Source organism: Dryobates pubescens, chromosome Z (genome assembly GCF_014839835.1).
Source record: "Dryobates pubescens isolate bDryPub1 chromosome Z, bDryPub1.pri, whole genome shotgun sequence".
NCBI lineage: Eukaryota > Metazoa > Chordata > Aves > Piciformes > Picidae > Dryobates > Dryobates pubescens.
Genome location: NC_071657.1, coordinates 69,424,993 through 69,713,350, shown reverse-complemented (window position 1 = coordinate 69,713,350; position 288,358 = coordinate 69,424,993). Strand labels below are relative to the sequence as shown.

Below are 288,358 nucleotides of genomic sequence, written 5' to 3'. Positions count from 1 at the left end.
TTCCCCAATGCACTGACCCAGCTGACCAAGTGTACCCTGGCTGTGGAGGCTGTAACTCCACTCTGTTCACTGAAGTTATATTTACCTGTAACACAGTTACACTGCGCTGGAATACTTGATGCAGGGAAGGTATAGAGGTTGCCCAAACCACTTCAAGTTCTAAGCTGAAGCCATTGTACTCCAGCCACGTGCTGAGTTTCCACAAGGTAAATAATACAGTAAGAGTCAAAGAAAGTCAGGAAGGCAAGAGGATGAAGGGCAGACTGACACTGAAATGGGAATGGTTTATTTAATAACACTGTGAAATAGCACACTTTAGCTTCACCAGCTTATCAGAATCAGCACTGACAGTTTCTGAACATAATGATGAAATTACAGGATCATAGAATGGTCTGGGTTGGAACGGACCTCCAAAGGTCATCTAGTCCAAGCCCCTCTGCAGTAAGAAGGGGCATCCTCAATTAGATCAGGTTGCCCAGAGCCCTGTCAAGCCTCACTCTGAATGTCCCCTGGCATGGGGCCCCAACCACTTTCCCAGTGCAACCTGCTCCACTACCCTCATGGTAAAGAACTTCCTAACATCCAACCGAAATCTGCTCTTCTAGTTTGAAGCTGTTTGAAGCAGTTCCCCCTTGTCCTATCACTACAGGCCTTTGTAAACAGTCTCTATCCATCCTTCTTGTAGGCCCCCTTCAGGTACTGGAAGGCTGCTATTAGGTTTCTCCCAAGCTGCCTGTTTTTCCAGGCTGAAAAACCTCAGCTTCCTCAGCCTGTCTTTGTAGCAGAAGTGTTGCAACCCCCGATCATTTTAATGGCCCTCCTCTGAATCTGCTCCATCAGCTCCATGTCCTTCCTATATTGAGGGCTCCAGACCTGGATGTAGTACTCCAGGTGAGGTCTTACCAGAGCAGAATAAAGTGGCAGAATCACCTCCCTTGATCCACCTCACTCACTCTACCAGCCAAATTCATCTCCAGCATAACTCTGCTTATGTCAACGTAGGTATGTCAGGATAGGCTTATGACAGAAATTAATCCTCATTATATGGCGTAATGGTGGGGCTGCAACACCTAATGAATGACATAACTGGGTACTACAGGTACCATGGTGCAAGACTGAGATCATCAGCATTACTGGGAGTAGCTGAGATCCAACACAGCTAGCAAGGCCCAGAACTTCTGCTGACCTTCTCAAGTGTCTTCACAGAGTGCTACAGAATGCTATATGCTGGGTACATGTTGCAGAGCCCGCACATTCTCTCCAGCACAGCAAAGCATCATGCAAAGTTCTAGCAAATGGATTCCCTCCAACCACATTTACTATTTCAGCATCATCCAGATGGGTCCATACAGAATCAGCACCCCATGCTACTCATATCTGGAGGACAATGCTGAGACACTGTGGCTGGATAAGCACAGAGCTGACATGAATTTATAGAGGGGTTTAGCTGATATATAGCTAAAATATAGCTTAAAAGCGTTTAGCTTACATATAGCTCCACAGCAAAATGGGCCACATCTGGCACATATTGTCCGCAGATAATTGAGAGTTGGCTGGATATGATTCAAGCTAAATCATGTTTAAGAGACAGATTTCTTTTCCTATGAATTTTCACAAAACAGCCAAATTCAAGAAGCAAAGCCAAAATAAGATGTAAATTTAAATTGTGGATCCCTAATGTACAATGTATGCATATTGTATGTGATTTGTAATTTAGAGGCCAGAGAGGTAGTAATTCTGTATGTAACAACAGCAGAATGTACCCCAAAGCACCAATTCAAATGAGACCCACCCAGCAGAAGTGAACACTGTGTTTTCCCAGCCCTGGTTCTTTTGCCTGCCATCCAGAAAGCTTAGGCACATCCCCAATGCTTTCTGTCTAATCCCTTTCATCCCAACATGTCTTAACTTTTCCTGTCCTTTCACCTGATCATGGTCAAACACTGTGGCTTTATGGATGGATGTATTTTGTTCAGGTATAAATTTTCATGCCTGTTTTCAACAGCACTTACAGTATTGCCTGTCTAATGACTGTCTTGCCTTTTTTTAGGAAGAGGCTAACACTGGTGGTTAGTACCCTTGGAGACAGCTGCTGCACCCAGATTTATCAGCTGGAGGGTTTCTGGGGCCTAGTCATGAGGGTGGTATCATCCACTTCCAGTTCTCTTCTGCTGGTAAGGGCCTTCCACCTGAGGCATGCTAGGGACATTGCAGCACAGTCAAAATCCTGCACAGATGAGGCAGAGATGTTTCCCTAAGGTGACATGGCCAACTGCCCAGCTGAAGTGGCTCTACAGGAATGTACACAGCATGGGCAAAAAAGAGGAGTTGGAAGCTACTGTCCTGCTGGAAAATTACAATATAGTGACCATCACGGAAACTTGGTAAGATGAATCTTTTGACTGGAGTGTAGTTATCAATGGCTACAAGCTTTCCAGAAGGGACAGGACAGGAGGGGAGAAGGTCTTGTCCTCTAAGCTAAGAAATGGTTGGGGTGTGAAGAAATGTCCCTAAAGAATAACCAGGGGCAAGTTAAAAGCTTTCAAGTAGGAATTAGAGACCAAGGCAAGAAGGAGAACCTTGTAGTTGATGTCTACTATAGGCCACCTGATCAAGAGGACCATACTGAGTTAAGTCTTCTTACTTCAGCTACAGGAGGCATCATGCTCACAGGCTCTCATCCTTGCTGGGGGATTTCAACCACCCCCACATCCACTAGAAAAGGCACACAGCAAGCTGTAGGCAATCCAGGAGGCTGCTGCAGTGCCTCAATGATAACTTCTAAAGACAGGAAATAGACAGCCCTCCCCAAGGGGACCTGGTGGTCACCAGTGCAGGGCAGCTCATCAGGGATGTCAAGACTGGAGGCAACCTGGGCTACAACAACCATGCACTGGTGGAGTTCCCAGTCCTAAAGCACAGGAATCAGACAAAGCATAGTCAGGACCCTGAATTTTAGGAAAACACACTTCCAGCTCGTCAAGGATCAAGTCAGTAGGGACCCCCTGGGAAAGGACCCTCTGAGACAAGGGATCAGAACAGGTATGGCAAATCTTCCCATGGAGCACAAGAGCTCTCAATCCTCAGGTGTAAGAAAAGGCAAGGAAGGGAAGAGACCAGCAAAGGGTTGAAAAGACAACCCCAGGAACTACAAACCTGCCAGTCTCACCTCTGTGCCCAAGAAGATCATGGATCAGATCATCCTAGAAGCTCTGATGAGGCACACGGAGGACAGGGAGGGGATTCAAGACAGCCAGCATGGCTTTACCAAGGGCAAGTCCTTGCCTGACCAGCCTAGTGGCTTTCTACAATGGAATGACAACAGCAGTGGACAGGGCAAGGTAATGGATGTCATCGCTCTGGACTTCTGCAAGGCCTTTGACACAGCCTCCCACAACATCCTTCTAAGTTGGAGAGAGATGGATTCGATGGGTGAACTGTTCAGTGGGTAAGGAACTGGCTGGATAGTCACATCCAGAGGGTGGTGCTAAATGGCTCAATGTCTACATGGAGAGCAGTGACAAGTGGTATCCCTTAGGGGTCCATACTGGGATCTGTGGTGCTTAATATCTTCATCAATGATATAGATATCAAGATTGAGTGCACCCTCAGGAGGTTTGCAGATGGTGCAGTTGATAGGCCAGAGAGACAGGTGGTTACCAGAGGGACCTGGACAAGCTGGAGAAGTGGGCCCAGGTAAATCTCATGAGGTTCAACAAGCCAAGTGCAAGGTTCTGCACCTGGGTTGGGGCAATCACCCCCAGCTGGGTAACAAGGTGACAGCAGCCCTGTGGAAAAGGACTTAGGGGTACTAGTGGATGAAAAGCTGAACACAAGCCAGCGCCAGGGGAAGTTCAGGCTCGAGGTGAGGAGAAAGTTCTTCACGGAGAGAGTTGTTAGCCATTGGAATGTACTGCCCAAGGAGGTGGTGGAGTCACCATTATTGGAGGTGTTCAAGAGGTGATTGTATGTGGCAGTTGGTGCTATGGTTTAGTAGTCATGAGGTGTAGGGTGACAGGTTGGACTTGATGATTTTTGAGGTCTTTTCCAACCTTTTTGATTCTATGATTCTATGAATGTGCACTTGCAGCCCAGAAGGAAAATCACATCCTGGGTGGTATCAAAAGATGCCTGATCAAGATCAAGAGAGGAGATTCTGCCACTCCACTCTGCTCTGTTGAAACCTCACCTGGAGTACTGTGTTGAGCTCTGGGGTCTGCAAGACAAGACGGGCATGGACCTGATGGAGCAGGTCCAGAGCGAGGCCTCAAAAATTTTTAGAGGGCTGAAGCACCTCTCCTACAAAGATAGGCTGAAAGACTTGTTCAGCATGGAGAAGAGAAGACTCTGAAGAGACCTTATAGCTGCCTTCCAGAAGGGCTTGCAGTGATAGGACAAGGGGCAATAGTTTTAAACTAGACCGTGGCAGGTTTAGATTGGACTTTAGGAAGAAATTCTTCACTATGATGGGGGTGGAACACTGGAACAGGTTGCTGACGGAAATGGTGGAGGTCCCATCTGTGGAGACATTCAAAGTCTGGCTTGATGGGTCTCTGAGCAACCTGATCTAGCTGGGGATGGCCTTATTTACTACAGCAGGGTTGGACTAGATGACCTCGAGAGGTCCCTTCCAACCAGTGCATTCTATGATTCTATGATAAGGTAGAAAAGAAAATTCACACTGTTCCACCTCTGCCACAACCTCTCTCGTGTACCTTAGGCAAGTTTCTTGATTCTTGCTGTTATTTTCATTTAACTGCAGAATGAGGATGAGGAGGAAAATGTAATAGGTGTTTTGAAGATTACCTCAATAGTACTTAAGGCCCTTTCAGACACTCAAGTGAAAACATGGGTGTATAGAAAATCAAAGTATAATTATTATGAAAATGTACATTATTGTTTGGAGTAAATGGGAATTAAAGGCAGGATGATGAGATAATCAGACCACTGGAACTGAAGGATTTTGAGACATGATATTAAATAAGTGAAAAGCAGAACACTTAATTGAGCTTAGGGAGGGTTTTCCTAGCAAGAAATGTTCATTTCCTTCATTATTTTTGTTTTTCATATTGGCATCTGAAACAAGATGTAAGATGTTTCAGTATGATTAGAAATAGGAAGTTGTAAAATAGTGTCTTAAGGGCCCAATCTTGTAACCATATTCACAGACCCAGTGATACATTAACAAACCTAAGTCCTGATGCAGGTCCCTACTGGTATCACCCTGTTGGTGATTACCAACAGCTGAAGATCTAGTGGAGACAGTATCAGTTTATTATAATTGTGAGCCTTTTAAAGAATTATGTATTCATGAAGTACCTGAAGATTTACTGTATTTTGGTTTAGTAAAGATGAAAGATCCAAACAAACCTACAATGCCCTTAAGTGTCCTGGCTGATCTGAGAAGCCCATGTTGCTTCTGTAACTAATGTTCTTTTTCAGAAAACATTTAGTCTGTCTTGAAATGGAGTAGCTACAACTCGATCCAGAAAAGGCTAAAGGAATGACATTTATAAAGCTCAGGTTGCCACAAATCAGATTTAACTATAACTGTACTGCACATGATGTAAAGTCAGACATAAATGAGATATAACACTAAGAGAGTAGAAGTTGTATTACCCTGCATTTCATTTATTGAACTTCCTTTATCTGTTTGTTTGGATTACAGAGTGTGGTAGTGAGCACTCCAGTAGCAACCCTCTAGTTGGGATTTCTATTTATAGCATGCTCTCTCTTCATTGGATGCCCCTCCACATTAGTTTCAATGAGGCAGCAATTAGGCCCTTAAAGCAGAATTAAGGTATCTTTAATAACTGAATTTAGATACAAAATTCACTTAGCATTCTTTCAAAAGACAATCAGTTTTTATCATTCTTTGGGACTGTGAAGGACACATTTCTAAATGTTCCTCACTTACATTTTCTCATTTTTCTTTTATGTATTTTGGGGCTCAACAGCCACCATCTCCAGAAATTTCAGGTTTCACATGTGCACACATTTAGCCACAAGGCAATTCTGAACTTTCAGAATTAAGCACACAACTCTTCCCTGTAGAACAGAAGACAAGGGCAATGGATACAAACTGGAACACAGGAGGTTCAGCCTCAACGGGAGGAAGAGCTGAGAGAGCTGGCAGATGAGCTGGCCAAGCTGCTCTCCATCATTTTCCTCCAGTCCTGGCTCACTGCAGAGGTCCCAGATGACTGGAAACTGGCCAGTGTGGTCCCCATCCACAAGAAGGGTTGGATGGAGGAACCTGGAAACTCCAGGCCAGTCAGCCTGACCTCAGTGCCAGGGAAAGTGATGGAACAGATTATCCTGGCAGCAATAACTGCGCACCTGAAGGATGGCCAAGGGCTCAGGTCCAGCCAGCATGGATTTAGGAAGGGCAGGTCCTGCCTCTCCAACCTGATCTCCTTCTATGATCAGGTGACCCGTCTGGTGGACACGGGGATGCCTGTGGATGTGGTCTACCTGGACTTCAGCAAGGCCTTTGACACCGTCCCCCACAGTAAACTGCTGGCTAAGCTGTCAGCTCGTGGCTTGGACAGCAACACTCTGTGCTGGGTTAGGAACTGGCTGGAGGGCCGAGCCCAGAGAGTGGTGGTGAATGGTGCCACATCCAGCTGGCAGCCAGTCACCAGTGGCGTCCCCCAGGGATCGGTGCTGGGCCCCATCCTCTTTAACATCTTCATTGATGATCTGGATGAGGGGATTGAGTCAGTCATCAGCAAGTTTGCAGATGACACCAAGTTGGGAACAGATGTTAGTCAGTTAGAGGGTAGAAAGGCTCTGCAGAGGGACCTTGACCGACTGGACAGATGGGCAGAGGCCAATGGGATGGCATTTAATAAGTCCAAGTGCCAGGTGCTGCACTTTGGCCACGGCAGCCCCATGCAGAGCTACAGGCTGGGGTCAGAGTGGCTGGAGAGCTGCCAAACAGAGAGGGACCTGGGGGTGCTGATTGACAGCTGCCTAAACATGAGCCAGCAGTGTGCCCAGGTGGCCAAGAAGGCCAATGACATCCTGGCCTGTATTAGGAATAGTGTGGCCAGCAGGAGCAGGGAGGTCATTGTGCCCCTCTACTCTGCATTGGTTAGGCCACACCTTGAGTACTGTGTCCAGTTCTGGGCCCCTCAGTTTAAGAAGGACATCGAGACACTTGAACATGTCCAGAGAAGGGCAACAAGGCTGGGGAGAGGCCTTGAGCACAGCCCTATGAGGAGAGGCTGAGGGAACTGGGATTGTTTAGCCTGGAGAAGAGAAGGCTCAGGGGTGGCCTCATTGCCCTCTACAACTACCTGAAAGGTGGTTGTAGACAGGAGGGGGTTGGTCTCTTCTCCCAGGCAACCAGCACCAGAACAAGGGGACACAGTCTCAAGCTGCACCAGGGGAGGTTTAGACTCGAAGTGAGGAGGAAGTTCTTCACTGAGCGAGTCGTTCGCCATTGGAATGTGCCGCCCAGGGAGGTGGTGGAGTCACCGTCCCTGGAGGTGTTCAAGGGGAGATTGGACGTGGCACTTGGTGCCATGGTCTATTCATGAGGTCTGTGGAGACAGGTTGGACTTGATGATCCTTGGGGTCTCTCCCAACCTTAGTTATACTGTGATACTGTGATATATGGTGAGGGTGATGGAGCACTGAACAGGCTGGCCAGAGAGGTGATGTCTCTTTATATGGAGACTTTCAAAACCTGCTTTGATGTGTTCCTGTGCAACCTGACCTAGGTGAACCTGATTTGGCAGGGAGGTTGGACTTGAGTCTCCAGAGGTCCCTTTTTATGCCTACCGTTCTGTAATTCTGTGATTTCTTTTGCTAAGTAATTTCTGTCTTATGTATAACATCTTTCTATTCAGCTCTGTGTCATGCTTAACTGAACTCAGCCTTTGTCACTAGACTGGAGATAGATGGGTTTGGTTTGGTGGGTGGACAGTTAGATGGATAAGGAACTGGCTGGATAGCTGTGTCCAAATAGTTCAGCAATGGCTCAGCATCCAAGTGGAAACTAATAATGAGAGATGTCCCTCAGGGGTCCGTGCTGGGACCAATATCATTGACTGTCTTCATCAATGGCATAGTGGGATCAAGTGCACCCCCAGCAGCTTTGCAAGTGCATGGTGCAGTTGTCACACCTGAGGGAAGAGGTGCCATCCAGAGGGACCTGGCCAAGCCGGAGAATTAGGCCCAAGTGAACTTCACAACGTACACCAAGGCCAAGTGCAAAGCTGGGGTAATCCTCAGCATCAATACAGGCCCAGGGAGGACAGGATGGAGAGCAGCTCTGCAGAGAAGAACTTGAGGGTACAGGTGGATGAAAAGCTGAACATGAGCCAGTAATGTCCACTGACAGCACAGAAAGCCAACTGTATCCTGGGCTGCATCAAAAGAATGGTGGCCAGCGGAGGCGATTATGCTCCTATGCTCTGGTGAGACCCCACCTAGATTACTGTGTCCACCTTTGAAGTGCAGCCTGTTGGGAGCCAGTCCAGAGAAGGCCACAAAAATGACCATTCCTGTGAGGACAGGCTGTGAGAGTTGGCATTGTTCAGCACTGCGAAGAGAGGGCTCTGTGAAGACCTTATAATGGCCTTTCAGTACTTAAAGGGACTTGGAAGAAAAGTGGGGACAGACTCTTTTTCCTGTTGCAACAGGACAAAGGGTAATGGTTTGAAACTAAAAGAGAGATTTAGATTGGACACGAGAAAGACATTTTTTGCAATGAAGGTTTTGAAGCACTGAAACAGGCTGCCCAGAGAAATCATGGATGTCCCTACCCTGGAAATGTTCAAGATCAGCTCAGACAGGGCCCCGAGCAATCTGACCTAGGGAAAGATGTGTCTGCCCATAGCAGGAGGTTTGGCTTAGATGATGGTTGAAGATCTGTTCCAACTCAAACCACTTTATGATTCTACTGTTCTATAATTGTAAAGGAACAAACCCAAGAAATACTCAAGAACCTTCGCTCCTGAGTACATTGCCAGTGCAGCTGTCAGTATTGCAGCCATCCAGACTGACACTACAGATAAATATTTATCACCATCTCTTATCTGACATATACACCAGTTAAGAAAACCATGCACATTAGTTTTCACTGTTTAATGTGTACAATCCACACTGACTGTGCCTATCATGAAAACCTATGAGCTATGGTGTGGCTGCTCAGGGTAGTAGGTTGGGTACATCAGCTTTGGATGGTGGAGTCAACATGGCAGAGGCTTAGAAAGGAAATCAATGAGTGTTTAGGGGTTTGAATGATATGGCTCTTATTTCTTTCCTCTGACTTTTTGGGTTGTGTTTTTCAGTGTTGAAACTTTACTCCAGAATTACCTTTTTAGTGTGTGGGAATCAGACAGGTAGCAATTTTGAGAATGTCTGGAGGGAGGCAAGGTGATTTGAGTGATGAGACTCATAACCCTTGTAATTACAGTAATTATGAGACCATACCTCTACAGGTAAGAACTCATAAGTAAAGACATTAGCATGGCCATTTAAGAAGCTTGGTAATTAATTCCAAGGCATGTGGTTACAGTGCAAAGCTTATCATAAACTTCATGATTCTGTTGGCACTTGGTCTTACCTCTGAAGCAAGTATCTGTCCTGTAAGTATTGTACATTTGTCCTATACTCTTTGGGTATAGTCTTTTTTAAGACAAGTCTATAGCATTTCTACCAGCTGGTTATAGGTGGTTAAATCTTATTAGGTGTTTCATATATCATTTGTCCTGCAGCTCTATAAAGAAATAGCCAGAAACACTGGAGTGTTCTGACTTAGGCAGGTTCTACTCAGAGAACTAAATGTTGGGAACACTTCTGTGGACTTCCCACAAAGGAAAGTTTTCCGTCCCACGTATCCAGCACAGGCTTTACTGTAGCCCAGACCTGCTGTCTAATGGGATGGATGAAAAAGAAAAGTTTGTTAGTGCCTCCTTCCTAGTCATTCTGTGTCTTTTTTTTTTCTTCTTATTTACTCGGCACTTCAGTTCCAGGTGTGTCTTCTGTCACTGTGAACTAGTAACATCACAAGCCTTTTGAATGGTACTGAGAGAAGCCTGTCAAAAAGAAGAAAGCTTCTCCTTGAGTAGACATGCCGAGACAGAGAACATAAAAAACACAGAGTCATTAGATGGGATATTGTTAATATTCTTCAAAGTTTGTGTCCATGAGCTATAACACTATAGCTATAGTGTTATAACCCACCACACACTAAATGCCAGTCCTGAAATGATGGTATCATATGGAAACTGCAGATGATCCCTTTTGATCACAGCTGCATATAATATTTCTTGAAGGTGTGTGCAGGACAAGTTCATACATATCTGAGCATGTCTGGTTTTTTATTTAGACTCACTTCACTGTATTTTGCTCTCATTGGGAGATACCTGCATTGTTTATCATTGACATTTATGGTGATAACAGACATATTTTATCAGACTGTGATTATTCTACTGCAGTGTTACAATTTTGTTTGGAATTTGGAACATTCTGATCATATAAAGTTACTACTCCATAAGAAAATCACTTTTAATACCAATCAGTTTCAGATACAGGTGAAAAAATATATATATTTAAAATGTTATCAATGAGGAGTGAGGTATAAACCATTAACAATGCAATCAAAACATGCCTTTTTAAAATGCACAAGCAAAGTTCTGGCATAGATACTAGGAAAGAACTTTGCATCATGAGGACAGTCAAGGTTGTCTGGAGAGATTTTCCAGTCTCTTGTCTACAACACTGGAGGTTTTCAAGACCCTGCTGAGAAAAGCCCTCAGCAACCTGGTCCAGTTTCATAACTCACTCTGCTTTGGGCAAAAGGGAGGAATAGAGGCCTCCTAAGATCCCTTCCAGCATGGATTATCCTACAAACCTATGAGTTACTTCAGTTATCTGCAATGGTTGCTGACAGTGTGTATGTCAGCACTCAGCGCCGTAAGTGTGTATTTCACTCCTGAACACCTACCAGCGTATTCGGACATCTTCAGACTTTTGTCACAAAGCTCAGCTTTTATGTGCAGTTGGTTATTATGAATTCCTCCTAAAACCTGGAGTTTCCAATAAAATATGAAATCACTGCATCTGTCTTTCCAAAACCTGCCATATGAAGCAAAACCAGCCTCATAACCTTTGCATTATCTCTGTCTTCCTATTTGTGCTAATCTTGCATTAAAAGGTTGCAATAGCTACTTTCCAGATAAGGGAAGAATTTGCTTTTTGATCTAAACATGTTTTTAAGCATTTTTTTCTCCCGTGGCCTTTTTGGTTTCTGTGTAATAAAAATGACTCCCCCTAGAATATTGCATGCTTTCTCACCTCCAGATATGTTTTAAAAGGAGATTTTGGTGAAAGATGTAAAATTTATAAGATCCTGAATTGCACTGTTTTGAAAACAAGCTGAACATTCTTTCTGGTTTTATTTTGGCTTAACTTTTCTCTGGAATCTTTCCTTCAGTATTTTTTCAGTTGTGCTGACCTCGTTAAGGAGAAGTGCCCTTTAGTATTTTAGGAAGACTGCTGAGGGATTAAGATGCATATACAGGCTTATTTCTTTGGGTACTTCTGTGTTTATTATTTCTTTGGTTTTATGAAACAGGGATTTATCCAGGACTTTAAGTGACCCTCCCACTAGTAAAGTGGCCCTCTGAAGAGCAACATTAGCAAAATTATCAGCATTTATACATACATTATAGAAAAGAGTATGTTAAAAGAATATTACTGTATTTGCCAAGGCAAGTACTGAGAAGTCACAAATAAAGAATCAAGCTTTAATTTGCCCACCTTACCCATCAGCATCCTGGTATAGTAATTAGTGACTGAATTGTATAGTACATGCCCACCTTTAGCAGGCACAGGATAGATGATATTCCTTTAATGAGCAGCTATACATTTTTTATGCTTTCCCCTGTTCTCTAGTATGTTGTTGCAGGTCACATTTACTGTACTAAATTTAAACCCTGTTTGAAAGACTGAATAATTGCTTTTTTGGGGTGTTTATCATACAGAAAGCATTCCACTTCATCAGAGGAACCTTCACTGTTCCTGTGTGGGGTGGGGCAGTACTCCTTACAACTGACACTGTTTTATAGGAGGGAACTGAAGAAAACCAGAGATATCTGTAAATTTGGTAGTCCTAGGAGTTTTGGTTTTCTTTTTCCAGAGAACTTAACATATGCCAAGGACAGTCCTCTCTGGTTTTGTTTGCCACCATGAGGACTCACAACTTCCACAAATTAAGTCACACAATCTCCAGTAAGCAAGCTAGAAAAAGAGGAGAGCATAGACCATGACCAGCTGTGATAAATTTGGTTAAATTAATTGCTTCATGTCACATATGAATCCCATGACAGGGACAGAGTCCTGTCATGAGACTTACCAGAGTAGAATTCAGTGGTTCTAATCATTAAAATACTGTTTTTGTGTTAGCAGTATCCTGATTCAACAACCAAATAGCTTCTGCCTTCTGAAATGAGTTCGAGGTCCCTTCTTATGGGCCATAGTTCATCTGGAAGCAGGTCCCATCTGGGCACTCACCAAGGCTGGAAAAGACCTTCAAGATCAAGGATTCCAACCATAACACAACTACCATGACCACTAAACCATATCCTGCAGCAACACATCTACACACTTCTTGAATACCTCCAGGGATAGTAACTCTAGCACCTCCTTGTTCCAACACCTCACTACTCTCTCAGCAAATAAGCTTTTCCTAGTGTCCTACCTAAACCTCTGCTGGCACCACTAAATCCCATCTCCTCTCATCCTATTGCTAGTTACTTGGGAGAAGAGACCAACATCAGCCTCACTATGAGCTCCTTTCAGGTAGTTGTGGAGAGCACTAAGATGTCTCTTCTCTTCTCCAGCCTAAGCAACCTGAGCTCCCTCGTATGACATGCTCTCCAAGCCCCTCACCAGCCTCACTGCTCTTCTGTGGACACACTCCAGAACCTCTATGTCTTTCCTACACTGCGGGAAACCAGAACTGAACACAGTAGTCAAGCTGCAGCCTCATCAAGGCTGAGTACAGGGGCACCATCACTTTCCTATGCCTGTGAGGAACACTACAACTACCTGTAGACAGGTGGGGGTTGGTCTTTTCTCCCAGGCAACCAGCACCAGGACAAAAGGACACAGTCTCAAGCTGCACAGAGAGAAGTTCAGGCTTGAGCTTACAAAGAAGTTCTTCACAGAAAGAGTAATTGCCCATTGGAATGGTCTGCCCAGGGAGGTGGTGGTGTCAGTGTTCCTGGAGGTGTTTAAGACAAGACTGGATGAGGCACCCAGTGCCAATGTCTAGTTGATTAGTTAGGGTTGGGTGATTGGTTGGACTTGATGATCTTGGAGGTCTCTTTCAACCTGGCTGATTCTGTGATACACTATCACCTAACTCAAATACACAAGCATGTTTACGTGCCTAAGTTGGATGTGGACAACTGGCATGGCAAGAAGCCTGGCAAGATACTGCTCACTGAACATTCCCACGTTAGCAGGAAATGTGAGTCGCAGTCATGTGAAGCAACTATTGATACCATATCACTTGCCATAAACTTGTAGTAACATAATTACTGATTTAAAAGGTGGTCTAATACTCAGGATTATGAGAACAGGTAAACTGTGTGTTAGGTCCAAATTAGGGAGAAATGCAGAAGAGACAGAATACATCAGAACATCAAGCTCAGAGAGCAGCATCTTGAGGAGATGTCTCCAGGCAAAGACTAGGGATGAGTCCAGAGGCAGTTCTCACAGCTGGAGGGGTTTGTAGGCACAGGAAGGGGCTGGCTTGAAACCAAATTGCAGTAGCTTCTTTGCAGTTCAAGCACCAGAGCTTTGCAATGAGACCAGTCAGTACTGTGACCTGAGCTGGTAAGTAATCTTGAGCTCCAGAGATGGAGAGAGCAGTCCTGTTGTCACTCTGCAAGTTGTTTTGTCAACTTCAACTCTCTGAATCACTCATTAAGTATCTCCTCCTGACTCCTATACCCCACAAACACAGGAAGATTTTAGTAGCAGGATCTAAAATCAGGAACTGCTTTTCTGGTACTGTCATCATTCTTGCACAAACCCACATGAAATGTCTGGGCTAGTTGGGGGGCTGGGGCGGGGAGGGGGTGGGTTGTGAATCATGGGTCCCTCAGGAATGTCTCTCTTATTGCTGTCCTCCTCTATGTGCAAGAAGACTTCCTTGCATATCAATAGGACTTCCCCTTCTGGGAGAAGAAGCAGAAGTTCTAACTACTCCCTTTTAAAAAAAAAATCTTAAAGGAACTGATTTACTCTTTTTTTTCTCTTCTTTCTTCAGGGGGAAAAAAACCATTCCCTCTCTCCAAATTCCTCACACACCCTGTTTTAAAAAACAGAGCACTGGAGCTCTGCTTTGTTTTCACGTCTTCTTGCTCAGCTCCCAGAAACAAGTCTATGATTATTATACCCTGCTCAGCCAATCTTTGTAGAGGGAATACAACTTAGTCTGTAGAGCTGAGTAATCTACCTCTTTAACACTGGCTACAGTCTTCCATGCTTATGTTATTCCTTCCCAGTTTACAACATGTACATTTTTAGGGCACTAGCATAGATGTGTGCAAGGCTGAAGACATTACAGACATTAATTCTTCCCAGTCAAAAATATTTGTATCTAGACTTAACAGCTAAGTGTAACCACCCCACCCCCCAAAAGTGAAAACCTTAAGGACACACAGAAGACACAAATTACAACAGTAACACAGAAATTATCAATACAAGCTCACTAGTCTGAATAGCTACATAATCATATAATCAACATATTTCCTAGTACCAGTCAGATGAATCAATTTAATTCTGTTCATTAAAAAATTCCTTTACTACCCTAGCTAATCCCAGCAGGAGAGCACCTACCAAGCTGCTATGTGTCAATACTGGAGAGATACTTCTTCTTACATCTTTACTACATCTAACTTCTGGCATACAAAACAGACCAAATACTTCCCTTTACTACCACAGAGCACTAAATTAAAGGTAAGTGTGAGCAGGGTGGCAGGCAATGATGAACATTTGCAAGGCTATGGGGAATAGGTCAGCTCTTGTGGGACTTTTGTAAGCAGTATCTGGACATTGTAGACTGTTGGTACATTTTTGTAGTAAAAAAAAAACTTGTTATATGAGCTCTCCATCCTTGTGTTATCAAACACAGCTCTTGGATGGCAGAGAAAATCTTTCTCGTCTGTCAAAATGCTTTTAATTTTGGGACATGCTTGATACGCATTCTGAGAGAATCACAGCACTTCTTCAAACAATGTACAGGCAAAAGACTAGGAGTCCTTTTCAAGAACCATTTCTGTCTGGTGTACTACAGTATAACTCCAGCTGAACCTTGAGAGCTGCATTAGCACACAGGGGTATATGAAAGAATACACATTGTGCACTAGTCTAAAACAACCTTTTCCAGACTGCTCCAGGAGAAAGACACATTCACTCCTCCTTAACTGAGGAATGCTTCCTGCTGTGGTACCTCACTGTTGATCAGTATGGGCTGGCAGGAGACTCTGGCTCTTGGCAATACAGTCCTTGTTCATATTGCATCATGCCAAGCCCTTCCTCTGGCAAAGACCAATTCTGCACTCCCTGAAGTCACTGCAGAGGTCATCCACATCAGACTTTCACCCGACATGTTCTTCTTCTCCCAACCAACTATGTGTAGACTAATTTTTTCAGCAAGGAAGAAACTCTCTCAAAACCAGTATGACAGTTCTCAGTCATACCATATATATATCCAAACACATGAAGGCTCTGAAATCACTCAACACTTGGGATCAAAGTTTGGTCCCTAATGATGGATCAAAGGAACCAAGGGGTATTTTGGGGAGTACCCAAAGTCTCACCCTAACTCACTAGAACTCAGAATAAAATTTTCTGGCATACATTACATGTGAAATGTTTTAAATAGACAGAAAGCTTACTTCACAGGAGATGCATCTCGATAGTTCCAGTATTTACCTCCTGGTTTTTCTTAGATTTACTACAAACAGAAATCAATACAACTGTTAACTTGTGGAGCTAAAAGAAATACAAGCAGATAGAGTGTGTAAAGAAGGTGCAGGAAAAGGTGAATGTTAGTTTCATGCATCATCGTGAATATAGGAGTAAGCCTCTGCCCAGGCAATAATAAAATAAGCAAAACAGTTTACCTTACAGACTGTCAGATACAGGACTGTGCAGTCACTACAGCTGTCCTTTACTCTGTAGTTCAGACTTGTATCATTAGTGGGACACAAGCACAGATTTCAGCTTTATATTGAGTTCATTTGCTGACCATATTCACATTTTAGAGGGCCACTGAAATGTTAAATCCATCCTTCAGATGCTTATGCTTTCTCATTTTATATGTTAATGAATCAAGCCACATGCTAAATGGGCATTTGGTACATTATTTAATTTCCCAATACAAAGTAAGAAAAAATGTTTTGTAAGTTCTGCCATAAGAAGGATAGCTTTAGGATTTGTCCACAGGGGTTACTTAAATACTCTGCCATGATTCATGACTAGAAGATTGGTAGCCACTGTATTAATAAATAAACTGCTGCCCAAATCTAAAACAATTCAGGAAAACTTAATTATAAATTACCAGGCCTTCTTTTCCAGCATTTCTAGGCTCAGAAATTTCTCTAGCAGTTAGACAACACTATGTAATTCTTTTTCAGAATAAAAATATATATTATTTATTATAACTTAATCTCTTAGCAACTGTTTATTCAGATCTCATTTATCTACTTTTTACCACCTTAACTTTCAAACCTAAGCATTACACATGTTTTTTAGCTAAACATAAATCAGCACACCCTCTACATATCGTACCTTCGTTAGCACTGCTGCTCAACATGTAAAAACATGACAGACATTATGAAACACTCAGAGATTCCAACTTCAGGCAAGGTATTCTTGGGTTAAAACTGGCATCAACACTAACATAAAATTATTCTCACAGAAATTGATAGAGATGGTTATCAACTGCAGTGAAGAAGAACAAGAAGTTAGCTTGAAAAGTTGAGAACAAGCTTAATTTTGTCCGCATGGGCCATGGAACAGTTTGATTTTCCAACGGTTTGTGCCTTTTTTCCTTAATTATTTCTGTTATTTGTATGCCATGTTTTTAGGAAACTCATCCTGTACCCAAGACACCTCTGGAGTTTTGTCACCAACTTCAGTGAAAGCAGTTACAGCATTTTACAAAGATGCCTTTTGTTTATGGACGTTGATTATTCTGCCCAGAGACTGTACTGCCCCCTTCATGAATGGGGAACACTGCATTTGGATTGAAAATGTGCACAAGATGCACTTACAGGGCTGATAAAACACATTTTTGTGCAAAATATGGAACAGATAATAGCTCATATTCGGGAAATAAACCCCAAACCAAACACCATCTTTTGCTAATTTCAGGAGGTTTTGACACCACCTAGTTACAACCAGGTAACGTAAAAAAAGTTGGATCTACTGTTTTGAGAACAGTTTTTAAACATGATTTGATTTTTTTTTTTACAATGCAGTCACTTCTGATGCTTTTCCTCAAGTGTAACTGAGTTAGGATTTAGCCTTCCCTGAATATACAGAGGTTGAACTCTAAAGAGATTAAACCTTTTCTTCCAGTTGCTTTCATTTCATCTGTGTATTAAATCATTACACCAGCTCAATGTGGAGTGTGACCATAGTGCACAAACTCTTTCTTTTTATCACAGCTGTAACTACTAGCCCACCATATTTTTATTTCTTTTGTGCAGAACAATGCTCCACCAAATTTATCTCTACATTCATGCAACACATTCTCCCACCTTATTATTAAATATGCATAAAACAAAGCCAGCAGGACTGGGTCTTTGGTTTAAGAAGAGTTTAAAAGTTACTGCATGAGAATACTAAACACAGACTGGAAAATCATAATGTTCCAATCATTCCAGACAATACTTCAATGTTTAAGTACAGTTTTTAACATAAATACTACTTAAATTAAAAATAAAAATAAAAATAAATAAAGGTGTGCACTTCAATGACACCTATTGACAAGAACAAGAATCTCATGATTACTGTGTTCTGGTCAACCCTGTGCGAATTCTTTCGCAACTGGAGCTGATGACCACCTTCAGTTAACGCTGTTATAAACAGAGACATTTTATAAACATAGCTAGAGTGACCTCAGGCTGCTATGGCAGTATACAAACTAAGAGTACAGAAGACACACTTTTATTCCACTCACTTTTATTTTTCCTGTTTACCCCAAGCTGGACTAAATTTACCAAAATCTGTCATGGGGTCTGTGTGACTAATGACAAGAAAATTTGACTGTTGGCTAGTTCACTGTCTTCAGTGCAGGCACAAGTTCTGCCACCCTGTGTGTATGCAGAACAAATCTTGCTCTTCTGTTTATGTGACCTGCAAAGAAAATGGTGGCGAGTGGGTAGAATTAGAGTGCAGGCATTCATTTGCCATTTTCAGAAGAAATTTGCGTAGGCAGTCTCTAATATGCCTCATCAAATTTAGATGGATGAATGGGTCATCTTGGCAATCACTGACATTATGTACTATATAATCATGCATGAAACAATGAAGTTGTTTAGTCATTCTTTTTCAGGTACCAAAATGTTTCTATAGGTACAGATTAGAGAAGGAAGCCCTTAAAAGTCTCACAAGGGAATTTCTCATGATGACAAATGTGCATCTTGAGACCTCACTCAGAGACAGCTTTGATAAACAGCTGGATCGAATAATTTGTGTCTCTCCAAGAAGATTTAAGAAGTCAAACGCACAAAAGTCACTATTTATCTGCAATGATAAAACATTATATTATCCACAGATCTCTTAATGGCAGACTCGCTGCAGTCAGCTGAGGCAACAGACTTAGGAGAGCCCAGGGCCCAATCCATCAAGGTGCCAACCACTTCATGCACAAAGAGCACCACTGGTTCTGGCAGACATCGAAAGGACTGAAAATACCATCTTTGCCAGAGGCTTGAATAGCTTAGAGTAAGGTACTTAAACAGACCAGTAGACCCATAAAAGTAACAGAAAACAAACTGCATCTGAAGGATCATAGGAAATCACAGAATCACAGAATGTAAGGGGTTGGGAGGAACCTCAAAAGATTATCTAGTCCAACACCCCTGCCAGAGCAGGATCACCTATACCAGATCACACAGGAATGCATCCAGGTGGGTTTTGAGTATCTCCAAAGAAGACTCCACAACTCCCCCTAGGGAGCTTGTTCCAGTGTTTCCCCACCTTCACGGTGAAAATTCTTACCTCGTGTTTGCACGGAACTTCCTATTCCTCAACTTCCACCCATTGCTCCTAGTCCTGTCTTTGGACATCACCAAGGAGAGCCTGGCTCCATCCTCCTGGCACTCATCCTTTACATTCATGGGGCCACCCCTTAGTCTCCTCTTGTCCAAGCTATAGAGACCCAGCTCCCTCAGTCTCTCCTCATAAGGGAGATGTTCCACTCCCTCGATCATCAGCTGCAGTCCATGTCGGTATGCAGTTCCAATGGGAAGACATATTAAGATCCCAAAGCCAAATGAACTCTTTAACAGTTCTGTGACTCAAGCTGTTATCCACATGAAGTTATTTTAAAACAGTCTTTAAAATGAAGCCACTTTAAAATAAAACTTTTGGAATAAAAATCACAGAATTGCAAACTGTAATTAACACATTAAAATGTGGCATGAAGTTCCTAGAAAATATTCAATTAACAATATGTCTTCAATATCCCAAGCACCCTGCCCCACATACCTTTGGTACTTAGATGTCCCACTTTGGCCCTAGACTAAGGCATCTGATACCAACATTTGCAAATTAATGTATTATTTAACAGACGAGTAATTGAATTCAAATGAGTACAGTGCCCAGAGTTTTCACACAGGCTAATACCTTTCACTTACAGACTGGGCAATTAGTGTTGAAGAAAAATGCAATTAAAGAGGTAAAAGGATCACAAAAATATGAAACTGTGCATATTTCAAATGTGTACAGCCATATTCATTGTTTTCCTGAATCAAGCAGCAATTTTTGAAAGTTTCAAAAACTATGCAGAGTTTTCATTGCTGATGTAGTTTATTTTGGTTACAAATAAGGACTGGTGAAAACTGCTTGGCTGTGTATCTGAAAACTTGTCCTGAAACATGTCTTACCTGTGTCTCACAGCTGGCAAAGCCAGAGTCATATAGTGGACAAATTATTACAGGATCTCTGACTCCTTTTTCTCAGAAACACAACTGTGCTAACTAGAAAGATATAGAAAGAAGTAAATCAGGTCAGCATGATCATCTTAGGCACTAACATAGTACTTTCTAGAAACTTTACAAGATGGTACAGTTTTCCTTAAAGAGCAGTGAGAGCATCTCTGCTTTTTGTTCAGGCAGCTTGAGACATTCCAAAATAAATCAGCAAGCTGCCATTGGTACAACCGTAATTTTTGTTTGAGAAACCCAAAGACAGCTATTCACCAGTTCTAATCAAATAAATTTTAGAGGAATTTAAAATGTATCTCTTTGATCACCCCAAAATAAGGAGGTTTTCTATAGCTCTGAGGAGTCAGAGACAAGCATTCCTTCTCTTCCTAATGGTAAAAATATTCTTTGATAGTTTTAAGATAAATATCTCTCAATCAATCCATACAATGTGTTCAGGATTTTTTTTTTACAGTTACTACAGAACATAAAATTACTACTTCATTTAAAAAGTTGATCAGGATGAATTGCCTGTTGTCCATAGCACAATGAAGATGATCATCTTGCTCTGTCCTTTATGAATTTGTTTGCCCTCGGCTAGCCCTGAAAGTACTCCACCTCACACCTTCTTCCTCATAGCACAAACATCCACAGACACATTCATTTCAATAAGCATCTTCTCCTCCTAGTTCCTTTTCCCATATCAGGGTTGCTGGGGAGGACTGAAACAATGCTGCATCCTTATTACATAGCACAAGATCACTGTGGACAGATGCTCAGTTTAGGCTGAAAATAAACAGCATATTTGAAGCACTGCAAGCAAGAGCAGTACTGAGATTCCTCCTTTTCAGGACCATATCCTTCCAAAGCAAGTGGGACTGCTCACTTGGTGAAAGATAAACCTGTGCTCTGAGCACTTCCTTAGCATTAGCTAATGGTCGTCACTTGGCAAGCCAAAGCTTTTCAGCTTTTAGGCTTTCTCCATACAGATGAGGGCACTGATGCAGGTATGCTTGCATGCTTTCTGCTCAGTGTGCTGTAAAACATAAACTAAATGAGAGGCAAGGGAAAAGAGCCACCACCGCCAGTAAATTCAAGTGTTACCACTTTGCTCACTCTCCTTCCCTTCAGTCATGACCCTTAGGTATGCCAAGTTATGGCTTTGCTAAAGAGGCCCCTTATTTTCAAAGAAGTCAGCCCTGAAAAGGGCTGTGCACATGGAACATGCATTTCGAGCCCTGCAAAGAGTTAATCCTTCTTTCGGGAAGCTTTCAGAGGACTCGGAGGGCACAAAGCCAATAGCAAACCACCCCCCCTGAAACCTCCAAACCCTTAAGATTATGTCGAAGCAACTTCAAGCAACCTTGGTCCAATGTCAGCAGAAGGCATCAACTGCAGTCGTTGGCCTTCCTGACAATGGAAGTGTGGGCATACCTGCTTCTGCACCACGTGTGTACGTGCGCGTGTTCCTACAGCCGGCATGCCTCAGCTGTGCTCAGCTTCCACAGGCAAGGACATTTTGGGCACCTCTCTTGGTTTTTAAGGATGGCCACCACAGGGGCAGATACCATCGCGTGAATCCCAACTCTGACTTTGCTGGGCTGCCCTCTCCAAGGCACACCATGGTAAGCCCAAGGTGCATTGTCACTTTCCCCACACACTAAAGAAAGGAAAAAAGAAAAAAAACCCAAAGCCAACCGAAAAATACTCGTGGGCAACACTGAACTTCCTGCCCACCTCTCTGCCAGGCAAGCGCACGCCTGCCCTCAGAGGACACTGCAGCCCATTCCACCACCCCACAGCCCAGCGCTTAGCACAGGACTCCCCACGCCACAGGCCACCCCGCGCACACACACTGCCGGGCTGCGGGGTGCCAGGGAGGGTCACCCCCAGCTGAGGGGCGTCGCGTCGCCCCCCCGTTGTCCCCCAAAGTGAGATGGCGGCCGCCCCGCTCACGCCGGCGGGCGGAGCGCGCGGCTGTGGACAAACTTGGTGCAGCAGCCAGCCTGTGTCAGCACAACTTCGGCAGCGGCAGCAGCAGGAGGAGGAGGAGAGGCAGCGGGGCCGGCGGGAGGCGGCCGCGGGGACGGAACAGCAAATGCTATTCAGCCCGAGCAGTTTCAAGCCGCCCATGCTGGGGAATTACTGTAGTCTAGCTACGGCTCTTAGCGCTGGCTGTGTGTATGTGTGTGTGTGCGTGTGTGTGTGTGCGTGAGTGTGTGCGTGCGCCGGGCGGGCGGGGGAACCGGGCGGCAGCGCGGAGTTGCTGCGCCGCAGCCCCGCGCCCGCCTGAGGAGAGGGGTGGCGGGGAACGGGGCGGGGGGGGGGGGGCAGGGGGCACCCAACTTTCCTCCGAAAACTCCTTCCTTGTGCCCCCTCGGTAGAACTCGTCCAATTTAAAATCATAATCATAATAAATATATATATATATGTTATTTTTTTTTTAAAGAGCCAAGCGTGTTTTCGGGCAGACTGACAGCCGGGGTCAAGAAACAGCTGCTGGAGTTAATGTTTCTTCCTCCCACTCCGTCTGATGGCGGTGCCCTGCCAAGACGAAGTGGGAGCGGGAGCGCGGCTCCTGCCTACCCGGGTTTGGGGGGGCAGGCGGTGGCGGTGGCAGACTGGCACATGCCGGCCGGGCCGCGGTCAGGGTCGTACCGGGGGAGGCAGAAGGTGTCAAGGAGCAGCGATAGGTGGGGGGCGGTCTCCTTTCTCTGTTTTGGGGGTTGGGGTTTTTTTTAATTGTTATTATTATTTCCCCCCTCTTCTCTCTCCTCCAGGAACCTAGCAGGCGCAGGGAAGGCACTGCGTCTGCTGGCAAGGGCTGATTCACGCTGCAGATCGCTGCCCAGAGAGGGCCGCTGGGCACCCAGCCCTCCCTCCGGCGCCGGGCCCCAGCCGCCGAGTTGCGGCCGGACCCCAGGTCTGCCCCGCTGCCGAGTACGGGACTGACACCCTGCCCCGGGCTGACCCCCGCTGTCCACCGGCCCTCGGCGGGGCAGGTGTCGGCAGAACTCCTTCCCTGCCGGGCAGTGAGTTCTCCTTGGGGTCTGTCCTTACCCGCAGGCCTGCCCAGGGTGTGGGGCCCGGCGGCGCTTCAACGACCTAGATGCTTTATCTCCAGCATCACCTGGCGTGAGCGCTGCCTGCACGGTGCCCCGGGACACAAAAACAGCCACCGGGGGCTCCTGCACTAGGCAGTGGGTGAAGTCGGCCCGATCCTGGTGGACCTGGAGGTGTTTGGCAGCAGATGGGCCACTGTGCTGGCCCTCCTTGAAAACGCAGCATTTTGGGTTCCAAAAGTAATTTTCTGGACCCATAGTAAGAGGCCCATTTTGAATTTAAAAGTCCAGTATCCAGCAATTCCCACTGACCCAGCTGCTCAACATCTTCCGAAGACCAGACGCCTAGGGAGGGAGGGATGGATGGACCTACCTTTGCGCACCCCTTTTTAAGGAAGTTGGGCAGTACTTCATGTTGGGGAGCAGTAGCATCACGTTGCTCTTGTTTTTGCCACGAAAGACGAAGCTGCCCCTGTGCTCTCATCTTATGCATGTCAGATCAACCCCGCTATCAGCAGTGTTACAGCTGCCGTTAACTGCAGTATCTTGATACTTCATCACCACATCAGCCGCCACTTAATGTCATGACACATTTTACTGTGTTGTGACACGGCTTCATCATGTGAAGATGTGGTGTCGACTGTTAACAGTTTTGTATCTTTGGAATATTTATGCATTCATCATTGCCACAGAGATGTCTTTTCATAAATAAAATAAATGCAGCATGAGTACTATTGACATCCTGCAAACGTGGCTTGCAAGAGACTCATTAAAACCAGAGCTGTCCAGTAAGCCCTGCTGCCTCCTGGCAAGCTGGCCTATTTCATTTCTTCTTTAATTCCCTGTCCAGGATGGTTCACTATTCCAGCCTATCGCTTTATATCATTCTATGAACTCCACTCCGTCTGCTGCTTTTTCCAGACTGGTCCACTTTGCTCTTTCAGCTGCATTCTCCACACAGCTCACTGCCCAACTCCGCTACTTGCTACTAATTAATGTCTGATTTTTTCACTACCTAAAAAAGATAGCACTTTGATTAGACACACACACATACACCAACATTAACTCTTCTTTTTCTGAAGAATAAATGACATGAAATCCAGAGGCTGAAGTATGGGTTCCGAATTCCCACTGAGTTCAGGGTTTCACATATGGTACCCAGAGCTATGTACCTTTAACACTCGCTCATCAAACAGATGGGCACCCATTACCCTAATTTGGCTTTTCTGTATCAGATTCAGACTCACCCATTGCCCTAGTTCAGATTCACCCATTACCATAATTCAGCTTTTCTGTTCAGTTCTGTAATTCAGATGGAACATCTATACATATTTTGTTTGTATTAAACAAGGGCTTCTCTGAGCCAAATCCTTCTATGCTACCTATGCAAAACTGAATTTTCTTTCTTCCTTTTTTAAAAACATTTTCTACAATCTCCAAAGAGTTGACATTCTTGCTTTTTTGGAGACTTCTTTCAAGAACTGAAGATGCAGTTCCTAGCTTTTTCAGCCATCTTTTTTCATGCAAGTAGCTTCTAAGTATTAGATGCTCTGTGTCCAGATTTTTCTTGTGCACAAACAGCATGTGAATTGGAACAACACCTGGATTAAGGCAAGAAAGAGTCTGGTCCAGAAGCTCCAAGAAGATCTCCAAGAAGATCTCCAGAGATCCTGAAGATCATGAAGAGAAACCATCCACTTCTAAGCCTTAGTGCCATAGCAGGGTGATCTAGCACATAAAACAAAAACAAAAACAAACAAACAAAACACCTGAGTTTGGGAATTGGGAGTTGGGAACTGAGAGTGTTTTCAGTCTCAGGCAGAGGAGTCAGAAGCTTCGTCATGTGCTGTTTCAGTTGTACATTTAGAGGAGTTCTTTGCAAGGGCTTTTTGACAAATCTGGAAGAAGTCAGGTGTCCTATAGCATTGTGCAGGAATCCCCATTTGCAGAGTAAGAAGGATATATATATATATATATATTATATATATATATATATATATATGATATATATATGTATCTCCTATATATATATATAGGAGATATATATATATATCTCTCCTATATATATATATGATATATATATGAGATATATATATATATATATATATATATATCTCATATATATATATATAAATAAAAGAAAAACTAGTACCTGAAGCCAAAGAATTTCTCATACTACATCTTTGGAAACTAGCTCAGCACAACAGAAAAGTTACGAGGGAGCACAGGACCCTTTTCAAGCCTTTGCTTTAGAGGTGTTTGGACCTCATAACTGAAAATCAGTCACTGTAAGATACTGTTTACAAAAGATACATGATCTTGTCGATGCAGCAGCAAGGGCCAGGCAGCATTTTGGACAGTTGGGTCTCCATAAGGATCACTCTGTCCTTATTTGCTACACCAATGCTGATTTCATGGTTTGTGGCAGAAAAAAAAAAAAATTAAGAGCTTCTGTTCCCACTGTTTGATACACAAGGACAGTGGAACAGTCACTGAAAATCAAAGTTTACAAATTCACTAGCAGTGAAAGAAAATATTTTATCAAACCACATGATACTAGATGAGGGAACACATTGCCACAATAGATAATTGGAGTCAAGTAGCTCCCAAGCTACAACAGAAAGCAATGTTTTGGTACGAGCGCATTCAAAACCATAATAGCTAAACTGAAACAAACATATACAGAGGGAGATACATAACCTCAAATTCCAGATCATCACTCAATCTGAGAATAAACAAGTGAGATATGAGGCAGATTACCACACATCTTTACTGACAGCTCCTTGAACTTTTATTTGAAACATCTGATTCTAGCAAGTACTGAAACAGATTAAAGAACCACTGAGAATAAGATATCTAATCCCTAAATGATACACCTATGTTTGTTTTGAACTAAGAAGAAATTGCAAATTAATGAGTTGTTTCAAACTGTGTGGTCACTTTCATCTGCTGGAAAATACCTACTGTGGAGACATGCTCTTTCAATTATATTTGTTGGTGCACGTGACTTGGGTTTCTCAAGCTGAGAGACTAGTATTAACCCACTTCACATCCACCAAAACACTTATTCATATAGCAGATTCTTGGTTTACAAACTTGGCTCTTACTTTGATGGGTAGGAAGTCATTCATCTCTGTGTCAGGACAGTAATAACATCCTCACTTCCACTGTGACACCATGTTAGACCAGATGGCCTTCGGATATGAATACATGGACAAGTCACTTCAGGGGTGAGTAAGGGCAGGAATTTGCAACAGTCAGCTCCTATGGTGGAGCATGGACTGCATACATGCCTAAAATGAGAGTTAAGAGTACCTTGAATTACCTCACTTTTGTCTCTGAGTAGGAATGTGCACACAAGCTGTTACCATGGAGAGGGCAGCACACTTTAAATTCAGTGTTTCACTTTAGCCTGTGATCAGGGCCAGGATGAGGTTTTTCCACCCCACTGAAATGTCTGCCTATCACACCTTACTTCAGGCTGCTGGCAGAGGCTACGAGAAACCTGCTTTCATTCCTTCTGCTGCAGGACAGAGCAAATAGCCACAGGGACATCAACCCATTGAACTGGGCAAGCAAAGTCATGGTAGCCAAGTGCCCGCCTGCTGCTGAGTATGGTTGAACAACACATCAGCTGTAGTATCATAGTATCAGGCAGGGTTGGAAGGGACCACAAGGATCTTCTAGTTCCAACTCCCCTGCCATGGGCAGGGACACCCCACGCTAGATCAGGCTGGCCAGAGCCTCATCCAGCCTGGGCTTAAACACCTCCAGGGACGGGGCCTCAACCACCTCTCTGGACAACCCATTCCAGGGTTTCACCACTCTCATAGTGAAGAACTTCCTTCTCACGTCCAGCCTGAATCTCCCCACCTCCAGCTTCATTCCATTCCCCCTAGTCCTATCACCACCTGCTATCCTGAGAAGTCCCTCCCCAACCTTCTTGTAGGCCCCCTTCAGCTATTGTGGTCTGCAGCCTGCATCTTGCAGGCCTTGTTGGTGCAATCATCCAATCATCAACATTGTTTGTTAAAGGCCTCTGTACAACTTGTTGCCTCTCCCATCCTGTGCTTGGCCATCCATCAGTGTAGCTGATCTTGCCCAACACAGCTCGTCTTGCTTCTTCACTCTTATGTCTACAGCATTACAAGGGAGCAGCCAAGAGTATCTTTCTAATTTCTATTCATCTTTACATCATATGAAAAACAACAATAGAGGAGTGAAAGCAACTAATCCTAACAGGATGTTTTACAGTGTATCTGACTGTGCTGCTGGTATTTACCCCGATGCAGACAAGAGAAAAGTGCTTTTAGCACTCTTAAATATGCAGCCTGTGAAGATCACTGTTGCAGGGCACAAAGTTACTGCCTATCAAATCCAGTTAGTCATTGCTGGGATTTTGCTTTGATTATGAAGGATGACAGGGCTAGTCACCTTTTGTCATTCCACTAAACCAATGCTGTGTGCTCCATGCTCTGGTAGATTTCCAGCAACTCAGAGATTGCTCTAAAGCCTGTAGGAGGCTTGTCTCCTACTGGGCTTGGATCTGTATTTTCATCCAGAAGTTGAAGTTTCTTCAGTGGACTTGGACAGTAATTATTCCTCAATGTGGACTGATACAGCCAAGAAGTCACAGCTGGCTGTAATGTGTTATATCTTTCTGTTTTCCTGAGGCTGGCTCCAAGAAGAGAGGGGCAAAAGTGGCAGAGTAATTGTGCTGAGTGAATGAACAGAGACGGTTTTAAAACCACCTAAGGAACTTAGGCACTGTACACCACCACCACATGTATTTCTCCAGCGTTTCAAGCAGCCCTCCTCATTGCCAGCCCTTGTTCCCGTACCGCCCGCTGCATTGTGCGGGCACAGCTGTTTCTTTGGCTGTGGGCGGCCCAGAGGTGGGAAGAAGCAGCTGGAGGGGTGGGAGAGCTGCTTACGCTGGCTTCAGCAGCTCTGTCACTGAAGATCCGCCGAAGGTGCTCAGGAGGCAAGACCCTCTGGTTTTCAGGTCACATCCAAGTCACCCAAGTATTTTCTTCTGAGCTTTCAGTAAGCTATAGCTGTAGCACTCCAGATACCATTGTATGGTCATTGCTGGTAAATGTTGGCTTATTCATGGTGACTGCAATGTATTAGTTTTCATTAGAAACATCACATAAACTGGAAGCACTGAAAAACAGCAACAGCAGCAATTATGCATGTGATCATCACAGAGAGTTTGAAAATCATGCTTCAATAAAGCCTGAGTAGAGAGAAAGCAAATTCTTCCACATGAATATGATTTGCTTTTGCATTTACCAAGTGATGGCAATTATCAGTGGCATTAAAATATATCATGTTGATATTTTTCACATAATTTTATGACAGAGAGGGTTCTGCATTACAAACAACATCTTCTGCTAATCTGAAAAACATCATCATACTCTAGATGACAGTGTTCTGGAAAAATCCTAGAAAATAGGAACCTGTCCCTCAAATTGTTACAAAATTTTCTGAGAAGCTTCCAATCCCAGTCTCAGCCATCTACAGAAAAAAAAGGAAAAATATATATCTATAGATATTAACTAATAAGAGTTCCTTTTAGTATTCGATCTAGAGAAAGTGCTTAAGGGACTTTCAGAAGACAAAGATTCTCGTGCAGCTGATGATTCAATGGAATCAAAATATGCCTTTTTTTTTTTTCTTTACAAACATCTGGTAGAAAATGTGCTTTCACAAAATGCTGAAAAGCCCTCCTGAATCCCCCCCAAATTTTTCCTAACAGCTTCTCTAAATATCCGTGGAGCTCCAGTAATCCAGGGAATTTTAATGTTATTTAATAGCAGAAGCGCTCAACATTTTCATTATTTCCACAAAACTGGGCCTTATTTTAACAAGCATTTCAGAAACCACTTTTCAGTTGGGTCCCTTGCTCAGCCTACTGTTTTGTATATTTTTCAGCAGGGTCCTTGATGACTTCTGGTAACGTCACATTATTTTAAAGGAGTCTTTGTGATGATCTGCCTTTTGCAAATATCAGAAAAATGAAAAGGGGGCAAGGGTGGGGCTGGGAAGCTCCATCCTTCTTCAAAAAAGTAGAGAAAAGGCAATGTCAGAATTCATGATTTTTCAAATGCCTGACAACAGTTGTGGCCACATCAGAATACTGCCACTGATGTGCAGGTTTGAGCTGATTATGTGGGCTGCTTTCAGAGGTCAAAATGAGCTATTTGGGGCCTCCCCAGGTTTCAGCTGCACTGTGCATTTCAGCAGTTCAGTGCATTTCTACCTTTTACTGTATTATTTTCCAGATTTGGTTTAGGTCTATATTAGTCTAGGGCTTAAGCAGACACTTAAGTCCCAATCCTTTATAAAGCCCATACATCAGCTCACTGCTATGCTGCTAGTCTTGAAAAAGCCAGATGGCTTCTGTGTGCAAAGGAGCTCAAGTGTAGGTGTAAAATGTCTCACACTTGAAACCTCTACTTGAAACTCTACAGTGAGCACTGATGCATGGCAGGAACTGCATGACTGTGAGACTCATACCCAAAGCCAGGTTTGACTATGGAGTGCAGGACAGTAACCAGTCAATGGAACCCCAAATGTCAGGATGAATGCTTCAGCCCATCATGGGGGGAATATCTCATTACTCCTTTTGTTTGTGGCCGATGTGTTTGTGCTTCAATGAAATGTGTGCTCAACATTCTCCACTTTGCCACAGTAATCTGCAGAAAATGGGCAAGAGCTGGTTATTTAACAGTGAAATAAAGTATTTGTGGAAGAAAGGCTTCCAAGAAGGAGTTTACACACCTATTTATCTTATCTCGACCTCTCTCCTTCCTGATTGCATCCCAGACAGTCTTCCATGTCTCAGTCTGGTTCCCCTGAACAAGTAATTTCTTTTAAGCTTGCCAAGTTTACTTGATCTCCACTTTTAGCCAGCCCTTTCTTTTCCTGCTTTCAGACACCTTGCAAGTTAGCTGGAGAGGAGGAAGCATGTTTAAAATGAATTTTTCCAATTTGTCTTTTTCAGTTGGGTTGGCATAGGTTTGCAACCCTTCTTTTGAGGTCATTAAATTAGAGATAATGTGAATTTGCTACAAGAATCCATGTGTTTGGTACAACAGAAGTTCAGCTCAAAGTCCCACAAGTAGAACAGTTGGGGATATTCATAGGAGCATTACAGCAGGGACAAGGAGGTAGGTGAAGCCATCTACTCAATATCTTACAATTCTGTACAGAAAAAAGTAGAGGGGTTAACAGGAAGAGCTGAAAGTCGCAGTGCGTGATCAAAACTGCAAGTTAATTGGCATAGCAGGCACTTGCTCAAGTAATTTACATGACTGGAATATTAATATGAAAGGGTATAACTTGCTCTGACAGGGTGGGGAGGGCAAAAGAGAGGTAATGTTTCTTTCATACCAAGATTATGCAAGAATTGTTCCAAGGTCTCCAGGGTGGGAAAGAAGATCGATGGGTTCTAAGTTTGTGGGTGAAAGTAACAGGGGAAAAAAAATGAGGGCACTGTGACAGCATAGGCTTTTGTATGCCACTGAAGCGGGAAGATTAAGTGAATGATGCTTTTGTAAACTGACAGAATTGTGTGAAAGCACTGGACTTGGTGAAATGCAGAAATTTAATGGCTCTGGACATCTGGTAGGAAACCAGAAAAATAGGATACGAACCAGCACGTTCTAGCAAAAACCAGCTTTAATCAATTGTGAAAAAGAAAACCACCCCGCATGCTCTTCTAGATTTTATTCAAGCCAGCCATTGGGACTGTTTGAGAATGTGAGGGTGTAAAGCAACTTGGTTGAGACTGACCATGAAATACCTGAGTCCCTAGTCCTCAGTTTGGGAAGGCAAGACAAAACCAATAGACATCCATAAGTTGTTACTCAATAAATACACACAATTGGAAAGATTTTCTGGGAAATGAGATGGAGATATCCAACAGATTTGACAGTTCCTTTAAAACCTTATATTAAAGGCAGAAGTGTAAACTCATCCAATGCAGAAGGACACTAAGACATGAATGTAGCTAAACCAGGAGTGTTTCAATGACTTAAAACACAAGAATACAGTATAGGAGGTTGGAAACAAATTACAAAGGGTATAAAACCAGGAGGATAAATTAAAAGGGCCATGACAAAAAATGAAATACAACTAATAAGAAAGATAAATCAGAGGAGGAGGGTATTCTAAAGGTGTTGTAGTAGTAAGAAGAAAATCAAAGGAGAAAGTTGGTTTACTTCTCAAAAGGAAGAAAAAGATACTGATACTAAAAGAGCTCTCAAAAAAAAAGATCTATCAACAGCAACAAAACCCATGATCAGAAAACAGAAGTATTTAACACCAAAGATAAAGGCATAAGAACTGAAACTACAACTTGGAGGGGAAAAAAAAAAAACAACAACTTGGATACCTGAGCAACATCAGGTATATTTAAATGGGTTGAATCTGGTGAAATCCAGCCTGGATAATACTTAGAGATCTAGCCAGGGCAGTTGCAGCATTACCACTAGTTATTTCTGAAAGTGCATGAAGGGTGGTTGAGGTCCCAGACTGCTGAAAAGGGGCAAAAAGGTGAGAGAGGACAAACTCATAAAAGATCAGTCTTCTTAACTTCAGTTGTGGACCAATTAATTAAACTATTTGTGGGGTTCTGAAAGAAAAAGAAAAAAAGGAAAAAAGAGATAAGTAGCAACCAAGATAAATTTGTCAAGAGCAAATAATGTCAAACCAGTGTAGTTTTTTTTTTCCTGTGATAGAGTAACAGGCATCAAGAATAATAATAAGAGATTCATTATGAAAGTGGAAACACATATCAAATGGAGTTCCACATTGGGAATCTTTTCTGCTTCAATACCATTTAGTAGTGTTAGTAATGACTTAGACAATAGACTAGGAAAGGTATCTGTCATCCGAAGATAACAGTAAGTGGAAGGCAGCCACAGTCATGCTCAGGTACAGGACAATAATTCAAAATTTTCTTGAAAAATCTGAAAAATGCTGAAAAACAGATTGAAATTCAGTGTGGATAGTTGCAAAATTTCACTCTAAGGAAGTAGTGATCAGCTGCAAAGGTTAAGGACAGACTTTGTGCTGCAGAGACAAAAGACTAGAGTCATAGTATACCAAAGTTTAACAAGACTCAAAACCTGGTAGCAGGCTGTTGCAAAAAGAGGTTGATGTTATTCAGGGATAGTTGTGAGTGCCATCAGCAAAACTTGTAAAGTAATCCCTCTGATTTACCTGTTGCTGAAAGGTCTCTTCTGATACACCCCTACATAAGATCCACAATTTGACAACAGTCTAGAGAGAGACAAGAGATGAGCTGGAGAATCAGGGCCAGAAAACTTCACCTGTGAGGGAAGAGTGAATGAAATGGGGTTGGGTAGTCTACACAGAGGAAGAGAGAGAGAGAAGCATGGTACAAGACTTCAAATACCAAAAAAAACAGCTGCGAAAGAGACAATACATTTTTGTCTATGTTTGCTGGTGGATTAAATTGCAGTTAGGAAGATAGAGGTTAGGAATTAAGAATTTTTTTTCTAATAGGAAGGCTAGAGAAACACTGAAATAGACAGCCTAGGGTGAAATCTTCATCACAGGGTTTTTCTAGGATGAATTAGACAGACCACATATGCAGAATTGTGTGTCTGGAACTGAATCTTCACTGAGGCAGTGGCATTGACTAGAAGATATTCTAAATACTTCCTATGACTTGTCTGATTCAACACCTTTAAATTATTGTGGGAGAGGTGTGGTTTCAATTTGTCATATTACTTTGAGTTTAATATAACTGTAAAATACTATAGTAACTGGAGCTACTGCAAACCCTCTGCAAGAGTGCTGCAAGTTAAAATTTTGCAAGTTGCATACTCATTTCCCCATCCCCTACACAGAGGTTTTAATAAATTTACCTGGACAAATGCAGCAATTTTATTCAGTCTGGTTATATTAGTCTCATGTGAGTGCCACAGATCTCTACATCTCCTTCTCATTGGCTGTGGTACATATATTAATGAATAAAAAATTGATGAGCTTTAGGCCTTCCTCTTTCCCTCCCTTCCCCCTCTCCCATCAACAACCCAAGTGATGAGCTAATAGAAACTTTACCGAGAAGGAGAAACCTTCGTGTAAGTAACTGCCAGTCTGTTGCTGAGGATAGAAACATATGCATAGGCTGGAGAGCTGCCTGCAGTGCTGAAAAAAAAACAACCAGGTGCAGGGAAATCACTAAAGGACAAAAGCATGTTTGCTGCTAAGAAATTTAATTTTTAATGTTTGGTATTTGTGACACTTCACCGAGGTTCAATGGTTGCCAGTATTACAATGCATTTAATCACTGGTGTCTACAAAACAACATATGACTTAAGTTATATGTGCAAAGGCGTAAGCCACAAATATTTAGTCTGTTGCCTTTCTTGAATCAGGTAGCAGCTAAAGTTTATAATTCTGCAAGATTTGTCTGTGAGGAGAGAAACAGATGCAGGAGCTGGCAGCTCCAACATGATCCAGTTTATTTACCAGAAGTGTACACAAGATGAATGAGAAAAAGGGATTGTTTCTTCACTTTTCCTTCACAGTGCTCCGTAAGTATCTGATACTGTGCCTGGTGCATCCTTGCTTGTAGCTTCCCTGCTTTTTGCCCACAGCATTCAGAGGCATGAAAACAAAAATCAGAGATTTCTAATTCAGATAATACCCAGCCACCATCCATACCCCACTGTGTTGTAAGTACACAGTATAGCCTGATGACATACCTGTGTTCTTCATAGTGGCCTCTATTGTTTAAATTACTTGATTGCACAACAGCAGCCAGGCAATTTTAACAGCTTCTTCACATTTGCACTATGTGGAAGATACCTCTTAAACTGATCGGTTTTAGCTATGCTTAAATGAACTGGTAGCACCATGTGTTGCTGGTACTTAGATGCATCTAAGAATTATTCACAACAACCATGAAAAAAGTGTTGGGAATTGTGGGGGTTCAGGCAAATATACCTGCACTGTTCACCCTGGGCCTGATCCAAATCTCATGGAAGCCTGTGAAAGGATCCCCACTGATGTCAGTGGGCTTTGGATCAGGACCAAGGCTACTCCAGCCTTTACTCAGATCTTACTCTGGCAGTTCTCCCATTGAAGTCAATGAGATTATTCCCTGGTATAATAGAGCTCACTGTCAGGAAGATTTTAATGATATTCAACCTACATTTTCCATGTCTTCACATCACCCCATTATTCCTAGTTATGTCTCATTATCTTCTTTTTTTCAAGGACCCAATCCTAACCTTCTTACTCAGGAAAAACTCCCACTGACTACGATTAAGGAAGCAGGATCTCACTGTTATCTTTACTGTTCTGAGGTTGCTCTAATGCCCCCCCATGATGTCATCATATAGGCAAACCATGCATGGTATTTTTGCTTGTAAAGACCACAGTGTTGAGCTGATGGCAGTACTGAAGAGGAGAGAAAAGTGAAAGGATTTGCCAGTACCATTTCAAGAAATAGAGCAATATGAATTTTTAAATAACATTTGATCTTATAAAAAAAAAAAAGTATCATCTTTCCCTCAGACATACAACCTCACAGCTATATAAAAATCCATAGTAAAATGATTGTAAGCAGTTTCTTTGATTAAGAACTCAACATTTGTGGTTTAAAATAGTTTCATAATTTGCCATGGACAAGACAGATAATGTGGTACCTATTTCTCAACAATAATTTATTATGTACAATTTGGCCTTTCTGGAGAGTTGGATTGGAACGTGTTCAAATTACCAGAACTTAAGTACTTCTTTCACATACCCAAAATGGTATTTTCAAATAAAATTTTGTTAGAAGCTTGAATTTTATTTAGAATTAAGACACCATATATCTCTCATGGCCTTCATGCTAATAGTTTTCTTCACACTTACAATTCTGTTAGCTTAAAAGGTTAACCTCTGATAGTGGAATCTCATTATTTTCTCCTATTGGTCCATGGCATGCCAGGCAAGAGTCTACAGAGTGCTTTTCTTTTTTGTCAAAAGAGTACCAAGACAGGGGACACCACCAAGGCAACCTGGTTAAGATGGTACCTGTGGCTGTTGGGCTAAGATGCTGTATTACATCATCACAGAACAATGCTGAGCCCAAAATCTCCGGGTCAGATGCCATGGGTAACTGTACCTGTGCTTGTTTTTGAAGTTCTTTCATCAAGAGCCTTCTTTTTGTCTGTGATGGCACAGCAATGGCCACTGAATAATGGGGATTTTATGGTAGTACAGTGACACTAAGGATAGTATTTACAGGTAAATAAAATAATACCAACTAAAAATACTCAAAAATGTTATCCCATACTTGTTAGTCTGTCCTGAAGAAACAGTATGAATTCCTTCATCAGATACATGGGACTCCCTAGTGAGGACATGATTTTTCCAGTGAGGGATAACAGCTATGGTAAACCACTTTTTGTCTACATGCCAGATTTTCTGTCTTTGTGTGGGGGGGTTTGGTTGGTTGGTTTGGGGTCTTTTTTGTTTCTTTGTTGTTTTTTTTTAAATCATATCCTAGTAATTAATCATTTTATATTTACGTGTGTAATCCCTTTGCTATTAGTTATATTCATTTTTCAGTAACTGTCTAGACAACATATACATTAAGATTAAAAATGTAAAACACTATTGCATGTTCTGTGTTCATCACCATTGTCTGTATTTGCCCTACCACTCTAATGCTCTGCTGGTTTACAGCAAATGGAAGTCCAGCTCTCAGGTGACTGGCAGACCTCTGTCTTCAATAAGAGAAATCAAAACACTCTAATGTTTGTGCAGTTATGGAATTGTTCAGGAATGCTGCTCTGAAATTCGGAATATTCAAAAGGTCTTTACTCACTGACTGAAGAAGTTTGCTTCTCTGTTCCAGTCCATCTCTCCTTTTCAGACATGAGGAAGCACAGACAAGGAAGATGCAGAAATGTATGCTAAAGAGTGACCTAATGAGCCCATCTGCATTATCACTTTTAGTTCAGACCAGTTTGCTTTTTAAGTGGATCTCCCAATTATCCTATCTTAACATGCTTTTGTTTGCATCATGAAGCGTGCAAATTAGTTTTCTTTCAGACAATGCTGCATCAAAATATTCACCCTAAAAGCCCAGACAATTTGTTCCAAGATATCTTTCTGTTCATTGGACCAGACTTGAGTTAGTCTTAAGTGAAACACACACACACACACACACCCCAAAATAGTGTGAACATCAGGACATAGAATTATAGAATCATAAAGTCACAAAATTGTTTTGGTTGGAAAATACCTCTGAGCACAACCATTCCCTAATTCTACCAAGCCCGCTGCTAAATGATGTCCCTCAGCACCACATCTCTTCCTCTTTTAAACACCTCCATGGATGGGGATTCAACTACCTCCCTAGGGAGCCAGTTCCAGTCTTTGATAACCCTTACAGTGAAAAAGTTTCTTCTAACATCCAATCTAAACCTCTCTGGGTGCAACTGCAGGGTATTTTCTCTTGTCCTGTCACTTGTTACTAGGGAAACAAGACTAACACCCATGACCAAGACCAACTCCACAGATCTTCATTGCACTGCAGTTACAGGGACTCTTCCACTATGTCTTTTCCACTCCATCTTCCAGTATTTAATTTGATCCTTTGACTCACGGTGTAGTTTTCTCAATAAAACAAATCGGACAGATCAGGAGGAATGCTTTCCACCAGAGCCCAGGCCCTGTCTTACCTTGTTTACAGGACAACCAGGAAAAATTCACCCCTCCAGCCTGGATATCCTGTATGAGAAGAGCAGTAGCACCCTGTTCAGAAGCAGCATCAGCTTGAGTCTTGAATCATCCCTAAGGTTTAATTATAACTAGTGAAATTACCCAGTCACATTAATGCATTGTGTGTATATCTATTTTTTATTGTAGCTACTTTCTTTTGTGTTCTATATCAAAAAAGTGTCCAGTTAAACATGTTTGAAAAGCATCTGATTTTGTAATTGGCATGACATGAGTACTATTTTTGTCCAATATTACATGTGTTTCACAGAAAGATAAATGTTGGGCTGTCTGCATCTCCTGTTTCCATTAACCTTCTTTTCCTCATTAATAACTGACCTAGAGCAGTAAGAGCCACCCATGAATTCAAGCAAATCAAACAATCTACTTCTTTAGGCCCAGTGCTTTCTGCTGCATTGAGCCTTAGCAGAATAAACAGCAACATGCCTGCTGGAAACTATTTACAGCTCCACAGACAACAGCTTTTTACTGCATTTCTTTGGTTTCACCCATTTCACCATCCTGTCCCTAATATAATAATCTAATCTGTGCATGCTCAAACCCCCGTTAATATTCTGGATGTGGACAATCAACACCACCACCAAAAATTCCATGGAAGATAAAATAAAACACAGATGATTAACACATGTATTCAGCATAACAGATCCCTCATTCAGTATCTTCTCTGTATTCTTTCTTTCCAATTCAGACCAGCTTTGTAAATCTCAACCAGGAGATTGTATCTGATGGAACAGTAAAGGACAGTGAAGAAACAATGGACAAATAAATAAATAAATAATGTTTGTAATATGAAAATGGTGTTTGAGATTTTAATACACTCTAATTGACCACAGAGCTTCTTTTCTGTGAAAAGATAATTTGGTATTAAAATTGTGCAGTGCTTAATGTCATTTCGATAATGACAGTAAAATACAATTTCTGTAGCGCAAGTGAATCACAAACTTTTTCTCATTCAAATTGGGTGTGTGATATGTCTGAATGCTGTCACTTTTCCACATTTTTAAAAGAACTCTGCCATGAACTGTTATTGAATACTATTATATTTCAAATGCATAACAAAACCCTGGTGAAGTCACAATATAAACATGTTGAAATGCCATGTTGCATTTATTTGGGAAATGATGAATCCTGCAGGGGCGAGTCAAACTTTGTGTTCTAGGCAGATTTATTACAGGGTTTTTTTTTTAAAGAGCTGAACCTTTAAGGAACTCTTTCCCCATATTAAGTTGAAAACTGAAACTGTGAGAGGTTTTGACCTTCCAAAGATAAACATTAATTCTCATGGATACTCAGGGTTCCCATTGTTTCTTGCATTGTATTAGGCTTCTGAGATGAAGGGGTTTTTTCTATCAAGGATCTAACCAGAATGAAATTTCACTAATGATGAAAGTGCTGCTTTACTCGTGCCATTGATCCTAAGACTTTCCACTGCTGTTTTTCCAAGAGCTAGCATTGCACCACTTCTAGGAGACCTTGAAAGAATTTTGATACGCAGAGCAGTTAGAATGAAAGAAGCTATCTAAGTAATTTTTGCAAGTTAGTTCAGTTATTTTTTCAATATATAACATTCCTGCTTTTTCTTTTCCTGGGGGCTCCTTCCTTCTCTCCTGCACAGAGAGATGTATGCTACTTCTCCATGAGCAGCACAGGTTTCATTATGAGACTTGTGCAGTTCCCACAGTAGGCTGTGTAATCTGGGGCACCACAAAAGTCTACTTTGATGTTTTTAACTTATGGTGTTTTTCTCTTTACAGCTGGCAAGTGGAGTGGTGCAGATAAGTCTGCACCACATCATGGGGATCTTTGTATAAACGGAGGTGAGTGTTGGATAGATTATGACTTGCACTGTTGCCCTCTTTGATCTGTGCATATATTCACATCTGATCCCTGCATAACATACTCAGCCATGCACAAAGCAATCGTGTCTCCTTTGTCTAAGGCTGCTAGATATGATGCTGGGCATTCTTTTCTGTTTTCTCAACTATATGTTTAAAGTGGAATCTATCTATCTATCTATGTATTACATATATACACATATAGATATGTGTGTGTGTGTGTATATAAAATGTTCCCTTATGCTGCTACATTTCATTTGCAAAGATGTGTTTTATATACTGTAAATTTTACTTCTTACCAAAAATACATTACCCTGGAAGCAAACTGAGTCAAGTGTTCTCAATGTGCCTGTAATTCCTTTGCAATTGTGTGAGGTGTGAAATTCACTTGACTGTTCTTACTGAAAGAGCTGAAGGGTAGAAGATAAAAAATTGTTTTACTTCTGCCAAGCAAACACAGAGAAGTATAGATTATGCGCATCATTTCTGGAAAGAAGATGGAGGAATTGTACTTCCAAAAGACATCCTCGAAAGAAAAAGACCTTGGACAAATATTTTCTGGGGTTTTCCTCACGTATATGATACATGTAAAGAAACTGTAATGGTTTGTTGCACCAAGACATAAAATAAATGGTTATTTGAGTGAAATTCAAGTTCCAAGTAGGAAAATAAAAGACAGAAATGCAGAACATCCCTGGCACAAAATTCTTAAGACAAGGTGTTTCTCTAACTCATGACAGAATCCAGAAACCACCAGTTTTGGGGGGTGGACAAAATTGTCTTTTCTTTTTTGGTTCTTCTTAAAGTGGATTTAAGATAATTTTTACTCTTTATTTGAAAATTGTGATTTACTCATAAAAGCAGGCATTAAATTTCATAACAAGGAATTTACTCATTAATTAAATGCAGGACTCACAAGAAAGTACATGTGTTGGTGCTGGTGATTTGGAATTTTGCCTTCTCGGTCATTACCTTAGCGTGGCACTAGGAGGCAATCTGCTATTAGAGGTGTCATCCCTCAGGCATCAAAGTCTTCGAATAGTTATCTTTCAGCATCGAATGGGACTGTTCATGAGAAATTTCTTGTGTGTCTAACCCCAGCCTGCACTACTACAGTGTCCTTAGCATCTTCCTCATACTGGTAGAAAATGGCAGACTGGTGATTAAGAATACCTTCCTGGGACTCTGACCATAGGTTTAGCCAGCCACTCCAATTTCTAGTACACCAAATACATAAGGAAGGTTAAGAGAAGAGATATTTAGACTTCAGGTCTTGGCAGGACTGTGAGAGACACACTGCCTGCGTCCACAGAATGTATGAGCTTCCAGGCATGCCCAGAAGCCAACCAACTTAGATAACCTTAACAGGAAAAACTCAGGCATCCCTCTCTGCTATGGACATCTCTAGAACAGAAAGCACTCAAAAAGGGGTTGGGGTTGAAAATGTACAGTGTGGATTCAGGTACCAATAGGGCAGCTAGAAAGAGTTTATGCTTTTAATGGAAATGAACACACAGACTAATCAAAATGGTAACTGGTCAGAGCACCAAAATGTGGTAATTTTTAATTTTTCTTTGCCTCAGTTTTCATCCTTATTGTTTTCATAGTTGTTCTGAAACTAAATTGATTAATACTTTTGTGCCTCCAGAGGTTATAAACATATGAGAACCACAGGCAAATCCAGGGGAAAGTTAATGGTGCTGTTTTCACAACAGGGTCAGGAAAGTGTACTGTATTATACATAAGGCTGTGGCCATAGAGTGAAAAATGAGGTTGAATAAATATTCATTAGCTTGTAAATCTATTCTGTGTGCTAAATTAGCAGGTGATCTTTAAATAAGAAGAAAAAAAAATTAGCCTCAGTACATGTCCTGCAAGATTGCATCAGCATGCATATGGGCAGTAACTAAGGTTTCATGGGCAACAGTCATGCCAGCTCTTCCTGTCTGCTGAGTGCTTGATTTCACCACCTTACATTGCCTTATTTTCCTAAGAGTTCCTTTCTTGTTTTTTGGAAGCAAATATCTATTTATGTGTTTTGTAATTCTGTAAAGAACAGCATTTAGAAGTTTTGAAAGATTCTATGCCAATCACAGAGGGACCCTGCAATAAATAAGAGCTGGAAACATGCTTTTAAAAATGCTCTCACAGGTTTCTACCAAGGCAGAAAGTTGAATTTGATTTGGCTCTGTTTGTGCTCTTTTTGTTTACTTTCTGTGAATATTTTAGCTAATAGGGTTCACTGTTGGTAGAAACAATGTATTTTAAGCAAACATTGTAAAGGTTTCATGGATAATAAATTTTTGGCTGACAAATGTAAATGTTTTCACTAGGCATCTCATCATTACTGGTTTTAATGTATGTTGTACTATGTAATCATTAGGTTGGGAAGTACGTCCATGCACACATGGTTTTACATTCAGTTAGGAACTACTAACTCCTGGGTTAAACAGCAACTACAAAGAGGCCACTGCAGCTCACCTACTTGACTCTCAAGTATTCTCGATATTAAGCACTTTCAACAATGTAGTAAAAATCCTGGGGCCTTTTCATTCCCTTAGATGCTGCCCTTTACATAAGCCAGTCTTAAAGTCTGTATTTCCAGTGCTGGGATGTGTTGCAGTATTGTTAGGTCTGTCAGAGGAATGCAACAAAACAGATAACTGCATAGCTTTCAAAGAAAACAGAATTCTGAACTGAGATCATGTAGAGGAAAATCTTTCCAATCATTTCAGCTCTCATGTCTGTTTAAATGTAATTTTTTATGTCCAAAGTCTCTGGCAGATTTGAACCCTCATACAGAATTTTGCCTGGGTTTTTAAAAAGCTCTCCCTTCACATTTTAGCAAAACCATGTTTGTGTCCCTCTAATATGAACACAATTAGCATCAAGTGATCTATGGAATTAATGCTGCTTGTAAGGAAAGAGCTTCACAATTAAATCATAGCTTTGCTGCTGTGCAGTTTGAAGACGTGAGCCTCACTCACAAGACAATGGGTTCATATGCCATATTCCATAGATTATCATTACGTCTTGTGTCAGCAAAATTATATTAGGCATCTCACCACTTGCATCAGCTCATATTAATATTGTTTGTAAGGCAAAATGGTCCTTGATATTATGCTTCTAGTCATTATAAGAAATCACTCCGCTCTAGAACATTAATATTAAGGTTCATATGTGATAATGTTATTATTTGTTTTAATAATTTCCAATAAAAACAACTACTGTTTTAGTGACTCATTTTATTTTCTTATATTCTCTGGCAAGTACTGCATGTCTTTTCAAGGAATACAAAACCAACTTGGCTAGAGCTTTAGCTGAGGGGCTGCCTCCATGGGCTGTGCTTGCTGGAGGCTTCCATTTAAACCAGCGGCCTGGACAGGAGATACAGGATGGGCTACCTTTTTCCAGCTTCTGCATTATGCTCTTTAGTACCGAAACACTACAAAACAACATTAATTAAGACTTTAAATGTAATGGAAAACTGCTAATCATGAAATAAAAGCCAGGCAGGAACAGAGAGAGAGAGAGACTGAGGTGGGGGGAGGGAAGAGGTGGCGTGCCATCAACTCTGTTGTCTGGGACATGTCATGTCAACATCAGCTCATGAAACGGCAGCTGCTTGGGCACACACACCATCCCAGACATGCATTACTTACTAAACTATTAATCTATGAGTACATATGTAGAATATGCTACCAAATTCAGGGGTTTGTTTGTTTATTTTCTTTACGGAATAATTCAGGATAAAAAAAGCCAGTTCAGATAGCATTTTGGCATAATTAAATATACTTCAGTTTCAAACTCAAGAACAAATTCACTGTCCGTGCATAACCAAGGCCCTCAGTGCATATAATGCATATGCATTGCCAGATCATTCCACATTATGTAATGCTTGAAATACCAAAGCCTACCTATCAGAAGATAGCATGGAAAACGTAATTTTGTTGGTATATTTTAGGGAAACACATTAAGCTTTGTTCGTAGTTTAAAGAAAATTGTATGCAAATGCATTTCTCATAACTACCCTATCTGAGCTATTTCAGGGGGAAAAAAGAAAATTCAAATCTTTATGGTTTGAATTATGGTTTGGCCAGTTCAACATGTATGTTATTGGTCATTGTGATTTAGGACAGCAAACATTCTTGCTCTTATCTCTTTTCAGGAAGAAGGAAACCATTCAGACCTAAAACTCAAGGCTGTTCTTACTCTCTTCAGATCTTCTTTTCGTACAGCATTTATATTTGTTCTGGTGCTCTACTTTGGCTAGTCTGGTTTTATTTCCAAACAAAATGGACAAATCCTACAGTCATTTAGATCTACACAACCCCTATCAACTTCGACCATATTCTTATCCTGATTTACAGCCTCAGTAGGACTTTAATGATGCAAATGAAAGTAGAATCTGCTCCTAAATGTTCACTCTGCAGAGTGTATTCACCTCTCAGTGCAGGATGTGGGGGTATGTGCCTCAAACAGGGAACACACACTAAAACTTGGCAGGCAGGGTCTCGGCTAGAGGGTGGATTTTTTGTTGTTTTTTTTCAATGTTGAGCTCACTTCTTTCCTTAGATAAGCAGGCACACATTCCCATGTATCTCGTAAAATCTTTAACAGTTCTACACATGCATGTACAAGTGTAGCGCTGTTTTTACAAGATAGACAACAATTCTTACTCACATATCTTTCTGATGAGAGAATCAAGTCATCAGTCTAAATATATTTAGTTTTACTGAAGTCTCAAGACTATGGAAAGAACAGACTCTTGCCAGCCCTTGGTACTTTCCTGGAGTACCTGTAGTACAAAAACAAGTCCTCCTGCACCAGGGTCCAGTCCTAAACATCTTTAATTGGGTGGTGAATGAGAAAGTGTGTGAGTATTTTTTGTTATTACTATTTAATGTAATTTAAGTTGATTTTATTTCATTTTATTTTAGTTCATTTTGTTTAATTCCATTTAATTTCATGTTATTTCACATGTAGAAGTCTTAGCCTTAAAGCCTGATCTAAAGCTCACAGACAAAAAAAATCCTCATTAATTTACAGAGGCTTGAATCAGTTACTGAAAGAGAAAATACCATGTATCTCTTACAGTATCCTCCATAAATTTAAGCCAGAAAAGCTTCACCACACTGTGGATTAAATGGTGGCTACAAAGGAGTTAGTATTTATATTGCACAAATTTAGTATTTATATTAAACACAACAGTGTTTAAATGCATTTTATAGCACTGACTGGGAATGGCCATAAGCAGCACAATCACTCTGCCCTTACACTCTTTGTAGCTCAGATGTACATGTAACTCCTAGTATAGACTCACGTTACCAAAACTCATTCCCTACTCACCCTCTGAACTGCGTCTATTACCAAAGAAGACATTTGCCAGGACTTGCTCCAGAGGAGTAATTTCCATACAGTCTTCTCTTTAAAAAAGTTAGAGAAGCAGACTGGTGAGAGATCAGAATGAGCCAGGGCAGCTGATTCTATATGCTGAGCCTGGAGTTCGTTCAGTCATTGCCACACAAATGCCAATAAATTGTAAATGGTGTCATTTATATTATATACCATTAATGAAGAGTGATGGTGTGGCTGGTAACACCAGTACCATGGTTAGGGGGTGCTTGACCTGGGACACAGATTCACAAGTGCAGCAAGATCTTCAGTGCAAGATTGGGCTGCATGTCATATGGCCAGCTTTGAAAAATTATGCATGAGAGGAAGAAGAATTTCTTGCTTGTATTAAATTAGGGCTGTTTGGCTTCAAGTTTATTTTAAAGCATACTGAAGCTTGATTACTTTTAGTAATAGGTGAAGTACTGCAGAGTCAAGAAGCAGAATGATTTTTAAAGATCTTATGTAACTCTAGTGATATTTTAAGCATATTAATTGGCAGGTGCTTCTCACAAATAAGGAGGTGACTTTCTGAAAATATATCTGCCCCTTGAGTATAGCATGGCTTATTTTGTAGCTTTTATCAACAACAGAATAATTTGTCACCTGGAAAAATGAGGAAGGTGGCACTCATTTGCAGAAAGAAGTAATCGGAGGAAGCTTTCCTCCCCAAAACCAAATGAAACCCCGAAAAGACCCGATCAGGAAGGGAACACGGTCAGAACCAGGCACTTTTCACATTCCGCACAAGTGTTCAGGCTCCCCATACCCGCCCCCGCCCCCTGCCCTCCCCGCAACCCATCCTGATTGCAAGTGCATAGGACCCCATTATACAACATTATCTCTTCGAAGTGATGGCTGCATCAGTAGAAATTCCTCACACAATCAAAGTTCGCAGGATCTGGTCAGCATATATACAGCGTGAATGCTGCCCCAGCAAGCCGATGGGTGGGCAGCCCCAAGCATCACTCAACTGCCTGTGGCCCTCACCGCCTAAAAAGGCAGTTCGTGGAAAAATTTGGGGGGGGGGGGATTAAATGTTTAACAACAGTGCTGTCAGTAACTGGTTTATATTCATTTTCTCCCTTTTGCTTGATACAGCTACCCTCAACACCCAGCAGAGAGAAACACTTGGATCATGCTGCATACACGCGGCTGAGCAGGAGGAAGAATCAGATGCTGCATACCTCACCTTGAGGGTGACAGACAGGGCATTTTACTATAAATGTTTATGCATTAATACGCAGAAACCTGTCTTAGTAGGGTTTTTCTGGATATCTTAATTCTGCTGATGCAAAGTGAGAGTGAAATTACAGGTGCCAGTTCGCAATGTAGAATGCTGATAAACAACTTGCCATTTTGCAGTGGCTGGTCACATCTGGAGCCTTTTGGGATGCAAAAGTACTGGAGGATTATTGCAAAACTTAGAGACACTTATGTTACCATAACTTTTGTTTTTAACCTAAATTTGTAGATTTTTGTTTTATTTTGGAGGATTTTAGGGGCTGTATTATACTTATTCAGCTAACCAGCCAAGTCAGCAGCAAAGCAAAAGGCCAGTCGGACCTATAGCTTTTGTCAGAAAACTTTTCTTGTTTGACCTTAGACGGAGACAGGTTGCTATAAAACCATGGATCACTGGATTCTGCCTCACAAATTTCGGCATATTTTAAAACTCCATCATCTACAGCCCCCAACTCTGACCTAGCACTCTGTTTAGTGCACAGCATTCAACATGATTGTACCATATTAAAAAGCAAAGCAAAACAAAACAAAACAAAAACCCCCAAACACCCTCTGTGATAAATTTGAATCTTTCTTTTTTTCCACCTTTAGGGTTTTCATAATACTTCCATGACACAGAAAATGAACAGACACACATAGAGACAGATGGATCCACAACACAGACTGCGAAGGCTAGGGCAGTAAGAGTCCCTCGCTCTTGCTGTATTTTTTAAATGTCTTTCTTTTTTCTCCTTTTTTTTTGGTAGTTATTCCTGTATGGACTACATGCATGTAATATCCAATTTGATTTTATGTGTCACTGCAGCCTTCTACCATTTTCAAAGCACTCAGTTCCTCTCTTTTGAAAATCCCTGCTGAAATCTGAGAGGGCGTAAGGAATTAATATCTGTTTGTAATATTATTTGCCATCTTTATCTGTTAGCCTGTGTACAGAAGCACAAAAGGGCTTGGGAAAGGTTTCACTCTTCATGTTTGTAGCACACAGTAGTATTTTGAAATCCTTGCAGAATTTCCATCAGGTCACTGTAGTAATAATTATGCATGTATGCAGTTAATGTTCCCTGACTGCTTCTGATCCGCTATGTCTGTTCCCTTTCTGTGCTCTCCTGTTGAGATCATACAGCCTGAATATAACGCACAGCAGACTGGTCAGAACTCCACGCCCCAGCAAATTTATAAACCCTGCTCATGGAAGGAACATTCCTACCCATGCAAAACAAAAAAAAACAAATGCCAACATGCACATTTACACACACATACCCCCCCAAAAAAAATAAGAAAACCAACAATACCAACCCCCCTAACATTTAGTATACACTTGTTGTGTTAGAAATATCTGAAATGGCTTTGATGTATTTTTCTGTGATTATCCACAATTTCCTGTTATGTAAGGTATCTCTCAGGAGACTTTATACTCATGAATAGGTTGCATTGGGAATTATAACTAAGATCTGGCCCAGTCTGTTTTTTTAGCTCACTGAGCTTTACTGTTGTGGAGAGCACTGTATTTTTCCTATACTGTTTAGTGTGTTTATATAAAATATTCACTCTGAAACTGAGAATGCTCCAAATTTATCCTCTTGTGGCACACGTGATCTTTCATGAGAATCCAGTTAAATATAGTTTTTGTGCTTCAGAGAAGACATTGTCAAGTTGGGTCTGGCTTTCTTCCCCCTTCTGTTTGAAGGTCAGTGATCATTTAGGACAGTTTTCTATCATGCATTTCAAATGCTAAGGTGGTGTTTGTAGCAGAATATGGGCCATAATTTATCAGTGAATCTCAATGTATTCTTCAACCTCTTTCTGGTAATGTGATGCAGAGAAGCATGGTTTCATTGAAGTTTCCGCTTGATGAAGGTAAACATCTGTAACAGTGTGACTTCAGTCTTTAGTCCTGTGACAATGCCACACATGCTAGTTCCATCCCATTGAGAAGTATTTGGTTGCACATTAGTAGCAAAATCACATAGTTCTTCCCCTTGACCATATGTGCTGGCTTCTGGTGTCACCTTTGGTAGCTTTCTTGGGAAGAGTAGTGCAGAGAACGTAATGTTACAGTTGGATGTGAACCTTAGTGCTCAGCAGCATTGCCACCTCCCCCATCCAAGCATATGATCATCCTTCCTCCACTTCTGTGCATTTAATTGTAGCATCTCCTATCTCAGCTTCATACCTGACAGTGTCCTTGACTTTCAATGTTGTCCTCTTATAGCTGCTTCATTCAAAGTCTGTTCTGCAACTAGTTCCATCTTATTCTACTTCTCCAGCACAAAACAGCTCCACACAAAGACAATAGATGTGTGTTTGCAAATGTAAGCGCATGGATAAAGAACTCTCAGCATGTGCAGGATTTTTTCCATTGTTTCCTGTAGCTAAAGCTGCCCTTCTTGCCTTTCTTGATGTTGTCTGTGTGCAGAACATGAGAAAACTCCCTCACAGTTCCATGGCTCAGTGCAGAAATATCTATAGCTTTAAAATTTTGCCAATAAAATATTTTAAGAGATATTTAAACTGTTAAATGTGTCAAATATATTCAGCTTTTATTAACTGAGCCAGCTAATAACATACAGATTTTCTTAGTGATTTTTGCCCTACCTATCTGCAGGCAACAGGGCCCCAGCTACCCCCCCCCCCCCCCCCCCCCCCGCTTTTAGTTCTTGCCTTGTTTCCATCCCTGCATTCCAGCACCCAAAAGGCAACAGAGAAACTTTCCCATTCAGCTGAAACACACTAAACGGCTTGTACTTTTGACTGGGCCATGCATGCTGTCTTCATGCAAACAAAACAAAAATAAGAAGTGGCTGCTTTGCTGTACCTTCAGGGGAGCTGGGCATTCGTTTTGTTATGCTGTTATCTAGTGTGGCACACCTACACACACCATGAAGGGTCCTTAACTGAGCCACATAACCTTAGCGTTTGATTTTACTTCACCGAGGGAGATTTCTTGACCCTGATTTCAATGGCAGCCATCCAGAGGTCTTTCAACAAAGCACTGGCTCAACAGTGTCCACAGAACCACCCCTTTCAGAGCACGGCACGGATGCTCAGCACACCATCCTGCACTGTCAGCAGGCAGAGAGCAAGTATTACAAGGATTTACAGCTCTCTGAATACTGCTGATTCATTGACAAAACCAGAATTAAACTGTATGATATTAGTACTATTCATAGCCCCTTCCACCTCTGTTGCAGGCTGTAATATTTCTGAAGACATTGGTGGCAGAAAGTGAAGATCACCTGCAGAACTCTCTGATCAGCACTGGATCAGAAATCACCAGTGTTTTCTTACCCACAACTCTACTCTTGTTTGTAGGTTAGGATTTTGTACACTACCTAGAAATATAGCACCTGAGTAACTTGATAAAGATTAGTGATGCATTTAAGGAAAACAAAATTAAAAACTAAAGATTTCTGTTCAGCTGGGTAGCATTATGGATCAGTCTGGTGCAGCAAAAACTGCATCCCACTAGATGATTTCACATGAGGAGTTTCAGGGCTGGATGTCTGAATGCTATACTTGACCCTCAAGGCTTTCTTGACAGTTGGCTGAAGTATGTCTGCCACACTGGTAAATGATATAATGAATATGGTTAAAAGGAGAAAGATACAAGGGTTAATGAGCTGTTGGCATTTCTCCTTTGCTTTGTGGTCTGATAAGTGCACAAAATAACTTCATGCCAAATTCAGCACATTTGGGAGTCCTTATTAGAAAGAATCTAAACTTGGGCACAGAAGATTTATGGTGAAATGGGGGATCCCTCTAAAAAGATGTGGTTGCTGTGAATGCACTGTGCTAGGGGAACGGAAGGGAAGGAGGGGGAAAAAAGGGGACAAAAAAAAATGCTATGTGGCTTCTAAGCTCCATCCCTCAGGGAGGAGCCCAGGTCTGCTTGTAAACCCAGGGGCTGTTGAGCAAAGCATGGAGCCCCAGACGGCAACCAAGTTGCTCACTGGGCAGATTCCTCGAGATTGCAGTCTATGAATCTGGGGATATCCTGTGTTCTGAGCTGCGCTCACAGAACTGTTCTTACTTCTTGACTGATGGCCTAAGATTGCAAGCTGCAGATAATGTTGTGGAAGTGAGGCAAATGCCCTGCAGGGTCACAGTCACCTTTGGTACACAATCCTCCTGAAATCTGGCATGTATTTCCAGGGAGGTGGGTCTGTCTTCCAGCTAGCCAGGTCTCTCTCTCTGCAGTATGTTGAAAAATGGTGGCCAGAACTGTGTTATTGGAAGGGTCTAATACTATGTCATATATCCTAGGAATTTTTACCAGGGACAGTGGAGGGAACCTGGATGGAAAGACTTCTTGTTTCCATAGTGCAGTGGAAGTTAAGGCAGCAGATGTCAAACTAAGCTGGTGGTGCCTGACAAAAAAGGATCAAGCCTATGATCCTACAGCTGTCAGCAGCTGGAAGGGGATATTTTAGATCACAGCATTCTGCTTAGTGCTTCAGTAACAGCCAAGCCATTTTTCAGGTACCTGCATACATCCTTTGCTGAATCTGGCCCATCTAGTTTACATAACATTTTGAAGAATTAAAATGCTGTGCAATTAGTATTGAGATTGTGATAGCTCAGGCAGGATCAGGGCTGTACTGTGCTAAGCTCTTCCAGACGGCTAGATAAAAGTCTCTGATCCATAAAGTAGACAAGGCATTAGTAGAAATACAACAGATAAAGCTGAGAAAACAAAGAAAGCTGCAACAGCAGCTCACACATTTGTCCATGCTGAAGGGCTGACAGTCAATCTCATGCAGTGTGGAGAAGGGGACAAGGAGAGGTGGCTCTGCTTGGCCTCACAGAGCACTAACTGTTATTGCAATCACTATCAAAGTTAGAGGAACTTGCTTCCATTTTACTGTTGAAATGTACAAAATGTACAAAGCTTTCCTAGCATCCATAAACAGTGAAGTATATTAGAAAACAGAGAACATGAGCTTGTTGCTGTTCTCCAGTCTCAACTTGCATTGCTTTCACTGGCCATTCAACCTTGATAAAGGCAGAAGGATCCAGGCACAATGTTTTTAATTACAAGTGGCATTTCTAAGCCTTCTGTGGTCAGCACCTAATCCAAGAAAGTGACTTCATCTTGGACTCTGGCAATATGGATGCTCTGTGTGAAAGGCAGACTGCAAACTAGTTTCCATCCTGCTTTAATAATAGGTTCACAATCCAAAAAGGATCTTTAAACACTTTACTTTAATATTCAGACTTAAAGCTGTAAATTCTGTAAAGGGGTTTATAACCCAGCAATAAAAGACTGCCTTTGAAAGTTGACTTAAAAGGTCTTAAGAAAGCAGTACAGTTTTTAAATCTAAGCTTCCAGTATTTAAAAAAAGATTAGCCATCGAACAGAGATAAACAAATTGGTGGCTTGCATGATCACATCTGCCCTGACGAGGTGATGGAGTCAACCACCTTGGCACAGGCAAAATGTGCAGGATACTCCAATGCAGAAATACTTTCAGTAGTGCTTCCTGAAAAGCGAAACTGATGGGGATTGATGCTACTGAGGAGATGTTCTGTGGACCATGGCATGAACCACACTCCTCTGGACCTGCAGACCTGGCCTTTACCAAGAGGCCAAAAGCATGCAGAATGAGTGTGGAAGGAGAGATGGCATGCGAGAAACTTAGAGAAAGAACTGAAATGAACACTAAGATCTGGTTTCCACATGGCAGCTAGCCAGAAGAAATATTTTTCTACTGGGTGGATAAGGGCTTGTCTTCTGCTGAGGTGTAACCAAACCCTACTGAGAATCCTGGGAGCTTTCACAGAATTGGCAGGGGCCAGGGGAATCTGTGTGGAAAAAAAAGAGGTTTTACCCAAATTAGATGTAAATTTTGTGATGGATGATGCCTACTTACCGTTTCCTTTGAGAATGTTGTAAGATTTTCAGTTAGGAGTTTTCCCTTTATTTCAACTATTTACTTCTTTATTGATTTCGGCCCAGTTTGCCTAGCTATACCACGTTCTCCACAGTCAGCTACTCTGATAAACCCCAAGGATCCACCTTTCCCTCAGGAAGCTCCAGCTGGAGTCAGCTGCAGTGTCTCTGAATTGACTGGTAAGGTCTATTTGTATTCTTATGGCCATCTGAATGCTGGTACCTTGCCAAACCCCAATGGCTGCCTTTTAGCCAAGCTATTTATACCATATATATATATACGTGTATGAAAACACAAATTCTATCACATCAGCATCTGGACATTTTGCTTTGTTCCTTCTCTAAAATTATCTCTGTTTGTCAATACTTTTTTTTCTTAAGATGATGCCCTCAGAACACAATGTGAAATCACAGCAAACTATTTTACATAACAGTGTAGAGTCTCTTTTCCTTGACAAAGAGGAACAAATCTGTCCTGAGATAGTTTGTATTCTTTAGAGAACTCTGTCTCCATTACTTTACCTGGTAGATCATCATCCTTTTAGGGGCTCTCACTCTTTTCTCAACAAGGCAGGTGGGTTTTGCCTTTGTTATCCCATGTGCCCTGCATTCATTGATCAGGAGAACCACAATCTCCTCTCTCAGATGTCAGCACCACTGACTTCCAGGAAAGCAGCATGTGACTCCCACCATGACACAAAGCCCCCATCCCACACAGCATTTTCCCTGGTCACATCAGCAGGCTAAGTTCCAGTCCTCCACCCTAATCAAATATGACTAAGGCAGCAGAGGCAGACCCAGCAGGAGCCCAAGGAGAGTCTTATGGCTATATCTCCTTGTGGAGGACCAAAGGTGATGTCCTCAGAGCGCTAAGGTCAGGAGCACAAGCAGACCTCTGCTGCCGTTTGTCATTGTCCTTTTTCAGGAGATTTGAGCTCCTTGTCCCATGTGACAAGACAATGTTATACTTGCAGACGATCTGAATTAATTTTTCAAGTAAGATTTCATGAGGCAGTATCAAATGCTTTCCTGAAATCCAAATATATTACATCTACTGCTTTCCCATCATCTGCTAATTTTGTAATTCCATCAAAAATGCAATCAAGTTTGTCTGGCGAGGTTTAGTCTTTATAAATCTCATGATTCAATTTACCTGCCAGTGGAGGATGAAGGACTGAGTCAACCTTTGCAAGCTTAATCAAACTCATCCAAACCTCTGGAAGTTCTGCAAGAAGAGGCTTGCTCTCAGCATTTGCCTCACTTTGTGGTTTCTAATGGGATGGAAATACTGGAAGAAAAGGCTTTGGCACTGCATTTCAGTACTTCTCCACTGTTTAGAAAGAGGGAGAAGCATTAAAAAAAAAGCAGTGTTCCTTTTCATGTAGACTGTTTAAGACTGTAAAGAAGGGTTCTGGAAAGAGAAAACCAAATCATTAGGTAACAAAGCTCAGGCCCAACTCTACCCTTAGCTATTTGTTTCCATTACCCTTGCTGAGCTTGCAGGGAAAAAAAAATAAATCAAGACAAATAAAAATCCCAGAGAGTTTAGGAAGGTTTTTGGTTCCTGAGATGGCCCCAGCACATCTGGATCCTCCAGAGCCCAAATCTAAGAGACAGTTGACAGACATACAACTGCATGACAGACAGAAAATGTATGCTATTTAAGACTCTCAAATTAGCACAGCATCTGATGGACTTTGAGATCTTCCTCAGTATACTGGTCCTCGTTTCAGAAAAAAAACACCCCACATCTCCCTTTGTAAAGATTTATCATTTAAATTTTCCTAGACAATTACTTTCCCCTGTTAAACAGTTTATCCTTTCATTTTCTTTCCACTGGGTAGTGAAAACCATTCTTGTTTGCATTTTTGTGTTTGCATTTTGTGGTTTTTACATTCCCACTTGCTTTTATGTATTTGAATTTGAGGGGCTCTCTTTGTGTCTCTAGTGCATGTACTGCTCAGAAATGGGAATTCTTAGGGCTTGTAGGGAATTTGGGCACTGAATCTATGATCCATAGAAGATTATTTCTCCAAACTAAACACAGAGAAATATAGTAGTGGACACAAATAATAATTGGACTGGAAAGAGATTTAGAGAGAGTGAATGCATTGTATACTGTTGAGTGAAATAGGAGTTACCTTAAAGATAAGTCCAGTGTGTTGGTGCACACAGTTCAATCAAGTGGTCAAAAAACCAAACAATCAACAAACACACACATAAAAAAAGGAGAAAACAGAAAACTAGCCTGACTGATTAAAGGGTAAAATATCTGTCCTTTGAGTATTGGCTGGCTAAACTGTGCACAAGTGGTTAGCACTGCAGTTTAACACTGAAGATGCCAAAAGGGGTGAAGTTCACATGAGTGTGAGGCATCCACATAGCCTCCCTGTACTGGGTAAGTGGGCATTGCCAAAGCAAGTGCGGTGAGAACATCTGCCCACAGGTCCTCTGCTGCAGCTGAAAAAGCATCAGCACTTTGTGTTATGTAGCTTCTATGTGACTTGTGCTATAATGGGGGGATAGTTTACTTTGACTAACATGCTGAAGCAGCTTGCCTGGCAGATCTGGAAACACAGCCCTCAGAGGGCTAACAGCAACAGGGCACCATGCTGCACTGATAGTTTCTCCAGCTGGTAAAGCTGCAGCTGGAAGAGGACATGCCCACAGCCTGCCTTGCTTGCCCCTTTCAAAATGTGTTTGGTCAGTCTGGCTGGCAGCTGTTCCTTTACTGCTCGGTCCTGGGTAGTGAAGAGATTGTCTCTTATTTGCAGTCAAGTAATTCTTCAATGCCTTGGAGAGCCATTGTATCCATATCCAGATACACAGGCAGTCCTTCTTTGGAAAAACTGGTAAGTAATTGTATAATCATTTCTATGGTGACAAAGAATGAGAGCATAACTTCAAGATGTTTAGAATAATAATGTGCCTAAGCAAGTGCATATTTTAAAATGCGTTGCTTGTGCATGAAAAGGTCCTAGGCAGCTTCTGGCAGTCAGGAGAGAGTCTGCCATAAACCTTCTCACAGCAGGCAGCTACCCAGTCTGAAAATTAATTTCAAGAAACACAACTGACCACTGAGCAGTTTTAGAAGTAGTTTTTGCTGAACCTTTTGTGGTAAACAATGTTGTTAGCTGAGCACAGAGTGACTGGACTTTAAAATGAAGAGGCAGGCCTACAGGCAAGTAGAGAAATGCTGTGCTGCCTGTGGTAAGCTTGAGCATCCTTTGTTATGAGGCACACTCACTCCTGAATTCTTACAAGTGCAGCACCTGGAAAAGCAAACCAGACAACTTGCTTATGTGATACCCAACTACATTAATCTACATACCATTTTTCAGAATGGTTTCAGAAAAAAACAACTACCCTGCTAAAATACTTCCAGTAAGTCCATTTAAAAATGGGCTCAAAGACCTCTGTTGAAAGATATTAATAGATTTTAAGCAGTAAATAAATGCTTTTGCTAACACAGGTTGGAATGAATGACTTCCTCAGGAAATGCAGTTGACTGAATTCAAATTCAAATTGCAAGACAAGAGCAAGTATATACATACATATATATATATATATAAGTATATATGTGTGTGTGTGTATATATATATACACACACATACATATATAAAATATACACACACACACATTATATATATATATATATATATATATATAAAGATGCATCAGGTTGCTCTTAAAAGAATAGACAAGAATAGAGCGACTCTTGCCTTCTCTGAGTACTTATTGTACATGATCCTATATGAACTGATTTTTCTCCCAAATCTTGAGAGAAAAGATTCATAGAGTACCAGGTTGGAAAGGACCTCAAAGATCATCTAGTCCAACCTTTTAGGGTAAGAATATGGCTTAAATGAGATGGCCCAGCACCCTGTCAAGCTGGGCCTTTAGGGTGGATGTTAGGAACAAGTTCTTTGTAGAAAGAGTTATTGGCCATTAGAATAGGCTGCCCAGGTAGGTGGTGGAGTCACCATCACCTGAGGTGTTCAGGAAGAGACTGGATGGTGCCATGGTTTAGTTGATTAGATGGTGTTGGATGATAGGTTGGACTTGATGCATTGTAAAGGTCTCTTCCAATCTGGTTAATTCATTCTATTCTATTCTATTCTATTCTATTCTATTCTATTCTATTCTATTCTATTCTATTCTATTCTATTCTATTCTATTCTATTCTATTCTATTCTATTCCATTCCATTCCATTCCATTCCATTCCATTCCATTCCATTCCATTCCATTCCATTCCATTCCATTCCATCTACTGCAGGGGAATCCACCACCTCACTGGTGAGTTTATTCCCATGCCTAATAGTTTGAATGGTGACAAAATGCTTCTGGCATCCAGTCTGAATCTCCCCAGTAGCCGCTTGTACCCATTACCCTTTGCCTTTACTGCGAGACATTTTGTAAAAAGGGAGTCTCCCTTCTCATGATAGATGCCCTTTATCTACTTGTACATGGTTATGAGATCTCCCCTAGGCCTGCCCTTCTCAAGGCTGAACAAATCCTGTTCTCTCAGCCTTCCTTCATATGACAGGCCTCCCAGTCCTCTGATCATTCCTGTGGCCCTTCTCTGGACCCTTTCCAGCCTGTCCACATCCTTCTTGTATAGCAGGGACCTGAGCTGCACACAGTACTCAAGTATAAAACTGTACACTGCACACAAGTACATCAAGGAACATTTTAATAGCTTCAGAAGTATTATATAGTGAGTTGTGTGAAACATGTTGATTACTCTTAAGCCTTTTGCTTTGACTTGGTCACTTTTAGCTTGAATCTTGACATGGTTGTCTTTTGCTGTACACTTAAACAATAAATATATAATGTATTTCAAATGCTGATGTGCTTTTCCTTTTGCAAGACACTTGCTGTGTTTCAGATAGCCTGGACAATGTCACTAAATTTGTCAGATTCCCCTTCTGCTTCTCATAAACTAACACAATACTGTAGAGTTAGGCTTCACATTCATGCAGAGAAAGATCCAAATCCATCCAAAAGATTGTTTACATTCACATCAGAGGGGATGGAAAAGAAATTACGACATTTGTATTTATGTTGGGAGCCAGAAGCAGCCAGAACCATGGAAATCAGTGCAACACTCTGATTGGATGCTAGCATTTACAGATCCATTTTTTTTATTATTTTTAAGCAGACCTAATTTGGGAACCTTGAAACAGTTTATTAGACTCCTACTGTTTTGACTTCCATCTGTCCAAGTACTTCTTGAATGAGAAAGAAGATTGTTGGGTAATAGCTGTTCAAGATTATTTGCCTACCTACCTACCTACCTACCTACCTACCTACCTACCTACGTACCTACCTCTCTCTCTCTCTCTTTTTCTCCATCTATCTATGGTAGATTCACTGGAAGGAGTTAAGAGAAATATTTTCTTCGCAGTTTCCCTCATGTCCTTCCAAACATTTGAAGTCTGTTTTTTCCTTACTCCTTAGCAGTAAGACTTTGTCCTACACCGCTATCCACCCTGGTTTCAGTGGGAAACTTGCTCATGAATAGACAACACAAGCAGAACTGGTGCATCCAAATTTACAGAGTTAACCAGCTTGGAAAAGACCTCAGAAATCACCAAGTCCAACCTATTACCTAATACCTAACACCTAAACCTAACAACTAATACCTAACAACTAAACCATGGCTCCAAGTGCCACATCCAATCCCCTCTTGACCGACTCCAGGGATGGTGACTCCACCACCTCCCTGGGCAGCACATTCCAATGGCCAATATCTCTTTCTGGAAAGAACTTTATCCTAACCTCCAGCCTAAACGTCCCTTGGCACAGCTTGAGACTGTGTCCTCTTGTTCAAATTTAGAATTTGTTTCCTTAGAAGCACCTATGGAAGTGAAAAGGGAAAGAGAAATACAAACTGAAATTGACTCTCTTTATTTTCGTGTATTTCTTTGCTGGATTAATTTGTCATTTCCATTAACATTAAACTTACCTTTAATACTGACAGCTTTACCAAAACCAAACCAAACCAAACAAACCACCAAACAAACCATCATGTTTGTCAGGATTGAATACACTCAAACAGCAGTATCAAATCCAGAACAATTCTCCTGAGCAGCCACTGACTGATGATGGAAAGTGGAGTATTTGGGAAGTCACATCAAGTGCCTGCTCCTGCTTCCACTTAAGGCAAGAAGAATCAACACCACAATCTTTGAAGTATGGTAGTCTTACAGAAGAAAGACCAAGGAGAAAACTCACGTATGGAAGTGAAATGGCGCCCTGATTCCATAGGGTTCTGGGCAACGCAGTAACCTTTTCTAGTGAAACATTTTTATCCCCATATTCATATATGACTCTATTTTTCCATTTTAAGGTGGGACAGTTCAGGCTTACATGACATTTCAAAACAGTGAACAGAGAATCTTGTCAAGGACAGAGAAAATAACACAGCTTTATTAATAGCATTAATAAACCGTTAATAGATGCCTGGCTAGTCTAGCATGGGCTTGTTGAATTCAACATGTTGGAAATTACTCAGTGTTTGGGCTAACTAAAAATGGCATTAGAAGGACCAGCTATGCAGGGAAATTAAAATTATCTCTTTCAGAAAAGGTTCATGATAGGACAGACATGCCAGTCTCAGGATTGCTGCAAGGGTTTTGTACTGGGCAAAGAGAGTAATAAGAAACTAAAAAACTTCTGGCATTTCAACTTTATTGAAAAGGGTACAAAGGAACCACCTCTGGATATTGTAAAACTCACAAATAAATTCTTTACAGCTGCACAAGGAAAGATAACAATGAGAGCCTGATATTTCATTCCTAGCACAGTAAAAAATCCTATTATAGCCAATGCAGTTATGGGTGCACCAGCTGTATTCTGGGAATTCTATATAACTCCTCTCTGTTTCTGAACCAAAACCCCTGAGGCCAGCTTGCGAGATTAAAAAGTTCTCCTCTTTCATATACATGCCCTTCCACATCCTTGTTCATTTACCAAGGTCTGGAATTAAGTAAGTTGTCATAATCAGACATGGTGTCCTTCCAGGCTGGGGTGGAGCTTCTCAAGGGCTGACTTCCTACCCTGCACTCTTGTATATTAGCAACAGTCATATTAAAAAAAAAAAATGCACCTCTTCCTTCCTTACTAGAGTATCTACCTTGGGATGCACTTGTCAGACATCTAGTGATGCTGGAAGAATGTTTTGGGTGTTTTTTTTAAGTGCACAAGAGACTTAAGAAATAAAAAATAAAACAAAAGGAAGTGGAAGAAATCAAAGCTTCTCTGTCTCTCAAATTTACTTGTAAATCACCAGGGGGAAAAGCCTACCACAGGTCAGATAAGCATCATGAAGCTGGGCTATAAATGTTGACCTTGGGTATGAAGAACAATAGAAGAAAGGTATTTAAAATAACACAACTCACCTATATTTCAGGTTTCTTTGCTCAGCTATCCTAGGAAACTACAATGCCAACAGTAAGTATGTGGAGAAATCAACAGGAGAGAACAGATGGGAGAAGCCACTGTTTCTAATACAGCCCTAAGGCATCTCCGTTCTCTTGTTCGAGACTTCATTTTGTAACCTTCCCTGTTCCAGCTGCTCAGATCCGGACTTGACTCTCCCCAGAGACCCACAGTACCACCCTTCTTTGGACAGAGAGACCACCTGAGGAGAAAGCAAGGGGCTTCAACCATGAGAACCACTCTGCCTGCATAAACAAACCTTTCACAGGCCAAAAGAAGAGGTCAGAGGAGCTCATTCAGGTCAGCTCCCAAAATAGTACCACCAGACTTAAATATGGGAAGTGTAACTCAAGAAACCAGCAGACAAGTCATCAGCAAAGGTTTTTTATTCAAATATACTCTTTATATCCAGAAATGGAGAAGCAGGAAACCTTTTGGAGCTCTCACTTCATTCCAGTCCCATGACTTTTGTAGGCCTTCACGTCCCTTTGTGTGCAAAGAGTTCCTTGTGCTAGAAAGCCCAAAGAGGATTAACTTTATGTTTGCATTAGATGCAGTAGTCCCTGGAGACCCTACATTTGGGTTGTCTTTTCTAATTAATCACAATGGATTTCCAGCAGTTGGCTTAAATGAGTGTCCTTTAACCTAAAAAAATTTGTGATGTGCTAAACTTTGGCAGGTAATTTCAGCATCTTGATCAATTTATTTGAAAGTGAAGCCTGAATGGTTCTAGAAAAGAACAGCAATAGAAAGTGTATCATCTTGCAAGAGTCCAGCACAGACCCACAAAGATGATGAAGGGAGTAGAATATCTCCCTTATGAGGAAAGGCTGAGGGAGCTGGGTCTCTTCAGGATGGAGGAGACTGAAAGGTGATCACACTGATGTTTATAAAGACGTGAAGAGTGAGTGTTGGGAGGACGAAGCCAGGCTCTGCTCAGTGATGTCCAATGATAGGACAAGGGGCAATGGGGGCAAACTGAAGAACAGGAGGTTCAGTGTGAACTGAAGGAAAAACCTTTTCACTGTGAGAGTGACAGCACTAGCACAGGCTGCCCAAAGAGGTTGTGGAGTCTCCTCTGGAGACATTAAAAAACTGCATTGCAGTGCAACCTGGTCTAGGTGATCCTGCTCTGGCAGGGGATTTGGAGTAGGTGTTCTTTCAAGGTCCCTTCCAAGCCCTAACATTCTGTGATACTGTGATCGAGAAACCTTCCTAGATACATCATCAATGATGTGTCTAATGATGGAAGTTAAAGACATTCACGCTGTACAGACAGCACAGGTGTGGATATGTACCAGGTAACACTGTGCTACTGTTTGCTTTGTTGAAGTTCAGTCATTTGTGCCTATTCATTTTCAATAAATGCTTAATATTTTTATTCTTTTGCAAGCCAGAAGTTATTATTTCCACACCTACTCTTGGCACAGTGATGGCAGAAGGAAAGCCTGCAGACTCATGCTATATTAGTTTATTAATTGAATATATAATTGCAGCTACATCAATCAATTGGGATTTTTCTCTCTTGAATATTCATAGGTTAGTCTTATATGACACTCACTGAAGTCAGTACACAGGATTTGGAAAAAGTGGGCTCTACTCTTCCTTTGCAGTTCATCCTGGACTTCCATGGAAGTAACTGCAAGAAAGTACAACGATGAGGCAGAAGTGCAGAGAAGGAAGGGGAGAGAAAGGAGAAGGAGGCTTTGCTATTCCCATTAATATTAAACTGCCCATTTCCCAGCTGCAGGATCATGAAAAGGAGACTTCTTGGTGATTACCTACTAATTCAAACCTTACAAACCCAACTCAGAACACACAAAGACAAGGTAAAAAAAAGGACTTTTTTGGTTTTTCTTTTTAAACTGCAGTTTCATGAAACCTGATCCACAGCAGAGCTTGAAGAACTCACTAAAGCTTTTGAACACATATGCTGCAGACTGGTACCAATTTATTTTTTTATTTCTTCCTTACCAGATGAACACTATACATGAAGAATATCATGGACACACATTTGTGTGTGTGTAAACATGAGTTGCTTTTATAAATGGAAAAGCCAAAGAACACAAGTAATTGTCTGGTTTCTATAAAGGGCTCTGCCTCACAAAGCAATCTGCTGCACAAAACCAAAACAAATCTCTGTAACAATATTCATGTCTTAACATTACAAAGTGTGCTTGCCTTTTACCTGTTTACCTATTCAAAATGGATGCCAAGCAATACTGAATCAAAGATGAACCTTTCAGCAAACTATTTTCACAATGCCCCCAAAACTGTCATCACAGAAGCTGTTTAGAGTCAAAGGGTTCTACCTCCTGAGTTGACACCTCCCACTAGATCAGGTTGCTCAAAGCCTCATACAGCCTGGTCCTAAACACTTCCAGGGATGAGGTGTCTACAATGTCTCTGGGCAACCTCTTCCAGCATCTCACCGCCCTCATAGTAAAGGACTTCTTCCTAATGTCTCATCTAAATCTACCTCTAGCTCCTCATTGCTCCCAGATACCCATAGAAAGCCAAAGATATTGACAAAATAAGTTCTGCAGTGAATACTACCTGAAAAGGGTCAGTGAAAGCCTGTGTGAGAAATCAGCAATGTGATCCTTTTCTCTTTTTTTCTGGGTTCCATACACTATCAATGATCCTTAAAGAGTTTTCCTTGTTCTGTGGATTATATTCCTGTAATGGTTTTAATAATTTATGCATCTGTGAGTTCTTGGAAGTTTAAGAGATAGAAAGCATACAGAAGTACAAATTAATGAATAGTATCACAATATCACAGTATCACCAAGGCTGGAAGAGACCTCAAAGATCATCAAGTCCAACCTGTCACCACAGACCTCATGACTAGACCATGGCACCAAGTGCCACGTCCAAACCCCTCTTGAACCCCTCCAGGGATGGTGACTCCACCACCTCCCTGGGCAGTCCCTTCTACTGTGGTTTTCTTTCCTACTTCTAACACTGCTATTGGCCAGCTGTTAAACAATCAGTTGGATCTGGTAAAACTTTGATCTGATATGTGGTAGTATTTTTAATCATCATCACTGTCTTCTTGGGTCCCAGGGCCTCCCCAAAAGGTTACAATTTTAGCAGGTTTCAGTATATCTGTTCTTAGCTGAATACAAAACCCTCAAATAGTTCATCAAATGCAGGAGATGACCAAGTGTTGGTGTTGAAAGCAAATGAAATAACACTCAGCTACCAGAGTCCAGTAGTACATTTCATACTTGTTGAAAAGAAGAGCAAGTCCCTAGACAATTATTTTATTTTTTACAATTCTTGAGATCCAGAGAAATTAGCTCCTTTGAATACTAAGTCCACACTGCAGGCTGCAATGATCTCCATCTCCCCTTGGTTATACACATCAAATAAGGCAGAAAAGTTCCACAAAACTAACATCCATTTGAATGTGTTGATAGAGCATGGCTGATACAGTACACCACTGGGATGATACTTAATTCATCAGTATGTGCTCAGTAAATATGTGGAGAGGGAGAACCATTTTATTAATCTTTCCTGTTAAGTATGAACTTCTAATGTAAAGACTTACCCAGAGAATAGAACATCACATGTGTTTGTTTTATAAAACTGTGTAAAGGTTTGCCAAAGCTGTCACAGTGTGATAGCTCTGGCCATTTATTTTCCCAGATCACTTCAAGTGCTACTGCTTGCTTGGGATTTTTTTTTTTTTTAATGAAAAAGGATTTAAAAAATGCAAAAATCTGAAGAGGTTACTTGTCCTAATCAGGGCAAATTGCTGGCTGAAGCCAAATTTTTCTGCTTCTACACCTGTGCAACCTGAGGCCTGCAACTCCAAGACTACAGCCCACAACCTCACTGGTATAACTTCACAAAATTGCATTTTGACTAATCCTAAATTCAGGAAAAACAAATGTGTTAAATAAGCCTGTTGAAGTCGACAGCAGTCTGCATATGTCAAACCAACTCAGGAATTATCAGCAGCTCCATACTGGGTTCATCCTTTTTCTGTAACATATTGCTGAGTGTAGTGACCCTGAAAATAAAAGCAATTTTGATTCTGCTAACAGCAGTTTTGATTCTGCTAATGTGATTTCTGGGCTGCTTTTTTTTTAGCTTAACACTAAATGCTAAAAGTGGCAGCAAAGACACCATAGCAGTAAAGTCCTTACCCATAAATCCCTGCACCCACATCATGTAAAGATAGATCTGCCCATGTGGAGCTCTGTGTAGGATCAAGGTCCAATGTAGCCTTATACCCACATATATCCCAAATTTTCAGGCTGTCTTTCTTCCAGTTATTGGCACATACAGCACAAAGAATCACATTTCTGAAGTAACATCACAGAACCAACAATGGTGACTTTCAGCTATCCTTCACATGATTAATAAATCAGGCTACACACTCCTTTTCTTTTTTCATTTTCCTCTTATTTTTTTTTCTTTTATATTTTCCTTTTCTTCTTATTTTTTTTCTTTCTTTTTTTTTTCCCCACAGACTGCATTGTCTCATAACATATAGTTTCAGTCAGCTTAAAACAAATAGCTGTAGTTTTAGCTATACTAACCAAAGAAATGAGGGCAATCCCTTCCTTTATGTTATTGTTATGTCTGTCATAATTTTGAACCCATTACCCAATTGTCAACTAGATTTGATAAAAAAGTATTAATTCAAGTTCTAGAAGTGAAAATACATGGTTGGGAAGAAGAGGGAGACCATGTTGGAACTAGTCTACATGAAAGGCAATATGAGTTCAAGCCCCAGCCGGCACCAGAGAAGACACACACGTGAGTAAGAGCTAGCAGGCAAGATGTTGTCAAAGCCCCTCTGGTGGAAATAGCATCAGGGAGATCAGAAACCACATAAGACACCAGAGAACAAAGTCATAAGAGCTAATACAGAGGAAACCAGTACTTGCAAAGATGTTTTTTTCCATTGTATGAACTCAGTCTGTGTCACTGTGCCCTTTACAGATAATTTCTGATACTCCAAATTGCACATATACACAAACTGCAAGCCAGAGTACTTACATGCACAAGCAACCATATCACTGCCACAGAGACCAATAAAGCAATTAAATTTTTATCCTTACCAAGTTTTATTTATAAGCTAAACATAGTCAGGTTCTCCCTGGCCCCTTCATGGATAATCTTCATAAAAGGAGGCTGCAAAGCATTCTTGCTTCCTCTCGAAAGACAGGAGGAAATTGTGGCTCTCACTGGAAAAAGAAAGTGCAAGCAGGAAGCAAGGCTGTAACTTAGGTTTCATGGGAGAATGAGAGTGAAAAAGCAACAGCAGACTGTGTTACAGAAGTAACTGCAGAAGACTGGTAATTCTTCAGCTGGTTTCTGCATACAGCAGTCCTTCTCCATATCCTGTAGCTCTGTGCTGGAAGATGTCCCTTCAGTGAGCTGCCCTCAGGACTGCTGTCCTTTAGCAGGAAATAATTCAGGCAACCAAATACTGCAGAACAGTGCTGGCTTTCTGTGGTGGTGGAGACTCCTTCCAGAAGAACTGCAGAAAAAGCAGTAAAAAGTATCATGGAGGGAAAGAGAGAGCCCTTGCCAGCAGGAGATCTCAGCAACAAACAGGGTATTAGTAAGACTTTCTCTGAGTCTTAGAATCATAGAACTTATAGGATATCTCAAGTTGGAAGGAACCCATTAAGATCATCCCTCCCTGTCACTGAGCTATAATTACTTTTATTTCCTCCCAACTGGAGAATAAGAACAAATAAAGCTTTTGTTCTGCACTTGTGCCCCATGCATTCCTCCTGTCTTCATTCTTCAAAAATGATTTAGGGCTCATCTCAATCACCTGAGCAATTCTTACTCATCTATATGGCACAGGAATGAAAATCTGCTGAATGAGGTTCACAGTTAGAAACTTCAAAGTTAAACATTCTACAGAAGGAGGAATGATTCTTCAGAAAGCTGCCCTAGCTCTGTACAAGTTGGAAAAGACCAAACAAAAATGTATCTTTCCCATAGCATCTTGTCCAAAAACTCTTTCCAGCCACACAACAATAATTACAACTAAAATAAGGGAGTACCATTTACCGTCTTAATTTCCTGCACAGCCCTGCGTTAAGAGCTGCGTGAAACCTGACAGATTAACTGATGATTTTGAAAATCAACAGAATGTGTAGAACTATACAGTAATTGTATCTATTACTGCAAGTGGATGAGGAAAATCATGATTCTGTAATATAAGTTGTATTGTTCAAGGAGGTCTTACACAGCCACACCGCCAATGTTTCACAGCAGACATTCTTAACGTTAATCCACAACGTAACTAGCAGCAGTAAGAGAGAGGGAAAAAACCCCACCACCCAGTTTGTAGCTATCCTATATCTCAGACAGGGTGATATAACATAACATATGTTTTAAAATGATAAAGACTTCCAAGAATAAGATGCAGTTTCCAGAAAAAATACTCATACACGCCCAAACAAAAGCAAAATCCTGTAATAATTGAATAATTGTAGCTTTCTGGATCCAAGAAGTTTAAAAAAGAGGAAAAAAAATCCAGCCCAAACCAGCCTTTTGCAGTGGCTTAGCTGGTCAACACTCTTATACACAAAGCCCAGTGCTCTTCCCTAAAACCTAAGAATTAATCAGCATTATGTAAGAGATTTTTATAACGCTCTAAAAATACATTGTGAATTCCTTTCCAGTGTCGGACTGAGAAGCTTTAAAGTACTGCCACCCCTCATCCCCTTTTTAAACAAAGACTGGATCTTCATTTCTGATATTAGAAACTTAAATTTGTCTCAGTATTTGTGCCTCAAATCTCATTAATTACAGTATTGGCCTCATGAGATACAACTGCTGCTGCTAAGAGCAGTGTTTGTGCTCAAAATTACTGGAGCAAGGGCACACATACACACATATTATACGTGTATAAACATTTATAAGAGGGAATTAATGACACATAAAACTTCATAAGACTATTTGGATGTTTTCACATTAATTTACCTGCTTACTAAGCAAACGTGGTAACATTTTGTTTGTATGGTGCTGACAGATATTACACCATGATAGCATTTCTGCAAAGGCAGTTGTAACATTACCCTGGCAAACCTACAGCAGAGTCTTACGAGTACCTTATTCCTCTTTGTGCTCTATTTTTCATATGCATAATAAATAAGTGCCAGCACTATTTCTGTATTTTCTACCAAAGGATCTTTAAGCAAAATTACAAAGTCATCACCTGAATGTTAATGGTAGCTTGAAAAATAGACCTGTAAAGAGAAGGAGTTTTAACACTGTTATTTGGAACAGTGCCATCCTGCTCATGTCCAATTGTCCATCCCTGCCCTCCCGAAGTTCCTCTGGACTGCCCCAACTCACAATTTGATCTATGAACACACAAAGCATTTGCAGTCCTTCAGAGCAAAACAAATCACAAGAATGCAAATAAATCACATGAAGAACAGGAACAAAGCATATTCGGCTGTAAAAATCTTGTCATGGAATGCATATCCACAGGATATTACAGCAATCTTATCATCACATTTTTAGGAAACACCTCAACATTGTCCTTTTCAACAAAACTTTTCCCCATACAAGGCTGACACAACACTGACATAGCCATCTTTTAAAAATAACCCCCCCACCCTTCAAACCACAAACAAGTCAATCAAAACTATTGAGGCAAACAAAACAAGAGATTTTGCTGGGGAAAAGTAAAAGATGAAAAGACTACTGCCTTGCCCAAGGATGATTTCACCACTGTTACCAGTTTCATCTGAAAGCCATGCTGATACTATGGCTGATGGGTGACAGCATAAAGCCTTGAACAGGAGGTAGTCAAGGTATCTGATGGGATGATAATGGCTCTTCCACAAGTTCAAGGAAATATTTAGATTAAAATTGTACTCTGGATTATGATGCTTCTGTACCAAATTCAGTGTCAACTATCCTTCCTGTGTTTGCCCAATAATATTAATGTTCAACCTTTTTCTTCCCACAGCAACTCTTAAAAAAAAATATTTTACCCACAACCCAAGTCCTTCTTTGTTATCTGTCCTGATTCTTTCTCTGCCTTTCTTTCTTTGTACCATTTTCTGCTACCCTTACACACACTGAATGCAGTCAGTCACATGGCTAGCCTCCACCTGAATTCCATGGTACAAGGCATGTTAAGCATTATTCTGCAGGAATGAGAGCAAAATATCTCCTTTGGTTCATGCTTCATTAACGTGTTCTTCTCAGACTCCCTCCCCAGTCTTTCCACCCCTTCCATCACCCACATTGACTGTCCAAGTGCCCATTGTTCTTGTACTTAGTTCCTTTTTTTGCTCTCACCCATTCTCATTTTTGCCTCCTTTGTTTCCTCTGTCAGCTTCTCCTATGTTTCCACTAGCTCCTTCCTCGCTTGTTTTCTCCTGCTACTTCCCAATTACTTCTTCTACCACCACAAACCTGTTGCCACCTTGTTCAGCGTTCTTCCTCTGGTTTCACGGGTGTAATTTTGATGTAAGCAGGAGCCTTGGTCCTGCCACCATGTGGAGGCTGGAGCGACCACCATCAGTGGGCTGCATGCAAAGCCTAATGCACTTCTTCACTACACCCACTCCAACCATTCTATTCCATTGACCTGGTAATTAAAAAATAATAATAATTAAAGAAAAGGTCCGAGACAGCCAACTTTGGCACAAAATGGCTTTTGTTGCAGCGTGCTTTAATCTGATGAATTATTGCAGTGAGTTGCAAAAGTGCACATCCCACACAACCCGTGCTGTGACAGGGAAGAGCTGGTGTGCAGCTATAAGCACCTCAGATTCTTCAGCCTCTCACTCCTTCCTCTTGTCTCTGCAACTCCTTTGCTAATTTGTTCCAGTCGCCCATTGATACTCTCTTAATCTCCCCCCAACAATTTCACCATTCTTTTCACTCTACCAGTTCAAAATCCAGAGGATATATATATATATATATATATATATATAATTTTTTTTTTTTTTTACCCCTGCAGCTCCAACAATGATAAACAGATGCTGGTGGTCTATGCCTTGTACAGTTTCCCTCTTTGAATTTTGCGTGTCGCTTATTGTTGGTGACCTTTGCCTGCCAACACAATGGGGAGATGGGTATATTTACAACCTGGCCTGACCAAAGAAGAAAACAAACCACAAACCCACACTCAGAGGGCTTGACATTAAACACGAAAAGCCCCCTCGGGTTACACATGCGAGTAGGTTTACAAGATTAGTCATACGTTTGTAAAGATAAGCAGGTATCTACATCTCCAAAATTTGGGATTATGCTCTAGCAGCATGGGTAACAAAAAAATCCAGACAGCGAGGTACTTAAAAAAAAAAAAGAGGCGAGCAATAAATGGTCCTAGTGGTTGCGCTCTTCCTATCATCTCTCTGGAGCACACAATTATTTGCAATGTACCTTTAAAAAAAAAATCAAAGCATTTCCTTGAATTTTCTTTAGACGACTCTTTAAAAAAAAAAAAAAAAAAAAGGCAGCGCTTTTCTAAGACATTCTGTTTTGGTTCAGGAAATGTTTCCTCCCAACCTCCAATAGCCAAAGGCTGGTCTCGGCTCTAGCCCACGAGGCCCAAGCTACCCTCTGGCTACGGGCGTGCAGACGTGTCTCTGCCGGGAAGCCCCCTCCCCTCGGGGCTCGCCCTCCTGTCGCAGGGAAAGACTCTCGACCCGTCCCGACCCTTCTTAGCTCAGCTGGGAGGGAAAGGGTTTGACCTTCAGCGCTAAGGAAATAGGGGCGCCGGACCGGCCTCTGTGGGAGGTGGCGGGACTCGGGGGTCGCCACCCAGGCGCGTGGTTCTGATGGGCTGGGTCGAGACGACCCCTGTGGCCCTGAGAGTAGGGACAAGGAGCAGTAGGGCGCGGTCCCTGAGGTGACCCGAGGTTGGCAGAAGCTGAGGAGGGGGCTCCAGGAGTGGGGAACACGGCGGGGACTTGATGGGGGATGCCGGGGTTAGGGGAGCGTCCGCCAAACCCGTGCCGCCCGAGCCCCCACTTCGGGGTGTGTACTGCTGGTCGTGGGCGGCTGGAGCCACCGCACACCGGCTGCGACCCCTTCCCGCAGGGGACGGGAGACGGCTGCGCGGCCAGCTGAGGAGAGGGTCGGGGTGGCGGGAAGGGGCCAGTGCCGGAGGGCGGGCGGCGAGGAGGCCGCGAGCTGCCTGGCGTTGCCAGCTGCCGAGCGAGTCCGGTCCGCAGTTTGCCGCTCGCCGCCGCGCTCTCCCTCGCCGGCAGCGGCGGCGGGCGGGTGGCACGCGCTCGGAACAGCCGGTTGTTTAAAATCCTTCTAGAACCGTTTCTAATTCCCCCTTGCGCCGGGGAAGGGAGAGAGAGAGCGGGAGGGGGGGGAGGAGGAGCCGAGGGGGCAGGGGGGGAAGGAGGAGGGAGCAGCCCGTCCGGGTCTCCGCCTGTCGATCACGGCGCGGGGGGCGTGTCCGCCCTGCCGCCGGCCAATGGGGTGTGTGTGTGGCGGCGTCTCCATGGTGACGGGGCTGTTCCCGGGGAGGCTGTGATGGGTTGACAGGTGCGTGACAGTCGGAGCTCTCTGCAGGCATGTACGGCAAAGGCAAGAGCAACAGCAGCGTCCCGTCCGACAGCCAGGCTAGGGAGAAGTGAGTACAGCCCGCCGGGCCGTGCCGGTGGACCGCGCCTTACGCGGGTGCACACCCTGCGCGCAAAGTAACTTTCCTGCCGGCGGGCAGTGCGCTGCGGGCGCGGCGGGAGGACGGAGGAACGGACAGACTAGAGGGGCCCGACGCCGCCCGGACCGGCATGAGAGGGGCAGGCTGCCGCGCTGCTTGGGCGGGAGGAGCCGCGGAGAAGGGGATCCCCGCGGCGGGACAGCGGCTGCTGGGCGAGGGGACAGCGGCGGGCGCCCCCTTCTCCTTGCCGCAGCCGCTCCTCCGCCGGGCAGGCGGGCGGGCAGGCGAGTGGCGCCGGCTTCCCCAGTTCCCCGTCCCCGGGGTCCTCCTCTGGGCTCGACGGCGCAAGGTGCCGGGACAACTTGGGTAACAAAGAGCCCTGGGTCGGGGACGGCGAGGCGGGGGACGAGAGGACGGAGGCGGCAGGGGGTTGTTGGGGAAGCGGGGGCCGCCTCCCGCTGCTTCTCAACTCGCCGCCTCGCAACTTTTCCCCGGGACCGCGCAGTCCGGCGGCCCCGGCCCCGAGGCGCATTGTTCTCCGGGGCGCACGGCGTGGGGGGACAGCCGCGCTCTGGCTCCCGCCCCGCCAAACAAAGGTACTGGCGGGATGAGCACCCCCTCCATTTTTGGGGGGGTTGGTTTGGGGTTTTTTTGGGGGGTGTGCCGGGGCGCGCTGGGACTCCCTCACATAACCCCTGTCCCCAGCCTGAATCGGGCTGGTGCCGAAGGAGCTTGCGAAAAGTACTTTTTAATTTTTATTTTCAAGAAAAAAAAAAGGCGAATAAATATATCAGCTGAATGGCGCGATGGCTCCTTTATTTTCCTCCCTCCTCCCCGTGTAAACATGCGGCTCTTCGGAGCGGGGAGAGCCCGACGGCAACGGCGGGAAGCGGGGGACTTGCTACCCGTGCGGCTGCCCGATGGGATGCGGCCCGGCTGGGCTGGGCAGGGGTGGGGGTGCCTCCCTTCCCCGGCCCTACGGTGCCGTTAGGGCAGGCGGGAAAGACTTGGGGAGGAAAACGAGTTTTTGAAAAGGACGGCGTTTCTTTAAGTTGTCTGTAGTGGCTGCTTCTTGGCGTTCCTGAGGCCGGTTTAGCACGGGGAGGAGGCGGCTGTGGTGAAGGGGAGGAAAAGCCTGTGTGAGGGGGGAGGAGGAAGAGTATCGGAGGTGGCTTCAGACGGGGGAAGGTCAGGATAAGGCTGCTGAGGGGGTCTGGAGATGGAGACCTCCATCCAGGAACCAGGTTTGCAGCAACTCGCAGCAAAAATTGCATTGCTCCAGCGTTGCATTTCACACCAGCCTCAACACTCCGGGCACGGCTGACAACTTTCCCTGTAGGCATTTTGTCCTGAACCTTCACCTAAAAGTTTGGGTTGGTTTCTTTTTTTTTTTTTGTGGTTTGGGGTTTTTTGTTTGTTTGTTTGCTTGCTTGCTTGCTTGGTGCTTTTCTATTTTTATTTTTTTTTTTAATTATTATTTTTTTATTGCTACAGCATTTTAGAGAATTCCTAATTCCAGAGTCTGACATACATACTTCTTGGACTAGCAGCAGGCCAGGCATCCCTGTTGCTACAGGAGAGAGAGATGCTAGGGGAAATTTGAAGTCCTGTTGTGTTCGGGAATTTCAAACCTAACTTTGCAATGGAAAGGTAAAGGACGACAGGCGGTACTGACATGAAATACTAATTGTTGAGATAGAGTGGGAGACACAAGTTGGGTGCTACAACCTAATCAGATAGGGGCACTTCTTACTCCCAGTGTAGGAATGATTTTTAAAATAAGTGACGAGTGGAAGTGTTGTTTGTTTTAGCAAAAATCACAAGATTAAAGCCATTTTCTCATGCTGTATAGTTGCTGATGTTTGTCGGTACACTTGTAAAGTTCCTGAAGGGCACAAGAAGATCGCACTGTTGGGACTAGATAAAACAAATCTAAAGAGCTGCTGTTTGTTGGATCAGTTGAAGATCTTGTTCTTTGGATTCTGCTTGCAGAAACTGCCCAATCATAACCACACATACAACTGTGCTGGTCCTATGGCAGAACATTTAAACTATTTTTTCCTTTCTCCTCTTTAATTGTAGCTGGTTTTTTTTTTTCTTTTGGAGTCTTGCTGCTGCAAAGCACATAGTATTTCATGGGGTATGAAAATGCTTAATAATTTTGAGGGCAAGTCTGCCAAACTGACCTATTGCCAAGTAGCAACTGCCCTCCTAAGTAAAGTTGTGGGGGCCTGCTAGATGGTGCTGTTCGATTTAAATACACTCATTATAACTAACAGCTGGAAATGTGGATTCCTCATGTATAGATGATTTTGTGTAAAACACTGAATTCGTTTGTCTTTAAGTCGTGGACTTGACAGATTGGTAACTTCTTGGTAGCATCTCATCTACTTATGGGTAAACACAACTGGGAATTTAGAGACATTCTTTGTCTCTCATCTCCACTCCCCCCCCCCCCCCCCTTACTTCTAATGATAAAAAAAGAAAAAGACAAAGCCTAAAGACTTGGTTTATGATTTGGAATACCACTATACATAGTCTGCATTCCAGGTATTTTTGGTAGTGCATCTTTTCAAATGTCTTCATAGTAGATGAGGTCAAATCATCACCATTTTCATACACTTTTTTTCCTGTGATCCATAAAGCTGTAATTACTTCCCCCCCGCCTTTCTTTCTTATGACATTAATTTGGAACATGCAATGTTTCTTCCAGGGCAGTGCATGAGCAGAGCAAGAGTTTTGCTCAAAAAAGTTTTCCATCGAATGAATCCTCTACAAAAATACAGCCCCAGCTTCTGCATGAGATTGTGTTAATTTGAAAACCACAGAGAAAATACATGTTTGATACATTAAGTACTTACTTAATCAAGAAGAGCAGGGTTATAATTATGTTTAATTTGAAAGTTTTTAGAACAGAACGTGAAACTTAACTGTGATGTGTCTCCTCATGGTTTTAAGTATCTAAAATTTGTAGGCAGTAACTGATCTCTGAAATACATTTGTAATAATTAAGGAAATAAAAGAAGGAAAAACAAACCTAAACACTACCTAGGGTTTGGACAGCCCAATTATATGGAACATGTTTCCTTCCCTTGAGGATGTGTGCCAGTGACAGGATTAGAGTGTGAAAAGAGTATTTATCAAGTGTGGAAAAGATGTGTGTTGTTGAGATGTTGTTTGCAATCAAGGATGTGAGATATATTTTACAGACTAATCCAGTGCCAAATATGTTTGTAGTGTGGTATCTCACTGTATGCTGCCTTTCATTTTTATGTCCTTTGAGGTTATGTAATTTCTATTAAAATGAACGAGTTTTGCAAGTCATTTGTGGTTCCAAAGATGGCATTCATTTTATGGTCTTTCTCTTTGTCCCTACTGCCTGACCTTTGGGGTAATTTATCAGCGTAGCTTTACAGCACATGTGAAGTATGAATATGTGAATTTGGGTAAAAAACAATACCTGATTCTATGCTGGAGAGGTAAAACACTAAGAATGAAGGCACGCAGTACCTGTGAGGTATGAAGGAGATGGAGAGAGGAAAATTGCAGGTAGGCTTGTGTGCCCATTCCTTCTGCTCTGAAATAGCTGTGGCTTAAAATTTTGGGTTCAAACCACCCTTACTGCATGAAGGATGGGAAAGTTGTATTAAACAGTAGCTCCTCCACCGTTTGTGCTGTGCTGGGGCCAAGTAAAAGGAAAAAGTTTACAATTTTGAATGTATCTTACTGTTTTCTTTTCCTTCCCCCCCCCCCCCCCCCCCCCCCTGTTTTCTTTCCTTCCTCCCCTTTCTTCCTCCCTCCCCCTTTATTCCTTAAAATTGAATTAATTCAGATCAGGTGCTCAGACCTGCTGCTATTTCATTGAATGGTGAAATCTTGTGAACTTTTTTAATCTTGGAGAAAGAAGGACCCAGACTATAAAAGTGTTTTGTAGCTCATCAAACAGGACTTTCGCAGGCATTCGCAAATCAAACTCTCTATCCAGCTATCAATAATGTGTTAAGCTAGAAAATATATGTAGAAGAAGAGTTAAAATACATCATAAGAAATACTAAATTCTGAATGGATTGCATGTTTTGTGTTCAGTCACCTTGATCTCTCAGTGGCCTTCTAAGGTAGTCTTTTTCCCGGGATGCTCATACTTTATTTGGGCGCAGCAGACATGCACTAACTGGGTGATTAGAGGCTGCGATTTACTTTGATGTTAAGGGATGCATGATCAAAACATCAACATCGAAGCAAACATTAACAGTGAGCTATTGATTGATTTTCAGCTCCGGTGTGGGAGGGAGAGGACATAAAGAAAGTGAAAATACTTGATTGCTGCCATCATGGCATTCTTTGCTTCATTTTTTTTTCTTTTTTGCATGACTTGATCTGTGAATGTCTGCTAAATTTGATCTTAGCCAGTTGGTCACATGGAAGGAGATGGACATTTTTCCACTTTGCTGCTGCTTTGGAGAAGAAAGATGTCTCTCCTTTTTTGTTTCTCCTCAAGTCCGTTCTGGGTGGTTGGCTGCTCGAGCAATGTGGGTGCCTGACTTGATAGATCTCTCTTCCCATGCAGGAAAGCAAAGTGGAATTTACACAATTTTGGCATTTTGTTAATACCAGTAGGGTTATCTGTAAATAGAAGAGAACTCAACAACACTTTCCTCACTTGATTCTGCTGCTGTTTAGGGAAACTTGAGATTTCTGAGGGCTTTTGAGGTTTTGTGGATTTCCAGATACAGGAGGTTTGGTTTTTCTTGTTTTGTTTGGTTTGGTTGGTTTGTTTTTAGTTTATAAAGACACCGATGGCATGAATTCACAGTTAGGTTATCTTTTTTCCACTGTAACATTTGCAAGCTACATAAAAATAAGATACAGATTAAAGTTAATTGGCTTCAGTGATAAATTTGTTGCTCATTCTTGGGAAATGGTGAGCTAGCTTTTCAAGCTTCAAGTAGCGAAAGATATATTGATCTGTTCTTTGCTGTTGTTTTGTTTCCTTTTGAAAACAAAACATACTTTAATCTATCCTGTTTTACAAAGTTTAGGTTTGATGTTTGTACACTGATTTAATCCATCAGGCCTAACTTAGCAGAATTTTCAGGTCTATGAGCATAACACTTTTTAGCATTTTAGAAGAATATACTTTTTAACAAGGAAGAGCACAGAAGGGAAGATTCTGGAAGTAGTAATTATTTACCAGTATTTATTGTTGATCACAGTGCATCATGTAGTCTTTTACACTGCACAGGTATCTTGCTTGGACAGCATATAAAGGCATTTCAGATAATGTGTATGCTGCAATTCAGACCACTAAAAATAACTGCTTTGGGGTTGGAGATTTAAATACCAGTGATGATAGTCAGAACATCATGTGTGGTGGACTGTGTAAATCTAACTTCAGCCTAGCAGTGCCTGGAGATAAATATCCACCTTTTAAGTGTGCTGCTTATGGCGGGGATATATGTTGTCTCACAGTTTAAGCACATACAAGTACTTCATTGAACTGGCAAGAACCAAGGCAACAATCATGCTTCCGTTTCTTTGTTCCTTGCTCTACACAACTGGTCTGCTCACAAAAGGCCTGGTTCCTTTTTCCTGTGCTTTTTCTTAATGGTGAACATTGAGGTGTCTTGATTCCAGCTTTTGTGGACTCTCAAGTGCTGAGCAAACTTCTGCTACTGAAGAGCAAAAGGACTTCTGGAGCCCGCTTTGACCCATTGGGTACAGCACTCTTGAGTACAGTGAGCACAATTCAGGCTTGGCTAAGAGATAATTAAATCTTGCTGGAGGAGACAGTAGTTAACAGAAAGTGTTATGTATTCATAATTATTTTTACTTAATTTATAGACATACATGTGATGGTGGTCAACAAGTATTAAAAGTAGCCAGACAAGATTTTCATAACTTTGCTGAACTTTCACTGTTTGGGTGGAAAATTTATAATGGCATATATATATATGCCTGGTGTTTATTGATTTCTTTCTGTTGAGACATCTTGTCTCATTTTGAAAAGTGGGCAAATAAAAAAAAAAAAAGAAAAGAAAAGAAAAAGGGGCATTTTTCTATCTTTAAAAAGTTCTCACAACTTTTTACCGTGGAAGACCAATAGTACTGCTCTCCCTTGAAACATTTGAAATCTAGTTGAAAAAGGATGAGAGATTTTATTCCAGGGGTGTGTAATTTTTTTTTTTCATTTGCATGACAAAGCCTCTGAATTTAGCCAGGATACAAGCCTTTAAAAAAAAAAAAGATCAATTTGCATATGCTTAGGGCTTACTAACTGTAATCGCTGAATATTTCATCTTTGCTGGGAGCGCAGCAGATACTGGAATCAGAGGAGTGGCTTGGGGATAAAAAATGGGACTGGGCTGGGGTGGGGTGGAGGGTGTAAATATGAGCAGTTGAAGCCTGCAGCCATGAGATGCCAGGATGCAGAGATAACAGGGGCTGGCACTTGAAGGAGGATGGAGGAAGCTGGGTGGAAATGGCCAGTCTGGAGAGACAAGACAAAGAATTGCTCCCTAAGGGTACTCGCATTGGAATCAGAGATCTGGGTGGGACCTGGTGCAGCTAGATGAGGAAAATAGACCCAGTGCAAAACAGGGAGTGGAGTGAGGACAGTGATATCTTGTAGGAGACAGGTCAGGAAGTGGAAGGTTAGGGGGAACATGCTGTCATTCCAGAAAACTAGTATTCCTTTGCTGCCAGCAAGTGTGTGTAAAATACCTTATTTTCGAGATAAAGACCTGCAAACACCTATGAAATATTGGCTCCACTGAAATGGTAGAGTTGTGTGGTAGTCCTAAAAACCTGTAGGTCAGATGAGACATCAGAGCGTTGGAATGGAAGGATAGGGCTCACCATTAAAAAGCAGCTGAGTAATGTGTCTGACTGCAATTTCTGAGCCTTGTGCTTGCATTCTCAAAAATGTCCTCTTTACTTGGAAAATACAAAGTGGTGTTCTTATGTTGTCCTCTTGCATGTTCATAGATTCCCTCTCCCCCCAACCCCGGAAAAACTCAGTGTTTTTTATTGTGCAGAATAGAGTATTGTTTTCATAATGAGTAGCTATTTGATAATTTGCTATTTTGCTGTCATGCAGCATGTGCCTTATGGCTGACTTGCTGTTTCATAATACAGCTGTTCCTGGAGGAAGAACATGTTGTGTCTTTGGTGCTCAGCACCATGATGTCCGAGTTTCACAAACCTGTGAAAATATGTGTCAAGCCTGCCTGCCAGTTTTAGAAATGGCAGTAAGGTGCAGAAGGGTGAAAGACAAAAGAATCTGCTCGATTTGAGTGCCAAATCTGAGCTGTGTAGCCCTGAACATGTTTTGGTTTTGTTTTGGGTTTTTTTGAGCATTAAACAAACACTGGTGTATATGTACAACTTTCACCACCTCTTTTGCCAGTGATTCAAAGGACAAGATGCCATTTTATCACATTGGGCATCCAGAAGATGAGGAATGGAAAATGATTCCTTCCCTTTGCAAAATTTGTTTTGGCTGAATGGTTTGGCTGAACAGTATCCTGTGACACACCTAGAGGTGGAGGATCATCTCAGGTGGTCTCAGAAGAACACATTTGCAAAACAGTTCACAGTATCACAGTATCACCAAGGTTGGAAGAGACCTCAAAGATCATCGAGTCCAACCTGTCACCACAGATCTCATGACTAGACCATGGCACCAAGTGCCACATCCAGTCTCCTCTTGAACACCTCCAGGGACGGTGACTCCACCACCTCCCTGGGCAGCCCATTCCAATGACGAACGACTCGCTCGGTGAGGAACTTTCTCCTCACCTCAAGCCTAAACTTCCCCTGGTGCAACTTGAGCCTGTGTCCCCTTGTTCTGGTGCTGGTTCCCTCCACTCTAGACTCTGCCATCTCTCCTGGTACAGTACACAGCTTCTGCCTTGGACAGGCTGTGATTTAGTTCCAGGCAAGATGGAAACAAGCAGTCCCATGAACTACAGAACGTGTGAAGCTGGTTTCCTGGACAGCTGTCTTCTTGAGGTCATGCTGCCCTGCTTCCATGGAGGCAGCTTGTAGAAATGTAATGGCTTTTTGAGACTGCTGTCTTTATTTTGGATATATTTCAAATGGGATAATGAACTAAAGGTTACCCACAGTGGACACTTGCACACTTAAACACATTGTGACCACACAAGCCTGTTTTCCTTAGTGAGGGAGACTTCAAACACATAATGGTGTGATTCAGGGTGGCATTGTGGTTGACTAGAGCCACTTCAAGTTGTCTGCTCCATGAACCCTTGGGGTGCAGAAATGAGCAGGATACCACACAGACCAGCATAGTACTCAGTGTAGGTGCTGAGAGCAACTGGTGAAAAAGGTTGTTTTTAAGAGTTCTCTGCAAAAGATCCTTTGGGCACCAGCAAGAGCACAGCATGTTAATGATTGATCTCCATGAATATGCAGCAGCTAAAACTTCATGGCATCCCAGCAATGTTGGTTTGGATTAAAAATACTTGGTTCCTGCTTTGCTGGTGCATGAACAAGCCAAAAAGCAGTGCTGGTCCAGGTTGTGTTGAAGCTGAAGTTTCTAGTGTATGCTCAGTGGAGCTACAGACCCCCAGGTCCATATTGTTTAGGTAGTGGTCAGGTAATCCATACCTGTTGTTTCCAGTACTATGAGATCCACAGATAGCAACAAATGTATTGATTCAGAAATCTTGATGTCTTCCATGCGTGCTTCTCTAGGCTTTAGGACATTTCTCTGTTCCAGTCTTGGGCAGGTGAAAGGTGAGAATATAAAATGTTCTTTTCTAAGAAACTGAAAGGTGGCTGTACTCAGAACCAGTGTTTCCTATCTTCTTATTTTCTTTTTCAACCCCCCCCCTCCCCCCCCTTTTTTTCCCTTTCCTGCTTCATTAAATATGGACATACAAAAAACTGAAAAGTGTTGTGGTGGATCATTTTTATCTCTTCAAACTTTCTCTGCTTCTTGCCTTTGGACTCTTTTGGTTTTCTACATATTATTAGCAGCATAGCCAGAGCACTGAACTGGGCAGAATGAAGTAATTATCTCTCTTTTGAGATCATATAGACCCATTGCTGCCAATACTCTGTAGAAAACTTGCTGGGTTTTGTCATTGTTCTGTTTTGTTTTGGCTTTGTGTTGGTTTTTTGGTTTGGTTTTTTTTTTTTTTCCCCCTCTGTTTTTCTCTTGGTTTTTTGGTTGGTTTTTTTTTTTTTAATAATCCATTTTGCTGTCTACATGCCCTCTAGGTTCTTTTTACAATACTGCTGCCTAGCCAATTATTCCCCATTTCATATTTGTGTATTCGATTTCTTATTCCTGAGCATGGTACTCTGCATTTGTCTCTATTGAATTTTCTCTTATTAACTTACCTCATTCTGTTCATGTCCCCAAAAGGGCTTATAATCTGTCCCAATTTATCATGTACACTTTTGTATTTCTACATACAGGTCACTAATGAAAGTCTTTTAGTGGAATTGGCTTAGGACAGCAAAGGCTTTCTTGAAGCATCTTCTCATTCATGGAAACATACTGATGACTCTTACATACAATTTTTTTTTTCATGTGACTTTACACCATCTTCATTCCATGAGGACTGTTTGCTTACCTAGATGAGACAGGCCAAGAATCAAAACTCTTCTGTCTTAACTTCTAGGAAGCCATCCATGTGTTCCTCCTTACCCATTGCATAGTCTCCTTTCCAAGTAAACCAAACAGCTGACGGGTTCTTTTTCTTGACATAATGTTGACTCCTTATCTTTGTATTCTGAATGTGTTTATAATTTGTCTCTGGCGTTGTTTTCTGTATATTTTTTGGTAGTTAAGGAGATGTCTGCATGATTACTATTACATTTTAAAGTATTTTACACATGCTGTGGCATGCTAAGATTTTTCAGTTTCTTGGTTTATTTTTTTGTTGTGTTTATTCCACTGCCAAGCTAATGTCATGTGTGTAAACAAGCCAAAATGTTGACTCCTGTGATTGAACAGGAAAGATGGACATTTCTGCTGAGCTGTAAATTACATTCTTTTCTGTGCCCTGGCATACTGTAGTATGAGTTAAAGTTGAACCTGAAATTCAGATTATCTTTCTTTCTTATTTTGTCTTTCCCAAAAAGTCTCTCTTGACACTTGACAAACATCTGTCACACTCTCCTAAGTGCCTTCTTATGACTTAGCCCCCATGAGGCCCTTCTGCTTACTTTGCATCTGCATTCCCTGTGTTATGGGTGACCTGAGCCCCTTGTGTACAAGCCTTTGGCTCCTTCAAACCCCAGTGTGCATGTAGCTTAGACATCCACATCTGTCTGTAGGAAAAACAATGTTATTTGTGATAAAAGAGTCAACATGTAAACATAATTTACGTTGCCCGTGTATTTTCTCTAGGCTTTCCAAAATGGCTTGCAGTCCTTCAGGGAAATGTATTGGAATTTTTGGGGTTTACTTTTAAGCTGGTCCCACCTGTGAAAGAAGAGTAACTGGATGGATTTCCTTCTTCTAAGTGTATTAAAAGCATGTTTCCAACACCCCTTGTTTTCTGTGCAAATACCAATTAGGAAATACCAATTCATAAAACATCTGAATGTCAGAAGTCAGACTTCTCATAGCACATATCAGCTGTGGATGTTGGGCCGTGGTAGTTGTCTAGCTCCTCAGTGCCTTCTAGCATTTCATTCACAGTCTGATTAATCCAGTCACTGTTCAGATTTCCAGCCTGCCTTTGGGCTTGTGTTTCAGTGGGAAGTTCAGTTCTTCAGGAAGAAGCATTTAACTGGGAGCTGACCATGATGTAACCAATACTTTTTGCTAAGTTCTTTTGGTCTAGTTGAAGTAAAACCCTTGATATTAATCCCAAAGTCTTCATGGCATTTGATCAAGCATAAAATTGCCAATGAAAGTGCTGGTTTGCTAGTTAGGCTTGGCTGTGTTGTTTCTTTTTATCTCTCACTCCTAAATAAAAGACTGTCTTTGAAAGAGGGAATTTCAGTGTGCAATGCCTCTTAACTTTTGGGAGAGATTTCACCTCAAAACCAGACCCCTTTAATTTTTCTGGAAAGAAGCCAATGTTCTGTAAATTCAGAAACATGGAGATATCCATAGTAGTAAGTTACCAATACATGTAAATTCCAATGCAAGCATTATGTTTTCCCTATTGATATGGAAAATGTCTTGCTACTAGCAGATGTGTTTTTAAATGAATGAGTTTGGAAACTTAGTAAGACTGTTCTGCAGTTGGGATTAAGTATTTTGGCAGGTATTCAGAGGAAGGTAAAATACTATCTTATGTTTACTGTGGTAATCAACTTAACGCTTATAAAAATGTGTGAGCACTGGTTTTGGAAACTATCTCTAGGTTAAAAAAAGTGATGGCAAAATCAGTGGCAAACTGAAGTAGCCTGTGTTGACACGGCCCTGGGAAGGGCTGTGGCTTCTGGAGAAAACACTGGAGTACAGAAATGGAACTATAATTCCTTAATAAATATGTTGTTCTTGACAGTCTCAAGACAAAATGGATCATGTGGCTGACAGGCAGTATGAGTGTGTCAGAAATATTCTGTGATTTATGAGGCTGGAAGTAAGGATGCCACCCAGTGCTCCTACTACGGAAGCTGTGCTTTATCAGGTCCTTGTAATTGCAACAGCAAGATTTGATAAACCAAAGCCCCTTTGCTTTCTGCATCCTTAATGCTTTCTTAAGTGTTCTTCTTTCCCAACTAATCCTTGAAGAACTTGGACTAGTCTTACGTTGCTCCTGTTTAGATCAACCTTTGAATTGAGGTGGTAGTGGTAAGTTTGTATATGCTATTTGTAGGTTTGGGAGTGTGGATGAGTTAATGAATTTCATCAGGTGTATTGGGAGCAATGAAGCTCCCCTGCTGAAATCTGCAACTGCCCTATGAGTGAAGGTTATGATTTGCATTGTCAGTCTCCTGAACAGTTTGTCCTCTAATTCTTCATTAGGAAACCCCTCCTAAATCAGTGTATATAATCTGCCTTGAAAAGTGAATTGCAAGTCAAAGGCTTTTGAGCAATACAGTGAAAAGTTGTCTGAACTTACTACATTTTCTATAAGTGCTTCCTAAACTTTGATAAACTGCTATTCGGTAGCTTTCTCCAGCCCTCAGTGGTCTTTGGTGAGGCGCAGCAGACCTGCTGGTGCCTCCTCCCACCACTCAGCGCTCCCTTCTGCAAGTCAGAAAGGCTTGTGTGATGATGCCAGTGTTAATCAAATATTTATAGTGTATGATACATGGACAGGCTGTTTTAAAAAACTTAGAGGCATATATATTGGCCTGAGGAGTGAAGTTTGTTTTTTTCTGTGTGTTTATATTCATGTTGTAAAATAATATAAATGAAAGTTGATTTTTTTTGGGTTGGAATAGGAAAAGTATGTGATCAACAAATAAACACCTAGAGCTTGCACACAGGACAGTATGAAAAAAAAAATACAAAGGTAGGAAAGATAAAGGGGAGCTTCAGATCTGAAGATGAAGAGCAGTGTGAGAAATATGGAAATATGCCTCTAGTAATGGTAATGTACTTGACAAGCAGATCTAAAAGGTATGATATGTTGGTGTTTGTGACTTCTGCTACAGCTCCTCAAATTCAGTGTCACTTTTAATTTTGCTATCTGTACATCTAATGATTCTTTATAAAAGAAAGATGTTTACTCTTATGAGACTAATATCTGTAGACATGTGTAACTGCAAAGATAGTTATGCATATTTTAAAATCCTTTTAGAAATAAATGAGAGACTGTAATGCAGCAAAAGAGAGATAAAGCTGTATGTTAAGTTTTGAGGATAATAGTAACTAACTAACTAACTAATCTCTCTGGCTATCGTTGGGGAACCTATAAAGAGTGAATGAAAAAAAAAAGGTATTTTAAATTATTTCACAGGATGTCTTTAATAGATCATTAACACCAAAATCAGACCTTTGGATGCAGGTATATTCATATTAATTCTAGTATTTGGGAAAGTTACTTATAAATCTTTCCCAGTAACCCCCAAACAGCCCTGTAAGTCTGTAGTTAATTATTCAAAATTAGAGGGGAAAAAATGGGTTTGGAGTTGCCTGCTGCTGTCAGTCTCCAGTTCTGTGTGGGATTGCTCATTTGAAAAAAATAAAAGGCATAATAGACAGGAAAAGGTTTTCTTGTCATAAAACCATGACTGTTTTTCTTGTTAAACAATACAACGGAATTAAGCAGTGTTTCATGCATACTGCTGTCTAGCAAAGCTCCTATAAAATACTTCAGAGCGTTGAAAAAAGGCTCTGAGGTTTTAGTATTTAGACTGCAGGCCACACAAATGCATCTGAAAATGTACAGTCATGGTTGTGGCAGACTGTGGGTGTACCTGTCCCATACTCCAGGCTCTAGTGCCAATGCTTTTGACAAAGAACACTGACCAAAAACCTGCTAACTGTAGTGAGCACTACAGGAAGATTCACAGTCATAGATGCATAGTATCATAGTATCAGTCAGGGTTGGAAGGGACCACAAGGATCTTCTAGTTCCAACCCCCCTGCCATGGGCAGGGACACCCCACACTAGATCAGGCTGGCCAGAGCCTCATCCAGCCTGGTCTTAAACAGATTCATAGTCATAGTCTTGTTTCTCCTTCTTTAGTCATCTTGATCATTAATAGCTTGGAATGGTAAAACCACCAAGATGTTAACCAAAGCTAAAAATTGTTGTTTCCTACTTTTTTTTAAGCAGCCAGCTTTGAAGATGTACTGTTGGTTCACAGTTACCCACTATTTAATGGAGCAGTTTCAGTTTCACAGTGCTTGAAAGCACGAAGTACTTGAAATGGTCAAGTCCTGTAGCTGGATGTCTTCTGGCATGGTCACCGGACTGTTTGTTACAAGAGGGTGTGGGTAAACCAGAAGAGAAGGTAGTGCAAAAGCGGTCTGCTGCTAATGCAAGACTAGGGATGTATGAAAGTGTTTAGGTATTAGTTTCTGTTTAATTTCTCTTTGCACAGTGTATGCATTCAATAGGGTAATTAGAGGGGTTCTCTCTTGTATAGTATATTGTTACAGAGAAGAGCTTTGCTTCTACAAAGGATTGTGTGCTTAAGTGAGCACGCTCTTCTGTTCAGCTCAAAGATTGGAAAGTCTCACTAATTCAGGGTACAAGTGAAAAAGCAATTGAGAAAATTAAAGGAAACGTAAACTATGATTGTGTCATATATGCCTCAGGCTTTCTAACACTTTATTTTGAAGCATTCCAAGAGGGCTGTAAAGGGAAACAAGAAACTAGATTAAAGAGGCCAGTGGTGTCATTTGACAAAGTAGTTGCTGCATATTCTGCAGCATCAGAATGAAAATGTTTTCATGTTCTTTTCTCCTTTGTGATTCAGTTACAGCTTTGAGCTGAACTTAAAGCCAGTGACAGTTACTTTTTGGCATGCCTGCAACTTTCTGGGGATTTCTGGTTTTCCAATCCAGTAGGATATCTGAAGAATTAATACAGCTGAAGAAAGATCACAGAGCATTAGGGGTTGGAAGAGATCATCCAGTCCAACCCTCCTGCTAGGGCAGGATCACCTAGAGTTGGTCACACAGGAATATGTCCAGGCGGGTTTTGAACGTTTTCAGAGAAGGAGACTCCACAACCTCCCTGGGCAGCCTGCTCCAGTGCTCTGTCACCCCCACAGTGAAAAAGTTTTTCCTTGCATTCACATGGAACTGTCTGTGCACCGTCTTGCACCCAGTGCCCCTTGTCCTATCATTGGGCATCTCTGAGAAGAGCTTGGCTCTGTCCGCCCCTCACATATTTATAAACATGAATGAGGTCACCTCTCAGTCTCCTCCAGGCTAACAAGCCCCAGCTCCTTCAGCCTTTCCTCATATGGGAGGTGTTCCACTCCATCATCTTTGTGGCTCTGCCCTGGACTCTTTCAAGCAGTTCTCTGTCCTTCTTGAACTAAGGGACCCAGAACTGGACATAATATTCCAGATGAGGCCTCACCAGGGCAGAGTACAGGAGGAAGAGAACTTCTCTCAACCTACTAACAGCTCTTCTAATACCCCCCTGGATACCATTTGCCTTTTTGGCCACTAGGGCTCATTACTGGTCATTGGTGACCACTGGATTCTCCCAATCTGAAATTGAGTGCACTGATTTTCTGTGTTGTGTGTTTATGCACAGGTCTATATAGGAATATCTTTATCTGTAGAGCAGGCAACTGGACCTCACCTGCGTGAATCGCAGAAGCAGGCTGATAAAACAACCAAGACAACAAACTGTTAGATTCAAATATAGAATAAAACTAGAAGAGGCATTTTCAGAGTTAATAGACTAACTGCATTGTTGATCCACTTTGGAGCTTATGCAGTGTCACCCTCATGCTCTTGTCACATCTCTTAATATGGAACCATGAGATTCACTGTCTCCTACCTGTGGCCTGTGTCTGTTGTGTATTAACAGCGCTTACCAAGGCTGTCTTTATATTGTGATTTACTTCTTTTTTGGGAGCAATGGTAGGAATTCTTGCTCCTAAAACATTGCACCCAACAACCAAACTTCCTAAAGCAAAGTGTTTATTTAGAGCAATGTGTAAATGAAAGCACCTGAAAACAAAAACTAAAGAGCTGTCTGTGTATGTTTTTTCTCACATGCCTAGGGATGTACCACTGCCTTAATGGTTATCTGATACAACAAGATTCAGATTCCTCCCCAAAGCTTCCATGGATGTTAAGGACAGCCCCCTGGCAATTGATACAAGTTTATCCAAACCCAGAGTTTTTTCTTGAATTTTGGCAGCCCAGGGGACTTGAAGAATCATTCATACTCCAAAAGTTCAGAGACCCTCACAGTCTCATTCCCTGATTTGAGGAAATTCCAAAAGCAACCTGAAAACCAAGATGAAGTATTGATGCTATTCTGTTTTCTCACCTGGTGGCCTTCTAGCTGATTCCTTGGCTTGTGCTTTGCAAAACTGATGGTTTTGTGTGGTGATAATGAACTTTACTGTGGTTGCTAGTGAAAGTTGTGTGATGTGATGCAGCATACTGAGGTACATCAAATGGGTAGAGACCTTGTGATTTGGGAAAGATGAGATTAATATATTGGATGTGGGGCATGAGGGAATGTGAATGGAACAGGGCCTGTGCTCTTAAGCTAGCAGCAGATATTTTGGCACATTCTGAGATTCTGTAAATGTAAGCATTAGAGGAGGACAGGCCCGTTGGTTTAAGCACAGCAAAGATATAATCTTTGTGGAGAATATACTGTTCCAGATCTTTTTCACTCCATTTGTACATCTCTCTCTTCCCACGTACATCTCTGATAGCGTTGGATATATGCTTGTAAAGTTGCACCTGGTCAAACTCAATGCCATGAATTATGAAGTAGTCAGTGACTGAAGAAAGCAGTGTCATTTCAGAAAGAGAAAAAATGTCCATAAGCTGCTTAAGTGACAGACTCCTGCCATAGAAGTCAGTGGTCTGGTGCAGTGGGATGTGCTGCATACCATCATCAGGCAGTGGTTTGAGCCCTCTGGGTGCTCTCCCCAGCTCGATGTAATGGAAAGCATTGACCTCCGTGAAAAGACTCTTTGGTACTTCATAGTGAAGTCCATGTATGGCAAACCCTGGAATGCAGTCAGACTTTTCAAGCCCCAAGCCCTTCTGGATACTTGAATTATTTGTTCTGTTCAGAATCACAGAATGTTAGGAATTGGAAGGGACCTCCAGAGATCATCAGGTTGAATCGCCGTGCAAAACACAGTCACGCAGGAATGCATCCAGGTGGGTTTTGAAGATCTCTTGAGAAGGAGACTCCACAGCCTCTCTGGGCAGCTGGTTCCAGTGCCCTGTCGCCCCCAGAGCAAAGAATTTTTTTCTCATGATGAGACGGAATTTCCTGTGATTGAGTTAACGTTCATTGCCCCTCATCCTATCACTGGGCATCACTGAAAAGAGACTGGCTTTAGCCTTCTGACAGCCACCTTTCAGATACTTGTAGACATTGATAAGGCTCCCTCTAATCTTTCTGTTCTCCAGATTAAAAAGCCCCAGGTCTCTCAGTCATTCCTCATGAGATGCTCCAGTCCCTTAATCATCCTTGTAGGATGTTCTGGCAGTGTTGAGTAACATAAAAAATTAAGTATTGGGTTTGTGTTTGAACCCTCTTTGCTCCACGGCTTTATGGCTTTGAGGATTGTATGATAAACCCCACCATGTTCTACACTGATGTATGTTGTGTTTCCCTGTTCAGAGGTGCTCCTTGGACTAGGTTTTCCATTTCTACTTCCTTCAAGCCACTGTTTAGCATAGGAAGCTTCTTGGCATCTGTCTGTGTTGTATTGTCCAGCATGTAAAAGTGAGAAATTAGCTCTGTAAATTGGTGGAAAAGATTTCAACACTCAGTGACATGGAACCCATGGTGGCATTCCTTCAGTGAAGATGTTGAGATGTCCTTACATAGTGGTCAAGGTTTTCTGACATTACATAAAAAATTTCACATTCAGTAGACTGTCATTTTCCAGCTAAGGATGCTCTGCCTCTTAATATTCTGTATTTGTAATTTAGAGTCCAGGAATGTCACTGCCTGGAGTGACAGGGATATGAGTGTTTCCTGATGGCAGAATTATCTTTTACTTCTCTTTTAATGTTACACAGTTTGTAAAATTATGTAGATTTCAATGATCTCTTGGGCATTTATTTAAGTTATGTTCATAGAATCATAGAATGGTTTTAGGTGGAAAAGACCTCCAAAATTGAGAAGTCCGACTATTGACCTAGCGCTGCCAAGGCCATTAAACCATGTCCCAAAGTGCCATGTGCTACCACAACGTCTGCTGGAGGTCAGGAAATTTGCCTTGGTATTCTCTTTCTTTACTGAATTTCTGTTTCTCCAGCTAAGTGGAGATGTTGGTGTGCAAAAGCATCTTGCCCTTCTTGTGGATGCTGGGTGGAAGGAATCATAGAATCATAGAATCATTTAGGGTTGGAAGGGACCAAGAGGACATCGAGACACTTGAAGGTGTCCAGAGAAGGGCAACAAAGCTGGGGAGAGGCCTTGAGCATAAGCCCTATGAAGAGAGGCTGGGGGAGCTGGGATTGTTTAGCCTGAAGAAGAGGAGACTCAGGGGTGACCTCATTGCCCTCCACAACTACCTGAAAGGTGGTTGTAGACAGGAAGGTGTTGGTCTCTTCTCCCAGGCAACCAGCACCAGAACAAGAGGAGGCAGTTTCAAGCTGCAGCAGGGGAGGTTTAGACTCGAGGTGAGGAGAAAGTTCTTCACTGAGTGAGTTGTTTGTCATTGGAATGTGCTGCCCAGGGAGGTGGTAGAGTCACCATCCCTGGAGGTGTTCAAGAAGAGATTGGATGTGGCACTTCGTGCCATGGTCTAGTCATGAGGTCTGTGGTTACAGGTCGGACTTGGTGATCCTTGAGGTCTCTTCCAACCTTGGTGATACTGTGATACTGTGATCATCTAGTTCCAACATCCTGCCATGGGCAGGGACACCTCACACTACATCAGGCTGGCCAGAGCCTCATCCAGCCTGGGCTTAAACACCTCCAGGAATGGGGCCTCAACCACCTCCCTGGACAACCCATTCCAGGGCTTCACCACTCTCACGGTGAAGAACTTCCTCCTCACCTCCAGCCTGAATCTCCCCACCTCCAGCTTCATTCCATTCCCCCTAGTCCTATCACTACCTGATAACCTGAGCAGTCCCTCCCCAGCCTTCTTGTAGCCCCCTTCAGATACTGGAAGGCCACAATGAGGTCACCTTGGAGCCTTCTCTTCTCCACACTGAACAGCCCCAACTCTTCCAGTCTGTCCTCATAGGAGAGGTGCTCCAGCCCTCTGATCATCCTTGTGGATGATCAGGAGATACTTGAGATGGTTCTAACATACCCAAACCCTTTTGAGTGTGTCTAGTATGGCCAAACATGATTACAAAATGGTAAGACTGTGTGATATGCTTTAGCACAATCATTTCTCCTTACGCAGTTCCTCCAGCATTTTAAGAATTTTCCTTCCAAAACGAATTAATGTGAAACAGTTGTAGAATATTTGCTGGTTTAATTGGCCCAAACCGTGGTTGCTGTGTTTCTTCTGTACTTGACATGAGCCTTTTGTTTCATCTGTCGTTGACATGAGCCTGTTCTGCTGGCCTTGTTTACTCTTCTGAGTGTGGAAGGCTGTAAATATAGGTGGATTGTGCTTGCTTTTCAGTACTGTGCCTCATCCCAAGAATGGAAAAACGGAATGATGTGCATGTGTCTGCCTGCAAACCAAAACAAAGCATGGTTTGTCTAGTTCTGGGTTTGCTCATGTGACTACCTCAGCTTAAATTTTAAGAATAAATATAAAATGAAGAATACAGATCAGGTCTGGGAACCTTGTTGACTAAAATACCCATGGCTGTTCAGTTCCTGTCATAGATGTTAGCAGCCTTCTAAATGAGTGTCTCCGACTTGAGAGACAGAGTAAACCTCTGCCGGTGGTTCCAGCAGCAGTCATTTACTCAGTTTGGTCATTTACCTTTCTCTGAAGACCTTCAAGTGCTACAGGTCAGCCTTCAGGGCAGGAGTATTGTCTGTATTACAAAACTATTGTGGTAACCCTTTCAGACTGACGCCGGGGGCAGGGACTGTATTTCGGGGGTGCAGGGAGCCAGGAATTTCTGCTGTCTCCTCCCACCCAGCAGGACTTCACGGTTGGGTTTGCATCCCCATTCCCCTCCGCCCCACCTTCCCTTCTAGTGTGTACTGTATGATGATAGGGGTGAGTCACCTCTTTTATTATGTTTTGAATACTTTCCTCCCAAATGTAGTTTATTTTCTGCAGGGAAGGGAAAGAATTTATGCTGTCCTGGTTCCTTATTTTTATCAGAGCTCTGCTAACAACTTCCAGCTGAGGGAGTTCTTGATATTTTTAGCCTGAGATATTTAGCTCTTCTAGCCTCTTTACATATTTCCCCCCCACTGTATATTAACTGGGGAGGGGGAATGGTTCTTGTCAGTTAATATATTCATGAGCATACTTGCCAAATTGCCAACACTTAATCCCAGGAATCTGAACACTTCAGAGTTGGGGAGAAGATTGAGTCCTGGCCTGAAGTGTTTGAATCAGCCTCATTACTCCATTTTCTGACTGATGCTGCTGTAGCTATGTTCTCTCTGAATCTTCCTCTTTATATTAAGAGGTGGTATTTAGTATTTTAAAAAAAAATAAATTATGTAATTGATATTCTGATTTAAAACACTCAGAACAAAATGGGGAGAGCAGAGAATCATGAAATGCACTATGAAATATAAATCCTCTGAAATTCTCTTTGTTTCTGTTTTGTTGTTGTTGGTTTCTTTTGTTTTCCAAGTATCTTTTAAGCAGCAGAATCCTCTGTCTTGTTACTAATGTCACTGTTTTATTGATTGCCTTGTTTAGGGTCTAATGAAGTTCTTTAGTATTCCAAATATTGGACCTGCTGGCACATCTTGTATACACAGCATTTTCAAGTTTCTGAATAGCCCTACCCTTTCATGAAGTTTATATGAATGTTACTTTGAAAGAAAACGTTAAAAATACTTCATATTGATCTTTTGCCTTTAAGAACCTCTTCAACTTGTTTGACCATGATTTTGCATATCCTATTATCATCAGTTCTTTCCCCTTTTCCTAACAAAGTTTCAGACTAAAGGTGAAAAGCTGCCTTGTTGTGCTGGCAAGGCTGTTGCTGTGTATTGAAAACAACAGTCTGCTGAATCATAATTCTCTTTAGGTCACTGGACTAAAACCGTCTTCAGGCAGATGATTCCTCCCTATTTCTTTGCCAGTGCTATTGCTACTGTATACATTGGTTACTTGCTGGTTATACATAGGTTTGCTTCAGTGAAATGTAGTGATTCCACCAAATACTCCAGAGGTTTCTCTGCAGGACTGGGGAGCTAAAGGTGAGAGGGACAGATGGTGGAAATCATGTTCAGTTTACAATGAGGACTAAATGACATTTGCTGGTGGTTATAATCTGTCCATACAATGTTTTTCTCATTATTCCCTCCAATATGTTTCTTTATGTATGGCAATATATTACATTGCTCTAAGCCTGTCCACTTAGCTTCCTGATGCAATTCTCTGTAGTGGGAAGATGACTTTGTGCCATCCATGCAGTCTTTGTCTTGAGTCCTCTGGCTCCCAGTCTGGTCTGTGGCATAAGTTAGAACGCCCGAAGGCTGTCAACAACTACCAGGATATATCCTATTAATTGGGACCAGCTGGATACAAGTATGTATTGGCAAGTCTACAGCAGCTCTATGCAGCCCGTTAGAGCAGCTCTTCGCCACCCAACTATTCCTTTCACAACCTTAAACCTTCCAGTAGTCATTTGCAAAGCTGAAGCCTTAAATCTGGCACCTAAAATAGTAGTGCTTTTTCTTTTTTGGTAGCTATTTGTTCAATCCTAACTCCCCTGCTCCTCCCTGAGATTGGGCAATCACCACTCCCTCATAGACATAAATCTGTGTTTGAGGATCCAGTTCAATACACGTCCACCAATTGTTTTGTTTGTGGTTTTCTTTAAGACAGCTAGAAAAATGTTTGTATCTAATACTTCTTAAAGATGGTGGAGAGATTTTTTTCCTGGTAAGTGTAATGTTTTTGAAAGTTGCAACTCTCAAGCTCTAAATTGTGAGGCCTTTTAAAGACCCCACAAGAGGAGTTCCATGTTGTACCCCTAGATAGGAACAGCTTTTGCTTTCAAAATGTAATTTTAGGTAACCTGCTGTTGTTTTGTCCTGCCAGTCACTGTGCTCCAAGTTGACTGATGCTGCTCAGGTATTGTGGAGCAACACTTAACCATGTCTGGTCTGTGCTGGGGCTTCTCAGTGGGACTGCCAGATTAGCTACATACTAATCTTAAGCTTCTTAACACTTAGAACAGTAAAAATTTCATTACTTTTAATTGTTTTGTAACAGGCTAATATAATTATACTGTTGGCATCATGGCTGGGAGTTTCTTGACTTTTTTTCTTTGCAGATCCAGTCCTAATAAGGATATTTTATTCTGCTGACTGAATTTCCAGTGCAACTTCCTTTAAACTGCCATGTGAGTTGCAGGGACCCTAAATAAACTGAACAGCTGACTCATAATTTTTGCCATTTGTACAACTAGTTTTGACAAATGATCCTTCCTGAACAGGGAAAAACAACACAGGAAAATACTTGGAGGAAAGGAAGATATTACAGAGAACCTTCACCAAGTGACTTCAACTCGGCATACAAAAAGTTTCATAGTCTTCTTTTAAGCTTATATGTGGAATATCCTATTCTAATAATGACCAGAACAGCTCTTGCTTTGCTTATGAGATCTGACAAGATCACCATCCATGTGATTTCATTTGTTGCATTCATGGCAGCCCTGGGGAGTGAAATAACTAGAGCAGGAATGAAGCTGTGCTTTCCTGCACAACACAACAGAGCTCTATAGCAACTTGGCCAGTAGGAAAAACAGCAGGGGTTTAAAATAGATAAATAGATTTAAGTTTTGTCTCTGTGTTTATGTATTTGTATTAAATGCAGAGTCACTTGCAAGCATCAGCTCAGCCCATTAGCAGAATAAATAGGAGATAATCACCTATCTTGGTACTAGGCAGGTCAAGCTGATGTAAGTTTTGGGGTATCAGAGTGCTTTGTAAAACTAGTTACCAAGTGTTCCCTGTTAATCTTCAGCTCCAGTTTACCGGCCTTGAAATCTAGTCCTGATGTTGTAGAGTTTGCATGTACCCATAGAAAAGTTTCCGTGCATTGTTTACCTTGAACGAAGTGTAAAAAGCACCTTAAGGGGCTAATCGTCCTTTTTTATCTGCAAGTATGCGAGAATGCATGTGAAAGAGAAAAGTCACAGTCTAAAGGCTCTGAAAAGTTGTTTCTAGAATTAACACACAAATACCGGGCATAGAAGCATTAGAAGAACCTATTCTCCTAACCTATTGAGGCTGGTGTGCTGAATGCTTTTTTTGAGATTGAAATCACAAACACTGATTTGAGATTTCAGTTACTGGATGGTGAAACCACTTGATGTTTTGTTCAAATCCAGGTAATACAGTCACCTAGGCTTTTGATGGATCGTGTTTTAAACAGTGAAGCTGAACAATGCAGATACTTCACCTTTCTAACAGAGATTAGTAACTTTCTGAAACACACCTTCTCAACTTTTGTTTGGGGGGAAGACTTGACACATCTTGAAATGAGAAGTGGTAATGTACTCTCTCTTCCCTCCCAGCTGTTTGGAAGAAAGTTCTTTTGTTTAAAAAAAAAAACCAAACCAAAACCTTAAAAGGTTTCTTCCAAAAAGCAGGGAGGATCATTCTGGTCTGAGGTGAATGATGGGAAATTTCAGGCTTGTAGATAACATTACTGAAATAATTATAAGGGCATGAAAGAGTACAGGTTGTCTAAGGCTGACTATAAAGAGAAGTTATTGTTGCTCTTTTATTTTGCTTCCAGAAAAAAAATGAAAATAATACTTCAGTCACTGTGGAGATGTGATCAAACTCATAAAAGAGTAGTAAATATTGCCTGCCGTTTGAATCCGATGTGAGATTTTTTCACAAACAAGCAAAAAGGCTTATTTTTCTTGAAGTTAATAGGTAAGATTACTAAAATAGAGAGAGGTAGTGAGAAAAGACTTCTCTCTGTTTTAACAAGTGCTCCTCCCAATGTACTGAAGAGGTGGTGATGATTTTTTTGCATACTTGGATTGTCAAGTGTTGCATTGAAAATTAAACGAAGTATGCGGTTTGGTTTCCTGAGGAATACTTGCAGCTGTTGTGTTGACCAAAACAGTGTTCTCAAACAGTCATAAGAAAACATCCATTTTGTCTAAAAGCAGCGAGGGTGGGGGAAAAAGCAAACACGGGACCAGTCTAAGCTCCAGGGCTGCTGGAGTACAAACACCAAGTCACCTGCAGCAGTGGAGGAGAAGGCTTTATAGGCAGGGCATGAAGACTAGATCTTCTGGCTTTTGCAGCCCTTAGCACAGGAGTGTGTAAATGACTAAAAGGAGAGCAAAAGTATTGTAAGGTCTTGAATGTGCTTTGTGTGAATGCAAACACTGAAAACTCCTGCCTGCAAAAAAAGAGCCCTCGACCCATCACTTGGGAGGCAGCTTGTCCCTGTTATCCCTGGCAGGTCAGGAAAGGAGTTGAAGCAGGGGCGGGCTTCTTAATTCACCTTCTTCTGGGGAAAGGTGGTCTCAATACCTTGAACTTGGGTAGGATGTAAGGATAAATGGAGCATGACTACTTGGAATTGGGGCACAGAATCTGGAAGTGAGCTGGCAAAAAAAAAAAGTGTAGCAAACCCGTCAGTGTGCTATCCTGGGATTGCTCTTTGAGCAATGCTTAGTCTTATCTTTAGGATTTGCTTTCCAAGGAGCTAAAAGTGGTCCCTTATACCTCTGGGTGAGCAGCTGGGCTGTTAGCTAGCATGGGACAAATTGTACCCCTCCTTTAAAAAGACAGCCCAAAAAATGTGTGATCCTGGTGCTAGCAGCCAGGATTATCTCTGTGAGCACCTGCACGATTTTCACTGTGTGCATGGAGGTGGGGGTTGTATGTCATGGGCTTTGTGAGGAAATGAGTTTTTCCTTTGGTTGGCCATAACAGATCTAGCTGGCAAAAAATACTTTTGTGATTGTAAGGAGGTCTTGGTAAAGGGCTAGTAGAAGGTAAATGCTCAGAAGTGAAAGATGCAGTCAGACTTTATGCACCATTAAATCCGTATATTGCCATGGAGCGTAAAACCAGTGTAATGGCTGATGACACAAGTTACTTTGGAAAAACACCCCTTTTATTAAGAATTATCTTTCTGTTCTCTGATTTCTTCAGAAAAAGATAGGGAATTGGTAGGATTCTCATTAAAGACATTTTGTAAAGGTAGGTTCCATGGGGCCACAGGCTTCTTTTACTTTTTTCCTAGTAAGACTGGTTTATCTCCAATTACTCATTTTTTCCTCCATTTCCACATATGTAGGGAGGAGGAGAGACCTCATAGTCTGACAGAAAACACTGTAGAGATTAACATGTTTCTAAGTGCATCTCTCCATCTGTTGCAGTTTCATGATTGATGCAATTACAGGCTTACCTATCTCTTGTTGTCCTCTGTGCTGTTTTCAAGGGCATCTCATGTTAGGCCTTGGGCCTCTGTTGTTTTCTCTGGGGTTCAAGACAGCTAAATCCTTGGGGTTTAGGTTGCAGTCCCTTTACCTTTTACTGTGATTATCACAGCAAGGCTTGAGCTGTCATGGAGAGAGCAAGCAACAAGCATCCATTGAGTAGCCATTTTCTAAAAAGCAAGGACAGTATTTAGGTTAAAAGCACTGTGAAGGAAACATGACAAAATAATGAGCAGCTTTTAATTATGCTGATCTTGCTGAAGTTGTCTGGAATTTCACACTGGACTTGACAGATCTTTATCTCAGGCTTGCTTGTTCAGTTACTATTCTCATACATGCACCTTTTTCACTGCACATGATTGTTGTTTTGTAGTTTAAGGACATCTTCAAAGCTAGTCAGTGGTGTGCACCTCCAGGGACTGAGCATCGAAGGACTGGACAGCTGCATAAAAGAGCGCTGGAAAGTTGTTTTCAACTGAGGGGTGCTAAAGAACTTTCTAGTGACTGCAAATTCCAGATGTAATTGGCTTGTTGACCAAATAATAGAAAGATTACATCACCTGTACAAGTATGATCATCTATGAGTATACCAGTGTGTTCTGCATACCGAAGTCTGCTGTATTGGCATGTAATTTGCCTTTGAGAGAGGAAGACTGGAAGATGTTGGTAGATGTTAATGTTCCTTGCACCCCCTGGTTGTCATGGCAGTATTGCTGTGTTCTTCCCTGCTGTCACCAGCGTATCTCTCCTCCAAACTCCCATCGGGTACCTCCACCCAGCCAGTTTAGGCTGTCTCTGCCCAAGGATCTCAAATGCTGTGTGTAGTGTTACGTGTCCTCCTGTGGTTGCTTCTCAGCCTCTGTACTTTCCTTATGTTTTCTTTTACATGCATGTACATGAGTATTGTCTCATGTACTTGCTCTGATTTCCTTTTTCCTCACATATCTTACAAGGCATTGATTGATCTCTTCATTTATGAACTTTAAACTTCTTTTCTGTTGGAATCAAATTATGCAGTTGTCCTTTGTCAGCTTTCCTGTGAACTTCATATTGGCAGCAACTTTTTCTCTGACTGTGCTTTTGTGTTGAGTGAGATGGCACATAGAAGGCATAATACAGGTTTGAAAGGAATGTTTTATTCTGTAAGACGTTTTTACATATACAAAGAGCAATTGACTTAAAAGAGATGAGTAATTTTGAACTGCATGAATTATTTTTACACTCCAAGCCTTTGTTTTTCTATTTTATTTTTCCCTGGTGCAGTGTGCCTTTTCTGAATGAGTCCCAGACTGCTGGGAGCAAGGAGTTAAGAGGCCATGCTGTGTTCTTCCTGATACCTGGATTGCATATTTGGTTTTTTTTCTTCTTTTGCATGTGGTCTTTCTGGTAGTTGATTGTTGTTCTCTGAGAGAACACACTTTGAAGGATGAGCAACACAAGTGACACATGTAGCACCACCGATACTTAGGTTTTGTGTTCTACCAGTTCATCTAGGTCACAGATTTCTTAGTGTTGCTCAGAAAGGATGTCTTCTGTAAGGAAATCTCTCAGTTTAATGATAATAAAAAAAAAAATAAAAACTCACAAGTTTGAGCACTGGTGCCAAGATGGTTTTGATTACTGTTACTGATTACCGAGTTGGAGAAAAAGCCCAGGGAAGGGAGGTGCAAACAGCAGACTTGAAAACTTGGAAGAATGTTCTTTGTGTCTTGACTTTGATGAACTTCTCTTGCATTTTGCTATGCTGTAAGTATTTGCTTTAAATGTAATGCAATTCTCATGCAAGAAGAGTAGAATTTATAGTAAAAGCAAGTCAGATCTATGTCAGGAGGAGTCACAGAATGCCTTATACATACTAAAACTAATAACTGATTTTAATACTAAAAATATATAGAGTGACAGCTACTCTGGAGATGAAGATTGACAGTTAACATACCGTACTATTTCCAAAGTCTCTGTTTAAAACCTGGAGTGGCAAAATACAGAATTTTCCTAAATTTTTCACTCTTTGTTGAGCAAGCAAGAGATCCTAGGCAGCCTCAGTTGAGATGATCTTGTTAAGAAGTACTTCTAAGACTCTCCAACCTGTGTGTGAGAAGGAGAGTGGTTGTGCAGGCTTTTCAGCATTCAGTGCTACCTTATGTAGCACCCTGGTGCTGAGCTTCTGGCTCTGGAGATTATTTGTGTCAACTGCAAGTTACTCAGAGAAGTAGAAAAGATGTCTGAAACTGTGGAGGAAAACAAAAGCTGGTCATAGTCCAGTGTTGGGGCAATGAAGATGTATGTGAGTTTTATAAATAACATATGGGTACCAACCTGGCATCTTAGCTGCCTACCTGAAATAGCACATGCAGATCACAGAGCTGAGGAGTGGGATTTTCAGAAGAATTTAGCATATGGACAAGCTGCTGCCAGGAATTTGGTATTAAAATTTGCCTTTGGTTCATTGGTGATGGGGTACCAGGCAGCCTGCCTGAATAGCACCTCCTGTGCTCACAAACCGGGTAGTCTAAGGTGAAGACTAAGTTTATACAATAGTTGCATGGCAGAGGTATAAAAAGCTTTTTTGATTCTACTTAAACACTTTAACTTACATTGCCATTGCAACCATTTCACATAAATTTTGGGGAAATGTTGCTGAATCCTGAGATGAATGATAGGCTATGATATTTGGTTGAATTGTGTATCACAAACTGTTTATTATTTCAGTTAAGTTCTTTGTAAGTAGGGTTTACTTCCCAATGCAGTATGCTGTTAAAATACTGCAGACTCTTGTTGTGCAAGTAGAGGCCAGTCCAGTCATGCTTTATAGTAAGGGTACATTTATAAATTGTTTATAGAGGGCTAATACATAATTAATGTCTGTTATTAAATAGGTTACAAGCATGAAGAGTGTGTATTATATATGGCAGTAAGCACACCAGTGGAAGGTGTTAAAGACAATGTTTTGTCTAACTGCTGTGCTAAAATTCATAATGTGACCCTTTGTTAAAATGTATATTAAACATTTAATTTACATAATACATATTTATAAATACTTCATATTTAATACTAAATATAATCCCCGGACTTGATTCCATCCCTCTAGTAAGATCCTGCTGAGGAAGGAATGAAGCATGGTTGGCTTTTTTAGGTGACAGTGAAATCCAGAGCTGTGAATTCCTGGTGCTGTGCTGACAAGCTGTCTTCTTGTAACATACTAATGAAAGGAAATTAAAAAATCCCTAATTAATGTGTTTTCTAAATAGACACAGGCCCAAGCTGAGCGTCAGAAACCAGGAAGGTAAAGTGGGGTGTTATAACTTGAGTACAGGATTTAAAGTCAGACCTCCTTTTGAGTCAGATTGAGACTAGAGAATGGTATTCCTAACAAAAGCAGCATTGTTCTGTTTATTTGTGTTTTTTAATGCAACCAGGTGCTGATGCAAACACAAATCTTGCACGTAATGCAGATTTATGTATATATGTACTATTTATTTTGGCCTGTGTTTCTCAGGTTCTTTCAAGGAGGGAAAGTTTTGCAGCTACATTCCACATCTTTCCAAATGAATATGAGGGAGATATCTTGTGAAGCTTTTTCTTTGGGACTGGGGAGAGGTGGCCCTTTGTGGTGCTTCTTTCCAACCCTTTTTTCTCTAATGGGAACTGGTTGTTTTCATTCCTTTGGGGTGTAGTCTGTCCTTTTCTCTGGTTACTCTGTTTCCACTAAACTAAGAGTCTGAAGGATGTTCAGCTAGTAGACTATTGGGAAACCCTTTTCCAGTGCAGGTTTGGGATGAGGTTTCCAGCAGCTCTTCTGTGGAAGAGAAGATACAAGCCTCTTCATAGTCCCTCTGTTGTCTTCTCTCTTAAATTCTTTTTTTTTTTTTTTTTGGTTGGAATGGCTCTGTAGAGAAATTTCATGTATGGTGGAAGGTAGAACTCAACTTGAAATCATTTCCTTTCATGTGGAGGAGCAGAATACTCTGTGTGATGGGGTAAGGGAAGATGGTGCAAATGCATTTTTGGGAAACATTTTATAGAATCATTGAAATGTTGGATAGATGGGGCCATAGGAGGTCATGCAGTCAGACATTTTCCTTGAGAGTGTGTCCATAATGAACAGCAGATCAGGTCAGCCGTGGATTTATTTAGTCCATCAAGATAACGGCAAAGATGGAGGTTCTCCAGCCTCTACAGGTAAACCTTTTCCAGTGCTTTCACTTTTGCATGAGTGTATGTTATACCACTGCAACCAAACTGAGAGGACATACAGCCCACTCACTTGAGAGACAAACTGGTCAGAGATTTCCAGAGTGAGCATCTTTGTGTGTCATCTGTGGTGTTCAACCTCAAGAATTTGTGCTTTATGCAGGACCCAGGATAACAAACCAAAAATAATGTGGACTACTTTTGTGTGCCAGGTGGAGGGGAGATTGCTTTATGCAGAGGTTGGTTCCTTCCCTGTGTTGCTGAATCTTACTGAAATTTAATACTGGCAAAGAGGTAGTTTTATTGTTAGCCATACTCTGGTGCAACTTGTGCTAATTTCTCATCCAAACAGTAAGGATTTTTACAAACAGCCTGTTTTGCAACCATCATTCAGCTATCATTTAACCACAAAAATGTAGTGATTTGTAAGCCTATTGATTTATACTGTTTTTAGTGAGAAGTGGTATTTTTTTTTAAACTCAGTTTCAGAGGAACAGTTAATACAGAAATGAATCACAAGTGTTACCTTTCTGTTCACATCAATGCTATTCATTGCAAATTTGATACCATTTTCTTCACTCTTAGTTTTCAGTTATTCAGCAACTTGAATTAACATTTATTTAGAAAAATTATACACGTGCCGAAAGATTGTATTTTGGTACATGGTCTTAATTTACCTTCTAAAAGTTTAATGTAACATAAAATCATAGTTTTATGGTTGAAGTGGTTGTGTCTGAAAAATTCTGATGTCTTCAGCCTTTCTTTCCATGTATAAAACATGCAACAGGGAAGCTTTAATTGATTCATTTATGTAAGGTGGCAAAAAGAAATAAATAGTTTGGTAGAAAAAGTAAAACAATCTCGCTATCTTCTTTTCATCAGCTGGTACTTGAAGCAACTTGTACAATATCTTTGGAGCAGTCTTAAAGCTTCACTCCCCTTCACCTTTCCCACACTAACATTAGTAGAGGTAATGCTTGTAGACTGGAGGAGCCATAGTCATTAAAAAAAGTAAGTCTCCTTTTCCTTGCATCTGCAGGTAGAAGTCTTGTTTAGGATAAGATTCAGCAAGGCAAAGCTCTTGTTTCCTGCTATTTCTAACTCTCCTAAGGATAGGATAGGATAGGATAGGATAGGATAGGATAGGATAGGATAGGATAGGATAGACCAGGTTGGAAGAGACCTTCAAGATCATCGTGTCCAACCTATCAACTACTCCAACCCACCTAATCAATGCTGAGCAGACTGCTGCTTCTAACATTGGAATCTGCTCTTAAAGAGTAATTGAAGATTAATTTGTTTTTTCCTGGTAACAGACAAAGAAAATGAAGAAAGGATGAGGAAGGTAATAAATGAAGCATGGAATATCAGCTCTGTGTGTGTGTGTGTGTAGCTTTGTGGCTTGAGATCAGATCTATTCAATACCATATAAATAACTGAAGTCAATTTCAAAGTGTGTGTAAACAGTCTCTTAAATACAAATATTTGCTGAATTTTAGTATTCATATTTAACAGAAAAATGAAAACACATTGAAGTTGTGTAAGTATTTTTAATCAATTTTCTGTGTTCTCAAGCAGTTTGATCAGAATTCTTTAAAATGTCACTGAGTAGAAATATGAAAGTGCTGCTCAGGCAGTAGTTTGGACCTGAGCAATAAACAAAGCAGTATATATGTTCAGCAAAACCCTTTTGAGTGCATTTTGAAAGTTAATTATTCCCTCCCCCCTTTATTATTATGGGAGGTGTTATGATTTATCCCTGATCATATTTTGGAAAAGCTTTCTGAAATCCTCCTTCAGGAAAATTTTACCTCGATGCCTAAACTTATTGCATAAACCTCACCAGTATTTTTAAATTGAGGCCATCAAGACACCTTCACTGTCTTTTTTCCTTTTTGGGCAGAAGCTGCTGATTCTAAGTATTTCTTTGCTGTATGGCACTGATGGTAGTCCCCAAGACCATTGGTGATTACAGTTGTGCAGCCCTGGCTGGGGTTAGGTGTGGACTCATTCAGCTCTATTAATAGGTGTACAGTGTTGAGGGTGCATTAGCTTATTGAATCATAAGCCTTGATGCTAACTTCTGGAAGCTTAAATTGTTTGGCTTCAAAGAACCCATTTGGCTTTGGGTGTTGTGACTTTTCTTTTCTTATTTTTTCTTCCCCCCCACTATTATTTATTTTTTTCCCTTGCAATGCCATCTCCTCCCATCTTATCTGCCCTGTTGAAGTCTCTCGTTTGACACCACTGTGCTACAAGAATTGCAGCTTGGCAATATGACATTGTTATCCCCAAAGCAGGGTCATTCAGCTGGTGTGCAACAGTCGAAATACACACAGAGTGGAGGCACTTTCATTTGTTTGGGGTTTGCACAAAGCCTGGAGCTAGGTGGTATTCCACAAAGCTAGGTCAACCTAATTACAAAGTTCCATACATTTATACAAGCCTGGTTAACATACTCTTCCTATCCATACATACTTCCTGTTATTCTGCTTCTTAATAGGTTTGCAGCCTCTTTGCCTTCAATTAAAACAAAAGTAATATGCTCTAATTAAAAAAATTAATTGTGCATGTTCTGAGAGGGGTAGTCTTGCAGGCAAGGGGCTTTCCAGCTCAAGGGGGTGTGTGTTGTAGTATTATGATGATATGTTAGCAAGTAAAGTTCACTCGCTAGGAACATATGTTGCAACAGTTCTACATCTTCACGGTTTGCTGTTAAAAGTTTCTTTCCTTGACAGCAAGTTCTTGTTTCTTTAGGTCTTGATGTCCTTGGTGTCTTCTTACAGCCTTTTGTTTTACTTTGATGGGAATTTCCAGCACAAGCCAGGCATCATCAATCTTTGGGCTTGTCTTCAAGGATATAGTCCCCAGAGAGGCATGCATTGTTTATTCGAAGTAGCCAGCTTTACACCATAAAGCCCCTGATCAATGGTCCTCCTTGGAAGACCAGTGCAGTATAGTTAACCCTAAGTGAAACAGTGTCACTGGGCATCTATTTGCAGTTTCACTTAGATAACAGTATTTACTTGCAATTTGTATTTCCTGACTTAACTGTCCAGGAAATATCAACGAAGTTAAAACTGGAATCCAGTATAGATTGTATCATTCTTGTAGTATTTGCTTACAAAACTGAGCAAACGGAATTTTCTATTTTCCAGTGTAAGCCAAATGTAAGACAATGCTTTCTGAATTGTATATGTAATTGAGGAAAACCAGCCAGTCTGAACAGTGTTCTGCACAGGGTAGAACTGCAGTCTTTCTGATGCTTATGTCCTTTAAATCCGGATTTAGAAATAACAAGTGCTCAGCCAGAGATTGTAGGAGAGTGGCTTGCTTATTTCCCCTGTTTTAGCTATGAGGAAATACAGTGTATCAATTTGTTCACCAAACATCAGCCATAAGTACGAAATCGAATAATGGTCATCCCTTTTGTCCAGTGTCTGGTTTCTTCCTTTCAAAGACCTGAAAGTAGAAGCAATTTGGATAGTTAGCATGAAGATTTTCTATACTGCTAGTTAAACATTTGCAAGTTTAACTTCACAGCTGGAAGATTTTATTGTTGCTGGGGTGGATGAGTTTTTTTGGTCAGTGACTTTTTTGGGAACCCTTTATTATTTTTTTTTAGCCAGATTTTCATGTATCTTCCTTCTGATGATTAAAATCTTTCTGTTTGGGAACTATTGTCACTACAAAAAAAATTGTGGGAGGATATTTGAAGTAGTATTTTTTCAGTAACTACCATTTCAGAAGAGAAACTTGTTTATTTTTTAAACTTTCAGTTTGAAGTTTAAGCATTATTTGTGGAGTACATTTATTTGGGTAGTAGTCTATCCCCTGGACAGCATGAGGGAGGACTTGAAGCTCAGCAAACTTGTCATGCATGGGTTGTAGCTTGCGCCTGGGTGCTTGAGCTTATCTGGCGTTGTAGCTGAGTGGCAGTGTGGAGTAAGCTGGGGGTCTCGGCTAATCTTTCTTGGCCATGATCCAGTTTGGGGAGCAGCAGGAGGATACCTCCAGCTGTCTGCTCAGTATGTCTCTATCAGCCAAGGGGAAGGGAAATGCTTAAAACCTTCTAGTAGGTTAGCCAGATGTGTGAGAATCAGCAGACAGGTGTAATGGTGCTGGCAGCCATATGGCTGTTGGTAGGTCTGATAATATCAAATTGCATGCAGTTGTCCTGTGGGTGAAAATTGCAGTGATTTGAGGAGGAATACTGTACATGAAGTGTGGCATGATCAATTCATGTCTGCTGAGAACTTCTGTGCGGTACTTAACACCTGCACATATAAGGACTTTTTCGGTTGGCAAAGTTTCTGTTGGTTTGTGCTCACTTTCCAGAGAAATAACCTTGAGTTCTTCCACTTCAGTCTTCTATGCAGAACTTGTCATCCAACATGAGTAGCAGTCTCAAAGACAGTAGTTGATTATTCCCAGGGACCAGAATAGAATATAATAGAATAAACCACGTTGGAAAAGACCTTCGAGATCATCGAGTCCAACCTATCATCCAACACCATCTAATCAACTAAACCATGGCACCAAGTGCCTCATCCAGTCTCCTCTTAAACACCTCCAGTGATGGTGACCCACCACCTCCTCGGGCAGCCCATTTCAATGGTCAGCTCTTTCTGTGAAGAACTTCTTCCTAACATCCAGCCTAAACCTCCCCTGGCACAGCTTGAGACTGTGTCCTCTTGTTCTGGTGCTGGTTGCCTGGGAGAAGAGACCAACCCCCACCTGGCTACAACCTCCCTTCAGGTAGCTGTAGACAGCAATAAGGTCTTCTCTGAGCCTCCTCTTCTCCAGGCTAAGCAACCCCAGCTCCCTCAGCCTCTCCTCATAGGGCTTGTGGTCATCATAGCTGCCTGTTTAGGAAAGGAAGCTTTGGCTTAGGCAGATGTTTAGTTGTCATCAGATGGACCCCAAAGTTTAGAAAGTTGAAACAAGTAGCACACCCTTGAAATCTGCTTTTCCAGGTGGCCTCAGCTGTCTGGTATTGCTTGAGCCTACTCCATTTAGTGCACTGTTAAGCAAGCAAGCAGTATTCCTGACCTCTGCAGAGAAACTGACTCAGAAGGAATGAAGGAACTACATAAAAGTTCATGTCAGAGTTGTTGTTGTGTAATCTGCAGCTCTGGAATTCAAAGGCATTCAAAGGCAATGACCTGGTCCCCAAAATAAATACAGGAAAGCCATTCTAAACTGGGGGAGGAGTGCATGTCTTTAGAGTAAGTTTTCTTTTATTGTTTTTTTGTTCCCTCTCATACCTGAGTCTCTGGCCTTTGCAGAACAGTGGCGTTAGAGAAGTAATAAACATGCTGCTGACTCTTTTCTGACATCTAAATGGAGACCTTCTGCTACCATTGGGTTGGTCGCAACTGTTTTCAGTGCTGCACCAAATGAAACTTAACAGCTGCCATGTGTCGGGCATTGTGACATGCAGCCAGGGCTGCTGCTGGATGCCTTTCTGGACAGAGAGGCCGGGATGATTTATGCTGAAGTCAAGGTCTCCATTTCTAGCAGCACTGGTTCTTCTATCAGAGAAGAATTTTACTGCTGTTGAATTCATGTGATTTATTCTTAAGAAATGGAGCCATGTTACATACACTGAGACTTCAGACTTCCCTGTCTTGTCTTTGGTTTGCACAATTCTTGCATTGAATCTAGGTGTTTCTGCTCTAATGGAGGGCTTTGACTAGATAATCTTCAGAGGTTCCTTCCAGCCCCTGGCATTCTGTGATTCTGTGTGACTCAGTGAGTAGTGGAACTCCAGCTGTGTGGTGATACAGGCATCATTCTTGAGGTCCTTCTTGTCTCATTCCTTAATACTGTTCTGTGCCCTTTCTTCCTTTCTTTTTGTGTGGTGTTTGTTTTGTTTTGTTTGTTTTTGTTGGTTTTGTTTTGTTGTTGCACCTTCTGCTTGGATCACTGAGGAATTTTTGATATAGCCAGAGGAACCTCTTATTATTTTCTGTCTGTCTTCCATTGATATTTCTCAGTGAGGTTTTGTAATATAGACTGAATCACATGATGTTTTTCTTGTATTTTTTTTTCTTCTTCTGAGGTGTTTTTGGTTTTTGAAACTGTTTCCACCAGTTCCCTGAATCTGTTTGACTTCTGAGGTCTGTTGGCCTTACTCAGATGCTTTCAGACAGAGCCTCCTTTCTCCAGAAGCAAATGCTGTCATTTCATAATAATTACTACAAATTACTTTCCACTATCACTTTTTAGATTGATACTCAGGGAAATTCATCCTCAGTTTTCTCATCCCATGTGATTCCTGTAAGATTCTTGAGGTGATGTGTTACTGCTTGTCTCCTTATCCTTGTTTTATCTGCTTCCCTCTTGAGACTAATTCTACATTCCATGATTGATTGTGGCTCCTGGAAGTCTACTGTTTTATTCTTTTGTGATAATGTTGGTTACTTCAGCTTGCCATTGAGATAATCTGTGAGCCAGGAGTGTTAGTAATACTCAGACTTGGACTATGTAGATCCAACAAGAACCTTGCAGTGAAATTCAGAAAACATTTTGCTGTTAAGCCTGAGATGCATTATGTCTAATCCAGCCACTAAACTTGCAGGTCTTCTCTCCAGAACAGTGAGCCTTTTACAGGAGGAGATCTCTATGTACTAGAAACTGCCACAGCTGTATGCTGCTCTCTGAACCCAAATCTTCACCTCTTTCTTACTTGTGGGTTGCCATATGTGTGTGCTGAAAGGCTGGGCAGGATCAGCTTGATGGCATTCTGAGCAGATGACTGAGTTTGTGTCTGTTACCAGTTGGCTGCCCCATCAGCCTGCGGGTGCGCTGACGTCTATGCTGACATATTCCTGTGGCAATTCGCCAGCTTCTGAAACCTGGAAGGGAGCTCTTTAGAGCATCCTATCAACCTTGGAGTACAGAGTTTGTTCATGACAGAGTTTAAAAACAGAACTAGAGCAGGCAGTAAATGGGGAGGAAAGATTGCAATCTTTATTTGACTAAGTGTCAGCAATTATGTTTAGCCATGATATGCTTGTAAAAGAAGAAAAATAAATTGAAAATTGCCCAGTGTTAACCCTGACTCTCATGAAGGCGACCTCCAGCCTGTCTGTGGTACTGGCCAGGGTCCTTCTCTTCCTCTTCAAACTCCTTCTTTGGACAAGTTGCATTCTAATCTGCTGTCTCCCCCTGCAGCTTTGAAGAATAGAATAGAATAGAATAGAATAGAATAGAATAGAATAGAATAGAATAGAATAGACCAGACCAGGTTGGAAGAGACCTTCAAGATCATCATGTCCAACGCATCATCCAACACCACCTAATCAACTAAACCATGCAACCAAGCACCTATCAAGTCTCCTCCTGAACACCTCCAATGATGGTGACTCCACTGCCTCCTTAGGCAGCCCATTCCAATGGGCAATCACTCTCTCTGTGTAGAAGACTTTTTCATTAACAGTGATTCCTGCTCATCTTCAATGTTGTGGACCCACCCATCATTTTTTATAAGATACTAAACCTGTACTTTCTGAGAGGACCTGGGAAAGCTACTAGCTAAAACACAGGCCCTGCTAGGAGCTGGATACTCAGAAATACTGGTTTCTTCATATGAGTGAAATCTGGTAACATGGTTTAGTTGATAAGATGGTGTTGGGTGATAGGTTGGACTTGATGATCTCAAAGGTCTTTTCCAACCTGGTTAATTCAATTCAATTCTATTCTATTCTATTCTACTCTACTCTACTCTACTCTACTCTACTCTATTCAATGAGGATTGATCTGTGGCGTTGATAAGCATATTTCATGTCAGGTCAGTGGTGATCTGAGACGAGTTGAACATCCTTCGGTAGCTGGCTGTGTACATTCATGCTTCGTCCTCCTTACTGATGTTCTGGTGCTGCTGCAGACAGGGTGAAGTTTCTGCTCCAGGGTATGCAGTTGCTTTAGGAACAGCTGTAATATTTTAACATAATACTGCTCCACTGCTTGGAGCTATTACTACAACAGAGCCATGGTAACCTCTTGCTGGCATCTGTGCAGCATAAGTTGTTGTGGCTCCAGTTGCTGCTGAAGCTGATCAAAGGTGACCTGACTGGCTTTGCACAGATGCAGGCTGGGAGCACTCCAGTACTCAGTAGTACATCTCCCTGTGAGGCAAAGGGACTCTTCCATCTAAAAGACCACCATAAAGTCTTGAAGGTGGTAGCCTCTGAAGCCACTGTAGCTTGTGACATCTGCTTGTGCTGCAAGCAAGCAGTGCTGAAGCACTGGCTGTACAGCAGCAATGTTCTCAGCAGCTTGTGTGTTCTACGACAGCATTGGTTAGAAGCCATTTAGTGTTTTTCTGTATGAACACAAGTGTATTATTTTTCTTCTTATGTGATTTAAAAACATTCCACTCACTGGGAAATTCTGCAAATTAACTTTTGGGTACAGTGAGTGGCAGGTGGCAAATGGTGAGTAATAAATGAAACCTGATTTTGTAGTGTCAGCCTTGGTTTCTGCTGATACAGGATTTTAAAGCAACTTTCTGTCATATGTGACAAGTGTCCACAGAAAAAGTCGTATATTAGCTACTCAGCTAGATACCACCTCCTCATAATGCTGTGGCACAAATACAGCTTTAAAGTTTGCTAAGTACTGTGCTTTGCTCTCCACTGTTGACCCTCCTATGATAGCTCCATGCTAGTAAGCTCTGCTTACTGTCAGGGCTGGATGCATTGCATTAAACTCATTATCTGTAGCAAATTATATACCGGGTCAAAAATAGCTTGTAGTAAACTGTTACTATCCCATTGAAAGCAGCAGGAGAGACCGAGGTTAGCACCTTTATTATCAGGAGGAGGTGAGATTTCACATATTGTTACAAAGTACCCATGCAACTAATTTTTTTGCCTGCCATTTAGTATATTTTACAGTTGTGGTAGGTTGAATAGTTTGTAAGGTTCAAGCTCAAGGAACTACTTAGAGATTACCTTAAAAACATATCTATTTTCATAAAATGCCAAGTTTGAGATGCTAGCCAGCAGGAGGAATTGACAGTGCAGGCAGAGCTGTGTTAGCAGTCTGGGACTGCCAAAATGAGCACTCCTGCTTCCTGCTGCTCCTGTGTGCCTGCTCTGGGCATGGCAGGCTGATTGAGCTCATGTATAAAACAGAAAACCGTTGGCTTTTTATTTGTTTGTTTGGGATACTTTTGTAATCCCTAAGATAGGAAGGAGAGGAGAAACGAGAGAGTAAAGAGAATGCTTTTGGTCCTCAGTGTCAGTGGTTGTGTGGATGAACTCTGCTTTGTCTTCTGGGAAGGAATTGGGCTGTTTAATGTAAACGGCTTGCCCTTGATGAGAAGCAGAAAGGGCAAAGGCTTCTTAGATGGGCTTTGTGTTAGACAGCACTGAGAGTTCATGATAAAGGCATTTTACTGCCTGTGGTCTCTGCAAGATACCACAGCACCCAAAGAGCTTGTCTTGCTTCGTTTGCTACAGCAAACTCATCCCTGACAGCCAAAGGTTTTAATCATCATAATTTCGGTTAGTCTGGAGTGAGCCTCTGCTTCTGGATCCCCAGTGCAGGGAAGAAGGGGATGCTGCCTTTCAAACTGGGCAGTGAGCAAAGAGCTGTCTGTAATGTGACTTCAGAAATGATACATCTAAATGGTTTAGCTTTCTAGGCTGATGACATTCGGTTGAGGCAGGCAGGATGGGAGATGAAGCTTTAGGAATACACAGTGTGTTAAGCAGAGGAAAGTGGCACCTGAGCAAACTGGAGGCATTGGGTGCAGGGAAGCTCCATAAACTGAAAATAAAACATGAAATGATTTCATCATATTGCACTCTCATTTGCAAAAGAAGTGATGTTGTCTTATTGTTGAGGATTGCAGTTACGACACACTAGAGATGTTGAGTAACTTTCACATGGGAATATTGTGAGAAAGACACTCTAGCTGTAGTGACCCAGGAGAACTAGGTTTGAAAGAGGGTTTACTACTTTATTGCATGAGCAAACATAGCTGGAAAACTAGAAACAAACTTCCAGGTGCATAACCTTTACTTCTTTCTTAACCATAGGCTAGGAAGGCTGTGAATTTCTACGGGACAACTTTTTGAGGACTATATGTGCAAAACAGAGGTGCAAAAAGGTCAAATAATTTTATCTGAAATTGCCAAAAATATCTAGATTGCGATGAAGTGTTAGGAAATAAATGGAAAATACCTTGTTCAGTATGGAGTCGACAGAAGAGTGTTTTAATTTTGCAGTACTTTGAATCTGTAGTAATTTGCACAAGCTGAGACCCGAGACAAAACTCTGTATGAAATTCAACCAGAGTCAGATGAAAGTAGGTAACGCTGTGCAGTGTAACATCTTAGCACAAACCAAGACATACCTAGCAGATGAGAATACATAAACCCATGCAATTAAGTGCTTGTAGGAGAGAATGCAGACACCACCACAGCATGTATCTCTGATATTTTGTGAAAGATCAGTGGATAGCAGTTATCTATTCATTGTTTAGTTATATACTGGTGCACAAGTGTTGTTGAAAGTAGTTATGCTAATGCTTGAAGGCTGCAGGAGGTTAAAGTAGTAAAAGCATGTGAAAATAGGAGGCAAAAAGGATTTAGGAGTTGTAAGTGTGTAAAAGAGGGAAAAATGCTGCCATTAGTTCTAATATGGTTGGCAAAATAGGACACTTCTAAGGTTACAACTGTTTTTTGACATGTAAAGCAGTACATGTTTAGTCAAGGGGAGAGTGATCAAACTTAATACATGAAGACAGATTTTTCAGGACATCTTACAAACAATCAAGTAGAAGAGAAACTAGAGGTGAGTTTACCTGCCCAAAGTCATGGCAAGGGAAGGCTTCCCCTCCATGTAAAACTGGAATAAAGGAGAAGGATCAGCTCATTGGGAAAGTACCATCAGCTTAATACAAGGCATTGAGGCCACTATTCAGGATAGCCCTTGGTATACACCACACAAGACTTACAAGGAGCATGTTTTCTCCTATGTGCAGAAAGGAAGAAATAAATGGGTATGAATAATGTTGAATGCATACACTTGTATGCTGCCTATGCTTGCCAAGCTGCAGTAGGAGCTCTGAGAAAAGGCAGTGCACATAGCCAAAAACACAGTGAGTATCTCCTTTGGGACATACTGTTTCCTCAAGACCAGTGTTTGGGTTTCATTTAATATCCAGTGTTTCCGTGAAAACTGATCATGTTGATAATATACAGAGCACTAACATTAAGATAGATCATGTTTTGAACTGGGGAAAAAACATCCAGTAGACTGGCATGATTAGAGGCTTTGAAAAGAGCAGTCGCTGGCCTCGAGCTAAACAAACCAAAATGTAAATTATGTATAGCTGAAATAGTGTGCTCAGGAGAGGTGATGTGCTAGGGATATCTGTGCAGGTAAATCACTATAATGTTGAGGCCATTGTTAATGTACCTGCCTAAGCAAATGAAGCACAGAATCACAGAATTAACCAGGAAAAGACCCCAGAGATCATCAAGTCCAACCTATTACTTACACCATCCAATCAACTACACCATGGTGCTAAGTGCCACATCCAGTCTTCTTTTAAACACTTCCAGGGACTGTGACTCCACCACCTCTCTGGGCAGCCCATTCCAATGGTCAGTCACTCTTTCTGTGGAGAATTTTTTCCTGACATGCAGCTTAAACTTCCCCTGGTGCAGCTTGAGACTGTCCTCTTACTCTTTCACTGGTTGTCTGGGAGAAGAGACCAACCCCCACCTGGCTACAGCCACTCTTCAGATAGTTGTACAGAGCAGTAAGGTCTGCCTTGAGCCTTCTCTTCTCCAGGCTAAATAATCCCAGCTCCTTCAGCTTCTCCTCATAGGGTTTGTGCTCCAGTATAAAAAAGTGTCGCTAAATTCTTTGGTATGACTTGGGTTTGATGCTGCATCCCAGCTGACCTTCCTACCAAATGGGAAAGCTGAGCAGACATACACGCTAGTAGTACTGTGTGATTTAGTGTTGTGAAGCAAAGCTCTGTACCCAGCATGGCCTGTGTTGGCCTCTCTTATTGTTGGTAATTGGCATCAGACTAAATCAGCTCAATCTCAGATGAGATGTATGGGAAAGGATTATATGTGTGTATATATATATACACATATGTATATATGAAAAATATATAAGGGATAATTGTGTTAGTTATAAATATGTGGGAAAAGAAAGAGGAAAATGATGGTTTGATCAAATATAGGAGAAAGAGTGATTTGGTATATGTGTCTGTAAAAATATGAAACTTTCAAAAAAAACCACCAAATTGTTTGCTGTTAGTTGAAATGTAATAAAACCAGCTCACCATCAAGCGCTTCAGAGCAGTTATTAAAAGTGCTGGATTGATGAATTCAAGAAAATACCTTAAAGAAACCCCAGATTTGACATGTTTTTAGCTGTTGTATTATATTTAAAATGTGGGTTCAGTGCTACTTGCTCTCATTGGAGAGAATGAGGTTTGTGTTTCAGATGTTAAATGGGTGAGATTCCTAGGAGTCTCTGCATTGGAAATGAAGTGAACATACCTTTTTGGGAACAAATGAAAAAAAGAAAGCAAGCTGCTTCCCTGTGTGAGTCAGAGAAGTGATTTGGAGTACTGCAAGTCTCCTGAAACACAGAGAGGAACATTTTCATTCTTTTCTGTGGAGCTACTTTTAAATGTTGCTCAGTAGCTTCGCTCTTCTTCACACCAACTAAAAATGATCTGTGAGTATTAATTTGCTAGTTTTCATTGTGGTTTTTTTTAATTACTGTTGAAAAAGGAAATGGTGTGTCATGTGCAGAACTTAGCATACATGAATAGTTTAAAAAAAACTTAAGTCTTAACAAACCAAAAATGCTGGATGTATCTTGGTGTTGCTCAGATCTGGAACATTCCCATTATAGACACTTTGGGTTATTTTAACATCCAGCATCAGATGTGAACAGCATAATGTCTGTTGCTGGCAGAGGAGGAGGTAGCATCTAGGGACATTTCTGTGATGTGCAGTCGTTCACCATTGTAGATACCGTAGGGAGGAGGCAGCAGTTGCTTATCACAGTGGTGAGTTGACTGGTGGTGCTGCAGCAGGCAGGTACAGTCCCCAGGCTGTGCTTTGACATGCTGCCAAAGCTGAGAAACTGCAGGCTCTTGCTTTGCCACATTGATTCTTTTAACTTCCTGAATAATGGTTGTACACCACCGTACCCTCATTTAAAATACATATATTTTTAGTTATGACATGTGGTTAATAAAACAATGGAAGCAACTGCTGCACTTTTTCTCAACTGCGTGAAGCTATGTGTAACAGTTGCCTGCTTCTGGCAAGCTTACTGGGCAGCTTTCAGAGGCAAGCAGTATTTAATGTATTGCGATTCCTTACTCGTTGAAGCCCAGCTTTGGAACTTTGTGGGAAAATGTGGCCATTATCATTTTGTTCTTCCTCTCCTTTGAAATAATCATAGAATCAATAAGGTTGGAAAAGACCTCAAAGATCATCAGGTCCAACCTGTCACCCAACACCTCATGACTACTAAACCATGGCACCAAGTGCCACATCCAGTCGCTTTTTGAACACCTCCTGGGGTGGTGACTCCACCACCTCCCTGGGCAGCCCATTCCAATGGCTAACAACTCTCTCTGTGAAGAACTTTCTCCTCACCTCAAGCCTAAACTTCCCCTGGTGCAGTTTGAGATGGTGATAATAATAAATAACAATAAACCAAACTTGGTTCCTGAAGTTCAGTCTAAGGCTAAGAGACAAAAGCCTTCTTGACACACAGCTTCTTATGAAACAAGACAAAGCTACTGCTGTTTTATTTATTTATGGACAAATTATCTCCTGAAAGGCTTTGTGATAATAACTCAAGCCGTGCTTCTGTAAGCATATGTTCGTCTGACCAGCCAGTTGAGTACCTGACATTCAGTTAGTGAAGCCTGCCAGGGTGGTGCAGGGAGTGTGACTCAGAGCAGCAGAGTTACCTACCAAAACCAGATAAGGTGAACATACTCCTGGTGCTTTCAGGTTTTCACGGCCTTTTATGAAGAGTCAGGTCTTACTCTTTCAACTTGGAATTGGAGGAATTTACTGCTTAGTGTTTTCATTAGAGGACATACTGCTTGCAGGGCTTTGGTTGTAAGTTCTTATTAAGCTAATTGCATTTTCCCACCTTAACATTTAAGAAGATCATTTCAACAGCACAGTGGAATGATTGCTGTTTATTTCCTAGTAATACTCTGATAACTAGTGGTTGACTAAAGCCACTTAAATGGTTCTTCTCTTTTGGAGTTCAGTAGGTATCTGGCAGATGTATGACTGCCTTGTCCAATTAAAGCAGAAACTTGAGGCAAAAGATAGTGGCTTAGCAAAATGAGCACTATAGCAGTTAAAGCTAGTCAGTGACTTCTCGCTCATTTATTTTTTTTTAATAGAGGGACTGTATCAACAGGGCGTGGATGAATGTATGATCTAATTGTCTTGATGAGGAGGGGGAACTCTGACCTATGGTATGTCTGTAACAAAAACTACTTCAGCATTGTCATAAATGGATTGGGAGTATTTCTCCTCACATTACTCATGGGATGTCAACAAGTATGCAAATGTGAAAATTTAACATATGTCTCTTTGCTGCTTTTACATGGTTTCTCCCACCAGTTTAATGAGTAAACCCAGCCTTTTAAATGCCACTTCAAAACCAAGTCCTTGAGTGTTAAAGACTACCACACTATTATGTTCTTAGTCTTCTGCTGAGATGCTGAGTAGTTTATTCTTTCATTAATTTCACACACTTGGACTGTAGCCTGATTTTTATGTTGTTGTGGTCTTACACTGTAGTTGAAGTTTGCGTATCTAGTGGTCCTCCTTGCTACACAGTGTCACATATTTTCAGGTTTCTTTGCTTTCTTTCCTCACAGCATCAGTTTCCATTGATCCTTTTGCTGCAGCTAACACAGCAAAGCTTTAGTATCTTTCTTTTGATCTCTGTGGTAAATGCATTTATTTCTGAATGAAGCTCTAATGTTGTTAACTTCTGTAAAGACTTCCTGACAGCATAATAACTAGGGATGGACTGGCGATTTAGATCTAATAAGACCCAATAAGGTATTTTGTGTTGTGCATTCTATCTCACATCTGTTCGTCAGAGGTGGTCCTGGCTTTCCTGTCACAGGAGCCAGGCAGTCCTCTTGCCAGTGTGGTCCTGCTCTTGATCTACCACAGGTGGATCAACTTGGACGCCTAAAATCTGGAATATTTATTCTTTTACTGAAATGGGACACATTTATTCCTCAACATTTAATAAACACAGTTGTTGCATCATTTCATTTCACTGCTAATATGTTTAGACCAAGATGTAATAATGCATGCCAAAGAGATTTAGGTGTTGTTATAGTTTTAATTACGCTTAATTAGCACATTCCGTGTGTTTAAGTCAAAGTCTTAGGGTTGTCTTTTTCACAGTGTTGAAGTATCTTGGATTTTTTAGATCACAGAAGATGTGCACAGGGTAGCAATGTTGACTTATGCTGGAGGGTGGCTGCATGTGCTGTGTTTTACTTGCAGACTCCAGGAGTCCTGAGATGAGACTCAAATCTGTCTTGATATTAAAGTATTGCACTGTCGGGTTTGGGTATCACAGTGCAGTATTTGCTAAAGCTTTCAACAGATGGCAGACTTATGAAGGTGGTGTGCCTACAATAAACTCCTGGGTTTTGTGCTGTCTCACTTTCCTTGGCGAAGTAGAGAGGATATGATCATACAAATCCTTTTATCTGGACTGTAGGCTTCATGTTTTGATAAGAACAAAAAAGGGAATCTCAGAAGACAAATGAGATGCTTTAAAGTGTTACTGGGTATTCAAGTCAATTGGCTGCTGTAGAAAGTGCTTCCTTTCTGCCTTTTACATCTTTCTTAGATCTTAGGTTTTGTCTACAACTGTTTATTGCCTAAAAATTGAATGACAGTTGAACTGAGAAGAATTAAGTCAACAAGATGGGACCTTTTGTTTGTTTGTTTTGTTTTCCCCTGGGGGATGCTGCTGTGCTTTTGGGGTGAAACGCTAGAGAATAAGTGATCCTCTCCACTGTACTTACAGTGGCATAACACAGAGCTGCGTTTCAGATGAGCACTGGGTTGTACTGTGTTCCATCAGAAGAACCAAGTGTTTTCTGCTTGGTACACTGAGCTCTACATTTGTTGGTGTGGCACCATGCAAGCTGATAAAGGACTCTGGTAAAATACTGTGATTAAAAAGTGGACTTGACCCTTCTCGAAGTTTAAACCAAAGCATGTCTGAATATCAGTTTGTTTAAATTAATATTTAATTTGAGGAAGAGTACATTTTTTTTTGCTTTACAAGTTGGAGAGAGAGCAAAGTAGTGTGTGTATGACATATATAAAGTATAAACAACCAGTGAAAACAATTTTAATTAAATGCTTCTCCTAGATTTTAACATTTCACACGTAATAGATTGCTGCAATAATTACTTTACTTGTCAGTGCTATGAAGAGAGTCGCTGCATCTTAATATGGCATAAAGTTTTGAACAGTAATGAGAAAATAGATATTCTCTGTCTCTCCACTTCATGAAGTTAAACTACATATTTTTTTTCATATGAATAGTAAAATGTTTCAAATAAGAATAGCAGTGTGTCACAAAGTGCACACGAATACATTTTACATCTTAAAAACAGTTCAGCTAGCAAATGTAAAAGACACACAGCTTGGCTTTTCTGTTCTTGGGCTGAAATATTTTACAGACACTTTCTAGGTATTATTAAATCATTATTTTAAATGAGATTTCATTGTGAAACACTTGAAATGTGAAGACAAGACGTCAGCCTCTCTGGAGAGTCCGCTGAGGAATACAGAGTGTTACTTCTTCAGTTTTCTAATCCAGATCTAGCTTACATAGTATATACCAACATACATTGGTTTTTGTTGCTGCTTCCTTTTTATTGGGCTGCTGGAGTATAGAAGTGCTTGTTGCCATAGGACAAGTAGCAATGGTTTTAAACTGGAGCAGGGTAGATTTAGATTGGACCATGAGGAGGAAGTTCTTTACTATGAGAGTGGTGAAATACTGGAGCAGGTTGCCCAGTTGGTTGAGGAGACATTCAAAGTCAAGCTTGATGGGGCCCTGAGCAACCTGATCTAGCTGAAGATGTCCCTGCTTATTGCAGGGCTGACCTGCAAAGATGACTTTTGAGGATCCCTTCCAGCCTGACGCATTCCACGATTCTGCACTACTCTGTGACAGGGCTTCGTAGCTCAAGTTGTGGGTGGTCATTGTTCAGGAAATGAGTCCTCTTTCTGCAGTGAGATCCTTATTCCAGTTCTTTGAACATATTTGGAGATGTGTCTGGGAAGCTCTTTTTGGGAAGCTCCTCTGGGAGCCATGACAGTCATTTATACTTCATTTTGTCACTGGAGCTCCTAGATGCAGAAGTCTCAATGAATCTAAAAATCTATTGGCACTTCCCTTGAGAGGTGTGGTGGTACTGCATGCTATGGGGATGGATGCTGGGATTACTTTTCCTGATGCAGACCAAAGTCTGCATGTTCTTCAAATAAATAGGCTAATTGCTTGAGATATATTCCATATGTGAAAAACCTAGATCTGAAAGAAATAATTGGTGTCACTGTCTGAATACATCATATTTACAGTAAGCATGGGATAGAATGGGCAAATACAGAGCAGCAGCAGGTCAGTTGTCAGCTCACTGGGCAGTTGTCCAAAACCACTAAAATATTGACATTAAATAATTTGGGGGCTTAATAGTATGTAATTGACTACTATTTAAACACCTCTGCTCAGATTGACCTACACATCTAGTTCAGAAATTCTGGTGTAGGTAATAGATTGGACATGTTCAGTATATAGTGGTTTGTGAAAGGCAATAGAATGCACATCAAACTTCTGATAATCCTTTGCTTTTTCTAAAGAAAATGAGCATACAAATGCACAATACTTAATACTGTCCTTTTTGTTTATTTTTCAGATTAGCACTGTACGTATATGAATATCTGCTCCATGTAGGAGCACAGAAATCAGCCCAGACGTTTTTATCAGAGGTATGTTTCTCCATCCTTCTTCTCCTTACACAGCTTGCCAGTGTGTACAAGTGAAATCTGGGAAATATGTTGGTCTAGAATAAACAGCAGTGACAACCTTGAATATGTGTTCACACTGATCAGCATAGATTCCTGGTTCTGGGAAGCCAGTTTGCCGTGTGATTTAACATATGCCTTTGGAAAACTACTTTGCTCTGATTTGCTATCACTGCATGGATTTGCCAACACACTGGGGAAAGAGTAATCTATTTTCTGTAATAAATGTGTATGTTAGAAGATGCATCAAGGGTACTTTTTTTGGATGACCCTCTAAGATGCTGTTGATATTTGCAGTTGTGGATGATGTACCATTACAAAATACACAGCAATCCTACTGCCATACACTTGCAGTTCTCATTCTCATAAGCATTGCTGATGACTTTGTGTATTCATACCATGCTTCTGACCACTTTACTTCTTTTCATCTGGTGAATCAATTATGACTGCAACCATTTAGGTCATGTTTCTTAAATACTTTCAACTACTAATGGAACTTTTACCTTTAAACAATAGCTATTATTTTCCATAGTCTTCCATCTTTTTGTATACATCTTTTGAAGACTGAAGTACATCATGTCTCCTTAGCTCTTTACTCTAGGATGCAAAAATGTCTATCATCCAAACAAACTGAGGTCTTTTGGGTTTATTATTGTTTGAAATCTTTCTGTGATGAGAACATTTAAAATAGTAATAATGCTTGAATAGTAAGAAGAAATGAGGACAAAATAGGCAAGGTGTTTTACCAGGAAAATCTGCTGCTTCAGCTGATACTCCTCCAAAAGCTAATAAAATTGCTATGCTGGTGATGATATTTTCGAGGTGAGAGAGGGGGAGATGAGAACCCAGGACATTGTCTGTGGTGTTTATAGAAAATTCGTATAACAGAGATAGGAAAAAAAGGGGTAGAATTATGGTAATATCAGTTTATGTTAATAGTAAAGTATGTTTTTGACAATTGTTTTTCCTCTTTGGTAAAGGAATGGAAAAATAAGAGAGAAAATAATGGAGAATATCATCTTTGCTTTCCCAAAACCAGCTGTCATTTGTAAATAATACACTGCACAAGATTAATTTTGCTCATTTTGTTTTTATGGTATGTTTGCAAAATGAGGAGTTGGCAGAAGTGTGACTAGTATGGCATTTGGATTTCTAGAAAACATTTAATACACTTTCTTGAAACTTAACTTTTAAAACCAGTTGAGGCTATAGAGAAATTCTTGGGTCTGAATGAATATAGTATGGGAATGTATCAACTCTTTCAAGTTAAGACTGATACTAGCTAACAGACAGTAAACATGGGAGTTGGTATGAGGTGTCTGTATGATTTCACACAAAGCTGTGAGTTTATTTACCTCATTCATTAGCAGTGCAGAAGGGTAAATACTGTGCTGACAATACTTGTGAATGGTTGTATGTTAGAGCCAACTAGAGGCAGTTAGCACTGATATGGAGAAACCTGGGAAAAAGATAACATTTTGGAGAAAACTGCACATTAATACAGCTTGGAGAAAATAAACTGAAATGCACAAGTTAAATGGCAAGTGGTAAGAGCAGCAGCAGAAAAAATGGTAGTTGATTGCAGGTGCAATGCCCATTCAAGCCTGGGCTCTAAACCACAAATAGCTCTACCCTGACTCTGTACCCCATGTGAATCAGCTGGTTTTGTTAGAGTATGGGCATACAGGATGAAAATAGGAGCATCAACTGAGAGGAGTGCAAAAAAAGTACTCTAGTGTATTTGCAATCTGATTAAAGTGACAGCTTTCCATGTGTTTCTGTTCTTGTCTGGCTCATAGCTGTTAAGAAGCAACCACCCTGTTGTGTTGCGTAGAAGACACCTGGGTGGCACAGGAGTGGAAGTTCGTATTGGTTTAGTCCCTCCCTAAAAGCATGGCTATTTAGGCTCAATGCTCTCTCTGCTCTGGCAGTCTGTAGCCACCAGAATAGGTTGGGTGGATTTTGTTAAAAATAAAATGGTTCAGAGTCATTGTAAAACTGAAAGCAAGCACACGGGTTGCCTGAGCTATACAGCAGTCAGTGAGTACACATAGCACAGGATGGGGTTTCATCTCGATACAAGAAAGGAATTTTTTGGAGGTAGGTTTTTGTTTATTTTTAATTTTCTCTTTACATTGAGAACCTTTATTCACTGGAACAGTCTCCTCAGGGGCACCGTCACAGAGTGCCCATTACTGCAGGTTATCAAGGTGTAAGTGGACAGGGTACTAGGTAATTTCATCTAGGCTTCCCACAAAAGGCTGTACCGGATGATCTTTTGAGGTCCCTTCCAGTCTGAGCTGTGCTGTAATTTTATGATTCTGTGTGTCAGTACGGTCTAGAAGTCCTCTGCTGATCATTTAGGTGGAAGATAACTGTGTCTTGGGGTACTTGTTGAATACAGCCTTCAAAGCTTCTGTTGCTTTTCTCTCTAAAGCACAGAACCTCGCAATCATCCTAGTGTTTTCCTGGATGTCTTGGTAGCAGAGACCTCTTCAGTGTGTTGGCTGTAACTCTTCTATCTGGGTCTGCAAGTTTGCTTTCTTTCAGGAGATTTGGCATGAAGTACTGGGTTCAAGTAACTGAACTGCTGTTCGTTGCCATTTCATCATACAATTGGCAAAATGGGAAGGGGCTGGCACAACTGGCTTTCATCTAAACCATGTCACTGCTTATAAAGGTTGAACAGAGTTACTCAGGTGGGGTGCACACATTTTTTTGAAACAAAAGAAGCTGCTTTGCTCTAGAAACTTTCTTTTGATGTCAAGCTGCTATGTTTTACTTGAAGAGCTGATATTTTTCCCACATATTTTCTGCCCCTGATGTTAGGTTCTAGACTTGGAAGAATAATTCCAAAATTCCATTAGCCTTGCTGGAACAGGAATTTGGGCATTTCTCATTTAGTCAGTCACTGGCTAGAAGCTTAATTTGTACAATTGACAATGAGAGCATTTTTCTAAAATCAATAATTCTTTATGAATATTTTTAAGTCTCTGGGTTTAGACAGACTGACACCTGCCATCTAAGACAAACAAGCCCCAAACTTTCATATTCCCTTCAGCTCCTTCTGTGAATAAATTCCTCAAGATGAAATCTGTCATGTTAAGACATGTGAATTGGGTAATATCCTCATGAAGCCCTGCTTTGAAGAGCATGAATACTGGGGAGACAAAGTGAGGGCTTCCTATGCAGGTGTAATTTTTACTCTTAACTGAATGATATTTCTACTTCAGGAACTATTTTTCATTTTGGGTGTACGTTGTGTCTCTTCATGGTGTTGAAACTTCTCAGAAGTACTGTGTCTTCCTGGTGATTAATAGAAGTCCTTCCAGGCCGTTTCCATTGTGTGTGAGGAGCAATAGTGCCTCAGAGGAGTTTATTTGAAGAGTGCACAAAACCTTTGCAGTAACTTTGGCTTTTATTTATATTTTTCATTGTCATTAACATTTTTATCTGCCAATACTTAAATGGGAGCTTTTAAATATGCACTTTTTACATACTGTCTACCATTAGGGATGGTGGTGGTGCAGTTTGTTCAATGCAAACATTAATAGCAGAAGCGATAGTGTGTCAAGGTCACCTCTTAAAAATAATTCTTAAATATCAAAATTAATTTTGAATAGCTGTATTCATATACTATATCAAAATCATCCTAAGTTACTTTGTAGGAGTGCAAAGCCATTTTTAGGTGTAAAAATTATATATTCTTCTCCTGCAAGCTATTGACAGAATTCAAACAGATGTTTAAATTTCTTAAGAACTGGATGTGGGATTCATAAGTTGGATTTGAGAAGCAAAGTTTTAGTTTCTGATGGAAAGTGCCAGCTTTGCCAGTGCTTCTGGCAGTGTGAACACTATATCTAGCTCTTGTAGTCAGCTTTTATGTACATATATATATATACATACACACACACATTTCATGTAAAGGCTTTTTAAGCTTTTCATTAAAATAATCCTCTTTTTATCTACCATTACGTCTGCCTCTAGAGCAGAATATGGTTTGTGTTTAAACAACTTTTTTTTTCAACAAAATGGGACAGGAAATAATACTAAGTGTAGTTGTAACTGGAGGAATTTGGAGTGCATGCAACGCCCTAGTTTCCACCCAGTTTTCACATGAGACATTCTTCAGTACAGCGTCACGTAGATTTACACAGGACCTCCAGTTGTTTGCCACAGACCTCCTTAAGCAGTTGCACAGGCTTTATTACAGCCCAAACCATTTAAATTTTGTAGTTAAGTATGAACTAATGAGTATAGCATTAATAAAATGGTTGTGTGATTATAGTTAAGACACAACATTCGGGAAGTATTCCAGAGAGACGCAACACTGTCACCGTAGTTTATGTTGTCTAATGGGTTGGCTGATCAACAGAAAAAGTGTGAAGGGTAAGACTTAACTGAAGTGTGTTTCCCATGAAAACAGTGTTAAACCAGGATTCCTAGGTGGGAAAGAATTTGGAGGCAGTATGGCTGTTCAGGAGATGTTGCCAGCAGAGGCAAAGCAAGTCAAACCAGCTTTGCGTATTCACTGAGTGTTGGGAGAGTGGATTATAACTCTGACACATTACCTCTAGGAGTAGGATTATCAAGCACCTGCAGGCTATCGCTGTGGGGGGAAGACTGCCACCTGCTGAATCAGTGACATGAGTTCTATGTCTCTGTCTAATCCTTAGTGCTAACGGGAAAATCTTTCACGTCATTTTAAGGGTACTTTGTAACCCATTTTTTAATTTTCTTTCTTTTCTTCATCATTCATTTTTGACATTAAATTAATGTTTGCCTGAGTGGTGTAATTAAAAAATTGTATTTAGATTCCACCCCCTCCCCCCCCATTCTAAAACAGAATCATAGTATCATAGTATCAGTCAGGGTTGGAAGGGACCACAAGGATCATCTAGTTCCAACCCCCCTGCCATGGGCAGGGACACCCCACACTAGATCAGGCTGGCCAGAGCCTCATCCAGCCTGGGCTTAAACACCTCCAGGGACGGGGCCTCAACCACCTCCCTGGACAACCCATTCCAGGGCTTCACCACTCTCACGATGAAGAACTTCCTCCTCACGTCCAGCCTGAATCTCCTCACCTCCAGCTTCATTCCATTCCCCCTAGTCCTATCACTACCTGACATCCTGAGAAGTCCCTCCCCAGCCTTCTTGTAGGCCCCCTTCAGATACTGGAAGGCCACAATGAGGTCACCTTGGAGCCTTCTCTTCTCCAGACTGAACAGCTCCAACTCCTTCAGTCTGTCCTCATAGGAAAGGTGCTTCAGCCCTCTATCATCCTTGTGGCCCTTCTCTGGACACCTTCCAGCACCTCCAGATCCCTCTTGTAATAGGGGCTCCACAACTGGATGCTGTACTCCAGGTGGGTCTCACCAGAGCTGAGTAGAGGGGGAGAATCACCTCCCTTGACCTGCTGGTCACACTTCTCTTGATGCAGCCTAGGATCTGATTGGCTTTCCAGGCTGCAAGTGCACACTGAGAGCTCCTGTTGAGCTTCTTGTCTACCAGCACCCCCAAGTCTCTCTCCTCAGGGCTGCTTTCCAGCCTGGATTTGTGCCTGGGATTGACTCGACCCAGATGCAGGACCCTGCCCTTGGTCTTGTTGAACCTCATGAGGTTGGCTTGTGCCCACCTCTCCAGCCTGTCAAGGTCCCTCTGGATGGCATCCCTTCCCTCCAGCGTGTCTGCTGCACCACACAGCTTGGTGTCATCAGCAAACTTGCTGAGGGTGCCAGTCAATGCCACTGTCCATGGCACCCACAAAGATGTTGAACAAGCCTGGTCCCAGGACTGATCCCTGAAGGACTCTGCTTGTCCCTGGCCTCCCCTGGGACATGGACCCATTGACAGCCACTCTTTGGGTGCAGCCATCAAGCCAGTTCTTGATCCGTCTAGTGGTTCACCCATCAAACCCATGTGTCACCAGTTTGGAGACCAGGATGTGGTGCAGGACAGTGTTGAAGGCTTTGCTCAGGTCCAGGTAAACGACATCAGTTGCTCTTCCCTCATCTATTAATGTTGTCACCTGATTTCCTAGAATAAGAAGAGTTTGTTTTAAGTATCAGCAATGTTAATAATTGTTATGAAGTATATCACCATCCAGATCGATGACAATGAAGCCTTTCACAGCTACAGGATTCTTCTTCTTTTTTAGCTATCTACATGAATTGTGTAATACTTTTCAGTCACAATGATCACAAATATACACACCTCTGTTTTTACTGTTTTATTTTAGATAAGATGGGAAAAAAACATCACACTGGGGGAGCCCCCAGGATTCTTACATTCCTGGTGGTGGTAAGTATAGATTTTCTATTCCTCTCATTTTTAGAATGTCAATTGCTAGTTCCAGCACCTGAAGGCAAGCAGTTCAGGTGAATATTGTAAAGGGAAGATGAAGGTGAGGATCAAGAACCATTTTCTTGTTAAGGAATGTAAGAACAGAAAATTAGGCATAGGAAAAAAAAAAGGCAGCTATTAGATACAGGAGAAGAAATACTGTGCAGTGCATTGATAAGAAAGCATCTTTGAAAGGAGGTAGCCTGTATTGCTTTCTTCACTACTCTTCAGTAAATTGTGCATGTAAGAGATGATGCTACATATCCTAAATAATTACATTGTAAAAACCCCAATGTGTACAGAGACTGCATAGAGATGTGAGCTTCCTCAGTCTATAATCCACATTATAGCTGAACCCCAGCCACCTGCCTTTTTTGTGAGGAAGTGTGCATTAGCATGGGTTTGGTGCTGCAGTGTCTGCATCTGCACAGTTTCTCTCAGCTCAGAAGATGGGTAGACATGGGGTTGACTTGTAATTTTTCATGCATGATGCCATTTTCTGAGGTAGAATTCCCAGGGACTAAAGAGTGCTCACAGTCCCTGCTATGTAGCCATGGTATTTATTAGTTGTCAGATGATTTGAATATATCCAACATGCCTGTGTTTGAAAGAATACAGAATTACAGAGAATATGTCCAGCTGTCAGGAGTACAAGAATTTACAAGTTCTAAAGTGATCCTGTTTGAACCCAAGTGATTTATACAGCTGAATGGAAGGTGGCATATTCCTCACTGACCTTTCTTTAATAGCTTATAGCTGTGTGGTAGAAGCCTGGCAAGAAGAACATGTCCCTTGTATCTATGATGTCTGCATTATCTTTAATCATCTGCAGCAGAGTGCTCAAATTTTCCACAGTTACTTATTATGGTGCTGGACTAAGTTACAGAGGACTAAGTCTGAAACAATAAAGAAACACTATGAAATGCTAACAAACTTCATGCTTTTAATTGTTCTGGCATACACATACTGTCATTCCAGAAACTTTATGTTAGAACTGATTCGTGTGTATCTCTATTTGAAGGGGGTTGGGAGTATCAAAAATCCTTTCACTCTTAATAAACCAAGACCATACCCATCTATTTTAGACTCTTGTTCATACACCTGTTTCCTAGGAACTTTTAAAAAGCACAATATTGGACCTTTGAAGAACTTTAGAGTTTTCTCTCCAGTTTCTTCCCTTTTCATGTTATCATGGATCAGTCCCTTCCCATGCTTTGTGGAAGTTAATTGCAGCAGTTGACAGAGGGATGAAGTTAAATGCAGAGCTTCAGTAATATGCTTTATACCTTTAAATCTTGTATATCAGACTAGCTTTTTGGTCTAAACTACAGCAGTATTAAAGGAACACAGCACTGCTTGACTCAGAGAATCAGATAGCAGTCCTTGCTTCCTGAGATGTTTTACAAAGCAAAATTCTTCCATAGAGGAAAGTGTTTTCATCCCTTGGCAGGGGAGTGGTGTGCTTGTTTCTATCTATAATCATGTACGTGTAGTGTGCATATACCATAAACCCCACACAATTACTACAATGATTTTCTCATCGTCTCTCTAACTTCTTAATTTGCAGTGTATTTTGGGATCTTTACTGTGCAGCTCCAGAAAGACGAGAAACATGTGAACATTCAAGTGAAGCAAAAGCCTTTCATGACTATGTAAGTTTTGTGTGTCTTTACCACACTTCCATTAATTGTATGTATAAATGTGATACAGGAGTATCTCTATAATGCAGTGGCTCAAAAATACTGGTGTTGGTCAAACATAAGTAACCCTCAGATGCCTTAGAATTCTTTGATTACCCAGCCCCTATATGGATGCCTCCTGAGAGCCATATCAGAGATCAAAGTACTGTCACATGTTAATGCAGAACAAAAAAGTGTCCCTCTGTACCTCTTGCCATACATGCATCAGACTGGTCACAAGAGCATGGGACAAATGGAAACACAGATATGTCCTCTCCAAATCATCATACTCTGTTAGTGCTAATGGTAAAATTACTCAGTAGTTGGAATTGGTCCCCTGACTTCTGTCAGGACCATGCTAACTTGAAGTGTGATTGACCTTCAGGTAATTTCACATCCTGAAGTAGGTATTTTTTAATCAGCCTAACAAACACTCAGTCATCCTATAATAAGTTAGATGTAAAATCCTATGGTTCAAGAGAATGGGAGGAATAAAGGGTAAAGTTACTATGCCAATTTTGATGCCTTTGGGACTTAGTTCAAAACACAGCAGGGAGTTTGGTTGTGCAAGGGCTACTACTGCTACTACTAAAAGCAATAATAGTAATAATAATAATAGTAATAATAATAATAACAACAACAACAACAGTGATATTGTAGAAACTAGGATTCAAAACAATTGCAATGGTTTTACTCCCATTTTCTCCATTATCAAAGTGAAATGGAGCTCTCTGGAAATGTCGCAGTGCTTTCCAGAGTTAGGATGTGAGCACCTCTCCATCTGGTGGTTTCATTTTTACTGACAAAATCCTTAGGAGGCTGACCATTCTTGAGTTAGTAGCCTTGTGGGATTTTGATGTAGTCTAAAGAGGGAGTATAACTCTTTCATGATACATCCTTGAGAGTTTTCCAGGTCTGTCTTAGAAATACTGTGTAGTTACTGCAGAAAAATACTTCTACAGATAAAATTAAAGTTAGACCTCCCTAGCTGAGTATCTCAGAAACACAAATTTTGAAAAATGGAAATAAATGAGCTAAGTGACCTTTCTGCCTTTTCTGTTGTCATAATCTGATAATGGCTTGGTGTCCTGCAGTACATGAGCGAATGGTGATCTTAACCTTACTTGTAGTTCACAATGACTTACATTGTGAATGCACCATCAACACAGTTAGAAGTGTTCAACGTGTTTTATGTACAGACCAGTGCCACTTTAATGCCCTGTTCTTGGTTAGATAATTGGAGCTAACTGATAAAGGAGCTTGGGCATTTTGCATGGTCAGTTGCTGAATTGTTCACTAGTCATAATTAATGAAAAAAAAATTGTCAGAAAGAGAAATGCAAGTAGAAGAAAGGTTTTCACCCACAGAGATGTTAAGGTCAACCAGCTTGGTAAAGCCTATCCCTCAAATTAAAAATGAAGTAACTCTTGCTAGTACAAAAGCTGCAATCTTTTTTGCTTGTTATTGTTTTAAATATGCAGTGGTTGGGAAAACAATGTATAGCAGTTGTTTCGGATCCTTGTTATTTGGGCAAGGTTTAATTCCCTACTGAAGGAGAAAGAGTTTTACAGGAGTAGTTTATATCTGCAGGGAATGGCATTAGTGGAATTAAATTTGTGGAGATTGGCATCCACAGTGTGACATTTGGCTTCAGTAGGGGACATTGTGCTCTGAAAATACAATGTGTGTAATGGAAGCCAAAAATCTAAAACCTGTAAATGTTGTTGTGAAATAACTTTGAAACAAAATGATCAGTGAGAAGAAATTTTCAATGAAAGAGTATTTTGAACTCTAAAGAGTAGCGGAGTCCACAAATCATGCAGTTTTCATTGATCAGTAAGTTCACTATTTGTCATGGCTTGAGTTTATGGGTGAATTTAAATTTTGAGGTATACTAAGAATTTGAATCAAAAGAATGTTTTAAAAAAAAAAAGGGTCTTAGTTTCTCTCCTCTAGCGTTTCTAACTGCTACAGGTCTTGGGATATTACATTGCCTTATTGCTCTGTTCTGCCTGCCTTATTGTGTATTGTCATAAATAAAAACAAAAGGGAAAGCACTCAAATGAGTTTTGTGCGCAATACAGTTTTGTGATTGAACATCTTAAGTTGCTGTATGAAGTCATGTTTGATGAGGGAACGATGCTCCTGTGTGCACGTCGATCAGTGTTAAGACAGAATGAATCTTTATTTTAGAAATAAACTGGTTTATTTTAGAAATTAGGGCACCAGGTATTTCTAAAACCAGTGCTCTCTTAATCTTTTAAGGGGACAAGAAGTCTAGCTTTTGCATTATTTTTTGTCAGTGTTGAGATAAACTTGTCCAATATCTAGCAAGACTCATGATGTTACTTAGCACTGCGATTTTTTGCCTAGTAAGACAGCCTGCATCATGATAACTGCATACTTTTGAAATCTTGTGTGTATTTAATATTTCATAAGCATAATGTGTGCTCATATTAAAGAGCATGAAAAACCATTATAAAGTACAGCCAGGCATATTTTGTGGCAGAGGAAGGTGAACCTTGTTTAAGTGAAGCCCTGACCCATGAAGGCGTTTTGCCATTGACTCCAGAATGGTCAAAATTCCATTGGTGGGGAAGACCAGAAAACTGTTTTCTGGATTCTGACTTCTCCATGAGACTGAGGGATCTGGTGAATGAAAACACTCTTGTCACATTGTAGGCCAAGTAACAGACCATTTGTAGCTGTGCTGCCATGCCTGGAAACTGTAATTTTGAGTACAAAATACACAGAAGGCCTGTTTATTAATTCATAATAGCAATTCAGTTGGGTTTTTTAAATTATTTATGTGTTCTGTTTGACCTAAGAAAGTTGCAAGTGGTCTGGCTACACCAGATGTGTCATAACACCATGTAGGCTGTACTGGCTGCACCAATGTCTTGTCTTTGCTTTTGTAAAGACAGAAAGGTTTAAGAATGTTTAACAGAGAAGGAAAGCACTTGCAGGTTATTTAATATCTGGTATACGGCTGCCTCAGTCAACAATAACTGTGGGACAGTTTGGAACACACACATGCCAACATGCCAACATGATTCCTCCCCCTCTTTTTGGACAGTGCCTTTTTGAGAGACATTATTTTACTACAAAATTTCAACATGTGCTTTGCATGTTGTTGAATACAGCTCAGATGGATTTTGTACAGCTGGAGTATATTTGGGTAAGGATCCTTCATGGATTCTGTCTATAGTGCTGTCCTAAAAAATTGTCCAAGAAGTTTCCTTTAATATTAAGCAAAGCAAACTGAGTCTTAATCTGGGTGTGCCTATCAGTCTGTTCTAATGAGTTTGTTCTTGACTATTTGAGTAAAACAACAGTAAGCCCAAATCCTTTTTTATTTTTAGGTACTATTACTTAAAATTTCTAATACCTGTGTGTACTGGTTTCTTTATATAGTAGCATCCCTGTTCTGCAGAGAGAGGATTTGGAAGTACTATTTCATAGTGTTCAATTGTACTAATACAACTTCTGATTTTTATCGAGCTAGTGAGAGGAGAAGAATCTTTCATGTCTGACAGCAGGAACATGAAGTGACTCTCAAGGTGGAGGCTGTAACTGCATGTTGCAGTACTACAATGCTAATCTTACTAAAAATCCAATAAATAGCAAAGCAAAGGTCTATTTTAACTTTAGAAAGAAGATTTTCTGTACTCATCCTAACTATATCTGAGTGATATCCTGAAGTATTTGTAGCTCCTCCGTAGTATCTAAAAGGGATTCTATTTTTATTTTCTATTGAGAATATCAATTGGAAATGTTTCCTTCTGAATGAACAGGGTTCTGAATTCATGAGGTACATTTATATAATATATTTTAGACAGATGCATGTCATGAAATTGCATGTGATGAATCAGGGAGATAGGTTCTGGCCTTGAAGTTTTAATGTAGAAGGTTTAGAATTGAAATTTTTTTTACATTTCATGTAACTGTAAAAAAAACTGGTACTGGCTCATGTAGCCTTTTAATATTGCAGGCTTTTCAGTAGGAGTGGCTTATTGAAGCAGAAAAGCCCTCATGTTCCTTTTCCAGATACCTGCTACTTTTCACTTCACTGTGATTTGAAGTTTTGTGAAAAATCATTTACATGGATGGTTTGAGACAAAATTTAGTCTTCACTGTTCTTCTTTCCTCACAGTGTCTTAAAGAGATCTCATTTTGAACTGAGGTGTTCTGTTGAGAAAAGAGGGTTCCAATGTACATCTTGTTCCTGTCTTCTTTCTACTCCTTTCCAAACTGAAAATGTATTGCGTCAAAAGGGGCCATAAACTGTGGGTTTCCTCAGAAAAAGAATGGATTTTTACCAGTACACCTACCAAAAAACTTCTGACTGCCACAAGTGACCATTCTGTTGCTGCTGCATTCCTGACCATTCATTCACATCTCTGGACACTGGGTTTGGAGGGGTGGTATCTGAAAAATCCTTTCGTACAGGATGATTTCAATACGTAAGAAATTGCTATCCTTTCACAGTCCACAAGTTCCTGTGCCTCTATTACTCTCCTAACAATGGAAGTTCTTCCATGTGGTGTTGGTGCAAAGGATTTTCGTTCTTACAAGTAGTTATAGTAAAATTTTGATTATTTTCCAGCTAAGGATTTTTAAGTATCTTCTTCACAGCTCTTTGAAAGATTGCTTTTGGTACAAGTAAAGGTCTCTTGTTTGTTTTTATGGCTCCCAAAAGAAAGCCATGTAATTTACAGGGTAAGAAAAAGGACACATGCATTGACCCTGAGACTATACAGTCTCATAAGCTGGTGTCACATTTCCTCCTGACTTGTTAGCATGTTTTAATAGTGAGCTGTATGACAGGGAGCTTAGCTTCACATGAAGCTTGTAGGGTAAAGAGTGTGCTGTAATCAGCTGTATGGAGATTATTCCTTTTAAAGGTCATAGTGATATATGGTGCCATGGTTTAGTTGATTAGATAGTGTTGCAAGATAGGTTGGAGTTGATGATCTCAAAGGTCTTTTCCAACCTGGTTAATTCTGTTCTGTTCTGTTCTGTTCTGTTCTGTTCTGTTCTATTCTATTCTATTCTATTCTATTCTATTCTATTCTATTCTATTCTATATAGAATTCTAGAATTTACTGGGCACATTTGAGATGGCTGCTCATTCTGATTGGGACATTTTCCTAAGAACAAGTTGGATCTCTACATTTATTGCTCTTTTCGGGGTGGGGGGGGGGGGGGGGGGAAGAGATCGCTTTCTTCTCTGAACCCTTCTTCCTTCAGCAGAACTAAGAGGCACTTGCCTGCTCTAAACCCCAAATGCCCTAAACCCCTAATTTATGATTAGCATTAGATGGGTCTAAAATTATAATTTGAGGCATTATGAATATTTTTTCATCTCTTTTCTGTCCTCAAGGTTATCATGAAAGGCCTGTGAGCAGACATTCTCTGAAGGCATCATTAAATGCTGTTTGAATGTGACCATAAATCTCATGCCTTACATTCCCGTAGCATGGTGAAACTGTATTCTTCAACAAGGACTGCTCTATTCTAGTTTCATTAAGCTACCTTTTTACTTCTAAAACCCCCACAGAACTGCCTCTGAGATGAAGAGTTTTAAAAATCTACATGCATGGCTTACTCTGTTTCAGGTTAATTTTTTTTGAAAATCTGTTTTCATACCGTAGACTAGGTGGTCTGAGTCCATATTTAACAGCAGTCACAATCTTTTCCAGGCAGTCTATCACAGGACCTCCTTCTCTATTCTTTGTGTATTGGGGATGGAAGAACTCAGTTTATCTGTTGAGTTTCTTGCCTTCTGTAGCTCTTGCTACCAGGATCTTCTGCAGGCAACCTAGCTAGGGCAGCGTGTGCTTCTAGGTTCTCTCAGGTTTCTTGCCTAAAACTGAATTCTACATCTGGTTTCCGTTTGTCTGCTTCCATGGAGAATGCATATTAACTCCTTCTGCTTAAAACAGAAATCAAAACATAAGCTCACCATCATCCCCCAGTATGACAGAGCAAGAGAGAAGTAAGTACCAAGGGGGAAGTAGGAAATCAAAGATAATACACAAAATGCTGAGTTTAGTGTCAGTCATGGGGCGAATGCCAAACTATTGCCATGGGATCACGAAATGTATGGATCCATGAATGAGAATAATAAATATCAGATCCCTGAGCAATTGGTAGCTTTCCTGAAAAATAGGCAGAGTTCCTAGGTACAGTTCTGTGGGTAGGTGTGATTTCCTTTGAATGAGGCATGAGTGTGACACTCTGCATAGTTTGTGCTTGGCTTGCTTTGCTCAGTAGTGATCAAGAATGGTTGTATCAAAAGCAGTGCTTCTGGTCTGAGTTACTATTAATTCAGTGTGGCCAGCAGGAGCAGGGAGGTCATTCTGTCCCTGTACTCCGCACTAGTTAGGTCAAACCTTGAGTACTGTGTCCTGTTCTGGGCCCCTCAGTTTAGGAAAGACGTTGACTTGCTGGAACGTGTCGAGGGAAGGGCAACAAAGCTTGGGAGGGGTTTGGAGCACAGCCCTGTGAGGAGAGGCTGAGGGAGCTGGGGTTGTTTAGCCTGGAGAAGAGGAAGCTCAGAGGAGACCTTATTGCTCTCTACAAGGTAGAGGTTGTAGACAGGTGGGGGCTGGTCTCTTCTCCCAGGCAACCAGCACCAGAACAAGAGGACACAGTCTCAAGCTGTACCAGGAGAGGTTTAGGCTGGATGTTAGGAAGAAGTTCCTCATGGAAAGAGTTGTTGGCCATTGGAATGTGCTACCCAGGGAGGTGGTGGAGTCACCATCACTGGAGGTGTTTAGGAAGAGACTGGATGGGGTGCTTGGTGCCATGGTTTAGTTGATTAGATGGTGTTGGGTGATAGATTGGACTCAATGATCTTGAAAGTCTTTTCCAGCCTGGTGAATTTGGTATTCTGTAATTCCTTACATTGTTTCTGCAAACTTGTTTTAAGGCCCTTTTGTGGTATTTACTATATAATCACTATATAATTTGTCTTCAGACATATGATCCTTCCTACTGCATAGACAGTACCTGTGTCCATCTGGAGAGGTTATTTCATAAAGCTAGAAAAAATTACTTGAAATGGCCATAGCAGTCTTGTTATAAGTGATATGGAAATGAAAACTATCTTACTCCATGTGGAAATGGAACCTCCTTCCATACAGTCATTGTTAAAACAATATCCTTTGCTTTTTGTGTAAATAGTGTTCTTTTTTTAAGTATGAATGAAATGCCTTTCTTCACTGCTCTTTTTATTCCTCAGAGATCATGTCTCACTTCCTGGTGTTCAGGTATATGTATAATAAAACAGATTCTTAGGTATGAATGCTAGAAGGAGACTAATGAAGTCTGGCATTTGCTTTGAAATTCTATATGTGAATACACTAACTAAATCCATACAGGTAGAGATAGCTGCAGACTATTAGAAAACTCAGATGAACAACTAATAAACCATATTCAGTGCAGAATACTCCCTTTAATGTGTCTCACAAGGTGCTAAGTCCTTGGTTTTCTCATACGTGCAATGAAAAACCTGGGGGGACCATGTGGCTCACTTGGTAGTACATAAGCCTTTTATTGGAAAGGTAGTGAGTGTTCACACTGGGCGGCAGTGTCCTTCCTTTTTGTGCCAGTGTGCCAGAAGATGAGCTGCTGGGGCAGACATCCAGCCTGGATGGGCAATGAACTTCTAATAGAACTAAGGGGAAAAAAAGAGGGTGTATCATCTTTGGAAGAAAGGGGAGGCAACCCATGGAATATTTAAGGATGTTGGTAGGTCATGTAGGAAAAAAATTAGGGAGGCAAAAGCACATTTAAAGCTTAAACTGGCCTCTGCTGTGAAGGACAAGAAGAAATCGTTCTGTAAATAGCAAGAGGAGGGGCACGGGATGGGGTGGATGGGGTGCTTGGTGCCATGGTTTAGTTGATTAGGTGGGTTGGATTAGTTGATAGGTTGGATGCGATGATCTTGAAGGTCTCTTCCAACATGGTCTACTCTAGTCTAGTCTAAATGCAAAACCCATGATAAACATTTAGAATTCTTACCTGCCTTTAGCCGTCAATTGTGTAGGAACACTTGTAGTATCCAGTGAGGGGAATGTCTTCATGTGAGGACAGCATTTATTGGAAGGTTTGAAGAGCACAGCATGGTTCACAGTCTGAAAGCCTCATACAATGGTATTGCCAGATTTGTACAAAGGCAAGTTTAATGCCTTCAGTCTCTTCAGCTCCTTGATTTTATTGCTTAGTGGACGTTCTTTAATGCAGTTGTGTAAAAAGGATTAGTTAAAAGCAAGCTTCAGCTCCCAAAGTAGTCACCACTTCCTGCAAAACTGTATTGGCTTGTGTCAAGATTTCGTTCATGTATTTGCAGGTTTATCTCAGAATGTTGCACATAATCTCCAGGCCTATGAAACAGGTTGTGTTTGCTCTTCAAATGTTTTCAAAGTTGAGAAATCAGTGTTTTCCTTGGATTGTAGAGACTCCTTTTTGCAGGAAAGAAGTTTTTATTTTCTGTTTCCAGTTAAGAAACCCCAAGGAGAGTTCTCATTCTTGTAACTCCCTGAAGAAGGAATCCGTGTCCATTCTGCTCCTACCATCCTTCCTATACACTGTTGGACTATATAATGATTGGATTTGAACTGCTTTGTGTCACAAATGTTATTGTATGCTCTGATACAGAAATGTGTTGTTTCTTACAGTCCACGCAATTTTTTTGTCTTTCCAGGAGCAATTTATGCTGCCCTCCTCATTTATTGTGAGACTAAGCCATTTGTTTCAGAGAGAAAAAGAAACATACCCTCCCAAGAATTTCAACACTTCTCCTTTGAGTGGAGGTTTAATTTTCTCAGAATGTAGAAGTAAAATGGTTAATTAGTTTGAGTTGAGTAGAAGCCTCTGACAGTACACAGAACCACCGTTTCCCCTGAAGGTAGTTCAGTGCCTCTTTCATGGCTCCCTGAGGGAGTCAATGGACATGTTCAAAGAGTGCCTCTTTTCCAAGGAAAGGAAAAAAAGGCTGCTTTCTGGGAATGTTCTGTGGAAAAAAAATAGTATTGATTAGAATAGATCACTAGAAAGATCTATATACACTATATGTAAAACCGTGCCAAATTTATGAAATGGGACAAAACTTCATTCACTTGATTGAAAGGAGGGGAGAGGATGTGAAGATTCAATGAGTTAAAGGGGAAGTCAGTGATTTAAGAGTTAATGCAGTGTGCACAGCATGAGGTAGAGGTCAACAGACTCAAGAGAAGTGGCTGGAATGCTAGGACTGCTTTGCAGCCTTCCACAGTAGTTTACTATGTCCAGGATGAAGGTAAAATGTGGTTGTAAGTGTATTTTTATTTACTGTTGATCGACACACTGTTAAATTACTAGATGATGTAGTTTGTAACAGATGTCTCCATGGATTCACTTCCCTGTGTTCTGAAGTTTATGTCTTTCTTTATAATAAAAATGAAACTAAGGCACTTCTGTTCTAAAGTTATGACATATGTTACTGCCTGAAAGAAGGCTTCACTGGAAATTTTTGACCAGCTCAATGGAAATCCAAGGATATTGCTTTTTTTTTTGGTCCTGCTTGGTTGCCTTGATGAGCAATTGCTAACTTCAACCATTTATCAAGGTGATGTCGTTTAATGTATCTTAGTGTAAAATTCCATGAAACACTCCTGATGTATTTGGAGTAGAACTCTGCTGATGCACATTTTAATATTTTTTTTTCCATTTGCTGTAATGGATTATTTGTGTTACCACAGCGAAAGTTACATTACAGTTTTAAGTTTTAAACTTGCCCAGTTGGACTGAACTCAAAATCAAGGTTTCCATGGAGAGAGAATATTTTCTTTTCTTTTGCAAATGGAAGCATTTCTTATGCATAAACAGATGTCATGATGTATGTGTTAGTAATTTAATATATAAAAGTGTAAACTATGTAGATTTCAGGTAAAGTTAGAGAAATTGTACTACTTTTTAATGCATTTAGCTTTAAAGAATGAGAAGGTAGATTCTTTGAGTTTAAGTAGCATGCATTGGGAAATGTCCCATTTCTAAATGTTGTTGCTAGTAGTTAAATATAATATCATATTTACCACTGTTGAAATACAACAGATCATTCTCATTCACTGCCTAGTGCACACAGTATGCTTTTACAGCATTCCAGAAAGTTGTTAGAATAGAATAGAATAGAATGGAATTAACCAAGTTGGCAAAGACCTTTGAGATCATCAAGTCCAACCTATCATCCAACACTGTCTAATCACAGTATCACAGTATCACAAAGATTGGAAGAGACCTCAAAGATCATTGAGTCCAACCTGTCACCACAGACCTCATGACTAGACCATGGCACCAAGTGCCATGTCCAATCCCCTATTGAACACCTCCAGGGACGGTGACTCCACCACCTCCCTGGGCAGCACATTCCAATGACGAATGACTTTCTCAGTGAAGAACTTTCTCCTCACCTTGAGCCAAATCAGTCAACTAAATCATGGCACCAGGCACCCCATCCAGTCTCTTCTGAAATGCCTCCAGTGACGGTGACTCCACCACCTCCCTGGGCAGCACATTCCAGTAGCCAATCACTCTTGCTGTGAAGAACTTCTTCCTAATATCCAGCCTAAACCTCCCCTGGCACAGCTTGAGACTGTGTTCTCTTGTTCTGCTGCTGATTGCTTGGGAGAAGAGACCAACCCCCACCTGGCTGCAGCCTCCCTTCAGGCAGTTGCAGAGAGCAATAAGGTCTCCCCTGAGCCTTCTCTTCTCCTGGCTAAGCAACCCCAGCTGCCTCAGCCTCTCTTCATAGGGCTTGTGCTCCAAACCCCTCCCAAGCTTTGTTACCCTTCTCTGGACACCTTCCAGCAACTCAACATCTTTCCTAAATTGACAGGCCCAGAACTGGACACAGGACTCAAGGTGTGGCCTAACCAGTGCAGTGTACAGGAGCAGAATGACCTCCCTGCTCCTGCTGGCCACACAGTTCCTGATCCAGGCCAGGATGCCATTGGCCCTCTTGGCCACCTGGGCACACTGCTAGCTCATGTTCAGCCTGCTATCAACCAGTACCCCCAGGTCCCTTTCTGCCTTGCCACTCTCCAGCCACTCTGACCCCAGCCTGTAACACTGCTTGGGGTTGTTGTGGCCAAAGTGTAGAACCTGGCTTTTGGATGTGTGAAATCTCATGCCCCTGGACTCTGCCCATCTGTCCAGTCTGTCAAGGTCTCTCTGCAGAGCCTCTCTACCCTCTAACAGATCAACTCCTGCCCCAGCTTGGTGTCATCTGCAAATCTACTGATGACGGACTCAATGCCCTCATCCAGATCATCAATAAAGATATTAAAGAGCATGGGGCCCAGCACTGATCCCTGGGGCACACCACTAGTGTCTGGCTGCCAGCTGGATGTGGCACCATTCACCACCACTCTCTGGGCTCGGCCCTCCAGCCAGTTCCTAACCCATCTCAGTGTGCTCCCATCCAAGCCATGGGCTGACAGCTTGGCCAGGAGTTTGCTGTGGGGGATGGTGTCAAAGGCCTTGCTGAAGTCCAGGTAGACTACATCCACAGTCTGCCCTACATCCACCAGGTGGTCACCTGATCATAGAAGGAGATCAGGTTGGTCAGGCAGGACCTGCCCTTCCTAAATCCATGCTGGCTGGGCCTGATCCCTTGGCCATCCTGTAAGTGCTGTGTGACTGCACTCAAGATGACCTGTTCCATAATCTTGCCTGGCACTGAGGTCAGGCTGACAGGCCTGGAATTCCCTGGCTCATTCAACCGGCCCTTCTTGTGGATGGGTACCACACTGGCAGCTTCCAGTCATCTGGGACCTCTCCAGTGAGCCAGGACTGCTGAAAAATGATGGAGAGCAGCTTGGCCAGCTCATCTGCCAGCTCTCTCAGCACCCTAGGATGGATCCCATCTGGCCCCATGGACTAGTGGGGATCCAAGTAGCTAAGGAGATCTGTAACTTCTTCCTCCTGGATCACAGGGGAACTATACTGCTCCCTGGCTTCATCTGCCTGCTCCAGAGGCCAGCTGTCTGGAAGACAACCTATACTGCTATTAAAAATTGAGGCAAAGGAGGTGTTAAGTACTTTTCCTCATCTTTTGTTACTATTTTCCCCTCCATGTCCACTAAGGAGTGAAGGTTGTCCTTGGCCTCCTCTTGCCATTAATATATTTGTAGAAGGCTTTTTTGTTGTCCTTCACAGCAGAGGCCAGTCTAAACTCTAAATGTGCTTTTGCCTCCCTAATTTTCTTCCTACATGACCTAGCAACATCCTTAAACATTCCAGGGGTTACCTCACCTTTCTTCCAAAGATGATACACCTTTTTTTTCCCCCTTAATTTGCCCAGCAGTTCATTGCCCATCCAGGCTGGACATCTGCCCCGGCGGCTCATCTTCCGGCGCATTGGCACAGCCTGTTTCTGTGCCTGCAAGAATTCTTCCTTGAAGTAGGTGCAGCCCTCCTGGACCCCTTTTTAAGGGCTGTTTCCCAAGGAGCCTTCTGAGTTAGTTCCTTGAGTAACCTGAAGCCTGCCCTCTGGAAATCCAGAGTGGAGGTTTTGTTACTGCCCTTCTTAGCTTGACTGCATATTGAAAACTCAATTATTTCATGGTCACTGGACCCCAGACAGTCTCCAGCCACCACATCTCCCACCAGCCCTTCTCTCTTTGTAAAAAGGAGGTCTAGCAAATCCTTACCCCTGGTAGGCTCATGCAGCAACTGGGATAAGAAGCTGTCCTCCATACACAAGGAGATTAAGTTGTAGCTAGTAACATTGGGAATATTAAATTGACTAACAAATGCTCTGAACTTAGAGTTAAAGATGTTCTGGCATTAATATTTAATGCTGATTGTGCGTAATGCTTTACATCAATAATGTACTGAACAAACATTTGATCAATAGAGAACAAATGTTGGATTAAAGCCTTGCAACAACCCACTTCCTCTGCACACTCTTCCTCCCCCTCAGAATTCTTTCTTTTGATGCTTTATTTTCCATACCAGGATTTCATCTGATGTTTATAATGCTAAATGATTTAGGTATCCTTCTATTAAATGCTTACTTTCAGCAGTTCCAATTTAGCTGGTGAGTTCTCTCTGTGAGATAATTACCAGGGGGTGTTTTCCGAGCTCTGCAGAGGTGTGCACTTCCATGTGTAGCGATACATTTGTCTCTACCAGAACGATGTAGTAGAAGCCCAGTACTACACTGTAAAGTGTTTTTCTGATACCAGTATTTGACCAGATTTGAGGCACTTTGCTGAAATATGTTCTTCTTTAGCCTCATAAAAAGTAAAAGTGAAAGTGGGTCTTATTTCTGCACAATATGCCAAACGCAGATTTTGTCGTAAGCTTGACTGCTCTGTTAATACGTCTAAGTGACTCATTTCAGACTTGCTTAACACATGCCTGGAAAAACCAAAGACTTATAACTTCCATCTGCTCCCTAATACGATGAAAGATGAATCCTGAAGATCACAAATTGCAGGAGACATGCGGCTTTTAATAAGAACAGCTGAACAACAAATGCTTTATGAGAGGTGGTGAAAAATGAAGTAATGAGGAGGAAAGGCAGGCAGGCCTCCTGAGGGAACATGGATATCCATGGCTAACTAGAACTGTCACGACCAAAAATTACCCTAAACATGAGATGCACATTATGTAACAGGAGTCACAGGGAGCACATAACAGTCTTTCTGAGTTTTCTACCAAATCTATGGCTTGATATTACAAGCAATTGTTCTAACATGGATTCTTGAACTTGCACAGAATGTTTTACTTGAGAAGAAATGTTGTGCAGATGTCCACGACAGAATATCTGTTTTGCAAATGAGATTTTGAAATCTCTGCACTCTAAATGTGTTAATTTAGCTACCAAATATATACAAACCTTCGAGATATACAAATAGGGAATTTCATTCCTGTGTATAGTGTTGCAGAAAAAACCCCACATCTCTGTGTACCTGGAGACAGCTGGAGACTGTGGCATAATTAAGAATAATCAAAATTAAGTTAGACTTCAGCTGAAAATCAGCTTTGCACTTTCTCATAGTAGGCTGTTTCATTTTGAACTCCTTCTGAAGTGGACATCTCAATAGTGCTGCCACAGTAACATCCACAAACTAGATTTATGCCAGCTAGAAAGGAATACCTATAGGAAAACTCAAACGCAGCAATCTGTACCCCATCAGAGGCTAATTTAGCCTGCCAAGAAAGTAGTACTCTGCATAATTCACACCAGAAGAGGTACATGGCCTGTCTAGTTTATTTTGACTTCAGAAGAGGAAGACAAAGCTCTTTATAAGGTGTATGATAAATATTATGTTCTGAGCCACAGAGACTCTGAGAAACATTTTCCAGTTCTGCTTTCCAGTTCCTGTTAACTGCATTGTAAAACTGAGATTTTTTTGCCTATGAAATGCCCAAATTTCTTAACTATAAAATAGTTAACTGTGTATAATCTGTTAGTTTTAATATCTTTTTGATTTTAAGAGAGAGGCAGAAAAATACACAGATAGTGTGTGTATGTGTGTATGTGTAGTAGAGTATGATATTACACTTCATAAATCAATTTTACATGAGTAGGATTTGCAGTGAGATTTGTAAAGACAGACGCTTGAATCCCTGTGGAGCATGACCTCACTGACTTTATCACAGATCTACACTGATGTTGTGATCTGCCTGTACAGATCTGATGGTGGGATCAGGGTCTTTGGCCCTAGTCTGGCAAACAATTTCATGGTCAAATAGCATCTTGTATGTGAATACTCTGTTAAAACTCATGTATATGTTTGAAGTATCAGGATCACAGGAAACAGTATGAACACAGTGCATCATTCTTGCTTATTGTCCAATTTTTGAATAATTTCTGAATATAAACCCTGGCTATTAGTTTATTTAATCTTTTCTCCAGAATATTTGTGTTGAAAAGGCCTTTTTCTGATTCCCTTCCTTGAGAAGAAAATGTCAAAATCTCTGTTTATAAGGGACAAATCCATTGACGAGGTACTCCCTGGATGACTCTTGCATATCACCACAGGAAGATTTTTCTCCATCATAGCAGTTAATTAATAATATTCTGTTTGTTCACAGGGCTTTATGTTGTTCTGTGTACAGTACCAATGGTGTTTACTGACACCCATTGCCAACTGCTGTGTTTTTCTTGCTTCAGCTGCTTTCTTCCGGTTGTTACACAATAGGCATGTGTTGGATTGGGGATGGATGGATCACAAGAGTATAGCTCCTACCGCTCCTGAGTCACATCCAGCTGCTGCCTTGGCTTTCACTCATTTAAAACAATTTACTTTCTGCTAGTTGGATATAGTTAATTTAGCATTTGCAGTAACTGCCCTCCTCCCTTGAAAGATAAACAAGATTAAAAATGAACAACCTCCTACCAACTGCTCTTTCTCTTGCTGTGTGATGGCCATCCCTAGAGTGTTTGTAGGATCTTTTGTCCTCCTTGATACTGGCGATAAAGAAGGCTTCCTCTCTGTCTGCAGGGATACCTTTTCCTGTGTCATTCAGAGGGAATTTCTGGGTCTGTCAGCATCTCAGGTTTCTGTTTTCCTTTTGTCAGTGGCCTTTCTTGATGCTCAGTGGTGGTGGTCTCTTGGAGCTTAGCTAATTCCAGTAGCTGGCTGAATATGATTCTTGGAGAGTTACTATGGTGCTTTCTCTGTACCCCCATGAATATTAATGTGGGGCTTTGAAACAATGCTTCTTGCTGCTCTGTCAAATTTGAGGTTTAAGCCCATGCCTTTTCTACAGTGAGAAACAGGGAAAATGGTTATTTCCTTTTGCTCTTAACAGAAAATATCCCTGCTGTCTTTCCTGGTAATTTGCAGAATATCTTCTACCTGGAACAAAATTGGTATTGTGGTTTTTTTGGTGCAGCATTACAGTATGTGAAGGGTTTTGTCAAAGCTTCTCTTCCCTAAATCGTGTTTCGTAAGTTGAGTAAGGAACTAAGCCTTCATTATTCTCTAATTTTAAAGTATCCTTGCCAGCCTGCTTGATTACTTAGAAAACATGACCTTAGGAAATGATGGAAAATGATCAGGTACCAAAAACAAAAAAAGAACTGTCCCCAGTAATGTTGAAATTCCTTTTATTCAGTTTCCTGAAATCCAGATTAGCACAAGAAAATGGTATCTCCAAGAGAGAGATTTAAAACCAGGGCTTTAATAGGTTTTTAGTGTTCTACCCTGTTAGTACATGTCATCCCATACTGGTAGTCCTAGGGCCTTTAGAATTAATAAACACACATGTTTTTATTATCACTAAAATACACAAAGAAGTGTAAACTGCAACATGTGTAATAATTTTATAAGTGGAATCTGTATGTTTTAGATGAAAAAAACTCCCGAACCAGTAACTATTTATAGTTACTTGAAATTGTCTTAAATTCAGCAGTTTCATCTGAATTGTCTGTCCAAGGTGTCAGCTACAGACTGAAATCTCTTTTCTCAGTACCTTTCAGCAGAAATGACTCTGAGGGTTTATAGAGAAATCTCTAGGTGAATGGGTGGATAGAAAGTAAGAATGAATGATTGAACAGCATTGTTCCTTTGATTGGAACTGCTGTCTTTTGTTGGGGGAGAAAGAAATGGATGAGGCAGATGAGCTACCATGGGCAAAGTAATCTCTGATATGATGCTGGTGCATACTGGAAGTATTATTAGGGGCTGGCATCATCTGTTTCATAAATGACCTAAATACTTTATTTGTGAAGACTGTCCTTGTAGTCAGTATGCTCATCCCTTACCATCCTCTTGTGCTATGAGAGGCTGGTGCTGTTCTCTTCTCCCTGGTAGTTAGTGATAGAACAAGATGGAATGGCCTCAAGCTGCAACTGGGTAGGTTTAGGCTGGACATTAGGAAATTTTTTTTCACAGAAGGGTGGTCAGACATTGGAATATGCTGCCCAGGGAGGTGGTGGAGTCACCAGTACTCTGCATTGGTTAGGCCGCACCTTAAATACTGTGTCCAGTTCTGGGCCCCTCAGTTTAAGAAGGACATCGAGACACTTGAACATGTCCAGAGAAGGGCAACAAGGCTGGTGAGAGGCCTTGAGCACAGCCCTATGAGGAGAGGCTGAGGGAGCTGGGATTGTTTAGCCTGGAGAAGAGAAGGCTCAGAGGGGACCTCATTGCCCTCTACAACTACCTGAAAGGTTGTTGTAGCCAGGAAGGGGTTGGTCTCTTCTCCCAGGCAACCAGCACCAGAACAAGGGGACACAGTCTCAAGCTGTACCAGGGCGGGTTTAGACTCGAGGTGAGGAGAAAGTTCTTCACTGAGCGAGTCATTCGTCATTGGAATGTGCTGCCCAGGGAGGTGGTGGAGTCACCGTCCCTGGAGGTGTTCAAGAGGACATTGGACGTGGCACTTGGTGCCATGGTCTAGTTATGAGGTCTGTGGAGACAGGTTGGACTCAATGATCCTTGGGGTCTCTTCCAACCTTAGTTATACTGTGATACCAAGCCTGGATGTGTTTAAAGGTCGTTTGGATGTGGTGCTTGGGGATACGGTTTTCGGGTGAACCTTGTACAATGGGGTTATCAGTTGGGCTTGGTGATCCTGAGGGTCTTTTCCAACCTGAATATTTCTGTCATTCTGTGAGATGAAGCTGGAGGAATGTGCAGCCCAGTCTTAGCCGTGGAGCAGCAGTTACACAGGGAAAAAAAAACTATGCATGATGAAATAGTTACCATGTGATTCACCATACTTACAGGCCATTTTCAGAGGAAAAGCAGAGATTTGACACCCCTAGCAGTTGCTTGAGGAAAATGGTGGTTTGCACTCCCCCTCCCTATGAAGCTGCTCAGTACAAGTGTTTTCTATTGGAGTTCTGCTGCAAATGCCTGATATCTGAAGTTGAAATTGCAGTTGAGGCACCAAACTGCAGAAGCACTAACAACTGTTGGGGAGAAAAAGAAAGGTTATTCAACTACAAACTGCTTAGGTTTATGAAAAGAGTTGGACATCCCTCGAGCTACATGGAGGCAGAGCTGGATTTTTCTAGAAGGTGTTTTTTAATTAAATACCTATGTTCAGCTGTGTTGCATTTAAATCCCAGGATAGGCATGCAGTTATCTTCTCTGGAACCCTCATGTCCTTCCAGAATATCCTTTTTAACACTACTGCAGTTTTTGAAGCATCTGTCAGTGACAGTTTGGGTCAATCCTTGTTTCTGTGGATGAGGGAGCCCTAACAAGCAGTGCATTTATTGCTCAGTGACCCATGACTTAAAAATTTCATTACGAATGGAAGAGAAAAAATTACATGCTTGATGTGCTCATTTTATACTTTCTGCTTAATTTTTCAGCCACCTAAAATGCAAAATAAATCAGTAAAGAAAAGGTAGTTGAATGACGGCATGCACATTGTAATGCAATTCAGCTACCCCAGCAATTCTGTTCCTGTGAGCTGCAGGGGACTGATGTTAATGAGGTTCCCATCTCCTGTTCTCGGGGAGTGGGATTTTGTGTAACGCCTGCCCACGCTGGTTCAAAAATGGCACTGGCAGAAAGAGCAGAGGATGATTTGTTGAGAGTGTCAATTGGAAATGGCCCAGTTAACACCATTAACATCGTTACCATTGAGTAAAGGTTTGAATGATGGTTAAAACTTCTTGGTTTTGTTACGTGCCTTAAAAAGCAGGAGCAGGAGATGATGCCTTACAAAGCAGGAGATGAAAGAGCTAGTAGTTTGGACTCTGATTTTGACACTAAGAATTAAATGTCAGCTCTGTGTGCTTTAAGGTAGGCTACAAGTTCTCGTAAATATAGGTAGTCAAGTTTGGGGCATGTGTGTGTCTCTTTTTTCTTTTCTCCCTTCCAAATCTCTGGAGTATGCAGCAGCTTTTATTGAAGTGAGATGAACTCCAGAGGTGCTCCAGCTGTTGTAAATCAGGCTGCCAGTTTAAGCACCTGAGTACATGTATAGGCATTAGGATACTGATCCGTGTAAATCCGGGGTTTATTGTTTCAAGCTATGGTTCAGTTCATACATGTGGCTGTAGTAATATCTTTGTTCTTAACAAATAGTCGTTTTTTTTCAATGCAGGAGATTAACCAAAAGGACTTTGTAAACCAGTCACATAAAAGGATGTAGTCTACCCTGGTTCTGTCAGGGTTTAGGAAAGTCATATTAAACCATACTAATTCAAAAACTTGTTCTCTTATCTTTTTTTATATTGCTCACAGTTTTCAGAATTTCAGGTTGAGATCGAAGGGAATATTTCAAGAAATAGAATGTAATACATTTACAATCTGGATTTCTTATTTATTAGTGACTAGAAGCCGTGTCAGAAAACGTGTTCCAACTTTATTAAATGGGGCCTGGCAAATGCTGCAGTTCTTGAGGTACTGCCTTGATAATAGCAGAAAATGAATTACTGTTTCTGTGTGTGTCGTAAGCAATTGCACACAGCCTTACCTGAACATATGTATTACGGCTTCTGGAAGAAGAATTCTGTCAGTGAAAATTGCTTTTTCTTCAGTAATTTCTGTCTTATGTTTTTGCTGATTCAGCAAAGCATGGAGCTGTTGAAGCAGCAGAACTGAAACACATCCATTTTTGTGTTGCAGATAACGCCTCTTACCCGAACATTTTAGAACATGTGCAGTTTAAATCTTCTAAGTGTTCACAATATTTTAGGGTAGCTTGCCAGAATCTTACTATGAATATCTTCCAAGGGTGTATGTAGAGCTGACCAGCTCTGTGCTCGAAAGAGGCTGTGAGGATCTGATGAGGAACCAGCATTGCTAGCGAGGGAGTCAGCTGATTCAACATCAGGAGATCTAGACAGAAAAGGAGGAGAGGTTGTGGGGGATATTGTCATTATTCATGGTGGATCGATTTTCTCTGTTTCTACATGCAGCATTTTTAAAAGCTTGCAAGATCACTGAGATAAAAAGCTGGAGGAGACAATTTCTGCAGGTCACCATGTAAGCATTTCTGCAACAAAATTGCTTCCTTGTTTATTAGCTATTAATGTAGACTTGGAGGTGTTTCATTATCTAACATTTCCTTTCCTTCTATGACTTAAGGGAGCACATGGCCCAGTTACTTAACCCCAGAACCCCTTCATGCCATGGCAGTTGTTTGGCTGCTAGATTTACATACTTCAGCTCAGTGTTGTTCCTAGTCTGCCCATGACTCCTAGTATCATGTTGATGTCTTGCTTATTTTGGGGAAAGCGGTCAAATGCTGTCTCTAGAGCTGTCATTTTTGTGTTCATTCATGGATCAATCAGCAGGAGGTGATTAAGTTTGTAGAGTACTCAATTTCTGGTAACCTAAGATCTGTCAACTTCTGATTTCTACGTCTGTGATGAAAGAACATGTGTTACTTGGAAGTGCCAGTCCATTAGCAAGGTTTCCACAGATTCCTATCTTCAGCTTGTTTTACCTTTTCGTTTTCACACTTTAGACCAAAAAGACGTACATGGTGAAATACATATGTATAAACATAGAAACTCATTTTCATCTTAAACAAATAATGGAGAATGGCAGTGCACCAAGCAAAAGTGTTCATGTGTGGTAGTTCACAACTAGTTCAAAACTAACTTCCATCAGTTTTGTTTCAGGTCAATTTTACTTTAAAATGAAGTGTTCTTTCAAGTATGAAATAGAGAAATACAAATGAAGGGTCCATAATCATTACTCCCCTTCTTTTATGTCCTTTTATTTTATAAATAAATAGAAAGTGGTAGACTGAAACAAAATTACACTTTCTTAGTGGTGAATGTTACCGATTAACACCAGTGCAATTGTTGCAGCAAGAAGATTGTTCTGTAAAGCCCAGGAGCACAAGTCCTATGAGGAGAGGCTGAGGGAGCTGGGGTTGCTTAGCCTGGAGAAGAGGAGGCTCAGGGCAGACCTGCTGTCTACAGCTACCTGAAGGAAGGTTGTAGCCAGGTGAGGGTTGGCCTCTTCTCCTGGGTGGCCAGCACCAGAACAAGAGGACACAGTCTCAAGCTGCACCAGGGGAGGTTTAGGCTGGATGTTAGGATGAAGTTCTTCACAGAAAGAGTGATTTGCCATGGGAATGTGCTGCCCAGGGAGGTGGTGGAGTCAGCATCACTGGAGGTGTTTAAGAGGAGACTGGATGGGGTGCTTGGTGCCATGGTTTAGTTGATTAGATCATGTTGGATGATAGGTTGGACTTGATGATGTCAAAGGTCTTTTCCAACCTGGTCTGGTCGATTCTATTCTATTCTATTCTATTCTATTCTATTCTATTCTATTCTATTCTATTCTATTCTACTCTACTCTACTCTACTCTACTCTACTCTACTCTACTCTACTCTACTCTGTTCTATTCTCTGAGCACTTTTCTTTGATCTGTTCGTGTAATAAATAAGCCAAGACACAGATTCTTCCTTCACCTGTGCTTTCCTGGCATTTTTAGTAGTGTTGGATCACTGCATTTATTTATCTTGACTTCTTACCTTTTAAGGTTAAGTCAGTTAATACTTTTGTGTCAGCTTAGCTGTGTGCAGACAGATGTCTCATCTTGTTGAGTGACGTAACCAGGGTGGTTGTTTTTTTCATAAGCCATCTAGTATCATCTGTATAGTACCAGCTTGCAGGCACAGCTAACGTTACTCAAATTGAACCTATGCTTTTGGGGTTGTGTGCAACAGAATAAATCCTTTCAGCTTGTTTATTTCTGTACAGGTATTTAGTCATGTTGTAAAAATGGTAAAAACCGGCCTTAAAATATTTCTCCTTCAAGCATTCAGGCTGGATGTGAGGAAGAAGTTCTTCACTGTGGGAGTGGTGAAGCCCTGGAATGGGTTGTCCAGGGAGGTGATTGAGGCCCCATCCCTTGAGGTGTTTAAGACCAGGGTGGATGAGGCTCTGGCCAGCCTGATCTAGTGTGGGGTGTCCCTGCCCATGGCAAGGGGGTTGGAACTAGGATGATCCTTGTGGTCCCTTCCAACCCTGACTGATTCTATGATTCTCGAATTTCTGACTCAAAATTTGCTATCATCCTGGACAAGATATGTAAATTTTCTTGCTTGACTTTTCTCCTCCTTTTCTCAACCCACTGGCACTATTGTTCTGGTAATTCTCCACTGCTAAGTGATTTAGCTTCAAAAACCTTTTTCTTTTTTTTTTTTTTTAAATTGGAACTTCTCACTTCTCTGACATACCTATTTTGGTTCACAACTGCTCTAGGCAAAGATGCAGCCCTGCAAATTTCCTCACAAGAAGCCTCGTGGTGTGTTATACCTTCCCTCCAAACCTGTTCTAGCATTACTGTCTCAGAAAACAACATCAGTTCCTGACATGCCAAGACCTCTGCTTTAATTTTTAATCCTGAACTGACAGGCATTCAGATTCATTGCCTGTAACTGCACTAGAATCAACATATTATTGCGTATGTTTGATGAACCGTAGAATTGGTTCAGGTCTTGTTTCCAGTTACTTGGTTTCTAAATGTACTCTTTTGGGACCTAAACAGTGTTGTCAATATTCTTTGTTCTGGTTGTTCAGCAGTTTGCAGCTTAATATTGTTGAAGTATTGCAGCAGCTGCCACAGTTAAATCTTTCTTAGGGAATGGAAGAAATTCAGGAAGGGGCTCTGTATCCAGTGTCCAACAGTAGAAAATGTTTTTCTTTGCAGTTCTATGCTAGGCTTAGATAAAAGTACAACAATATTCTTCATAACTTGTTTTCAGTCACGGACTTCTTGGTGGCTTTTAAGTTTAAGCAGCAACTCCAAAATTCATCAGTTTACCATTTTATTCAGGAAGTTGTTTTAGTATTTTTCCTTCTGTGTTCGAGTTCTTCCAGTGTTTGTTTCTCCTTTATATATGAAGTTATGTGGTTAGCACACACTGTGTCTTTGCAGTAGATTTTTAATTTTTTTCTTAGAAGAAAATTAAAATGCTTATTTGTATTCAATAGTTTGGCTTTTGCCCTGAGATCTGGAACCATGCTTTTGTCTCCTCTTTTGCATTCAACATTTTTTATCTACTCTTTAGCATTCTACTCTTTGGCATTCCGCAAATCCAAGTGCCGGGTGCTGCACTTTGTCCACAGCAACCCCATGCAGCGTTACAGGCTGGGGTCAGAGTGGCTGGAGAGCTCCCAAACAGAGAGGGACCTGGGGGTGCTGATAGACAGCCACCTAAACATGAGCCAGCAGTGTGCCCAGGTGGCCAAGAGGGCCAATGGCATCCTGGCCTGCATTAGGAATAGTGTGGCCAGCAGGAGCAGGGAGGTCATTGTGCCCCTGTACTCTGCATTGGTTAGGCCACACCTTGAGTCCTGTGTCCACTTCTGGGCCCCTCAGTTTAGGAAGGACATGGAGACAATTGAATGTGTCCCATGAAGGGCAACAAGGCTGGTGAGAGGCCTTCAGTGCAAGCCCTGTGAGGAGAGGCTGAGGGAGCTGGGATTGTTTAGCCTGGAGAAGAAGAGCCTCAGAGGTGCTGCCCAGGGAGGTGGTGGAGTCACCATCCCTGGAGGTGTTCAAGAGGAGATTGGACATGGCACTTGGTGCCATGGTCTAGTCATGAGGTCTGTGGTGACAGGTTGGACTTGATGATCTTTGAGGTCTCTTCCAACCTTGGTGATACTGTGGTAACACCACCCTCCCCACCCCCTTTTTGCTTATTAGGTTGTACAGTATACGTACTTGTTCCTGAAACACTCTTCCTGACCCAAAGTCTAATATGTAAAAAATTCCACTACTCTTCAGCAAAATCCAATTTCCTGTACTCTGGCAAAATTCTTGGGAATTTCAGGAGGATTAGCGAGTAAATAAGGACCAGTGTTGTCAGGATTTGGTTAATTTGCATGCCTGCTAATTTAATATCACTGGAGTGGGGATTTGGAGACTCTGCTGCAAGATTGTTTGAGGATTGGGAGATTTTACGAAAGACTGCAGTTTAGGTTCCCAGAACAATTGATCGAGACCTAAAGTAGTCTTTTCTACAGGATGACTAATGGTATTGTATAGTCTTCTTAAAAGAAAATTGATATTGCTGCACATGAACTTGATTTTTTGAAGGTGATTATAGAAAAAATAATTTTCAGAGCTAGAAATCAGGAACTTCTGAAAATACTCCCCCACTCTCCATACTTCCCAGCCCCCTCCCCCTCCCTCCCCCCCAGTAAAGACTGACTGCTGGGTTGCACTGCAATGCAATTTGAATTAGATCTGCAAGATGTATAAACATATGTATGTAAATATAACTGTTGCATGCAGGCGTTATAATCTGTGTGTCTGAAAATGGAGCTGTCTCCAATTTCAATATTTTATTGGTGTAATGATGTCAAGTGTATATCTTTCAGCAGTACTTACGATGAAAACAATTACTTGTCACAGAATTTGGATTATGTTACTGCTCCTAACTATCGCTGAAGGAGGAGGTGTGTATTTAAGCCTGCGACTGTGTGGTTGATGTGAGCAGGAACTGCTTGAATGTTGACATGCTGCTATGTAGAACTGAAGACTGAAAAATCACTATTCTTGCCGAGGACTTGTAATGAGTACTGGATCAAAACCGCGTCTACATCAAGGGACTGGTATCCTAGGCATGCAAAAATATCTCACAAGCCTCTAGCTCTGCATGCATGTGCTCTATGCCATTGGGAAGCTGGGATTCCCCAAATCAAAGGGGAGATTTCCTGGAGATAATGAATATTTTAAGGTAATTAGCATTTCAGTTTTCTGCATGCTCAGTTGTAATGTCTTTTTTTTTTTTCTTTTCTGTTTTTCCACCCCCCATCTGAGAGTAAGACTCAGCCAGTCAAATCCCCTGCAAATTCTGTTCTGCAGAAGCAAACACTTCAGGTCCTGACCTCTGTTTGCTCTGACTCCTGGGTTTGTCCTTCTCTAACCATGTATTTAAACAGAGCTCTTAGGTAAACTATGCTGTCCTCTCCCCCCCCTCCCCCCCAAATGCAGGCCCTGGCAGTCTCCCAACATCCGCTTCCTCCAGTCCTGCTCTCATGTAGCGCAGTATCTCTAGCGGAAATCCTGTGACCAGCCCGACTTCCTTTTGCTACAGATTTATCTCTCTTTTTTTCCAGCTCTGCCATCTTTGTCCCTGAGCAGCTTTACACTTGGACTTACTCGCCATCTCATCTGACTCTTCTCTGCTGGTTTTTTGGGTTTTTTTTGGTTTGGTTGGTTTTTTGTTTTGTGCTGAAGTCTTAGGCTTCTCCATCCTATCTGTCTCCATGTGTGATCTCACTGACTTCTTAAAAATAACAAAATAATAGCATGATAGCATGTAGTGTGACCTTTCCCCTCTTTTTGGTTTGCCTTTCCTTCTCTCCTTTCCTTTTCAAGTTTTGTTGTCAGTTTCACTGAGGGGTTTTAGCTCTCCTGCTTGTTCCAGTTTTTCAGCTCCCTTCTCTTGCATTGTGTGAATAATTCTTCTTAATCTCCATTCCCACCTGATTGTTAACTAAAGTTTTTTGGTTTCTCTTGTATTCAAGACCACAAACAGCAGCAATAACAAAAAAAAACCAAACAAAAACCCCCAACCCAACCCAACAAAAAACCAAACCACAATGAATTCTCTTTTTCTTGAGACACATTATTACTGTCTGCCACCAGCTTTTCATCTGTTGCTGTGTGCATGTGGGCTACCTCTCCTTTGAAGGCAAGAGACCTGCAATCCAGATTTCACCTGTTATGTTGAAGTCTTGACCCACTCTTGATGCAGTTCAATCTGTCCCACCCTCGGTGTCATTAGTTACTTAACTGTGCACTAAAATTATTCATCTCCTTTCTTCCCAGGTGCTCTTTCAGTGTTTCTTGTGGTAGCTTTTCCTCATCTCTTCACCTCATCACTTCACTTAAGCAATGTCTTGATTACGGAATTTTGTTTTTCACTGGCTTTGAAAAATTTGGGTTTGTTGCACCAGTGTTTATCCAGAATACTTAGGTAAAAATTATTTTCTATCTTCCTGATCTCATTCTTTGTTATATGCTATATGGTCTCGAGTGCAAACCCTATGAGGAGAGGCTGAGGGAGCTGGGGTTGTTTAGCCTGGAGAAGAGGAGGCTGAGGGGAGACCTAATTGCTGTCTGCAACTACCTGAAGGGAGGTTGTAGCCAGGAGGGGGTTGGTCTGTTTTCCCAGGCAACCGGCACCAGAACAAGAGGACACAGTCTCAAGCTGTACCAGAGGAAGTTAGGCTTGAGGTGAGGAGAAAGTTCTTCACAGAAAGAGTAATTGGCCATTGGAATGTGCTGCCCAGGGAGAGGGTGGAGTCACCGTCCCTGGAAGTGTTCCAAAAAAGGATTGGATGTGGCACTTGAATCCATGGTTTAGTTAATCATGAGGTGTTGGGTGATAGGTTGGACTTGATCTCTGAGGTCTTTTCCAACCTTCTTGATTCTATGATTCTGTGATTCTATGATCCTATGATTCTATGCTACTGGTTGCCAATTCTATGTTCCTTTCCATTCCTTTTAGAGAACACACTCTTCTGTTACCACTTACTACAGAAAAGTTAACCACCTGCCATAGTACTGTTTTGTCCTTCCCACACAGATTTTCAAGCAGCCACTTAAGTGCTTTTGCATGGAGAGAAGCTCTATGAATGTTGACAGACTTACCTACTTAATCCCTAAAATCTGTCTCAGTTTTATTTTATTTTATTTTATTTTATTTTGGTTTGGGTTTTATTTTTTTCCACTGGCTTTCTGGTGGGTTTTTGTTTGTTGTTTGTTTGTTTTTCTTATTTATTTGTCAGGGTTTTTTATTACATCTATTTTTTACATTAAAAATCGGGGAAATGATTTGACATGTCTGCTGCCCAGGTGCTGGTCAATATTTTCTCTTGTTTTTTTTCTTCAGTCCTCATGGTTCGCTGTATCTATCTGTTCAGAGTCCTAGGTGTTACAGTAGCTGAGAAAACTAGTATTAATAATATTTACCTGACACTGTAATTAGTTTTACCTTATTTCAGGAAGACTTACTTGGGAGTTCTTCAGAAGGAGTCAGTCAGGCTTTGTGTCATACAGGAAAAATAATTTTTGTCTTAACATGGCATTACAGAGGATGGTGTGATACGCAGTGCTTGAACAAGCTCTTAGAGCTGCTAGTCTTAAGGAAGCTCTGTTCCACATCAGCTTGTGAGCAGCTGCTGCTCTTGTTTCGTGCAGACAGGTCTTACACAGATACCTACCTCAACCTTCTCTACCATCAGACACAATATTTAAGATATTGTGGGGAGGTGCAGCACTTGAAAGAGAACAGAATAGAATAAGAATAGGAATAGGAATAGGAATAGGAATAGGAATAGGAATAGAATAGAATAGAATAGAATAGAATAGAATAGAATAGAATAGAATAGAATAGACCAGACCAGGTTAGACCTTCAAGATCATCACGTCCAACCAATCCAACCCACCTAATCAACTAAACCATGGCACCAAGCACCCCATCAAGTTTCCTCCTGAACACCTCCAATGATGGTGACTCCACCACCTCCCCGGGCAGCCCATTCCAAAGGGCAATCTCTCTGCGTAGAACTTCTTCCTAACATCCAGCCTAAACCTCCCCTGGTGCAGCCTGAGACTGTGTCCTCTTGTTCTGGTGCTGGCCGCCTGTGAGAAGAGCCGAACCTTCGTCTGTCTATAACCTCCCTTCAGGTAGTTGCAGAGAGCAAGAAGGTCTGCCCTGAGCCTCCTCTTCTCCCGGCTAAGCAACCCCAGCTCCCTCAGCCTCTCCTCATAGGGCTTGTGTTCCAAACCCCTCACCAACTTAATTACCTTTCTCTCGACATGTTCCAGCAAGTCAACATCCTTAGGATACATGATGACCCAAAAAGCAGAGTAAATAGCAAAGTGCTCCTCATTTCACTATCTGCAGTGATAGAGTGAGACACAATAGAAAAAACAACCAGTCAAAAAAGTTCCTTTTGTTCTCTTTCCTTTATACATAAAACTTGGCAAAGGTATTTTTTTTAACCCACATGTCTAATTTATTTTATTATGTGTAATTTTCTTTTGCTTCTACTCAAGCTGAATAAAAAGATGGAATTACATTTAAGAAATTTGATACCAGCATCAAGGACAGCATATGTTATTGGATGCAGGATGTTTTGCATACCATTTGCTCTTTAGCCTGGAGAACAGCAGAGTGAGAGGGGACCTTACAAATTCATATGAATATCTGAAGGGTAGAGGTCATGAGGATGGGGCTCTTCACTGGTGCCTAAGACAAGGGGCAATTGGTACAAACAAGGTTTCACTTGAACTCAAAGAGAGAAGTCTCTTATTTTGAGGATCACAGGGCACTTAGATGTGTTCCTTTGCAATGTGTACTAGGTGAAACTGCTTTGGCAGAGGGGTTTGGATTGGGGCATCTCCTTCCACCTGTACCATTCTGTGTTTCTTGGTATCTACCCATTGCAGACCTAATGAGGTCAGATTTGGTTGCCAGAAAGGCATGTAGTGACCTCAGAGCTATTCTGTAGGTTAGAGATATATATCAACAACTGAGAAAGACTGATCAAGCAAACAACAGTGATTGTTTGGGTAGAGTCAGGCAGTACCAGCAAGACCATAACCTTCATGTCTAATTATAGATAACAAAATTGCTGCTAACATTAAACCAGAAGAGTACACACCATTTTCCATTTATGCAGAAAAATAGGTGTTTTTCCAGTTACGTATAGCTCTGCTATTTGCAAATCATAGAATAGAATAGAATAGAATAGAATAGAATAGAATAGAATAGAATAGAATAGAATAGAATAGACTTGACTTGACTTAACTTGACTAGATTGGAAAAGACCTTTGAGATCCTTGAGTCCAGCTTGGTGCCAACTAAACCATGGCACCAAGTGCCCCATCCGGTCTCTTCCTAAACACCTCCAGTGATGGTGACTCCACCACCTCCCTGGGCCACACACTCCAATGGCCAATCACTCTATTCAGATCTTGTGATTGATAATGTCATAGGTAGTAGGTGGTAAAAAAATGACCCACACCAACAAAACCCCAAAACCAACACAAAGGGAAAGTCCTGAGAGGGAGATCATTGGAGTTTGACATTGCAGGTCCTTAGGCTGGAGAAGAATGCAGGCTTATGATCAAAGATGGTATCTGGAAGATGTGTATTCCCAGTAAGTTGTTTTAAAATAAATCAGAGAAGTAAAAGACACATCCCATTTTATTAGCATGTTTTTTGAATAAAATACTGAGTTTCCAATGAGCAAATTTAAGAAGTAGAGCTGTGATCAGTAGTGTCTTTAGCAGTCCAAACAGTAGTTTTGAAAATGAGGTACAAACTCAAGGGAAGTATAAAGTGTAGGGGTGGAATTAGACAGCTATGGAGAAATAGTTGAGAGAATAATGGAAATGCATGTGGAGATGATTTTATGATTATTGTCATACTTATATGGCCTGAGTTTGAAAAATTTTAGCTGTTATTTAGTATGCTGATTGTGTTAAAAACTTGGGTACCAAGTTTTTATACAGTTCACTGCTGTGGCCTGCATGGTTGAAGTATGGTAGAAAAATTGCTCTGGAGTTTTGGGTTAATTTGTGTTTGTGACTTAGCTACTTCACGTTTCCATTCCTAGTGTAGTTAAGATTTGTTTTCAGAATTCCCAGATAAAGTCTCATTATTGTCATTAACACTGTTGCAGGACACAAAGGTTGCTGTTCAGTGGTTTAGGATTTTTTCCTGACTTTTTTTTGCACTTGAATTCAGCGGCCTTCTTTGCAGCTGCAAGTGCCCTGATTTATAAAGCAATTAATTCAGTCTTACTCTAGAGTAACAAACTGCCTTTCTCCACTTACTCTGAATCTTTGCCTGCCACTTTATACCAGTTCTCTGCAGAGGAAGCATGGTGTGATCCCTTGTCTCTCAAGAATGCAAACAGACACCTGGTCAACATCTGTCACCCTTAAAGGGCAGAGTCAGTATGTTTTTGTCATAGTAAGTAAATGTGCCACAAAGTCTTACTGTTAGTTTGATTTCTTTGTATTTTCCAGAAGGGATACTGATAGGAAGACTAATTCCTCTTACTTAGAAAGAGAAGTTTGGAAAGAATATTTAAAGAAACAAAGTATAGTTGAAACTCCTCAATTGAGTATGAAGACCAAAGGAAAAAAAAACCCTAAACATGAAGAAACAAGGGTATGTGCATCTTTTCCTCTCTCATCTGTAGGAGAAAAAGAATTCTCAGAACTGGATCTGGATAGATCTAAGGAAGAAATTCAGGAAGGATTATTCCCCTAGGGTGTACGTGTTTGTTTTCTAAAACAATGATTGAGTTATTTTAATACCCTGGATGTTCATCCTCATGTACAGCACAGGAAAAAAAGAATAAACAAAAGAGAAAATAGTTTCCACTCAGCAGCATTAAAAAAAAATAAAAATAAAGAATTATTCCTCTCTATGGAGATTTGGAAGACTTTCTTTGAGTAATGGGAACACAGTAATAACAGAAAGAGCTTGTAGATTAGAATAATATAAAAATAATATAAATTAATAGAATTATTAATAAACATTATTAGAAAATATTTATATACTATAAAAATTCATTTGGCTGTACCTTTAACACATCTGCAGTTAACCATGATGCAATCTAAGAGTAGATTCTCTCCCAGAGATTCAAGTAGAAGACAGTTGTGCCTGCGAAAATACTACTACATCTAAGTGACAGTGTTCATAACCTCTTTGATGGTAATTTCACATTGAACATAAAGTCTCAAACAAAGCAATTTCCCTTCTTCAGGAAGGGAGATTTGAATGCGTTTTCTCTTTTCTCATTAACTTGTGGCCTTCCAGTATCTTAAGGGGGCCTACAAGAAAGCTGGGGAGGGACTTTTTAGGGTGTCAGGTAATGATAGGACTAGGGGGAATAGAGCAAAAATAGAAATGGGTAGATTCATGTTGGATATTAGGAAGAAGTTCTTCCCCATGAGGGTGGTGAGACAGTGGAACAGGTTGCCCAGTGAGGTGGTAGAAGCCCCATCCCTGGATGTTTTTAAGGCCAGGCTGGATGTTCCTCTAAGCAACCTGATCTAGTGTGAGCTGTCCCTGCCCATGGCAACAGGGTTGGAAGTAGATGATCCTTGAGGTCCCTTTCAACCCTAACAATGCTATGATTCTATGACTCCCCCTGCACAGTTGTACTAGTCAATCTGTTGCAGTCCATTCTGAGTCCGGGAGGTCAAAAGGACCTCAACATTTAGAAGATCTTTATTGTAAGTAGTGGCAAGCCTGACATGTTGAGGCCAGCAAGAGACTGCCAAAGGGAACAGTTGTGTACAGTTTTTAAACACTGGGTTGATGAGCTATGAGCTTTGAGGTCTCTTCCAACCTTGGTGATACTGTGATGAACTGAATGCTGGATGCAGACTGAGCTGTGTATTCCTTTTTCTTGTAAACTCTGAAGGAGTAGGCAAATAAGTTTTGTCTAATAATTAACAGAGAACAAAAAGGCAAAATATTTTCTTCTTTCTATTACTTTTTAGAGGTGAGCACACTGTTAAAAGAATGTACACAACAAGAATGATTCTCTAGCCCCTTAAAAGAGATTCAACATCACAGGTTAAGGCTTGCTATGTCTTAAGAACTAAGTATTCAAAGGAAATTCAGTATTAGCAGTCTAATGCAAGTATGAATAAGTGAAATGATATACCTTGGGTAATCTCATATTAGCAGTGTGTTTCAGATGAGATCTTTTCAGAGTTTCCTGCTCCTGTGGCCATTTCTCAATATCCTTTTCCTTTGCAAAAGCCAAGACCTGAGTAGCAACAATTCTCTGAAGTTTTCCTTTATCTGCGCTGGGGTGGGAAACAAATTTACCCGTTTAATCCTCCAATTACTGTTCTACAACAACAAATCAACTTTTGAGTTATGATGGTGGGACTGAAGTATACTTCTCAGTCATTAAATGAGGCAACAGTTAACTTGACCATAGAGCATAGATTAAAATCTGACATGTGTCATAGGGTCATAGAGTCAATAAGGTTGGAAAAGACCTCAATGATCATTAAGTCCAACCTGTCACCCAAGACGTCATGACCACTAAACCATGGCACCAAGTGCCTTGTCCAGTCCCCTCTTGAACACGTCCAGGGATGTATCTTTGTGTAAAAGCTCATATTTATCAATGTTTTTAGAGCAAAGAGGTTGGGATATCAAATAGAACAGCTTATATAAATATGCACATAAAAACTAAATGCAGTGTGTAGTTTGATAGAGCCAATTTTGACAAAGTGAACTATTCTGCTTCAGAGAAGTCATACTGTTTCTTTGACAATACTTAGGTCATGGGAAGGTACATGTCTGTTGACAAATTGTTGGTTCACATCCCTTCTGGGATACCTGGTTTATACAAAAATATTTAAAGTCTTCTGTGAAGGTTATTCCTGGTGAAAGTTTCCGTAGTTTCCAGTTTCAAAATCAGTGTCTTTGGTGTGTGTGACTAATTTCCTTTGTAATGTATAGACAGGCTTAATTGTCAACATCACTGTATGTCCTTTATGACAGAGACATGTTTGCTAGCATACAGAACAAATAATACAAGTATGGCATTTCTAGTATTTAATCAAAGAATGTTAAAGTAAACTCAGACAGTGAAAGAAACAGTGAAGAAAAGTTGTCACTGGTCTTTCCAATTAGTCTCAAAAGAGTTAATAATTAAGTTATCTGTATGGCAAAACAGTGCAAATGTTAAAAGCCGTTAAGGAGGATACTCAGCTGTTGCTGTGTGTTGTTTAAGTTCTTTTGTATGGTAATGAATTCCTTTTCCACCAATAGACTCTTAATGAGAGACACGTTGATCACTTCCATCAAGGTATCATGCATACCTGTGTTCTGCATCATGATATTTTGTAATGGTTTTGTGGTTTCTGATTTTTCTAATATCCTCTCCACATAAGCAAGATATTGTAGAAATACCACAAACAATACTCTATTAACAGAGACTAACTACTCTAACAGAGGAATTAAACATGGCTAACTTTCTCAATTATAGACAATCTTTTTGACTCTGTCAATGACATTATCATGGTGTGTTGAACCATTCAGTACATGAAAGTCAGAGGTAGAGGGGAGGACATTCAGTTATTTAATTTTATTCAATCTCTTGCAATCCAGAAAGAAAGGATAATGTTTTAGTTAAATTACTAAGTGTAAAGTGGGGAAGGAGAATGCTCAACTTTGTGGGAGAATTCCTCTATGAAGGTGATTTCATTTCTCTATCTCATCAGATTCTCCCTGTAAAGTCGGCATAACAGTCTTTTTCTCAGATCTCTTTTCTCTGTTTAAACTATAAATTTGTGGTAAGAAGTGTCTCTTGCTTTTTGTTTGTATGATATCTCCCACAATCAAATTCTGATTTAGCTGGGCTTTTTTAATAAAGTGCAAACAATAAGTTATAATAGGCATGGAATCTCATGGCAAATTAAAAAGGCCTTAAGGCAGGCTGAAATTTATTAGCCCCTGGAGGCAAAGCTTGCCAGAGTATACAAGGTTTTGGCTGTAGTTCTAGATGAGGTGTGCATTTCTGTGTGGAAGTGCAAAAGTGAGGAATAGCAGTCAGTCATAGCCCTCAAACAATGCTTGTTTTATTCAAATTTTTTCTTCTTTCTTTACATAGGCATTGTTAGCTGGTGGATTTAAAGCCACTAATTTTCAGATTTTCATCCCCAACTGAAAAAATCTGTGTATGCTGCATAATCAATCATACATTTTAAGAAAATGATACTGAAACACCAACATAAAGAGTTGGAGTGTCAGTGTAATCTTGTCTAAATTATTATAATAATGCAGGACTTCAGTTAGCCAGAATTTAAATGGGTGGCTAGCACAAAACTTTCTGCTATTCATATTAAAGGACTTGTTGGTGAGCCAATGTTATTGTCAATGTAATATTAAATAGCAAACAATATGGCAAACTATTAAACAGCAAAAAATAGTTTGAGGTGGAATGGCTGAGCCACCAATTTAATACTAATTGCAGTATAATTAAATGGAACATCCTGGGGGGTGATACAGAACCAGAAGGCAACACAGAATCAACAGCACTAAGGTACAGGAGGAAGTTATTTTAATAAGATTAGATAGTTAGTCAGGCAGACCCTGAAGTTAAAAGTTAAAAAGGAAAACAAAACCAAATCAGAACTAGAGACATGGTCTGGATGTTACTTAAGAGAATTCCAACAGTTTATTTTAAAGTTAATGTGCCATTAAACAGGAAGGAGAGTTAAGATGGGACACTTATCCAGTAAAGTGTAAAGTGCTTTTCAAACAAAAACACATGGCCATTTGAAGAGCTTTTGTGAGGTAAATGTTAAGGAATGTGAATTTCGGCAAGCAGTATTTAAGGGAAAATGAGAAGGATGAGAATGGCATTTCAAGTTAATGTGGGCAAAAATGAAAAACTAAAATAATTCTTAAGGCTTATTAACAGCAGACTTGGGGGGAAAAAAAAAGGTTTAGGAAAGCTGAGAACTATTCACCTGTATAAAAATTTGGACTAATTTGTAAAATACTTTCATGCCATGACAAATGACAGAGTCTGGGCAGAGTCCCAGGGCATGAGATTCGACACATCTAAGTGCCGGGTGCTACACATTGGCTGCAGCAACCCCATGCAGTGCTACAGCCTGGGGTCACAGTAGCTGGAGAGCAGCCAGGCAAAAAGGGACCTGGGGGTACTGGTTGATATTAGGCTGAATATGAGCCAACAGTGTGCCCAGGTGGCCAAGAAGGCCAATGGCATCCTGACCTGTATCAGGAACAGTGTGGCCAGCAGGAGCAGGGAAGTCATTGTGACCCTGTATACCACACTGGTTAGGCCACACCTTGAGTCCTGTATCCAGTTCTGGGCCCCTCAATTTAGGAAAGATGCTGAGTTGCTGGAATGTGTCCAGAGAAGGGCAGCAAAGCTTGGGAGGGGTTTGGAGCACAAGCCCTATGAGGAGAGGCTGAGGGAGCTGGGGTTGCTTAGCCTGGAGAAGAGGAGACTCAGGGGAGACCTTCTTGCTCTCTCCAGCTACCTGAAGGGAGGTTGTAGGCAGGTGAGGGTTATTCTGTTTTCCCAGGCAACCAGCACCAGAACAAGAGGACACAGTCTCAAGTTGCACCAGGGGAGGTTCAGACTGGATGTTAGGAAGAAGTTCTTCACAGAAAGAGAGATTGGCCATTGGAATGTGCTGCCCAGGGAGGTGGTGGAATCACCATCACTGGAAATGTTTAAGAAGAGACTGGATGAGGCGCTTGGTGCCGTGGCTTAGTTGATTAGATGGTGTTTGGTGATAGGTTGGACTCAATGATCTTGAGGGTCTTTTCCAACCTGCTTAACTCTGTATTAACTTTAGTAGTAGAATACAAGCCTGGATCTGTATTCTGCATTAAATTATAACAATGGTGAAGAAGGCATAGATGATTGTGGGTAGTAGGCACATCTGTGCAGTGTGTTTATATGTAGTTCTGATCCAGAACAGTGATTAAGGTCATATTACAAGTAGAAAGGATCAGTCTAACTTCCTGGCTTTCTCAAACCATGAAGTATCATCCATCTCATTGTCAAAAGTTAGCTTCTAAAGTCACTGTTACATCAGAGCAGTGATCATCATTACCTTATCATATCCAGTCTTTCCTTCTTCAGTGAAAAGTGAAGAATCAAAAGCACAAGGTACTGACAGAAGCCATCAAGAATGACGTTTTCTTATGAATGGTGCCATCATGGAGTGTTGTGATGTGCTGCAAACACATTGAGGGCAATGCAAGCAACTCAGTTCTCTCTGGATTGAAAGGAGGAAAGAAGCAGAGAAAATTGAGCTCCAGTGAACACAAACCAATATTTTCTTCTCAAGGTAGATAAGAGCTTAACTTTAAAGAAAGCCATGGTCTCACCTTAATGACTGCCAGCTAGTAGTAAGCCCATGACCTCTCTTAGTGACTGAGTTCAGAGTTTGATAGTCCTGACTTTTAGAAAATAGAATTTAGTGTTGAAAAGGTCTCAGTTTTAGCAATATAATTTAACCTCCAGCTACTGGATCTTGTTATGCTCCAGTAAGACTGCTAAGCCCTTTATGATCAAAGATTTTCATGTATGTGAATGCCTATACCCACAGAGTGAATAATTTTAAACAGTCTCTGTTGTAAGGTGGATGTTTAGTGTCATAAATAGTCAGTTCATAACTTGTGTTGTTCAGAAGCTCAGTCATTTTTTTATATTCATCCTTGGGAAATTCCAGTATTTCCAGATCACAGTGTCGTAGTATCAGTCAGGGTTGGAAAGGGACCATAAGGATCATCTAGTTCGAAGCCCCCAGTCATGGGCAGGGACACCCCACACTAGATCAGGCTGGCCAGAGCCTCATCCAGCCTGGTCTTAAACACCTTCAGGGACAGGGCCTCAACCACCTCCCTGGACAACCCATTCCAGGGCTTCACCACTCTCATGGGGAAGAACTTCCTCCTTACATCCAGCCTGAATCTCCCCACCTCCAGCTTCATTCCATTCCCCCTAGTCCTATCACTACCTGATACCTGAGAAGTCTCTCCCCAGCCTTCTTGTAGCACCCCTTCAGATTAGAGTGCAGTATCTATTTGTGGGAATACTGCTCTTTGGTTTTCACATTTATCACTAAAATTGGTAATCCTTCCTAATACCTAAGCAAATCTAGATTAATATAATTACTACATAATTAATATGTACACAAAATGAAAAAAAGAAGTTTGCCAAAACACACCACCTATGCAAAACACTACGTAGTTGTTCACATCATGTATAAACCCAGGGCTCAAACTAACCCAACTTTTCTGAGACAAGTATTTTATATTTGACCTTCTCACGTTGTTTGATGGCTTATTTTGGTGTCAGCTGTATGTGTGAAACTTAGCTATCAAAAAAAAACAACAACCCAACAAACAAACCCACAAAACAAAAAACAAACCTCCAAAAACCTGAGTTTGAAATTATTTATGATAACACAGGAAAATAAGGTTCTGTAAGACTTGCATAATAAAGAAGAGTGGAAAATAATATGGAAAATTTTATACCCTCATTATGGGTGGGTTTGCCTAATGTATCTTCTGTGTGGAGTAGTGGTCACCTTAGCCACAAAAATGCATACTTCTGCATGAACAGCAAGAAAGTTGTAAGGGGTGGTGAAGGATACAAAAGTTATGTGACATAGAAGAAATTTGGTCTAATTACTCAGGTAGTTTTATCTTCCTTCTCAACTCCTGCTTTGTCCAAAAACTGTACTATTCCTGTGTTGTGGTTTAGAGAAGCAATGCAAATATTATGTCCCATGCAGAAGTAAGAGCTGTATGAAACAATGTTATTTGTGTCATAACTAGATTAAAACTTTTTTTAAACCATGAAATGAAGTGATAAAAAGCAAGATTTATTCTTGGTTATGCAGTAGGTAAGGATACAAAAGAGAATCAGTCCTTTGAGTTAAAGGGATGTAAATTTGTTAACATAGAGATGGGATGAGCATGAAGTTGGTGATGAGTTGTAATCAGTGAGACTTTATAGAGTGGAGCAATGCAAAATCCAATGTTTATTAATTAAGATGGACGACTTCTAAGGCTATTCACAACAAAAGAGGTATGGAATAAAATTTAAATATCATGAAGGCAAATAAAACCAATTCTCAGTATGTATGTTTAGGCTGTAAGGTGGTCTACCATTTAAATCGTACAGTTAGGCTGCAAGATGACAGAAAGGGTTTGATATTTTTGGGAATAATGGCAGCATTAAAATGATTAGTGTGAAAACATCAGGAAGTTGTGTTTAAATCTGTTACATGAAGTAAATACATTACATTAGAAAACCAAGATTAAATACAATGCCACAATCATCTCACCTCACTTCTGCTTTCAGCTTGCATTCAAGTTTTTTTTTAATTCCCTTTAGAGATTGGATAAGGTTCTGGAAGACTCTCATGTCCATTCCCCAGCAGTATTGGTAACTAGCAAAAAGCAAACATAATAATAAAATAATAAAAGCAAAAATAATTTTGGTTTTCATTTTAAAAACAATCGTAGTGTTTTAAGCATTTTTTTCCCCATAGTTGGTGTGTTGAAGGATTCTGCATTTTGGTCCATGTCTTGAAATTACACTGCTCAGTTTTAAGTGATGAAAATGTTGTATAAACCAGATGGGTCTCCTCTCCTTCTCTTTTCTCTCTCTCTCTTTTTTTTTTTTTTTTTTGCAAAGACTTCTTTCTCCTTTTCCTTATTCACTCTTCTTGCTACTTGAACCTGTGCCATGGTTATGCTTTCTGTCATTTCTTTATCTCCAATTAGATGCACCTCTCCTTAGCAATAGTTCTGTTTCCTAGCATTATATTCCCCGGGTGCATATCAGGCATCCAGTACTGACAATATCTTTTTTTGGTTTTGTTTTTTTTTTGGCTAAAATATTTCAACCACACTGTCTAAGAAAATTTGGAAAATAGATTAGTTTTTTCAGAGCCAGTGAGGTGTTGTTTTTTTCAAAAGGTCTTGGAATATGGCACTTGAAAAAAATCAGCAGATGCACTGGAGGGCAGGTTTGGTTTATACTTCTGTTATTAAAATATTCAGAAAAGCTGAGTCTACTCAACAGGCATTTTGTTAATAGCTAAACATGGTTGTACATTATCTTTGTGTACTGTAGAAGCAGGACTTACTTTAAGATGTGGCACAACTCCACTTGTTTCATAACAGTGCTAGGTTATGATCATTGTCATTTATTTGTGTGAAAAAGTACTGTTTTCAGACTCTCATCCCTTTAGGCTTGATTACTAGGATTTTTTTATAGTACACTCAGCTCTCACTCACAAAAACTATTTCATTGAAAAAAGATGTAAAAAACAATTGAATAACTACAAAATCATGTGTGTCATAGTACCACATAATAAATATGGATTTCAACATTGGATTCAAATTATATATTTTATTAGACAGTGTTTCCATTATTGGCATCTTAATTCATAAACATGTGAGGGCTTTCTAGAATAATTAAAATAAAGCTTCTGTTTATGATAACCATCAATACAGTTTTATTGAAGCAATTTTTAAAAGAAAATGTTGTTTACTTACATGCTAGGTTTCCCCATTATTGATGTCCATTTAGGTAACTTCTACTATGTAAGTAGTGTTTAAAAGTGGAGAATTACTTGATTCTGAAAACAGTACTGTGATAGAAGAATATGCCTTTTTAATTTCAAGATACACATTGTAAGTTTTTTTCCCCCTCTACTATTAGATTTTATATCTTTAAACTGTTTGATGATTATGCCAAACCAAATCCTGTCCAGAGGAGGGCCACAAAGCTGATCCCAAGGCCTGAATCACCTCTAGTATGAGGGTAGGCCGAGGGAGCTGGGATTGTTCAGCCTGGAGAAGAGTCTGGGGAGACCTTAGAGCTGCCTTACAATACCTGAAGGGCTCCCAAAGGAAGGGTGGGGAGGGACTTTTCATAAGGGTATCTAGCCACAGGACAAGGGGGAATAGTTTTAAGCTGAGGGAGAATAGATTTAGACTGGATTTCAGAAAGAAGGAGGTTCAGGGAGACCTTATTGCTCTCTACAAGTACTTGAAAAGAGGTTGTAGACAGGTGGGGGTTGGTTGCTTCTTCCAGACAACCAGTGATAGAGCAAGAGTAGACAGTCTCAAGATGTGCCAGGCGATGTTTAGGCTCGAGGTGAGGAGAAAGTTCTTCACAGAAAGAATACCTGGCCATTGGAATGTGCTGTCCAGGGAAGTGGTGGAGTCACCGTCCCTCGAGAGCCCTGGTTTACTTGTTGGGTGGCATCAGGTAATAGGTTGGACTATATCTCTGAGGTCTTTTCCAACCTGGTTGATTCTGTGATTCTGTAATACAAGGGTGACTCTGGAATGGGTTGCCCGGGGATGTTGTGCATGCCTCCTTCTTGGGGATGTTCATGGGCAGACTGGATGAAGATACGAGCAGACAAATCTAGTTGTGAGGCATCCCTGCCCATGACGGGGAGGTTGGAGTAGATGATCTCTAAGGTCTCTTACAACCTGATCCATTCTATTCTTATAATTTAAAAATAATACTTTATCATTTAAAAATAAAAAGCTTAGGTTTGACCTACCTGTTTTCAGACATTTTATAACATACTTAAGTGACTTGTGCCGAGGAATACAGAAATCAAATATGAAGCTTCTACAATGAAGCTGTTGTTAGTTTCTACTTGACGGATTTACACTAGATAAGTAGTATAAATGGTTCTCAATAAACAGTGTAAATGGCTCTATTCACTCTCTCGGTAAGCCTATTCAGAGCATGCTTCTCAAGAATTGTAACTGAGAAAATGCCTTCTCTTGAAAATGCTGAAGAACATTGTGTTCCTGGGCAGGCACATGACATTTACAGTAAGTAATGACAAGGAGTGTGGAGCTAAGGATACTTCTGAACTCTCTGTTGATGGCAGCAAGATGTCTTCGCCTTTCTGCTTCAAGAAAGTACTTAGTAGAGTTTCAGTAGAGTGTGAATGCAAAAGTTAGCTTGACATCTGGCAACTAGTACTGTCCCTAACATGCAGACAGGAAGCACATTTCTCCTCTTTCAAAAACAAGATCCAACTGTTTAAAAATTTTCTTCCTTCCAACTTTCTTGTACATACCCTTGTGATAAAAACAAGTGCTTTTAGGATCATTCCTATTTAATATAAAGCAAGCTTTGGTTGTGGGATTATATTTTCCAGAAAGTATTCAAAGCAGTTATTCCAGGTAGAACATTTGTTATTGCAAATCATTACACAGTGAGCTAGATTTTTACTGTTCAAGGATTTTTTTAAAAAATGAGAGCAGTTTTGATGTTTGTAGGCTGGAGGAGTAATAGACTGGATTTGAATGGTGAATGAGTAGGTTAGTTTTCTAGAAGCTATGCATGCAGTGCCTAATAATGGTGGTGGCTTAACTTACTAAATCATTAGCAGGTCTTGGGTATGCCTAGAGGTCAAGCCTGTCTTTGTGCACACAATGGGATGCTGGTTTGGGGAGAGCCTAAAAGGAAGTGTGGAAGCATCTGATGCCAGAGTATGGGCATCTGATTTTAGCATAAAACTAATTTTTAATGCCCACTGTAGAAAAAAACAGGCTGTAGTTTTACTGTGATCCAATCATTCATTAACCCCTTCACTGATGTGTTGTTGTGACAACAGTTGATGTCTCCTAAAATGTACCTTTAGCAAAGATAACATATGTGATCAAAGTAATTCCTTGACATACCTACCTCTCTGCAGCAGTGCACCAGATTTCTCTCCACTGTACAAAGATGTGTCTGATCATTTCATTTTCTTATGAAGATGTTCATATTTTAACCCATTTTTGCATTTGAAGATAGTCTTAACATTTGACACTTGCAGCTGCTTTGAATGGAAAAGAAATAATGAGATTTGTAGTCAGAGGAATTTCTTGTTTATCTTTAAGGCAGCATTCATGCCGAGACCCTTTGCATAATTACAGTGTAATATTTAAACTAACTGCAGACAGTGTCTTCCAAGAGTAAGTCTCATACCTCATCACCTCATCAGAGGTGAGGGGATGCAGTGGTAGTGAAGGAGAGAAAATGAAACCAAAGTTCTTGATTATCATTGTTAGATTACTGATGGAAAATTTTCCTTTAGTACAAGCTCAGGTACATTAGTTCACCAGGATTTTATGTCAGGGATTTTTGCTGTTGCAAATTACTTACACATATTACAGTAATTTTAGGATTTTTTTTTTCCTTTCTTTAGAAGAAGTAGTGTTTTGTCTCTTATCTTTGAAAAAGAAGTAATAATTTATTTGAGTTTATATTTTCTGTCAGTATGTAAACTACTCATATTTAATGTAGAATCAGTGTGGGACTGGGATTTCCAGCATTAGCTGCAATCTTTTTTTAGAAAACAACATCACAGGTTTAAATTTAAATTCAAGGACATTCTCTGGATTCTGGAACCTCACAGTGACTCCCTTACCTCCAACTGGAATTTTCCACTTCTCTATACACAGTTATTACGTGCCGAGAAAACCTTTTGTTCTAAAATATCTTTCACTGGCCTGCATCACCAGTGATCACCCTAAAATGACCAGCTGCCATCTCTTAGCATCATGGATGAAATATGACGTCAAGATAAATGCTTGTCTATTGTTGAGCATGATTGCCTTTTCCTTTTTTTTGGTTGTTTTTGTTTTTAATCCCAGTTCTGTTCAAGTACAATTTGTTCTCTTGGGTCTTTTCAATGAGGAGAGGTTTTTAATAAGCTCTCCTATCTACAGGTCTGCTGCAGTTAACACTGGGGCATGACAATAAGCAAGTAGTTTCAGGGTAGTTATGTTTCAAGTGTGCTTGATCACTTGGTGCAGTTTGTGTTTTCTTGCATGCTACTTCAGGAGGCATCAGCCAGATTTTGGATATTTGTCCCTAGTGGGCTGCTCGCCAGGGCTGTGGACAGAGCACGTGACCGATGCCTCTCTGCAGTGTCTTAATGCAATTAACATCTTGGGTGCTTTTTCCAACTGAATACTCATGGCTACAGGTCTGAAAAATATCTATGTGACTGTACATGTTTATCAGATCACAAGTGTTTGAAATTAAGTAGGAGAAGATTTATATGTGTTAAGTAAACACAAAGCTGTTACCACACTTACTTAAACAATAAAGCTAGGAGAGTGGCAGTTTCCAGTTCTTAATCTAAAATAACTTGCATTGTGTAATCAGCAGACAGTTTCAGAAAGAGATAATGTGATAAAAAGTTTTCTATGTTGGGCTGGGACTTAAGGGATCCCCTGTCTGCACCTTGTGATGTTGTCATTGTTGCCAAACTTGCTGTATCTTTTCTGTGCTGCTGTAAAAAGAGAGAAGTGAGTGTTACCACCTCTAAAATGCACATGGACTTCTTTACTTCTTTATGAGGCTGGGGAAGGACTTCTCAGGATCTCAGGTAGTGATAGGACTAGGGGGAATGGAATGAAGCTGGAGGTGGGGAGATTCAGGCTGGACGTGAGGAGGAAGTTCTTCACTGTGAGAGTGGTGAAGCCCTGGAATGGGTTGTCCAGGGAGGTGGTTGGGGCACCATCCCTGGAGGTGTTTAAGCCCAGGCTGGATGAGGCTCTGTCCAGCCTGATCTAGCATGGAGTGTCCCTGCCCATGGCAGTGGGGTTGGAACTGGATGATCCTTGTGGTCCCTTCCAACCCTGACTGATACTATGACACTTTAGTATAGAAGACCAGTAAAATAAAACCCAGAACATACACTGTTAGCATTATCTATAAACATTGAGAGGAATAATCTATTTTGAGTATTAACATGCAAGAAAAAATGCTTGGGTGTAATTTTCAGAAACTGCCTTACCTTGGTTGTCTCAGTCTTTTTATTTCTTTTTCCCTGTTCCGTGCTACTGGAAGCAGAATTTTGGCATTTATGTTTAGGGGCAGCTTTTCAGACATGGTAACTCAGTGGAGTTTGATCAAAGTGAAAAACAGTATTTGCAATTCTCTTTGCTAGGAGTTTATTTAGTCATTTTGGTCATAAGAGCCTATGATGATGATTCTGCATAAGGCTGTTACAAAATAATGTACAGACATGGGCACCCTTAACAGTTGTCAAGTGTTTTAGGAAAGGGACAGTTGTGAAGGGAGATTAAATGGCTTATTTTTCACTTTACTGCAAAAATATGGGGTCTGGAACAAACCTTTCTATTAATATAATTTTATTTAGTTTCATTCTGTCTGCTGGCTCTGTAATAGTTTGGGTGAACCTGCTGTTAAACCACCACTACACCTCTTAAATCAGAAAAGAGACTGCATGTGGAACATCATAATGCTTCAAAACTAAAGAGTACACTCCATCTGAAAATGCTGAATCTTAAGTTGGTTCTGCCAGTATTTCTAACGTACATAATGAAAATAGGCATGGTTAATAAATGGCCTAATTAGATCTCCACCAATATTTAATGATCAAATCTTTACTCACTGTTGCAGTTGTCATACTAGCGTTTCTATAATTCTGTCCCAGTTCAGCTTAGTTTTATTTAGACTGAGTGGTACTGAGTGGTTGAAGTAGAATCATAGGATCAATAAGGTTGGAGATCATCAGGTCCAACCCAGCACCCAACACCTCATGACTAACTAAACTATGGCTTCAAGTGCCATGTCCAATCCTTTTTGGAACACCTCCAGGGACGGTGACTCTACCACCTCCCTGGGCAACACATTCCAATGGCCAATTTCTCTTTCTGAAGAACTTTCTCCTCACCTCCAGCCTAAACTTCCCTGGCGCAGCTTGAGACTGTGTCCTCTTGTTCTGGTGCTGGTTGCCTGGGAATAGAAGTATTCACAGTGTACCAGGTGTACATTTGCTTTCATGCTCTCCTAATTGTTCTTTGTTATATGTTGTTACACATTAATAACTGGGTTTTTTTAAAAGAATACATTATATTAATTTGTGAGTGTGCTATTCATCTTCTAGTTTACACTTGTTATATTTAATCCCTTTGAGGGTCATCCTGTCCATCTGTTCCCTCTTCACTACAGAGACTTTTCAGCTTCATGAAATCACGAAATTTTATTGGTACGGTTCTACTACAACATGATGTCCCTAAATGCAGGATGAGTCTGTATATTCACAAAGATAAGCTTCAAACTTTGATTTATGCATATTTGCACTGTAAACCACAATGCAAAAGTGCTTCTGATTTTCTTGTTTATATTTCTTCAGATTCAGACAGTGCTTTTCATAGTGGGTAATAAATATGTCACTTCCCATTGCAGTGCTGTCTCTTCTGACTTTTCAATTTCCGTTTTCAAGTGTTCAATAAAGGGTTTGCACAGGACATCTCCAATCGAGGAAACATGAGCTTGACCTCCTCAGCTCACTAGCAGACTTGAGTAGGAAGAGTTGTAATGATTATTTAACTTTCTCAATTTCTTTAAACTTATTTGCAAAAATACTTTGTGAATTATAACTTAGAATTTATTAAGTAAAGAAAGTATTTTCCCAAGCTGAAAGAAAAGTTCCATTAATTAAAGAGCATATAATTCTGTGCTTAGGTCTCTCCAGGTTCACTGAGTTGGTGCTATTCTTCTGCTCTGAGCAGTTGGGCATCATGTTGCCCTGTGAAACAGAGACAAAAATGCAATGAAAGGTGTCTGATTGCAGTGAATCTCCTGTTAGAATGTACATTTATCTAACTCTAAAGTTCTACTCAATCCTCCTTCTTTAAAAGTTTTAGCCATTACACAGACTGGCTCCTTGCTATCTCAGTAAGTGATAATCTTCAAAGCATGAGTTGTTTATTTTCTTCGTAAAATAATTCATATTATGTACTGGGGGAATCTGAATAGTATGGCATTAATAATCTGCATATTTTGATCCCTTGCCAGAAAAAAAGTTTATTGTTGTTGTGTTTTAATTCAATTTTGTATAGTATTTATATACAAGAAAAAAACAGAGGTGACATATATGATTAATGTATTTCTGAGTCGTACTAAAATGGTAATATTTCCGGGTCTGACATTTGTCCATCTGTCTGCATGTCCCTATTGAACTTAACTCTTAATCTGTTTTATAATTTCCATGTACAAGTTTTTCACTCAAGGTAGATTTTGTCATAAAATCAAGAGGTGGAAGTCTTGGCAAAGCTGACATCAAAGCTTCTACTTTTATCTGCAAGCCCAGAATTTGCAAGTATTTTATGCTGCATTCTTACAGCCCTGTTCTTACGTAATAAAGTCCCTCAATAAATCTAATAAGATAAGGTTTTGAAGCTCTTCCTTTATGATGAATTTTCATGGTGGAGCCATTTAATCAGTTCCTTTCATTTAATGATGTAAAAACTAAAAAACCATAAACGTGCCTTTGAAGATGATAAAAGGAAAATTCCACTTAATGCTTGCAAATTGTGGGAGGAGTAATGGCTAGTGAGATCCCAGTGTCGGATCAGCTGCACTGACAATAGTTGTTGGGGAATGACTGCCAAAATTGACATATGGTACGAGAAGAGGAATCATTACAGAGTATTAAAGCTTCTTGGAAGCATAACCATTGGAGATTTTTGTGTACACTTGGTTCTTCTGGATCGTTTTTGATTTTAACTTAAGCAGCTTCTATATAGTTCAGATCTGGTTTTCCCCCATGTGCAATAACCAGTAATTTTATTTCTTTAGGTTCTGTGAAAGAAAACAAGATAACTTTGCTTCAACAATGTGTTTCATTAAGACAGCACATTTGTTAACTATTTAATTTGGAGCTGTAAATCTTAGCACACATTTTTACCTAACTCTTTTCTTTCTGTGAAATGAGATTTTAAATTCAGCTTACTGTACTTCGGGTGGAATCAGGGCAGTTAGAATCATAGAATCATTGAATTTTTTTGATTGGAAAAGGTCTCTAAAATCATCATCACTGTGTAATGCATGAAGATCCACAACTTGGGTCCTTTGAGGGAGTTTAAAGTGTGAAAAGCCTGAACTCTATCCCCTGAATTAAGGTGTCTAAACTGTACTTCCACTTTGTGCTGAGGACATACACTGTAGGAAAGGGCATATTCCTTCCTCATCCCTGTCCATAAAATTTAATTTCCTTCTGTGCAATGCCTTGAAATGCACTTAGTATACAGTGTTCTCTCCTCTTGTCTCAGGCTGCCTCACAGTGATCAGACTACTGGTTCTGTGATAACCTCCCTGATTTTGAAGGATTTTATTCATGTGATGTGATTGTCAGAAAAACTCTGCCTGGGCAGTAGCAAATTTGAATCAATGGACACAGCCCTGGGATTGTCCCTGGCCTTGGAATTATCTGCACAGAAGAGTGACTCAGCAGCAGGATAAATGGTGTTTGTGTGGAGCATCTTTGTTTTTTTTCAACACAAATTTGTAATTCTTACTGTTTTGGAGAAAACTTAGCAAAGAAGTTTGGGAAATCTCAGGTTGGCTGACTTTTGTTTAGTAGCTTTGAAACACTCTGTAATATTTGACTTTTTTCACAGACTATCTTAGGTATTTAAAACAATTAGGATAGTCAAATTCTACCTCCTAAGACTTTGCAGCCAGTTATTACCAGTTTGCAGTGTAGTGTATGTTACTGAAAGAGATCTATCAAATTGTGTGTCTGGGAATATTCTATACATAAAAATACATACATATATATATAATCTTACATGTAAAATTTAAAACTGATTTTTTTCCTCTCTTTATAATTGTAAAAGTCTGCATCATAAATCAAGACTGGATTAAATGGCAATTTGTATACACAATTCATAAATAATGCTTTATGTCAGAATGACAAATGCTAATTGCAGTTGCTAAAGATATTTACATTAGTACTTCTTGCTGTCCATCTGCTTGTAATCTTCAGCTTTCTAAATGATTACATTTTAGTTGTGATGTTCCTTACATATGTTCTACACAGTTTTGATTCTTAGGTACATCTCTTTTTTTATGGGAAAAGTGTAAAATAATGCTGTTATTAAAAAACCTCAACCATTTCAGCAATTCAAGATAGAATAACAGAGTTGTTTAAGTTGGAAAAGGCCTTTAAGATTATTGAATCCAACCATTAACCCAGCACAGCCAACTCTACCACTAAACCATTTCCTTCAGCACCACTTGTACATGTCTTTCAAATATCTCGAGGGATGGTGGCTGTACCACTTTCCTGGACAGCCTGTTCCAGAGCTTGACAACTCTTCAATGACATTTTTTTTTCATGATGTCCAAACTAAATGTCCCCTGGCACAGCTCAAAGCCATTTCATTTTGTCCTCTCTCTTGTTACTTGGGAGAAGAGATCAACCCCTTCCTGCTTTAATGTAGTTGCAGGGAGTGAAAAGGTCTCCACTGAGCCTTCTTTCCTGTTGGTGGAATAGCACCAGCTGTTTCAGCTGCTGCTCCTGAGACTTGTGTTCTGGACCCTTCACTGCCTGTCTCTGGACCCGCTCCACTATGTAGCACATTTTAGCAAAAATAACAGCTTGTCAGGGATCTATGTGATAATTGCCATGAAACTCTGTCTTGTACTGCTTTAAAAGTGTAGCTATTTTATTGAGTTTGTAGTAGTAGAGTTTTTTTACAGTTCTTGAAGTACATGGGTTGTCAAAATCTTACGTTTAGCTAAAAGCAAAGCTGGGGAATTTTTCCTCCAATTTAAATCCAAGGAAATTTAGAAGAAGCAGAAATGACAGCATCTGCACGCTGTTTGTATGAGCAACAGTCAGATATTTCTGCTTCTGTGCTAAATGTATTAGATCCTGCTTGATTCCCTTGCTTTGCCAGCTAGCTGGTGAAATCAGGCTGACTAGGTTCACTCTGAGGTCACATCTAAAAAATGTATTTTCTGAGTTTGATATGAAATCATCTTGGATATCAGAACATCAAGCCCTGAGTGGTTAAAAGTATCACCAAAGACCTATGTGTTGATGCAATCTTGTAGTCATTCTTGAAGGGAGTGACCTATTCCTACCATATTGGTCTTGAAACAGAATTACTAAGTTTCTAAGTAATCATTTATTATGGAAATTAACCTATTCACTTGAAAATGGTAGTTGTGAAGAGAGTTGTTACAGCATTTTGTGTTGAAAAATATGTCACTTGCTGTTACATAATCTGGTATTTTTGGTCATTCTTCACTCTATTTTCATCATTTTAATCTCTAGACATGCCCTTCACTTAAAATACAGACTTTACAGATGAGATCAACTGAGGATTTTTTAACCTTACCAGAGACTGTAGTTTTGGAATAAATCTGTGCTAGGCAGCACAGGTGTAATTAATTTTAACTCCAGAAGATGCAGTCTCTAAGTACTACTGAAACACATTACACTGCCATTATTATGACAATAATGAGCTTTAATTTATTGTCACGTTAGATTTTGGCCGTATTTTCCAGCAGCACTAAAAGAAATCCTCTTGTGTTTAAAAATACTCAGCAACAGCTGTAGCTCTGCCAGTGTGGAAAAAATGCACAAAGTGCATGACAAGAAGAGGTTTAGATGCAGGATTTTGGTTTTAAACTTGTTCACTTGTTTGTTGGATGACGACATAATAAGGTTTAATTTGTGTGAAATAATGAGATTTTTGACTTGTTGGTATGAGGTACTTTCCGATATTTTTAGCCACTACCACAGGCAAAGAAAAGAAACTGTCAAGGAGTAGCATGAGTGAATTTAACTTAATGTCTTCCCTAGATTTTGCCTACTAGCTCTGATGGGCTAGCTGCTGAATGCCTTCTTCCATGACAGTAATTGAAAAGAAGGTGTTTTGCAGCTGACATTAACAAATGTCTTTGATTTTGATTTCTCAGCTGGTGTTTCCCTTCCATTTTATTGTATGTGTCCTTTTCTGGAGAGTTTCAAAACCTGCCTGTTTGTGTTCCTGTATGTCCTGCCCTAGATGACCCCACTTTGCAGAGGGGCTGGACTTGATGATCTTGGGAGGTCCCTTCCAGCTCCCTTAAAATTCTTTGATTCTGGGATTCTTACCTAGGCTTCCCAAATGTATCCTGTTTTAAACTGCACTCCTGCAGCGCTGTTCTGTACAGCCCTGTTCTCTACTTGTCTCACAGAAATCTTTTATTGCAAACCTAAATAAAGTAGAGATCTACAGCACCTGTTTCAGATTCTTCAAAACAAACCTTTTCTGGGTGTTGGCATTAGCAATATGCCAGCCAGGAAGGTGATTAATATTCTAAGAATTATTTACACCTGGCAATTATCATTAGTCTAGATGTGCCATGCCATATTTTGGTCTCTTCTTGAGTTCACTTGGCTGTTACACATTTTGAAAGTGAGCCACTTTGAACATTTGGACAATATGAATTCTGATTCAAATAGTTAGAGCTTCAAGCCAATAAGTATGTAAGATTGTGTGACTGATAAAAATGCTTCACCTTGGAGTGTAAATAGAGATGAATCCTTAAGGCGCTATACTTCTCATGCTTGGAGGCTTTAGCGTTGAGAAGAGTTGTACAAGGGCAGTAAGAAATACACCTGCCTGACCTCTGGAAACCATAAACCATCAGAAATGTTTAAGATACTACTTGTATAATTTAGGTACGTTGAAGCAGAGGAGAGATAGCCATTGCAGTCTAAATAATTTCAGCTCAAGTTAAAAAAAAAAATGGCCTTCCATTTGTAAGATAGCAGCCAGTGAAAGAGCAGAAAGCCCTTAGTGTGAAACAGAAAACAGGCTGCCATCATTTAAGCTATCTTCATGAATCCCTTGTATTTTCTTCTGCTTATGCTCCCTGCTTTCCCAGACATGGGAAACAGCATTTTAATAACATACTTAGGGGATGTCCAGGTTGTAGGGAGCATCACAGCTCAGTGCAAAAAAATCTAAGTCCTCTCTGAAGTGACTCAGAGTATCTTTTGATGAGGCCCAGTATAGGTACAAGCTATGACCTATTTGTAACAAGATATTAGGGGAAAATCACCTGAGGAGTAGGAATGTTTAAATAGTTTGGAATACTGACTAGAATAATTAACTTTTTGAATTAAAAAAAGCTCAGAGTAGATAGGTATGAGCAGGTATGAAAAGAGAAGTTTAAATCAATCTCATGGCTCTTCTTCTGGCAGACTAACTGCCTGGGGAAAGCCTCCACTGCTGTGTAATTAATGATTAGTTTTCTGATTGCTTTCTCTGTCCTGCTCAGGCACTCTATAGAGTTTCTGAGGTGGTGCAAAAGCTTGGTATATTTGCAGCAGTACTCCTCCGTCAGCTTGTGTCTAAGGAAAAGTACCAATTAGTGTGGTAATTAATTCACCATGAATCCCTACTGTGTGCAGGAGAAAGTAGGAGCTCAATCCTAGTTGCATCCAAACTGTGAAAGCAAATGGATGTGGCTGTTTTCAAATTAAAGACTTCATTTAGAATGGTGATATGAAAACTAGGGAATGAAGAGCCACGGTTAAGACTTCTTAGGTGTATCAACAGCAAGAGGAAGACTGGAAAACATGGATCCACTGCTGAAACAGGCAGGAGCTCTGGTGACAAAAGACATGGAAATGGCCAAGATCCTTTATGCCTTCTTCACCTTGGTCTTCACTAGTGTGACTTGCCTTCAGGTATCTGGAGTTCCTGATACCCATGAGGAGATATAAAGCAGTGAAGACTTACATTACCCTTGTTGGGGAGGATGAGGTTAAGGAAAATTCGATGAAAGAGAGATAAGGAAGTTCTGTGTGTTGTGATGGCATGTACCCACGGATGTAGAATGAGCTGGTCTATCTCTTTGTAAGCCACTGTATCTGTGAAACACTGTGTTGATCAGGGTATGTTCCTGAGGACTAGAAGAAAGAAAATGCCTCCTGTCTTTTAGAACAACAGTGAAGAAGCTAGAGAGAACTACAGGCCAGACAACTTCACCTCCATTTTTCTGAAGCTGGTGAAGTTGTATGTGCATCTTCATAATGACCTGAATGATGGGACAGAGGGAACCCTCAGTGAGATTATACAGAAACAGTAGGAGTGGTTGATACAGCAGAAGGTTGTGTTGCTATTCAGAGGAGGTTTACAAACTTGAGAAATGGAGGAAGAGGAACCAGGTGAACATCAACCAAGAAAAATGCAAAGTCCTCATTACTGAAGAGGGGTAACCGCAGGTACCAGTAAAGGCTGGGGACCATCCAGCTGGGAGGCAGCTTAGCAGAAAGGACCTTGGGTGTTCAGGTGGACACCAAACTCACTGAGGCAGTAGTGTGCTCTGGTAGCTAATGGCAGCCAGGGTTGTGTAGCCAGCATGTTGAGGAAGTTATCCTTTTCTGTTCAGCCCTGGTGAGGCACATCTGGGGTGCTGTGTCCAATTCTGGATTCCTCAGTACATACAAAGAACTTACTGGACTGAGTCCAGCAAAGGGCTGCAAAGATGGTTCAGGGCTTGGAACATCTGTTGCACAAGGAATGGCTCAGAGAAATGGGACTGTTCAGCCTGGAGGGGATTTTATCCATGTGTATAAATAAAACCTGATGAGAGTAAGGAATGCAAATCCACACTTTTCTCAGTGGTGCCCAGTCAAAGGACAAGAGGCAAGCAGCACAAATTTTGAAATACATGAAATTAGTTTTTGACATAAAAAAGGCTTCACCATAAGGGTGGTAAGGTAGAAAAAGTTTTCCAGAGAGGACATAGAGGCCATCCATGGAGATATTCAGAACTCATCTGGGCATGGTCCTGAGCAGTCTGCTCTAGATGACCCTTCTGTGAACCCTACAGTTGGACTTGGCGATCTCCAGATACACCTTCCAACCTCAAGCATTCTGTGAATTTCTGAACAACTGTAATTTTGGCTTAGTTTAGGTAGCACTAAATTGCCCATGTGTTAGTTTGTCTAAATCATACTGCCTATTTTGAAGTTCTGTCAGCAGCTTAAGGAAATATGACTTGGTATTGTATGCAGGCAGGTAATATTTATCAGTGACGCTTGAAAATTTCCTGTTCCACCTCTGCCAAGTGGTGGAAGGACTTTCTGTACTCTTCCAGCTTACTTGGCACAGTGTGGTATGAAAAGCTTGGAACAAAAAAGTGCAGTGCAAACAAGCTAGGACGAAAGTTGAAAATTAGATGGAATCAAATGCAAAAGACAGAACAATAAAAAGGAGATAAGTTTCAACCATTTAAACAAAAGTAAGGTGACCATGATTAGAGGCACCTTCATGTATCTAATGGCCATCAATACGCCTTTTGCTCTGGATAAACTGCTGTTTTTCTCACTCTTAATTCTCTTGCTCACTGCTTTCACTTCATTTATGGGGAAATGACACAATTTTTCTGTCACCACTAGTGCTAACTCTATGCAGGTGTTACTTTGCAACACTTGGTTTAGTGTTGCCAAAGACAAGAGTATTGAATATTGAGAAAAAAATGATGTTGTGTTTGTTTTGCTAATAACACAAAATTGATAGACTCGTGTATTACAGAATCACTGTATGTATTAACAAGAACATACTCTGCCTAGGTCAGTAATGTGCAAGTTTTAGATTCTAATCCACATAGCTGAGTTCTGTGCACTGATTTGTGTTTAGGTCTTGTTACTAATAAAGGAACAGATTTTTCCACACACAATTACTGGTTTTGCATGCCTCAGATTGTGGCTGCCTAAAAAAAAAAAAAATCCAAAACCAAAACAAAACAGAGAAAAGTTATCCATTTCTTTTATAAAAGACTGTAGCACAACCCCTGTGAGGAGAGGCTGAGGGAACTGGGGTTGTTTAGCCTGGAGAAGAGGAGGCTCAGGGGAGACCTTATTGCTCTCTATAACTACCTGAAGGGAGGTTGTAGCCAGGTGAGGCTTGGTCTCTTCTCTCAGGCAACCAGCACCAGAACACAGTCTCAAGCTGCACCAGGGAAAGTTTAGGCTCGAGATGAGGAGAAAGTTCTTCACAGAGTGATTGGCCATTGGAATGTGCCACCAGGGAGGTGGTGGAGTCACCATCCCTGGAGGTGTTCAAAAAAGGATTGGATGTGGCACTTGGTACCATGGTTTATATAGTCATGAGGTGTTGGGTCATAGGTTGGACTTGATCTGAGGTCTTTTCCAACCTTACTGATTGTATGATTCCCTGACCTTACAATTACTTGGAAATCCTGTGTTGGAACGCTATTTACAGTAATGTTGAGACCTTTGAAGTGTGGGTTATCTAAGTTATTTTAATAGCCACTAAGTAGAAAGAGGTGAAGGATTGTAGGGGGAAAAAAAAAGGAAAATAGCTAATTTGTTGAATGCAACAAAACAACATCCAACTTGGAGGATTAGTGAGAACAAATACATTGTGTTTTGCTAGCGGGTGTATCTCAAGTCTTAGGATAGAAATTATCATCAATGAGTTTTACAGACTTTAGAAAACTTGGTAGAAATCTCAAGTAAAATTTTCTCCAGTTCCAAGTTCTTCCACAACAGACTTGTGAAATTGCAGACACTGTGAAAAATCAGATTTTTATTCTGTTACCTCTGAAGCATTGCAAACTGGATTTTTTAATAGAATGTGTGGATTACTTGGGCATGATATATTCTACAGTTTAAAAAAAATTGATCAGTCTCACAAAAGTCAGCTATTGACAGTGAACTGTGACAGATCTTCATCTTTAAATACATTTAAAATTGTGTTTCTGTTCATGTTTTCACTGAGCATCTAAAATGTTACCTAAGTAAGAAGCTAATCCATGCCCACAAAGTGTGCCATTATGTTTACAACCTCAATTGGGGCTTCTTGAAAGTCTGTGGGAGGAGAGGAAATTGTAGAAAGGAAAACCACCATTCTGTTTACTTAATCTTGTAATTACAGGTATTAAAAAACAATTGCAGAGAATGTTTGTGTCTAGCGAACACCTTCCATCAACTCTTAGTTTTCTTGTCTTTGAACAAGTCTTGTGATCTGATGCAAAGTTTTAGCTTGAAACTTGATTAAATTAGAGGAATTTTTTGTGTATCCACATCTCCTAGGTGTATGACTCATGTGCTCATCTTGTTCATCAGCACTGCTCAGTTCTTTGGGCTTGACTGCCCGTGGTGGAAAACACCACTTTCTCCTCATTGCCAGCCTTTGCTGATCCTGAGATTGAGTTGTCAGAAGCTGAAGTTTCTAGGATGAGTGGCAATGGTTTTAAATTGGAGAAGAGTAGATGTAGGTGGGACATTAGGAAGAAGCTCTTTACCATGGGGTTAATGGAACCCTGTAACAAGTTGCCAGGGGACGTAGTTGAGGCCCCCTCCTTGGAGATATTCAGGGTCAGGCTCCACAGGGCTCTGGGCAACCTAATTTAGTGGAGGAAACCCCTGCTCACTGCAGGAGGGGTGGACTAGATGACTTTTGGAGGTCACTTCTAACCCAAGCCATTCTGTGGTTTTGTGAAGTTCAGAAGAGGTAGTCTGTCAAAATTGTAGACAGCCTGATGCTACTTGGCCATTTCCAGATGATTTTTAAAAGGAATACATTTAAAATAATCAGAGGCCTGAATTGCTAGCCAGATATGGCATTTTAAATTTTGAAATGGGGGGGTTCAAATTAATCCCCAGATTAGAAGCAGTTTCATTACCATCTTTTGATTATTCATTTCTGAGTAAATAGATGGCAGTGTAGCAAAACCACTCCATCACTTTTGGCACTAATTGCCTGAACTCTCATGGAGAATGAGAGTGAAATATTCGTGTCCTAGGAGAGAGCTTGGATTTTCTTCACAGTTGTACTAACTAGAAACTTCATTTTTGTAAGAAAGGTAAAATTCTATGTGACCATGGAAACTGAACTGCTGTGAACATCAGGTTGATATCCTCCTTTATATCATTTTTGGCAGAGATGTTTGAACCATTGTGAAATGGTCCAGCTGCAGTATGGATTATCAAAATAAATTACACCCAAATATACTAATATAATTGTTGAATTAAAACAAATAAACAAAAAAAAACCCCAAACCAACAAACCAACAATTTCCAGTGTTGTCTGTCCATATATTTCACAATGATTAATAGGTATTTGAGAAACAAACTGCTATCTTTTCATAGAGTTTGTGATCACACACATGTGCTGGCATTATTAATGGAATCCTGCCAGAAGCTCTAGCAGGAAGACCCCCCCCAGTAAACACATTTCCAGTGCATCAGGTTGTGGTTCCTCTTCAGGTAGTCCTCCTGACTGTAATTACATTATGTGTGATTAAAGGTCTTTACTTGTCTCTCTCGAGTAAACTCTCACAATTCATCTTCAGATTTATTTGGAACTTAACCTGGATGGAAAAAAAATGCTTCTGCCAGCATAATTTATACCAATTCAAGTAAAGTCAGTGGTTTTTCATCAGCTTGATGACACCTAGGAAACTACATAGTGAGTTTTGTGAGGAGCAACACAGCAGAACAACGATAAGCATGTGGAAGATGGAAGAGAACTATTTTGCCAGCAAATCTTGAGAAGCCAATGGAGGATTCCTGACTGCACAGAGCTTGAAGTTCTATATGTGGTAGGCTGAAGGATAGCCATCTTAGAAGCAGCAAAGGGATCAAGAAGTAGTGATAAAGAACATAAAGGGATTAGGGATTAGGAGTGAAGTGAAAGTGTGACAGGGGAGACTTTGGTCAAGAAGAGTAATGCATGAGAAGACAGAGACAAATGTATGCATTGCTTTGCAAAGGCCTCTGCATTGCTTGCCACCTAGCACTTCAGAGACTTGCAATCCTCCCCAGTCCCATCACCAGCAAAAAGTAATGCAAGGTTTTTACTCTGGGTCATGCCATGGAGTGGTTCATCAAGTCCAAGTGTGCTTTTTCGAGCCTCCTGTTGTCATTAGCTAACATGGTCATGGGCAAGTCAGAAGGAGTTGAAACTGGGACCACAGAATGTTTGTCTCTTATTTTGCATTCTTGGTTGTTCCACAATGGGTTTTTTAATACATCTTGTCCTCTTTTATGGAGGCTGAAAGTACTGGTCCTTCAGAGGAATATATATTTGAGATAGTGTCTCCCTGAGTTGGAAGTCAAATAAGCAGATATTTTCCATTTCCACAAAGTTCTTAGTAAGTGCAGTGGTGCATGAATATTCTTGAGACAGTCTGTAATTAAAATCTTTGAGAAGCTTCTCTTTGTCTATTCAGTAGGCAAGTTGGAATTACTTTTCTGCTTAGTAGTGATTCACCTGGATCCAGAGTACTTTCTGAATTTTCTGTGCTGCAGTGGTTCATTTAGTGTCAGACATCTGATCAAGAATAAATCTGAAGTAGGATGTCATGTGCTGTCCAAGAGATACTCTTTCATTTAATGCAGAAAAATACTAAGAATGAGAATTTGGGCATAGCTCTTTTATTTCAGTTGACAGGTAGTACCCTCCCACTGAGACTGCACTTGCAGATAGTTGATTATATTGCTCTAGGTTGATGTAATTACCACCCTTACTTCAAGTATGAGAATTTTGCACAGTGCTTCTTCAACTACAAAGACAAGCTTACTTTCTGACTTAAAATTGCAGGTTTTAAGGGACCTTTTGCCATTTTCCAATTCATTCATCTTCAGTTGTGTTCAAAGGAGCCTAAGGACACTGTAAGAGTACTGATGCAGAGCCTGTGGTGAATACAAAGGTGGTTCACCTTAAGCTTTAGAGACATAGTATTGCAAGGCCAAATAATTTTTGTGGTTGCATTATCTGAAATGATCCCTGTCTTGGCAGTGAGACAAGCAAACTTGTGTGTTTCTGATCTCGATTCATAGATTTGGCTACTGAATAATTTTGTAATACTGGGCAATAAAAACAAATCCAGTGTGCAGATATGAGAAAATTTTAGGTTTGAAGTGCCTCAGTATTCATGATACTCCTATGAAAATGAGTGTGATTTTAATCTAAGTTAGGATGTGTATGGGTTTGTGCACAAGTATAAACAAATGATCTCAAAGGTATCTTCCAACCTGTTCTGTTCTGTTCTGTTCTATTCTATTCTATTCTATTCTAAACGCTGGTATTGACTGGAAGAACTATGAAGATGTCATCAAATGTGATCATGCAATAACATCTCAATGAAGTATAGTCTTCAATACAGAATTACTCTGAACATCTCGCTTATAGGGAACTTTCTCCATAGACATACTATTGCTGTTAAAGCTCTTCAGCTTTTGTTGTATACTTTTTTAAAAAGATTTTTAACTTAGTGCAGCAAATGCCTAATACTCTGTAGTAAAAAAGGCATCTTTTAGGTCCATGTCTGAGTCAGAATAATGTATCCATTTGAATGTGCTGGAAAATTAGCCAAAGACTAACAGGAACACTCAGATTCTTCTCAAAAAACAGTTACTTGGTGTTCTCTGTATTCTTCTGTGATTTTCTCTTCTGTTCGTAATTGCTTGAAGATTTTATAATTTCACATCTTACCCAAACTCTTCATTTAAATGTATTTCTTAACACGACTTATTAATTTGTTCAAGAAATTAGGCCAGTTCTAGTTGCATTGCATGGTGGCTGTGCTCAGCCTGTGACATGGCAGAGAGTTTAAGTTGCCCTTACTATTAAGAGAAATATGTATACTCATACAATTTGGATGTAGCAGAATGCCCTATACCTTCAGGATAGACTGGTTTCCATGACAACATTATCTTTTGTATTTTTGAGGCTAGGAAAGATGGGCAAGAGCTGTTTTATTCAGCAGTGTTTAGGTCAGTCTTTGGGTTTTGGTTAATAAAAGAATGCAACCGCAAGTGACTGCCAAAGTAAATGTTAACCCTTTCTGTCTGTGTTCACCTGGTATCCTTACAGGTGTGCATCATTACTGCAAATACCTAGGTAGGAGCAGAAATGTTTTGATTTCATAAAAAATTTGCTCAAGAGCAATTGAAAAAGCAACATTATTTGAATTTCATAAAATCTCCTGCTTGAGCAGAATAGTATGCCTCATTAGAATGCTCAAAATCTATTTTTAAATTCTATTGTGGTACCATAAAATAGTCATACTGTGTGTGAAAAATACTGAGCTCACTAAACAACTGCATGGACTTGGTTTGTGTGAAATGGTACCTTTCTTTTAATTTTGAAGAATCCTCCTAGAGAGCCACAGTGTGTTGGTCTTGTAAGATGCCCTAGAAGACATTTCTTGATGAGAAATCTAATGTCCCTGAGAAATTGTGTTAATAATCTTTGGTTTTAGCCATCAGTACAGACAGTTCCAAGGAAGTGCTTATCTTCATCAGAAGGTTAAATCCCAGAAAATCTAAACCTGTTTCCCATATATTAATTTAATCTGGTTGCAGTAGACAGGTAAATTGTAAGGGCCAGATCTTAATAAGTATTGGCACTTCTTTTGCATTGATTATCATTTAGCTTAGAAACAATGTGTTAGTTCTTCTTTTTCTAGCTCTGTTCTCCTCTAATCACTTCTCAACACAAGAGTTAAGACCAAGCAGCTTTGGGTACTGCAGTTGCCTTAAAGCACATTCAAAAATCCTAATGACTCATATTTGTTTTTAATCTTTGCTTATCTACTGAGACCTGCAAATTGTTTCCGTGTCCTTTCAAAGGGAGCATACATGGATATTTAAAAATAAACCTGATAAATTCTCCAGAATCCTTGCAAATACATACTGATATATTTCTCCCTGTGGATGTCAAATTCCACTGCACTGGTTAGGCCACACCTTGAGTCCTGTGTCCAGTTCTGGGCCCCTCAGTTTAGGAAGGATGCTGACTTGCTGTAACAAGTCCAGAGAAGGGCAACAAAGCTGGTGAGGGGTTTGGAACACAAGCCCTATGAGGAGAGGCTGAGGAAGTTGTGGTTGCTTAGCCTGGAGAAGAGGAACCTCAGGGGAGACCTCCTTGCTGTCTACAACTACCTGAAGGGAGGTTGTGGACAGGTGGGGGCTGGTCTCTTTTCCCAGGCAACCAGCACCAGAACAAGAGGATACAGTCTCAAGCTGCACCAGGGGAGGTTTAGGCTGGATGTTAGGAAGAAGTTCTTCACAGAAAGAGTGATTGGCCATTGGAATGGGCTGCCCATGGAGATGGTGGAGCCACCAGCACTGGAGGTGTTTAGGAGGAGACTGCATGAGGCACTTGGTGCCATGGTTTAGTTGATTAGGTGGTATTGGTTGGTAGGTTGGACTTTATGATCTCAGAAGTCTTTTCCAACCTGGTTAATTCTGTTCTGTTCTGTTCTAGTCTAGTCTAGTCTAGTCTATTCACCTTGAGCTTAAACTTCCCCTGGTGCAGCTTGAGACTGTGTCCTCTTGTTCTGATGCTGGGTGCCTGGGAGAAGAGACCAACCCCCACCTGGCTACAACCTCCCTTCAGGTAGTTGCAGAAAGCAATAAGGTCACCCCTGAGCCTCCTCTTCTCCTGGCTAAGCAACCCCAGCTGTCTTAGCCTCTCCTTATAGGGCTTGTACTCTAAACACCTCCCCAGCTTTGTTACCCTTCTCTGGACACCTTCCAGCAACTCAACATCTTTCCTAAGCTGAGGGGCCCAGAACTGGACACAGGACTCAAGGTGTGGCCTAACCAGTGCTGAGTACAGGGGCACAATGACTTCCCTGCTCCTGCTGGCCACGCTATTTCTGATACAGGCCAGGATGCCATTGGCGTTCTTGGCTGCCTGGGCACACTTCTTGCTCATGTTCAGCTTGCTATCAAACAGTACCCCCAGGTCCCTTTCTGCCTGGCTGCTCTCCAGCCACTCTGACCCCAGCCTGTAGCACTGCATGGGGTTATTGTGGCCAAAGTGCAGCACCCGGGCTTGGACTTGTTAAATACTATCATGTTGGACTCTGCCCATCTGTCCAGCCTGTCAAGGTCCCTCTGCAGAACAGCCAGGTCCTTCCCAGTCACTGAAAGATCCAGCTTTATAATTTTTGAGTCATCATCACCTTGGTAGCCATCAGAATTTTGAAGTGAATTTGCCTTGAGTTGCTTTGAACAAAGAAATGCTAAGACAATAGATTCTTGAGGAAGCAACATGAAAATAATCTTCTCAAACAAACAGCCTCAGCTTTGGTTTTGACCTTGGATTCAGATTTGTGATCTGGACAGCCAGCTCTGGAATATATGTGAGCCCAGCAAGCATACTTTCTACTCATGGGTCTGTTTGATACATTTCTATTCCAAGTTTGATGAAAATTATCTCTTTTCAAAGTTCCTCTTGAATTGGTACCTATTATTCAAGTAAACTCTTTGAGTCCTGTTTATTCTGCTAGTACTGACCACACTTTTCTCCTTGACAGCCATTCATCTAGAATTAATTCTTTTTAAGTGATACCACATGGTGAATTTGAGATAGCTTTTGAAACTAACAGGAGTCATTATACAGCATTTCATTCATTTTAATGTGTGCCCATTGTAACCTGAATATTGAGTACAAATTAATACAAGATCTTGCTAACTGAGATGAGCTAATATACAAGGGCACACAATGAAATACAGGAAATTCCACTTGGACATCACAAAACCCTGTTTTTCTGTGGTAGTATTCAGATGCTAGAAGTTCCTGAGAGAGACTATGGAGCATTTTTGGAGATTTCTCAAACCCTGGCTGGACCCTGTCCTTCTGCAGTCATTTCTGCTGTGAGGAAAGGAGGTGCACTAAACTTAGTATGAAGCTGTTTTCCTAAGGGTATTGTGGAGGTTCATGGGATTACAGTGGTCATTGTTCGTTGGCCACATTCTCTTCCTACTTCTTTCTCCCCCTTTTGGGTTTTGTTTTTCTTTTCTTTCCGGGAAACCAGTAAGGGTGAAGCGTGATTTAAGTGCTGACTGCCTCCACTAAAGTAAGCTGAATAGTAATGTGTTCATTTATTCTTCTGTGGGTCTCAGTTAAATTGCAGTTTATCTGACTTCTCCCAGAAGAGAAAAGATATCTGTTGTGGTGATCAACCAGAGCCAGATTTTGGTAAAATCCTGCTTTTGTCTTTCTGACTTTTCATCATAATCCTTGAAGTCTATTCCTTAATCCTCTCGAATGAGGCAACTTCCAAGTTTCTTCAACAGAAATCCAGAGAAGCCTCTGTGGGATGTGCAGTACCTTTTAATACTCGTGAAGACCTTCATGTCCGCATTGATTCTGCAGAGAGAACCCTTTAGGGTTGATGGTGCTCAAAGCTAGGAACAGCCACAGGTGTCAGCCTGTCCAACTGAAGGTACCTTTTATGGTATAAAGATACATGGCACAGTGATTTTATTCTATTCTTTCCATGAACAAAGACTTCAAGCAGATGTCTTTGAAACAAGTAAGATCTTTAAAGCTCTCTTGAAACTGAGAAGCCTGTTGTGAAAGGAAATCGCTCTGAACTTGCTACGGAACCACCACAGGCAAGAACTACTGCTTAGGGGCCTGTGGAGGTCTGTCACAAACAGATTAACATTTGTTAAAACTAGAAGAAAAGTTATACCAAGTTATGAACCTGCTAAACTGAAGATATTTACTGAAGACAGTGCAGAATCATTTTGTAGACCTTTCTAAAATTACCTCTTGAGATGTAACTTCATTTGAGGATGGGAAAAAGTTCTTCACTGAGCGAGTCATTCGTCGTTGGAATGGGCTGCCCAGGGAGGTGGTGGAGTCGCCGTCCCTGGAGGTGTTCAAGGGGAGATTGGACGTGGCGCTTGGTGCTATGATCTAGTTGTGAGGTCTGTTGGAACAGGTTGGACTTGGTGATCCTTGGGGTCTCTTCCAACCTTAGTTACTGTGATACTGTGATACTATTGCCAGTTTTGTATGCACAGGGCTTGTGACCTCAGTAACAGAGTAACTCAGTCCAGAGAGGGAAAGAATAGAATAGAATAGAATAGAATAGAATAGAATAGAATAGAATAGAATAGAATAGAATAGAATAGAATAGACCAGGTTGGAAGAGACCTTCAAGATCATCGCGTCCAACCCACCTAAACATCTAAACCATGGTACCAAGCACCCCATCAAGTCTCCTCCTGAACACCTGCAATGATGGTGACTCCACCACCTCCCCGGGCAGCCCATTCCAATGGGCAATCTGTCTGTGTAGAACTTCTTCCTAACCTCCAGCCTAAACCTCCCCTGGTGCAGCCTGAGACTGTGTCCTCTTGTTCTGGTGCTGGCTGCCTGGGAGAAGAGACCAACATCCGTCTGTCTACAACCTCCCTTCAGGGAGTTGTGGACAGCAAGAAGGTCTCTCCTGAGCCTCCTCTTCTCCAGGCTAAGCAACCCCAGCTCCCTCAGTCTTTCCTCATAGGGCTTGTGCTCCAAGCCCCTCACCCAACTTCGTTGTCCTTCTCTGGACATGTTCCAGCAAGTCAACATCCTCCCTAAACTGAGGGGCCCAGAACTAGACACAGTACTCGAGGTGTGGCCTAACCAGTGCAGTGTACAAGGGCAGAATGACCTCCTTGCTCCTGCTGGCCACACTGTTTCTGATGCAGGCCAGGATGCCCTTGGCCCTCTTGGCTGCCTGGGCACACTGCAGGCTCATGTTCAGCCTACCATCGACCAGCACCGCCAGGTCCCTCTCAGCCTGACTGCTCTCCAGCCACTCTGACCCCAGCCTGTAGCTCTGCATGGGATTGCTGTGGCCAATGTGCAGAACCCGGCACTTGGATGTGTTCAATCTCATTCCGTTGGACTCTGCTCATCTGTCCAGCCTGTTGAGGTCCCTCTGCAGAGCCTCTCTACCCTCCAGCAGATCAACTCCTGCCCCCATCTTGGTGTTGTCCACAAATTTACCGATGATGGACTCAATGTCCTCGTCCAGATCATCAATAAAGATGTTAAAGAGCACAGGGCCCAGCACTGGTCCTTGGGGCACACCACTAGTGACTGGCCACCAGCTGGATGTGACTCAGTTCTTTTGAATATTCCCGTGTTGTGAAATCAGTGGCACAAATGAGGCCAAAATACCAACAGCTAGACTATTTATTACACAAATAAAGTGGATGGATCAGAAGGGGGGAGAGAGAAAATAGAGAGTGAGAGAGAGAAGAGGAAAGGAATTAATTTACCACACCCCTCACCCCCCAAGGCAGTTTGAGTCTGTGGAGGAAAGGTGCTGCAGGAGATGTTGGGTCTGTAGAGAAAGGGTGCTGAGGCTTTGTCTGTAGAAGAGAGGTGGTCCTCTGGGCAGCCTCTTCAGCTCCATGAGTTGCAGCAGGCAGAACTTAGGACACAGAGAGAGGGTTCTGCTTCTTCCAGGCTCCATGGTGATGTCTCTGTCATTTTTCCTCTCCTGGTTTTTCTTCAGAGCAGCATTGCCCCGGGCTTTTCCTTCTCTTGTGTTTTCCTTCTCAGCAGCATTGTCCTTCTCCTGTGTTTTTCTTCATCTGTGTTTTTGGTTCTGTGTTTTTCTTCTCCTGAGCCAGTAGTTGCTCAAATCTTTTATACAGTTTTTAGTCCTTAGGTATGTGTCCAAGCATTGTCCCTCAGGAAATCAGGGGCCAGGGGGTGAATCCATTGTCTCACCATCCTCCCTTTACAGGGTACTTGATGGGTGGAGATTATCTTGTCTTATGCATATTCCCAAAGGTGGTCTTGGTCCGTTGTTGTCAGACCACCTGTGGTCCAGTGAGCAATGTTATCTTTGCAACTTCCCAACAGTCGTTCCAGTGGCTCTGCCCAATACACATCAGCTATTGTCTGGGCAAGCAGCAAAGGTGATTTTATCTTTGTTGAGTCACATCAGGAGAGACAAGCTTTAGTCTCTTACAGTAACTTATAAAATAAAATAATTCATTTTAGAGTAAGACATTCCTTTTCCAACTTAATTTTGGAGGCAATTGACTGATACCCTGTTAAGTGAGGTTTAGCTGGCACAACTGTAAGACTTGTGGATACCCATAAGTACAATCACTTCCCTTGAATGCTGGGAAGGTTTAAACTTTTCTATTTGCTCCATTTCTTAGGAAGAGCTTTTACAGTGAGGACTTTTCCCGCCTGTTTTGTTACTAGATGGTACAAAATGTCCAGCTCTACATGCTTGTATTTTCATCCTGTATTTACTCCACTTCTCTCAACCCACATCAGCCAGCAGTACAATAATTACAGAACATTAATGTTACTCCCTGCTGAATAAAATTACTTTATTTCTGTCCATAGCATAGATATATTTTTTTCAGTTATATCTGAGATCCCTAGCATTTTTCGTGGCAATACATGTAAATGATGTCCCACCCTTGACGTTTCCTTTCCTGCTGCTGAGGGAAGAGGAAGGAGTTGACAGTTTACACACAAGGCCTTCTCGGTCCCCAGAGAAGTTATATCCTGCTTGGTCTGGAGTTTCTTTTGCAAGGACAGACTGCTGATTTATATTAAGATACTCTTCATTGTTATGACTATTCCAAAGAAACCATTACTTATTTAAATACATAATGGAAGTGCAAGGTTGTAGCTGTTAGAAACCATATATCTAATTACCAGGTGACCTCTCAGGGAAGCTTGGTTTACACTTTTTGAAAACCTGTGTCAAAAAAGGCTTTAATTTCCCTTTAACGATAGTTTTGCTAGGGGGAAGGCCAACAAGGCAGACATCCTGGTTGGAGTCTGTTATATGCCACCCAACCAGGCTGAAGAGGGTGATGAATTATTCTATAGGCAGCTAGAGGCTGTCTCAAGATCACCAGACCTTGTTCTTATTGGAGACTTTAACCTGCCTGATATCTGCTGGGAACTTAACACAGCAGAGCGGAGGCAGTCTAGAAGGTACTTGGAATGTATGGAGGATAGCTTCTTATCCCAGCTGCTGTGTGAGCCTACCAGGGGTAAGGCTTTGCTTGACCTTCTTTTTATCAATAGAGGAGGGCTGGTGAGAGATGTGGTGGTTGGAGGCTGTCTGGCATCCAGTGACCATGAAATAATTGAATTTTCAATACACAGTCAAGCTAAGAGGGGCAGCAACAAAGCCTCTACTCTGGACTTCCAGAGGGCAGACTTCAGGTTACTCAAGGAACTAACTCAGAAGGAGCCCATTTAGAGCTGGAGGTGTTTAAAAAGAGACTGGATGGGGCACTTAGTGCCATGGTTTAGTTGATTAGATGGTGTTGGATGATAGGTTGGACTCGATGATCTTGAAGGTCTTTTCCAACCTGGTTAATTCATATTCGATTCGATTCTAAATCTTGGATGCCCATTGTTGTAATAGCCATCGCTATAAATCTGTGATTTATAGTATTGTAATGAATTTAGCTTTGAAACATCGCTGTAAGAACAGCCTATATTAGTTTTAAATATTAGGATGTTTTGTTTCAGTTGTATTATTTAATAACTGCAACAGTTCAGATCAGTTTGACTGTTTTTCAGGACTGTTAGATGGCTTAGTTCAAGATTTTGCTGTATCAGGGGAATCTGAAGCAGTGATTTAATGCTACATAAATGCTCTCTTTATGCCTTATAAAGCATTTAAAGTGCTTCTGAAGAGGTGGGTCTCCCCCTGAGATGGAGTAAGAAATATGAGGGCAAAATGAGCATCGTTCTAAATATGGGTTAAAAATATTTTCTGAGCTTTGATGAAGTTATTGTGCAGTCTTTTCTATCTTCTGAAGTAAAAAAAGTGCGCTCAGAAATTCAGAAATCCAAAACTGCCGTCTCTGGAGTTCAAAATATACAATGGGAATGAAACATTACTATCTTTAGGCTTGGTGTGGGAGGCATTCTTTGAATATTCACATCTTAATTTCAGAGATGTTGAATACCTTAGAGATAAACAGGTTTCTATGCTGAGCATGTTGGAGATCTTCAGGTGAAAAGAAGCTTGCTCTTCATATGGATATTCAAGTGATAACATCAGTATAATAGGCTAAAAAGAAAAATATTACTGAATTAAAATGGATTTCGAGCAGTTCTGATTTTTTTAGCATGGTGGAACAATTTTCTCAACAAAACCTATGATAGGGCATGTGAAATGAAAGATAATAGAAGGGTATAAGAGTAATTACTGCTTCATTACTTCATTATTAGGAAGTCCTTTCTTATCAGGGAGGAACAAAAATCAGAAAAAAGACTAAAGGGTTTTTTTTGTTACCTTTGGTTTTCATCTTTAAAATAGTTTATCTCTATCTGGAGATGCAGAGTTTGTGTTTGGGCTCTAGAGTTTATGTTTGCATTCTGTAGCAGAGAACTAAGCTGCGGAAGTTTTGGACTGAGGCTGTCTGGCTCAGAGCATCACCTGCAGCAAAGGTACAGGGCTGTGCCCTGGGGGATACAGTAGTTGTAAAATGTCTATGCTGTTTTAATACCTTTCTTATCTTGGGATGATCTCTAGTCCCTTTTGTTGGCTTTGAAACATGTCACTAGAAAAAAACATAACAGAAAAAAAACCAAAAAACCACCAAAACCCCAAACAAAAAAACCATACCCCACAACCCAAACAGAGAAACTGTATGGTTTAGTATGTTAATGTCTCAATGTCACGTTCATTGGCTTTGTAACAGAAAAACAAAAAAAGTTGTTTGTTAGTGGGGTAATAATTGTTAAGCTACAAAGTGAGGGTTGTGTGAAGTTTTGCTTAACTTCAACTGATAAGAAAAATTGTGGGGAATCGTTCTGTGTATTTACAGTTTACGCTGGTACTAGGACAATATGGCTGTATCAGAAACCACAGATGTAGAGGCTCTGTTATTTAAGAAGCTGCAAACTGTTAGATATTTGGCAGGTGATTAACGACAAGCTTTGTGAGGAGTATGAGAAAACATACTCAGATAGGTTTTATGCACAAAGTTAGATGTTTTGGGTGTTGCAAAAACAAAAGAAAACAGTCCGTTTGGGGGAAATTATTGGGTTATTTTTTGGTAAGCAGCATTAATTAATCTTGCTGTGCTGTTCTGATTTTCTATGGCATGAACAAGTGCAGAAATATAACTTCACAAACATTTAATTTGTGGAGAGTAAGAGACCTTCCAAAAACAGTGACAGGTTCTGTGCATATATGTGCTTTTTGTTTTGCTGGGAGTGATTTTACTGATGGCTTCTGTCTATACCACACTGTCCGAAGGCATTCTAGTCTTCAGGGATTCACCTTAGATAGGATCAGTGTGAACAAAACCTGGTTTAAACTGACTAGTAGTGTTTGCCTCAGATTGACCTCTGTGGTAGTTTTCAACCCACCACAACCTCCTACTCCATGAAGGAATTTTTGTGAGTAATTTCATCTTGTTTTGTTGTTCAAAACGCTGCTTAGCTATGTTCAGAATTTCTGTAGCCAAAGGCTGCTAGTTTTGGCTGGAAATAATGGCTGTACTTCTTGAATGGGTAAATAAACTGGAAATTCAGATTTTGGGGTGTTTGCCATTTAACTACTATATGCTAACATCACTAATATGATGTTTATCTACAATGGGTAGCAAAGTCACTGTAGATTAAATGACACACTTCTTTTTTTTTTTTTTTCAATTTTAAACATGATTTAGGGACTTGTGTGATTTCTTTAAAAAAAAAGTAAGATCCTGTAATTAAATCTTGAACAGGCCCTGTGTCATGTTGGCATATTGCCCTGTCTTAATTTCCATGAAAGATGAAAAGCCAAGTGGTGAAATGTTAAGATCCCAGCATGAGACATAGTCTAAAATGTCGTAGTGTGATTATGACATGGCTTTATTTTATAGTACAACTACAATGAAATAGTGCATGTCTTGTAACACCAGGAAAAGTATGTGTCAAATTAAAATTATGTAAGTTAAGGTCTTAATTATTTTGTTTTCTACATTTTAAGGTGTTGTGTGGAATTAAAGCTAGGTGGCAATGATTCTGAGTCAGTGTTTAGATACCGGAGAAGTGACAGAATACAAATACTGGAAGAAACTATGACAAAGAGTTGCTCTCTTCCCATTAACTTGATTTTTTTTTTTCCCTTCTGATGTGTACTATGTGCTGATAATGCATCTGGCCCAGATAGTGTACCAATGGAGACACTTTTATTCCCCATTTGTTTTTTGCCAGTAAGAGCAAGAATGTAGATCATATTAAATCTCAGCAAGTAATGTAAATCAGAAGAGGTAAAAGGCATAGTGGATCAAGAAATGGAGAGGGATGCAAAGAAGGCAAGGAAACAAGCAGATTTTTGAAGATAAAAGAAATTAGAACAGAATGAGCCAAAGCAGAAAAAATAGTATTTGTAGATGCTTTCTTGAAAATACTGGAGAGGAAAGAGAAGGGAGGAAGTGCTATTGCTCACAGGCCCTACCCAAGAGGGCACTGTAGGTGACATGAAGTGCCATACGTAGCATGGGCATTTGTACTGGAAACATACCCACAGGTCTCTCTGGTGGTCATGCTGAGGTAGCCAGAAAAGCCCAGCTCATCCTGACTACCTAGAAACTGATATTTTTTTTGTGTTCATGGTCAAACCACCAATAAGAGGGCAGTTTTCTATAGGGAAGGTTTGCTTCTGTGAAGATTTCAAACAGGTGCAAACCCTCACTCTTTCGTATTTTATTCATATGGCATCTGCTTATATTTTTGGAGAATTGCCCCTGGAATTACTTGCAGTAACTTGATGATTTTTGAGTAAAAACAATACACCAAGAATGAATTAAAATAACTGCAGTCCAGAATACGTTAACACAAATTAGCTACGTGGAAAGCTTGATGATTTTGACTTAAGTCTTAATATAATTAACATTTATCAGCACAGAAATATTTACATTGTGTTCCCTGAAAAAGTTAACTGCATTTTTAAAAGCTGAATAATGCTGAATGTTAATAACATGGCAGGGGCACTCACTGAGCCTCCAGAAATTTGGCATTTGGTATTTTGTTTATTTTTCAGGCTTTGGATATTTTCCAGATTGGGAAATCCCTCAGTCCAAAGAACGTCCAAAATCTACAAAACCAAACCAAACAATAAAAGCTGAGATTTATTTTTTTTTTTAAATTTTAATTTTTATTGAGTGACCCTAAATTCAAAACAATAAACCACATGAACAGAGTGTCTTACAAGTATGTGCATGAAAAACGCTCCTTACAAGGAGTTGTTTTATCGCCCAACATACTCTCCCAGAGGAAGTGATGAAAACATCACTGCTTTTGAGTCGTTTAAAAGCAGAATGGACAAAGCAATCTGGCACAGATATTACAAGGCAGTGTAATGGTGGTGGTGCATTAGGGTAGCTGACGTGGTGTTCCTTCTCCATCCAGAAACTGTATGGAGCTTAAATCATACGGCAGGCTCAGCTTCTGGTTACTTACGTACCACCGTTCTTTATATTAATGTGCTTCTCCTTTATTCAGGAAGTGTCTAATGGCATTTGGGGGAGGGGAAACTCATTAGCTTCCTTCCTGAGTAATATAATTTTTATTTCCTGTTGTAACAGCAGCCTCAGCCAAAACCAACAGCCGAAAAATTGTAGGGGGGAGGGTTGCCTGTGCAAAACATTTCCATCCCTGAAGTGAAATGTTGGTTACAAGCTAATTTTGAGACCAAGAAGCAGTTCTAATATATCCTTTGCACCCGTCTTTTGAGCTTTCTGTCCTGCATCACAGTTTTCTTTTAATTAAGAAGATAGAGGTGTCTCAGTACTGCACTAAGTGAACTGTTAACCTTTGCCTTCCCCACTGTGAGTCCTAGACTGCCTTGCTACCTTCCATTCTCCTCCTTTGACCTCCAAAGGCCACCCAAAATAAACCTCTTTCCAGGCCTCAGGTGTGGTTTCTGCACCTTCTGGCGAGTGTGGTGAGCGTCAGTATAATTCCTCATGCCCACATCTGAGCAGCATTGCAGGAATTGGAGGGGAGCTCTGTAGATGATGGCCAAGAGTATCCAAAATTTACATAGAATACATAGAATAAACCAGGTTGGAAGACACCTTCAAGATCATCGCATCCAACCCATCAACCAATCCAACCCACCTAAACAACTAAACCATGGCACCAAGCACCCCATCAAGTCTTCTCCTGAACACCTCCAATGATGGTGACTTCACCACCTCCCTGGGCAGCCCATTCCAATGGGCAATCACTCTCTCTGTGTAGAACTTCTTCCTAACATCCAGCCTAAACCTCCCCTGGTGCAGCCTGAGACTGTGTCCTCTTGTTCTGGTGCTGGCTGCCTGGGAGAAGAGACCAACATCCACCTGTCTACAACCTCTCTTCAGGTAGTTGTAGAGAGCAATAAGGTCACCCCTGAGTCTCCTCTTCTCCAGGCTAAAATTGGGGTGTTGGACATGCCCTGTGTCTTCCTGCAGACATTCTCATCTGTCTTCATGTGCCAATTGTGACACAACTTGCGTATTTGAAATGTAGCACAGCTTACCTTCCCTTGTAATTCTGTCTTGACACTATATTGTGACAAAACCACTTACAAAAAAGGATTGTTAAAACATTTTTTTTCAAACATAACCTGTACAATCAGAACTTAGAGTGCTTGACAAGTATCACCTGAATGCCTAGGCACTGGTAAAGTTGAGGGTTGTTGAGTATGAGAAGAATTTAACAATGGTTACATCAAGTCAAGTAATAAAAAGTGAGATGATTTTTTATGATGTCTTATCGAGTGCACATATATCATTGTCATGCTAAAATTGAATGCTGTTCTGTGCATAAAGGAGGATTTTAAAAAATAATTGGAAGGCTGTATAAGTTCATTGCTGTGGCTGATAAAAACTGTGACAATATTACCTCAGCCTGAGAAGTTCAGCATTTTATCCAAGCTTCGTATTGTATATATTTAAGCCCAGATTTTTGTCACCATTTCACACAGTTATTACTATGTTATGGACTTCTCTACACATCAGAAACTGCAAGTTATTTTATTCTGTTTAGCTATAGCTAGACATTCACTGACCTGAAATAATTGCACTAAATGTGATTCTTGCTATGTTTACAATAGTACACAATATGTCACAATCACACATCTACCTAGGAATAATATGAAGGTGTGGCCTCTAGGAGTAAAAATAAACTTTTGGTTATCCTTCTATTATACAAAATTAGCACATTTCTCTTGGATTTCAGGGCTTAAGTGGTGGTATTTTAATTGGACAACAGATGAAATACAGCTAAGTAGGAATTATGTATTGCAAGTTTGAACCTTCTTCTTACTAAATTATCAAAAAATTCCTGTATTGTTTTCTTTGTCCAGCTCCTCTATTTTGACACTGTTTAGAGTCCAGTAGTATTTGTAATGTCCTTAATCATAACTCACTGCTGGTATGAAGGGGCTAATTGGACAACAGGAGTGAGAAGACTCATAACAGAACAATACTTGTTGCCTATAAACTCTATGAAGTATTTCCCATACAATATGAGCAGTTTTAAGAAGGTGGTGGTCTTAGTAATTTTAAAGTGGTAGCATATTGTGTGCTTAGGAATTGAGAACAGTCAGAGCCACAAAGATGATGAAGGGTGGGGATCATCTTCCTTATGAAGGAAGGCTGAGGGAGCTGGGTCTCTGCAGCTTGGAGGAGTCTGAGGGGTGACCTTATTAATGTTTATAAATTAATGAAGGGTGAGTGTTGGGAGGATGGAGGCAGGCTGTTCTCAGTGGTGTCCAATGATAGTACACAAGGGGCAGTAGATGCAAACATAGGAGCATAAGAACACTTTTTCACTGTGAGGGTGACAGAACACTGGAACAGGCTGCCCAGAGAGGTTGTGGAGTCTCCTTCTCTGGAGACATTCAGATCTTGCCTGGACATGTTCCTATGTGACCTACTCTAGGTGATCCTGCTCTGGCAGGGACTTTGGACTCAGTAATCTTTCAGGGTGCCTTCCAACCCCTAACATTCTGTGATTCTGTGATTTTGGTTAGCAAAGTATCAATGTCAATAGTCATGACAAGTAATGGAAAACCAAACTGTTTTCTAGAAGTCAAAAGGGGAAAGAGAAGCATAGACAGCAGATCAAGGGAGGGGATTCTCACCCTCTACTCCACTCTGGTGAGACCCTAACTGGAATACTGCATCCAGTTTTGGAGCCCCTATTACAGTAAAGATATGGACGTGCTGGAAGGTGTCCAGAGAAGGGCCACGAGGATGATCAGAGGGCTGAAGCACCTCTCCTATGGAGACAGAGTGATGGAGTTGGGGCTGTTCAGTCTAGAGAAGAGAAGGCTCCGAGGAGACCTTATTTTGTCTGAAGGAGGCCTGCAAGAAAACAAGGGAGGGATTTTTTACGGTGTCAGGTAATGATAGGACTAGGGGGAGTGGAACAAATCTAAAAGTGGGGAGATTCATACTGGATGTTAGAAAGTTCTTCACTATGAGGGTGATGAGACACTGGAACAGGTTGCCTGGGGAGGTGGTAGAAGCCCCATCCCTGGATGTTTTTAAGGTGAGGCTGGATGTGGCTCTGAGCAACCTGATACAGTGTGAGATGTCCCTGCCCATGGCAGGGGGTTGGAACTGAATGATCCTTGAGGTCTCTTCCAACCCTAATGATTCTATGATCCTATGAAGCAAAGGCACTGTGATGTGCTGCATCACTGGTGTACTCAGATAGGAAAGTTAAATGTGGTAGGCCTCCATTTCCCGTGAACTTCAGGGCATGAAGGACATCAAGCCCACAGGACAGTAGCTTTAAGCTTTGCTGAAGTAGTTTGCCAAAGAAACAGTGTAACCATCCCAGAAGTCCTGCATCCTTTTAGTTTCTTCAGTTCTTGCTGTGTTAAGGCAACCAGAGTAGATGCATCAGTCAAATGAAGTTATAGTTAATTATCCACTGATGCTAACTCAGTTTTATCAGCTTTGGTACTAAACCTGAGTATCCCTCCTATGGGATCCTCTGCCTGCAGAAACCTGGTAATTTGTGTGAGATGAGCTGCAGTCCCTGGGGAGTGAAAAGATAATACTAGTTTCTTAGGGATCTGAAGACTTAGAACTGGAAGTGAAGGTGAAGAACTTCAGAGTTCTGTGTCCTGGCTTTGGCTCAGAGAAAATCCCAATAAATGCTTCATTTACCTCATTCTCTTAAGAAAACAACATGTGGATGTCAACTTCAAATCTGGTAACTCAGCCACTCTTTTGTTGAATGGGTATTTGTCAAAACTTCCCCTGTTCAAGATTGAAGGAAGAAGGAATCAGCTCTCCACCACTTACTGATGTGAATCTTACCAGCAGGTAGTGAGAGCTGTATAATTTCCCATAAAAAGTCTATATTATCACTGCCAGCTTCTCCAACTTAGTATAGGCTTTTTACCTGATAATAGAGCCACACTGCTAGGGTGCTGGTTTTCTTCAGCAATTTTTACTTTATATTGTCTCCTGATACCACAGCACTTTGGACCAGCCAGCTCCCTGTAATTAACCAACCTGATTGAGAAATGGTTGTTTTTTCTCTGAAAGAGAAGGATGCAATGGAGTCAGAATGGAGAGGGAAAATGCCTAATGACTGTTGTAGTTTTTAGGTAGTTTAGGATAGGATAGGATAGGAAGAATAGAATGGAATGGAATGGAATGGAATGGAATGGAATGGAATGGAATGGAATGGAATAGAATGGAATGGCATGGCATGGCATGGAATAGACTAGAGTAGACTAGACTAGACTAGACTAGAATAGAATTAACTAGGTTGGAAAAGACCTTTGAGATCATCGAGTCCAACCCAGAGAAGTGGCCAAAATATTATTGTTTTTTTTCAGTATGAGAAGTGGACTTTAGGCTTACTGTTTCTTGTTGTCAGTCTTTACATCACGTACCTCTTAGACTGCTGTGGCTTAACCATAACTTAAACTAACTTCTGATCAGCTATGGACAAAGAAGTGTTAAAGTGGCACATGGGTGTCTAATGGCTTTCCTCCACTTTACATGATTTTCCTCAATAAGTGAAGCTAAAGTGCATCTCTATACTTCCCTTCCTGCTAAGTTTCTCTGTGAATAGAATAGAATAGAATAGACCAGGTTGGAAGAGACCTTCAAGATCATTGCATCCAACCTATCATCCAACACCACCTAATCAACTAAACCATGCAACCAAGCACCCTATCAAGTCTCCTCCTGAACACCTCCAATGATGGTGACTCCACCACCTCCCTGGGCAGCCCATTCCAATGGGCAATCACTCTCTCTGTGTAGAACTTCTTCCTAACATGCAGCCTAGACCTCCCCTGGTGCAGCTTGAGACTGTGTCCCCTTGTTCTGGTGCTGGTTGCCTGGGAGAAGAGACCAACCTCTGCCTGTCTACAACCTCCCTTCAGGTAGTTGTAGAGAGCAATAAGGTCACCCCTGAGTCTCCTCTTCTCCAGGCTAATCCAGAAATACTGCAGAAAGCCAGTCCTTATGTATAGCAAAATATGGATTATTGCAACTAGTAAGTACTAGCATCTCAAGTCCTTTGGGTCACCTTAGAGATGTGCTGAAGTGAAGGTGACCCAACAGACACTCAAGACACTCTTGTTGTGGAGCTTAGGAAAACATGCTTGTTTATAGTTTGGATTGCTGTTATGTGACATGACTTTTTTTTTTCCCCACATGCTTGTCTGTATAAAGCTTCCTTTCCCATAGTATGTACATTTTCAGTGCAGATATGCCTACCTGTGCTTCACATTTAAGGGCAATTTGTGCCATGCAATCTATACATGTATTAATGTTTATTACAGGCAAGGCTGGGTTGTACCAAATGCCTGTTGCCAACTGCTTATAATTCTACCAGTTTGTGAATGGAATTTTTCATACCATATTTCTTGTTTTAGCTGAGGTTTTGTTTGCTGGTTTTTGGTTTGGTGGTTTTGTTTTGTTTTGTTTTGTTTTCCCATGGGGTGCAACAAAGAATTGCATGGCGAATCAAAAGTTCTGGTAAATAGTCTTAAATGACCTGGATTTTATCTCTTTTTTACCCTGTATAACATATGTATTCAAAAATACACTACCAGTACTGGTGTTTTCCACATGGGTGACCCCATGGCCTACAGAAGTACATGACCAGCATGGAGGGATTGCCTAAGTGCAGGGTGTGTATGAATCAGCATTCCTCCAGGAGAGCAGGTGCTTTAACTCCACTCCCCATGTCCAGGGCTTGCTGGCATCCTGAGGGAAGTGCCACATAAGTGTCTGTGTAGGCACTACTGGAAAACAAAAGATAAAAGATTTTAAAGGTATGTTTAAAGAGCTGTAGGAGTTAGTTAACCCTAAAAGACTCAAATTCTCATTATTGCCACTATGCATTTTCACACCACAGGGCATAAAATAATGAGTTCCCTGAGGAGAAGCAATGTGAGACAACCACTTGGGTTTACCAGCTTTGCAATGTGACTTGGGGGCCCAGTGATATAATTTTCTTGTGTGAGGCACTGTATGTAATTCCCTAAGAAAGGGGTGAGTTTAGGGGTTTATAGCTTAAAAAAACCAATTTGTGTTTGAATTCAGGAACACTAAAGTTCTACTGGAACACTGCTTTTCTAACTGGCATCTTTCATGGGGTGGTAGAAGACCTGCTGGGTTTTAAATGCCATTTCTTAGGGTTTATTTTTGTGTGTGGGTTTTAATGTTTGTTGTTTGTTCCCTTCCCCTCCCCCCCCCAATTTAAATAAAAGTCTTAGATACGTGCATCAGACAGCTCAGACAGAAAGTTTTTGAGATACAGCAGAGTATTTCAGATACTGAAGCACTCAGGAACACATCTGAAAAGCAGTACCTGGGCAAGGTACCTGGAGTTACTGAGCCCTCTGCCTCTGCTCTCCCTCAAGTATGGATTGTTGGCTCTTTCTTGAACTGTGGTACTCCATGGGGTAGGCAGATTGGGCTCCTGTTATTTGTAGACTCCCAAAGATAAGCACTTTGTATCAATTATTAGCTGCCAGCATGAAAACGTTAGGTGTTCATAAACACAGCATATAATTCTCTTTCAGCACTTAGAGGTGTTAATTCTGTGCTCAACAAGTTACATTTGTCCAAAGATAGATACTCAGACAACATGATGAAAATTACATGCTTTACAGGCTGCCTTTCCATCCATGACTTTTAACTTCATCATGTTTTCCTTCAAACTGGTAATGTTTCTCTAGGAGTGAGTTGCTAACAATTAAACATTCTAGCTGTTCTTGAAAACCCAAGTTACAGGCATGTCTGCAAAGCCCTGTCCAGTGGGCTGGGTGTTTTTTTGTAGTAAATGCTGTGCAAATGTTGTCATACATTGCATGCAACACTAGAGTTAAACAGATAGGGAGTTTTCACTCAGCCTTGGTAAGGCTGGTCTCCCTGCACATCCTTTGTAGGTGATGGGAAATGATAACACTCTTCCAAAGGATGTCTCTGAATGTCTTTCCCTTTGTGGTGCCCGAGGAGATGAGCCTCACTGGGCTAGTTAGTCTTGCATGGCACAGGGGTGTATTCCTAAAGGTTTTATTTAGTGTTGTATGGAAATTGAGACATTCCAAGATTTATCTTCTAATTTTCAGATGCTTGTTATTTTCCTGAAAATGTTGTTCTTGTGATGACATTTCTGCTTATAGAACTAACTTCTGGACATGTAGGGAACAGCTTCGCTCTTGCAAACCCTGGAGAAATATCTTTTTTTAAAAGAGTAATAATACTGTGTGGCAGTTTTTAAATGGCAGCCTCCCAGTATTTTAAAATGAACATGTAGTTCTTACAGAATCAAGCATTAATTTTTTTGATCACCTGATACTACAGATTTGAAGGTACTGAAATTCAGGCTAGAGACTGAAGAAAACCATGTGTGGTGTTACCTACCAGTAACTCAACCAACAATGGAGCAAACATTCACAAAATAGTGGCTGCTCCAGTTCTTTCTCTTCCTTTCCTTTCTTCCTTTCCCTCCTTTCCCTCCTTCCCTTCCTTTCCTTCCCTCCTTCCCTCTTTCTTTCTTTCCTTCCTTTCTTTCTTTCCCTTCCTTCCTTCCTTCCTTCCTTCCTTCCTTCCTTCCTTCCTTCCTTCCTTCCTTCCTTCCTTCCTTCCTTCCTTCCTTCCTTCCTTCCTTCCTTCCTTTTCTTTCTTTCTTTTCTTTCTCTTTCTTTCTTTCTTTCTTTCTTTCTTTCTTTCTTTCTTTCTTTCTTTCTTTCTTTCTTTCTTTCTTTCTTTCTTTCTTTCTTTCTTTCTTTCTTTCTTTCTTTCTTTCTTTCTTTCTTTCTTTCTTTCTTTCTTTCTCTTTCTTTCTTTCTTCTTTCTTTCTTTCTTTCTTTCTTTCTTTCTTTCTTTCTTTCTTTCTTTCTTTCTTTCTTTCTTTCTTTCTCTTTCTTTCTTTCTCTTTCTCTTTCTTTCTTTTTCTTTCTTTCTCTTTCTTTCTTTCTTTTTCTTTCATTCTTTATCTTCTTTCTTTTTCTTTTTCTTTCTCTTTCTTTTCCTTCCCTTTCTTTCTTTTCCTTCCTTTCTTCTTTTCCTTCCTTCCTTCTTTTCCTTCCTTCCTTTCTTTTCCTTCCATCCTCCCTTCTTCCCTCCCTCCCTCCCTTCCTTCCTTCCTTCCTTCCTTCCTTCCTTCTTTCCTCTCTCCCTCCCCTTCCTTTCCCCCATTCCTTCCTTTCCCTCTTTCTCTCTATATTTCTCTCTTTCAAATTTTGTTGTTGGCTTATTTTTGGTGTGAGTTATTTGTGTGTGTATGTGTTTGGTTGGTTGTTTATGTGTTTGTTTGTGTTGTCTTTTCTTATTTTGTTTGCCAAGGTTGCTGAATCACTCCCAGGTGACCTAAGGATAACCCCAAAGCAGTCTACTTTGCTTTTCATCATCATAATTCAGCCTTTACATTCACAGCATATTTATTAATTTGTGTTTCATAACATAGAAAAGAAAGGGAAATGCAGGAAAGTTTAATCTTACTGTTGCTAATCAATATATCCTTAAAATGGGACAGCTCTTGACTATTGTGTGGAGAGCAGTGGCAGAAGAACTGGAATGCAATACTATGGCAATCCTAATGCAACACTATGGCAATCCTAACACCCTTGGAAAACAAAGTGTGCTTAGTAATTAGATTAATTAAAAGATTAAAAGACACTGTGACAACTAGCTGAATTATCAGAGTCGAGTCACAGCAACATCAACAGAACAAAACAGAGCATGCTTGGAGCAGGAAGAAAAGACCAGCAGTGATCAGCTCACCTTGTGCAGTATGTCATGGCTTAAGCACAGTGATGATCTGGGTATTACTCAAACTCACAGGTGGACTAAGTGGTATATTTCTAAGAACTAGCTTTAGCTACCTATCTTTGACCTAACCAGAGAGGATGCCATATGACTGATCATCATTTATATTTATTTGGAGTAATGATCCCAGGAGCTAGCCATAGTTGACTGTGCAGATCAAAAATCTGCAGCAGTTGTTTCTTTCTTTGCAGTCTTAGTATCATGACCTTGGCAAACAATAGATGCAGTTTTGTGTTTCAGCAATCTTAAATGTAAAAGTCATGCTTCCATCTGATAAGACTTAAAGACTCCATCAGATACTCATGTCATATCAGGTAAGTTAAACAATTTCCTCTGATCAGTTTCTTGCTAACTTTTTATTAGGAGAAGCATTTTCACACATTTTTCATTCAAATTCCTTGTGATGAGGAAGGCAGTGGGTTAAACCTGTGGCCTATGATGTCAGTTCTTCAACAAAGATGTGATCTGGAGGTGCAGCATGGGAAAATATAGCGCATTGAGTATTTTGTGGTTGTTAAGCTAGCAGACTGAAGCAGTCTTGGTCTCCAGGGAATCTGGAGGAGGGGTGTAAGTGTCACTTCTGGAAAGAAGTCATTTCATTGAAATATCACTGCAACTCAGCTCCAAGCTGCAGCAACACTGTTTTGTGTCCTCAAGTGCCTTTAACTTGTCGGCAGCGTGGCTATTACTGATGAATCTGATAATGCTGTTGCTGTTTATCAAAAGTCTAACACAATTCAGCTGGCTAGCCTCTGGTGGTTTGATTTTATACATAGGTACACGCAGCTAAATAACACAGGGCTTGGAATTAAGCCGATATAAATTTCCTCACTTTCCTCAAAAATTGTCTGAAAAAATGATTTGAAATAGTACTGTGAGGTTGTTTTTTTTTTTTTTCTTTCTTTTTTTTTCACAAAGAAACAGCAAAAGCCAAGTCTTCAGCTTTTAAGTGTAACTCTGTTTGGATTTGAAAACAGAATTTTGTACAGAAATTTGCACTTAAATTCCATATTTGAAACACAGATTTTTTTGGTACTTTTTAAATTTTACAAGCAAACATCGCCTTGTTACCTAGGGATAGTAATGACTTCAGTGACTTACAGTGCATAATAGAAGTTAATTTTAGAAGAATTTCTTTACCTCTTTTACATAAAATCTTTGAAAACTGTGTTCTAAATAATCCAAGAAGCAACAGCAAAGAGTGGTATGCTGTCTTTTGACAAGGGTTTGAAATCCTTTTAGTCACTGACAGCAAAGCTTTTCTTTAAAATACTGTCGTCCTTAACAGTATACTTCCGACCTGATACCTGGCTTTCAGATCTGTAATAGAATTTCACTATCTCAACTAAGTAGAATGAAACCCCCAGATTGGGAACTGAGATACAGTAAACCAAACTGCAGTCCTGCTTTGGCTATGGGGAGGCTTTGCTTACAATAGGGTTGTTTTCAGGGTAGGATTATTTCTTGGAGGAAGAAGAATGTATGGGGACCCTGGAGTGTTCCATTCTTATCCAACAGACTAACAGGTGGACAGGTCTGATGGTGTAAACCAAACAAACCAAATTTTTTCCTCAAAGAAAAAAAGATTAAATGGTTTTGTTTTGTTTTGTTTTTTCTAGTAACAGATAAACAACTTGGTTAGTAATAGAATTTTTGTTATAGGACACTATACATTTTAAGTCAGTTACAATAATGTATAATATGGATTGAATGGAAATAAAATCTGCCAGAGTCCAGATCAAACTGTGAGGGCTGAAGTTTGAGGAAAACTCAGAAGTTGCAACAAAGCATTATGAACTTCTACACTAACTACTACTACTACTGCAATCTGAATGCCTTCCTATTCGAGAACAGGAACTAAACATTTTAGACAAACACGTATCAGTGGATCTACCCCAAGAATACATTAGGTCTTGTGATCCAGATTGTTTCGATTTGTTCGTTCAAGGTCTTCATTTTAAGTAAACCACAGATGCTCAGTCTAGGGATTTTGGATCTTTTGTGTACAGCTGAGCATTCAAAGGCTCTGTAAAAGCAATAACAGATAATTCAATTTTAAAATTTTATTTATTTTTCATTACAGGTGGTGAGTAGCTTTATGTTCCATCTTAGAGAAAATTGGTTTTCTAGTGGTTAATCAGTGTAGTTACTCTTAATGTTTCATTCTCTGATTTGTAGTAGGTGAAAAATAATGAAACCCTCTCATGGTAACTAGCTAGTGGCTGAGAAATACTTAATAAGTTACAAGCTGAAGTGTTTATAAATGGGGATTTACTAATCTTGTTACAATATTGGCCACAGTCTGTCTAACACTATGAAGCTATCAATGATGAGAAATTAAGCGTGTGGTGAATGTGACTGGAAATACTAATCATCCATTGTCTTAAAAAAACCCACACAACCCAAAACCCAAAGCAACAAAACCCCAACAACAAAAAACCTAAAATGGAACTCCCTAATCCCCATAATTTCCTAAATTCATAAACTTGAAAAAGTAGTCCTCACTGTTTATCCTCCATCCTCAGGGGAAAAAACCAAACTAACAAAAGTGTTCTCTCCTAGAGAAGTCAACAGAGTTATGGGGAGGGAAAAAAAAAAGGCAGTAAACTGTTATAAAATATAACAGACAATTTTGCATGTTTATGTCTGTTCAGTTTCTTGTTTGTTTCCAGTAAGTTGGGAAAGGCATGAAATACTGTGAATTAGAAGGTATTCTTTAAGATAATAACTAGCAAGTCAGTAATAAGTGGTTAGCTACTTGGTGCATTATGCATATCGATGCCTTTATGGGAAAGGAACCAGAATGTTGTGTTTAACTTAACAAAATTGCTGGGAAAAAAAAGAGGTTATGAGAAAGTGACAAAAATAGGCAGTTAGATTTTAGGTTATTTTTCTCATAGTATTGCTGCCTTTAGTGCATCAGAGACTGGTCACAGATAAACATGATGGCCCCAGTGTCATCTGTTCCTGTTTATTTACAGTTCTCTTAATTGGCATCACTGGATGTGATGAAATAAGCTATAATGATTTGGAAAGACATTTGACTTTCATATGAACTTACTTGTATGTTCACCTCAGAGCTATCAACTGACTAGCAGAGTCTTATTTATGCTTAGCATCAGTGTGAGTGTTCAGCATGGGTTTCAAGGAGATATTTACCAAACATTAAATATATTCTGCTTTTCCTGCCAACAGTATGCTGCTGTCATCAGTATTTCAAGCTTGGTAACAGTGGTGGTTGTAGTTTCCCTGCATTGTCCTTCACATCCATCCTTGCTGTTCTGTTTGTTTGAATTATTTGTGCATATGAACATATACAAAAGTAACCTGCCGTGATGAATGTTTCTGCTCTTGTTTTGAGTCAGATGATTTTATTAATATCCACCATGACAAGAGTATTTTTGTCTGGGTACTGTGTATTTTGGTTGCCTTTATGAATATGTGAAACCATTGTATCAACACACCATAATTTTGAGAAGAACATTAAATTAATTTAGGTTAGAAAGCCTAGTGATTTTGAAATAAAATAATAATTGGTTTATTTATTACGAGGTCAAAATGGCCCTTAACACCACATTAAGTGACAGTTGTATCTATACTTCAGTATTTGAACTTCAGGAGTGAAATACATCTTAGTCACATTAAAATTTAGTTTACATGTAAAATAATACTGTGTATATAATGCAGCTAGTTCTAGGCATTGCTCTGGAGTTAGATTTCTTGTGAAGAATTCACTCTTGAATGAAAAACCTGGGTTTTTTTCAGAGAAACCGATTTGAGTGTTACTATTTCTGCTGAATTTCTCATGACCTAACTTCTCTCTGAAGCAGGATTCAGAAGAAGGAAAGGCAAAGCATGTCAAGCATTGCGTACAAAAGAGTACATTAGGAGGTGGTTTTTTTTCTGATTATCACTCAAAATCATATATTAAATTTTGGAATAACAAAAAGCAAGGCTTTCAGTTGTGTCGTTAAAGGAATTGGAGTCTCAGATGATGGAGTATAAGAAGTATGAGAAGTTTTGGATCAGGACCTGCTGGAATGTGTCCAGAGAAGGGCCACAAGGATGATTAGGGCTGGAGCACCTCCCCTATGAGGACAGACTGAGGGAGTTGGGGATATTCAGTCTGGAGAAGAGAAGGCTCTGAGGAGACCTAATTGTGGCCTTCCAGTATCTGAAGGGGACCTACAAGAAAGCTGGGGAGGGACTTTCTAGGGTGTCAGAGAGTGATAGGACTGGGGCAAATGGAGCAAAACTAGAAGTGAGTAGTTTCAATATTGGATGTTAGGAAGTTCTTCCCCATGAGGGTGCTGAGACACTGGAACAGGGTGCCCAGGGAGGTGGTAGAAGCCTCATCCCTGGTTTTAAGGCCAGGCTGGATATAAGCTCTGGGCAGTCTGTTCTAATGTGAGGTGTCCCTGCCCATGGCAGGAGGTTGGAACTGGATGATCCTTGAGGTCCCTTCCAACCCTAACAATTCTATGATTCTTTGATTTTATTGTACAGCACAAAGTACTTTCAGCAAATGCTGATTTTGGCTTTAGAACTTCTGAGGTCTGGCATAAAACCAGTTTTTCTTACATATTTTTGATTGGTTTGTCTTTTCTTGACCTTGAACCCAGACAAACAGTGCATACAACAGTGCAGTTGAAATAATTTGCAGCCAGTTCTGCAGTAGGATATTTCTGCTCAGACTGTTCAGATTATAGGACTCAGGAAGGCAGGTTGGAAGTTTGTTTTTCCAGAGTGTGCTCGGACACATCTGTGCTACAAAATTTTACCAGCAGGGAGATTTTAAAATAATTATACTGAAAACTGCTAATTCACTTCCATGTGTTCACCCAGGGCTGCCTTTACTGCTGCATTCACAGTGCATCACACTGACTGTGCATCAAGCTGTACAGGAAAAATGTGTGAACCTTAATAGGTCAACACCATAGTGCCCCTCCAGCGAACACCTTGTTTTACCTTAGTATTAGGGGATAAGGGCTGTCTGATTTCAGAGTTCTGGAAATGGCCTATGGAGGCATCAACAGGGTGTGGCTTCCAGCAGTGTATGCAGGCTTCAGAAGTCCAGCTGATGGTGAAGTGTTCTCAGGTACACATCACTGGTATGTGCTATATAGAATCATAGAGTCATGGAAGGGTCTGGGTTGGAAGGGACCTCCAAATGTCATCTTGTCCAAACCCCTCTGTACTAAGCAGGGGCATCCTCAACTAGATCAGGCTGCCCAGAGCCCTGTCCAGCCTCACGTTGAATATCTCCAGGGATGGGGCCCCAGCCACCTCCCTGGGCAACCCAACCTGTTCCAGTGTTCCACTACCCTTATGGTCAATAACCTGTTCCTATCACCCAATCTAAACCTGCTCTTCTCTAGTTTGAAGCCATTGCCCCTCATCCTATCATTGCAGGCCTTTGCAAACAATCTCTCTATCCTTCTTGTAGGCCCCCTTCACATACTGACAGGAGGCTTTCTGGAGGGTGGGAAAACATGGTTGCATCTACTGTGCAAATGGCAAGGGGTAACATCATTAAATGAGAAAACGGACTCTAACTATTCCAGATGCTTCCTATAGAAATAACTCATTTTTGAAGAGAGAATCTCAAACTAGCACACTTGACAGCAATGGCAAACTTCTGTGCATTACTCATTACTAGGACTACTATCTCTACACCTTCTTCCAAACCATAATTATTAATGCAGCCCCTTCTTCACCCTGATGCTATTACTTTGCTCTCAACAACCCCTTGTTCCTTTTCCTCTTTGATGCCAATTTAGCATCATTAAATCCTAAGACAGGGGGTTAAACCTGCCTGCATCATGGACATAGGTGCTAGTAGTTTCAGTGTCATCTAGAGGTACTACCTTGTCTCTGCCTAGAGTCCAGCAGGGACTTCAGAGCGCAGCATACATGTAATGTGTTCATGCTTTGCCACAGACAACAGGACATCAGAATTAGACAGTAACAGGAGGAACTGGCTGGGTGCTTGATGAAGCTGAAGTAGTGGGTACCCACCACCTATAGTAATTCATCAGGAACTAAGACTGTCCAGCGAACTCAGTAGATTTAGGACTGAAATAGAGGTAGTTTATGGAGGAGGCTTGGATAATGAAGGCCAAATCTGTGATTGCAAATGGAATTCTTCTGTGAACTTCCATCATAAGCCGGTTTGTCTGATAGCCTCAAAAAAAAAGTGTTTTGCAAACTTCTCTCTGTATTTTTCTATTTCAGTTGCTGTACTAATGGAATAGCTAACCTATTTTATTTTTTATTTACTTTGTGGTTATTTGATTGTGAGAACCAACCTAAACTGTGGCTAGTTACAATTTTTAATGTAATAATCTATTTTTACATTGTTGAGGGTGGCTTTGGTGGAGCAAAGAATGACCACAATATGTTTCGTTCAAGTACACTGTTCTAATTAATGTAAATTAATGGTAAGGAGATACCATAAATTCAGCACTTTAGCTATAAAAGCAAATACAGTTTTCCCTTTTTAAGGAGGTGTGATACTGTACAGAAAGATTAGAGCATTTATATTTTCCTATTTCATCTTTTTATGAAAAGCAGGAAAGGCAAATTGCAAATATTTAAAATGTCAAAGTAATGGAAGTATAAATGATGAATAACTTGTAATGCATGCAAAAAGAAGCCATGGTTCGCTGTGGGACTCTGAAAAAAAGAACTGAATAATTTATCAGCATGGAATAAATAAGAATATTTCAAGGCAGCAGTTGCAGGTTTGTTTATTGATCTACCTGGTATAAGTTCTTAAAACATTCATTGGATAGTGCAAGCTAGGAAATGTAATATACCTAAAACATTGAAAATGCCTTTTTTTTTTCCTTCTGGTTTGGGGACTTCATTGCCCATCAGGGAAGAAAATCCCAAAGAAACAAACAAACATGAAAACAGAAAAGAAAAACAAAACAAACCCAAACCCCAGTACATTGTGTAATGAAAGATGGAAACTGAGGTTTATGCAACACCTAAGACTGAAATTCTGCAGAATGAGTGTAACGACTACTATTCTTACAATTATTAAGTCATACTTCAAATGTCAGTAAAACTGACCTGCTGTTGTGGCCACTCAAACTTTGCACTGTTCTGTCCTCCTTCCCACTTGGAAATACAGGGGAGAGAGTCTCTGTAAACTGCACAGTGGAGCACAAGCCCTATGAGGAGAGGCTGAGGGAGCTGGGGTTGCTTAGCCCGGAGAAGAGGAGGCTCAGGGGAGACCTTATTGCTATCTACAACTACCTGAAAAGAGGTTGTAGCCAGGTGGGGGTTGGTCTCTTCTCCCAGGCAACTAGCACCAGAACAAGAGGACACAGTCTCAAGCTGCACCAGGGGAGGTTTAGGCTGGATGTTAGGAAGAAATTCTTCATAAAGTGATTGGCCATTGGAATGGGCTGCCCAGGGAGGTGGTGGAGTCACCATCAGTGGAGGTGTTTAGGAAGAGACTGGATGGGGTGCTTGGTGCCATGGTTTAGTTGGTTAGATGGTGTTGGATGATAGGTTGGATTTCAAAGGTCTCTTCCAACCTGGTTAATTCTATTCTATTCTGTTCTATAAAGTCTTAAATAATTAGGCCAGTTAAAAGCTACACATCAAATACCTCCCTGAAGCATCATGATCCATGGTCAAAAAAGGCCAATATTAATAAATTAATTTTATTTAAGTAATCAGATATAAAGAGCTAGTTAATTTCTAGTTGAGACATTTTTCTCTGAAGCTATGAGACTCATGGTTAAGTAAATCACTCTGGATTACTTCTGTAATCATTTCCACAAGACCTTGTTTTTCTTCCCATTTCATCATCACAAATGATCCCTCCAATTTCCAGCTTGTAGCACTGCTCAGATGTTTGGGCCACCCTCAGGGCAGCTCTCCAGAATGGGACTTAAGTCTTCAAGCAGAAAGAGGCTGTAGAAGGTCCCCATTCTCATGTGTTGAATTCATCCAGCTTCATCCTATGTATCTTCTTCATCAATAAAGTTGTACAAGACCCATTCCTTCTAAAAAGTGGTAACTTTGGAGTCATATCCTCTTCACAGTAATCAGCAGTAGCTCTGAAAGTAGTTTGTGTCATTACATGTGTGAGGTAGGTTTATGATCATTCCTCTGTTGCTCAGTGGACAGAGAATTGCCCTGTGCCTTCTGGCCAGTTGCATGCTGATGTCGGGGGCTCACAAAAGAAGAAAGCTGCATTCTTCTTTTATCAGTGCTAATGCAAATTCAGAAACAGGGAAAACCTTTCCCACCCCGCAAAAGAACACAAAACAAAACACAACCCCTCCCTCCCAAAAAAAAAAAAAAAAAAAGTAGTAGTGAGACACTTACAAAAAAGTTATATTTAGGTATATTTGTCATAAAGCCTTGTAACAGTTAATGTAAATATCAACAGATATAATTTTAATCCTTTTCTCCCCCAATTTTTGGTTTATTCTATTCTATTACTTCCATCATTTAAAAAAAAAAATACTTTACTCTTTTTTTTTTTTTTTTAAGTGATTTTCAAAGTGTGAGAAATGGCATGGACTCATCAGGGAGATATCCCTGCATCCCTTTAGGAGCACTTCATCCTAAGAACTTGTTCCCTCATCTCTTACAATCATCATTTTGTAACCTGGGGGCTCTGGCAGAGGCTGCAGTTGAAGAAGACATCTAAGCCCTCCTGAGTGCATTAAGGCACTCTTGGCGTGCATTTATGCCTGGTATAGTTTAAATAATATGGAGAGGAGTTAGGCAACCTGGGACAGGAGGCTTCTGAAAACTGGGCATGTATTAGAGGAGGTGTTGCTTAGCTCTCTTTCTGAGATCTCTCTACTTAATAATGTTTTGCCTATTTGGCATAATACTCTTGAGATGTGTTTTCCCAGTGATTTATTGTAGTCTGTTGAAATGCTTTATTCTGTATCATTGGCTCCTTTGGACATGTTGCAATGCATATTACGTGGCCAGTAATGATGGACACAGCTAAGTAGCACCAGGGGGATCAGTAATTAGCGTCCAAAGATGGGTGATATTGTAATAAGCTTTGTTAATATTAGTGGGACTGCTCCTTCGTAGCCAAAGATTGCAGTGGATGCTACTTCATACACTGGAAGATGCTGAGGCTTTTAGTGTCATTGATTTGCTTCATCAGTGATGCTGCTGTTGTCATTCTCAATCTAGAAACCTGTACGTATTAGAATCCAACATGCCCCACTCAAAATGTGTTTGTACCTACTCATGATTGTACTTGACATTGTGACTGATGCTTCAGTTTAAAAGGGCCTTTAGAACCAAACAAGTTTCTCTTCCTTTTTCCTTTGGGAATTAAGATTTTATAAAAAAAAAAAAAAGGGAAACGTTTTGTTTTGTTCTTTAAGAATTATTTCTATGCATTCACACCACTTGCTTATTTTTCCCTCTGTCTGGGAAACCAAGAGTCTGCAACAGACCTGAGAGAAGTACCTGAGACATTCCAGGGAGAAGCCATATGATTTTTGCTTGCATCTCAGCAGTATCATACCCTTGTTTCACAAACTTCAGGCAGTGCTCAAAGAATGGCATTGAAGAATCATCTCTCTTTTCTACAGCTTTATAGGCTGGGTTGGTTGATTTGTGGCAGCCTCTTGTGAGGAGGTATTATGATTGAGAAGTGTTGCTACATCTAATTCACCTGTCAATTACAATTATCTGGTATTTTAATACTGATCCTGCTGACCAAATCTTTGCATAAATAAGTCTCTTAAATACTGGGGTTTTCTAGTGAATCAAAGTCTTACACTCAGTTCTGAAGCCAGCACTTTCTGCAATCTGTGTATTTAAATGGTATGTCCTAGACTTTTGTTTGGAAAGAACCTAAGAACACGCAGCTTAGATACTAAACATGCTACTGCTGGTTGTTCAGAAATTTGGTTCTAAAGCACAGCTTAAGCCATTGAAAAAAATCTGTGGTAATTAACTGAATATTTCCTTTCTGCTTGGTTTAAAAAGGTCAGCCCTTCTTTCTGCCCGTTTTCAGATCTTCCCAGAATTATTCTTCAATTTCCTAAATAGTGTGCCAAACACCTGGAAATACAATTTCCAGATCTGCATCTCTTGGATGTCAACTGTGAGCATACAATAGAGTGATAAGTTAATAAACATAAGCCATTTATATTCTGTAGGGCAGATATTGGCAGGTCATTAGTAAGCTGCAAGTGACTCTCAGTGCATTGTGTGCTGCATGAGTACTTTCACAGAAGACTGTAAGCCTTTATAGGTGATTCAGCCTTATACCCTACAGAAACATATTGCAGGAAGGAAGACTGCTAGAAATTAAAAGTAATTTAGGTTCCAATACATGACAACAATAACAGTTTGGCTTCCCTTTTTGTGACAATCTCCTGCTTGTAAATTGCCAGAAGCAATATTCTTTCCTTGCTTATTCCAACTGAAGGATTTGTAAAGGTAACTAATTTCATCCTCTGATTCACTTCTTAGAAATCTCTTTTTTCTTTTCCCTTCCAAAAATGTAACCTGAATTCCTCTAATTCGTCAAGGTGGTTATTTTGGGGGTTGGAAAAATCATGAGCATTACCAGCAGAACTGTGAGCATTCCTCCTTGTACTGTTTGTAACAGAATCCTGTTTTGAAGCTTGATGTAGTTCTGAAAGAATATTGCAATCTGCTGAGATTATCTTTAAAGTGCTTGGAAATGCTGATAAAATGCATAAATTACTTTCTTTATGCTATATGTATATCCTTGTGCATGTATGAGGATGTTTATACACATAATACAAGAAAAAGTAGAGGTTACATTCACATTTGTAAATATATAGACACACTTGGATGCAGTATTTTAAAACATCTAGTCAAGATTTTTCTAATTGACACATATTTGTGTATCCATGCAATCTCTAGCATCCTTCACCTTAACATACATTATTGTTTTAAGGAAACAGTCTACTTATATAAATGAAGACTCAACATTATAAAATTTTAATTTAACTTCAGGTGAAACAATGCCATTATAATATATCCAGAGAATTACTTTCTGCATTTTGGTCAGGTTTTGAATTTTTTTTTTTTCCTTTGGGATTCTTTTTTTTTTGGGGGGTGGTGGTGTTTAATGCCTACCATGCAATTACAAAGGTTTATTCTCCCTTTGTTCTTTTCAGAGTGCTGCAGCAGCTCCCAGTCCAGTGCTAGGAAACATTCCCCCAGGAGATGGCATGCCAGTAGGTCCTGTACCACCGGGTTTTTTTCAGGTATTCAGAAAAATTATGATTACAGGAATTTTAGGATAGAAAATCCTCCATTATACTGTTTATAAGTCTGCAGAAAAAGTCCTGTTCTAAACTGTTTCTCACTATATGGTGCAATACTTGAGAGTTTATTTTTTGACAAAAGTGAATAGGTGGAAAGGAAAGGTACTTTTCAGACTGATGAGTATTTTGTTTATGAAATAGTACAGCACAACTCATTTCAGAATTGCAAGGATAAGAAATGGTGCCAGTTTATAAGTAGAGATCTTAAATGCTTGAATGTAATTCTGAAATAATTCCTTGTGATAATAAACATACATTGAACTGAAACTTCAGAGTAAGAACATTGTTGGTTGTGTTTAGCTTTGTGGTAAAGCCACAGGCCAGATTTTCAAGATGTTCAAGTTTCAGTGGGAATTAAACCTAGGCAATTATGAATATCCCACTGAGCATCTCCTTGCACATTGAAGATCTCAGCCATAATGCCTGAAAAAACAAGCCAAGGATTTAGACCGTGTATTGCTTCTATTAAGTCTTGTCATAAATGAAACTGAATACCCAGTTAGCACTTTGGACAGTAACAGTACAGAATACTATGATGGGAAGAAGCCAGCTTTTAGAGCAAGGCCAGCTAACAGTTGTAATCTGAGATTGGATTGCTCCAGTGAGAGAGCTTGCATCTCCTCTTCACCCAAGCGTCGTTATTTTTCTTCATGCTGGCAAGGTGTGGCTTGGTACAGCAGGATCAAAAGTAGTGGCTTCTCTAGCACTGAAACAACTCCTCAGGAAGAACTGAGATTTCCACTTTGTGTAAGTGATTTTATGACAGGATAGAAACCACCCAGATTTCCAGGATTGTGATGTCCTGATACTGATGTTCCATAAAAACTCAAGGGCTGAAATCCAGATAGAGGCCTGTGTCTTTTTCCTTCTTCCCTGAGATGCTCACACAAAACACACAGTTCTAAGCTGGAAGAAAAGATAAGTTTTGTTCATTTATTTTTTTATTCAAATGGTGCTTGTGCAAAAATGGCAGTGTCTCAGCAGTCCCTATTTACACCTTATATTTGACAGAGTTATTGTTATGGTCTTCCTCTTCCAGCAGTCAGAGGAGGGAAAACCTTTTATCTGCCATGTTGGTACCTACCTAAAGAAACCACGAACCTGGCTAGAGCATGTTGTTTCCCTCATCAGTTAAAATCCTGAGGCATGGTTTAGCTGATTAGGTGGTGTTGGATGATAGGTTGGACATGATGATCTTGAAGGTCTCTTCCAACCTGGTCTATTCTATTCTATTCTGTTCTATACATGAATTAACTATATGTGCAAATGAAACAGAAAATACTCTATCATTGTCAGTCACAAAATCCTCAGGATTTGGCAGGACTGATTAATTATTTAATTTCTGCTTCTAGTGTTTAGAAGAGCTGATTAGGTAGCACTTTTTAAACACAGTTTTATCTTCATTTTTACATTGCATAAATATTTCACCTTTTCATATTTTAGCTGTCCACTCCAGATGTATTGTCAAAGGAACTAATGCTTACATTTTTTTCTTCTGTTGTCTTTGAGGGCATCTAAGAGGGGGAAGGAGCACAGATAGGACATGTGTGTGAAGTACGGAGGAAAGAGTAACTGTTTTAAAGGTTTGGCAGGAGGAGGGTATGGGAGTTTTGACTTTAGAAGCATAAAAAGACTTCTAGCCACTCTAGATCCTTAAAGATGCATGGAAGATGATAGAAAGTTAGGTGTGGATGGACTTTCATTGTCTGTCAGTATCTGACTTCAGTCTTACGTGAAGCCTCACCAACAGCCTGCTCCTTTTGCAAGGCCTGGGAGTGAAAATAAACAGGAGAATCCGTTTTCAGTATAACACGGTTTGTGACATTTATCAGACCTATCATCTGCTCAACAGCACAGATTAATGAGTCTTCTGCAAGGCAGATTCCAAGAGCTGGCCTGCACAGTCTGGTATGGACTCCTCTAGACATCACCCTTCACCACTCCTTGACGCTGTTGGGTCTGTGCCATTGTGTCTCTCTGTCACATGCAGTACTGAAGGTGCTACCCTTACAGTTACAGTGGATAGACATCTACTACCCTCAGCTGAATGGCCCTGTCAGCAAAACAAACATTTCTCAAGAGATGATTAGTTTTTTGCTGTAATTATTTGCTTAAGAATATAGTAGAAGTAATAACATGCCAGTTCACAAGTCCAACTGCAAACTTGATACCAGATACACAGATATGGTTGGGAGCAATCCCAGCAGTGGGCTCAAAGCCAGAATCCAGTCAGTTACATAACAGTAAAATGCTGAAACTGTAAGGTGTGTATAAAGAAAAGCTGTACAAATAGTCCATGACAATGTGTTCTTGTGATGGGGTCAGTGTTGTCAAGAACCAGTAATATCACTGGTTGTAATACCTTTAGATGGAGGTGGATCTTACCAGTGGCAATTTATCTGAGGACAGGAAAATATGTTGGCAGACATAGCCATGAATGTGAACCCTGAACACTGAGGAGCATCATCTGCTGCCACCAAAGCAGGTGAAGGGACAAGCAAGAAAGAGAAACTCATGATTGGAACTTCCTGCTTCTTCATAGGTGCTTTCATTCTAGAACACCTGGGGTTGGACTGGCTGGAGAGCAGCCAAACAGAAAGGGACCTGGGGGTACTGATTGACAGCCAGCAGAACATGAGCCAGCAGTGTGCCCAGGTGGCCAGGAAGGCCAATGGCATCCTGGCCTGCATCAGAAACAGTGTGGCCAGCAGGAGCAGGGAAGTCATTCTGCCCCTGTACTCAGCACTGGTTAGGCCACACCTTGAGTCCTGTGTCCAGTTCTGGGCCACTCAGTTAAAGGACATTGAGACACTTGAATGTGTCCAGAGAAGGGCAACAAGGCTGGGGAGAGGCCTTGAGCATAAGTCCTATGAGGAGAGGCTGAGGGAGCTGGGATTGTTTAGCCTGGAGAAGAGGAGGCTCAGGGGAGACCTTATTGTTGTCTGTAACTACCTGTTGGGAGGTTGTAGCCAGGCAGAGGTTGGTCTCTTCTTCCGGGCACCCAGCACCAGAACAAGAGGACACAGTCTCAAGCTGCACCAGGGGAATTTTAGGCTCGAGGTGAGGAGAAAGTTCCTCACTGAGAGAGTTGTTAGCCATTGCAATGTGCTGCCCAGGGAGGTGGTGGAGTCGCCATCCCTGGAGGTGTTCAAGAGGGGACTGGATGTGGCACTTGGTTGCATGGTTCAGTAGTCATGACGTCTTGGGTGACAGGTTGGACTTGATGATCTTTGAGGTCTTTTCCAACCTTATTGGTTCTATGATTCTATGAACTAGATAGTAGGTTTCTGTATACTCTTCTGTTATTCTACTTCACTGATCATGGGAATAAACCAAACATGGTCATCTGCCCTGATCTGAATACTGACAAACTTGAGCCTTTGTTGCTCTGAGAGTTTGGAATCTAGACCTTTAATGCACTCATAGTTGATGAAAGTGAACAATTTCGGTTTTTAATAGTTCGAAGATTATAGGAGCAGTGGGGGAATGATAACTTGTATCTGTATTTAGTTGACTAAGACTGTACTACAAAAGAATTGTAATGTTACAACTTCTTGCAACCTAAAATTTATATAGAAGGTCATCTGGGAATGATAAGGATGCCTTTTGTTGCTTTCATGAAATGTTTGGATTAGCCTAAGCTAAAGCTTTTGACAGCCTCTACATTCCAGCTTTGCTTGGCAATTTAAAGTAATTTCTTTTCTCATCAATACTGTTCTTGGCAGTGCAACTCTATTTCAGCATGTGGCACTAGCCACTAACTAGGATGTAAGTGAAATGGATGCTCTTGCTGCTGCAGTCGCTTCTTACCAAACAGATCAAGAGAAGCTGGCAACCAAGGTAGAGACTGTGAGCAAGCCAAGAAACATTACCTGGGTTCCAGTTCTGTGGCACTACTGACCACTAGCATTAGTTCTCTAGTCTTTAATTTTTATTAAAGAAATTTAATTTCTTTTATTTTTTTTCTTACAAAATAATGCAGTCAGGATGGCACATGGAGGTAGATAACTGTGGAAGAGGGACGGTTTCTTAGACAGGAATTGCTAAAACTCTATCTACTCTTAATAAAATTGTCTTTTCATAGTATCATAGTATCAGTCAGGGTTGGAAAGGGACCACAAGGATCATCTAGTTCCAACCCCCCTGCCATGGGCCTCATCCAGCCTGCTCTTAAACACCTCCAGGGATGGTGCCCCAACCACCTCCCTGGACAACCCATTCCAGGGCTTCACCACTCTCATGGTGAAGAACTTCCTCCTCACGTCCAGCCTGAATCTCCCCACCTCCAGCTTCATTCCATTCCCCCTAGTCCTATCACTACCTGAGATCCTGAGAAGTCCCTCCCCAGCCTTCTTGGAGGCCCCCTTCAGATACTGGAAGGCCACAATGAGGTCACCTCAGAGCCTTCTCTTCTCCAGACTGAACAGCCCCAACTCCTTCAGTCTGTCCTCACAGGAGAGGTGCTCCAGTCCTCTGATCATCCTCGTGGCCCTTCTCTGGACACCTTCCAGCTCCTCCATATCCCTCTTGTAATAGGAGCTCCAGAACTGGATGCAGTACTCCAGGTGGGGTCTCAGCAGAGCTGAGTAGAGGGGGAGAATCACCTCCCTTGAGCTGCTGGCCACACTTCTCTTGATGCAGCCCAGGATCTGATTGGCTTTCTGGGCTGCAAGTGCATACTGGGAGCTCATGTTGAGCTTCTTGTCCACCAGCACCCTGCCAAGTCCCTCTCCTCAGGGCTGCTTTCCAGCCAGTCACTGCCCAGCCTGGATTTGTGCCTGGGATTGCTTTGCCCCAGCTGCAGGACCCTGCCCTTGGTCTTGTTGAACCTCATGAGGTTGGCTTGTGCCCACCTCTCCAGTCTGTCCAGGTCCCTCTGGATGGCCTCCCTTCCCTCCAGCGTTTCTGCTGCACCACACAGCTTGGTGTCATCAGCAAACTTGCTGAGGGTGCACTCAATGCCACTGTCCATGGCACCCACAAAGATGTTGAACAAGCCTGGTCCCAGGACTGATCCCTGAGGGACTCCTCTTGTCCCTGGCCTCCACTGGGACATGGACCCATTGACAGCCACTCTTTGGGTGCAGCCATCAAGCCAGTTCTTCATCCATCTAGAGGTCATGTTTTCATGTATATGCAGACCACTAGCACTGATGTTAATTAGCAGCAGCCTCAGGTATTTTATGCCTGTTCCACAGAGCTGAAGTTCTGAAGGCAGCAGCTGAGTTTGTCTTGTATCTCTCTGTATTTTTATACTTCAGTTCAGTGATAGATAATGATCACTACAGTGCTGACAGTCCAAAATTCATGGGCATACAATGCTGAGAAGAAGGTGGTAGAGCTGTGCACAGTTATTGCCATCAATTAAATGTTTGTTTATTTGTTTTTAAGAGAATTGTTTACAGTGTCAAAAACAAAATTTGAAAAAAAAACCAAACAAGTTTATCACAGAATCATAGAGAACGTGTTGGTTTGGAAGGGACCCTGGATGTTCATCTTATCCAGCTCCCCTGTCGTGAGCAGGGACATCTCTAACTACAGCTGCAAATTTGACCTTGAATGTCTCCAGGGACAGGGCCTCAACCATATATCTGGGCAAACCTATTCCAGTATTTCACCACTCTCAGAGTAAATTCCTACTTATGTCTAACCTGAATCTACCCAGCTCTATTTTGAAACCAGATATTGAAAGGTAGCTATATGGTCTCCCCAGAGCCTTCTTTTCTCCAGGCTGCACAGCCCCAGCTCTCTCAGCCTGTCTTTGTAGGAGAGCTCTCTGATCATCTTTGTGGCCCTCCTCCAGATCCTCTCTCTCAGGTCCATATCCTTTCTTTGCTGGGGGGCACAGACTGACACAGTGCTCCAGGTGAGGTCTTGCCAGAGCAAGGCAGGCTGGCAGAATCACCCAGCCCAGGATGAGATTGGCCTTCTGGGATTGTTTGTCTTCTGGGGTTGCTGGCTCATGTCTAGCTTCCTATTCACAAATATCCTCAAGTCCTTTTGTCCAGGGCTGCTGCTTATGTGGAGTTAGGATTGTCTCAATTTCATCTATTGATGTGTATGTATTTTAACTTGAAATTTCATAGCTACATACATTCTGTGATAATTTTCTTTCAGTATGTAGAATAGGTGATGCTCTGGAATTAAATTGGAGTTATACACTAACTGAATCTGCTCTTGGTTTATTAGCAGCAAAACTGAATGTGTACGACTGCAGGAGGAAGCATAGACAATAGTTTTGTCATGTAAGACTCAATCTCCAAATAAGAGAACCCAAACTAACTTTAGAGTTGGTTTTGTCTTGGGCTGAAGTAGTGTTCAAGTACAGTTCAATAATGATGATGTCTGGTGGATCAGTGCTTTTTGGCAATTCGCTTTCTTAAATCCAGAGCCTCAGATGAGGATAGTGGCTGGGAATCAGAGCAAGCCTGTGTGCAGTTCACCCTAAGTTCCCTGTTTTTTCTCCTGAGTAAGTCAAGATATGCCAGTCCAACTCTCATTTCTTCATGTTTCTCCACATACTAAAATGGAATGTCCTAAGTGATGATTCTTTTGAAAGATAATTGTGATGGGTTGAAATTTCCCCCCAGCATTAATTTTGCCAGACCAATTCAGTTGGAAGCAAACAAGCAACTGTATTTACAAGTAAAATTTACACTCTGCAATGGAAAATGCAATGACTATGCACAAAATATACAAGATTTACAATATTTTACAGATATTTGCAATTAATAACACAAACCCTGCCCTGGTCAAAAAGTCCAGGGAAGCCATTCCTCTGCCCACCTACCCCATGTCCAAGAACGGAGCAGAGAGAAAGCAGTGGTTAGACTTAACCAAAATAATGCAGCCAAGGTCAGCAAAACCATATTAATCTCTCCTGAGTGAAGGGAGCAGAGAAGTCCCCCTGAAACTCCAGAATGTTTTGGTACAGTCTTGTAGCAGATATTTCTCCAATGAACTTGTTTAGAGTTATCTTTATTTTCTCTCTTACACCCAATAGTGATTTATTTACATTTTTCTATTTTCCTGCTCAAAATATGTAATAAAATTTTAAAGGCGTAGCCTAAAACTACCACAATAATGAACTATTTGGGCAACACAAGTCACAAATCTATAGAGGACTGCATAAGGGTAAGGTGGCTGAAATGCTCATCTAACTCCAGTCTGTCTTGAAATAAATCATCAGTTTGAGGTTCTGTCTGGGCTGAATCCAGTATAGAGAGCTAAGGTGTGAGGAAGGCTCTTAGCTGCTACGTTCGTAACATGAAGTCACATTATCTCTACCATTTCGTAGTATCACACTTACTCCTGTTAGTTTCATATGGCCATCCACAAAGTGTGGCTACCTGGACTTCAGCAAGGCTTTTGACACTGTCCCCCACAGTAAACTGCTGGCTAAGCTGTCACCTCATAGATTGGACTGCAGCACTCTGTGCTGGGTTAGGAACTGGCTGGAGGGCTGAGCCCAAAGAGTGGTAGTGAATGGTGCCACATCCAGCTGGTGGCCAGTCACCAGTGGCGTCCCCCAGGGATCAGTGCTGGGCCCCATCCTCTTTAACATCTTCACTGATGATCTGGATGAGGGGGTTGAGTCAGTCATCAGCAAATTTGCAGATGACACCAAGTTAAGAGCAGATGTTGGTCAGTTAGAGGGTTGAAGGGCTCTGCAGAGGGACCTCGACCGACTGGACAGATGGGCAGAGTCCAATGGGATGGCATTTAACAAATCCAAGTGCCGGGTGCTGCACTTCGGCCACGGCAACCCCATGCAGAGCTACAGGCTGGGGGCAGAGTGACTGGAGAGCTGCCAGAGAGGGACCTGGGGGTGCTGATTGACAGCTGCCTAAACATGAGCCAGCAGTGTGCCCAGGTGGCCAAGAGGGCCAATGACGTCCTGGCCTGTATCAGGAATAGTGTGGCCAGCAGGAGCAGGGAAGTCATTGTGCCCCTGTACTCTGCATTGGTTAGGCCACACCTTGAGTCCTGTGTCCAGTTCTGGGCCCCTCAGTTTAAGAAGGACATCGAGACACTTGAATGTGTCCAAAGAAGGGCAAGAAGGCTGGGGACAGGCCTTGAGCACAAGCCCTGTGAGGAGAGGCTGAGGGAACTGCGATTTTTTAGCCTGGAGAAGAGGAGGCTCAAGGGGGAACCTCATTGCTGTCTACAACTACCTGAAGGAAGGTTGTAGCCAGGAGGGGGTTGGTTTCTTCTCCAAGGCAACCAGCACCAGAACAAGAGGACACAGTCTCAAGCTGCACCAGGGGAGGTTTAGACTTGAGGTGAGGAGAAAGTTCTTTACCAAGCAAGTCGTTCATCATTGGAATGTGCTGCCCAGGGAGGTGGTGGAGTCACCATCCCTGGAGGTGTTCAAGAGGGGATTGGATGTGGCACTTGGAGCCATGGTCTAGTCATGAGGTTTGTGGTGACAGGTTGGACTCGATGATCCTCAAGGTCTCTTCCAACCATAGTGATACTGTGATACTGTGATACCTCTAGTCATCATCCTTCTTCTAACTCATGCTGAAATACCAGGGCAACTGGAGGACTGAATAAGGTTTTTAATAATTATTTATCTTTGGGCCCAGGTGTTAGAGGGTGCATTTCATGTTAGCAGCCAAGGCTTTGCACAAGGTTCTAATAAAAAACTTATTTATAGTGAGTTAAATTCATCCACTTATCATCAAAGGGGATTAGGTCATAGAATTCAAAGACCCTCAGATTTTCACATCCAATCCTATTTCCAGTTTCTGGTCTGAGGATAACGACTATTTTTCACCATTATTTCTTGTGCAGTACAGAGTTGCTGCTTTTGAAAGCTCTCTTGGATACAGGCAGAGCAAGGTTTTCAGAGTGTTCAGTGCCAGCCTCACTCCCTTCTTCTTCAGGAGAATGAGACTGGAAAAAAACATGTTTTATGCTTTCATGTTATGGAACAGTATGAATTTAGAAAGTAACAACATGAGCATTGGGAAATACTGTCATGAAAATTTTGAAGCCCTGATATCATCTTTGTTTCATGACACATGCCTGTGTGTCTGTGAATGGTGAGGGCTGTGTTCAGGGGCAAACTGATGCTCTTCAGGTAGTGGCATGCTGGCCCATTTCCATCCATCTCTTTACAAATCTTTAGCTAAAAATCATATTACATGTGTTCTTTCACAGGCTAGTTATTCAATCTTTTTGGACCCCAGCAGTTTCAGTAAGCAGATAAACAGAGGCCAGTGAGAACTTTTGGAGCTTGTGTTCACTGAAGTATTTAAACAGAATGAAAAGTATTGATTTCACAGGATTTTATTTTCCTTTTAGTTACTTTTCCAGTAACTAAGTGCAGAGTTATAATCACAGAATCATGGAATGCTTTGGGCTGGAAGGAACCTTCAAAGGTGATCTAGTCCAACCCCTCTGCACAGAGCAGCAACATCTTCAACTAGACCAACTTACTCAAACATTCTGGACTCTAATCCATTACAAGTATTTTTTCTTCTCCAAGTTAGTGACTTCTGTCACTGCTCAATATCTGACACTAGTTCCTTAATTTTGCACTGCAGTTAGGACAAACATTAATTAATTAAATCCTAGTTTTAGAATAGAATAGAATAGAATAGAATAGAACAGAATAGACCAGGTTGGAAGAGACCTTCAAGATCATCGCATCCAACCCATCAACCAATCCAACACCACCTAAACAACTAACCCATGGCACCAAGCACCCCATCAAATCTCCTCCTGAACACCTTCAATGATGGCGACTCCACCACCTCCCCAGGCAGCCCATTCCAATGGGCAATCACTCTCTCTGTATAGAACTTCTTCCTAACATCCAACCTAAACCTCCCCTGGTGCAGCCTGAGACTGTGTCCTCTCGTTCTAGTACTGGCTGTCTGGGAGAAGAGACCATCATCCGTCTGTCTACAACCTCACTTCAGGTAGTTGTAGAGAGTGATAAGGTCACCCCTGAGTCTCCTTTTCTCCAAGCTAAGCAACCCCAACTCCCTCAGTCTCTCCTCATAGGGCTTGTGTTCCAAACTCCTCACCAACTTTGTTGCCCTTCTCTGGACATGCTCCAGCAAGTCAACCTCCTTCCTAAACTGAGGGGCCCAGAACTGGACACAGGACTCAAGGTGTGGCCTAACCAGTGCAGTGTACAGGGGCAGAATGACCTCCCTGCTCCTGCTGGCCACACTGTTTCTGATGCAGGCCAGGATGCCATTGGCCCTCTTGGCTGCCTGGGTACACCTCTTTTTATTACATGGTTGACCAAAACTTTTCCATGTCTGCTGCATCTGTTTTTCAAAGGCACTCAGGCAGGTAACAACACTGGGTTTGTACTGAACTCACCTGAGAGATGCTGCTGAATAGTTAACTCAGCGAGTACCAACTGAGATTTAGAAGAAACAGTTTGATAATGGACAACTCACTTGGTAATTGTTATTATTCAATATAAATTCTACCTCTGAGTACACCTTTTCTTACATAAATAAAGCACTCTTTATTTTAAATTCATTACTTTTTTTTTTTTTCAGCACGGTTCTTAAAATCTGTAGTAGTTGAGCTGAGCACTAAACCTTATTTCCATAGTGCATACATGCTCCAAAGGAATTGTCTGGTAGTTTACTTCATTCAACAATTTGTGATCATCAGATACACTTGAATGGCATGGGAAAAATGTGTCGGCACCATGTTTGAAATACAAATGTTACATATTCCTCTTATATAAAGGGGAGAAAAACAACTAAACAGACCAAAGCCAACCCACTGAAGTAATGTAAGGCTGTCATGCCATCTAGTGGCACTTGTTCATTCCCATTTTAGCTCAGTATTACTCTAAAGTACTATGTTAAGCTTTTTTTGTGCCTTGGTAGAGCTGATCTAATGCTTTAGGAGAGCATCGTTACAGTAAGGCACATAAGCAGAAAGAACTTTTCCATGTGTCTTCCTGCCTAGCATTACTGTTTGCTAACAAAAAAAAAGAAGAAAAGAAAAAACCAAGAGAGAGCAAAAAGGGGGAGTTTACATTGTATTTAGAAAGTGAAAATAAGCAAAGTTAAGTTATTGAACTAAGAATCATTCAAAACACACCTCTTGCATTTTAAACCAGAAATACTTGGCCTATTTATACATAAAAAAAAAAAAAATGGATTTGTAAACTTCTGTGTAAGGCTGTAAAATATCTTTATCGTGTACTATTTGAATCTGTACTTACAGGTGCAATATAAAGCCATACATTTTTAAGAAGGAGTGCTTGTATTATGGATTCTATAAATGCAGTATTTGATTAAAACAGTTCAATCTTTGCTGTGTGCCCCCCAAAAGATAGCAAGCAAAATGGAAATTAAACTGTTTTCCAAGGGGCAGTATAGAACACCTGCTCCTTTAAAAAAGTCATTGGTCCAAGTATCCCAAATAAACAAAGAATCATAGAATGCATCAGGTTGGCAAGGACCCTTGAAGGTCACCTTGTCCAACCTCCCTGCATTTAGTAGTGACATCTTTAACTAGATCAGGTTGCTCAGACCCACATCCAGTTAGACCTTGAACATCTCCAGGGATGAGGGCCTCATAAGCAGTAAAAGTGGCTGGCATTTCTATATCACTTCTGATTCCACAACAGATGGGGTTAAAACAGCCCACTTGTGGTTTCATTTAGTCCTTGCACTCACTTTGATCTAGCTCACATGTATTTGTTTCCTGGAAACTATTACACTGGCCAGAGAACTGATGGGTATGTGATCCTCTTCCCTCAGCCCCTTCACACTCACAGAACATCCTTCCAGATTGCTCATTTGAACAGGCATCCAACAGTAGAGAAGATGAGGAGAGAGATATTCTCCAGTGTCCCTTTAAAGCCATTTTGCAGTGGCTTTGTTGCTTTGATGAATTGTCCACCTAGGGGTTGTTATTTGCACAAGAAATCAGGATTCCTAATTCCAACTGCTAAATTGCATGCCTAAAACTGGAAGATGCAGGCATCTTTCAGACTGGCCTTTGCAGGACCACAATGTGTATGTATGTTGATTTTAAAATATTTTGTTTCTTTTTGAAGTCCTATGAACTGTTTCAGCTATTGTCTTCCCCTAGCACTCATGTAGTGTTCTGGTTTTCCAAGGCTGCACTATTTTTTATTCCCCATCTTCAAACAGCCATACTTCATTAACAGTGGTATCATCCTGCTTTGCAACTTAACCTTTTACTGATGATCCACATGTTTTCCCCACACTGACAGCATTGACTGTGCATTTTTTTTGTTGTTAAACTAAAATGTACAAATTACTAAAAATGAACTGGAGCATGGCTGCAAAATTAGCAGGATTTGCTATGTGTTGATACCCACCCTAAGCTCCAGTGCAGCACATGAGATGGTTGGTCTCTGAGCAGTGATGTCCCAGAAGCTTGAAAAGCATCATGGATTGTTGAAACATTACTGTGAGCGAAAGAAACATCACCAAATCTACAAGTTCAGTTCACAAGTAAAGCTTGCACCTTTGGTAGACCTTGAAAGGCTTTGAAAATAGCTTTTAAAGGGGATTGGTTTATCTTGTGTTTATACAGTTAATGTTAGTAAAAATAACTTTATTGTATTTTTGGAGTCTCCTTTGTCTGTAAACTCACTCCATTGTAGCAGACTGACACCCACTGGGATACTCAAGAAGGTAAAATTACATGTATGTCTGATTTTTTTGCAAGACTGGGATGTATGCATTTGTGTCCTTGCCACCATCACAATCTTCTTAAAAACATTTCATGGAAAAAATTATTTGGAGTTTAATCTATGTGAGAGGGTATTAGCATCTAGAAAGACCTGTGAGTAGTTTGTGTTTGTTCCTCTCTTTGTTTATTTTCTCTGAACACCAGGAATAAAGTAAACTTTAAACAGATAAAGGTGCCTGACATCTGCTGGCTTTGATAATTCTATCCTGCAGTTGTGGTAATGGTTTTACTGCTCGTAACTGTTAGAACAAATTAAAACTGCTCAGCTTGAGTAGCTAAATAAGCTCTGAGCCTTCACTTCCCCCACCTCCCCTCCCACATGTAAATCTCAATTGCCAGAGACCCACTGCTCATTGTGGTGCAAGGGGAAGAGATGACATTCGGCACAAGTAATTTCTCTAGGAAATCTGTTCTGAACTTTACAATCTTACCCTGAAATTGAAATCTCTGAAACTTAAAGAGTACTGACCATACACTGAAACTGGCATTGTAGCTGCTGATGAAGTGGTACTAAAGGGTAGGGGAAGGGTTGTCATTTATGTATGATGCGTCCTTCTGCTGAGGTTAATTCAATTCCTGTCATAATCTGACTCTCTCTTTTTACATGAACCACAATTGCTTGGGTTTGAAGCCAAAATCTTTGAATTATGATAATGCATGTAGCTTTAAAATAAGATATTTATTATATATATATATTTATATATATAACAACAGCAGGAATAACAAACTCCAGCTTGTCTTCGTCAAAGTTGTTCCAAGAAATCAATCATGTATCATAATCAGGGGTGACTAATAGGTTTGATAAATTTAAGGAAATGCTTTCTCAGGCTTAGTGAGCTGTGTAGATGATGTCTGAATTCTAAAAAGGGGTTGTTTTGGTTTTGTTTTTGTTTTAAAAAAGGTGATATTTCTTCATGTCTTAGTTGCAGCTTGAAATACTTTGTTTTCTGTACTATTTGGATGTAACAACAAGTAAGGTAAAACCTATTAACATGGTTTGAAATGCATGTACATAGTTTTAGACTTTGTGAAATTGTGCTTGTTTCAGAATTGCTGTTAAACATCATGTACAAAACTTGGCCCCCTTCTCTCCTACTTGTTGAATCTTCTTCTGTGTGAGACAATGATATTTCCCCACACATACATAGTAACAGCACGATTTCTAAGGATCATCTGTTATCAGAACTAATGTTTCTTATTTTCTCACATTCCTGGAGAAGTAGCCAGGTGAGGGAGCAGATCCTGCTTTTAGCATCACAGAGAAATGCTTAGCTAGGGACAAAAAGGGTTGGGTGGGTTTTTTTGGTTTGTTTGGTTGGTTTAAAGCAGTTTTGTTTATTAATTTTTCTATGCAGAGTGTGCAAGGTGTGTATTGGCAGTATTCTTTCATATGGATTCTGTATTTCTTGATCTGAGATAAAGCCTTAATCATGTCTAAAATGCTACTATTGTTGTAACTTTGGGGATTTGGTATGTGGAAAGAGAGATGTTGGTGGAAGGCTTCATGATTATTTATTTTTGTTTAATTAATTTTACTCTATACTTTAAACCACAGTTCTTACTGTTGCTGTTGCAGCATGTCAGGCTGCTCTTAGAAAACCATAAATAAGGAAATCATGTTTTCAGGGATCCCCTTCTAAAGTGCAAAAATAGAACTTGCTCATGGAAACAGGTTTGGTCATCAGGAAAGGCCAAAACAGAGAGAAATCCTGTCTCAGTGCTAAGAATTTGACACAATTTACCTGTTTTCCTCTCTACTATTTCACATTAGTTTGGATTATATAATGTGAATAATGAATTATATATTATTTAGTGTGAAATAGTAGAGAGGATAACAGCTAGTTTGAATTACACTGACAGATGATAAGATACATAGCATGTAGCCCAAATTTCATCTCTGAAACACTTTAGCAAAATATAAAAGAAAGACCTTTTACCCTGTAGTAGCTATTTGAGGGGCAAAAGAGAACAAGGGTTGTATAATGAACAGTGAAATGCAGTTGTATTTCTTGGTTGAGAATGCATGATAGCCTGTCCTAACTTTTCAGAGGGTAAGTTATATATTTGTGCCTATCAGCAGAATGTTGCAGCATAAATGTACCATTTTGAGAAGCAGTTTAATTTAGTAGTGGTTAGACTTGGAATGTGTTAATGAAGAGTGTTTTATGCACTGTGGTAACTTACTCCTGATGGAGGTGACCACGAAAAAGTTAGGGAAGCCAAGTAAAGGGAAGTGTATGAGTTGTAAACTAACTTGGATAAATTCAGTCCCACTTCATTACTACTACTCTTCAAGAGTAAAAAAGCCCATTTCATTGGGAATGGAAGCACACACACACAGTGGTATAGTACCTCTAAACCATTTTGTGAAAAGTAGAACTTAAGGAGATCTATTAAAATACTACTTTCCAGTGGTTTTTTTAGTACTCATACCATGATAAGAAAAGAAATCAAAATACCAAGTAGTCTTACCTTGTTTCACTTAGACTATAAACAGTTAAGTGATGCCAGTCCATGTAATGCTGTACTCAGCACTGGTTAGGCCACACCTTGAGTCCTGTGTCCAATTCTGGGCCCCTCAGTTTAGGAAAGATGTTGAGTTGCAGAGAAGGGCAGCAAAGCTGGGGAGGGGTTTGGAGCACAAGCCCTATGAGGAGAGGCTGAGGGAGCTGGGGTTGCTTAGCCTGGAGAAGAGGAGGCTCAGGGAAGACCTTCTTGCTGTCTACAACTACCTGAAAGGCGGTTGTAGCCAAATGAGGGTAGGTCTCTTCTCCCAGGCAGCCAGCACCAGAACAAGAGGACGTTCTCAAGCTGCTCTTGGGAGGTTTAGGCTGGATGTTAGGAAGAAGTTTTTCCCAGAAAGAGTGATTGGCCATTAGAATGGGCTGCCCAGGGAGGTGTTGGAGTCACCATCACTGGGGTTGTTTAGGAAGAAAGTGGATGAGACACTTAGTGCCATGGTTCAGTTGATTAGATAGTGTTGGATGATAGGTTGGATAGGTCTTTTCCAACCTTGTTAATTCTATTCTATTCTATTCTATTCTATTCTATTCTATTCTATTCTATTCTATTCTATTCTATTCTATTCTAACCAGGAACACAGTTTTAACACCCAAAAAGATGGAAATAGGTTGTATTTTCAGAGACAGAATATGTAACTTGTCAGTGGAATTAATGTTTTAATTGTAGAGAGGAGAACAAAGGGTTTTATTTTGTTTATTTCACTTCTTGTCATTTAGCAATTGCAAATGATAAGTGAAGAGATGTGGTCATTATAAATATTCCCATCTGGCTCATGACCTCCGTGCTGGCCGCTCTCATACAATACCTGTGTTTCAAGTAGCAGCATAATTAATTTAAAATAATTTGTCCTACTGTGAACAAATCAAGTCTGTGCCTCCATTTTCAGGTTTCAGTGGTAAGTAGTTTAGAGTTTGGTGACTGAATTATACAAAACAATTAATACAATTTCAGCCCTTTTTTCTATACTGAGTGCTAGAAGTGTGTTTCACCTTGTTAGTTTTAATATGTGGTGTGCTCTCGTTGCTCTCCAGTTAGAAGCATTGTCTGCCACTCAGGGTGTTGAGACATACAATTGTTCTAAATTTGATAATGCAGGTATGCAGGTATGAAAAAATAGAATACTGGTTATCACTTTGTGGTAGTTTGAGGCAGATCCTCCCTTGCCTCACACCAGGGCAGGATAAAAATGACACTCAAGTAAACGTATTGCAGAAGTGATGGAAAGTTTAAGTGCAAAAGCAGTGAGTGTTTTGCAGAGAACCACAAGCACAGTGACAAAGCAAAATCCCGAAGCATACCCAGAAACCTCCCAGCACTTCCCTTCTCCCTACCTGAGAGCACACCCAAAACCCCCAGGGCTCTTTCTTCCTCCCCTCCACTGTTAGGCTAATCTCAGATGGCCAAATCTGAGATTGCCCTTCCCCCTTCTCCTCCTGGCATTAGGCCTAGCCAAGCCCAAGAGCCCTTGAAATAACTCCCCCTCCATTACCAGATAGGGAGCATCTCCCATGGGAGCAGCGAGGGAAGAAAGAGGAAGTGTGAGACCTTGCGGATGGATTTATAGGGAGCAGGACATCATGGGTATGGAATACTCAGCTTCCTGTGTCCACCCACTGGGCTGGACACTTGGGGCACCAGAGGTGCACCCCGTATGGCAGCAACAGCAGGAGGCACCCAGCCCAAACTGCTACACACTTTTTTTTTTCTCTTTTTCTTCTTAACCCATGAATTCAGATTTGGTTTTGGGAAGCCCTGCAGAGCACTGTCTAATGCAAGCAGAAGCCATTTCTCTGCTTTCCTAAGTAAGAGCATCCTTTTCCAGATCTGCATAGAGTTGAGGTTGGAGACAGATAGTCTGGCACTGTCCCACGCTGGGGCAGAGGAGAGGTCCCTGGCAGACAGAGGTCTCCAGGTGAGGTCACTTGCTGGTGGTTGGTCAGGCATGGCTGACACTGTGCTGGAAGTACCTGAGATACATAAAACACCTTCACCTTTGTGGGAACACTCTTCTTGGACACAGCAGGAGGGCTTAGCTGGGCAAGGGTCATCTTCAATGGGTTGAACGCTCAGTGCATCCCTCCTGTGGCTTTGCAAGTCATTCTGCTGCAAACTGGTCAGTGTCAGAGGGTGTATTTTGACTGTATGAGACCAGTCGAGTGACTGCCCTGCCTTCTACAGCAGCCTTAAATGTACTCATTTAAACCAGATTGGTGGTGTGCTTTAAATCATACCTTCTGTCCTGCTTTGAGCAGACAAACAAACATGTATTTTCCCCAGCTGAAAAAAGAACCCCATGTTTTAGTATCCCTGGCTGGGAGGATGTTAATGTGAACCTAGATGGATGTTGTTATTTTAAGCTACCCTAAAAACAGTGGGGGTTTTTGATGCCATATAGACAGAGTTCTCCTGTTCCAGCAATATTAATTCCATTTTATTCTCACCCCAATCTTTGTTCACTGGCATTTTGGCTCATGGTATTTTTACAGTTATCAGATGTGTGCAACCTTCCATTACTCATTTCAAATAACTGCAGCAGTTCTTTTTGAGCTACATTTACTTGTTTTCCTGGGGTGTGTATTTGTTGCATGATGTTTTGCTCTGCAGTGTAACAAGTCATAGGTAATCATGTAATGTATTGGAACAGATACAGATCTTCATGGAAAAATCATCTCAGTAGGAATTACATCTCAGAAGGAACTGAAATGTAAACAATATTCAGGATTAGTTCTTTTACTGTGGATTATTGTAAATTTTGTGATATATGTGGGACAAAATATGGTTGACAAATGTAACAACATGAGAAAAAATGATAAAAATATCTGCAAACACCTTCCCCCTATATTTGGAAGAAAGAAAAACTGTGTTCTCAGTTTTTGAAGTGGAAGTAAATGTAAAGAAAAAATAGATTTACTGAAATCTGTAGAACACCACCTTATGAATTCTTCTATTCCATGATTATTAGGTACAAGGAAACTAGAATACACCATATTCTAGAGATTCCCAAACAGCTCAAGAAAATACAGAGAGAGAATTACACAGCTGGCAGAGAAAAATGCCTTGCTGGTGGATATTTTTTGTGAAATATTTTTTCCTGAATACTGGAACCAAAAATGGGCGTAGTGAGGCTACTGTGCATAGGTGTTGCTTCTTCAAAGACGTCTCTGCTGAGAAACTCATTACCTGTTTGTCCATTTGTGTTCCCAGTGATTAAGGAAAACAGTATTTTACACAATTTGTGCATTGCACATGGATACATAACTCACAAAATTATAATAAATACAGTTTCTAAGATACCCTACTCTCTCTATATATGCAGTTGGATTCCTTCTTTGACAAGAAGATATCACAAAGTACAAGAACATGTGGCACCATCTTTCAAGTTCTTGAACTTTCCTTCTTTGAAGTATTAAAAATTGGACACAATTGGATACTGCAAGGAAGGGCAGGGAGCCCATGGTTCTTTACCATGAGGGTGGTGGAATGCTGGAACAGGTTGCTTGGAGAGGTGTTTGGGGCCCCATCCCTGGGGATATTTAAATTGAGGCTCCACAGGGCCCTGGGCAACCTGATCTAGTTGAGGATGCTCCTGCTTATTGCAGAGGAGGTTGGACTAGATGACCTTCAGAGGTCCTTTCCAACCCAGACCATTCTATGTTTCCAGGATTCTACTAAATTTTACACTTTTCCTTTATGTTGTCTCTCTGCTTTTAGCATGTTTATAGTATTCTTTTTTAAGTATTTTTCTTCTTTTACGTGTTTTTTTTGGTTTTCAGTTTAAGTTGGTAAATGCATGCATTTTGCATTGACTACACAAAAGGTTTTTCCTCTCTGATTTCTTTTTCACCTAGTTCAGCAGAACTTCTGCTTATATTATTTTGGTCCTTCAAGATGCTTTCTGAGATACCAAATTACTGGGTTTTCTACCTGGAGGCAGTAATTACAGTATACTGGTGTTCATAGACCTTTTACTTGGCTGCTCTCCAACAGAGTTACCAGAATCTTCTGCTGTTGCTGCAGCTTGCATGACACATGTTTTACAAGGCTGGTAACACCTGCATCTCAGTTGTGGCTTAGATATGACAGGCTTTCCTGTTATTTTGTGCTTTTCATGGACTTCTTTGGGTGTTTTGTTTGTTTGTTTGTTTTGTGTGCGTTTGGTTGCTTGGGTTTTTTTGGGGGTGGTGGTGGTGTTTTGCTTTTCTTAATACATTAGTGTATGTGCCAGTTCCTGACCTCCATTTGAGAAGTAGCTTAGAGTAGTGCACAACACCATTGTTTACACGTCAGGTATAACCTCCCTGTTATGGACCTGAAGGATGCAGTAGTGACTGGAAACCCTCGAGAGCCATTTCAGCACCTGAAAATTTCTGTGGGGTAAGGTACACTGGTAATGTCCTTCTTCCTCAGTGACATCAGCTTCAAATGGTAGGTTTCCCTAACACAGGCTTTGCAACATCTTAATCATGATCTGGCCCTGAAATGCCAGATACATTATTTGAAGAGGATTCTGCATCCTTAAGTGCAGAGAGGCCTCCAGGAGATAAGATGTTTTGCCCCTCTGTCTCCTTCTTGTTGTTGCTGCATTATTAAATCACATAGCATATCTTCTGGCATATTTTCCAGCTTAATTATTCCTTTCTATTTTTATCCTGGCTATTTTTTGAAGAGTCATATGTCTATAATACTTAGTTGGAAGAAGAAGTGCTCTTGTACTCTCTGTATTGCTGACAGCCCTCTCCCTCCCTGCTAGCTGGGGTAACTATGGAAGTATTTGATTCTCTGGTGTGGCAGCTAAACAGTCCTTTGTTGAACTGTAGTCAAAAAAAGCAGCCTGTCTTGCTGAGAATTTAGTGTTGGGATCCTTTAGATATTTTTGACTGTCATGATACTGAATTTTAAATTGACACAGAGCTTAGGTAGGAGGCAGGAAGTCCCAAGTCTTCAACATGCAAAGCATTTATTTTTTGTCTTCAGAAGTCCAGTTCAAAATATGTGTTCACTGGTTTTAATTTTCATGCCCATGTATTGAACCTATTACTGTTTGTGATGTATGTGCCCAGTATCATTAGAAGAAGGGGAGGAAAAAAGCTTCTGAGAAGTCAAGGAAAGAGTGCTGCTAGCTGTAAGAAAAGTAAGTTCATTGTGGTTCCTCCCTAAGCCATAGTTATTTCAGCAACTCAAAGTAAACTGGATGCCAGCTGTTCTTACTAATTACAAAGGGTGTAGCAAAACAACATGTGACAGAAAGTGTATACTGCTAGAGCTTGTGTCTCACATGTATTTTCATAATGTGTGTGAGAGAGACTTGGGAAAAACTTCTTCCAGTGTAGTGGAAAGCTGTATTTAATTTATTTCCACTAAACTGTTTGACAGACTCTCTTTGTTGGCTTGATATGTCTTGGTAGAACATTTTGTGGACCAACATAACATTGGTGATGGAGAGGGATAAGTTTAGTAACTGACACAGAAACAAAAACTTGTAACTTTTTCTTTCTAATGGTAGAATTTTTGTGGTAAACGTAAGTACTAAATCTTGGTCCAAAACGGCATGTTTTTTTTTTACATTGCGGTTCAGCATCACTGTTTTCTGCAGTGCTGTGTGGACCTTTATTGGTACTTTTGTTCATGAAAACATCAGTTGTGCTTCCCCCACGAAATACATATTTCCCTGCCTGTAGAACTGTGCAGTGTTTGTATCCATGACCATCAAGAACCATAAGAACTATTTGATACTTACTAGATGAAGTTACTTGTTGCAATCCCATTTGGGTTCAGTTGCTTAAAAGAACAGGAGAAGGTATAAATGCTGGAACAAACATGTTTAAAGGGAATACATAAATTCACACATATTGTCAGTACATAAACCATCCTGTAAGACAGAATCAGTGTTAGTTCACAGCCTCATTCAAGTCAGTTAAGAATAGATGCACTGGCTCTCGAAGTCTGCTTTGATGCTTGCTTGAGGAACAATAACTAAAAAAAATACAAATCACAGTATCACAGAATCACCAAGGTTGGAAGAGACCTCAAAGATCATCAAGTCCAACCTGTCACCACAGACCTCATGACTAAACCATGGTACCAAGTGCCACATCCAATCCCCTCTTGAACCCCTCCAGGGATGGTGACTCCACCACCTCCCTGGCAGCCCATTCCAATGGCTAACGATTCTCTCAGTGAAGAACTTTCTCCTCACCTCGAGCCCTGGAATGTGTTGTCCAGGGAGATGGTTGGGGCTCCGTCCCTGGAAGTGTTTAAGACCAGGCTGGATGAGTCTCTGGCCAGCCTGATCTAGTGTGGGGTGTCCCTGCCCATGGCAGGGGGGTTGGAACTAGATGATCCTTGTAGTCCCTTCCAACCCTGACTGATACTATGATACTATGATACACTTCCACTGGCACAGCTTGAGACTGTGTCCTCTTGTTCTGGTGCTGGTTGCCTGGGAGAAGAGACCAACCCCCTCCTGGCTACAACCCCCCTTCAGGTAGTTGTAGACAGCAATGAGGTCTCCCCTGAGCCTCCTCTTCTCCAGGCTAAGCAATCCCAGCTCCCTCAGCCTTTCCTCATAGGGCTTGTGCTCAAGACCTCTGCCCAGCCTTGTTGTCCTTCTCTGGACACGTTCAAGTGTCTCAATGTCCTTAAACTGAGGGGCCCAGAACTGGACACAGGACTCAAGGTGTGGCCTAACCAATGCAGAGTACAGGGGCACAATGACTTCCCTGCTCCTGCTGGCCACACTATTCTTGATACAGGCCAGGATGCCATTGGCCTTCTTGGCCACCTGGGCACACTGCTGGTTCATGTTTAGGCAGCTGTCAATCAGCACCCCCAGGTCCCTCTCTGTTTGGCAGCTCTCCAGCCACTCTGACCCCAGCCTGTAGTTCTGCATGGGGTTGCTGTAGCCAAAGTGCAGCACCCGGCACTTAGACTTGTGGAATGCCATCCCATTGGACTCTGCCCATCTGTCCAGTCGGTCGAGGTCCCTCTGCAGAGCCTTTCTACCCTCTAACTGACCAACATCTGCTCTTAACTTGGTGTCATCTACAAATTTGCTGATGACTGACTCAATCCTTTCATCCAGATCATCAGTGAAGATGTTAAAGAGGATGGGGCCCAGCACTGATCCCTGGGGCACACCACTGGTGACTGGCTGCCAGCTGGGTGTGGGGCACCATTCACGCCACTCTCTGGGCTCGGCCTCCAGCCAGTTCCTAACCCATCACAGAGTGTTGCTGTCCAAGCCACGAGCTGACAGCTTAGACAGCAGTTTACTGTGGGGGACAGTGTCAAAGGCCTTGCTGAAGTCCAAGTAGACTACATCCACAGGCCTCCCCACGTCCACCAGACGGGTCACCTGATCATAGAATAAATTAGTTTCTTCTGTATGATTTCAGAGAAGAATGCATTCTGTGAGTCACTTTTATTAAGTAGACTTGAGACTTACCTAGATTTAGACCTTCTCAAAGATCTGAATCAGCTACTAACCCTGGGGGCTCACCAAACCAAAGAATGTGGACACTTAATTGTCAGGCATTAGAAACGATATGAGTCATATTCTGAAAAGTGAAATAGTGACTTTATATCTGTAACTTTTTCCTCAATGCAGTGTGGGTCATTTGTTTCAGATTTTACAATACATTTCTAAATTCTCTACAAACCCCAAGTGTTTATGTGTTTTTACAATCTTCACAGAAAGATGTACCCACTGGGAAGAGAGGGGACAAGCAAATTTCCATCCTGCTTGACAGGAGCAGATGTTTGGCAAATTGCACACTATTATGTACTAATCTTAGTAGTGTGATTCTACATTAATATATGGTTGAATTCAGAGACACTCCTGATTTCCCTTTTATGAGCTATACAACTCTAAGTGAAAGTTAAGGTTTCATTTGCTGGATGAGGCAAGCCAAATCCAAGATGCTAGAGTGTGCTGCACTCCATACAATGCTCTTGGTTGACCTTTATGGAAATTGTTGAAATTCTAATTTCCTTGCACTTCTGCTGCTTTAGAAGGGCCTGCATGTTTAGAGCCTTCATGACATGCACAACCCTTTTTACTTTGTTTCTTATCAGAGAGCAGACATGAAGAAGCTTTCCTTTTTTTATGGCACATAATTTCAAATACCCTTTTTATTCATCTTTTCACAGAACTTTGTTCTCCAGTTTGCAAAACCTCTGTATTTTAAATTGCTGTACTTGTATTTGAATACATGTTTATGTAGGTTGCATTATTTCAGCTTTCATCTGATCCTAAGATGTGAAAGGTTCCCTCGTTTCCTTTTTTTAATGCAAGATTAGTTGGAAGATTCCATTGTTATTATTGGTAAAATAATTATAATGTTTTAAAAACCCATATAATTCTGATAGTAACTATTGCTACATGCATTACTGGCATTGATGATGACTGGATGATGGAGCTGAAGTATGCCATGAAGTTATAAAACAGTGAAAATGATTATAGACTTCTAGTGACCTGCCCCAGTGGTATTTAACTGCAGCTTAGTAGATGATGCCTATGTGTGTTTCTTTTTGAGGAGACCCCAAAGACTGAGTTTCAATGTGCAGCATCTCATTTGTCATCAGTGTTTGCCCCTGGGAAGTCCCAGCAGTCTCCTTTCCTTAATCTCTCTCCCCTGTCTCCAGTGGCAGTGTCATAAACAGTAGTGAATCCCTCTTTCAGACATACAAAGAATCACTTTTTGTCCCTTTGCTCTCAGTCAAAGCATACTTTTAGCTCTTCATTTTCTTCTGGAGTTAAAGGTACACTTGCTTGCCAAAACGATCCTCTTCATCATCTGTTTAAGTCAGATGTTTGTGCATTTTTCCTGTAGATCTGACTCTTGCCACAAATCTACCCCCTTTTTAGATATACAGACTTTGGTCACACTTCAGGCTAGGATAGGTGGAGATGTTCAACATATTTGCTGGTGCTACCATTTGTTTGTCATAAGGGACAGATATTGTTTGTGGGATATGAAATAGTAGCCAAGAGTTGCTGGAATCTCAGAAGGTGCAGGATGGTATGACAGATTTCAGTATAAATTTGGATTTGAGAGAGGAGATTTACTGTGTGACCATGGGGTTGGATATGGTAGGGTGGGATGAGTGGGAAATTGAATTAATTATGTGTAATGGAACCACCAAAGTCCTGAATAGTCATGACAGAAACTTGAAAATGGTGCCCTCACATGTTACTTCTTCTATTATGTTTTACTGTGTCATTCTGAAGAGGCGAAGGGAGAGTATTTGTGAATTGTTGTGCTATTACTTACCTTTGACTCTTCCAAGAACATCTTTGTTTTTTGTTCTGGGGTTCCTATTATTCCCCCTTCTGAGGTGGAAAGTACAGATGTGTGATTAATGATCTAACCAGTTTTTATTATTCTTCACTGCTAATGTATTAAAGTTGTTTATATTCTACATTCTCAATTGCTGTAACAAAGGTTTAAGTAATACATTTTGATGAAAGTATTCACTTAGAATCTCTGTATTTATTCATTCTGCTAAGCATTGTAGAATAAAATAATGAAGGTTATGTGGAAGTATTTAAGCTGGATGCTTGAGATGTGAGCATGGTGCACGCCATGCACCCAGTGACTCAAAGTGGTATTTACAAGCTAATTTTTATTATTTAACAGTTTGTTGTTGTTTGTTTGTTTGTTTTTAATAGCCTTTCATGTCCCCTCGGTACCCTGGAGGTCCAAGGCCACCTTTAAGAATACCCAATCAGGTAAGGCTTCATCACTGCCTCACTGTTGAAGTCCTGGGTCATGGTGCCATGGTGAGAAGAAGGAAAGTTGTCTTGTTGCCTGCCAGTGGCTTGTGAGCTACAGAACTCAATCTGTCCCTCTCCATCCCATTCTGACAGTTATTTTGATAAGATGTGGCCATGCCACTCCTAGCTCACTTTCCTGTGCTTAATTAATGTCTACACCTCAAAACTTGCTGTGTGTTAAAACTGTTTGCAGAGGAAGAATATGCATGGTGCTGCACTAAAGTTAGCTGCCTGCTCTGAGATGAGGGTAGAATGTCCCCATGACTGTTAAACTTTCTGAAGTTTCCTACCCACAGTCACCTAATTCTGCATAAAATACATCACTCCATGCTATTATTTTTTTGTATGTATGAACTATATTTATTTCATAGTAAATTCAGAGATCGTTGGTTGGAAACAGGTATGAAGTGCTCCATGGCTCTTAGAGATACTCCAAGGACTTTATAAATGCATCGAATTCCTAGTTTTGTATCATTTCCATCAAAGGATATGCATGCCAGTGTAACAAGGATGAGTAATGATCTGCTGTTCGTCATCAGAGACCTTTATTGGCCCATCTGTGAAGAGATGGCTATGGAAGCAGATAGAATTTGTATTTTTAAGTTCTCCATAGTACAGCTAGAGGAGGAGAAAGCAGTTGTCAGCAAATGAAAAGTTAAAGATAAGCAGACAGAGAAATGTAGGTGGAACTCTGAAAGAAAAACTGTCACTGACAATACTGGCAAAGACAGGTAGGATAGATGGAATGAGATGGTTCAGCTTAGGCTTCAAGGGCTGCCTTTCTTGTTGCCACAGGTTGATGAGGAAAGTTTGATGCCCCAGCCTCAGTTCTAGCTGTGTTTTTATATCTGGATAACATGATGTCAATGAACTTGTTCTTTAGCACTAGCTCAGTATTGCCAGAAACTGTGAATTCTTAATTCTAGTGAGCAGGACATACCAACTCCAGGTTGAAAGACTTCTTCATATATTCTTCCACATCCAGCATCATGTTTGGGAGCAGGTTACGTTATCTGTACCATACCTGCTTTCTCACAAGGAAATGGTTGACTTAATTAACCTTGCTGAAGTAATCATCAAGGGACAAAATAAGCATGCATTGTCATTAATGTTTTAGTTAAGTATTTCCTCCAGACATACCATAACTCAGTACAAAATATGTTCCTGATTTTTGCATCTTTCAGTAATACCGTAGCCGAAGATACACCACTGTTTGGGTTTCACATAGGCCCTTTGTTTCTCTCTTTATATTTCTGATCCAGGTAAATAGTGGATGTGGTGAGTGCTGTGAAAGCACTGCCAACCTGCATTTTTAGTTTCAGAAGTGTTTTTGCCTGCACATTGTGATATTTTCAGTTCAGAGCTATAACATAATCACGTAATCTCAGTGAATTACAGCTCTTGCAATTCATTTAAATTATGCCACATTCATCAGTTACTGCTTTTAACAACACTGACATTATTTAAGTTGTAGTATAGATGGGCCCTGTGTGGAAGTAATAAGCTATTGTTGTGTAGCTTTAAAGCAAAAATTTTGATTAGAGAAAGTCAGTAAAAATAAGAGTTAAACTTCCCACTGTAACTATAAGTCTGTTCCTTAATGGCTTGCAGGAGGGAATGTGTTTCTTAGGCAAGGAACAGGCATGCACAGTGCAGTCTAGTGCTGTGTAAGAGCTATGTGAGCTAGATATAGGCTTTACAGCAAGCAAGTTAATGCCTGCTGAGTGGTAGACCTAAGTTAACTTTTGCTATTCCATCTAATGCAAATTGTAAATGAAAGCTTAGAGGTACTTAACACATATTCTGACAATAAGGACATGCACAGAGTATTCACCCTGGATGAAATGACCAACGTGGTTAAAGAATGCACCCAGAGTACACATCTGCAGAGATAAGCAGCCACATTGCAGCTACTCATAGCAGCTCTGCACATCCACCAACTGCAAACCTGTTACAAAGGGATAAGGTGGAGGGCCAGTTTTGACTGCACATCCAGCAAATGCAGTATATCCCTCTAACACAGAGCCTTTGTTCTTATCAGATACTTGGAAGAGCAGTCAATGATCTGTTCCTTGTTGCAGACAGGGAGTAGCATGCATGAGACCAAGCCCTACAAGGGCATATGCTGTTGGCAATGCATTGTGCTGTGCAGGTACTCTCATTTGGCACAAAAAGTGGTATTACGTGAAAAGGTAGCCACAGACCTGCATGTAATGATCTGCAGTGCAATGACTGCATGAGTTAACTCTGCAGTCATGTGTGCTCACAGCAGCTAATCATAGAATTATTAAGGTTGGAGTAGACCTCTTAAGATAATGAAGTCCAGCTATCAACCCAGCATCACTGTGTGTCTCTTGCTATCTCTGGCAGAAGTTCCTGCTTTGCCAGTATTTGACACTTTGTGCAACAACACTTTGTGTTGTTCTCCTGTATCACCCCACCTTCAAGCCACAAAAGTACACGTAAAACTCTGATTTTAATGATGTCATCTCAGATTATGTATTTGTTCATTAACCTTGCAGTGCAGTGCCTTGACTGTATTGCCTTTCAAGCAATAATGTACATCTTAATTCTGAGTTTCCTACTTATTATGGAAACAAACCATGTAGCATTTGTAGATAGGTTCTCTTCTGTATGTGTCCAAGACTACTGCAGTATTTCTGGGTCAAGAGCAATTTGTCTATTCACACAGTAAACAGCAACCTATATTAGTAGCCTGAGTAGATCACTTGCTTAGTAACAGATCTACTCATTTTGGATACATGTTTACTGAAAACATGGTATTGTTTTGAAATGCTAAACAGCACCTATTTGAAGGGCTGCAAAGATCCATTCATGAAAACATTTTTCTAGCTGACTGAGCTGTAGGTAACAGACTAGAAGTAAGCCCTAAAAGTAATTCAGTTACTGTAAACCCAAAGGGCAGATTAAGATGTGGGGACATAAAAACAAAGTGTTTGATTTTTAGACCACAGGTGAAGTAACAGCACAATGTGCCTTCATCCTTGACACCAGGATTCAGGAGGTATTATTGTGACTGTTGTTATCTCTTGCAGATGAATAATAAGCTTATCTTGGCATTGATGCCCTTCAAGAGTAAGGCAGGGTGGAAGATAAAATGTCCCTTACATCACAGCCCTAATTAACCATACCCTGTGTGATTGACTCAGTTATGGCTCACTCTCAGCAAATATCTGTGTCTGTGTCCTGACCTCTGAAAGAAAATGTTTAAATTGTGGTTAAAAGGGAAAACTGTAGCAATATAAGCTTTGGATAACATGCCATTCACACAAGGAGAAGGCGGTGCTCAGCAAGTTTGCTGACAATACCAAACTGGGAGGCTTGGCTGATACACCTGAAGGCTGTGCAGCCATTCAGCAATACCTGGACAGACTGGGGAGCTGGGCAGAGAGGAACCTAATGAGGTTCAACAAGGATAAGTGCAGAGTCCTGCATCTGGCAAGGAATAATAAACTGAACCAGTATGGGTTAGGAGAAGATCTGCTAGAGAGCAGCCCTGTGGAGTAGGACCTGGTGGATAAGAAACTATCCACAGGACAACAATGTACCCTTGTGGCCAAGAGGGCCAATGGGATCCTGGGGGGCATTAAGAGGAGTATATGCAGCAGATCAAGGGAGGTTCTCCTTCCCCTTTACTCTGCCCTAGTGAGACCTCACCTGGAATACTGCATCCAATTTTGGGGTCCCCAGTTCAAGAGGGACAGGGATCTACTTGAGAGAGTTCAAAGGAGGGCTATGAGGATCATTAAGGGACTGGAGCATGTGGCCTACAAGGAGAGGCTGAGAGACTGGTGGGTGTTTAGTCTGGAGAAGACTGAGAATGGATTTAATAAATGTTTATAAATATCTGAGAGCTGGGTGTCAAGAGGGAGGGGACAGCCTTTGCCCAGTTGCACCCTGTGGTAGGACAAGGGACAATGGATATAAACTACAGCACAGGATGTTGCACCTCAATGTAAGGAGTAACTTCTTCACTTCGAGGGTCGCTGAGCACTGGAACACACTGCCCAGAGAAGTTGTGGCGTCTCCTTCTCTGGAGACTTTCAAGACCCATCTGGATGCATTCCTGTGCAACCTGCATGAGTTTCTATAGTCTTGCTCTGGCAGGGGGTGTTGGACATGATGATATCCAGAGGTACCTTTCAACCCCTAACATCCTATGATCCTGTGATGAAGTATTTCAAGGTTAAATAATAGGTAAGCTAAAATGGAGGAAGTATTGAGGCAGAATCAAATAAATATCAGAATTCTATTTGGAGATAGTTTATACATAATTCCATAGAAGCCCAAGAGTTGGTCCATACAAATCCATAGCCAAGGTTCTGGGACATTAGACACTTAGGACATTTAGCTAGGGCATTTAGGAACATTAACTCTTCCACATTACTCTTGATTCAGAATAAACATCTGGGAATTGAAACCAAAGTGTCTGCATGTTGTCTTTACCATAAATTTCAAAGCATTATGTTCTCGTAACATATGGTTTCTATGCCTGCAGGCACTTGGAGGTGTCCCAGGAAGTCAGCCATTATTGCCTAGTGGGATGGACCCAACACGGCAGCAAGGTGAATGACAGTTATTTGGACCATTCAGAAGTCCTCTATTCTCAGACTTGCTTCTTTTCTTTCTGTGTTTCAAAGCTCCCTGCAGCTTTTTAAACTTTTTGTTAATGAGTTGTTGAAGTGTTGTGCTTTGGGAGTTTGGGGGGGTGTGTGTGTTTTATTTTTTCAGAAGGTTCTTGTGTATTTTGTGGTTTCTAAAATGACATCATTTATTTGCAGGACATCCAAACATGGGTGGGCCAATGCAGAGAATGACTCCTCCAAGAGGAATGGTTCCATTAGGACCCCAGGTACCTTCCAGAGAGAGACAGACATTTTTATTTGCCTATACTTGCAATATATTACTCTGGCTTTCCATCACTTGAAGATGGTTAGGACGTGTTCTTCTAACCCCGTTTTAGAATAAAATTTCTGTCTTACAGAAATTAATTCTGAGTTGTAGTTCATCAGTGATTTAAATTAAGATTTTAAATTAAAAGAGGAATCTCTTAACTTGCTTATTTCACTGTCTGTCCTACAGACAGTGTATGTTGTAATCAAAAGCTGACATTTGTAAAGGAAACCAAGGATGGAGGAGGTGTTTCCTCATCTTCCCAACTTCTTTGATTATGTTTTTTAAGAGGAAAGCATTAATGCTTCTTATCAAGCAAATTCTTTGTACCAAAAGTACTTAACAAAATTCTGTAAAGTTTTTCTTTCATCCACTACTGATGTAGATTTTTAGTGAGTGCCATGTAAAATGTGAAGTTGGTGTTATCATTTCTCCTCCTTCTCAATCACAAGCATCTCTCTAGCATTGTTTTTGAGGAGAAAAGCAACCTTGGATTGTAAGAATCTGCCTTCTCTGTGGTGCTGACTTGGCCATAGTTCTTAATAGGCACTTTCTTCAAAAGTGTGAAAAGATGAATTAATATTTGTCAGTATTACACTTCATCACCAAACGAAGGTAGAAAGCAAATTAATTCTGATGCATACCTGAAACTCGAATCCAAAAGATTGTTCTGTATCTAGTCAGCACTCTCACAGGGAGAAAATTTAGATGTTAGTGTTATATACTGGCATTGCCAGTATTTTGTTTTACAGCATGCTTGTTGTGCCCACACTTTGCATTTTTACTTCCCCATTTCAGATAATCTCTCTAGTGACTTCTTTGTGCCTTGGAACAAGAACTGAATTTTAAATGACAAATTGCTTTACCTTTCAAATCCGTTCATGACTGCCTTTACAATTTTGGGGCTTCTTCATGGTAGAAACCAGTTCTGTAGTTCTATTGTAGACCTGCTATGTGACCAACAGATCATTATTCAATGCATTTGTTAATATATTTTTTTCTGCAGCATTGAAATATATTTACCACTTGCTTTTGGAGGTAGAAAGAGAAGCTTTACAATGCTGCCATATGAGATTGAGCTGATACTTTATGCAGCACCATTAGTCACACAGCAGTCGTGCCAATTTTCATTCCATTTTTGCTGTCTCTTAAAATCCACTGTTTTTGCAAGGTTCTTACTTTGTGTGCTGAACATCCTCTTAAAATGGGGGGAAAATGTAGCTAATCTGCACAAAATTCAAGTTCACAAACCAATCTTTTCTATAAATGGATTATCATCTATCTTTGTATCTGGCATTTAGGATCTTGTCACAATGTAGTTCTAACCCCAAATTTCATTAATCTTTCACACCTGCTTTTAATACCTTGCTGTAGTGCTGTAAAATTGGCTTAGGTGTGCCTATAGTGGGAGGACCTGCTGCCTTGCTGCACAGGCAGTCAACTAGAAAGACACTTTATGGGCTGATATAGAAATACTTAAAGCCACTATAGCATGAATATGCTGGAAAACTTGGAGGAAAATTTACCTCAGTTTTGTGCTTGATGATTCTAAGTCATTGCAAACGAAGTAACGTGAAGCAGAAAGCAGTGGATGGTTATAAATGCTCAGATCTGTGAAAAGCTCCCAAGAATTAGGTTCAGCTGCAGTTGTGCTAGATGAATTGGTGCTGTCTCCAGTCTATGACCAGACCTACTCTCTGTCCTTCATACCTGCTGGTGAGCCTCCTACATGCTCCCTTAGGCTTTCTGGTCAATAAGTCATCTTAAATATTTAAGGAAAAAAATAATCTTGGCTAATCTGTCTCTTTTTGGCCATTTCCATGAAAAACTTAACAACCAGGTAAACTGGTGGTTGTGGTAACTGAGTAAAAAGCTGTAAGGAACAAAATGGGACACTAACTTCTGCAGAGAGCATGGCTGCAGCTGAGAGAACATATATTGGCAGCCTTAATGAAAGCTCTCTTATTTTAGGACGAAGGAGTACATTTGATTAGAATTAGCAGTAATGAGAGTTAAAAGTACATTTGATTAGGATTATTCCAGCCCTGCAGGATCCTGTAAAGATCTTTACCCTCAGTCCACACAAATAATTCCTGAATTAAAATAAAAAGGGAAGATACCAGATAGGCAAAACAGGGGGAATGGCTCAGCACTCCCCACATCAAGATGGAGAAGTGAAGTAAACCAGATAGGGAGCTGCTGTTCTGTAACCTATAGGCCTTTATTGTGTTGCCAGTGTACTACCCATGACGGAAAGTGTATTAGTTTTGGTTTTGGAAAACAGACTGCAAAGAGTCCCCTTCCTCCTTCCAAAATGCACAGCTGTTCATTTTACAGAATCTACTGTTTTCCAGTCTTTTTAAATATCAGAAAAATGTAGCAGGATTAGCACAGATTAGGGAGCACATTATAACTGTCAGGTGAGATACACTGTTCTGCTTGAAATCTGCTCAATACAAACAGATATAATTTAGTTTTTTCATATTGTAAATAATACAGTTAGCCTTTTGTCATAAAATCAGAGCATAAGCTCAGGTTTCATAGATACTGGGCAATTCATTTGTTGGCACCACTATGACACTCATTATTGTGTTAAATGCTTCTCATATTAGTGACTGTAGATTTGGTATTATTATTAGAAATTACTGAGTGGAAGAGTAATGTAATGGTTATGGTGTATTTCCTCAAAGTGGTATCATATGATGTAATTTTATACAAGCATTTATTGATATTTTAAGAAAAATAATTCTGTTTAAATTCCATGATTCAGAAATCTTAGAATTTTCACTCCGGCTTTGTGATTTTCAATGAGCTTCCATGGTATAAATGTTAAATATGTTATAAAACGGCCCTTAGCTGGCCATTGACTTGACCTCTATATGTATAAATAATTCTTCCTGAAGCAGCTGACATTTAAAGTATTATATTTCTGTTGTTTGTAATTCTTCCTCCTTGGTTTTAACAATGTTAATTTTTTAAGTCAACAATGGAAACTCCTGAAAGATTGAATTACATTGGCCTATCCAGCCAGCAGTTACATAGGGATATAATTAACTTGCTGTCCTTTCTTTCCCCCTCCTCTTTGGTTTTGTTTTTTTGTTTTGTGGTAGTCTGACCCTTGGTTATCATTGCAGAACTATGGAGGTGCAATGAGACCCCCACTGAATGCTTTAGGTGGCCCGGGGATGCCTGGAATGAACATGTAAGCACAATAATATAATCTTAAAATGTTTCCAAAAATTGTTATTTCATTGTTAAAGTAACATTTGGGATACATGAGACAAGGAGGACATGTTTTAATAAGTTACCTGCTTTGATAACTAGTAATTGCAATTAAAAAAAGTAAACCCACAGCAATCTCTTTCTTTGGTGTGCATCTCTTATAGGCACCTTTGCTCTCCCTAAGAGTCTGTACAAATATTCAGTTTCTTTCACAGGTCAGAGTTCAAATGCTGGGAATATTTTGTTAGCATACTCATTTGACATATTCTTGTATGTATTGCTTTCTTAGCAGTCACATGGTTTACATGACCAGAGCAACTAATGGTTTTTGTCTTAAATAATAATTTTAGCAAAGTAAAAACTCTGCCTAGAACTATTTATGAAAAAGGACATACTTGAAAGAAGAACTGTGAATGATTCTCTCTGTTGCTGTTTTGATTTCCATAGCTACATTTATTTCCACACTAAACAGATAGAAGAGTATTAGAGATATGAGTGTAGGGTTTCACCGTTTCTATGTACTTCGGGGATCATCAGATGGTGAAAGTGTCTGTAGTCTGAGTTCAGTTAAGCTGTGCTGATTTATTGCAGGCATGGATTTAATCATGGGAATGTAACATGCTTCTTATACCTGTAGACAACCCCTCTTTCTAAGTGTCTAGAAAAATTTCACATGTAAAATTACTGTATCTGGAGTAGACTAGATTTAGGATGAAGAATTTAGCATAGTAAGTGGCCCAACATGAGCAATCTTCACTTCAGAGAAATCTTTTACTTACCTAGAGTTATTTACATGATTAACAAGCCTGGGGAGGAAAAATAAGGTGCTCCATATATTATTTAGATTTCTTTCTCAAAAGATGCACGGATTTTAAGGAGCTGGTTTACATAACATAACACAAACCACAGATTATCAAGCTATTCCTGTATCCTACCTCTGTATCCCTACCTCTACTGAAGTTAGTACATTTTTTTCATTACCAACATTTAGCAGACCCTGACATGGTCGCAGAAGGCAGCATGGTGTTCCAACCATCAAGAGAATCAAATGATTTTACAACTCAAAGCAGAGACCATGTTCTTTCCTTATTCCTTCTACACCTTTGTCTTTCAAGAATGAGTTTTCAGCAGATTGACAGAGAGGACACAGTGCTTGTTATTGTGATGTCATAGATACCCATTTTTACAGAAAACATAAATGGGAGGTGCTCATTTTCATAGCCAGTAGAGTTACCAACCTGAACAAATAAAAGAGGTATTGAGATAGGTAACACCCTCAAAAAATACCTAATCCAACCTATTCTTAATTTCCTCAGATTTGCAGATACACCTTGAATTCATGAATCAAATAAATGTAAAGTATCATAGACATCATATATTTAACTCTAGACAATTCTAGGAACCTTCCCAAGGGTATGCATTTCTCCTCCTTCTCCTTCTCCTTCTCCTTCTCCTTCTCCTTCTCCTTCTCCTTCTCCTTCTCCTTCTCCTTCTCCTTCTCCTTCTCCTTCTCCTTCTCCTTCTCCTTCTCCTTCTCCTTCTCCTTCTCCTTCTCCTTCTCCTTCTCCTTCTCCTTCTCCTTCTCCTTCTCCTTCTCCTTCTCCTTCTCCTTCTCCTTCTCCTTCTCCTTCTCCTTCTCCTTCTCCTTCTCCTTCTCCTTCTCCTTCTCCTCCTCCTCCTCCTTCTCCTTCTCCTCCTTCTCCTTCTCCTTCTTCCTCCTTCTTTTTTAATAAACTGGAGGTAGAGAAGAATTTTGCATATTTGGAAATTCAGTGTGAGTATAATAGAAGCACTACAGAGATTGTCCTAAGGAGCAGATTATAAGAAAAGCAGCTTTCCCAAATAAAATGTTGCAGAAGTATAACTGAGGACTGATAAGATATTTTGAGACTATTTTTCCATATAAATGAGAGTTTACATAGGAACAATAAGAAAACAGGTTCCTGGAAAAAAGAATTCCTAGTCTGCCAGGAAAAGGAGAGATGGGCTGAAATGCTAACATTTCCATATCGTAGCATTTCACAATCATTTCAGTCCATGTTGAGCCAGTAAGCATACAGAGATCATGGTCTTTTTATTCAGTGAAGTGGGAAGAGTACATTTTCCTTTCAGCTTGTTTGTACTCTTGAAGTGGACACCATGAATTGGAGTGAGATTCGTGACCTTTGATACAATCTTCTGAGAGGAACAAAGACTTTACTCCAGCTCAGATAAAAAGCAGTTCCATTACTTCCTGCCTGCCTATGTGAATAATTTTTATACTATCAAGCTAATTTCATTTTTTCCCTCTGTCAAATGGATCTACTGATCAAAAGTTGTATTTCCATGACATCAGGTTTTTTTCTAACTGCAGAGCTGCTGCTATCAATGTTTTCCTTACCAAGATCTTAGTGAAGACAACTTGTCTGTTCCAATTCCAGCATTCAGAGTTGAGCAGGGCAGCCAAGGATAACCTGTGGGCAATGGCAGTAGCTGGACCCAGCCCTGTTGAATGTGTATTTGGATTTTCCCTTGCAATTTATCTAAAGCATAGGGCTAAGAAATAACAGTCTAAATAATTTAGTGCACTTAGAATTCTAAGAAACAAGATTACTGTAGATAAAGCTATTGCCTGGTAGTAAGATATATTTGTCTTTACATAGCCATACTTTTTTCTTACTTGAAAAATTTTCAGTGCTCCAGTCAATGATTTTTGGATTATACTCTACAAAAGCATTTGCCATTTAAAGCCTAGCTTTTTTTCTTCTTGGAAAGCAGAAAAGGAAGTTGTTTTGGTTAAGAACAGAATACCTGCCAATTACAATTTAATCTTTATTTGAATGAAAAAGTGTTCTTTATTGTCAAAAACAGTAACAGCTAGCTTGAGAGCTCGTAGGCAATATTTCAGTCCAGGAGCATACACTCCCCAAATAAAGTACTGCTGAAGAATTGATTACTTTGTCATCCCTAATGCCTATCAGATTACTGTTTGAAACAGCTGAAACATACCCTATGTTCTTACACAAAATAATATTATTTTAGCTCTTAAGTTTTTTAAGTTGCTGTTTGGCGTAGCCATTTTTGGTAAGATTTTATTTCTTTGTGGAAAAAAATGCTGTCTTTCAAACAAAATTGAAGATTTCAGGGAGCAGAGTTACGTTTCAATGGCAGTTTTTAGTAGCCTGTGTGACCTGTGGTGCTGTCTCAAGTGCTAAGAATATCTCAGTCATGCCTGGGAAGAAAAAGAAAAAAAGGCAATTTGGTTTTTTCATTTAATGTACATTTACAAACTTGCATCTAGATGTTCAATTCCTTGATTGCATTCATAATAATGTTTTATGACACTGTTGGTGCTTCCAAAATATACTATTAATAAAGGTCAAAAGAAAACCTCCTTGCATTGCACAGGAAAAAAATCCTGCAGGTAGCTTTTGTGTGTGTGTGATGTGTTTTATAAGATAACAGCATGTGGCTCCACAAAACCCATACGGCTTTCCAGCAGAATCTGCTACAGTGTTTACTAAGTCTATACTTAGAGCTGTCTGTGGCATTCAGTAAATCTGCACATTCCAATAGCTTTTTAGATGAAAAGGTGAGCTTTCCAGTCTCCTAAACTTCCATGTTGCTGTGGCTTAACCCAGTCATGTGTCTGTATCTCAGAGTAATCTGCAGTCTCGTCACAGCTATTTTCTGTTTGATGCTTTTTGCCAGATATATTTGTGTTACTTAATGTCACACTTTGGGGGGTGAAAATAGACTTCTTACAAGGTTTCCTGATTTCTCTGAAAAAGAGGATTCAACAAATCATGCAGCTTACATAGAAAAACAAAACAAACCAAGACATTTTGGAAAGAACAACCACAAAAAATCATTGAAAAAAGAGCACCTAATGTTCCTCCTTGTAATCATTAGCAAAGGAGAAATTTCTGAGTTTGTGACCTGAGGATCATGAGAACTGTGAGTCACTTGCCTTGCTTTGCCACCTCTCCTCTCAATGAATAAGGCAAAAAAGAACCTCACCTATAGTCACTGTTTTCCAAACTTTCTTAAATAATGTCAGTGGGAATAAATTATCAGCTGATTTGTTTCAGTTGATAGTTTTAGCCAATTTCTTCATAGTTTCATCAATAATGTAATTTAAAATAAAAAAGGTTCAATATTAAATCTCTCAGGCAACATATCTATTTAATAGGTTTTTAGTTTTTCAAGACTTCAAAATGGATAGAAGACTTCCTCAACTCATTAATAAATCCTTCTTTCTTCTCTGTATTTAACTCACTCTCCCCTGTCTGGTGAGATGTTGCTTTTCTAAAGCTAATGAGGCCAAAATGCCATTTTATATGCAAAAGTTTTGTCATCTGCTGTGCCTCTCAGTTGTCAAGGCCTTCTAGAAGTGATTTTGTCTTTATTTATAAATAGCCAAGAGTTCTTAATTGTCCCCAAAATAATTACGGTTATTGAGATGTCAGGACTGTAAACATGGAGATTTTAGCTCCCATATGGCTTACTTCCCTCGGGACTGTTAAAAGACAAAGCCTAAAAACCAAGCTTTTTTTCTGAGCTCAGCTAAGAGTGGGAACCTTAAAATAACAGCAGGAGTTGAGAAAAAAACATGATCAAATTGTATATTTTTTCTTTTCTGCCTTTCCCCATTACTTTCTCTTTTTAGCTACACCTCGGATGTCAGACCTTAATACTAGCCAGGTCTTCTTTCTGTGAGAACAGTCTTGTCCCTCTTGCTTGGGAGCTGCCACTTAATCAAGTGTACACCACTTCCATTTGGGCCAAGTGTAATAAGAACATGTGAAAGGTTTTAAATTCCCATTTTGCCTCCTTCATGATAAATTTCATGTTTCTGTGCCTTCAGTGGGAATAATGTAGCCTTAGTCAAGTAGCAGACTTTTCAGATACATATCTAAATGTGTTTAAGGTGTGTGTGTAACCCATCATGTTTTCAATTTTTAATACAATGTTTTATTATTGTTATTATCATCACCATCAGATACAGGTTGTAGTAACATGTTTTCTGTGGGTTTTTCTTTTAAAAAGTATGTTTCCCCAAAACATTTGACAGGTACCAGCATTGCTTTCACTGGTGAAATCTTGCTATACCTGCAGAATGCTAGATTCATAATAAATGCATTCATCCTCAGTTCTTCAGGAAGGTATTTAATTACGTAAGCAAGAGTACTGTTCCTGTGCTTCCTCAAAACATTTTCAGGTTAGCAGAGTACGAGGATGAACACTCCTCATAAGAACTTAAATAATTTGGGAACTCTTTTATTTTACTCTTTATGAAACTGCTGTGCCACGTTGCATCATGCATCTATGTAACACGGAGTTGAATTTTCTATCAACAGGAGGAAAGCACTCGAGGAAACATGAATTTTCTATGTCTTTCAAATTGTTCCACTGAGAATATAAAAAGGGAATGTCTGTCACTTCCTAAATTTGCAAGTGTTTGTGACCATACAGAACTGTGTCATCTCCACTGTAGCCTCTGGCAGTGTGGCTGCTGAGGAAGGACTCTGACAGGTCCTGTCCTGAAAAGTACACAAGTACCAGAAATGAAGAGTCTTACATGTGAGGGGCAGGGTTGCAATAATAAATAAATTGCCTTTAATCAGCTCATAAACTGATTAAATGATGATGGTAGTGCAATGATGAGACTTCTGCTATGGCATTATATCTGAGTTGTGGTTTGTTATCCAATTTGATTTAAAAAAGGCTATCTGTCCTTACTCTGGAAACAGACTATTTTGATTTTCTTCCTCAAAACTGGTCAGGAAAATAGGATTGTTCTATGTCTTATCTGTCACCTTCTGTTACAGGGGTCCTGGGGGTGGTAGACCATGGCCAAATCCAACCAATGCCAATTCTGTAAGTAGTAAATATTTAAAATATATTAGATGTCATCTTAAACTTAGGGAGGTATTTCTCATTAATACACAAGGAAAGAAAAATCCTCTTCATTCAGCAAGGAGGATACTGCATGCTTTTTATTTTTCCCCATAACCCTAATATAGATCAGGTAGAATGAGAAGCAGATCTGAGCAGATAGCTCATTGACCTGCATATATCTTGCACTGCATCTTCACATCAGTTACAGCACTTCCAGAACACAAGGTTATTCTGGGGTACATTTGAAATACATTTTAGCATCCGTTAGTGCAACTTAGATGAGTTAGGTCAACGCTGTCTGGTCAGCAAGCTCTAGAGAAATCACAGCTTGTTAAGTTACAGCTTAATGTGTGGTCACATATTTTACATACTAAAAGCATGTTTGGTGCTCTTAACTAGTGAATATGGAGTCACAGAGCAATTGCTTGTGACACATCAGCAAATTTTAATGTTTTTTGTAAAAACTAGTGCACTCTATTGAATTTCATTGCAACAACCACAAAACAAGGTAGTCTAACAGCAGCTTGAAGGAAGAGGAAGTCAGTGAGGCAATCTCCTATGTCTGGTATGTCTTCAGAAAACACAAAGGTAAAGTTTTCATTCAGTGATCATTTATCATTAGTATAAAAACATGTCACTTTTTAACACAGGTAAGATGGGTCTGGCTTAACAGACTAACCTGATTCTCTCTGTTGTTCTCATTTAGTTTTTTCAGTTCTACTTAGGACAACTGGGGGAAAAAGGAGATGAAACTCTTTCTCAAATTTTGTTTTCTATGTACTCAACTAAAGTGGATGTTAGGGTATTTTTCATCTAGTAGCTGAAATATTTTAATTCTGTGAAATTAATTTAGAAGTCCAGTTACAGATGTACTTACAAAAATGAGTTGGCTGACAAGTCATCTACAGTCTTGTAAAAGACATCCCTGGATATCCTCTGTAACAAATATCAGAATTTGATTTATAATGAAAATAGAATTTGCTCCTTAAACAAAACAAAACAAAAAAAGCATAAGGCAAATAAATAAAATTGGTAACTTAGAATTGTAGAATCCTTGAAGTTGGAAAAGACCTCTAAGAGCATCAAGTCCAACTGTCAACCCAACACCACCATGCTCACTACACCATGTCCTGAAGCACTGTGTCTTTTAGAGGGAAAGATACAAAGGAGTTCCTTTTTCTTTTATGATCAAGATTTTAGACAAGAGTGAGTTATATAAGAACATAAAAATTCAGTCCCTGCTTGGGATGGCTTTGCATTCTTACTGACTTAAATGCCAGTATGTACTACTTAAGTTGTAAAGCTTATAAAGCATATAACATTAGTAATGTTATAGCTTCAGCTTTTACTATGGACCACAGAGTTTTACAGACCTTATTTTGGCTCCTGCAATAAGAATAACAATAAGAATTACTCTTGTAGTAGATGAAAGACCTGGGTTGGTATTAGATCTTGTAACCAAATATCTTTAAAAAGTGATGCCAGCTATTAAAAATGCATGCCTCACTCATTATTAAACAATGGAGAGCAGGTATCAGACCTCAGCCTACAGACATTTAAATGTCTAAATAATCTTTTTCACAATAATTTCATCAGAGTGCCTACGAGGACACAGTAATCTTAAACAGAAACATTTTTATTTGAAATATTGGGCATTAGATTTGATTTGTGCTTGTAGTGCTAGTTTTGAACCTGAATGTGTGTACAAGCTGTTGAAGACATGCTTGCTTTGACAAAATCAGCATTTTCCCATAGTCCTTAACCATGTCTTTGATATAAATTAAACAAATAACTGTTAACCTACAGCTGTACATAAATATATGTATGGACTCCATCTCACTGCAGTGGAAATTACTGTTTTGTTTCTGTTGAAATTGCAGATACCTTATTCTTCAGCATCTCCTGGGAACTATGTAGTAAGTACACTTGTGTGTGTGTTTGCTTATTAGAATAGATGTTACATTTTATTTAGGAAAAGAAATAGCTGTCCAGATGTTAAGAAGAACCCTTGTGTATTGGTTGAGAACCGAACATCTGATCTGCACTTAGTTTTTTTTTTCTGCCATCTCTGGTGCATATGTTGATGTTCATTACTGGAGTCATTATCAGTCTGGTCAAAATTGCCCTGAGTGCTGTTTTATTTCAGCCAACATTTATATAACAACACAACTTACTGTCTTTCAATAATAAAGGACAAAAAAAACCCAAACCACAAACAACCCAGCTTTCTTGGTAACATGATATCATGTATGCATTTATGAGCTACTTCCGAAAGTAAAAGCACTGGGAGAGTCAGAACAAGCTTTTATCTCCTCAAGGATATACAAAAGCATTTTAAGGGAAATTTTTATTCATTTAATTGCTTTCTAAAGACTTGAGAACTCCTTTTTTGTTTGGTTGGTTTGTGTTCTCCATAGTCTGTTATGTCTTAATTTCACAGGTGGTGTGTTTAATTTATTATGGATTAGTTGGTGTCATTGGTTTTTTAGTTTGTACTTTAGAATTAAATAGTTAATTTTTAATATTTTGGGTTTTTTTAAATGCAAAACACAAAATGCTAACTCCCTCTCTGGAGTTTAACAAACAGCCTTTACCTATCAACAGACTGGTTTTTGTTGGCGTGTATACTGCTTGTTTTTATCTCTATCCCAAGAAATTAACTTTGTTTATCCTTTTAGGCCCTTTATTGTTGTTGTTACTGCTGTACATGGATTATTTGTACTTTCAATGTACCCAGCTAAGGGATATTTTTCTATGTGTTTTTATCACATGCTTAGTACTGGTGTCACAGTGTAATGAGGGAGAGTTATATATATATATGTGTGTCTATATATATGTATATATGCATGCATATATATATATATATATGTCTATGTCTAAGATTCCAAATTTCTATTGGTTGGGCAGGTTTCAGTAGACTTCTCTTTTGATATTTCATGTTTTGTCACCTACAATTAGAAAACCACAGAGCACTAGCTTCAAACAGCATAAAACCTGAATCTGTTTTAGAATGTGGAAATCTCTGGTTCTTCACCATAAGGACAATATGCCAGTAGTGATTTTCATGCTTGTGCTGCTTATAGGTTTCTCTTACTTGTAGTCTTACTAAGAGACATGATCCTGAAGAGCTAAAGCCAAAGGATGAGTTCTAAGATTATCTTACTTTGTTTAGACAAAAATCAATTTATTTTGTCCTGTGTTTAGACAATCAGCTGTGAAAAAGGTTATGTCTCTCTTAAGTGTCCATAACTCTGGTACTCATTTAGCCACAGTTAGTGGAAATAGTCCAGATCTGTTGGGAAGAGGCTTTCTGGTTTTGCCCTAGACACTAGTGCTCAGTTATTGTTGCAGATTTTGAAGACTTTTGGAGAATATTTTACTTCATATTCTAATTTTTGTGAGAAGTCCTGAGAAAGCAGAAAAGAAGGTGCTACAGGGAATTACATCTTAAAAAGCAAACGTAAGGAAAATGCAATTTGTAGTAGCAGACTCTATGGCTGTACCAGGTCAGCTAGCATATACTATTTGAACAAAAGAGGGTTTCACCATATTTCATATAGACAGAGGAAGAGAAAGAGTCACTCTTTCAGAGACAATGATGAGGTTGGTGCTGGAATGTTACTTCTAATTGGCAGTGTTGAAGGGAAATCAAGAGATAGGCAAAGATGCAAGAATGAAACAAACAAAAGATTGACGTATTGGAGAAAATGCCTGAGGCTCTGTGAACTCCAGCTGTGCTACTGGAAAATGTTGCTGCCTGTTTCCTTGTCCTCACTCTTCTGCTGAAGGTTGCAAGTCCTTCAGGTCTGCTGCTGAAATTCCTTGAATTAGTGACCCTGTTTATCCAAAACAGCTGAGGTTGATTGAAGCATTTGAAGACCATGGTCCTTGTTGAAGCATTTTATCTGACCCAAAATATGTGGAGGGACACACAGAGGGAGCTCCAAGTGGAGCTGAGGCTGCCACTACCGGAGGATAGTGGTGGAGCAGCAGAGGTGGGCCAAGAGTTGAAATCTTCTGCAAGTATAAATGCTTGCACAGTGCATGTGTTATCTGATGCCTGCTTCAGAAAGGCTCACCACATTTTGGAAAAGGAATGCATGAACTCCAGCCATACAAAGGTCAGTAGCTTCCAAGAGAGCTAGCATTTGGGAGAGTTGAAGTCTGGAGAGCTCTGAAACCAGCTGTTACACCAAAGGATGTATGATCAGGAGCCTCATGCTTGATCTGGTTAGTTTATCAGAGAGTTTTTGAGACGTCCATTACTTAATGCATTCTCAAAGTGAAAATAGTTGATACCAAGAAGCTTTCTAAGAGAAGGAAGTGTACAAGCAATGAGAGTAAATACAAACTTAAAATCTGATGCAAAAGTTAGTAGTGAAGATAAGAAACTTTTCTAACTAATGAGTAATTTTTACACTTTTTTATGTGATGCTAAAAATACAGAAAAATCTAAAAAACTCCAGTGAGCCTAGTACACAGATATATGGATAAAGTCAGTCTGTAATGCTTACAGTCATTTATATAATCCAAAGGTCACTTTGAATTTGGAGTCTGTAGCTCTGCAGCAGCAGTGGTGGAATTTCTGGGCTGCACAGGCCTTTCAAACAGTTTGGGCAAGCCTGATTCCAACAGACTAACTTCTGATTCACTTGTAATTTGGGAAGAGAAAAAAAAGCTATGTGGTAGTATGAAAATGAACTTTTGACTGTGCCTTGATTTTTATAAGCTGATCCATGGGTTTCATGGTGGAGCAAGCCTTTGTTCTTAGCATGATTTACAAACAGTAGTTGGTGACCTTGCTTAGGTCACAAGCAAGGGGAAGTGCAAGATGAAGAGCTGCTAGGTGGGTGTTACACATAAGGGCATAGTGGTATATGTATATTGACTGACTGCAGGGATGTGCTGCTGCTTCTGGGTGGAAGATTTCTGTTTCATTTACAATGACTGTGGATGTATCCCTCTGGAAGTATTTCACTTGTACAAACCTACTGAGGAGTGCTACCAGTCAGGAAGCCAATACATTGCAGAGTTTGTCTGAAAATAGTGTTTGCTCCCGTATCATTGCTAAATGATATGTTCAGTAGGCCATGGAGAAACAGTGTCTGTGTTTTTTAGATCCAAAACTTCTCTGCCTGCTTCCAAAATACCTCAATGAATTACAGGAAATCTCAGCAGTGGCCTTGTAAGCAGAAAGGAACAACAGAACCTCTATATTCAGTGCCACTGAAAAAATACTCTGGGGCAGCAAAGCTGCTATTTTAAAATAAACAAAAGAGATAAAAATACAATAGTCATGTGGCAATTAAAATATTCATCTGTTTCTAGCAATCTGTGTATTGTTTGCTATGGAAAAGTCAATGCTTACTGACTTTCATTGATGCAGACAGTAGGAAGCCAGAAGTTGCAGTTCTGTTCTTCCTAAACAATTGGTATGTTTAGAATAAAAGTGCTGGATAAATTCTTAACCTTAAGAAAAAGTGTTTAACAACCAGAGCAGTTTGTGTGCAGTTCCTAGGCATGAACAGATTTGTAACACAGAAATAACTGAAAAAGAAAATAAATGTTCCATGATTCATGAGGTTTTGTCGTTGTTGTTTTTAATCTTTGATTTAGCAGTCTAGGCAAATTATATGACTGTGCCCAGCATTATCCTGACCTTTTAAATCTATTTGTCATTAATTTGGGAAGAACTGTTTTTTTTATAAAAATTTAGGATATTCTACAAACAGGATAAGATGCCTATGGCATCGAGATAAAAAGTCTACCTGAAAAAGAAAGCTTTCTTAACATAATTAGGCTCTTCTGTCGCCATAGGACATCCCCTTGTTTTGTGCTTAGCAAACATTGTTTACTGTGAATAAAAGAGAAATAGCAGCTGAAAAAACAGTGGTAATAAAAGTAGGTTCAAGGAATTAAATATAATTGTCTCAGGCCCTGCTCCAAGCATTTCTCTTGTCTGACTCACAGCATGACACAGAGTTAGTGACTAATGGATATTCTTGGGTCTGTATACCTCCATGCATCAGAAGTCTGTGCCAGAGCTTGCTGACCAATTGCCTTGTCTGAATCAGTGATGAGCTCTTTTGCTATGTTATCAAAAAATGTGCTCACCAGAGTAACTCATGATATTCATGGTGCTTTGTTTTGTTATTTGTACTGTGTTCATTTTTCATTGTGGTGTGTTTTTTTCCTTTGATGCTAACTGACATTTTCTACTTTCTCTAGGGTCCTCCAGGAGGTGGAGGCCCACCAGGAACACCCATCATGCCTAGTCCTGCAGGTATTGAAATCACTTGGAAATAATAAAAGACAATTATAAGTGATGTTAAGAAGCACAGAAATTATTTTTTAGTGTCTGATTTTCATAAGGAATCAGATGATGATAAATTACTAGGTTTATACTTGCTGTATCAGGCTTTTTCCTGTGCTTGCACTCTCTCTTCCTGCTATGTGCAGAGATAGGAAGCATTTTGTCTCTACAGTTAAGAGCAATCCATTTCTCTGGCTTATGTGCCCATCTTTTCTTGCACAATTTCAGTAACAGCACATTAAATGATAGGAGGCACAGGCTTTATTTTCTTTTGTTAGTGTTCTCCAGGACAATTCCACTAGTTTGGAAATAGGAGATCTCAGAATCTGGAGAAACTCCATGTGGTATCCTTTGGGTAAGACCTGATCAACATCATGCAGCAATGTCATCTGACTGACAGAAAGTCATGTGGACAGGTTGCTAGCCTCTCTCTTTCAGTGGAAGAGCAAGGCTCCAGTGGAGTCATTATCATGTCATACCAGTGATCTGTTCCCAGAACTTCAAGTTCCCCACTTTTACCCCAGGTAACATGGTCTGTGTCTTGCAACTTGGATCACATGGAGACCTTAGCTGCGTGCAAAAGATTGGCCACATTCCTACTAAGATTTGAGGAAATGAGAATGGGAGGATTCAACATGGCTACCTTCTCTAGGCTTAAAGAGGTTCAACTAGATGTGTTTCCTTCCACTGATGTCCTTCAAAGACTGTAATACAAAAGTGGAACTGCAGGATGTTGTGCTCTCCCACAGACATAATCAGAAATCTGCTAAAATGAAGCTCATTATGTTTTTTGTAACCCAGTATTCAATAGCTACTCCTTTCAGCAAATATCTGCCTTTGAAACTCACTTTCACCAGCTAAGAGGGACCCATTCACCTCAGTTCCAGCATCCTCAGTCCTTATGTCCTGAAACATGTTCTTGCTGTACTCTACAGCACAAGAGGGTAGGGAAGTTTCCTAGCTGACCATGAAAACTTACACCAATGTAAGATCTTCATTAAATACAATTCTGAAGTTTTGGAAAAAAAACCCCAGCAAACAACCTAAGATAAAACATAGGGCTTCCTTATTAATGTAATTAGTGAAAAAGATAATTAGTGCAAGATGGCATTTAAAAGTTAGAGTCTTTTTTAATACAAACCAAAGGTATGGACAGCCTGCACTTTAAAAATAGTCAGCACTGCTGTTATGGCACATGTTGGGCTGTCTGTGTGCAGCTCAAGTGAAGGTTCTGCTGGCAGTTGTTCCCATTTTCAGTTAGAGACTCAAAGATGTTCTGAGGCTTTGTTTTCCAAAGGATGAAAACATACAGAAATTGGACACCTGAGAGTTTTGCAAAGGTGTTTACTTGCCTGTGTGAACCAGCTCCAAGGGTTCCTGTGTACCAACCATCCTGTATGTGTTTTCACATGAGCAAGCATAACATGGGGAGAGCCAGTTTTACAGAAGGATCTGCTGGTTTGCCTACCTTACTGAATGTTAAAACTGACTTGTTATATGCTAATTTCACTTTGCTAACTTTAGGCTGAAAGCTTTTGCTGCCCCTATTCCTTAAACAGCATATTTTAGTATTCTAGCAGTAGACAGTGCTGTGTATGCAATGGAATTGTTTATTTATCAATTGATGCTTAGAAAACTGTATCAGGAAGATTAAGGAACAGACAAAAATCTTGATCTTAACTTCCCAGTGTACCTACAAATCCATTCTTGCAGGAGGTCAGGCCACATTCTCAGTTCCATCATGTTCCAGTGGCAGTGATTTTCTTGCTTTCACTGCTTCTGACTCAGAAGTCTCCCATTACCTTGTCTTGGAAAAGGAATTCATAGCTCAGCAGTGGGTTTTGTGTGTTTTATTAACCTCAAAACTCTGGTTCAAAGAGGCAGAACGGCCTTTTGGAGGATCTCTGTACAGAGGACGAAGCTATTCTTTATTCTGTTTGCAGATGCTATAGAGGTATTGATTCTCGAAAGCTGCCTGTTTTTTTTTAAATCATACTGTCCCCTTAGGGATGTATTTAGACTTTTCTTTGGCTATTCTCCTCCTAATAAACCTTTTCATTACATGGCCTATGTCCTGTCAAGTTCCCTTGGGAAAGGTTTTTGCCTGATTTGTCTACTCTCTGCTGCATTTTTTGCATTCTCTTTCATACTAACATTGATGAAACGCGTCAAGACTTTCATGTGTGTTAGCAGCGAGGATAAGCTGGAGATCAGACTGAATCATTTATGTCTACTAATGATTCTTAGGCTTTGGTTTCTTAAGTTCAGCCCAGAAGAGTTATCTGGATTGACTCGTGGATTTCAACTCTGGTGGTGCTCCACCAGGAAGTTCATGTGCATTGACTGAAGGGAAAGAGCTGAGATGCAATACAGCTGTGTTAATATTCTGGGAGAATTTATTAGCTTAACAACCATGCTGTGCAAGGATGCTTTTGCTGAGTTTGAACTCAGGTGTTTTTTTGAAGCATTGCACCACACTGTAGCATGAGGATACATCAGCTAAAGCTGTCCTTACAGTTAGTATCTTTGCACAATGTTCCACTCAACAGTTAGGTACATCCAAAATCAAATTGACTGACAGGGATGAGGAAAAAAAATAATTATGTGGTATACTAATTTGCCATCTGTATAATGAGAACCTATTTATCATTTATTACAGATGAAAAACAACTACAGGAAGTATTCTGTTTTATAGAGAATATTGAAGATCAGTGAAGTAATTTGGAACTCCAGGAAAAAGGGTTTATGGAATTAAATAATTACAGATACTTGGTGATTTATAAACCTTTTAACAGTCATGCATAAAACTGGAGACTAGAAGTAGTCACTTAGGGACCATCGCAATTATTTCTTTCCATAGCTCTGTTGTATGGTAGCAATAGATAGAAAGGGAATGAACTCTTCCATTATATTGCCACTGTGTATCGGTGATTCAGGCACAGAAATAATACGAACAAAATGACAGGAAACGTATTAGGTGGGTAGTTTTATTTAAAGGTATATATTAGCACTTAAAGTAATCTTTTATTACAGATTCAACCAACTCTGGAGACAACATGTACACTTTAATGAATGCAGTACCACCTGGACCCAACAGACCTAATGTAAATATGAACCTAGTTACATATTTCTCTGAATTCCACAGCCTTTTATTAATCCAAACTCTACATTGCCATCACATATCATTAACTCTTAAGTTTTTCATTTTTATGGGTAACACTTAAGTTGCTTTCCTCCCACCACGTGCTTTTTAATGTTGCCCAAATCAGTCATGCTAACACATGGAAAATAATGATTGGAACATATTCATCTACATGGAAAAGACCTTAAAAGCTTCTGCATGTGAATCATGGGGACAACTTGGTTTATCACACAGCAGTGGAACTTTGTTCTGTGTGATAGGGTGTCATCCTAGGAGCTGCCACTAAGCATTAGTTCCTGCAGCATTCAAAATCTTTGTATATAAAAGTATCTGTCCTTAAAAGAGGAGGAGAAAATTGCTGAAAGTGACCCAGTACTATGTTGCCCTGCCATTCTGTAAAAAAATCATCAGATTAACACCTCTGAGAAGAAACAAACTTCCTATTGATATAAATGAAACCTATTGATTTAAGTGTTTGCCTAATGAGCTAGTTAACTTTTGAACATTTTTGCTTAAATTTCAGCAGATAAAAATCTGAATTCTTGGAAAGAACTTGTTTCTTCTCTGATCCTCCTCTATGCCTGTAGTATTATTTGCATATCTGCTTACAACCGTGTGGGGTTTTTTTAATGACAATTCATATCACAGGCCAGTAGAACTTAAAAATATAAATATGTAGATACTGCTAAACCATTATGCAGTGAATGTTATAATTTTTTCTGTAATGTTAATGGCTTTAAGATTTGGAGAGGCCTATATTTAAGGTTAATGGCTGAAACTGTTCAGAAACTGCTCCTGCTGTAGAGGCCAGTATGGAAGAAGTGGAGCTTGCGAGCTGTTAATGAGTCACTCAGTGAAAAGACCTGTGAAGTTCCTTCTAACTTCAGTGGCAGCAGAGCTAGGTCACCACTAGCAGAGTCATACACAATGTGCTAAAGTAAATAACAAATTATTCCTAAGTTAAACTCCAGTCTACAGAGGTGAGAGTTTCCAAAAATCACAAAGGTAGCACTGGAAAAAGTGAACAAAACCAATTGATGTTTTTTCAGTCTCTTCTCATGAAAGAGTTTCACTTTCCTTAGGTTTTTCAAGCTGGGATTGTCCATTTTTCCTTCATATTTTTTTTTTCTCTTTTGAGAAGTACTTTCTTCTTACTAGATTGTCTATAAAAAATGTTCAGTGATGCTATTTTTAAATGTTTGATCCTTTTGTAGTTTCCCATGGGGCCAGGGTCGGATGGACCTATGAGTGGACTGGGTGGAATGGATTCACATCATATGAATGGATCATTAGGTAATGATAGTGACTGTTAAAAACATTGTGTGTTTCTAATGACTGGTGCCATTTTCTGTAATAAGTTCCCTCTTCCCATCTTTTTTAAACCAAAAAAAGATGTATATGCATCAAAAAACAGCATTAAAATACTTTTTAAGCATATGAGACATATGGCATACATCATGCACCTCTGGAAGAAAAATACCATGTAAGAAGAGTGTAGTTCTAATCCAGTTAATGAAAACCAGTCTAAAAACATGCCATCACAGTAGTGTAAAGGTGAAGACTTAAGACCTATTTTTATTTACCTCTCTTCCTCTTTGGAAGCGTTGGGAAGGTGTCATTGTTGCATGCTGGTACACGTTCTTAGTAATTACCTGTAAGTAATTTATTACATATTTTGATGTATGCATTAAGCTGGTTTTATTCCAAAATCTTGATATGCTCATTTGTTCTATACTTAGCCATATGTCTGTTAAGTGTGTTATTAATACATCCCCATTAACATCTTCAGAGCAGTGCTGATTTGAATGCACGCAAAAGAAGATGAATTCTTGTCGATGCATGCAGAGGGAGAAGGAGTAGTGTAATGCTTGTCTTTGGGCACTTTTTGAAGGGCTTGTCTGTAGTGGAGAACCTTTACATAACTGCAAAAATACACTGCTTCATCTCATGACTGTCCTGATAAGTCTTCACTTCTACTCTTTTCTGAAAGCATTGCAGACACTTGAAAAGTGTCTGTTTAAGACACTGTTTAAGACATTTAAGAAACAAGCCACAGCTAAATAAACTGCTTTTATACCTTCCTCTTCCATACCCTCAAGTAAATAAATACCTTTGTTTTATTTCTGCTTATGCCCTAACATCAGGGCAGTAGCTGGGAATGCAGTTCTTGTGCTGTATTCAGAATGTTGGTCATGCAGACAATGCAGGGGGAATCGTGGGCTGCAAAAACTTAAGATGTCTTTGTTCTTCTATATCTTGGCCCATCATCAAGGTTCTCTTTTACATTTGGAAGCTGGCCTGTTGCCACAAGGAGCACCAGCAACAATGCAAAGTAGTTCAAGCAAGCTGGATACAGGTCAGGCAGGCAGAAGTGAAGCTGTCAGTGTTCCCTTTGTTTATATCCTCAAAGAAAAGCACCATCACCTTCCCAGCACTGGTGCAAATCAACCTAAACACTATGCCATTTAAGTCACAGAATCACAGAAAACATCTACTTGGAAGAGTCCTCAAAGATCAACCAGTCCAACCCTTAACCCAGCACTGAAGGGTCAACACTAAACCATGTCCCAGGTCCACATGCTGCTTGAACACACCCAGTGACAATGATTCCACCACTGCCCTGGGTAGACCATTCCAATGTCTGATAATCCTCTCTATGAAGAAATATTTACCAATATCCAGCCTGAACATCCCCTGGTGCAGCTTGAAACTATTTCCTCTGGTCCTGTTACTTGACACCAAGGCAAAGAGGCTGCATCCTCCTCACTCCAACCTCTCTTCAGGTAGTTGTAGACAGCAATGAGGCCTCCCCTCAGCCTGCTCTTCTCCAGACTGAACAACACCGGCTCCCTCAGATGCTCCTCACAGGTCATGTGCTCCAGGCCCTTCAGTGTCTCTCACTGCCCTTCTCTGGACATACTCCAGCAACTCAATGTCCCTCTTGTAGTGAGGGATGCAAAACTGGACACAATACTTGAGGTGTGACCTCACCAGTGCTGAGTACAGGGGGATGATCACCTCCCTGTTGCTGATGGCCACTGTGTGTCTAATATAAGCCAGGATGCCGTTGGCTTTGTTGGCCACCTGTGCACACTGCTGACTCCTGTTCAGTCAACTGTCAACCAAAATCCCCAGGTCCCTCTCTGAGTTGCAGCTTTCCAGCCTCACATCCCCAAGCCTGTAGCTTACCATGAGATTGTTGTGACCCAGGTGCACAGATGAGCAGAATCCAACAGTATGAGATTTAACACATCCAAGTGCCAGGCTCTGCACATTGGCCACAACAACCCCAGGCAGTGCTACAGGCTGGGGTCAGAGTGGCTGGAGAGTGGCCAGGCAGAGAGGGACCTGGGGGTACTGGTCTGAACATGAGCCTGCAGTGTGCCCGGGTGGCCAAGAAGGCCAATGGCATCCTGGCCTGCATCAGACACAGTGTGGCCAGCAGGAGCAGGGAGGGAGGTCATTCTGCCCCTATACACTGCACTGGTTAGGCCGCACCTTGAGTCCTGTGTCCAGTTCTGGGCCCCTCAGTTTAGGAAAGATGTTGACTTGCTGGAAGGTGTCCAGAGAAGGGCAACAAAGTTGGTGTGGGGTTTGGAACACAAGCCCTATGAGGAGAGACTGAGGGAGCTGGGGTTGCTTAGCCTGGAGAAGAGGAGACTCAGGAGAGACCTTCTTGCTCTCTACAACTACCTTAAGGGAGCCTGTAGACAGGCGGATGTTGGTCTCTTCTCCCAGGCACACAGCACCAGAACAAGAGGACACAGTCTCAACTGTGCTAGGGGAGGTTCAGACTAGATGTTAGGAGGAAATTCTACACAGAGAGAGTGATTGCCCATTGGAATGGGCTCCCCAGGGAGGTGGTGGAGTCACCATCATTGGAGGTGTTTAGGAGGAGACTGGATGGGGTGCTTGGTGCCATGGTTTAGTTGATTGGGTGGCGTTGGATGATTGGTTGGACACGATGATCTTGAAGTTCTCTTCCAACCTGGTCTACTCTATTCTACCCTATTCTACTTCTATTCTATTCTATTCTATTCTATTCTACTCTATTCTATTCTATTCTACTCTATTCTTTTCTATTCTATTCTACTCTATTCTATTCTATTCTTCGCTTGGCTTTGTTAAACTTCATACAATCAACCTTGGCTCATCCATCTAACCTGTTCAGATGCCGTACCCTCCAGCAGATCAACACAGCCACCCAGCTTGGTGTCATCTGCAAACTTACTGAGGGTGCATTCAATCCCCTCATCCAAATTGTTGATAAAGATATTAAAGAGAACATGCCCCAGTACTGAACCTTCAGGGACTTTGCTAGTGACTGGGAACCAGCCAGACTTTAACTCCTTTCACCACCACTCTTTGGGCCTGGCCATCCAGCCCGTTTTTAATCCAGTGCAGCATGCACTTAACTAAGCCTTGTCCTGTAACTTTCTGAAGGAAAATGCTGTCCATACTACTATGGGAGGTGGACATCTCGTAGCTGAAAGGTTGGGAGGCTGTGAGACAGGAATTATATAAGACAAAGGGAGAAATTTGCAGAGGCTGTGACAAGATGGCAAAAAAACTAAGCCGTCAAACCTCATTTAGCAGAACAATTAAAATTCAACAGTAGGCATCTATCTCCTAATAGAATTACCTTCTTTTCTAGGAAAGCATGTCCCTGAAATTCCTAGATTACTTTCCTTAAGGACACCTTGTGATTTTTCAGCCTTTCTTTACATATTGCAGTCCAAAAATGGATTGTTGCTTTAATTAATAATGATGCACATTACAGCCAAATAAATTTAAAACTGTGTAAAAGCTAATCACATCTTCTTCTGTCACTTTCTATAGCCTCAGCATTACTTTTTAACTAAAAAAAAGTTGAAACAGTTATGGAAGGATTTTACACATACCTAGCATTTGGTTAGTTACTTTCTCCACTGAAAGTGCTGAAGTTCTTAGTCAATTAATGATGACTGCTTTTTAGTGGTAACTTCATATCTGAACTGGAACCTGAGTTCTTTGAGGACCAGGGGGCAGGGAGAGATTTGCTGTATTCATTTCCATGCTGCAGTGGGCAGCTTTGTCTTATAGTCAGATGGATAAATTCAAGGTCTCTCTTGAGCATCTAAAACTTCCTTGATTACAAACCTTCTATCGGGTATCTTTTGTAGCTGCAATGTTTAGCAAGAAATCTTTTCTTGATTTCCACCAGATTTATCCTTTGGTCCATGACAAAATAACCCCATAGCACTTAGGTATCTGATGAGAAGCCTTATTTAGCCAGGCTAAGCAGAGTAAGCTGTTTTAACCTCCTCCCACATCTCATTTTCTTAATTGTTTTCCTCTGATAATTCTTCTGGTTCTGTATTTAGTACTCTTGCAGAATTTATTTTTCCTGAAAATGGGTTACTGGAATTGTTTACTGTCTGAAGATCCTAAAAATTCTTTTATTGATACAGGCATCCTAAAGTTGGATTTCCTTTATTCTTGGCATTGCCTGAGAGCTATAACATGTGAAAAATTCTTTTCAATATTCTTGCACTCATTATATTTGATTTTATTTGGTTTCTGTTACTCTGATCCTCAGGATCATCTGCTTTCTTCTGAAGGATACTGTTGTCATCAGTATTTGTACTGCATTGAAAGCTGATGTCATTTCAGTCAATTTCAATGGCAGGCTTCTGCTTCCATCAGCAAAAGACATTGATGAAACCCTCCCAGATGACCATACTAATAACAGTGGTCTTTTTTCCTCCGGGGTATATCAACTTCTACTACTTATCCATGATTTTGATTGTTTTCTTCTCAGGCTGGAGCACTATTTCCCCTAGGTGGATATACCCCAAATTAATTGTATTACCTGTGTCTGCTATGCCTAAGAGGACAAGGAGGTGGGACATAGGGTTTCTTGGGTTGTGCTGAGCTGTTCCACCCTGAAAGGATTCTGTCCAAATAACTGATGCAGATCAGAAGTCTGTCCTTCGTTCTCCTCTCTTATTTTGCACTGAATGTGTACACAGAGAAAGGACTAACTTTATTCAATGCTGCTGACTGTAAACGTTTACTGAGACACATGGGAAAGGAAGTGAGATGGCACATTGATGGCTATGCTTTAAAGTATTGCTGCTGCACTATATATTTACTATGAAAAGGAAACCTTAGATTAACTTCAGCTCAGAACTAACTGAATAATTGTCTTATTTTCATTTAAAGGCTCAGGAGACATGGACAGTATTTCCAAAGTGAGTATGTTACTTGGGATTTTTAGAATGTTTCACTCTAAACATGTTTTCTTGGTCTTTATTGTGAAGCTTTTATCTATGTCTACATTTTCTGCTTGTCAACTTTTTGGGAGGCTATGCAGACAGACTTAAGTTTCAATTGAAAATAAAAAAAATAATATATAAATCAATAGGAGTAGTAGACTTTATAAGTCTACTAAATTGATAACATAGTCTACTACTAAGTAGACTTATTTCCTACTGCATAATAATGTCTGTTAATGAATGATTAATTATATCCAGTTCATAATCTGATCATGTCACAGTTTTTCACACTGTTAAGATAAATGAATATAGTTCTAATAATCAATCCTAGTTAAATGTAAATTTGGGAAAATGTCATTAGGATGTTACGTTTATGCACTACTTGATTGCTTTTGCCACCTCTGTAGGCAGTGTTAATACCTTAATCATTAGTATAATTTCCTAAAAGCTAGATGAAGAAGCACTATTTTGATATCACAACCATTAAATAGTTGGAAATTAATGTGAGTTTCACCTGCAGGGGTTTTACATCTACAAAAATAATATTGTACTTGAATCCATCACTTCTTCCACAAAAATAAAACTCCTGCATATGTGATCATCACTAATTTAGGCATTAATGAGCTTATTTGTTACTGGCAAAGTAGCATAAATCTGTCCCCTGCAAAACTAAGGAAACTGTTTTGTACTCAGCATTTTCACATCTAACTGACTGAAACTAATAAATACATTGCTACCACAGTCTCCCTGCACTTTCGTACTTGTGATCTATAAATACAGAAACTGATGAAAAGGTTGTTTCAGTTGAAACTTTATCATTCATTTGTTTGTAGCTAAATTATTTAAGATCTTCCAAGAAAGGAGCATGGGTTTGTTTTGAGCTTATCACCCGCTGCTGTACCGTGATGCTGTCACTGGATCTCTCCCTGTGCCGACTTTGCCATTTTAAATCTAAGAATGAACTGCACATGCTCCAGTCACGATAAATACCTCACTGTAGGTCTGTTCTCAGGAGCTGTGATGAGTTGCCAGTATGTAGGGAACAAAACACTGAGCTAAATTCCTGTGGATTATACGCAGAAGCTTGTAGTATGACTTCGTAGAGAATACACTTCCAGGTGTTTAGAAGGCAGGGATCATTCTTCACTTAATCATAGATATTTATATATACAAATAGGAGGAAGAGGAGGACCCTATACAGTTTCACAGATTGTGGTCTTCTGGTGGCATGGTATGGGAGAAGGGTAGCTTGTAAAATATGCTTAGCTTATCCTTCCCAGAAAGGAGGACCTTGGCAATATGTGTCCAAGGCCACTGCTGCTCCTGTGAGGAAGCAGTGTCTATAGCAATCCTATGTTTTTGTACATTTTTAAGATGTATGGCATATTCAGTCTCTGCAAAGAGTGAAATGATCTTTTTGCCTTAGTTATGCTGTACCTTTACATACAGCGATGGTTGAGGTTGGGTGAGGCCTTGAGCAGTGTGGTCTAGCAGAAGGTGTCCCTGCCCTTAGCAGGGAGGTTGGAACTTGATGATCTTTAAGGTTCCTTCCAACTCCAACCATTCTGTGATTCAGTAAAAGCCTCCAATGAGATAACAAGCTTACAGTACTTTAAAAAAAAAATCAATGTCCACATTTATTCTTCAGTATTTTTATTGAAAACCACAGCATTTTTTAAGGAAAAACCCCCAGACATTTCTATTAGTTTGTCACAAGATTGTTTTTTAAAGCCTGTATTCAACTCACTGGTATTGAGTATCAGCATATCTGCTAATACAAGTATCAAGAGCTCTGAAAACTTCAATGGAAGTATTCACCTGGAAATCTTGTAATTCATTAACCTTAATGAATAACTCACAGAAATCACATTCAGTGCCTCTCTTTTTCAAATAACTAAAAGAAAAGTGTTGCTAAATTTGGAAGTAACCGAGTTGTCCTGTTACACCATTATGTCTACTTCTGAATAGCAGTGCCCAGTATGCAGCCTTCATTGATAGCAGTAAAAGCGTGTGGGTAGCATTGGTAATTTCAGGCAGGTAGTAGTATGTAATGCTTTTGGAACTTGAAAGGAAAGTTCTGCCTGCAAGGAACAGCACATTTCTGGGTCTGTTGCATGCAAAACTATTATGTGGCTGCCTTCCAATTTTGTACAGTTACCAGGATTGTTCTTGCTGAGGCTCCCTGCATACATCACTGGCTAGCCTTGCAGTTGGGCTTTTTCACAAGTAAAACTGCCAGTGACAGAAATTCTTCACTGAATTTAACATAGTTTGGAGGGGTGGGGGTGGGTGGGTGATGCTCAAGTTACAGGTTAGGACTTCAGTGGAGCAAAACACATGTTGGAGGAGCAGATTATCAATTCTCAGGAGATACAAAAAATTAATCCAGTCTTGGTGGAATCAGAACAGCTCAGAAAACTCAGAGCGACATTTTCTAGAGATTTTAATTTAGTTGGCTGAATAGCAAAACGTTTTTGTGAAGTAGATTGAGATGTGATAAATAAATGAACTGAAATGATGCATATTAAATAAACATTAATAATGACCAGTGTTTCTTGCAGTGCCCATAGAGTTTGTGCAGGCATCAAAGACATACTTGCTTTATCAAAACACAGCTTGTGCCACGGTGTAAGACCCCATATTGGCCATACAAGCAGCCCAGGAGAGTTGCTATAAAAGTGTTTATGTCAGGAACTGGACCCTTTGGGACTGTAGCAATTGCAGAATTTCAAAGTTTTGTGCTACACAGAGCAAGATGAAATAGGGGTAAATCCCCTAGGAATTAAAAAAGTGTGGGAGCCTCATATAAAATAAATGTGACAAGGCCTTTAGTAGGGTTTACATTTTCTGGTCTTAGAGTTTAAGGCCAGAAGGGACTGACAGGATTGTGTAGTAAGACCTCCTGCATAACACAGGCAACAAGACTTCCCTGAATTACTTCCTGATGAAGGTACAGTAGCTGTAGTTGAACTAAAGCAATAGTTTTCAACCTTTTTCAAGTTGTGAATCCCTGAATATTTGCTATACTAACTCGCTGAACAGCAAACTTCATTGTCTGGTGTTAATCAATTACTTAGGCTTCTTAGTTATCTTTGGTGGACATGTTGCTGTGTGATTTCTGGAAATGTGAGAACCACAGTTCCAGAAGCAGTGAATAAAGCTTAAGAGACAAAGCAGAGGTTTTTTGACCCAACTCTTTCGGACGTGCATAAAAAAGGTACACTTCCATGTAATTAATTTTAGATTTAATCTACAGCTGAAAACAAATGCATCAAACTGAACCCATATACATACTTGACCATTCATACTGAGAATGGTGATCTTCCTTCAGAGGAATATAATGAAAGCTTAACAGAGCCTTTCCCTAACCATACCAAATACATTACAAAGCAGACAGCATATACAGCAGTCAATTGTACCACTCTGCTAATGTAGCAGAATAGAATAGAATAGAATAGAATAGAATAGAATAGAATAGAATAGAATAGAATAGAATAGACCAGACCAGGTTGGAAGAGTAGCAAAAAGTAACTGATTTAAGTCATGGTATTTGGTGAAGCTCAGAACACCACTTTTGGTTCTCCTTGGAAGTGAGGTAAATCTGTGGAACAGTGGAATATGTTGCAATATACAAATTGTGGGCAGTGGTCAACATAAGATTACAAAGAGAAGCGTCCAGAAACATGGTGGGAAAGGGAAGTAGAAGACGTAGCTGTTTTCTGTGCAGTGAACACTCCAGTGCACATCTTAAAAGCACCAGGGTAGGATAGATAGCCTGTGTAGTTCTGGGGGAAGCCTCAAGAAATTAAGGGGATGTTTTTTTAAGGATATATTTTTTCTTCCCCCAAAATGTCTCCAGTTTCAGTTGAAAGTTTGCCTTGACTGTACATGGCATTTTCAGAGTCCAAAACACCTGGGTTTTGTAAAGAAAAATCTGTATGCTAACAGACATACTGTGTCAGGATTGTAACTGAGAAAAACATTAAAAAAATAGAGGACATTAAAAAAACAAGGACACATTCAATTAGGACTCCCAACATCCATTGTGATTTGATCCCTTTGATCAGGATCACTACTCCAAGTTGCGTTTTGTTAGCTTGCCCATTGACTGCATTTGGTTTGTGTTAAAATTATTATGGCATTCCAGATTTGCGTTTGTGTTAAGTAAAATCTTGACAACAATACTGCCTTCTGTTTTGGGGGATCAAAAGAAAATAATAATAAAGGGAAGGACTGTGATAGATGTAAATGCTTCATAGTGATGTTCACTGTTTCAGTACCCCCACCCCTCCCTTCCCCTGACTGCTCCTTTTCCATCACAAATCCTCTATAAGTAGTAGTCTTAGCAGTGATGGAAGGAGAATTGCCCATGCTCCAGGCAGGGCAGGGTACTGCAAATCAACTTTGTAAAAAAGCCTAACCAATTACAGTGTCTACAATAATCATGTATTATCTATTGACTCAGAACAGTTTCTGTGACAATTACCATGTTTCACCCTTTAAGTAACTGAACTTGAAAGCATTTTCTGAACATTGCAGAGGTAGTTGTGCACTTCAGGGGAAAAAGGGAATTTAGCTTCACAAACCCTTATGCTTTTGTTACTTACTAACATTTCAGTTACACCTAGGCACTGAACAGGTAGGTTACAGTCTTGTTGCATTATGTTCTGTATGAGCAAATAGCAGAGCTCCTCCTGAAAGTATTTCTGAGCCCAGTGCAGGGGCCAACTGTTACTCAGGAGTCTTATCTAAAACTCTGGTTAACACTTTTATGTGTGAATGCTGCGTATTATCTGTGCTCACTGGAGTGGTTTAGCACTTGAAGCAGACTTGTGAATCAACTTGCAAAACTGTATTTTGATAAACTGTGAACACTATAAACAAGGAGCCCTGGCACAGGCCTTTACAATGATCTGTGTAGACTAGATCCAGCCATATGACTACCTTATGAGTGCATACTGGTTAAGTCAGATATGGCGAGGCATGTGCTCGACCACGTCATGTAATACAGTGATAGAGCTACCTCATATACCTGCTGCAGTCATTTATAGCTTTTCCTGACTTCAGTAGGAGGAGATGCTCTCTATAACCTGAAAGCAAGAATTACAGATAAATAATTCTTGCTACAGGGGAGAAAACGTTAATTTACAGGCTAAAATTAGTGACTGAATCATGCAGAACCCTGCAGAGGCTCATGTTTTTTCCCCGTGACAATCCCAGTGCATCTTAGCACACTACAGTATCATAAAAAGTATGCCTGTGGCATGTTTGGTGAAGCTGGGAAATAAACTGAAATCTTCAGCACTTAATCTGATTTTAAAATTTTATTTAACAGAACTCTCCCAGTAATATGAGCATGAGCAATCAGCCTGGCACTCCCAGGGATGACGGTGAGATGGGTGGAAACTTCCTAAACCCTTTTCAGAGTGAGAGCGTAAGTATTTCTTCACCTATTTTGTTGTTGTTCTGTTGCTGGTTTTTTTCACTTTGTGAACTTTTATCTCTATCATTTTGTCTCATTTTAAAGAAAATAAGAAAAAATAGCAGCAAGAACAAACAATTCTGTAGTGTACTTGTAATGCAGTACTGTGCCTTGCATGCTTCTTACTAGCTTCTAAAATTACAGTACTGATTTCACCAAAAAAAATTGTGCAAAAGATGCCTAGAAGTTGAGCTGAAACTGGAAACTGTGGGAGGCATAGATTTACTGCAGAAACTCTTTTTTTCTAGACTAAGAGGTCAGTTGTCAGTGAAAGTTAAATCTGTCAAGCAGTAATAATTACACCAAACATACTCAGTAACGCACAATGGGCATTTGTCAGGCAATATCCAAGCAGCCTGCGTACACATAGTTGACAGATCCTTACATACAAGTGTTCCAATGTGTGGCTGCCCAACCTTTCACTCCTGTGTTTTGCAGGGAATGTGATTTAGAACAGGATTTGCACTTAAGTGTATAATTAGAGCACCCTTAGATACCATGTTGGAAAGATGCAGCTTGCTGTCAGAGCCAGGAAAAGCAAAGGGTCCCTCTAGTGTTCATTGAGACCAATGATGCCTTTTTAAGATGGAGAATGCTTGAGGCAGCAAAACAGTGGTGTAAAATACATTTAAAAGCAAGACTACAGTATTTTCCTACTCATGTGCCTGAAGCTGGGTTTCTAAATCCACATTTAGGTTCCTAAATAGGAGTGGCCTGATTTTTCAGAAGTGCTGAGTGACTTCAACACTTCTATTCTTATTGGAAATCACTGCTGCCAGAAGTGAGTGCAACTTCATTAACTATGCCAGTGGTGAACTTCAGCTCAGAAATTGTGACAAGTAGAGTTTCTATTAGATCACAAACAGTTGAACTGCATGATAGATTTCCTGGTAATCAGATTTTGTGGGGGGTTGGGGTTTCCTTCTGTAACTAGTGAAAAGGAAGAGTTTCTGCATGTTAGCTGTTGGTTACCTCATAAAGAGGGCACAGACTCAGATTGTGTGGATCATTGGAGAAAAATGGTTTGTTCAGTCCCAAAAGACTGATGTTTCGATGTCTGCCAAGAAACCAGTAACTGCAGGACCTCCACTAAATGTCATCCTTGGTTATGGTAATTCTTGACTCTCAATGTGGCATATATTGCTTGTACTGAAGGCAGGCAGTCTGATTAGCAGGCAGGCCAGTTCACAAGCTAAGGTCACAAAAAGAGGAGCATTAGTCGTAGTCATAGAAAATTAGTTTTCCCAGACAGTTACTGGATTCTAGGTCCTCCTAGATGTTATTTACCTACCTTGAAGAACCTGGGATCATCTTCAGGGTTCTACATGAAATGTATGCCCACAAGCCATGCATTTTACATGCCACATGCATCTGAATCTGCTTCTAGGTATCAGTCCCTTTCTAACATTGTAGCTCTTGGGAACTGTCTTGCTTTCTGATTGATATTTTGTTACTTGGCTACCTAGAGTAGGTATTCTTATGATGTCCTGGCTCACAGAAATTTGCTGTTCAGTTCACCAGGAGTGTTGGCTGGGGTTTGAAAATAATGCTTAGCTAATAAGTCACAAACACCTTTAGATCACTTTGCAATTCCTTGCCCAAAGCGATTACCCACGTACTTTGGGTTTAGAAACAGGCAATCACTTGAACAGATGCTTTGCTTTAAGCAGTGGACCTGGGCTCTTACTGTAGCTAAAGATAAGCATGTTCTTATTAGCTTTGCTGGACCACTGTGGGAGTGCTCAGCAGGACATGCGAGTAAGCCTTAAAGGCAGACAAACCATCAAGAACATGACAAGGGGCAAAACAGACTTTACCCACATAGTCCATTCTGTGTAGTTCACATGACAGGGAAGACCCAACCAAAATGCTTTTTCTAATATTCTTGGACACTTGGAAATGGCCAGCTCAAAACTCCAGCTTGGCAGGACTTGTATTACATACCTGTTTTTCTCAAGGCAAATTTATCTTTCTGTTTCTTGTATCAGTTTTCATAATGATAATACTTCTTGTATTTGAACAGTTTCCTCTACTTAGAAAGATTTTAGACCAAATTAAGTGTTTCTGCAGACAGCAGTTTTCAATTTAAAAGCAAATCAGGCATATAGATGTGCACTTCTAGGCGTTGTGGTGTCCCATTGATTATTGTAATGAAGTATGGATAACTTGAGGGCAACTGTAGCTTGTATAAAGGCTTCAGTTCAATTTGTGTTACAGTAATAATGTATTGTGGTGATTGAATTTCTGGTTCACACAGAGAATAAACCATTGATCCTGGATTCAGCTTGCCTACTAAAACTGATAATACAGAGTAATACAAACCAAAAGCCTGGTTTAGTTCCAGTCATGTGTTTTCTCTCCTTTCTTCCCATAAAGTAACAAAAAGCTTTCAAAGTTATTTATGTGATTCAGCTAACTATGAATGCAACTGCCCTGCTTGAGACTGGCCACTTGTCCAGCTAAATTCCCCTAGTAGCTAGCCCTGAGCAGGAAAAGTTACGGAAAGCATTGGTGAAGAATTGGTTCAGCACAGCACACAGTAAGGCTGACAACACCAAACCAGCGTTAAGGGAGTTGTTTTATCATCAATAGCTGTATTTTTGCATAACAGAAGTCATAGTACCACAAATTGAACTACTGCCTTAGCAGAGGCTACAGTACAAATTTAAGAGAATAGTTCAAAGAGCATGTTCATGTTGACGTTGGAACTCGTTGCTGTGGTCCAGAAAGTGGTAACTAACTTGGGGGGAGGGGGGGAAAAATGGTTGTTAAAATATGGATTCCTCTTTTTTCAGTACTCCCCTAGCATGACAATGAGTGTGTGATCCGTTAACAAGTCTCGCCGTGAAGACCACAGTGAGTTGGCCCTCTTCAGAGAGCTACCACAGAAGAAAATTATTCGTCCCAGTGTACAGTTTAACAAAAGGATCTCTGATACAATCAGACCCACCTTTTTCTTTGTTTTTATTCTTTTTTTTTAATTATTTTGTTCTTTTTTTTTTCTTTTGTCTCTGCCATCTCCCCCATTTATGTCGAGAAAGTGGGTCCCAAACATGATTGAGACAACTGTAAAGAGTGGCATAACAAAACTGCCCAAGATGGAACTGCAAACAATTATCTGTGTATGTACATGTGTGGGTTAAAAATGTATGGATGTGTGTGGGTTGTAGAAACACACACATACATACATGGATCCACAGGACATTGTAAAATATTATCCCATTACATCTTAAGTAGAAATGAGAAGTAGGGACTTTTATTCTTTTCTCAATTGTTTTTCCTCCACGTTTACATTTTAATTATTAAAATTTGCTTTCCCTCTCCCCTCCTGAACTGTTTTATGTTGCATATATCACTGCTTTATAAGTTATTTTTTAAGGTGAACTCAAATGGTAAATTCTTCTGATTTTGTAAATGTCTGCCATTATGGATAGGAATAAAATTGCTTATAAGAGCTTTCATTAACTTGTGTTTGATACCAGTTACCCTGTGAATCACAAACTGTACTGTCTCAAGAAATAGAAGAAAGCTCATCTTAATTTTTTGGAGAAATTTAGTAACTTTCAACAAAACTTTGGGGATTTTTTTTTATACTTTGCCTTTAAAAAAAGAAGCACTGAAGGTTATTTTTCTTCATTAATTGAAGCCTAATATCTGCAATATCTATTTTAAATGGAAGCCTGAATTTGATACAAGCTTCTCAGTTTATATAGAGTACTATAAGGTTACTGTAAGTGAGCTCCCATTGCTATAGAATCTAGCAATAAAGTGTTAGGGCTTCTTCAGCCCTTGGAAATGAGTTTTCTATTTAGCATGATCTTCCTTATGGGTGATAGTGGGAATACAGTAGATCCCTTTTCTAACAATTTACTATTATATATCCCATTTTCAGTGGTTCTCAACCAAATTGTAACAACCCCTGCTCCTAATTATAAACAGCATTTTCCAAGGCCATTGAGAAAATCAGGTCAGCCTGCTACTTGGTTGTGTATTTTTCATGACATCTCCCAGAATTTATTCCCTCAAAACTTGCCAGTAAGCAGTCATTCTGTTTTGAGCCAAAATAACATGAGTCAGCTTTTGATGACTAGTAGCCTTGTGAGGATCTTAACCTTTTCCCATCAACACAGGAGCAACAAAGTTCTGGGCCATTTTATAAGGGGGTCAGCCTATTAGACATGAAAGGTGGGGCTAGAATGGAGAAAAGGCATATATGGTCTTAGGGAAATGCTTCTGGAAGCAATGCCATGTCTTTTCAGGCAAAGCTCCAAACCCAAGATTATGGTGCCTTTTGTTCCTAATGACTTCCAGCTCCCCCCAAAACCCAAAAGTTTTGGTTCTGTAGCGATCAGAAGCTTGATGATCAGCAATGCAGGCACACAGTGGTTGAACAAAAATTCATGCCACAGAAGAGAATCAAAGTCCCCTCCTTGGACCTGGCAAGTAGAAAAGACAGTTACTTAGTGGGAGCAGTTCTGAGATATGATTACATCCATGAAGGTTTGCAGTGAGATTTCTTTAATGAACTTCTGATAAGGAAGCATGTGCAATGGGTTTATTGTGATGGTAGCTGCACACAACAGGATGTGTAAGGAATACTGCAGTCTCCTAACTACCTTTTATTTACATGTATTATATAATTACATTTATAATACAGGAAAATAAAAATACCACTTTTTACCCTTTTTTTTGTTAGGGCTATTCAAAGATTAAACTTTTGGAGGCTTAAAATTGTTAAATCACCAAAAATTTGGTAGCATTACTCCTTGTAATGACTTCAGTAGCCATTACTTGGTTTTGTGGATTTTATTCCCAGTGACAATGAAAATCACTTCAATTGCTTATCCTTAGAAGACACTTTGTTGCTGGCTCAAAAGGTGCTTGAAGCCCCTGCTATTGATTTGAGTTACACACCCACAAAAAAAGATCTAATTTCCTCATACCCTTTGCTGTTGTCACGAATAGCATTGGTTTCAGTGGCTGTCCCCCACCTTCTCCCACAAGCACTGCAGAGTTCAGGTGTCCTTGCAGCCTGCATTTGGCATCTATATTATTACTTTGGTAGTCTTCTAAGAAGGACTTCAAGACTCCTCTCTGCCCAGTTTCAGTCAGGTGATGTCACTGCCACTGATCTAAGATAGATGGATGCATCTAGACTATGCATCAAGTGCCAAAGCCCATTAACACACTAGATAAGTGTGCCCTCAAGTGAAATCCTTAAACCACTGAGTGCATCTGGGGTCTGCTCTGTATCTCCAGGGGAACCCCCTGTCCTCTCATGCCAAGCTGGAGTTCCTGCAGGCAAGCAGTGTGTCCAGTAGCCATGCAACTGCAGCCTGTGGTGACATCACAGGGCTCTCTTACAAGGCAGAGCACGTGCAGCCACTGAAGCTTCATACTGTGGCAAAATTAAGCAGAATTGAAGCTTAGTATTAATCAGAGACTTGATTTTTTTTTTTCTTTCTGAATTTGGTATTATCTGCAATATTTTTTCCTTATAGGCATCCGTTAAGGATGAAAGTCTGACCATTAAATTAAGTCTGTGCAAAGAAACCCCTTAAATGGAGCTGCCAACACATATTGAATGTCATTACCAAAATATGTTATCCTGATTTATATGCAGGAGCATAACATCCTTTCAGGCACATAATTTTTCTTCTGTAGTTCTTTTGAACTCTTTTCTATACAATCTTTGTTTCCCCTTTCTTTTCCAAAACATTTACATCATTAAACAGCTGCATTAATCTCAGTAAATACATTCCTGGCTGCAAAATGGAGGGGGATCAGGCCACGCTTCTTACAACCTGTCATTGTATGCCCTGATGTTGTGAGCTGCTAGGTGTGTCCAGCTCTTCTCATACCTACATAGCTCCAGAGACCAGATGGTCAAGCACAGAATTTTAGATTTGGGAGATCTGCTTGAATACTCACTGCCTATCTTACTGTTAGAATTTTAATCAGATAGAAGGAAGCCAAATCGTCTTGGTTTGTGTAGGGAATGCTTGCATTTCTGTGCTTATGCACAGGAGCAAAGTTACTGTAGGATCAGGTGATAATAACCATTCATAAGGTCTGCAGCTGAAAACAATCTTGCATGCTAAATACTCAACTTTAAAATTAACACATATGCTTTTTGGTTTTATTTTTAAATATGCATAGAGCTCGTTTTCTTTGGTTCTTTCTTTCATTTGTTTTCTTTCTTTTGCTTATAAACCTTTGCAGGATATTAACTATAGCTAGTGTATTAATGTGAATAGAAAGACTTTTTCCAAGCACTGACTTTCCCACTTGTGTTTCTTTATGCTAGAAGCTAGATACCAGCATGTAATGTAACTGCTGTTTATGTCTGTCCTTATGCAAGAGCATTATTAATAGTGGCAGAACTTGTCCAGTTCTGGGAGGAATTAAGTGGTGCAGGGTAGTTTTTCCACAGTACATTTTCAGATAGATTTCTCTCATTAATAAAGAGATCATAAATGGGTGTTTAAGACAAGGTTAAAGTGAGGTGTTTTAAAAGCAGATGTGACGAAATCTTAAGGGCAGCAGAAATAGGGAGTAGTGGAGCTCTCACACAGTGAGAGCTCTGGGCAGGTATTCTGGCCATATAGAAATCAGCCAAATGTGAGATTCCCTTTGGCATTTTACAGTGAAACTAGTATTTTACCTGCTGGATATAAAAATGAAGTATTCATACCAAAATTTTACTTCCACGGAGCCCAGATTTTATCTCCATGCGCAAGTCTTGTGTAGGCAAGAGCAGGGTTTAGGGCAAGAAAGAAGCTGTATGAATCACATGTAAAGCCTGTAGCCTGACATGTGTGTTAAAAAAATACTTGGATATCTGCCTGTATGGGTTGCATTATTTTCTTAGTTGTTTCTGCATGCAGAGGAACTACATTTACACTCTGGGTTCCCCTCTCCACTATAGAGTGAGTTTCCTGCATGTGCAAAACATGGCAGTAACTTTGAGTTGAGTCTTCAATGCACTGTGTGCTGCCCAGTTACGTAAGTGTGCCTCAGATCTACTCAGAGGCATCTCACAGTGATAGTCTCCAGATCAGAGGGTCATCCGTCAGCATGTGGCTAAGGCTACCTATGCCAGCTTCTGTTCAGAACACTTCTGGTTGCAGAGCCACCAGGGGGTCACTTAATCAGAGATGGTAACTTTCAGACTTACCAGCCTGCTCCCCTTAATATGGGATTAAATGCCCCACGTCCTAAGACATCCAGCTGTGCTTTCCCTTACAATGGGAATACACAAGAAATAGGTAGGCTAATTATTTATTTTAAATAATTAAAAAGAAGTGAATGGAATCTTGCTTCTGTATAGATAGCAAATCATATGTCAAAAGGAGACCTTCTTGAACTGGATAAAACTAATTGGAATTTTCCCGTGTTCTGTGGCTAGCAATGAAATACTGCATGTAAAGATGATTTGGAATTAGATGGGCAATTTAGTGAGGGACCAGCTGTTAACAATATTCAGTGTTAAACATGTTATTCTTTTTCTTTTTTCACTTTGCCAGTTGAAATGACTTTTCAGCTGATACATATTGCACTGATCTCTATTTCTGCAGATCAGTTAATTATTTTCAAATGTTATCTCCTGTTCATAGCCAGCCCTAATTCTTTGTTGTTGTTGTTGTTGATGTTGCTAAATATGCACTGGATTCTTCAGTATTAGAGCCCTGCCCATTTGCATTTGGAGAGTGTAAAAGGGAGTATAACAATATAAAATAAAAGATCAGCACAGGTAAATTTTTTTTTTCTCTTCAGTTCACCATAAATGATGATATAAGCACAGCTCCTATCCCAAACACACATAGGTTTGGTTGGGCCCTGAGGATGGGGGTCCTGACAAGGCATTTCTTTAAAATAAAACCCACAAAACTCCTTCAGCAGTAGCAGCTTGTTTCTCCTCAAACTGATCACACTAAGGATCTAATGCAGGTCTTGATGATAGAAAACAACTGTAAAATTCCAGTGTACACATCTTTCTTTACTTTCCAGACATACAAGCTGATGATGATGTCAGTTCTCCTAGTGAAGCTTTCCTGGAACCACTGACATGAGATCAGTTTTTGGTAGGATTTCACCCTGAACCGGGTGAAATATATAATCTGTCTGTGGTGTGACATTATTTGGCAGATACATAAATTGAATAAACAGAGCAAAATAAAGAGGGTCTGATGAAATTACCAAGATCATGTTTCAACCTGAAAAATGAAAAAGAAGTCCTCATCTAAATTACTGCTTTGAGTGCATGCATGCAAATTGTCTGCCAGGGCTGTTATCTTGGAAACAAATTAGAGTAACAAATTTGGAGAAAATAAATGGATCATCCACTCAGCACATTAAAGCTCTGATCCTGCAAAGGCATTCACAGTGGTTTGAAATAAAGCCTGCACATAGTTAATTTTAAACAGATTTAAGAATAAAGTAGTATCCTTCAAGGAAGTGGAACTGCTAATACGCTAAAATCGCGCTCGAGCGTGGACAGTCTGGAAGCTCAAATTAAGTCTTCCCTAAAGAGGCATTATTTTAACAATTTTACCACTGCAGGAGCATGTTTATGTATCTAGTACTGATACATGGAACAAATTTGGCTTTCTTCTCTTTCTTAGTTTATTACAGCATTGTTCAATATTACATGAGCTATTTTTTTTGTGAACTTGTCCTTCCGTCTTGTTTTCAACTGTGCAGCCATAATTTCCTCCACATAGCTAACAGCTTTACAGTTTTAGTCCAAACTTCTCTTTGGTCACTGTTCTTCCTTTAAGCTTAAAATGTGTAAGAAAGTCTCTCATGTAATGGGAAAACTTGCCATAAAAATGTATAAAGGTTTTCTTGGGTACATGTTTTCACATTTAATAAAAATGCAGTTTTCAGTTATAATTTGAAATGGTCACTTTCTAGCCACTATTGAATTTCAGTGTGCAAAAGAAATTAAGAACACAAATTACCTTTTGGTTTTGTTTTAAATTTATTTGAGTCATAAATATTTGCTAAAAAGATATGGTTTGGGGGAAATCAGATCAAAACAATATTTACTCTACCTAGCTGCTGTTTATAATACAGCTGGACTTTATGCTGAAAGCTCCTTCCACATCCCCAAAAAGTGGATTGACTAACATCTGATATGTATGACTTTGTAAAGTCCTGATTCACAAATAGTCATTTCATTTCTCTCTCCTGTTTTTTCACTGTATCACATAGATGATTCAGGGTGCCCCTTAGCTGTGCAGGGTTCTGTGGTTGTATCTCTCAGAAGAGTAGCCAAGTGGTCAGGCAGGCTTGTTCTGGTAGTTAAGGACTGTATAATATATCCACCAGGTGTGTGTTCAGAAATAAGGTATTCATACGCTACCTCGCTGTTCTCTTGAGAACTTGTACAATTATTCTTGCAGTTAGGTCCGGGGCTCCCTTAAGATTTTACAATGCTGAGACAAGAAGCCTAATCCTGCTAAGAGTTTTGGACCAGTTTTCATAGAGAATCAGCACAAAACATGGGGATTTTGAAAGGTGATGCATTCTCTATACCCTGGGTGTACTAGGAAATAGACCATACCATTTAGAAGTTTGGTCTGTTACAGCGGTATCTACAGTCCCTCAGATGAGGAGGGAATTATAACAATAACCATGACCAAACCTATGTTTGTCCCTATAGAGAGAATCATCACTAATTGCTTTTGTTGTGAAGAATTATTACTATGGAACAACCGCTCCAATCCTTGAGGAGCCAAATTATCAACTGGATGAACTGGATGTTTGTAGGCTTTATTTTTTGTTGTTTAATCTTCCTGGGTTCTTCTCTCTCATTTGGATTTTCCCATTAAATGTACTATGCCAGATCTTTGCACAAAAACAACAACTATTTGCCCAGTAAACGTACTGAAAGTTCACATCTGTAACTAGAGCTCTATGGCAGAGAGTTAATTTCATTAGAGACACTGAGTGTAACAAGAAGTGCAGAGTGGCAATACAATATCCTGAGAGCTCTTACTGTGCGAGAGTCTGAAAGTTAGCATCTCACAGACTCAGGCATTAGACATAAAATAGCATGAAACAAAAGCTGATGATTGCCATGCAGACTAGAGGAAAGTCAAATCCAAATAGAGCGTATTTAATTGAAGTAGAAATTCACTAAAGCTGTAATTTACTAGGAGAGTTTGAAGAGTATGACAACAAGCGTGTTAGCAGCCAAAGCTAGGATTCAGTAGCTGCTCTCTTTTTTAACGCAGAGGTGCACCATGCAGAGTCTGTAATCCCCAGCAGAGAAGTTGGGTTTCTTGATCTAGTCAGGTTGTGGGCCGGGGACTGCAATAGCCACAGGCCACACCTTTGGTTACAGGTGAGCACAGTGCAAGTGCCCTTCCAGCACACGTCAAAGACCTTCTCTAATGGGGAGCACAGAACATGTCCAACAGTTCAGCAGAAAAGAAGCAGTGTTTGCTAAATTGCTGTCTATAAACATGACATTCAGAGCAGGTATAAGCTGTTCCCAAGTCTGTTCATTTTTCTGATTAACTCCTAGTTTTGATTTGATTTACCGGTTCGCATTAATGGTTAAGAAAGAAAATACAAGTTCCTAAAGTAGGGCTGAAATACAGACCTGGAAGGCTGACATGAGTAAAGTGGAAGCTGGAGCTTTCTGTTAGTTGAGAATCAAGTAAATTTTACTATATTTTTTCAGGATAAAAAGCATCCATACAATAAACTTTGGGTTGGTTTGTTTGTTTTTTTTTTAGCCTTGTAGTGGCTGTTTGAGAAGTGTGAATCAAAATGTTGTATATGCTTAGAGACCAATTTGGAGGGCTTTATTTTCTCTCTCTCTCTCTCTTTTCTTGATTTTATTTTGTGGCAAGTATCCCTGTGCAAAAATGTTGCGGTGCATCTAATTTTGTGCATGTTTGCCTAAAAACCACGGAAATAAATTTCTTTTAGGGATTGCTGTACACGCATCTGCAAACACTTGTTTCTGGTGTGAAGAGGAGGAAATTTTGATAACTGGTGGGTTAGCATATTTATGTGAATTACTTAAAGCATTGGTAAACTATTGTCAACTTTGTTCACATTGCACAAGATACTCTGTGTAGTCTACTGCTGGCATTATAACCTCAGTGATCCATGCATATTCTGTAAATTCTTGTAGGTTTTGTGTAAGAAACCTTGTCACCATTGCTTACTACTGTAAATTCTTGTTTTGAAGCAAGGGGTGGCTTTTGATTGTACAGCTTTGTGTATTATACGCTACAACAGTACTTGTTCTGTCATCGAAACTTGCTGTTCACATATAGTTTAAAGCTTTGTTAAGCACGCTTAGTGGTTTCAGAATTTATTTCAAACAGCAGATATACAAGCCATTTGCAGGAATATTAAATGTAACGTAAGAGAACTCAGCCTAGTTCATATCCTTTCTGAGAGTGTGGGGTTGGGGTTTAGCAGACAACAGGCAGCTGCAGTTAAGCGCACTGTGGCTCTGTGCTGGTCATGCAGTGTCTGCTTTCCCACTGTGGGCACCCGCAAGCCTGAGATCAAACCCTGTGCAGGGAACTGCACGGGAGGGAGGAAGGTCTCTCCTCTTGCTGTCCCCTGGCCAAGGTACCAATGGGACCTCAGCAGACTGTCACAGAGAGACCTGCCAGCCTGCAGGTCTGAGCAAAGACACACAAGTGTTTCCTCTGGTGTCTCTGAGGTTGTGTCCAAAAACTTCGGCATCAGTGCCAGGACAGAAACCCACCTCTGAGGGTATGCAAGCGGGTAAAGCACTGCCTTCATGTTGTGTCTTCGTCCCCAGCTACGACAGGCTTTACATGAGGCAGTGTTTTAAGAATTTAATTATTTATCTGTTTATTGAGATAGAAAAATAATCTGAATTCTTGAACTCTCAGTTCTTTTTTCATTGGTATTTTATGATATACAGCAAAGACTTGAAAATGTGTATGTGTTCTTTGCTGGTTTCTGACATTGGAAATTCAAGTCTTGTCTAGACTGAAAGACAATGTGAAAAAGTGAAAAAAAATTAAAAAGCTGGGAAAGCTGAAGGGGATTCTTACTTGTATTATTTTAAGTTCTGTGTTTTATTTGTTGATAGTTTAAATGACTAGGTTAATCTTTTGAATAAAGGCAGTCTTTGTAAATGACTTTGCACCTTCACCTTTTCATGTAAGACTTTGAGTATTTGCAATAAATGTTCCTCACGTTTCCAAGCCACTCTCTAGATCAATTCCCTGTATTTCTAAAGTGAAAAAAAAAAAAAACCAAGAAAAAAAAAAAAAAAACAACTTATTGCAGATGACTTCAACTCTTTGCAGAGAACAACAGGGTAATCCTGATCCCATAATCCCAAGTATTTGCAGGTCATATTTAAACAATTCGACAAGTCTGGTTTAGAAAATGAAAATTTACCTTCAACTTCATAAATTAAACTAATGTTTAAACCCCAGTCTCTGAAAGTGTAGAGAACCTTAGTAATTTTCCAAACCAGGAAGAACTAAATTTGTCAGTATAAATATTCATGTTAAAAAAAAAAAATTACATGCAAAACTTGATAATGCCTCTGACCTTAAGCATTAGTATTGCTGATACTGGGGATCTCACAAAGTCTGTGTGTTTCAGAACCAGCTGTATTACTCCGCAGTGTGTCCTTCGTCTTCATTATTGGCAGCTACCACAAAGAGCCAAACCCTGCTATACTAAAAGAGTTCAAAACCACGGCCATACAAAATTTCCACAGCATCATAAATATGCAGATGTGTGTGAGTGATTTTTTTAGCATGATGACCACTCCCAACTTCTCCAGGCCTTGTGTGTAATTTTAAAAAGCAGCCTCTGGGAGGGTTTCAGAAGGGCAGTAGTCTGTGTTGATGAAAGGTCCAACACACTGCCTGGCAGTGATCCCTTTCCAAATGGTTTAGGATCTTGCTTTGGGGCATTGTAATTTTTCCAGCCACAGCACTTGGAAAGGGTTGTACCACAGATACATCTTTCTGTGAAGCCCTTTGGCTGGGTCATAAAACAAACCTACCCCTGAATGCTTCCCATCTTTCAGTTTCTTTTGTGAAATATACAGCTGTTTTCCACAGCTGTTTCAAAGTGCAAAGAGATTTGGCAGTGCTGGTTTTGTTGTACCAAAACACAAACCTGAGTGCATTTGTGTATTCAGAGAGCCTCCCCTCGTGGAGTGCCTCTGACAGCCAGTGTGACACAGCTCTGGGACTCCACTGTTCAGGGAAGCTGCCTTGTGTAACACCCAAATGAGGGAAACAAAGTCATAAAACCAAGCCTCACTTTTATTTTTTTTTTAATTCCTTGCAAGACTGGGGAGCTGTAAAGACATGGATCCTGTGGGTCACGAACCACAAAGTGTGTCCGGGTTGGAGCCTCAGAGGAGCCTCTGTTACAGACTGTGTTTTGTAACGGTAATACTGTACCACCACATCAGACTTGCTTCTGCTCCACGCTGTGGCCTGGTTCATCCTACCCTAATTGTACCTACTTAAAAATTACTAGCCTAGGTCTCTTCTGTAAGAG

General features: G+C 40.5%; 1 protein-coding gene across 5 annotated transcripts; it reads left to right on the top strand.

The window, feature by feature from the left end:
• Nucleotides 1-69,298: 69,298 nt before the first annotated feature.
• SSBP2 (single stranded DNA binding protein 2) lies at nucleotides 69,299-277,807 on the top strand. Of its 5 annotated transcripts, XR_008463100.1 has the most exons (18): nucleotides 69,299-69,423; nucleotides 116,772-116,844; nucleotides 123,122-123,183; nucleotides 124,793-124,877; nucleotides 214,457-214,546; nucleotides 239,511-239,570; nucleotides 244,135-244,201; nucleotides 244,418-244,488; nucleotides 247,640-247,731; nucleotides 253,562-253,610; nucleotides 255,512-255,547; nucleotides 259,860-259,914; nucleotides 262,978-263,048; nucleotides 264,301-264,379; nucleotides 269,291-269,319; nucleotides 274,679-274,777; nucleotides 275,521-275,606; nucleotides 277,621-277,807. XR_008463100.1 is itself a non-coding variant. In XM_054178190.1 (17 exons), exons 1-17 carry the CDS (start codon nucleotides 69,365-69,367, stop codon nucleotides 277,648-277,650), a joined length of 1,083 nt encoding a protein of 360 aa, XP_054034165.1. In that variant the 5' UTR covers nucleotides 69,299-69,364; the 3' UTR covers nucleotides 277,651-277,807. The 5 variants fall into 5 exon arrangements, 4 of the variants coding, with proteins under 4 accessions (XP_054034165.1, XP_054034164.1, XP_054034167.1 ...); XM_054178190.1 differs by lacking the exon at nucleotides 275,521-275,606 and having other exon boundaries at nucleotides 247,664-247,731; XM_054178189.1 differs by lacking the exon at nucleotides 275,521-275,606.
• The last annotated feature ends 10,551 nt before the right edge of the window (nucleotides 277,808-288,358 follow it).

What these genes read in the sequence shown, in the direction of transcription:
- SSBP2 (XM_054178189.1), top strand. Translation starts at nt 69,365, where the DNA reads ATGTACGGCAAAGGCAAGAGCAACAGCAGCGTCCCGTCCGACAGCCAG. An exon ending in CATCATGCCTAGTCCTGCAG is followed by an intron (nt 259,915 to 262,977) that starts GTATTGAAATCA and finishes CTTTTATTACAG; the next exon opens with ATTCAACCAACTCTGGAGAC. An exon ending in TCATATGAATGGATCATTAG is followed by an intron (nt 264,380 to 269,290) that starts GTAATGATAGTG and finishes TTTCATTTAAAG; the next exon opens with GCTCAGGAGACATGGACAGT.